Source organism: Magallana gigas, chromosome 7, assembly GCF_963853765.1.
Source record: "Magallana gigas chromosome 7, xbMagGiga1.1, whole genome shotgun sequence".
NCBI lineage: Eukaryota > Metazoa > Mollusca > Bivalvia > Ostreida > Ostreidae > Magallana > Magallana gigas.
This window is the reverse complement of record NC_088859.1, coordinates 24,709,503-24,946,121: the sequence shown is the minus strand read 5'-3', so window position 1 is coordinate 24,946,121 and position 236,619 is coordinate 24,709,503. Positions and strand designations below refer to the sequence as shown.

The 236,619-nt window shown below is 33.6% G+C and overlaps 8 protein-coding genes across 15 annotated transcripts; 6 read left to right on the top strand and 2 right to left on the bottom strand.

Annotated features, from left to right (window-relative positions):
* Positions 1–66,286: 66,286 nt before the first annotated feature.
* LOC105342138 (allatostatin-A receptor) lies at positions 66,287–110,011 on the top strand. 5 transcript variants are annotated; one of them, XM_011449000.4, is made up of 5 exons: positions 66,287–67,586; positions 80,862–80,912; positions 91,242–91,274; positions 104,612–105,820; positions 108,510–108,653. In XM_011449000.4, exons 4-5 carry the CDS (start codon positions 104,632–104,634, stop codon positions 108,515–108,517), a joined length of 1,197 nt encoding a protein of 398 aa, XP_011447302.2. In that variant the 5' UTR covers positions 66,287–67,586; positions 80,862–80,912; positions 91,242–91,274; positions 104,612–104,631; the 3' UTR covers positions 108,518–108,653. The 5 variants fall into 5 exon arrangements, with proteins under 5 accessions (XP_011447302.2, XP_034312419.2, XP_011447331.2 ...); XM_011449029.4 differs by lacking the exon at positions 66,287–67,586 and adding an exon at positions 78,390–78,475; XM_034456528.2 differs by lacking the exon at positions 104,612–105,820 and having other exon boundaries at positions 66,320–67,586; positions 108,510–110,011.
* A 7,794-nt stretch (positions 110,012–117,805) lies between these two features.
* LOC105336328 (allatostatin-A receptor) lies at positions 117,806–118,992 on the top strand. The gene has a single exon (XM_011440585.4). The coding sequence runs from the start codon at positions 117,826–117,828 to the stop codon at positions 118,906–118,908; it is 1,083 nt and encodes a 360-aa protein (XP_011438887.3). The 5' UTR covers positions 117,806–117,825; the 3' UTR covers positions 118,909–118,992.
* Positions 118,993–121,253: 2,261 nt separating this feature from the next.
* LOC136269838 (allatostatin-A receptor-like) lies at positions 121,254–122,356 on the top strand. Its single transcript, XM_066065215.1, has one exon. It carries the CDS (start codon positions 121,274–121,276, stop codon positions 122,354–122,356), a length of 1,083 nt encoding a protein of 360 aa, XP_065921287.1. The 5' UTR covers positions 121,254–121,273.
* A 5,211-nt stretch (positions 122,357–127,567) lies between these two features.
* On the bottom strand, positions 127,568–136,750 carry LOC105336329 (multiple epidermal growth factor-like domains protein 10). 2 transcript variants are annotated; one of them, XM_011440586.4, is made up of 6 exons: positions 136,203–136,750; positions 135,600–136,109; positions 128,670–128,805; positions 128,535–128,587; positions 127,972–128,050; positions 127,568–127,847 (listed from the first exon to the last, which is right to left on the bottom strand). In XM_011440586.4, exons 1-6 carry the CDS (start codon positions 136,264–136,266, stop codon positions 127,829–127,831), a joined length of 861 nt encoding a protein of 286 aa, XP_011438888.3. In that variant the 5' UTR covers positions 136,267–136,750; the 3' UTR covers positions 127,568–127,828. The 2 variants fall into 2 exon arrangements, with proteins under 2 accessions (XP_011438888.3, XP_034312414.2); XM_034456523.2 differs by having other exon boundaries at positions 135,600–136,748.
* Positions 136,751–165,394: 28,644 nt separating this feature from the next.
* On the top strand, positions 165,395–192,950 carry LOC105336330 (prostaglandin E2 receptor EP4 subtype). 3 transcript variants are annotated; one of them, XM_011440589.4, is made up of 3 exons: positions 165,395–165,514; positions 178,374–179,558; positions 191,584–192,950. In XM_011440589.4, the coding sequence occupies exons 2-3, from the start codon at positions 178,707–178,709 to the stop codon at positions 192,109–192,111; spliced, it is 1,380 nt and encodes a 459-aa protein (XP_011438891.3). In that variant the 5' UTR covers positions 165,395–165,514; positions 178,374–178,706; the 3' UTR covers positions 192,112–192,950. The 3 variants fall into 3 exon arrangements, with proteins under 3 accessions (XP_011438891.3, XP_011438889.3, XP_011438890.3); XM_011440587.4 differs by lacking the exon at positions 165,395–165,514 and adding an exon at positions 169,840–170,019; XM_011440588.4 differs by lacking the exon at positions 165,395–165,514 and adding an exon at positions 170,956–171,148.
* Positions 192,951–194,440: 1,490 nt separating this feature from the next.
* LOC105336332 (pancreatic triacylglycerol lipase) lies at positions 194,441–207,346 on the top strand. The gene is made up of 9 exons (XM_011440590.4): positions 194,441–194,598; positions 197,920–198,224; positions 198,491–198,719; positions 198,806–198,925; positions 203,461–203,586; positions 203,771–204,004; positions 204,102–204,216; positions 204,325–204,507; positions 207,023–207,346. The coding sequence occupies exons 1-9, from the start codon at positions 194,553–194,555 to the stop codon at positions 207,105–207,107; spliced, it is 1,443 nt and encodes a 480-aa protein (XP_011438892.3). The 5' UTR covers positions 194,441–194,552; the 3' UTR covers positions 207,108–207,346.
* Positions 207,347–215,517: 8,171 nt separating this feature from the next.
* Positions 215,518–226,156, top strand: LOC105336341 (uncharacterized). Its single transcript, XM_020070660.3, has 14 exons — positions 215,518–215,610; positions 216,292–216,587; positions 216,787–217,018; positions 217,390–217,506; positions 219,037–219,159; positions 219,337–219,567; positions 219,659–219,665; positions 220,927–221,034; positions 223,670–223,755; positions 223,908–224,203; positions 224,561–224,792; positions 225,305–225,421; positions 225,536–225,661; positions 225,853–226,156. Exons 1-14 carry the CDS (start codon positions 215,562–215,564, stop codon positions 226,089–226,091), a joined length of 2,259 nt encoding a protein of 752 aa, XP_019926219.3. The 5' UTR covers positions 215,518–215,561; the 3' UTR covers positions 226,092–226,156.
* Positions 226,157–226,267: 111 nt separating this feature from the next.
* Positions 226,268–234,572, bottom strand: LOC105336333 (inactive pancreatic lipase-related protein 1). The gene is made up of 6 exons (XM_066066278.1): positions 234,030–234,572; positions 233,432–233,751; positions 228,364–228,595; positions 228,133–228,249; positions 227,519–227,650; positions 226,268–227,350 (listed from the first exon to the last, which is right to left on the bottom strand). Exons 1-6 carry the CDS (start codon positions 234,097–234,099, stop codon positions 227,109–227,111), a joined length of 1,113 nt encoding a protein of 370 aa, XP_065922350.1. The 5' UTR covers positions 234,100–234,572; the 3' UTR covers positions 226,268–227,108.
* Positions 234,573–236,619: the final 2,047 nt, after the last annotated feature.

The window sequence follows — 236,619 nt, the reverse complement described above, 5'->3', positions numbered from 1 at the left end:
CATATGGGGCCTACATCTTGCATATTAATTTCAACAAGAGACATCCCTCTAACTAATGATAATCATTAAAAATCATTTCACGAATTTTAGCAACACTCATAAGCTTTCAAGTACAACAATTCTCAATTTTTACCAAAATATTTTAAAAGTACTTTATCCGAAACTGTCCCTTGCTGTCTTATCATCCAGATTCTTTCATACCATTTGCAATGCAAAATACTCGGAATCCTTCGACTTAATTTTTCCATCTTCCTATAGCATTTATACATAAACAAGTATTTTTACAGCATAGCAACATCTGAATTGTCGCAAGCAAGAATGGCTGATATTTTAATTTGCTGAATGGTTTCGTAAAACAAACATTTTTACGAATTAAATTCGTAAAATCGTATATGTCATTACCTGTTTCGGGATGTTCAGAAAGCAATCAATGATATATTTTGATAAACAAGAGGGCCAAAATATTTGGACAGACCATGGACGGATGTATTTGTTTAAGCTTCGCCTTCGATTTTGTGGGCTTCAGACAGATGTCGTTTTCGTACCGCAACTCATCGAAGAAACTTAGTATATTTAAAGGAACATCGAAGTGGTATATCGATCTATCATCATAATAAGAACCCCCCCCCCCCCCCCCAAAAAAAAAAAAAAAGAAAAGAAGAAAGAAGTATTCCACAAACGGGGAATGTTGCACTATGGGATTAAATTCGGCTTTGTATGTGTTCATGAGTTCAGAATTATTAAATATGATTATATTCAAATTATTTTTTAAGTTTACAACCAAATAGTACCTTTTTAAATTAAAAAAAACCCCACTTAATAATCAAAAACTAAATACTACCAGATGATAAACTAGAGATGAAAAAAGTTCAGTTATACAATTTTATTGCTTTTACAAAACAAAATTGTCGTTAGGAAACTCGACGACCTTAAAAATAAATGTTTGATTTTAAACTCGTAAAACAAGCCAGTTTATTAAAGTTATTTTTTTATATGAAGATCTTGCAATATTTGTTATTCTACTACAAGCATTCTCCAGTTCGAATTGTTGTTGATAGGAGTGGGTGCGAAGACATTCACTCACAAGAGGTCGTGCTACACAAGCTTCGCTTCGTGTAAGCGAAGCTTGTGTAGCACGACCTCTGGTGAGAGAATGGGGGCGAATTCGAAGAGTGTGATAAAGGCTTGCGGTAAAAACCCGAGGTTATTATCACTTTCACTCACGACGACCTTCTTTCGATGTTTATAAGTAGAAAATTGTGTTGTTTTCGTGACCAAACCTTTACTTTCATTAATTAATGTTGCACATTAACAAGCATGATTATAAGTAAACTAAAGTTTTCGCAGATAGAAGTGTCAGTAGCCCCAGCTTATTTGTCGTTGAACTGTAAAATTCATTATTCATAAAGGAAAATATACTTATAAGTAGTGTAAATCACCGTTTTAATAACCACAAAAGAGGACAAAACGTCTGAGCAGCAGTGTCTATCCTAAGTAGGATATGTAAATCAAGAAGGCTAGGTGATAAACAAATAAACCGTCAGACCTACCTTAAATATAATTTGTTAAGCAACAGACTATTATTCAGTAAAAGAAAAATTCATATACATTGTATTTCAGTTTTTAAATTTGGGTATTTCTTTCTAAATCTTTATATTGAATTCTTCTTCTAAGAGATCAATACAGTCTAAAATTTGCCACGACCATCGAACCATCTTAAATTAATAAAAGAAAAAAGAAAAAATGGGGAAAAAACTAGAAAAAGGTGGGTTTTTGTTCAAGTTTATGGACCGACTGAAAGTTGTTTCTATTAACTAGTTGTCTTGTTGTAAATGTTGTACCCGGTAAATTCTAAATTTAAAATATGACAAATGATTTACCTCTTCAAACATTTTGCTCAACTCAAACATATACGTTTCATAAAGGCGATTTAATTAAAGAAGTTAGCAGTTTCGTTGATTTCATTCTGTTGCCGAAAATTTCATTTTTTTTCTCAAAGTTTGTAAACACTCAGATTACGATATTTCCATAAATAAGTAATTTATAGTAGTCTTAAAAAATGTAGAAATAATTGTAATATGCTTTCGATTATCAATCGGTTAGTTGTAATCAATGAACACCTCTTAAATTCCTGAAATCTGAAACACAAAGAGGCATGGAATCAAGTAAGTGCTAAATTCACTGTTTACCAAGTATATTTTTAATTCTGAGGATGATTGTGGTCTTCTGAAAGATAATTCCAATGATACTGATGTGTTGCTACGTGGATTTTCATGATTATGGGAATTCTTGATAATATTTTTCATGATTAGTTTAGCCCCCCCCCCCCCCCCCCTTTCAATTTGCTTCCGACGCCACTGTTATTAGAGTACATGCAACAAATTGTTAAAGTATAGGCCTCGGCCGAATTAAGAAAATATCTCCAAATGCATCCTTATCGCTACCAAAAAGTTGTGACAAGACACCCCCCCCCCCACGCGAAAAATTACACGGGTCCGTCAGCTGAGTTGCAGAGTTATCGATAAGAAAAACAAACTATTTAAAGACATTGGTTTTGAGATTGTGATTACCCAGTAATAGGAGACATAAGAAGCGACACCCTCTTTAAAAAAATGAATAAAAAATCCAAAGATAAGGTTAACTGTCGTGAAATTAAAATGTGTATAAATTATTTTAAGAAATGTTTCTTTGCATTGTCGGCAATATATAGGGAAAAAAGCCTACCATGCAGGTAAAAATTGACATTTTTTAAAAATTATTTTAAGCAATGATTACGGGATTGAGTATGACGTCCTGAATGTCGGTTCAATACAGACTCACTTTGTGAAGTTGGCTGATAAAACATTTCTGGAGAGCTAGTATAATACAGCTTTACAGCCACTTGTGAACTAGCTGCAGGTCTGTAGCTCCCTGTCTAAAAATACAGATGGACGATCTTTGAGCTACAGTGCCTCCCATGGTAAAACTTCAATTTACGGCGCACAAAAAATATGCGCTAGTTTTTTTTTTATTTTATTGAAGATTGTGTTATTATTTATCTTTCACTTACACAACAACAAAAAGTATAAATACATGTAAAGTAACATAAATTTTTCCGCGAAAAATTACCAAATCCTTGCAGGTCGTTTATTCTAACTAATTCAGAAAAATAACAAGAGTAAAAATGGGGTACTCTATGTGCAATGTTTTTGCCCAAAAATGATTAAGTTCAACAGCTGATATTTTTATAAATTATCAGAAATCAAAATCCTAGCAATTTGCATACTTCTGATATATATGTATAAATGATCTTCAAAAGAATAACTTCCTATCTTGAAAACTGTTCGAGGAGTTATCGGTACAATAAGGGTACCTTTTTGACAGCCACTCGCCCGTCTGCAATTTTTACTATTTCAATAATCGGAAACCCGGTTAAAAATTCACTCTCAAAATTCTTAGAATTCAGAAGCAATGGAGTTACATGGGACCTCACGGCGGTCTTCGAACCCCATGCTGCTCAAAATATATTTACCCCCTTAGGGAATTTCTTGATCCGTCTCATTTCTAGAAAAGAGTACGCATTTACTTATATTCCAGTTTAAATTACATGTCAAGTTTTTTTTTTAGAGATATAAGATATTAGGCATTTCCTTTTATAATACCATGAGAATTATATTACGGAAATTAGCGCATTCGTCACATCGGCAACGATTTTTTTTTCTACATGAACCTCTTCCTGTTTGGTCCAGTTTCAATCATACCTCTTTTTTTTCTTCTAAAAATAATACCGGTGTTTTCGATAGAAAAGGTGTCGTTCATTAAAAGCGTATTGCAACAGTTTAGCTGAATATTATGTTTATTTTTCGTTCATTCCGGTCCGGCGGTTACGGCATGCCTTTTCCTGCAGCAAGGCAGTTGCCATATAAGGTCATGTCAAAATTCGACAAACTTGTAGACTTTACATTTGTCAATTTGTATCATTCAGATGTGCTATTGCCGAGCCTGAAGTTACAAACGCAGAAACTACGGATTGAAAGTGTGCAAAGTTGAAGGTTTAATTAACTAATGTAAACAATAAAGTTGCAAAATGTGCATCATGCGAAGGAACTGAGTCAAATCTTACACGTGTTTATGCCCGAGTTTTATATGTTACACGATCAGAATTACACATATTCATGCTCAGGCTCACACATCAACACGATTACATATTCGGATTTACAAGTTTACATGTCTGGATTTTTGAACACGATTACCCTCCATAGTTGACTGTCTTATTAGACAACGGTTTGCATAGAAATTGCGTGTCTGTTATTCCTGAACACACACGAAGAAGCAGATACGCGAATAACGTTTACTTACATTTCTTGTTTGCTCAGTCTTCTTTTTAGGATCTTACAAAATTATATTTACATCTACCGAGTTTTATTCCCTATATTTCTTACGGAAACTTATAGTTAATTCATAGCTCTGTAGAAATAGCCAGACTGAAATCTACGCGCCCCGTTTATCGATTGGTCGAAATCTTCAGCGGTTGAAACTAACAAGAAACTGACAGGACAGATATCGACACGTCCTGTTTATCGATTGGTCCAAACCTACAGCGACCTAGGAAAAATCACGGTCTGCACGAAATAATCATGACGATGTCAGACTCAAAGCCTAACAGGAGACGATTTGGCTGTTTCTTTTAGCTAACGCACTTACGTACATTAACAGCAATTTAATGAATTTTACTTACTTTTCATAATCAATTTTTCAATTAGATTAATAAAAGATGTTTAAAATATACACAATAAAATGTTTTCTTTGATAATTCATTCGGGTTATGAAGGAAGCGATCATTGCAGAAAAAATTTACATGTCGCTACCTACATATCCCGAATGAATCACCAAAGAAAGTATTTTATTGTTTAAATAATCACAGTTCGATATCTTGGAATGTTGCTACTTCTTTCTACATCACTATCGTAAAATAACAAACGTAAATTTGAAGGCTGTAATATATAATTATATTTTGTCATATTCAGCTTTTCATCTTTGCCTTTTTCAAGTGAACTTTCTTGTGAATACACTGCTAATGGTAACCTCAATTTTAATGCAAACCGTTATCTGGTAAGACAACAAAAGTGTTCCCTTTCTACAATGTTCAAAAGGTACAAAAAGTCATCGAGTCTTTTTTTTCATTAAATGAATCTTCAATATTTGTTTTCGACAAATAATTAACATACTAATGTATACTAATACATTTACTAATCAACAAATAACAGCCATCATCCTCCCACGTCTTCAGAAAATTCTATGTTGCGAATTCATCAATCAAACGATCCCAGAGGTTTTAACCTTAGCATATAACATCAAATCCACAGCGACTAGCTGTAGTTAGTAGGGAAAGGTTAATTTAAAATTTAAGTCTTGAAAGATCAGAGAAAAAAAACAGAATCAAAGAAAATCCGATGCCCTAATTTTTGGATCTGAGATTTTCTTTCATTATTACACTGTATGAAGAATTCTAATCGAATCCTCAGTAGGATGAGATGTCAAGATGATTCCTCGACAGATTTAAAACTTAGTATTAAGATCACGTTAATTTGTAGAAGTGATGAATTTAAATAGAAATTGTTCAATTCTTTAATCTCTAGAAAGTTTCCGGAAATGATCAACTTTCACTAAAAGCCTTTGGATATCAAATGCCTTTCTATAACGATTCCGAGAGTTTTATTGGTTGGCCATTATTCTATTCAATGCTCATCACTTTGATACCTATTTCCTTTCATGTGATCTCTTCTGTCAGAAGTTTCCATGCCATGCATTTGAAATAGAAGTTAAGATCAATGATTGTCTGATAATAAACTGTGCAATTTTCAATTGAAAGAGAACAGATAGAATTATACCGTCAATGAGTTTTCTTCCCCATGATAAATAGAGAATAATACATACCCTTTTCCATATCACAGCCAGTATCAGCCCGAGACTCCAATATCAGTTCGAGGGCCGAAGACCCGAGGGATGATATTGGTCGAGGACTGATACAGATTGTGATATGGTAAAAGGGTATTTATTATTATATTTATCACATACTTAGTAATAAAATTTAAAAAAAAAAACATCAACTTAAAAAAAAATTGATTTTAAATATTATTTGAAAGTACATGTAGTCTGTACATGTATAAAATAAAAATATGGGATCTTATTGTTTTACGAAACATGTAGCTACAGAACCGGAATTTCATCAGCTTTTAAAATTAACTGCTCCAAAACATTTACTAGCATTTGAAGTTTTCAACAGCATCAAAAATGTTGACTTTAACAAATGTTTTATTTTTTTTTCAAAAAAAAAAAAAAAAGAAACGAAAAAAAAGGCAGACCGCAAAGGGTGTGATACGGATCCGTATCAGCCCTAGGACTGATAACCTGTATCAGCCCCGGAGGCCGATACGAGTTTTGTAAAGTCATCTGTATCACATTTGCAAAAAACCTGTATTTATTACGAAGTATGTAATAAATAATGATAAATACTACATGTAGTAAATGATTCGTCGTTAATAAGTCTGCATATCTACCAAACTGCACATTTGCGCTTTATACCTTACAAACAAACAGTAGCATTCATTGACAAAAAAACTTTTTTACCGCATTAAATCGGATAATCGAAATTTGAAAGAAAGATAAATGAAATGAAAGAATATCAAACCGCCCTTAGGTGATCACATCACTCGTCTGAGTGAAAATGTCAAAATGTCACCTTAGTTACTAACAATTGCAAGCTTCCAGTATCAAATACAGATCAAAGAAGAAACACATACAAGTGTGTAGTATATTTTCGTACATACTTAATTGCCTCATGATTAGGTCTATAAACTATTTTTTTTTTTAGATTTATTTCCTTATAAAAAAAATCGATCTCCACTGACTTTTTACGTGTTGAATTTGAAATATCTAGTATTATAATTAAAACAGACAAACATGATACAGATTGATTCCATATCTTTTTCGATATTCTTATTTTCGTTAAAAGTTTGCATTGATTTCGAATTTAAAAAGCTACGATTTCAAGAAATGTCTTGATCTACATAAATCAATCATTGAACATTTCCGGTGGTGATAAAACAGTGAGATCAAAATGCCAAAGTTAAAGGTCTATTGGTTTTTATTGAATAGGGATGTAAATGTTTTATTCAGTGGGGAGTGACTATGATCAATATTAGTACCAGGAAGTATAATTATTCGTTATACATCTTTGTGTACAGTTTAGACTCTGAATCAGAGATGATCTTTTTCTTATTCAAACGAACCTAAAATCTCCACATCTAACTTTATTAATAAGCTGACTTTCATATGTAAGGAGACCCACTGCTTTATTGTTTTCAATCTCATTCAAACCAAAATTACAATGTGAACCCCTATTTTGACTCCTTTCTTTCTCCTTTCTTTCGCCGGTGTAATGAAGAATAATGACCCCCGTAGAATAATGACCGGGGGTCATTTTTCTACGTAGAAAAATGACCCCCCGGTCATTATTCTACACAGAAAAATGACCCCCCGGTCATTATTCTACGTAGAAAAATGACCCCTTTGCCTGAAGAATAAGTGTCATTTTCATAAAAATGAGCACACTCCACATGAAGAAAAGTGACCCCTGTAGAATAATGACCCCCTTGTAGATATTTTATATATATATAAATTGCATCGGGGTATGGTTGTCATCTTAACAATTACATTTACATATATCTATGGTGTTCTGATACGGCCACTTCGACCTAAGTTGCAAAGGCGATAGAGCGAAGGCGTAGGAGCAAAAGTGCGAAGATGCGACGACGAAGCGCGAAGATGTGACGCCTAAAGTGCGAAGTTGCGAAGGCGAAGGAGCGATACTACTATCTTCCTTTCCAACTTTGCACTCTGGCCTTCGCATCTTCGCACTTTTGCATTCGCCTTTTTTGATTGCATTCAGCAAGTCTCTGTCGATTACATAGAATTTTATACAGGCACCGTACTCGCCAAGGTTTTCCGATTAATCCAGGCTATTATTGGTACGAATGCGCTAGGCCATCGCGCTTACTATGAATGTTTATAAATATTTTAATGTGTACATGTAACATATATGTTTATTAGTAATGGCTATGCCTAATCATTATCCACTCCACACAAAATTTAATGTCCGCCATAATGTGTACATATGCACTTCTAAACTTCTGTCACTTACCAGCCGTCTGTTAACCGTGGACCAAACACAGTAACATTCTAATTTCATTATGCGACACGCCTTGCTCATGCATGGATCTAGAGGGGGAGAGGGGGTCCCCCCCGGAAAATTCAATATTAATAATTTTACGCAGTAAATCGGGAGAGGGAGTCCGGATCCTATCCCCCTGGATAATTTAATTTTATTAATTTTATATTTTTTTTCCCCAAAATATGCCTCGGAACCCTTTAAACGATGGAGAGCTCCGCAATTATAAAACATAGGTAATCACAGATTACAAAGCTCACCGAGACGAGGCATCACCTTTATGAAGCATCACCTTTATGAGACCACCTTTATCATATTATATGAAAACCATCCTTTATGATCTTGGATATTCATGGATTCTGTTTTGACACAATATTGAATATCATCTGTTAAAAAATTGGTTGATATTCATATGTTCATATGTTTATCAATACAATAATATATAATTAAAATTGCATCCTATCATACTTACAATATATATCATATACTACCATAAAATACCGTAAAAAATTGTGAGATATGATATTATAACGATATTATAACGTAAGATATGACATTGTATTGTATTATACATTATAATTGTATTTGATCTAATAATAGAATATCATAAAACATAATACAATATAGTATTATATGAAACAATATCATATTGCAATAATACATCATAACATTGAAACATATGATATTATATTGTTTAATTAAGCATTGAATCATTATTTTTCTTAAAGAAGTGGTCTCATAACTGCAACGGTGTGCATACAAATTGTATAACGCGCGCTAGCGCGTAATGAAAATTTGTTTGCACTCATCGTTACTCATATATTGCAATATCATATGTAATACTATCATGTGATTAAATAATAAATAAATAATACAATATAATATTATACAATATTGTATCATATTAATCAATACTTTACATAACAATATCGTGATACAATATCATATCATAAAATATAAAAACAAGAGATGTTTGTAAAACACTTATGCCCACCTCCCTTGGAAACATCCACAAAGAAAATAAACTGCAAATAACTGGAATTTTTCTATGTTCAAGGGGTATAACTCTGTCGAAAATTGCTCGATCGTACCCAATATCGAACGTGACCTTGATAATATAATGATAAACCTGTATACAAAATTGCATTCCAATATGTTGATCTTTTGCGAAGAAAATGAGCGGAAACTGCAAATAACTGGAATTTTTCTACGTCCAAGGGCCATAGCTCTGTCGAAAATTGCTCAATCGTACCCAATTACGAACTTGACCTAGATATTATCATGATAAACCTGTATACCAAATTTCATTTCAATATGTTCATCCTCTGCGAAGAAAATGAACTGAAACTGTTAGTGGACAGACTGACAGACCGACAGCAGCAGAGCAATATGCCCTCCCTTCTTCGAAGGGGGGCATAAAACTTGATACAATATTTTATCGCATCATATAACGTTTTACAATATAACATTTTGGTATTATATTGTATCCTATTAAACAATAGTGTTTCAAATCATACAATACTATATCATAGGAATCATGTTACATCATTTAACAACAACCACATCCATCTATCAAGCAGGTTTGAGTGAGGTAGGAGATTTCTCTAGCATCCTTGATAATGGAGATCAGGCTCTGCATCTAAAGCAACCTCTGCGTTTCATTTATAATATAGTTACATCAACTATGCAAGCTATCATCTATAAAACATGTGACCTGTTCCATAAAACTAAACCACATCAAGAATCATAAACCTATGGCTCTGATTCAGCATTCAAGCCTGTCAGGTGCATTAGTATCATAAGGCGCACCATCCATACAAATTTAATGAAGTTAGGACCAGTAGTAACTAAGATATAATCATTAGAGGGCACCTGCAACAAAAACTTTAACCAGCTCTAAAAACCTTAACCTCCTCCAGGATCCAAAGCCTATTCAGCACTCAATCCTGTCTGGTGCATCAGTATCATAAGACACACCATCCATGCAAGTTTGGTGAAGTTAGGACCAGTAGTAACTTAGATATTGCTATTAAAGGGTACCTGCAACAAAAACTTTAATCTGCTCCAAAAATCTTAACCTCCTCCAGCACCTGAAAGTTAGTAACCAGATTTAATAGGTCCAGATGCATCATCCATGTAATTTTGGTGAAGAGAGGACAAGTAATTATAATAGCTTAGATACAGGAGCTGCAACTAAAACTTTAACCAGCTCCGGACGCCGACGCCGGGGGGATAACATATGCTCCCATTGACTTCGTCTGGGTGAGCTAAAAAGGCGAAAGAGCGAAGATTTGAAGGCGAGAGTGCGAAGTTGCAAAGGCGAAGAAGCGATAGTAGTATCACTTCTTCGCTTTCGCAACTTAGCACTTTCGTCTTCGCATCTTCGCGCTTCGCTGTCGCATCTTCTATATTCTTCACATTGTTCATGAATTATACTTGCATTGTGGATTTCCACAATACAAACTGCTGGGTACATACAAGTTCATCACTTAGAATTAATGATGAAAAGTTTACTTTATAACCAAGCTGAAGTTAGTAGGCAATGACAGCAGCAATTACGCCAGTAGAGGTTAGCGGCCAATAAGGAAAATCGTCAAAGTACTGAGAGTACTCGTACAAAAAATATATTTTACTTTATCCTCGGCATACTTTAGTAAGTTTAGTTAACATCAAGATGATTAATGCTTCAATAGTTTGTATGAGCATTGGTAACTTTTTATACAATAAAGGTCGTGTGATCAAAATCAAGCGGGATATAAAACCCTAACATGGGCCCTAACCTCTTATCAACGCTTTTAGAAACAATCTTTTATTATAATCGATCAGTGTTTATTACATGTATCTATTAAGATTTACTATACTCAGGTACTCTTCACAAATTTGCTCTAAAAGAATAAAGTTTATTCATAATCACAAAACAACATTACAACAAATGTTTAGAATATTGATGTTCATGTATTACGTAGAAGAAAACAAAACTAACGCAGAATGATTTTTAAAAAAATCACTTTCCCCAAGAAATGTAAATAAGAAGTATCCATATTCCTACGTTACCTGCCCCTTAGTCTTTTCCCATTAAGATATATACATGTATCATTCTTCGATTGACAATTCATTCACCAATGAATATTGCTTATATCATTACAACAATTATTCTTTTATGATTATTGTTCGTTAATTATCTCACAATATCCTCATTTCCAAATTTTTCTTTATTTGCGTCATTTCCCGCCGTATGTCATTGAGAGAAGTAACGTAACTGTTAACAATCAATTTGTGGCAATGTCAGAGTGTTTTGCGTGTGCTTGCTACGGATATATACAGCGATTTATCAACAAGTTCGGTGTTTATAACTTCAAAATCAGTTGAACAGAGTGAAATATTTACGAAAGCCGAGAAGGATCATTCGAGATTCGAGATTCAAAATACGAGATTCGAAATACGAGATTCGAGATTCGAAATTCGAGATTCAATATCTAAATTAACCAATCAAATCATGGATCTGAAACCTGTATCCTAGCAACATCAAACTGTTCTAAATAAAGATCATTCGTACATGCTCTTTTCTACAAATAAATATCTTAATAGCTCTTATATTGTGGTTATAAAATGGTTAAATTAACATTGATAAATTGACCCCACACAGGATAAACAATTAAATTAGTGATAACTCTGTGGGCTTTGCAAATCTATGTGATTTTGTTTGTCCTGTATGTACCCCCCCCCCAACCATTTTGACCCGTTGTGTATTCGCCCCAACTGTGTAAAAATCGGCTCGCGAAGAAAGATCTGTTTAATCTAAATAATAAAAACTGAGTGTGGTTTTAGCTATGAAACGAAATTCAATGAAATAATCGACATGTCAAAATATAGGTTATCATAAAGTTTTAAACCATAGAAGATATAATGATTTACAACCTCAACGACAACAATCCAGATAGGAATAGTGTATTGTAGGGTATCAGTGCCATTGTCGATGAGAGAGAGAGAGAGAGAGAGAGAGAGAGAGAGAGAGAGAGAGAGAGAGAGAGAGAGAGAGAGAGACAGACAGACAGACAGACAGACAGACACAGAGAGAGAGAGAGTCAGACACAGACAGACACAGACAGACGAACAGACAGACAGACAGACAGAGAGTTTTGTAGTGTCAAATTCAGCATTTCCTTTTCCGTGAAGGGGTTTGGGGGTATTTGTGATGTCTTACATTAGCTAGCGAAAATGATAAAAATAAACATGAAATGTTCTTTAAATTGTGTACAGATGTTGTACTCCAATAATCTGTTTTCAGTATATACATTTCAAGAGGAGGGAGGGGGGGGGGGGGGGGCTATATAGTCCTAATTAGTTTGCCAGTTATTATGTCCCCACTTTGTTTTCTCTTCGTTTTCCAGGGTTTTTTTATTTGGCTCGGCAAATTAATATAAAACTTTCTGTGTAGCTCCATAAGTATGCACTGTAGATAAATTATGAGTAGTTTTACTTTTGATAAACAGGTACATATCCGTACTTGATTTTTAATTTGACTCTTATAATCAGATTTAATATTCCAATAAATATAGGGTAGGAAAGAGTAGACGGGACTTTTTTGCGCATATCCTACTGTACCATTCATTCAACACAGGTATTAGCACTCATCGAGTTCGACTTGCTTTCCTTTTTTTCATCCACTGGATTTAAAGCTATTACTTTTTGAAAATATTTTGAATTTATGGCCTGATTATATATAAATTAGAGCTGCGCTGGTGCAACTATTTACCCAAATGGACCAAAATATAACCAAATGAATCTAAAAATTTTGACAAAATTAGTTATAAACGTACGACTCTTTTTCAATTCTAATCGGGTATGTCCTTTAGAAAAATCTTGAACCACACACATTTTAGCAAATAAAACGACAATTGTTTCATTTTTTTATGGGGAGGGAGGTGGTGCCGGTAAAGGACATGTATTGCTTGTGGCAGTTGTGCTATACTCTCATTTGTTATAATAGGTAATACTACATATTGATATAAAATGAAAGTTTCAAATTACACTGTACATAGCTTCTATTATGTATTTTGACCCGTGCGATAGTTTAAAACAATTTTCAAAGCATTTAATGTAATTCAACCGATCATTTTTGAAATTTAATTTTCTGGATCCCCGCCTGATACGTACGCCTTCTTGTATATTAGAATTACATGTACGTTGACCATATGTACACATTAACTTAATCGGCTATGTTATGGGACGATAACATTTTTTATCAATGTTTTTGCAGGATATGTAACAAATAACAGCCTATTTGTGGGTTTTTGCACTGATTATTTGAGATAATTTGCCGCCATCTTTTATGCATTCAACACACCACTCACAGTTTCTTTATTTGGTGTTCTGTGTGTATGGCGACAAATTGGTAAATTTGCACCACTCATCCCTTGTAGCTTCATCCTAACTACATTTTATCTGGCTAAGTGTAATGTAGTAGTATATTAAATACACACATCTTTGTTTGCAGTGCTTATTTACATCTTTAGATCTTTACTTACAAAAAAAGTAAACATTTGTATGACTTATATGTAATTATTGTCAATTTTGGTGTGTGTGTGTGGGGGGGGGGGGGGGGGTAGGAAACTACAGAGAAACTTAACTTGGCTGTGAAACATATGCTTTTATTCTTTCTTGTTGATATATCAATGAATGAATTATAACAAAAAACATGTACAACAATTAATTTTGAAATATTCATGCACAATCAAATTTTTAAAAAGTGTTACTGTTCTCTGCACAAGAAATCGGCAATGTGAACAAATTGACACCCTATCATCCCTACCTTTAATTGTAGAGAGTAGGTATCCTTCTATATTAAAAACAATTCCAAAAGTAAGACTCATAATAAGTTGTTTACTGAGGAAAAGGAAAAAAAATTGTATTTATTAATAATTCCGTATGATGTGATAATATCTCAATGATTTGTTTATAATCATAGTACTAGTGTATCACTGTATGCATACATAAAAACGATAAGTAATGCATAAATTTATTAGTGAAACAGGACAGATTATTTATATTTAGATTATTTAGATACATGTACTAATCTTCATGCGGGGATCTAGAAAGGAGGGGGTCAGGGGATCTGGACCCCCTCCTCGGGAAAATTGGAGCTTATTAAATTTACATAGTAAAATTTTTTAAAATTGGCCTAGGACCCCCTACAGAAAAAATTAGCTACGCTTATGAAGTTCTCTACCATAACCGCATTTTTACACAAAAGGGGTGAATAAACCCGGGTTTTAAACTATTACTGGTGTGAAATACCCCAGGGTTCAAACGCACCAGGTGGAAATGCACCAGGGCAAACAAAATCACTTAGATCCGCGAAGCACACTACATTATTACTAGTCTACTTAGATATTCTGTGTAAAAGTAAATACAAATAATCATTTAGTTAGGAAGGGAGAAGTGAACGTAGCATTTATTTGTAGGAAAGAGCATGTACGAATGATCTTTATTTAGAACAGTTTGATGTTGCTAGGATACAGGTTTCAGATCCATGATTTGATTAGTTGATTTAGATATTGAATCTCGAATTTCGAATCTCGAATCTCGTATTTCGAATCTCGTATTTTGAATCTCGAATCTCGAATGATCCTTCTCGGCTTTCGTAAATATTAAGTAATTTCAAAGTCATATCTTGGATACGGGGTAACCAATTTCTATTCATGTTTACGGGGGGGGGGGGGGGGTCATTTTTTTATGGGGGTCATTTTTCTTCATGTTTAACATGAAGAAAAATAACCCCTGGGTCTTTTTTCTTCAGAAAAATCCAATTATTCTTCAGCTAGGGGGGTCATTATTCTACGTAGAAAAATGACCCCCGGTCATTATTCTACGGGGGTCATTTTTCTTCATTACACCGGCAATAAAACTTTTTCATGCTAAAAAGCTCAAAATAAATAAATACCGTGATTCAACCATTTTGCAACCAAATCGCTAAATTATAAATTCGCGAACGCCAATTTTTTATCATAATTTTATATGATTTACATCTGTACAAAAAATAAAAGCAAGATAAGAAAATCCACAAGAGGTGCTTCTAGCGATTATACGCGGATATTAATTTCTCGCGTTTAGTTAGGAATCCACAGTACTTGACAATGATACACATAATAAATGATAAGGTTTACACTAAATAAATCCTTCTCTATGACACCCTTTCTATACCAAGATGATAAATATGTTATAAACGTTTTCTGAAAGTATTAAGAGCCTGGAGCTTGATGACCGTGGCAATTTTTAGACTCTATTGATCTCCTTGAGAAGAAGAGTTCTAAAATATGTTTTACGGTGCTACCGTTCTGGTGAGCGCAGCAAGAATTACACATATCTTGCGTCGAATTTTTGAGAGAGTAGTGCTCTACAATAAATATGCCAATGAAAGGTACTAATTTTGATGGTTATGATACATACAGCGCAACCCCCTATCCCTCTCCCGAGAGAGAGAGAGAGAGAGAGAGAGAGAGAGAGAGAGAGAGAGAGAGAGAGAGAGAGAGAGAGAGAGAGAGAGAGAGAGAGAGAGAGAGAGAGAGAGAGAGAGAGTTTGCCCGGTCCCTGTTTGTAGGTGTGTAATTTCCCACTTTTAAATTTAATGGTTTGACTATATGCAATATCTACATAAATTTTTAACTGTTTATTTTTTCTCTTTATTCCTTTTTATTTAGTTCAAAATGTCCTATTGTTTATTTCCTCCCTACTCATATACTTACCTGCCTACTGTACATGCATGCACAATTAGCTTAAAAATGGATCGATATGACAGTAAAGTATGGCCCTTGCTAGTATGGGGGGGGGGGGGGGGGGGGCTGGCGTAGTATGTAACTTCAATTTCACTACTCATTTCCTTATTTTTATATCCATTTTTTACATACTCCCAAGAAATTGTGGGGGGGGGGGGCAACTCCAAGATAATTCAATTTTTTAAATATGTAAATTTTAAAAAAATTCTTGCTGTGAGAAAAAGTGAGGGGGGCCAGTGTGACCGTTGGACCGAGCGCAGATTTAACACAGTGCAGTTTGATTTTTGTAGAACAAATTTATATATTTGCATTTCCATTGTTCTTTCCCACTGTAAGCCCATACGGAGGAGCTGCCTAAAATTGATGTATTTAAAACATGTCTTATATTAACATTTTAAAGGAATTACTGTTATAACATATCATTGATTTTGTTAACAAATCAATGTGAAGAAAAAAAAAGACATTTACAGTCTGAACGTTTATTTTTTATGCAATAGCTAAATGTCAAGGTTTAGGCTAATGCAGGGTATTTGCGAGTGGTAAAATGCAAATATAAGTAATAAACAACGATTATTTAGTGAATATGGCGTTATGAATAGCAACTGCTCTGCTGGCATATTTTCCATGATGCGCTAGCGCGCATCATGGAATATGCCAGCAGAGCAATTGCTATTCATAACGCCATGTTCACTGAATAACGTTGTTTATTTCTTAATTGAAACGCACACAGTAGGATCCGCCTGGTTGCGTACTCAAATCATTAGCCAAAGTTTAACTAAACGTGGCGTGCTCAGTCTAAATTATGACGTCATGTTTCAGACGTAAAACGTACAATCATGTTTTGTCTTCGGAAATAGCCGAAGAGAGTTAAGTTATTCCGAACTTTTTTTTATTTCTTCTTTCATTGTTTATCAATTTAATTCATATAAATGCCGCGGTAATAAAATTGAATACTTTATTCAGTATCTAAAAGATCAGTTCCTTGCTGTTAATGTTTTTATTTAACATCTGATAATTTGATAAGATATACATAGAATTAGTCGTGTTTCTTGATTAAAGCACTATTGAAACTTATCTGGTGTCCTCTTTTATTTCTTTTAATTCAAATTACCTTTTATTGAAACACTTGAAAATTTTAATCGAGTTTAAGGGCAATAAACATCGATAAGTACCAGTCAATCAATGACCGAACTAACTTTTTAAAAACAAAATGGCTGCCAATATGGCGGCGCCCAGGGCTGGAAGAAATTTTTTTTGGCCTTAGTACCCCTGATTCAGCTTTCATTTTTCACTGATATTCTTATATATATGTGTTACCATTAATCCTCGCTTCGCAAGGCGGGCTTCGCCTGCCTCTCGCTGCGCTCGGTATTATCCTTTAAGATTTCTTATAAAATTGGAACCCCCATCCTATTTTACAAGGTTGACATTCTATTTAAGAACAAATCCTGTCTGGGTTTAGAAAAAGGAAACACGTTGTAATGTAACTATATCGACAATTATTTGAGTATGAGACGCTTCGAGATCTCTTGAGAAAACATGTTTATAGGTATGAAAACCAACTTTGTTTTCAATTAAGAAACAAAACAAGATTGACGAATTCCCTAGACATCCTTTTGAACTGCAACGACGAGTAAAATACATGCAAGTTTTCTCTTCGTTTTGTTTCGATTTATTTTTTACAAATGTACTATTCCATGTCTGTTTTCTGATTGATGAGGTTGTTTTGAATTCGTTAATTTTTTTGTTTTCGGTGCTAATTCTGTACTACGTCAAAGGTATTGAGGAAATTGTGGGTGGTAATTATAAAGCTAATGATTTGATGTGAATTAAAATGAGTCTGTTAATTCTGTCTGTCAATTAAAATTGATCTACAGAAGGATTTTCCATCGAACTGGTCCAGAAATACATGTATACTCACCCACCTACTATCTGAAATGTAAATCTGAGAGCATCATCAAGTTAGATTTCATCACATGAACAATTTGAAAAAAAAATGCCTTGTGCGTATAATTTATTAATATTCTTAATAAGATTATTAGCTACATGGTTTGTAGTTGACCAAATATGGTTTAATAAAAATATACGTGGTCAGAAAATTCCATATGGGGCGAGAATTTACCGACCACGTATTATAGACCACATTACAGATCAACTACAAACGATTTTATCTTACCGACTAACTTTGTATTAACGGTAAAAAATGAATATAACAGTAAAAAAATTAACGTTTTATAACAAATTTACAAGTTTTAATTGGGATATAAAACCTGGCGTCAAAGGGGTTAATAATTCATACTGACTATGCATAGAAAATACATGACCTCCACATGACTGCTGTTAGCTAATGAATTACTTACAATTGAGTTAGCAGGGGGTAGATATATACTTATATTAGGACTAACCGTATCCTCTCGTGCATTTCCACCAGAGCTCAGAAAACACATCGAATGTATCAACATTCATCAAATGTTTAACAATAATGCGACACAAAGTCGCTTCCCATCAGTTTCAAATATTAACCGAGTTAAAGTGTAAATATTGTGTAATTCTGTAACATAATTATAGTTTTATTGTTAGCTTTAATAAAGTTTAGCCCGAATTCAAAACGAATTAAAGAAAATTGTTCTTTTACATTGTATTCGAATATTCATGCAAAAAAGGATGTCATAGACGCGTACGTAATGCATTCTCGGTTGATTTTTCCGCTTATCTGACAAGTTGTAATGATTTTTCTCTGGACGCGATTGTCGGCATGCGGATTTCCGCAGAATTACGGGACAATTATCCGATTTTGAGATGTAGATGTACACATGTATGTAGAAGTTGTTACTTCATTCCTGTTGCACAGTGGTACTGGAATACGAAAAATAAACCAGTTGTCAGAAGTTGAGGATATGGTAGCACTTAATTAATTTAGATCAAACCTGATAATACCGGTTTCTAAATATGTTACCTAAGAAAAACTGCATCGTATGTTTGTCTGAAGCAGTGCACGCTGTAAAGTTGACCAAGGAAATAGGAATATCCTTTTTTTATACCGTCATCATTAAGGCGACTTTTAAATCATAATCAGATAGAGACATTTATTAGTTGTCAGACTCCAACAGCAATTCTTTTCTATGTACATTTATTTTTCTATACAGTGAATATCTTGAAATCAAATTACAGACTCTCTGAATCTTGAAGAGTTAATGTACTGGAAAAGCTGAAAGAGCAAACGACTGAAAGAATAATATACATATACCGGCATAAAAAGCAGTAGTGGCGTGTACACTTCCAAGTCAATAAATTTCAAAAGGTATCGAGATTATACTAAAGAATATCCTGGGTATGCTCATTTATTTTTCTCCAGACCTTTCAGAAGGAACATTACATGTACAAGTTGATATTTAGTTTTTCGTTAAGAAAAACATCTCAAAGCTAGGATATATCATATGAGCAGGACTGGCTTTGTATGAGAGGGTCCAGAATATTTTGTAAACAAAAGACTATAAAATGTTATCGAAATAAAATGGCGAAAAGCCCAGCGATTTGTTGATCACGACAAAGAAAAAGAAATCTTCAGCCTTGAGATACAATAATCATATCAACGCTGACAAAATCCTTTGAATTAATATCCTGAGAATTGAGAAATGTGTCCAATTTCCTCTGATAACATGCAAGCATATGTTCTCTTGTTAATATCGTTGTTTGTTCCATGCCGGGAAGAAATCACAAATCACTTTGCTCCATTGGTAAATACTGTGCAAACTTATAAGAAACTTTCTGCTATTCACTTCTCATTTTCTTACATTTTAGGGACAATGTATGACTCTTTGACCTGGTTGAATCAATTATTTCTTTACATAACTTCAAACTTAAGTCTTTTCAAGTGTTTCTTGTGACTGGATGCAGACATCCTCTCTTAAGGAATCTTTATTATAGACCCCAGCTCCGAACGCAGTTCAAACCATACCAGACTGGCCCCGGTACTCGTTTCATCGCCTTTTACTCAGTCTATAGAGAAAATGACCACACATGCGTTTACATGACATTCATTGTATCGATCTTGGTACCTATGTGTCAAAAATACATTTTTTTAAGTCCTAGAATTCTGTTTTGAAATGCACCCTCTATCCTTAAGATATTATTACATGACTAAAAATGAAGTCTACGGGGAGCTTGCGTTGCATACGACATGAAAGAATAGGGTGATAATGTTAAATCTTACTTTCATTCAAGTCCTCCATAACTAAACTAAACAGTACGTAAGTATTGATACAACCTAGGAATCTATGGGAATGTTTGTTATAAATTCAGGATCAGTTAACTGCTTAGCCAATGAAAAATACATCTACCAAAATATTTTAATAGAGGCATATTCATATCTCTCTTTCTCTTTGATATATTAAATAAGTTGGAGTTGCCAATTCTTCCAAGCCTTGATGGTGATTAAATGATTTGAAACAAAACGAATTACACAACCCCAAAATAATGACGTGGAAATTACTGCCATCCAATATTCAAAAAGTTCGATTCTCGATAAAGTTTGGAGTTAAATCGAGAACGTAGAAAAAAAAACTTTTGAGCATGCAAACAGGTTTGAATTTCAAAGTCCCCTGATTTAGAATTCGGGGTTTTAGCCTATAAATCTAAAGCAATTGAAGGATTTTAGTTTAACGGTTTAACGAAATGTCTGGATATTTGTTTCATAGCTTCAAATAGAACGTTAAAACATTCTCTTATTGGCTTTTAAAGTGTCATTTACTCGCTCTCTCCCTTACTGCTTTCTCACTGCTTGCTTGCTTCAAAAGAATACCAACACAGTGATCTCAATCAAAGTACTTGTATTATTCGCTACCAATCAATACGCTAATAAACGGGGATTTGTAAATGCAACGGCAACGATGAAACATATAGAAGACAAAGCCGACGTGAACAGAGTGTTATGCGGCTGACATTTGTAGAGGTAAAGCGTTGATTTAACACAACTGCTGTCACCAGTCCGAGTCCAAGTGTCTTGATAAAATAAGACTTTTGCGTTTTCAGACCTTATTAAATGGCAGCATAGGTACTAATTGTGACAATAACCGTACATTAAAGTCTCAGAGTCATCGGTTGATAAAAATTAATAAGAAATAACTGACAGGAAAAGCCTGTCTAAGAGTTTGAAGCCAATTACTTGCCCTAACAAGATATGTCAATGTAGACGAGGACTTACGCGGACTGGTAATCTATAACGCCAAGAAGAAAAAAAAAAGTGGCATCGAAAAAATTTCTGTTGCATGTAAAACCTTACATTTGGGTTATTTGAATTAAAGCCCAATTTAATCTACCAAACGTTTCAATCATTTATAGAGACAACCCTCATGCAACAGCATAATTAATACGTACCGTGCATCCGTCCGCTAGAACAACCAACGGGACAACAGAGAATATACTTTAGAGAGACAATGATCATCATTTAATTTCTCGTATTGGTCATTAGTCGACAGCGAATAATAGACAGAATATTATATAAATAGTGCCTGTTTGGGAGGGTAACAGTTGAAATTGACACCCCGAGAAAACCATTGTCAACCGACGCGAAGCGGAGGTTGACAATGGTTTTCGAGGGGTGTCAATTTCAACTGTTATCCTCCCAAACAGGCACTATTTATTTTGTTATACTGAATGTCTTTTTTAAAATTTTTAAGAAAATGTTACTGCTTTTATATAGGAATAACGTGAATTCTACAGCGAACCGTACGCGCATAATTTTCGCGCATGCAACATTTTTTAATGTTACCCGTTGCCAAGTGCGTTGCTAACGCTGAGGGTAATAGTAAATATTATTAACTGCGTCTTAACCAATCAGATTTCATTTAACATGAAAGTATAACAATATATAAATAGTGCCTGTTTGGGAGGGTAACAGTTGAAATTGACACCCCGAGAAAACCATTGTCAACCGACGCGAAGCGGAGGTTGACAATGGTTTTCGAGGGGTGTCAATTTCAACTGTTATCCTCCCAAACAGGCACTATTTATTTTGTTATACTGAATGTCTTTTTTAAAATTTTTAAGAAAATGTTACTGCTTTTATATAGGAATAACGTGAATTCTACAGCGAACCGTACGCGCATAATTTTCGCGCATGCAACATTTTTTAATGTTACCCGTTGCCAAGTGCGTTGCTAACGCTGAGGGTAATAGTAAATATTATTAACTGCGTCTTAACCAATCAGATTTCAGTATTTAACATGAAAGTATAACAATATATAAATAGTGCCTGTTTGGGAGGGTAACAGTTGAAATTGACACCCCCAGAAAACCATTGTCAACCGACGCGAAGCGGAGGTTGACAATGGTTTTCAAGGGGTGTCAATTTCAACTGTTATCCTACCGAACAGGCACTATTTATTTTATTATACTGAATGTCTTAATTAAAAAAAAACTTTACTGCTTTTACATAGAAATAGCGTGAATTCTACGGCGAACCGAACGCGCATAATTTTCGCGCATGTAACAATTTGTATTGTTATACTTTCATGTTAAATACTGAAATCTGATTGGTTAAGACACAGTTTATAATCTGTTCTATTACCCTCAGCGTTAGCAACGCACTTAGCAACGGGTAACATTACAAATTGTTACATGCGCGAAAATTATGCGCATACGGTTCGCTGTAGAATTCACATTATTCCTATATAAAAGCAGTAAAATTTTCTTAAAAATTAAGACATTCAGTATAACAAAATAAATAGTGCCTGTTTAGGAGGATAACAGTTGAAATTGACACCCCTCGAAAACCATTGTCAACCTCCGCTTCGCGTCGGTTGACAATGGTTCTCTCGGGGTGTCAATTTCAACCGTTACCCTCCCAAACAGGCACTATTTATATATTATTATACTTTCATGTTAAATACTGAAATCTGATTGGTTTAGACGCAGTTGATAATCCGTTCTATTACCCTCAGCGTTAGCAACACACTTAGCAACGGGTAACACAACGAATTGTTACATGCTCGTAAATTATGCGCGTACGGTTCGCCGTGAAATTCACGTCTTTTCTATATAAAAGCAGTAAAAAAATCTCTAAAATTAAGACATTCAGTATAATAAAATAAAAAGTGCCTGTTTGGGAGGATAACAGATGAAATTGACACCCCTCAAAACCATTGTCAACCTCCGCTTCGCGTCGGTTGACAATGGTTTTCCCGGGGTGTCAATTTCAACTGTTACCCTCCCAAACAGGCACTATTCATATAATGTTACCCGTTGCTTAGTGAGTTGCTAACGCTGAGGGTAATAGAACGGATTATGAACTGCGTCTAAACCAATCAGATTTCAGTATTTAACATGAAAGTATAATAAAACAAAATATCAAATACTGAGAATCATACAAAACGTTCATCAGACGAACAACAGACATTGGACAGTACTAGCACGCAACGGAACAACAAAGTTTAAGGATCTTATACAACGGCCATTGCAATAACCATTGGCATTTGATTAAGAAGATTAAGTTGAGTCTTGAAAACAACTTGCATATACCGTACGTGCATTACTATACATATACTGAACTAAAAGGTATAGTCGGAATGATTTGTTGTCCATTTTTTAAAAAGTTATAAAATCAAAAAAAATTTGGTAATGATGAAAAGGTACCACTGTTTAGGAAATGTCTTGTTGAAGTATACACCGCAGTTAGAACCATCTGAACAAGACCTTGAACTTCGGTACGACGTAACTATCTATCTATTGCATCAAAACAAGTTTAAATGACGCTGGTTTCGAGTGAAATATGCATAGGTTGCGTATTCCTAGCTCAAAGCCAGACAAATCTAGTTGATTTCAAAGAGCCATGGCCGAGTGGCCAGCAATGAAATAAACAGGCCTACATCACATTGCTATTTACATAACTACCCAAAGTTCAAGCTATTGTTAAAATGGTTCTAAAATCTGTCTCGCAGAGGTTAGATGTACGTCCGTGAGACCTTTACAGCGAAATACAGCTTACTCCACTTATATTGAACTCGCTTATTTTGAAATTCCACTTATTTTGAAATAAATATAAATCCCCAGATTTTACCTCTCATTTTCTTTGCATTGATTTCACGGATATAATGAAATCGGTTATTTTGAAATATCGCTTATATTGAAGCCACTGATCGGTCCCCAAAGGTGATAATTAGTTGTTTTTATACCGGTTATATTGAAGTTCTCCCTGGCGGCTGTCGTCACGGTTGGTGAGTAATTATGCCAGACTGACCAGTTGATATACAAAGGTGTGAATTGATAAGTTTCTCTTCATGTGTGTTTTTATACTTTTATTAAAAAGTAAAATTTATCCACTGTTTAATTTTTTGTTTTTACGAATACGGATATATTGAGGCTAGACGTAATATGGAAACCCCACGAAAAAGAAATACCTTATATCCGGACGCTCAATACAAACTAGTTATGTCTATTGATGAAAGAGCAAAGCCTAAATTCGAAATAGCTAAGGATTTTGAGATTATCGCGTGTACACTTACGATGATATACAAGCAGCGTTCAGCAATATTTGAAGCGTTTGAGTGTGGTGATTTTTCTCTAACGTTTTTCTAAAACGTCAAAGAATGCGATCCGAGATTATGATGAGGTTTAAGATCGTAACAAAACGAAACTTACAAAACTTTCGGATATAATTTTAATCAAACTTTCAAGGACTAATGTTCCATGTAATCTGTTTATTGTAATAGATAAATGATGATCTTATATAAATAGTGCCTGTTTGGGAGGGTAACAGTTGAAATTGACACCCCGAGAAAACCATTGTCAACCGACGCGAAGCGGAGGTTGACAATGGTTTTCGAGGGGTGTCAATTTCAACTGTTATCCTCCCAAACAGGCACTATTTATTTTGTTATACTGAATGTCTTTTTTAAAATTTTTAAGAAAATTTTACTGCTTTAATATAGGAATAACGTGAATTCTACAGCGAACCGTACGCGCATAATTTTCGCGCATGTAACATTTTTTAATGTTACCCGTTGTCAAGTGCGTTGCTAACGCTGAGGGTAATAGTAAATATTATTAACTGCGTCTTAACCAATCAGATTTCAGTATTTAACATGAAAGTATAACAAAATAATTTGTTCGGATTTGGTTTTCTATGCTTACATCGGGATTGAACTTTCCAAAATGGCGGCTTCACGTCAGTCAATTTCGCTTATGTTGAAATACGGATATATTGAAATAATTTGCATGGTCCCCTGAATTTCAATATATCCGGAGTAGGCTGTACTTTGAACTGATAAGAAGTCTGCGGCTTATATAGTAGTTCTAGAAGAGCGGCGATGAAAGAGAAATGGGTGGACACTGCTGTTTACTGTAGTGTTCAGCTGTAAGTCTGTAAGTCTGTTACATTGGACGTTTTTTGTTACTAATGTGATTTAATCAAAATGAAATCGAAGATTTCTTTTCAAGATTGTACATTTATACATACAGCTTTCTTTTTTTTTAGTTCAATATATTTGATTTACAAGTTACAAATAAGATGTACATATGTTACAGTAGCACATCTATGGAATAGTATATTCATATTGCTAAACGAACGACTTATTTCTCTTTTTTTTTCTTTTTTAAGATTTTTGAGGATGAGTCTGACTTTAATCAGAATCCCCCTTTTTTTTCTTTTTTTTTTGCTTGTTTAGATTTCTGATGTCAGGTCTAGCCCCCCCCCCCCCCCCCTTACTTTCAATTTGCTTCTGACGCCACTGTTAAATGTGATAAATTAAAATGAATGGTCGTGGGAGGGGGGGGGGTAACTAAATCTCCATATTCTGTATTTAAATGTGCTGCTGTATTATCATAAAATTTTGTTATGAATTTTGTAGCTATTCTCCGCAATACAAATGTATGGAACACCATAGCTGCCTTATGTGGCTATTTTATATGTAGATGGTGCTTTATTATATTATGCTGTGGTTATTTCATGTGAAGATGGTGCTTTATTATATGAAGATGGTGCTTTATTATATGAAGATGGTGCTTTATTATATGAAGATGGTGCCTTATTATATGAAGGTGGTGCTTTATTATATGAAGATGGTGCTTTTTTATGTGAAGATGGTGCTTTATTATATGAAGATGGTGCTTTATTATATGAAGGTGGTGCCTTATTATATGAAGATGGTGCTTTTTTATGTGATGATGGTGCTTTGTTATATGATGATGGTGCTTTTTTATATGAAGATGGTGCTTTTTTATGTGATGGTGCTTTTTAATGTGAAGATGGTCACTCGGAACTTAAGACTGAGTTAAACATTTATTATCTTGAAATTTTGAAACTAGAACAAAATTGATACAGTTAAAATCCATTTAATACACAATTGCTAGTTTCTCTTTTTTAGCATAATAAGTATTTATGTTACGAGATGAACTGTACGACTTAATCTCAACTGAATTGACAAATATGATTAATTGAATAATACAATATTTTGTCAGCATTTCTTGACATTTTACTTTTGCCTTTACCACTTATAAAAGGGCCTTCTTTGAGCTATATTATAGTATAGTAGACCTTTCCCTGGGACTTTCCCTTACTTTATCTTCTAGTCAAATCTTATCACCTAGGGCATCAGTCTGTTTAAAATCAGATCCTCAATCCGTTCCTTTATTTGTTTTTTTTTTTTATAATATTTTGTTTTGAAACACTCAGAATGTGAGCTCTTCCTCCAACTCACCACTTAGGTTAAAGAGGAACGGTCATCAATGACGAAGACCGACTGGGCGATGACAATAACAAAATCAAAGTACTGAAGAACTGACGAGAGTTGATTTTGTCGATGTTTATTTATTTTAAAATCAATGATATGTTATTTTGCATGACAAGTACATGTAGTTTCTAATTTGTATTTGAATTACGCACATTTTTATAATATGAATTTTTGGACTTTTTCGACAAGAATGTCGAGAAACCCCCCATATGAATCATCTTAAATAATATTTAAAGATAAAATTAATTCAATCAAACTATGTATCAGTAATAGAAATATTTCTCGAAAATTGTATGTATCCAAGCAATATTGAACTCTATAGTCTCGTTCAACCAAACGCTCGGCTGACACCGTAAATCTCCGACAAGCAAAGGAGACTCTCTGCTTGTCGGAGATTTACGGAGACAGCAGAGCGTCGAGTTGAACGAGACTATATTGAACTCTGGCGTAGGAATACATACGACTACAAAAAATATCTAAATTGTTCGTACCATTTAAAATCTGACTTTTTTCAAGCTTTAGCATACATTACATCGAATTTATCAATTATGTTCAAGAACTAAGTCTTGTCAGCAGCGATGATTTGTGATGAGGTCCAAACACTGTTTCACTTTCGGTCTGTCTGAGTAACTGCATAGGAGAGTTGATTAAAATCAACTCCCAATTAAGAGCGGATCAAAGATCTTATTTTAATCAGATAGCTAGGGCATAACCTTCGCTAAAACACAAATAATTATTAAATTCAATTTTCTGCTTTTCAGGATAACTTTACTAGGCTTTAATTCTTGTAATATTCCGTCATTATATAGTTGTCACTTAATAGATGTAAGTTCGGTTGGGGTAAAGTCGTACACAGCTGGATCTTCTCGATAGCTTATATACTAATTGTGCTAGAAAAAAGAGGAACTAGCAATAGTGTATCAAATGGATTTTGATCGCATCAATTTTTTGTTTTACTTTCAATATTTGAGATAATACATAAATGGTTAACCCAGTATTAAAAAATAAGAGGAGTTCCGAGTGACCACCTTCACATTAAAAAGCACCATCATATAAAAAAGCACCATCATATAATAAAGCACCATCTTCACATAAAAAAGCACCTTCACATAAAAAAGCATCATCATATAAAAAAGCACCATCTTCATATAATAAAATACCATCTTCATATAATAAAAAAAATTGTGTTAAGTCTTTGGGAATATATCTTGGTCATAACTATAAAGAATGCTATGAAAAAAATTGGACCAGCAAATTAGAAAAGTTAGAACGAATTCTAAGCGTTTGGAAAAGAAGAAATTTAACAATATTTGGTAAATGCACAGTTGTTAACACATTAGCAATATCAAAACTTGTATATAATGCCTTTATATTATCTAACCCAGATACTGGATTTTTTAAAAATGTGACAAAACTCATTTTTAATTTTTTGTGGAAGAAAAAAGATAGAATTAAAAGAAACACCCTTATTGGCGAAATTGAAGAAGGGGGTATTGGGATTGTAGATATAGAGAGTAAATTTCTAGCTGCTAAGGCATCTTGGATTTCACGAATTTTAGACGACAGAAGCATTACATTCAGAACCCTGTCTGATATTCTTGATAAAACAAATCTCTCAATCTATGATGTGTTAAAAACAAGTGATTGTAAACATAGTAAATCAGACTTTTTTATAATGACAAAACTTCCACACTTTTATGTTGAAGTTTTTATTGCTCTAAACAAATGTAAAAAATTGAGACAAGTAAATCATCTGAAGAGAGATGAATTCTTAACAGAATTTATCTGGAATAATAACCTTTTTACTTACAAATCAAAACCATTGTGCTTTGAAAATTGGATCAAAAGTGGTATTTTATATGTGAAAGATATTTTTGATGCAGATGGGAATTTGTATGACATAAATTATTTTTCTAGCATCATGAAACAGAAAAATAATATTTTTTGTGAGTATATTATGCTTAGAACGTGTTTTAAGAATTATATAGAAATATTTGATTGTTCTTATGCAAAATACATCAATATACAACAAAATACTAGGTTTATCTTTAAAGATGGCCTTAGAAGAAATATAGAATGTTTAAAGAGTAACTTTTATTATTCTATTTTTGTGAATATGAAATTTAAGAGATCTGTATACGAAAACAGATGGAACAAATTGTTTGGTATGTCGGCTGGAATTATTTGGAAAAATATATATAATCAAAAAATAAAATGCATGTATGATAAGAAAGTTGCTGAATTCAATTTTAAGTTATTAAACAGTGTACTTAACAATAATTTAAGTGTTAGTAAGTGGAACAAAGATGTATCAGCCGAATGTGAATGTTGTCAAACAGTCGAAGACTGTGAACATCTTTTATTTAGTTGTAAAGTAGTAAAACATATATGGCAAGAGGTGGGAAATTTCTTTAATTTTGGAATATCATGGAAGATAATAGTATTAGGGTTCCATTATGAAAATAATGTCAAAACTAGAAGGTTGAATAATATTTTGTCATTTATCTGCTTTTTAATTTATAAATACAAAATGTCTTGTAGAATAAATCAAGAAAGAATGTCAAAAGAAAATTTAAAACATTTTGTGAAAAATAACTTAATTGTGGAAAATTGTGTTCTTAAAAAAGCTGGAAGTATTACATGTTCTGATGATATGTACTTTACTATAAGTAATTATATTATGTAACTTTATGCATTCATCAATTTTTATTCCACATTCTGGGGTTGCAGTCCTCCAGTTGGAAGACAAGGTGTTCAAAGGACTGGACTATGTGTGTGAATCCCTTGTCTCTTGTCTTTGTGGAAAAGATTGTATATATATATTATATCTTGCGTAATACTAATGCTTAAGCTATATTTGATATTGTATTTCTGCTGAAATTTGAAATAAATTATGGAAAATTAAAAAAAAAAAAAAAAAAAAAAAAATCTTCATATAATAAAGCTCCACCTTCATATAATAAAGCACCATCTTCATATAAAAAAGCACCACCTTCATATAATAAAGCACCATCTTCATATAAAAAAGCACCATCTTCATATAATAAAGCACCATCTTCATATAAAAAAGCACCATCTTCATATAATAAAGCACCATCTTCACATGAAATAACCACAGCATAATATAATAAAGCACCATCTTCACATGAAATAGGCACATAAGGCAGCTATGGCGTTCCATATAAATGGCGGTATACAAGCAAATTTGGCTGGTGTCGCCTCTCTTAGAATCACAATTTTTTTAACCTAAGTCAAGTATCTTTCCATTTAAAGTATCCTTAATCTGATTAATTGCTAGCCACAAAGGCATCATAAAAGTATCGTTTCACTGGTTTGTTGTCTACAATAAAGTGAAAAATGAAAATAAACCAAAAATCTAGCGTTTAAGAGAGGCCATTAATGCATCTATATATGTCATTGGAGATATTATGTTGATAGTCTTATTCTTTGTCTTGTCGCAAGGGAGCTATATATCAGTTCTTGAAACGTTCTCCAATGACCAATTGTGCAGTCGTGAACTGGTTACATTTTTTTTAAGTTAAGACAACAAGGGAACAGTCTGTGAAAGTAAAGTGTCACGGCGTATCATTTAGATGTTTAAAACAACATCAAACCTTGATGTAAGACAAAAGCAAAACAAAAACTAATCCCCCAAAACAAATAAACAAAACCGAACACAACCCAAAATCGTTACCCCCTTCCCCTCCTCCCCCCCCCCCCCCCCCACCTCCTTCCTTCCGATGCATAATTTTCGAGATTGTCGTGAAACATGAGTTATATAAAATATTTATTCTTCATGCAAAGAATCGCTAAAAAGACAAAAAGAAAGAAAGAATTGTTTGGACAAAAATGGCAACATGATAACATCTCAGTCAATTTGCATTACTTGCATAAAGCACTCAAATTGACCATTAATTTCTGCATGGAGTCTGTACTTTTCTTTATTGAATAATGGTCCTCGGTTTCCTTGACAATAATTCCGATTTTCTGATTTCTTTTATGTTTATGACCAAGACGAATTTGACAAATGTCAGATATATCAAATGGTTCATTTATTTTTCTTCCATATTTTCACATGCTGATTAACATCATAATGGGGAATTCCTAAAACGTCGTCGTCAAATTAGGCCGAGTAAATTAGATTCATGTAAAATGAAAAGAATTACATACTATTCATTGGAACTGAAGTCAAAAAAGTCACCGTCTGGTAAAATGACCTAGGTTACCATTCCTGATACTTTGAAGCTGTCTTCAAATATACATGTACGATAACTACTTTATCATTAATTTAATAAAGACATTTATTTAGAGCAATAAATGACGCCACGGAACAGTCATTGTTGTCTTAATAGTACAATTATAGTAAAACCATAATTAGCAGACTTAATACTGTTAATGGTCAACATTGTAAGTACAGAAACTATTTAATCTTCATAGACTACCTGCGGGTTACAAACAGCACCAGCTCTGCATGATTTCTTCTGCCAAAATTCAATCTTGTTCATTTCAAATCTACGTATAATATTATAGACATTTTTTTCTTACAAACAAACTAAAGGGTTTGCCAAATACAAAAATCTATTTCCAAACTATAGTTTTTGTTAAAGAGATTCCCCCGAGGAGAGGAAAGAGTCTGTTTTTAACCCTTAGTGATATTACTCAATACAAATGTTTAAGTTAAAGAGATCCTGTCGTTTTTGAACTCACTAATAACTATTGTCTTTATTATCTAAAGTTGTATACACTCTCTGTTTATATTACTATCATACATTGTAATTGCAAGCACTATAATGTGTAATGTATTTATTCAAGCATTGAATACTTACTTTTGGATGTCGTCGGTCCTATAACACACCAATTGAATACTGTGCGTTATGATGATTTGTCTGCACAGCCTGCCGACGACATTCAAAAATAAGCATTCAATGCAGATTTTACATGTATATTCATTTGGATGTTTATTTGTTTGAAATATCAGTTTATCGTCACTTTAAAGCCATTTTATACGCTCTTAGTCAGGGATATGAAACATACATGGAACAGCCATTTTCCATGCTATTTAGTTCGCTTCCGCGACTCAAATATCATGTTAGAAACTTTGTCGAGAAAAATCTTTCTTTTTTTTTTTTTATTAACGAACAGATAAGATTTAACGGTTATTTTTCATTAGTACATATCAAATTGATTATGTAGGTTTGAACATTTCATTTAATCTTGCAAAAATGAATATATTCAAAACACGTGAAGATGTTTATACTTGTGCTCACACACCGTGACAAGGCTAAGTATGTGTACAGAAAGATTCACTATGTAACACATCGGGAAATATACAGTGAATGAATGTTGACCTTTGATACTTTTGTTTTAAATATTAAACATCACTGTTCTCACTACTTATGTAGGAAAGGGCCTTCAAAGGTTTAAGGACTTGTGTCTATTCCTTTTGTTATCCAGGTTTCCAAAGGAAAAATCCGGTTATTGGAATGGTGAAAATGGCGGGCGGGTGGCTGCCAAATGGGTACCCCTATTGTATGGATAACTTTTCCTACAGTTTTTAAAATAGTAAATTGTTGTTTTGCAGATCAATTGTACTTATAGCAGAGATGTGCAAATTACTTAGGTTATGATTTTTTATAATTTATGTAAAAATAAAAGTATCATTTTCTCGCAGAATATTGCATTTAGGGTAATCCAGTTCTCTGGATAGGTAGTGTTTATCAATTCAGGGTTGACAAATGGATGATAAATACTGTTCATATAAAAGAAAACCCGGTTTGCTCTCATAATGACAGCTTTTTACTTGTTTTCACCATCAAACTGTGAAATAATTATGTTCAAATCAACGGTTTGCAGTCGTTCACTTGACGCTTGCGTCACTGCATGTCTTGTTCGCCTTCGTATAATTAATGTCCTCTATGACTAATGACGCCATTTCTTTTCCCTGTTCCTCGTTTGTGCCAGCATAGAGTTAATATTTATTACTCGCATTGTAATTTCAAACAAACATCTCATGGTGATAAAAATATGGATGATTAAATTGTTAAAAACCCTCTTCGTAGTCTTTTCTTATTTATAGACTAACATTTTCTCACATATGATTGAATGTTAGCTGCAGTTTTACTTTATTGTAGACTCAATTTCAGATGCTTTTTGGGAGTTGATTTTAATCAACTCTCCTATGCAGTTACTCAGACAAACCGAAAGTGAAACAGTGTTTGGACCTCAGCACAAATCATTGCTGCTGACAAGACTTAGTTCTTGAAAATAATCGATAAATTCGATGTAATGTATGCTAAAGCATTGTTTTTCAAGGAAACTTATTTATAAATACCTTGAAAATAGTCAGATTTTAAATCATACGAACAATTTAAATATTTTTTATAGTTGTATGTATTCCCACGCCAGAGTTCAATATAGTCTCGTTAAACTCGACGCTCGGCTGTCTCCGTAAATCCTTGTCGGAGATTTACGGTGTCAGTCGAGCGTTTGGTTGAACGAGACTAGAGTTCAATATTGCTTGGATCCATACAATTTTCGAGAAATATTTCTATTACTGATACATAGTTTGATTGAATTAATTTTATCTTTAAATATTATTTAACATGATTCATATAGGGGTTTTTCGACATTTTTGTCGAAAAAGTCCAAAAATTCATATTATAAAAATGTGCGTAATTCAAATTAGAAACTACATGTACTTGTCATGCAAAATAACATATCAATGGTTTTAAAATAAATAAATATCGACAAAATCAACTCCCGTCAGATCTTCAGTACTTTGATTACAATAGTGGCCAACGACCGAATGGCTCTATTGAAATGATTAACCATAAGTTTAAAACTATAAATAGTTTAGTTTATATAAAATTTAAAACTATGTGGAGCTGATGGCTCGTATTTATACCGTTTGAAAGGTATTGAATAAAGCTATTCAGGAGTAGCATAATAAGCTAGAACCATTTTAACAGGAGCTTGGACTTTGGGTAGTTGGATCAAACAGCAATATGACGCAGGTCTGTCTATTTCATTGCTGGCCACTCAGCAATGGCTTTTGGAAATCAACAAGATTTGTCTGGCTTTTGAGCTCAGACTACGAAATCTGCGTATGTTTGACTTGAAACTAGCGTCATTAATTTTTAACTTGTTTTGACGCAGGAAAAAGATAGTTACATCCTACCAAAAGTCCAAGGACTTGTTAAAATGGTTCTAAAATACAAATTAAATAGTAAACAGCCCTCCTCATAAATAGCAATTTTAAATGTCATGTAATTCTAAACGAGTTTAGATAACAACACATTTATTTAGAATTGATCAACAATTAGTTGTTAGAGTAATGTAATAGAAGTACAAAGGTATATAGACATATCCGCTGAAGAACAGAGATACTAGTATGTTGATGGTGACAGGCAGAAATGAGCAGCTAGAGCTAAACGGTAGGTGTATATCGATGATGAGTGAATCTAATTGTTGTTCAAACTTGCTTTATGTATACCCCCTGTTTTCTCTCTCTCTCTCTCTCTCTCTCTCTCTCTCTCTCTCTCTCTCTCTCTCTCTCTCTCTCTCCAATATGGTTTGATATGTTCTGAATTAAAATACCATTTTGTTAACCTTCAAGTTGGCTGCAGCTGCATAACATAAGCCAATTGGAATATCAGTGAATATAGTTAGCAGCCAGATTTTACAATATTGTATTGTTATTCCCTTGCCAAAACTTGATATCAGAAATGTTCTATCTATCACTAAAGCTCGGCTTGTCATTGATGTTGAACCCGTGTCATTGAGTTTGAACCTGTGTCAAACTCTACTGGATATTTTAGTTCATGAAACCCCTGAAAGTGTAACGTCCATTGGTGTTTCAGGAATGCCTTGTTTTGGAAGATGAATAATTGGATTTGACCTTTTCAAATAAGTCTTTATCAATTTATCTCTTCTTTGATGGAATCTCCCGGAGGTACTTCGATTAGATTCGTGATATACCGCTAAGAAGATCTAAATGCGACTGATTGTAGGTAATCAGAGGGTAGGAAAACTTCGTTATGACAATTATAACTCATAATAGTCCATGGTAAATGTAGAATATCAAAGGACATTTCATTGTCAATCTCTGCAAATAAGAGATGGACAAGGTCATCTCTTTGTCTATATGAGGAAATAAATGGAAGACGGTAAAGAGAGGACATCTAGTCATCGATACGTGATAAATGAGACATTCTCATTACACGCACTGATATAGTCTATACCACTTCCTTGTCCTTTATAATATAAAATATTAGATTTTGTAAAAGAACATCAATCTTACACTATATAGATTAAAGTGACCAAGGGATGTGATGTCACAGTTTGGAACAAATATAGCTTAGATTTTTAGATTTAAAAAAAAAACCAATCGTATTACCATATTCAGAGTTTTATTTCAACTTTATTGAAAGATAAGCAAGCGGCACAATAGTGTATATTAGTGCTATAGGAATTCCTTTATTTTACTGAGTCAATCGGGGTCAATTAAACCTTTTCCTTAAAAACTGTTCCTTGTATATTGCACATTGTCTTAAACGTTTTGGAGACTAATACATAATTCAGCAAAATTAAACGGAATATAAATTCCAGACTTTTTAAGCAGCTGTTCTGGAAGTTAGAGAAAGGAAGAACTCAATTATACAAGATCGTTTTAGATTACATTAAATTCAGTCGATTTGAATAACATTTTTTAGGTATACTAATTTGTTGAGTGTATGTTTAAACAGCGTTTGAAATGGTGGTTAAGAACTGAGTGATCAGACAAGACAAGGAGTAGAGGAAATGTACATATTAATAAAAAACTAAGTACTAAAATGGTTGATTTATTTTCATGTTATTATTAAGAAATGTAGGAATCAATTAAGGAAAATTATCCATAATTTGAACCCGTATTGCACGCTACAAGACGTACAGGTTTTTCCATGAAAGTGTTAAAGCAAATTTCTATCTTTACAGGTGAATCTGGGTTTATTTCAGAGTTTTTTTTGCAGGTGTATTTTGAACTTAATGCCATAAAATAAAAGCAAATATTGAAAATACTCTACCAAAATATAACAATATCCAAATTTTTTGTAAATAATGTCTGTTGGGGAGGGTAACAGTTGAAATTGATTACCCCCGAGAAAACCATTGTTAACCGACGTGACGCGGTTTTCGAGAAGTGTCAATTTCAACTGTTACCCTCGCAAAGAGAAACTTCATGTATTTATTTAATTATAACGAATGTCTCAATTTTAAAGAAAACTTTACAGCTTTTTTATATTTATTTGCTTCATTTGAAACGCATCACTAACTTCTTTAGAAATGACGTGAAGTCTACAGCGAACTCTATGCGCATAATTTACGCGCATGTAACAATTTGTTGTGTTACCCGTTGCCAAGTGAGTTGCTAACGCTGAGGATAATGAAACGGATAATAAACTGCGTTTGAACCAATCAGAGTTCAGTATTTTACATGAAAGTATAATAATTTAATTTGTTAATGTATATTATGAATATGATCATTACAAAATATGTTTCAGAATGAAATACGTGTCATTCTTTTACAAATGCCTGAACATCATTGAAATTAGAATTATAGCATATTTGCTCTTTTTTTTTAAATAATCACGATATGATCATATTTCGTTTACTGTGCAAGCTTATACTTTTTCAAGCCACACTTTAAAAAAAGCCAGTTTAAAGCAATATTGTGCATTGTTTTCTTTTGTTCTAGTCACTGCCAGCATTTTCAACTGGATTTTCTAGTTCTTTATCAGGATAATCTTTTCCGATTCAGCAATGCCGACACTGCACTTGCAAGCAAATGCAGTTTGTTTTCAAATGGGTTTAAATTACGTTCACAAGATGATATGGAACATGTTGATGCTAATTTTGGTCGATATCAATTTGGATCAGTTGACCGCACATTTGTATTACGTTACTGAATAGGTACCTATTCTGGTTATGATTTTTAAAAGGGAGAGCACAAATGACAGTACGAATAAGAAACATGATAAAATATTGATAAAAAAGAAAAATTGTAGATATTGATACGCATTTTGATCTTAGGTAATTTGGGTTGTGTTTCATTATTGTCATGTAGATAACCTTATGTTGGCTTCGAATCAGTATTTGAAAATAATTTTCCTGTTTGGAAGACCTTCCTATAAAACATGTATAGGCAAAATTCTCGGAGTCTTTATGGATGGGAGATCTCGTTTTTGTGGTATCCCCCCCACAAATGATTACGTCTTTAAGCAAGGATGAACTCTGAGTATTAAAAGAAAGTTGACATCTAAAGTATTAAATTGGGCATGTCGGACGGAAAGGAATCGGTAATACTTTGATAAGAATACAGTGTAGACACAGTCGCTTTGAGATCTTTAGTCTCTTTTACGAGTTTTCATATTTTCACCTATTTGCCTTTTCTTCTGTCTAAAATCCTATATATGGAAGCGTTAACATTTAGAGTAATACATGTAAGTACATTTTATGGCAATATAAACACATGTGCACTTGGGTTCCATATGGCTCTGGCTCACCGACGGGTGCCAAAAGTTCTCGTATATTTTTGTATATTTGGTAATTACTCTTCTTTTGATGAAAGTTTTAGTTTTCACTCATAGAATTCTAAAAAAAAAGTCAATTGACGTACACATAACACTGTGGGAAAAATTTTAAATGCAAGAATTACCTATTCACAGTAGTTCATTACAATGTACAGTACTGGAAAATAAATGTCTTTATTAAATAAAGAACAATAAATGCCACTATAAGAAAGAGCGATTGTATATTGATAAGACATTTGCCTATTGATTGGATATCTTTTATATGTTTCCTTTGAATCATTCAGCTTAAATGTCCGCAGAGCCTCTTCAAATCGTCGCCTGTCTGCTCATGTAACCTTTCCTCCATGCAATAAAATGCCTAATTCTTCAGACACCCCATGACTTCTACATTTTAAAACTTTACGTCAGAAAGTGGCGATTTTAACCCTTTATGAAACAGGTTATAATGCAAAATTTTGTTTTGTATCTCTATAACGAAACGGGTGTAGGTTTGCTTTACTGACCCACAGGTCCCGAGTTCGAACACTGCATGGACATTAGATCTCATTAATAACAGTAAAATTATAGAATAATATTTTACTACCAAACTTGAATTTTTTCTGTCATTTTCAAGTCCCACACATGCTAGAAATCCATATTTTTAAAGTAATTTTGAAGTTCGGGCGTGTGTGCAGAACTTTTATCAAAGGTGTGGTTAAATCGTTTCGGAAGTTTAACGTCCAGAAGTAGATTCTGCAATTCAAAGCGTTGAATTCTTTATTTCGTATGCATGAGAATATTTATGACTTGAAGGAAAATACTTGTGTATCAATCCCAATTATTCGTTATTAGTATCCATTAAACACAATTTGATTAAAACACTTCCTTGTTCCCCCTTACCCATCCCATGCAGAAGTCGACATAGCCGTCACCCTTGCTGAAAATATATTGCAGTAAATGAATGATATCGTTCCCTATCTGCACAGCGAGAATTTATGTCAAGTCATGGACAAAGATGAAATAAAACCATCCCATGGAGCCGAAATAAACTAAAGAAGGCTTGGTATCCACAGCAATAATATTTTTATACGCTGAAATTACGCAAGGGATGTACAATTTGAGGAATTTATATTTTTCAATTTTTTTAATTACAATCTAAATCAGTCAATGACTCATCCTGAAGTCAATAAGAGCAAACCGAGTGAACTATGATTGTTTCTTAATCGAATTATTTTCATTAAACGAAATCCCATGAATCATGTTATTTTGTACGTGTTTAATAATCTTGGTTTTATCTACTGGATTGACAAAAATTGGAAACAACGTGACATTGATTCCGCCATCACATAATTTTGTCTAATTACGTATATAGACATTAAGAAAAGGACGTTTTATTCATGGAAATTTCTTTTTAAAAAACCCAACAACATATTTTTGTAGTTTTCTTCCGAACTCGGACCACATTAGTGAACATGTAATTACATGTATTATATATTATTTTTTCGAAATTGTTGTATATTTTTCAAAGATCCACGAGGAGAAGCACAAGCCAGGTTCATTGGGTATACATAAACATATAAAACTGTCATTTTAAAATAATATTTAAAAAAAATTGCATCCCCTTAAAAGTCATTAGCAAAGGCTTGTTCACAATTCACTCAGTTTAAATCAATTTATCGTCGTATGAATATACATATTTTTTTTTAACTTAATGCATACATCCTAAAACGGTGTCTGTTTTCATACCTTTAATGTTCACAATGCCCGAAGTATCTCGTAAGTCATAAGAACTTTTGCTACATTGAAGCATGGACTGACACCAGGCTTCTAAAGTTCAAAATATTCGCTGAGAGATATGAGTATACTAGTATACATCAAATACCTTCTTTGGTGCTTTTATACAGGTTATGAAGCAGCAATACTTGTTAAACTACTTTTAATAATCATTTTACACGGGTTTTGTATTTTTCTAAAGTTCTTTATATCTTCATGAACAACCGAAGAGAGCATTTTAATATTGGAGATAAATGGAAAATTTGCCCTTTTTGTAAGTAATTGGAGGGTTTGAAAACTTTCTTACATCAATTTTCAGAATTATCGATGGAAAATAAAAGTAAAATGCTAAAGCAATTCTGTCTGATTCTACAAAGTTCTCTACACATATTAACGGATTATCTATTTCTCTTTGAAAAAAAAAATGAAAATATATGACAGTATTCTAATAGCAAAAAGAACCTGTTAAGTTAATTACTTGAAAAATAGTCTGTAACGCTTCCCTTAATTCTACTTCGGAATCTTTTTTTAAAACATCAAACATGATATAGATTAAGTAAACAAGGTTAAATGACTGGAGACGGATATTATTTCATGTCAAGAGAAGAAATTTTAAAATCTTGTCATATCCAGTGTTTGCATAATAACGCCATTGAAAACCAATCTGGTAGCACAGTAGAGGATGCAAACATAAGCGAAGCCTTATTATTTTTATGGCGAATTCTTATAAGATTCTTAAAAGAATTATTAAAAAATTCACATCTCGATAAAAATGATGTGATGGCGACTCCATACATGTACATGTACTCAAATAAGAAAGTGTAGACGTCGTAAAAAAAAAAAAGAACAATGCACATGTATAGCAATGTTATTTGATCAAATATATTGGTCTAAAGGCAGAAAATTACCTCTGTATTTATCTCCCTTCTATTTTCACAAAATCTGAAAGAAAATAGGGGGATAAGATATCGCAAATGCCCATTTGGTTAAGTCGTGAAATACAATTTTGCATTTCTTATTTTTTCAAATAAGTGTAATCAAATATATTATAATACAAGTTTGCTAAAGCACCAATTCTAATTATATTCAGTTTTTATTATATTTAAAAAAAAGATAAGGAAAAAATTGCCTTAAATTTTGGTGGTATCTACATGTAACTCACAACATAAAAACACTAACTATATGAGGTTAAATTATGTCTGGTGTTCTAACCACTGAGCAATTTCAGACTAAGCAAAGTAGGCTGTTTAAATACGATGTGTCAATTTGGCAACGAATTTACCGGTTTGTATTATTTTTTTCAAAACGTTCCAATTGTTGGGATACAACATGACATTTTTTATGTATAGTGGGTCATCTCTCCAAGTTTTTGTTGATTAAAATCGGTTTGTTCTCCATTAGACCTCACATAGACTATGAGATGACTAGACTATGACTAATAGACTATGACATACCCACTTTTTGCTCTAATCTTGCTCATACTTCAACCACATGGTGCCTTTGATCAAAGAATATACAGGGACCTTGAATGAATCAAGTGTCAAGGTCATATCAGATCAAACAAAATCTCTTTTTGAAGGATATATATATACTCTCCATTTAACCCTTTTGGTGAATACTTTCCTTAAACAGACCTTTTTGCAGTAACACTGAACCAAGTCAATGAGACGGTCACAGCAGATCTCTTTAAAATAAGTTTAGACCGTAAATACGGAAAATGACAATTTCCTATATATTCCTACAGTAAATTAACACATATTTTGAGATTGCTTGAAAAAGAATAAGAAGTGCGATGATACTCTAATGAGTCCTGCACTTTATCGGAAGAAGAAGAAGACGATGGTAAGTCTACTTAAAACTTCGCAAAAATACTATGGCATGTATGCTACGTATGGTTAAAAAATAAAGATATTTGCTGTTTTAATTAGTTCTTACGCACCCCCTCCCCCATAGGCCCCCTAAAAATATCCGTCGTTTTATTCTGAACCCGTTTTATCATCTCTATATATACGTACAAATACTTTGGTTGCAAATTCAAAACTTTGTGCATGCAGTTTCCATTAAATTAGAATATTTTTTTTTAATTAAAATGTATTTAATATAACAAGGGACTCGCTTAAAGAACGGTAGTCTCTTTTTTAATGTTATTTGCTACTTAAGGAATGAGAGTGCCAAACCCCTGGATGTTTACATAAGAGAAAAGTTATAGATCTGAAATTGGTAGTTGTTACGCGATTGGCTGGAATGGGGGAATTAATTTAGAGAATATAAAGACAGTAGAGAAAATTTCAGGGATGGGGTTGTTTTATTATGTAGAATGTCATTTACTACCGATCGCTGTATGTTGTATACAACTGTTAGATTAAAAACTTAACTACATCTCAATTTCCAATGTAACGCAACTGCAATTGAGACCTGTAAGCGACTCGGGACCCTACATATCTTGTCATTTTCTGAAAGGGCTTGGAATGATACCAACAATTTGGCTGAAAAGTACTGAGAACCTAAGGTTTGTCTAGATATCAAGGTTTTTCTAGAGATCAATTTGAAAAATAATTGGTACTCCTTTCCCTATTATCGTAACTATCTCGCTCGTGGATACATCGAATTATGTTAACTAGCTCGTCAATTGTATGTTGTATTGTTTATATACACATACATTTTAGTTGTCTACTATTCGTCTATCTCGATAAACATAATTCACCAATAACTACATGTACATGTATATAGAATAGAAAAGGGTCATTATGCTTAAAATGTACACACCAGTTGATCTAAATAATATGGTTCAATCTCAACCGTGCTTTTGTACACAAATACATCAAGTTAACACTGTTATTCCGTAATACTTTGTATGGATTAGTAAGATAAGATAGATAATATTTATGAAAAGTCGGGTTTTACAAAAATAAACATTAGCTCTGAGGAGCTATTTTCGAATACACAAAACCATTACATATATATACATGTACAATGTAAAATATACAATATCAATACATTATATTATACTATACTACACAATATTAGTAATCATTTAACTATCAGGTTTTGATTTGATAATCAATAATACTTTATCCATTTAAGGACAACTTGTGCTTTAAAATTGTCGGGGAAATGAATCATAAAATACTGGCTTTGGTCAAAGAATATATCAAAGTTGGCTTTAAGATTTTTGAAATGACAAAATACCTAACACTTTAACGTTGTTCATCACTTTGTAATACTTAACTTTATTTTGACTTCAATGTTTTCCTTTTTTAAGCAACAAGTAGAATGGAATTGAGAGGCACGAGTTTTAAACGATACCAACAAGTATCTTTTGTAATCAAGTATCTATGATAATCCGATAGCTATTCTGTTGCTGAAAGGTTACTTCATAACTCGGATCAATTCCCACTTGCACAATTTATTGCAGCACGTAGTGTCAAATTTCAAAGAGTATAATAAAGAAAGTAATCGTCCAATTAAACGATCAACGATCTCTTTGCCATTCCCAAAACGATTTTCGATTTCACCTCTTTAAGTTTTACTTTCCTTGATTTTATATGTTGGTAAGGCATAATTTTACAAAAATATAAAGAGTGAACATCCTTAATGTACATGCAGTTAACATTTTCAAATTCGCAAATACAGCAGATACGTGGCCATACACGTAAACACAGGAATTTCACAAACACCGATTATGCTGATTAAAAAAAGATTGTGGGGCATTTTTTTAGTCTAGCAACTGAAGATGCTGGAACTTTTAAAATGTCATCTTAAATTTCTTTCTCTAACGGGTGTAGGTGGGGATGATTAATAATTATCAAAGACAACTGGTTTATCCCGTTTTCAAACTTGCTATTGCCTACAAGCATTAGTTAAAATCAGTTTACCTTGTATATCAATGGTATTCAAACCTATAGGTTAAAGTCACTGTAAAAAAACTCGACGCAAACTGAACGTAAATAAGAAACCGCGCTGTTCAAACAAACAAGAGGCCCAGGGGCCACATCGCTCACCTGAGCAACAATTGCCTTAATTCTGATCAAATTAGCATTACAGTATCAAAATATCTTGACAACTAAGTACAGTAGATCTTGCTAACAAAAATTGAAAATATGCCAATTTTTATTCACCTCTTTTTTTTTTTTGGTAAATACCAAGCCCCTTTTGTTGTTGTACCTGTAAGAAGATTTTTTCTCTATTCCTATATATATATACCCCCCCCCCCCATTTCGTGGCCCCACTTTTCTATAGGGAATCATGGTTTCATCAAACTTAAATCTGCAAAACCTGTGCTTTCATTCTAAGTACTGAGTTTTGGACCGAAAACTTTCCCAGAATATTTTTGAAGATTTTCTCTATATATTCCTGTGTAAAAATTCAAACCACCATCACGGCCCCGCCCTATCACTAGGGACTGTGATTTTGCAAACTTGAATTTACACTACCCGAGGATGCCTCTACACAAGTTTAAGCTTTTCTGGCCAAATAGTCTTTAAAAAGAAGATTTTTAAAGATTTTCTCAATATATACCTATGTAAAACTTCATCCACCATTATGGCCTCACCATACCCCTGGACAATTATTTAAACAAACTTAAATCTATACAATCTGGGGATTCTTCCACTCAAATTTGGGCTTTCCTGGCCTAATAGTTTTGAGAAGATGATTTTTAAAGATTTTTTTCTATATATAAAAATTTATCCCCCATTGTGGCCCCGCCCTACCCCCAGGGACCATGATTTGAACAAACCTGAATCTACATTATCTGAGGATGGTAACACGACAATTTGAGCTTTCTTGGCCAAATAGTTTTTAAAAGAAATTTTTTAAAAGATTTTCTCTATAAAGTCCTGTATAAAAATTCATCTCCTAATTGTGGCCCCACCCTACACCCGGGGACCATGATTTGAACAAACTTGAATCTACACTATCTGAGGATGCTTCCACTCAAATTTGAGCTTTCCTGGCCTGATAGTTTTTGAGAAGAAGATTTTTAAAAGTTGTCTCTAAATATTCCTATGTAAAACTTGATCCCCCTATTGTGGCCCCACCCTACCCCCAGGGACTATGATTTGAACAAACTTGACTCTACACTACCTGGGGATGCTTCCATTTAAATGAGAGCTTTTCTGGCCTAATAGTTTTTGAGAAGAAGATTTTTAAAGATTTTCTCTTTATATTCCTATGTAAAACTTGATCCCCCAATTGTGGCCCCACCCTACCCACGGGGACCATGATTTGAACAAACTTGAATCTACACTACCTGATGATGCTCCCATTTTAATTTGAGCTTTTCTGGCCTAATAGTTTTTGAGAAGAAAATTTTTAAAGATTTTCTCTATATATTCCTATGTAAAACATGATCCCCCTATTGTGGCCCCACCTTACTCCCAGGGACCATGATTTGTACAAGCTTGATTCTACACTACCTGAGGATGCTTCCACTTTAATTTAAGCTTTTCTGGCCGAATAATTTTTGAGAAGAAGTTTTTTAAAGATTTTCTCAATATATACCTATGTAAAACTTGATCCCCCAATTGTGGCCCCACCCTACCCCCGGAGACCATGATTTGAACAAACTTGAATCTACACTACCTGAGGATGCTCCCGTTTTAATTTGAGCTTTTCTGGCCTGATAGTTTTTGAGAAGAAGATTTTTAAAGATTTTCTCAATATATACCTATGTAAAACTTGATCCCCCAATTGTGGCCCCACCCTACCCCTGGGGACCATGATTTGAACAAACTTGAATTTACACTACCTGAGGATGTCTCCACACAAGTTTAAGCTTTTCAGGCCGAATAGTTTTTTAGAAGAAGATTTTTGGAAAATTCCAACAAATTTTCAATAATTCTCAATTATCTCCCCTTTAAAGACGGCGTGGCCCTTCATTTGAAGAAATTTGAATCCTCTTAACCTAGTGGTGCTTTGTGCCAAATTTTGTTGAAATCTGCCCAGTGGTTCTTGAGAAGAAGAATTTGATCAGAAAAGCTCACTTCAGCCTTTGGCTCAGGTGAGCTAAAAAGGTCCAATGGTGTCGGATTTTTTTTTTTAAATCAGTTTCCCTTAAACGATATATTATCGTATTATGTTGATATATTAATACATTTTAGAGTTAAATTTTGAAAACCTGTTCGACAAAAATAATGTTTTTCTTCAATATGTCTTTTAGAACAATTTTTTCATTAAGAATATTTTCAGTTTAAGGTAAATCATTAGATGTATTGCAATAAACATTTTTATTTATCTTAAAATTAGATATAATTCATCTTTAGTTGCAAATTCAGTAGGCATATCAATATCAAATCAATAGAATGGGGTCCTCCTGTTCATGAAAAAAACCCCTTCAGGACCAAATTGAATTTTATCATACTTTTGAAATATGTACAATGCACTGAGGTAGAATGGTATGCAATGGTAGAGGTATCATCCATTTATTCCTAATATAGTTAAAGGTAGCAAGGGACAGTTTCGGATAAAGTACAAAAAAATATTTTTGTAAAATTGAGAATTGCTGTACTTGAAGGCTTATGAGTGTTGCTCGAATTTATGAAATGATTTTTAATGATTATCATTAGTTAGAGGGATGTCTCTTGTTGAAAATAATATGCAATACGTAGGTCCCATATGTTAGGTACATAAGAATCAGAAGTAAAATGCGAAACCTGCGGCTATGACTGTTCTGTTGACTTTACAAAGTGAAATTGCAAGTTATAGACGGGAGGGTTAATAACACGAAAAGTAGGTTGATGGGACATTGTAAACTATACAGCGGTAAGTTTCTGACATGTGATGTTGCAACATGCACATGGTACGGAAGGTCAACCCTTTGCACGGAATTGGCAGGGGAAGGCCTAAAAAGCTGAAAAATCATGAAAATTTAACATACAACTTTACAAGCATGAATTGGGCTATGTAAATTATTATGAAAGAAGCTTTAGATTTGATAACACTGGGACCAGTAGCTAGGAAGTGTTTAGGTAGAGCATATCTTTGAAATTGAGTATGACTTTTTAATTATAACAAAATTAAAGCTATTGGAAATACTTTTTCCTATGTTTTACAGTAGTTTTGCTGGTACAAGTCTTCATCAAACATGCGACTGACGACTCGGATATTATTTTTCACCCATTAAAGTGGGACAGTGTGCTGTGATATGTAAACCCATTACTGTCGTGTAGTCTGTAAAAAATCATTACTCTTCTCTAACCAAAATCTCTTAGACCAGGTTTTAGCCTGTTTTGAAATGATGTCTCCTGCTTCTATCGGCTGTGTCTTTGTCATATATCTTGTTCTAATGGACTCTGCCATGATGATCAGATTTGATTAATACTGTTCTTTTTCATTATCCCGCAGTTAAGCAGTTGCAGTGCCACCATTTTTATACTTTGATCACGACATTCAAAAGACAGCGTTTTCACTTTCGGCATCCACCATATTGATTGACCCGCAAATCTGATATATTTCATTTAGACTGCGGCCCATTTGAAACCGATTGAAGTGATTTTACTGTCTTTTTCTATCAAATCTTCATGAATGAACAGGCAGCGTTTGTTAAAGTAGTTATCGATTAGAAAGTCCAGAACTAGAAACTCAATGTTCGTTTTCTTGTTAAAGCTAAAATTATACTCTATTTCTGTTACGGAAATATGCTATAAAACTTCAAGAGCATGTCTTTGTTTTCAGTGATTACGGTAAATGCCATTCGCTGTTTCGATCTTGTATTGATGCTTGAAGTCTCGCTGATATAGTAATAAGTAAAATGTAGGTTATATTTACATTTTACAGTGGCATTGTCTCCAATAACATACAAATCGATTCTGTAACGTATAGTCCAATACATTTCATCAATGACTATCTTAATAGTTAATCGTATAATTGCTGAATTATCTAAAAATAAGTACATGTAATAAGGAATCATTCTTTCAATATTATGTAGAAATCAAATACGGTCGGGGTGATCAAATCTATCATCTTTGGGTTTATCGGATTTTATCACCACAGCCGTATTTGATCACATCATAATACTCAAAGAATGATTTCTTAATCCTTTTTTTTTCATCAAACTTTATACATATTTTGTGAGTTTTGGCATGCTAAAAGTATCCACTTTCTTATAATGTAATATTTACTATGATATTTACAGAAAAGCAATTAAGCAGCCCAGGCCACAAGCTAAGGTCCTCCGACCCTCATCTCCAAAGTATTTGATTATCATAAAAATGTTATTTTTCCTTCAAACTTTGCAAAGGCAATGAAATAATAAGAAATTTATTGATTGTCTCCATGCATTTTACAAATGTATCGCAAATTTGCACACAGTGGATATAATGGAATAAAAATACAAGTTGAGATCAAATTAAAAAAAAAAGTTGTACCGATGCATCAGTTTCTCAAACCCCTTTACATTGTAGTTTATCTCCGTGGAACAACTAAACCAATCATTTCGTTGAAACATTGATCGTAATATCAACACCAGAGGACTAATTAAATTTTCTACAAAAAATTCTGAATTATGGTACAAATTAAAAATCCGGATATTTCAGAGTTATCGGACATGGCTGAGGATCGGAGATCGTTAATTACCAGTATATAATAAATGACGGGTGATTAATCAATCATGATATTGTTTTAGAAGGAACTGACACTAAATCGTTGTAACGCAAACATGAATGTTTTTTTCAATAATTATTCTTACAACCTAATTAAAGGGATTTTGTTGTTTTATTACAGATTACCTATTATCGTCTATTTTCAAGTGTGTTCAGTTTTTCTTAACTATTGAAACCGATCTATTGAACTGCTGGTCAATAGTTTTCTGAATTTTAATGTTTTCTTTTTAGGTTTTTGTTAGCAATTTTATCATTTTAATTGCTGCAAGATTAAAAGATCATTGTAACATGTCTGGTTTACTATCCTTATACTATAGTTATTAAATTTTATCATTTAGGTCATCTAGGTGCATGTATTTTTTTTACAATGATATGAAGGCGTAATGGTTAGAAACCCTTCTGTCATATACTAGTACAACTTTGAACACTAAAAGCAGGGAACAGCTCCTTAATGTGTTCTATTGCCTGAAACCAACTCTGGTCGTTGGATTGCTCAGACATTTAATTGTGTACCATCCATAGTGACCAACCATTTCATTTAAACTGAAATAAAACGGCATCAAAAAACATTTTAAAATATTTACATTTGCAAATATGTTTTCTTTCATCAATCCAAAGAGAAGCAAACATCTTCATTTCTTTGTAAACCTTTAACAGATCAAAAGGTCATAATTTGATGTCACAATGATCGCCACACGCGCTTACCTGTATCAATATTGTCTGATGTTAAAACTTTGTAATATTATAAAAGTAAAATCACGGTCCTGTTTATAATTCTGACCTTTTTGCCTTTCTCAAACGTAAATATAAGTACGTAATAAACAACAATATTTAAAACAGTTCACCGGGATATGTACTTGGTTGGTACATGTACATAATCTAAACTTCTGCAAAGCTATTCGGGCTTCACAGGACATGATCACGTGACAAACCAAGTTTATATGCCGGTGAACTTTTCGATTTGCTGTTTATTTCTCAATCGATATCGAAACCTATATGTTGTGCAATAGTGGCATGGACTTTAGTAAGAATTGAAAATCAATGTTTTAATAAGTTATATTTTATGTTTATAATAATAATAATAATAAAAAAATGTTTTAACCTGGAAATATTGAAAATAAATGAAGTAGACCTATAGAGGAGATTTATCTATTGTTCACGAAATTTCTTACCTGGGACCAGTTGTTTTATAACACATATACGTCTAATAAATGTTACTCAGCTTCTTTGCATTAAGACATAATCATTAGATGGCTGAAACAGATCGCCCTTGAAGTATTACGGGGAAATGTGTCGTACATAACGTTATGAGCAAGATCTACGCTGATAGAGGAATTTCTTGCGTTCCTATTAATTTCAGGACATAAAATATTTGTTCATTTTTTTGTTTCATGTGATAAGGAACTCTTCGTGAGTTTCCAGACATCAGATATTGTTAAAAGCCATGGGATAATACTCTAACCATATAACTTTGCTCAATCATGTCGCATAACGTAAGTTGCTGCGGAGTTTGTGCCGGAGAACTTGAACGTGAAATAAATAAAAGTGAATACTTGGCTTTTACATGCATTGCATTTAAAGATTCTAAACTTCCGGAAATTTGTTTTTAGAGCATATAAAATTCATTGCAATTAACTGAGTATTTTGTGTTTTGTTTTATGTCGTAAGTTCACGAAATTCTTAATACCCCTCGCAAATGTAGAAGGTAATGTGTTCACTGAAATGAAAGACAAAAGATGATGAACGCGGCAACGACACGCACTGGGATATCGTGTACGCCTTACAATCAAGTCTTTGCAGTGTCAATAACCTGATTTTTGATAAAACACGCATAGAACAAATTTTCAAAACCACATACCGGTATTATTATTTACGTATTGAATTCGTGCAATCTATCATTATTATTTAGTAATATGATTTATACTAGTAATTAATCTGTTTCATAAGCTCGGATTAGATCATTAAATAGAAAAATGTAAGTTCGAAATTGCATAAAAAAATTGCTTAATTGAGGAGATATGATTCAATAATACATCGTTACGTGAGAAAACATAAATTAAAAGGATATAATTTTAGCTCAGCCGAAACTAAATCAAATGAACTTCATATAAGATATCATAATTATCATCACCATTATCTATACCAAGTAACTTCTTCCCCTAATTTTGCTCACATTACTCCCAAGTTAACATCTTTCTTCAGTTACTAATAAAGAACACAATGTTTACTGAAATGTAGGGTGGACTACGTTGCGAGTAATGTTATTATGGAAACAGACACTGAAACATGACTATTCCGATGCACTTTTACACTATAAAGTGCAAAATACAATATTGATCCTTTCTATACTCAACAACCGTTTTCACTGCTTCTATTAACTGTTGAATTTATTTTCGTACAAAACACAGTATTTCCTAAAATTAAACTATAAAAATATCCATGATATTTCTTTCGGAAATATCTTACTACTTGATTGATTCAAATAACGTCATTTGATGGCACCGGTTCTTTCAACTAAAGATCTGACATATGGAATGGCGGAATAGCTGCAATTATAATTGGACTATAAGATTCATTATAATCCTTGTGATGGAAGATCACTATTCATCATTGGCGCTTCTTATATCGCCTTGATTATCCCAGAGTTCTCTAAATTATACGGCCAGTGAAAATGGCAGGAATTCATATGAAGACACACTGCTTTTTGTGATATTGATGATGTATCAGTCCCTAGATGATTTTCGGACCCAAATCTATCAACAATGGCCGACAAAGGACATCGCGTCTTGCATTCTCATGTTGCGTTAATACTTATATAGAGTTGTTGGTATTTATCAAGGAATACTGTGACGGCTGATAACGATGGTTTTGTGTTATTTAGGCGCTCCGTGAGGTGATTATTTTATGGAATGACCCATTAGGTGGTTCCAAGAAAATGGACATTGTGCAGTATATGTGACTGAAATATCTTACAGCTGATGTGACATGTCTGCTGCCACAGGCTTATAGCATTTAGAGCTACCCACCTTTCATGAATGATTAATATTATCAAAAATGTGCGGAAATTGATGTTGCAGCATACACCTAAAGATTTATAAGCAAGTACCTATACCAAGAAGATACATATAGAAAAAAGTATTTTACGTATACTTTAATGTTAACTTAACTGACGATAATGCAGACAATAATCAAATAATTTAAAAAAGATGAATCATTATCATTTGAAGAAATCTTCAATTTTAAATGAAACTAAAATTTCAACAATCAAAATTGAAAACTGTGTGAATTGAAATGTTGTTGTTACATGAGTACGTTGACTATATACATGTACTTTAAAATAAAAGGCAGCTGATTACTCACACGCTATAGTAAGTGCACTCATAGAGACGACGATAATCAAAATTCATTACGTCCCTAATTTAGTTATTGCGAGCTTTATTTCGTGGGAACCAAGTCACCACGTGGATATTTAAGGAACGTCTGTTCCGCGACACGTGTTAGGTAAGCGCATAAACTAAACAAGAGGCCCAGAAGCCTTGACGGTCACCTTAGTTCAGTGGACCATAGACCAACAGCAAAAAGGCTACCGGAGTGACTCAGGTGACCTAAAAATGTTCACTGTATGGTTATATTGTCAACCCCTCCCCCTCAAATTAAAAAGCCTGAACCCCTGTCCGATGGCAAATCTATTTATAGAATGAGGGCTTAAAAAAGCTAATAAAAATGTAATTTGATAGACAAATCATATTTCAAAAACATATTCTGAAACCCAAGTATCTTATCATTAGTTCACATTAGATGAAAAAAATCCAACATTAATGTTATTGTTTTAAAATTGCTAAATAGACTCAGGACTTTACAGTCTTTTTGAATTGCAAAAACATGTGATATTTTCCTACGCCAAACTTCCGTCAAAAATATAGTTATTGTATGATAGTAAAAAAACAAGATATTCGGGCACTTACTGATTGAGAGGGGTCAAGACCACCCCAGGGCCCATAACCTACATACCATTTGATGGCCCTTAACACGTGGAACAAGAATACAGCTGTATATATGGTTAAGGGGTGGGGATCTTAACCATTTTCAAATTATTTGTGCACTTCCTGTTTGGGGGGGGGGGGTCAGGACCACCCCAGGGGCCCATGACCTACATACCATTTGATGCCTCTTAACACATGGAACAAGAATATATATGGTTTAGAGGTCAGGATTCTAACAGTTTCTGAGATAGATGGTCATTTCCAATTCCTGGGGTGGGGGGTGGGGATGACCCCAGGGGTCAGTTCTATAAACCCTGTAACAGTCAATATATGATTCTGAAAACAAATATTATTATCTTTTCCGTATTCAAGTTATAACCATTTACAATAGAGTCTAAGATTTTTCCCATACGGTTTCATGTTAGACCCCACAACCTTTTGACCCCCCAGAGAAGTGGTTTGCCAACCCCAAATGAGAAAAATCAAACTAGCGTGCACATTTAGATATGTAGGCCTATCGTATCCTAGAGTTTTGTACAATTCTGTTCAGCCATCTCTAAGAAACGGGGCGGACAAGTTCAGAGCGGGAAAGAAGAAAAAGAAGAAGAAACCGCACAAAAACAATAAGTCTCCATTTCGTTTGGGAAACTTAAATATGATATTTTAATTTTCTTTCATCTTGATTTAATGAACATTTAGTCAAATTTACTTTTGACATGTTGAAAACCAGAAAAGACCCCTTCCCTGACGTAAGGTGTATGTAATTCGTCTAAATAACGAATTGTAACGATACACTTAAAGACAGAACTACGACTCTTATTCTTGTTCGAAAGACTCGTAAGACACATTTTCTCATTTAAAACGACTTGGTAAATATGTATATCCTAATTACAATTAAGAATCTACATTTTACGACTTAATTAATATTTTTGTACGTACGACTTATTACGTCGATCGTACAAAGCATGACAGGTGAATCTAAAGGTTATGGTACTCAGGTGACTGTCAAGGCCTTTGGGCCTCTTGTTTTATTTTGTATCAGTGAAATCATCTAAAACTTTATATTTGGGGACAATGTCGAGAAATTTTAGTTATCATCGAAATGAGCTTTTCAGTGACTTATAAATGAGTAATAACCATTAATTAGTTGAAATCTTCCCGTAAAATTGAGTAGTGGCTATTAATTGGTTGGAATTACCGGTATGTACTCTATCAAAAATCCATACCTTAATGAGGGCTGCAAACAGTATTTCGTGTTTTCATTTATCAGAAAAAATAATAATTATATTAACCATAGAACAGTAGCCATTTAAACCCCATGTAAGTTATCTCCCTTATCGAAGAGTCTATGTACCTATATAAAAATAGATAATAATTTTTGTACATCTTTTTACGGCATCATGTTTATTGAAAGCCGAAAACATTCAACATTTTTTAATTAGTTAGTAGAAATAAGATTCTATCATTAAGACAGAATTCAATTTCACTGATACAAATAAATTTTTGTCATGTTCAAATCAAATCAATTAACAAAAGCAAATTTCATATCGTGAAGCAACATGTGCCGAACATTGTTAACTTTACAGCTGGGATAAATGGCTGATCGTGTAGATTGCACGTGTTTTGCACAATTACAAGACGAACAATGGTTCCAGTTATTAAGGAGATGTCAAAAAATACGAAAATATTTAATGCCATCTATGCAGGTTTGATACAATTAGCTGTTTGTGCCAAACGTAACTTCTCAGGCTCTTGCAATAGAGTACATTTCATTTTTCGGAATTCCGGTTGATCGTCGAAAAGGCGGGAAAATTAGCATAGCCTTTTTGTCCTTTAGAATGTCACCAAAAATTATAAAATAAAAATAAAAATGGATAAAAGATATTCAATAATTTCTGTATTGCGTTTGTCTCAAAAGGAAAGCCAAACAACAACAAAAAGGCGCTAAAAGGGTTCGCATTTCACTGGAAAGTCCCCGACCTACGGAACGTTTGATATAAGAACAGTCTACATGTTTTTAATGGTTTGAACCAAAAAAAAAAATTTTTCAGTGTACACAGTGCTACCAAGTGAGTTAATTTAGAGGCCCTGTAGCCAAGCATGAACCAACATATGTAAAAACCGAATCCTTTTTTTTTACAAAACAGAAAAGATACATACAAAATCTCAAAAATGGCATCAATCAATTAAGCTTATAAAAATCTTTAACACATCCTCTAAAAAAATCAAACTGAGAATATCCCAATGAAGATTAAAGCAAAAATCAATTTCATGTGAAAGTTGTTTGTTCTCTGCCTACATCCCGCTGTATCACTTTGATCTTTGATTATACCTACCATCAAGATACTTATCTTTAACGATTGCCTGACAGACTGAGAGAATCCTCATCATATCTACACATAGAATGGTATTAATAATTGATGTTTTTTGTGTGTGTTATCGAACCCTTATTAGATCTAGTTTAATGATGAGATACAGTCGCCAGGCGTCGTGTGTTTACATGCCAGTCAGTAGTCGAATTTCTTCACGAAGCATCAGTAGTAGTTTTCTTTAAATAACTTTACTTGTATTTTCGTGTTAAAATATGAAATAATATTGTGTAAGGAATAAAACGATCTCTTGAAAATTGAATCATGTTATCTGACAGCATCACATATAGAGCGTATAATAGAAGGTATCGATCGGTTTATTTGTACAAAGAATGTAGATTATGAAACTTAAAAAAAAAAATGACTAAAAATCTGAAAAAAAACTTAAGAACAAAAATGATAAAAAAATCTGAAAAAAACATGTTTTGAAATGTCTTGGCTTACATATATGTGTACTGTACAACGTTATTGTATTGACGGATAAAGTTTTAATAGTACATTTGAATTTACATTTAGATGTATGTGAAGGAATTTGTGTAGTACACTTTTGCATGGAAAAACTGTTTTCATTATGAGTGCCGGGAGTATATCTGTAAAACGTCAATTTTGTGTGCCTAAACGAGACACCTAGATATGGTATATGGAGACAATGCTTAGAATTATTTGTAAACTGCACTTGAAAGGTTTCATCAGCTTCGTCGAATAAATGGTTTTCTTAAGTCTACTCAAAAATTACAAATATGCTTTTGACAGCTGTTTAGAAAAAAGTGTTCTTCCTTTGCGCCGAGAGATAGAAAACATTGGAAGTGCACATGTAAGACGCTTCATTCTGTGAAAAAACATTTGTGCAACATGGGCAGTTTCTGCAAAAAAAAACAAGGCAGAGGAAAAAGGAGGATTGTTTAGAAGAAGAGGTTTTTGTTATAATCTCTTTGTACCATACGCCAACTTTGAAGAAGAACCAGTGTCGATCAACGTGATATTTATGACTTCGACAAAGGGTTTCTTGTTTTTCTCAAAGATTAACTCTAAAAAGGAGGTTCTATTAATTGTCTGCTAAAATAGCTTTTTTCATAAAATTTGAATCGTTTAAGTACAATGGTTTTTTTTTGTTGTTGTTGTAGTATCGACGTTCACGTTTCAATACATCAACTTTGAATTGTTTTCCAAAGTGAAGTTTCGCTTTGATTTAAAATAACTGTTTTGAGCATTGTTATATATGTAATACTACTTTTTGTTCAACTTAGGATAATTTTAACTTGCTTTTGTCTATTTTGGAAGAGAACAGTGAACAATAAAATTTTCTAGAAATGATCATTGAAGCTTGTTCTTTATATCTGTTTCAAAGCCTTTAACTTTTAACATTCACTATCATAAAAAAAAAAACGAACTTTCAGTTTTAATGTGTGTCTATTTCCCGATATGTCATATGACAAAACAATTTCTGTCCAATTCATCAGCTTAACAAAATGTCATGAGGAGCTTTTCAATTTATAGAAATGAACTCTCTATAAAAAAAAGAACGTCAGAGAGCTATATGTTATTGAAGGATTCAGCTGCGTAATTTTTTTTTAATTTGTAATAATTTGATTATCTGCGAAATCATGTTAGAAGATATCTCAAGTGGTTAAAAATCCGAAATCAACGAAGAAGTGGTACGGTGAACAGAAAACTCGACTGTTTATGAAATAGCACTGAACAGAGCGCGACCGGCCCTCATAAGCAAGAATAGAGACCCTCCTGGCTATCATCACCCTGTGTCTGTTCTAAAACTTTTTAATCCAGACGTTCAAACACTCTCTCTCCCTCCAGAAACAGAAATCATAACATTTTAACACGTTGTCGTTTGTTAACATTCTCATGCACAAGGAAGTTTGAGAATGCACACTTTGTCCAGGAATTACTTTTTTTTTTTTAAATATTTGCCACGTGTGAAAATAATGTTAAAAGTTAAAACCATTTTTGCTCTAAATTTATCAAATGTTGGTTATTTAAGTAAACACCATTTTTAACACTTATAAAAACTTTATTACCTAAGAAATTTGCATTTTTATGAACGACATTGAATGATTTTCAACATTATAGACGGGGATATATAATATGCAGCATTTAAATCCATCTCGTATATAAGAATATTGCAAATTTAATAGATCACGTGCGAGGGTTTCTATTACAATTTCAACCTTTATTTTCGATTGATTTGTGATTATTTGTGATTACGTTACTTCTCAAATATCCTTGTTTTCAATTTTACTATTCGGTCTTAAAAAATAAGAAAAAAAGGATTCTGTTTTTCATTCAACCACTAACCTCATACAACAAAAACATTTTTGTTCGATCTTCTTTTTAGTATAATGAGTGCAAAAACGACTTGAGTACAAAAGAATCCAGTTCTCTTGATCCTGTAGACAGAATTCATATCCGTTCATAACTCGGTATGAATTATTGAAGGCCCCGGATGATACCACATTTATTGTTCTCCCGCTTTATTGTGATTGAGCCCTTTGATGGTTCTACCACACTTAAGCAACGATATTTGAAAGAAATGCATTCGTATTGATTTCTATGCCAAAGACATTACAGTAATGTATGCACTTTTTCAGGCAAGTTAATTTATATATTGCGAATTGTACATATTCTGCAATACATGTAAAACTGTCTAATAAACTATAACGTTATATGATATGAGTTTAATTTGGCTCCCATAATTCGCCATTTTTTAAAATGTTACGGGTACAGTAAAATTTTATGTTATTTTTTAGAAGAGTTGATGTTAAATATATTTTTCACTTATTTATTTGATTTATTTGCACTCACAGGCAGAATATGACATCAGAAGTGACGCTATTTCTATAATTCAATCAAATCAGTCAAAAATTGACATTTTTCTTATCTTTTTATGAATGGGAAATATATAGCGCATGCTTAAACATGGACATTTTTTGTCACTTATTAGTATTGGCTAGATACATTGCTGATTAAAATATTTTGTTTGTTCAAGCAATCGCTCTATGTTTTCTGAAAGCAAAACTGCTTGAAAACAAGCTGTTTTATACTAAAATTGGCGGGAAAAGGTTGTCTTTACGATGTCATATTTCTAAATTGTGGGCAGTTGAGTCAAAATGAACATTATATAAAACATTAAATATATATCTGTACAAAGAAAAGATAGAATTACCGTAAAATGATGATGTTCATTTTAGGGGGCCATTTTAGGCCCATAAAATATACAGTCCTTTGACAGAAAAAACTTCATATGATGAGGGTTTGGGTTTGATCATGTGTGCTTTAGAAATATATATTTCTGCAAATAGCCTGCATATTGTAAATCAAGTTTTTACTGCAGTGAGTAGTTAAGGTGAGTAATTTGACCCTTTGAAATGTGAAAGTGTGTATAATATATTTTGGAATGTAACATTTTGAGTATTTCTACTTTTGTTCTCCCGAAAGTGATCAAGTAGCTCTGAAAAATTCAGTGCAGAGTGCGTTTATTGAGTATTTTGATGATGGTTTTCTTGTCTTAACTTTTTTTTTTTTTAAAAGTTTATGTATTATTTTTTTTCTAAATGCATATCTACAACGAACTTTTAAAACCTCTGTAAACATACCGGTATTCCTTAATAACTAATTATCAGCATTACCCATTTAAAAAATTGTATACTGGTCATTCTGAATAATAAATTGAGACTTAAGGGGAATTAATAACATGTTTAGATAAAAACACCACTTTGTGTCGCTTACAGACGGCATATGTCACCACATGACGTCATATTGCTTTGTATTACTCAACTAGCCATATGGACTCCAAAGACTATCATTATATGTGAATGCACACCACGTGTTTGCGGTTTGAAACAACTTCTTTGTAATTACGATAAGAGTGATGTACGATGCTGATACGACTCTGATAGGATCCTGACAAAGTTTTGGCAACTGCCAGTGTTCTTCTATCGATAGTCAATGGTGTTTGCAAGACACAGGCGGCTTACTCTGTTATATGAAAAATATTTGGGAAAAAACCTTGATCAATCAATCTCGGGGTTCTAAAAAAGAAAACTTTTGATGAAATTGCGCTGGAATAACGTTTCAGTGTATATCGTTTTCAGCTTAATACATGTATTGTAATCTCACTTGATAGGCCCAAATACAAAAACACACGTTATGTGGATAAGAGAAATAAAGATTGTGACAAACGGATGTGAACATTGGGATGGTTGCTTTCTTCTTGGACTCAAGACCACAGCATCAAAAGTGCATGTTTACATGCATTTATAACAGGGAAATCATCTTTGTTTAAAGATTCAAAATTGTTTGAGCCAGGAATGTTTAGTAATATTGGCGCCAAAGAGGAGAGAACATCCACAACGGCAAAGTTAAACATGTATAGCTGAAAATATACAATTTATTTGAAGTATTATTATAAAACTCATCCTGATGATATATTCATTCTTTGTTCAAACTGTCATCGAAAGTTGCTTAAAGAAATATACATAAAAAGTTCAAATGTCACCGACCGTTGATGGGTAAAATATTTCAGAGAGTCTTCGTTTAGACAACGGAAAATACGACGAACAAAACAAGCTCCCCGAAATTAACGTATGTGTTGCACGTAAAATTCGACACATGACATTTATATTCTAGTATATTCATTGTGCCAGGCCTGAAAAAAAAAATAAAAACAACTTGCAGCATTGAATTGATTTGGTGTGAAATTTACATAAGCACTTACATATAAACTACTACTGTCTTTCAATCTGAGCACAGCCGTATGCAGTGTTATCACTCTAAACTGAAAATATACGTATTTCTCAATGACTTAACCTGTAAAAAAGTTTCTATCATCTGATTACGATTGCAAAGTTTGTTGGTGTTTTTTTTTTGCATACAAAAACAGGGACGGGGGGGGGGGGGGGGGGGGGGGGCTCGAAGAATATACGAAAACACATAGAGCAATTCATATGGCTTCGTGAAGATAATATTAAATTATCGGTTTCTCATTGATATGTTCTTGGTACATGCATTCGTTATACCGGCCATTGACACATATCATTTTCATGGTTTAAGAACAATTCTTCAACTGATACATCAATTATATGTTAGAAGTAGTAGCAAGTCTCTTAAATGGTGGGTGGCTACAAATTTACAGAACCTAGAAATGTCCACTACAGAGTTTTGGGTTGCGTGTGGACAAGTCGTCTCTTGAAGATTTCGTGATCCTGCTGTACTGGAGCGTCATTTACCAATAACCACAATTCAAAATGTTACTCTAAACATACGGTTTTAGGAAATGGCTTGAGCATCGAAAATTAAGAAGAAAAAAATTGGTGCAACAGAAATGCCAGAATTGGCACAGAAGAAGATCGATACATATACATTACTATATTGCATTTTTAAAACAATAAAATCACAAAGGAACAAACAAAATATTGCGTGACTTATCTGTGTCAAAAAAGTTTAAACATTCTGCGTTGCAATTTTGAAAAGATTATTGCAGATACATTTTATTTGATGTTTTAACGAGTCATTGAAGTTGTTGGTTCGAGTGAGATCGCAACAATGAATATTACGAGAACTCAAACCTCAACAGTATGTATTTAACCAAAAAGTTTGCATAAATGAATGAACAAATGATTGACGGACGATTACAGCATTTTTATTCTTCAAAAACAAAGATATAATGTAACTAGAGACGAGCTCGTTGCAAGCAACGATTAGGTCTTCCGTCGTAGCTGCGTCATACTTGTGACGTAATATAAAAATTGATACCTGACCATGGTGCAATATTAGATGTATAAACACTGTGTAAAAGAAACAAAGTACATGTATATAAGCAAATACAGATCTTTAAAAGTTGTCTGAAGTTTGATTCGCCGCATGTTGTTTTTTTGCATGTGCATTTTATTTTGAGAAACTTATCGAATCATCATAATTGACTCAATATACACAGAATATGGACGACGATTATAATCACACAGTGGGTATGCCCGGTATGAACGTAAAAAGACCAAACATTTTACTCGCATTTTTTATCGAAAGCAAGGGCCAATGAATCTTTTAGAATGTATGCGGAGATCCTGGAAATTTTACAGGGGGTTCTGAAGAATAATTTTGTTTTTTGAGGGGGGGGGAGGGGGCATGCGCAGATAAGAAAAATTTTCCTGGGGTGGGGTTGAGTGTCTGACGGTTATTTGAGTTTGCCTGGGGATGTCCGAGGCATATTTTTGTAATTTTATATTGTACATGTAATGGAAAGAAATTTTACGGGGGTTGGGGTGGGGTCTGGAACCCTCACCCTACTCTTCTTGATTCGCGCATGGGGAAGGCCGATGCCGGTAATTTGACGGTAATTTTAACCATTTTTATTTAATTAATCATTTTCAAAATTATCGGAATTCCAATATTACCTTTAAACGCAGTTAAAACTTAAAATACGAACCATTTAGTCTTGGTGAGTATTCGGCCAACATGCGTCCGCGTACGAAAGAAATGGCAATATTCAAGAAATTTGGATGGACGATCTGGGTCCTAGGTCGTCCATCCGATTCTTTTTCAGACTAAGAGCTACAGAACTGCACTTAGAGAATATCAAACTGATTATGTTTATTTATTTTGTCTCAAAGAATCAGGTTTTTAAATAAAGTTTTATCTTAAAAAAAAAAGAAATCGGGCACTATTTTCAATGTTAGCATTTTACAATTTAAGGTCTAATCAAATTTTGAATGAAGTTTCAAAATACTACTCTTCGTTGTTTTATACGAAATATTCCGTGGAAAAAAGATTTACATCGCATATATATTATAGAACTAATTTCTTCTCTTTTTTTAATTACATCAAAATAAATCCAAGAAAAAATCTAAATATTTTTTTTCCTTTATATGTGTTAATGAAAACGTTGATCAGCAAGGGCCGGTTCTATGTCGTGCAAGCACCTACTTAATAGATTGTTACACGGATCTACCACGATGACAAATATCGAAAAGGCAATATTGTGGGTGAAGGATGAAAGTGTAGTTTGTTTTTTAGGTTTATTTTTGATAATTTATTTATCTGGATCAATTTGGTCTGTTGGTTTGTTTTGTTTATTGAAAAGGGGAATAAAGAAAATGAGTAATTTCCGATATGAAGTCAAGCATATATTTTCATATTATCATTGACTTAAAACATGTTGGAAAAAAGAAATATTGCATCAAGCAGTTAGTTATTATGCGCAGATTATGCATTCCTCTATGGTTTTCACAATTGCATGTATCAGTTACTACACGTATTTGCTTACGGAGAAATAAATCTCCAAAGAGATGATATAGTTATCAGTTAAGTTCCAGATTGTCTTCTGCACATGCAAGCACGTGTGTAATCCTGATTTAAAAATAGGTATAATGTCCGGGGAGGGGGGGGGGGGGGGTCATCGCAACAAAACTGTGTATAAGCGTACTAGAGTGTACATTGTTAATTAATAATTGATGTTGAATTGTTATTAACAAACAAAATCATAAATTTATAATAACAAACACTAAAATGCCAGGGAGTTCTGCTGGACGCGATTTCATTTGTCTTCAATTAATAGGGTGTAGGGATGCCCGCCTACTTAATACATATGCTCACGCGTCAACAGATTAAAAATGACTGTATTTTGGATTTATAAATCGCTCTAAAACATTCGATCTGATATATCGTTGTTAACAATTCAAAACTTTGAACGATTAAATTTGTTTTTATACCTAGTACCCCGACCCTCACGGGAAAATCCATTCAGATCAATGGAAATTTCATTTACAAGACTCCGCGCCAGAATCAGGATGTCTCATTCATTAATTTTTTCGTAGTTATAGTGGACGAGTCCAAAATAGGAATTTTGAGACACATCATACAATGTGAACATATGCAATGAATGCAGTTTACTTTGCGTCTATTTTCTTATTTTGAGAGTCCTTTTTATCATGTTTATCATGGCTTGAAAATGACGGAATGTTGTTATCTTTATGCAGGCACGTAGCATCCTTTTTGAAAGTGTGGGGGGGGGGGGCAGACTCATCCAAAAAATCTTGACAAGCAAAAAAAAAAAAAAAAAAAACTCCCAATTTCAATCCTAATTTCCTTATTTTTATATAAATTTTTTACATCCTTGATAATTCAATTTTTTATAAGCAAATTTTAAAAAAATTAGTTGCTGTGAGAAAAAGTGGGGGGGGGGGGGGGGACCCACAAGCTTGAATTAATAATTGCCTGAGGATGCATCTTTAATGTGTCAACATTTATATTCATAATTGATGAAAACGTTATATGGGATGTAATAAGCACAATGAGCAAGAGTGTTCAATTAAAAGGGCATTTCACATTGCACGTGTGTAATCCTGATTTAAAAATAGATTGCCATATTTGAAAGGTCAAAAAAAAAGAGGGAGGTGTCATCGCAAGATGATACACATTGTCTAAGTAGTACAATGTAAGTAATAGTTGGTGTTGGATTATCATCATTAACAAAGAATCATCAGTTTGGATTAATTAAAACAAATATAAATTCATATAATTGGAATATTTACTGGAGGGGCTACGTACAAGTAATTCGCCGAAGTGGGGTACGTGTGACCCGATTTTCGATCAATTGGGCGATTTCATTCATCTGGAAAAGGGTTTCACTCGCGTGTACAAATGTAAATGTACATCTAACAATTGCTAGTCAATTAAGTGTGTATGTTAATTCGATAGATTTCTTCTAAAACATTCAATCCAAAGTATAATATATGTAGTTATTAGTTGACACCCTCCCAGTGGATCTATGCCGATGGATCTATCTGAGATCTCAGCTGTTGCGTGAATGGTAAAGAAAGACTTCGCGCCATAATACGTCTCATTCATAATTTTGGCTCGCCGATTAGTGGGCGAGTCCAAGTTAGGCCAGAGCACATGATGTGTAGATGGTCTTACCCACTCTATTTTCTTAACTGGTCATATAATAAATAGAGATATCATGGATCTTTCACTTTTGTCGGAGCATGTAATAAATGGAACCAAAAAATAAAGTAATTCTAATTGAATTAAATTGAAGTTAAAATGTATATACCCCCTCCCACCTACGGATTAGGATTTTCAAAATCCCCCATTTTTTAAATTCCTTGTCCAGATTTTTTTTTGATGAAGCTGCCAACCTAAACCCCCCCCCCCCCCCCCCCCACACACACACACACTTTCAAATAACGATGCTACATGTACGTGTTTGAATATTCTTTTCCTTTATGGTTAGAAATAACAAAATGTCTTTGATTTTGCATCTAATATATAACAAATTCAATTTTCAATTTGGCTGTTTGAGATTATTCGATACGTGTACATTCCTAAAATGATTTAAAATAATGAAATGATTTAATTTCCAGTGATATACAGGTACATGCACTCGATCGAAGAAAAAGATTGAAATTGCTTCTAAACTCTGCACGTTCAGTTTAATAATTTATGATCCGCAGCGAAAATTAAATTTCATTTCTTATAAGATAGTCTAATTGATACATGCATGCTTCCATTGAATAAATTTGGGTAGTCAGGCAAACTTTTTGGAAAGCTATTGCTATGAACAATTTAGGATGGTACTCAATTTTTCCAGAAGGAGAGCTACATATATGCAGCTAAGGTAACTAATAATGCTTCCGATGAAATACTTTGTTTAGTAATGCAAGGTTTTAAGAGAGCAATACTTATTTGTTTAAAAAATAACACCCTAATACTTCGCATTTCATTCGCTATTTGTAGAACAAGCAGAACCAGTATCAGTTCGATCCCTATCGTATGTACATTGTTCGAATTTAATAGCCCTTGCATTGGATTGCTTTGCATGTACAAAATATCTTTTAAAAATTCAACACTGAAAGTGTTTATCTATATGGCTATTAATCTATATGTACATGTACACATAGCGTACACATGTGATTCAAAATACCCCAAACGGAAAAATTAACTTATTGAGTCTACATTTTATAGAATTTGCAAAAAATACATTGCGGGTCTGAATGTTTGTTAATGTGTCAATCTATCAATATACAGTTTGTTAATTATTTTCGATTGCTAAGGCTACATCGTTTTTGATGAACATTGAACAACATATTTACCATGCCATTATTTCCACGGAAGATAGCGAGTACAATTATAAAGCACAATTTATTTAATTATCTCTTTAATATTGTGTACTAGTATGTAATAAATTATTTATAAATTGCTGCCGAAGGTTGTTTGGTATTTTCGTTTGTAGATGCATTGCAAGTAAAAAACGTGAAACGCGGGGCAAGTCATAATTAATACATGTATCCCTAATAACCGTTACTTAAAAATAGCGGCTTTGGATTCAAATATTATCGTATACGAATATTAAGTTCACTTTTTAAAATCATCTCCACGATGATAATATAATATCCATCGGAAATCAGTATTTTGTTTTGCTTTAAAAGAAATGTTCTATCGGGAGCAATCCCGCGTTCGTTTAAATTGCCAGCGTACATTTGTCATGTCAGTAATACACATTGTGCTTTATATGACGGCCGTGTATACGTACTGTAGAAAAGTTGAGTTTAATTACCATGCATTCGAACCATTTAATTAACACATCTCCCAGTACTGAAACAATTCAAAATGTCTCTGTTACAGTAACACAGTGGGGCGTTAAACATGTGTACGTCCAGCTCTACAAGCATATGCACTGTCGTCAAGGCGACGGCCTAAATACAGCTAGCGACTCTTGTCTATCGATCGGATACCTGAGTCTCGTAATGCATCTAAATATAGAAAGGGGCACAGTTATGAAACAAACAACAAAAATAAGGTCAAAGACGTTCATCTTTATGAAATGAATAAGTACATATGAATAAAAACATTTGGGAATTTTATGTAGAATTATTTTTGCGCGCTGCATGTATCAGTTAGTGCATTACAAAAAGCCCTTTCATAACCTCCTAAACGTGCGCACCCCCACAAAAATGGACCGAACTGACAACAATTGTTTCTGCAAATACTGGCTATAAATTACGAAAACATTATCTTGAATACCACGGAAGGATTCAAAATTAATTTCTTTACAACTTTGCTTCAATAATGCATTAGAAATTTTTATTCCTTTACAAGTTATTGACAAGAAACTTTTGACGCATCTAACTCCTTAATTATAGGGGCCAGCCCCTTTTTCTGTATACCGAATGAAAGGTCTTGGTAAGACCAAGATCTTTTAAAATACATGTTATAACAAATTTTTATCAGGTAGGAAACTAACACGGAAAATACGCGAATTTTTTTGAATTTTTTTCTTGCCTTTGTTTCAACATCTATACCACCCCTTTTATTTGCATTTAAATAATAAATAAAATATATCTCGCACAAATTCAATGTATTAGCTTCCAAACCAGCCCATCTTTGAGACTCTGCCAGCCATCGTTATAGCTAAACCCCCCTGGACAAAAGAAGTCGTAAAATTTTACTAAAAGGGGAATAACTCAAAACCGAATGGGGATTTTCCTCAACTAAAATATGCAACGACAACATCACGCGGCATGTTATCAGTCCTGAAAATTTCAAAACAATCGGTGAACAAACGAGCGAGATATTAAGGATCAAAGTTGGCGTCTAGAAGAAAAAAAAAAATAATAAGAAATTTGAAATTTTTTCAGAATAATAGTAAGGTCTTCCGTTGGAAACGGAAGACCTTAACAAGTGTCAACATAAAAGCATCTTCAGAAAAAAGTAGCGAGTTTATCACGTGAGTTTTTTTTTTGGTATTAGTTCCCGTCAACGAAAATATCATCAAAAAGAATAATTCAATAATAATGTTTTACGATTTAAATACACGTATGGTTAAAAGAGAGAGAGAGAGAGAGAGAGAGAGAGAGAGAGAGAGAGAGAGAGAGAGAGAGAGAGAGTTGTTCTTCTGTTGATCCATTGGTCTCAGTATGGTTGATACGTGAAGTTCGTTGAAATTAATTTTAGACTTTGACAAGGAACACAAGATTCAACGCATTATGTATCACTATATAATTGTTATGTAATGCATTATATATAACAAGACATATCAGATAGACTATTTAATGATTTCAAATATCATTACTAATTTCTATTCGTTATAATAGATGCCTTTGTATATATTTTCCCACTTAAAAAAACCTTGTTAAAAGTTCTTTCACGAGTTCCATAGGATGCGCCCTAAAGCACAATCTCGAACATCGTTTATCAAATTTCCTCAACATCGAATACATGAATGATTTTATTTGAGGTCTGCCCGAAGGATATCGACTTCCATCTTACTTAATTTTTATCTATCCTTCAATGGATTTTAACAATGTAGTCACTGCCTTGAAAATGTTTCATGAGTGAAGTTACATATCCGGGGCTGTGCATGGAATAGCTTTGCGCATTAAAAGCAGGATAGCAATTAACGAAGTAGAAATGGATGTTCATTGTTCAGAATTCTGAAATAACTTAAAAGGAAATCAACCTATGAAGATCGATGTAGACTCTTTTTGATCTTGGACAAGAAACTGTGCGGTGTATTCAGATTTTTGTAGTTATTATAAAGGTTTTAAAATCCAATGGATTTAAGACCATGGCCTTTACAGGATACACATTTGATTACCATTCCAAGGACACTTGCATAGACAAAAAAGTATCCCTGCGCTAGAGAAAAATAGCTTTTGATGTGACATTGCAAAGAACACATAATCGAAATACAACCTGCAACGTTCTGATAATCAACTGCGTTCTCCTCTAAAATAATCCTACAAATTAATATAGGATGATGTCCTTTTCAGCGTCCAGATATGAGGCCAATAGCAAAATTTTACTCCACTCAATGATGTGACTTGTGCCTGATAAAATCTGATATAGATACCACTTTCGGAAGATGTGTACATTGAGTATAATTGTTATTGGCTCTCTTCCGACTTGACAGAGCCATCATTGGAGATTGAATATTAGCAAGCATGATAGATTTTCGGTTAGGTATCTAATGGAGGAGGATAAGTGTGATTTACATAATATATCTGAAAACCGACGGTATCATATATATTGTGTGTTTAAAGCTTTTCTTCCTAATTTCAGCGGACGCATTCTGTAGAGAAAAGGTGAGAATCTTTGCTCAAGAAAATCTTTGAAAGTGATAAAGGCAAAACTCTTGGCCGCTCGCACATGCGATTGGTTCAGCGTTTACCCGCGAATCGATAAATCTAGAGGTAATCCGCAAACAAGTGTATATTAGAAAGACTTGGATTGTGTTTGAATTATATAATTGTAAGTTTACTTACGGAATTTACTAAAAAGTAGTATATTCCTCGCGCCGTACTCTTGTTAAAAGCAACAGAAATTCAACAGCAGCAAATTGTTTGAGGCGTTCAGAAAAATACAATGGACGAGAGTTAGCGCACTCTGTACCCGCTTGTGGTAAAGGAAAACGGATTAGAATGTGAGAAATGTTCTAAGAGATCTACGATGTCCACACTGTAGTTCTCTGACTGACAAAATTAACTCTCTTCATTTTTTTCTCGGTTTACAAAATCTTTCACTAACTTATTGTGAGCGGAGATCAATCGAAACAAATCGGCATTGTGACAAGATCCTATAGTAGGAAAATCCGAAGGTAAGATATTACATAAAAATTCTCTTTATACGATTTTGATTTTTTTTATATATTCATTTCGCCCTAACTAATATTTTGGTTTAAATAAAGGATTACCAGTTTCTAGGAATAGTACCTGTTTGTGTTTTGCAGCTCTTAATAATGTGGTATTTTCACACATTGGTTGTTACTGACGATTTTCGAGCCAATAACATCCGACTTGTTAATATTATATTAAATGGAGATAACGAACACGAGATAATCGTGCTTTCATTTCTTCATGAGAGTGTACAAATACTTCGATATTGAATGCATCACGTGACCTTCTGCAGGGGAAAGAAGTAGATTGAATTGTGTTCATTACAAAGAGAGATATTATTTGCTTACTAGCTAGAATTCTCACCAAACACAAGCGGTGGGGACATTGTATTCCAAACAGAATCAAAATCTGAAGGTGGTTCTCACTCGAGTAGTTTGTTTTCTCGCCATGGGTTTGTTTGTATAGGGGTGATGCTCCGGTTAAGACTTGCGGAAACTAATAATGTTAAAAAAATGTCCTTTAGAAAAAAAGTTCTTTATCAAGAAAAGGCGCCTCACATATAATTATAAAAACAATGTCTCCGGGCTTCATTTTAAAGTTCCATCAGGTAGATTGTACTGTATTTATAGACATATATACAGATTAGATCTTTCAAAAAATATGGAATGATCTAAATTTACTGATTTATACAATATCCTAATAATGAGTAAAAAAATTGAAATGTATGCTGGTTTGTAAAATAATTCAGTACAATCATGTTTTCAATAATTCCATTTTATAATTGAAAAAGAAAAACCCATATCTACTCTACATTAATTCGCCAGAGATTTCTATATTAACGCTTTGGTTTATAGTTAAGAAACTGTGTTGTGGTGTGGTATCTCTCTTCAAAAGTACATGTATATTAATCATGGTTCATTTCATTTTATGAGAGAGAGAGAGAGAGAGAGAGAGAGAGAGAGAGAGAGAGAGATTACCTCATGACTGAGCTTAAATTGAGTAAAGCTTATAATGTAAAAATATTTGATTTCAATTGGAATGATTCCAAAATGTTTCAAGGGCTTGAAATTACATAATGGAGTCATGACTTTATACTGGTGTAGAACAGAGGTTCATCATTGATTTTATTTTAAATACAAATCTCACCTTTGTAATTAGACTTCGTGGGATGATGCAGCAGATTCGATAAATTTTGATTAGATTTTGAAAACACAATTAGTGTTTTCAAATGACAGTGATACCATAGTGTTAGAATAACACTCATGGTTTTTGTTCGTTTTTTTTCTCTAGAGTGCTTTGAAATACATGAACACCTACATGTACCACCTCTCTCCTTCTCTGATAACAATCGCGATGTGTAGCCCGGTGAATAAACTTTCTACAGAATATTTGTTATATCTCTTATTAAGAAAACGGATGCTGCCACCTTCCAAGCACTAACGGAGGGACAATTATATATCAGATATAATCCCAAAATGTTTATCCAGGTTCCTCAATCAATTATTGGATAATAATTCCACCTACGGAGTCTAATGGATAGAACGAACTCCAGAATGGACCTGCAAAGACGTCAAATTACCAGCTCCATAATGCGCCATATTCTTACCTAATACATTGACAGCTGCAAATCGGATCTTTGTAGTGTATTATCGAATCTATGTTCCCTTTTTATCGCCAAATTTTATTAGCCGTGTCTGTGATTACTTTCGGGAAGTCGATATCCTGTAATTTTTTCTTTTTAACTTTGCGCTTGAACAACGCAAAATCGTAAACAACGAGAAAATTACGGAAGACGTGATTTTCTTGCGAGATTACCGCTCCGCCAGAACAAAGTCCTTAAAACGCAGTCATTGCAGATAATGACTGCATATTCAATATTCACATTTTCAACTCTAGTTTCCATCAATTTGAGGGAAAAAAACCCTGCATATGATATCCTTTAGGACTAGTGATGTGGACTGAACTCATAATCTCATATCAAGTTTTAGTTTAAGGTTACATATATTTTAGTCAATAAGAAACCCCGCTTTTAATAGATTTCAATAAATCGACGAATGTAATGAGAAATTAAAAAATTCTGAATATTTATAGGATCACCAATTTTTCCTTTACCTAGGCTTTGTCAGATAAAGATTTGTTTCAAACGATTGAAAAATTAAAAAACAAATCAGATTGTTGTATTTCAGAACTCTTAAACCGAGGCACCAATACATGTATTTACCCTTGTTCACACAGCTGGAAAACGTGACCGGGAAGCAACTCAGATACGAATATAAGGGCTTTTTATATTGAATATTCATTACAAAACCAAGTTACACACACACACACATATAAATATATATATATATATATATATATATCTGACTAAATATGACATTTTCTTTGAATTAATACGATTTTCGTATCTTTTATTATCAATCACTCCATAAAATTTCCCAATCCCGTAAACCTCTCTTAAATGGACAAAAAGTGGATAAAGAAATAAAGAGGGTAGAGATTTTCTTTCGGAAAATAACAGTCATATGCCTCTCAAGTCTTGGAAAGCTAAGTAAACATGATATTTTATAAACTGTGTGTTCATGCACACTCACAGACGGTAGCCTTGTTCGCCCACTTAACTTAGGACTTGGAATGGTACTTGTTATCGGTCACTGTGTTTTGAATTTTGTCCACAGGATCATTAATCAGTTACATGTGGCAATGAAAACAATTTCATAAGCCAGCGGTGGTAGTTTCTGATTTATTCTCTATATAGACACATTGCATAATCATTCGACATACTTAAAGGTAAAGTGTAAATGGACCGACCTCTTCATCAGTCGCCGTAGCTGATCATCTTTTTGCCTTAATTTGCTTAACAATCAGTATTATGCCAACGCAATATATCATATTAGCAGATGAAAAACATTCAGGCTCGAAGAATGACAAATGCTCCGGAAAATGATGGAAAATGAGTGATTCAAAAGTGATGAATTTTCACAATATGTAAATAATATTTGATATTTCGATGTACGTGATTTTTTTTACCAAATCGAAATCAAAAGCTTTTTAAAAGGATTGCTTCGGTAGCAGAATTCTCTTGAAAATATTTTTAAAAAAAGGCTTTGAAGAAACTCTATACGCAGCAATTATTGCTTTCTACGCTTGCATTTTTTTCTATTTTTCCTGGTGGGAAGCAGCAATGACAATCTTCCTTATTAAAAAAAATTCGACAAAACTCAGTCTGAACTGCTCACTTTTCCTGGGCCTAAATTAAGTAAAATTGCCAATTAGGCAAAATTTAGACTCGTCTTGTTTCCCCTTTCTTTTCCTGATTTATAGGTTACCAGCGTTGACGCCTCAAGCAAAGCAAACCACAAAATACATCCTATTTCACAGTTCGCCCTCATGATCAGTTGAAATTGTGCTCAACTTTTGTGCGTGCTTATTACTTGATAAAAAGATGAGATTTAAGTAACAATTTTTTTGTTCTTTCTTTAATTAGACATTTTTCTTCTTTAATGTGCTGGTGCAAGATTAACCGCTAAATTGTTTTTATCAGGGAATCCACTCATTTCAAAACAATTAAGGTTGACTTATGCAGACTATGTGATGCCGCTTTTTTTTTTCAACCGATGATTTAGCAAGTAATTCCCTTTCTTTCAATGTTGTTTTTGTTGTTTGAAAGAAAAACTCATTTGAATTAAAAAAAAAAGGACAGAGATTTTAATTTGATGGCTGAAATGACCTTAATTCTTCTGTTTGGCAAACTGAATGAAAATGTGTAATTAATTAAGAACTTTCAAATGCATGTACCAAAGTAAAACGATAATGATTTTTTTTTTTTTTTACTTTAGAAATGTATTTTAACGTACGATAAGACATTAAAAGATTGGATTGGCGATGGCTCTGGTGTTTTTTTTTCTTCATTTTGTTTGAAATTTGCATTAAATATATGCTTTTGCTGGTCTGAGGAATTTTAATCATGGGATTACAGCATGAGCACTGCACGACAACGAAATGGAATTGTTTCCGGTTTGCTATTGATACCAGTAGTAATCCTTTCATATTTTGATTTCATCCTCTATCTATCATCAGCAATATTTGCTGGATTTCCTCTCAATATAATAGTTCTTTATTCCTTCGTGGGTTCAATACACTGCTCATTTGGTTTGGCTATACCGGAGATTTAATGCTAGTTAGGATATGCCTTTCACACCATCATCTCCAGATTTCCCGGAATTCTTTGCCTGCAAGAATTGTGCTATTATTTAACATGTTTGCATTATATGAAATCGATTTGTGATTTATCAACTCTTGGTTCCTAAGTAATATTATCTTCTGATTACTTATAGCACAAACTCATTCACCATATTATGGCTTATTCTTCTCTTAAGTGGAATTTTTTCACGTTAGACACAGCTTTTCTTTAAAATTTTGGATATTTTGATGGTATTAATTAAAAATCAAACATTCTATTATATGTACATAATCATGCGAATCTTATAAAATAACAGACACTAATTTTCTATGAAAGTTCACATGGTCCTTTGCTCACTACAGACATGTTGCGCCAACATTACAACTAAAATACATAATCAGAATATCCCTCCCTAAATTCGAACCATTGACAAAATATTCCCTCATTCTGTCGAGTATGCAACATCTCTTAAAGAAGTTAATGGACTGAACAAGAGCTTTTGAGACTTATGACGGTTTTATGAGACGATTTGTACTTTTTCTTTCCGTGAATGAAGTTAATTGATACACAACAAAGTGTCCCGTAGCATTACTTTCTTCCCAAAACAAGATCATTTTGTACCTTTAGTCACTTTCAACCTCTCCATTAGATCCTTGTTGATCTAATCGGTGCGGGTTTCAATAATTGATAGATTGTTTTCTGTACTTTAAAGACTTCAGTTTCTCTACATACTTGCACTTCACTCGAGGCTGTGAATAATAAAAACGTTTTTTTTTTGGTTTTAATTCCCTTTTCATTCAGTAGATTTGATTGAACAGCTTTCCAATGCCTTGAGGCGGATGCTGGAGAACAGAAGAGATCAGATGGCGTCTAAAGACACCAGTAATCGATATCTGGCGCCTTTAAATAAGTCTAAACCACATTCCTTTGCAACTGTCAGCGCTGGGCGACTCTTGACAAAAATAAATAAAAAAAACATGAAAAAAAACCAAGATTTTTCTTCACCTTCAAGTATTGTGGCTTTTTTTCTTCATTGAAGAAAGGAAAACATTGTTAATTGAAAACAAATACAATTTCTCAAAAGAACACCCCCTGTGGATTTAGATTATGGGGGTTTATTGGTATTTACTCAACTTCTCGGAGGTCATTACTTAAGGAGATTAAATTAAGGTCTGATGTGCCATTTATCAGGGTCTGGTCTCCTCAGTGCTACACAATTTAAGATATTGGACCAGTGTTCTGATTTCATTTGTTTCAAACCAATGAATATAATAAAAACTTACAACTCGAGAAGAGTAACTGTGATGGAAATGGCAGTGGAGATCCAAACGAATCATGCTGATGACCCTAAAAGTAAATCACAACGTCTGAACGAGCCGACTCTGATACCTTATTTCTTATTTAGATGTTCTATACTGTAGCCTCTGATGATATGAGTTCTATTATCTTCCATTTCATTTGATTAACCTTGTCGAGGCCACGAACGATTTATAATATAATTTTCCGCCAAATATCGGTTGTTTATAGATATCCTCTTGTTTTCATGTCTTTAAAAATAAAATTATGTTCATGTTATCAAAACTGAAATAAAGACAAGGTTATAAAAAAGAAATTTTCCTTAGGATTTGATAGTGCTAATAAAGGGATATATGTTATCCTCGAGAGCTCTATAGGGTTGATATACATCACTAAACGTTCGTATTCTCTTACACATTGAACATTCCCAAAAGACCTGCTCCGATTTCTGAAATCTTCATATGAGTCTCTAGATAATGTCAGTGACGTCTGCCTCCGATGTAGTGCTCATTAGATGACATTATTACACTCTGGGACTTCATATTTTCGTGCTTCTTAAAAAAAAGATAAAGATCGTTACCATTAAGGAATTCTTTGTTTTATTTTATCGTTCTTTAGTTAGGAAAAGGGGGAAGTAAAACAAAACGTTTAAGAAATACAGTGAAATAATAGTTAAAATCATCATCAGTTTTTTAAATGCAATATATTGAAATTGCCATTTTGTTTTCATGTCTTACATGTACTAAAAAGAAACAAACAGGCGACAGACCTCGCTGTTCATTGATTTTTGATCGATTGGTAGAAGATGTAAGCGATATTTTCGTAGCATGTTCCACTATTCTCATGTTGACTCTGTTTTTACTTGAGGTGGAACCTTATATTTATCGTTGAGTCCGACTTCCTGTCCTTTGATACCCGTGCTTCCATCAAAGACATTACGGCCATGCCATAATTATTTTCCTGCCCCATTAACTCTGTTTAGTTCCAGCGATTTTGGATTCTTTTCGTTTTGTTTTCGCCATCAATCATTCGGAGGTTGAGTAATAATTTGTCGTCTTTCCACACAAATACCATAATTACCGCCGTTTCCTGGCAAATCGAATTCAACTATTTTTATTTACATACACCGCTGTAAACTACTTTAGAAAACTATCGTGATTTGCGAAGGATAGTTCATTACATGAATCGGTGATTTTCCGGTTTTGAGGAACGGGCCAAATAACGGAAAACAGCGTGCGACATACCATTTTAAGACATCTTTAGTTTTATGTGCTAGGAAATAGATGTCTCAAGGCAATTTATCGGTTCTTCGTTATAAGTTTATGCTCAAGATAAGCTCATTATAACCTATTATGGCCAAATGACTGCTCCAAGCACGCCGATGCCTAGGCATTGTTCTCATGCATGCCATGAACAATCATCTTTAATAATAAATAAATATATATATTTAATGAAACCGGTAGAGTTTTGAATCGGCTTTCTGTTATTTTTTATTATATATATATATATATATATATATATATATATATATATATATATATATATATATATATATATATATATATATATATATATATATATATAATCTTAGTTAGGTTTTTCTTATTTGAAGACTAGGCAGTACCAAGCTCTCCTTATTTTATGGAACGTAACTAAAATATAGATGTACCTGGCCATATTCTTATATCTTAGAGATGCACAACTTTAAAGTATAAGAAGCAAGTTTTTGACGATATTTTTGGACCTTTTAACAATACCTTGTCATGCAACATGACCGACAAATGATACCTACATTTGGCTTTATTATGTTCATCCATGTTTAACTACTGCACATTCTGTTTACATGTCGGGTTTTTTGGCATATTTTGCGATTTATACATCGTTAGAAACCAGTCTTTTGAAAAAAATGTTAGAGGTGTTATAGGCAGTATGTATGCCTTATTCGCCCATCTTCTTTTATATTTCTATCTTTAGTCATTGCTTTCTTGCTGATAATCTTCACGATTGTGACAGTTATACGTAGTTCAAAACGGGCGTAGGGTGTACCCTAGCAATGCACTTACATTGTACATGTATTCAACAGTGCAATGAAATGGACGTGGGGAGAGAAATATCGTTTTTGTTGCAAAAACACCAACAACACTATTATGAATGGCATGTTTTCATGCTAACAAGTTGGTTATTTTCTATCGGAAGTACATTGTAATGATATCTGTATTTACAAACTCTGCCAGTCATTAGCTTGTATAGACCTGCGTGATATTTATTCGGAAATGAAAATTCTGATTTGATACCTCGTTAATTACATCACAAGGTCGTCTGAGGAAAGTATAGGATCAGACATACATGTAATTACCAGAACAAGGATGAACTCTTCAGTTAGACTACTAGAATACATACAGACTGCTGCTCATCTACGATGAATTGGAACTTATGGAAACAAAAGTATGTTTACAAAAATCAGAGAGAAAAAATTATAGCTGAATATAGTCAATCGTCTAATTACATGAAATGTATCCATCCAGTAGATGACGTCTTTACAATATTTGCCAAGTTTTGCAATGCCTTGTCAAATAAATGAAAAACTTACGTTCACATTAGTCAGATAACGCTTTAACTTCGAAGTCATGAGCATCGTTAGAATGTAGTAAATTCATTAAGTTCAGTAATGAATGCTGAAATACCGTGACACAAAAACTGATCTCCTAAATACGATTGAAAGATTTGGTTCAAGTGCTACTAAGAATGAAGGCGAATGCAAGTAAAGTTAGAAGATATACATTATGTACGCACACTTTAAAGGTCTGGAACACATTTTTGAAAGCACATAAAGTTTAGATGAAAGACTAATCTTGTTGCAGAGTTGGCAACTAAGATGACGTTTTGAAACCAAAAATCTTCGTGTGAGGTTAAAAAAAAGACTCTATACGTACTAAGCAGTTTAAAATATGCTAATGGGCTTTATTGTATTCTTATGATTAAACGAAGATGAAGAATTACTTATAGTTTTTGTGTTTGGTTTCATTTACAACCATATCCCTAATATCCAAGCGATTTCAAAATACGTACATGTTATTTTTATTTAAGAGGGTGGATTCTGAATTTAATAAAACATCACATTATCAAAGCTCGTCAAAATGCAGATTACCAATGTAATGTTATACTTTACCAATGTGAAAAAGATATGACAACCTTTCAAAAATACTGAAACTTGGATCTAATTGAAGTTTGATTAACAAAACGTGTCCAAAGCCTTAGTTACGCCTAACCGCATAACTGTAACGGACAATCAAAAGATTTATCATTTTAATCGCTTGCTTGCGTTTCTTTTGAAAATGTTCGAGATGGAACAGACTTCAGTAGACTTTTTGCATGGGTTTTGTAGGCTGTTTCTTTTCTTCACATTTCTACTTCCTTGGTGCATTTGAACCAACCCGGATATTAAAAAATTTCCGCCAAATGTTCAAGTAAGGTTTTAAATTTTTGTTTTTTATGTTTTTTTTGTTTGTTTGTTTTTTTTTTTTTTGCGAAGAAAAGTTCCCCACAATAATCAGGCGTTCAATTGTCATAATTGTTATGCAATACAACCTAGCTATTGTCATAATATCATGTTTAAAGTATCTCTGGACCCCTTGATCTCTTTTTCTAGATCAGCAAATTTAATACGAGCCCCAACATTCAGTTCTGAAAAAAATTATTTGGCAAAACGTGTAAAATGTCCTATTTATGGTCTTTATGAGATCTTACTCCAACCCCACCCCCCCCCCCCCCCCCCAACCCCCCAAAAAAAATTACTATGTAAAACCAAACCCTTCTCAATGGCATTTGTTTCGCGTTTTTTTTTTTCTTATTTCGTGATTCTTATTTCATGAAAAAAAATAAGGGGTTGTACATAAGAATTTAATATCATTTCATGAATTTGATCATGACCAACCAACCCTACAAATATGTAAGTTTTACATACACTATGCTTACGTTTACAAAACCGAATCTAACATGACCAGATAACAACCGATAAGTTAGTGTACCGATCGAATACTGCTTCGTCGGTTTCTCAAGCGTTGTGAATTTTTTTTTCACATATGTACATATTAGTTGCTCAAACAGTAAAGTTAGTTAGTCGACCGTTCCCGACACAAGCCGTTGGAGATGGCGCGGAAATCATGCTCTTAAACGTTTTAATACACATCTTAATAGGAATATATTCTAGGATACTGTAGGTAAGAAATGAAGGGAAAAAAGACGAAAAATTAAACTTTGAGCTTGCCAGATCATTAGGCGGATCTAGTTGGTAATGATTTTTTTTTTAAAACTTAAAGGTAAAATCTAATGCGCAATCAGTCACAAAATAAGTAGTAGCAATAATTAGATTCTGAACAATACCAATCATATTATATCATAATCTAAACCAGTATCTTATTATTTCTTATTTCATATGAAAAGTGGAGTTAACTGTTTGTTTTGTGTTTGTTTTCGTATATAACGATGTTTTCAGTTTGATAAGGCTCATTATAAAACTATGATTAAATAATCCGATCTACATTATTTCATGAAGGATCGTAATTACACTCAGCGAGTCGGAAAAAGAAATGATAAGGACAAACCACATACCATGTTAATGATCATTAACGTAATTATAAAACATCATAAAAAACACCACCAACAGCAGAGTTTTGCATGATACGGAGTCCAAGAGCTCTTTCTTCGTATTACTTTCAGAAAACATAATAATAAAACGGTGTCTATTGAGTTATGAGTTTTTGTTCTGAGCATTAGCGCCAGTCAGTGCTTATTCCTCCGTGGTTAATATGGCTTTTTCTTGGAGATGTTATCCATGCTTTTTCTCGGGTACAGCTTCGGACAAAGACATTACAGACTGTCGCTATCATTCCTCTTTATTTTATCTATCCAAGTAAACACATCTCGGTCTTCTTACAGAGATCGAATCGACAACTATCCATTCTGCCACTTCACTCCAGAGAAACAGATTCCTATCTTCTCTGCTCCTAATTTTTTTTGACAGTTTACAAATGTAGCGTGCTACGGAACATAGGATATTATTACAGTATACAATTTAAACCAATTTGGGAAAAAGAATTCTGACGATGTTTTGGGGACTTTCTACAATACCCAGTCACGCAACTTGACCGACAAATGATACCTGCATTTGGCTTAATTAGGCTCATCCATGTTTAAATACTGCTCATTGAGATGACATTTCGTTTAATGACATCATTAGAGTCTAAAATCAGATAAGCTGTCCCTGGAAACATTTACGACGTTGCGTAATAAACCAACTCAAGATTTTCTAGAAGTATAAATACACACTTTCAGATTAAAAAAATGCATTTTCTTTATTTGGCTTTGCTTGAGGATAACTAAAGAGGACGATTCGTAAGTAATTTTTTTTAACTTATCAACATCCCTTGCGTATTTTGTGTGTATAAGCTTCCCATGTCTACATTTCATTTTTAGAGCATCATCGTTTGACTTAACGACTAACTAAATGGCCTCAATCAATTAAAAAGTTAGCATTTTATCTCAAGTGTTATCCCATTCGTAAGGAGTTTAGGAGACGGGAGATTAGTTTATATAAATAACTCCACAAAATACCTAATTAACCTTGGCAGCTGGAATATTGCAGTGTTCTATAGGCAATAGAAACTGTAATTCAAATCTGATAAAGGCAATTCCCTACAGTCAAAGATTCCTTCATTTCTTCTATAACATACAATCTACATACCTTTTTTCTGAGTTGATTTAGTTAACAAATTTATATTGGAGAGGATCGTAAATTGTTCTGGTTTCCATATTAAAAAGAGTAATTTATGGCAGTAGTTAAGATAATTAGAATGAGATATTGGTGTAACGTGTTGTTAAACACATTTTCTTTTTTTTTTTTATTTGCGAAGAGATATGTATCGCGTGGCAGATTTGAATCGCATCCCAGAAGTTTTAACATATTTGTTTGTCTGTTTGGAGTCAAGAAAACATCTAATTTATCTTATATTGCAACAAAACGAAAGAGCTGCAATGTGAAAATAAAATGAAGTGAAATTCTATGACTAAGACTTCCTGATATACTTTCCCCGTAACTCTGATTTTGATGCAAGTATTTTAAGATAAAAAGATATTTAACTTGCGAATTTTTACATCATTTGTATTGTAATCAGAATAGAAAAACACCTTACCACACACGCGGAATTACCGCTGCACGTGTCTTGATAAATGTTTCATATACCTTCTCTATTCTCACGTGCGTAACGGGATCGCTTGTACTATATGGGTAGTTCAACTAACCCTATAGATGAAAAGACATTGGTAAGAAAATGTCTGTTTTGAGATAATCTGGATAATAGAGGAAATCCAACGAATTGTAAAATTAAATACATGATAAACCAAGCAAAGTCTTGTCAAAGTACAAATGCTATGACATCCCTTACACTCAATGATGTTTGCATGATCTTACTGAATTTAGAAGGTTGAAGGTTCTAAGACCTTTCAGCGATTTGAACAATTCGCTTGTACAATTCAACGACTGCTTTCCGTTGATAACTTTTCAGCGAACCATGAAGGGAGAGGGTTATTCACTAGATATGCATTCACATATATTATAAATATACGTGTGATTTATGGCTGTCAACTACTAACGCCCGATACTGTTATATTCGTTCGATCGAAGATTCCTTGCTATACGTAGCACGTATAGATTCCTGTACGTGCTACCACTGTACAATTCGTCAGTCAATCTTATTTCCATATTTTACTCTTTATTTCTATTACGACAACGATCTGCTATATTGCGAATTATTATGCTAAATGGAGCCATTTTTGAATTCGCCTATTCAGTGTATTTACGAAGAAATCTGTTTTTCATCACAAGATTTATCTTTCGTGATACGACAGTCTTTCGTCATTATCAACTTGGAGCCATGCAATATGCATGTATAGAGTACGTGACATAAGCTTTCAGCCGCACGTCGGCTAACAGATCGTGTTCGTTTCCGAACTCTCCATGCCTGTGATTGATGCGTTCAAAGATCGTCACCGGAGATAATTTCCACTGAAGAGCGCAGTCTGCAGTTGGTAGATCGCTTCCTGTTAGATTGCACTAATCCATATCTTGATGATAAAGTGTATTTTCCAACTTGGAAAACCACAAAATTGGCAATAAACTGATGTAAAAGTAATTAAATGTTTGAACGAAAAAACAAACTCGATACACGTCTTAGTTAAAATATCACCAAAACAAAGACTCATTATTATTTTCCCCCCAAATAAGTGAGCTGTATTTGACAAACACAAATTTCCTAAACCTGGCGAACTTAGAATGTTAACACTATTTGTCATTGAAATACTAGTATCCGAGTCTCACGTCAATAGTACTTATCAGCGAATATCAAATAGTTTTACTTCGGTCCAAAATGTGAATGTTGGGGGTTTTTTCCAGTCATTAAGATAATGTAGATAAATGACAGAGACGCAAATACGTAAAACATTTTATCATGAAACATCCATCATGTACTAGTATATAATCACACATATAAAACAAATGTGATCGGCTGTAATGATTATACGTACATGTACTTTTATTTTCCCAATTGTTGTATATGAAAGAATCTGTTTATCAAAATATTATATAATTTAAAAGAGAATTTTTGACAAGAGAGAGAGAACGGAATTGATTTTTGTTTGTTATCTATTGATAGCTATTTTAAAAAGAAATTATGGTTAAATCTAGCTTGGGCACTTAATTATCTTGAGATTTCTCACTTTATAGGTAACCTGCGTAAAGGAAAAGTTACAAGTTAACAGACCAGTCATCATCAGGGTAAGTACTTTTATTTGATACTAATATGAATTATGTACACGCTATGCACACGTTGTTTTTGAGTGTGAAACCCCAACAACTAACCACGTGAGGTAATTACTCCACGGTTATCACTTCCTTGACACGTCGCCCACAGAGAATTAGCAGGAATTGACCAAAGAGGCTTATGTGACAAAAGCATCAATAAGATATTCACATTTTTTCGTTATCCAAATGATATTGCTTCACGCCCTAGTGTCAACTCGCCCAGAAGTCGCCGGTTCGAAATCCATCGTTTTCAACAATTAAACAAATTTCATTTCATTTGTTTTTGAGAGGTACAGTGAATATGGCTTGTTTTCAAAGATTTGTTTATCTTACGATAATAACAAATGAAGTCCAACCAAATATTGTATTGTTCAGAATAAATTGTTAATAGATGTGATTTTGAATTTAACGAGGCCGGGTCTAATTTGTTCTGCCCTAGATTTTTTAATGAAATTTTTTACATGAATTTCTACTGATATAGTTGTTATTTTAAGATAAAAAAAGAAGACATTTACCGTTTGTTTAAGGGGTCATCTCAAAGTTTGTTAATTTTTAACATAGGACCCTATGGGATTTTGCATAAGATGTATCAATTTTGCATATTTTTCACATATTTTTTAAACTTCTGTTCTTTTTCTGTTCTACATATTAAAATTATTGCTAAAAGGCATCAAATGGTCAAATAAAAAAACTCTCATTTACGTTTGATCCACAATATAATATCAATTTTACGCATCAAACGAGCTATTTTCAACAAATTTCGTTGAATATCTGCAGTTGAAACTATCACGCCATGGCGTCAACAAGGCAAAAAGATGACGTCACAATACAAATGAAACGCTGCGCGAAAGCGTGCGTACTCGTTCTGTTCTCAGCCTCGTTAAAAAACAACGACAATGATTTGTGTCGCTGTAGACCCATGGCAAACCTTTCCAACAACCCTTATATTTGTAAACATGCAAATGATTAAAGTGGACATCTCTGTATCGTAATGAATCGTTTCAATTCTACAGTAACCTAACATGTGTTGTGCTTGTACGCACTGTCATTTCATCAGGTTCAACATATATTGATTTCCTTTTACGATTTTAATCATCTGATTTTTCGTTTTCGAGAATCAAATTATTCTCGTACAATTAAATAATTAAATAATTCCAAGGGTAAGCTTAAAAAAAACCCATAATACTTTGCACCCTAGGATCATGTTTGCAACCTGTTGATTTTTAGCCGAATAACCACAAAAAAAATTGACTTCGAACTGAATAAGTAAAAGTTGTGATTCCGCCTTTAGATAGATGTACATCTAAACGAAACTACCAATGAACTGTTACTTCTGTGTGGCCAAAAAAGTGCTGGCAATGTAAGGAAAATTGAAAGTTGTAAAGATTTAATTTAATACGGCACTTCCTCTAAGATTAACCATCTGATCAAGGTGAAGGAAATGTTTAATCTCAAATGCATTCATATTTTGTGTTAAGGAGGCATGTTTTAGAAGATAACTTGGTTAGGCTATTCAAAGTTCTAGTAGATGAAATATTTCAAATTTTATAGAGGAAGATGCATCACAAGAGGTTTCAAATCTTGTGTGTTATTTTCTTTTATAGAATTATTGATGTCAATTATTTTGTAGTCGTGTCAGCCTTTAAGTGTTTTAATCTTATTGATATTCAATTATAAGCCCACATTTTTACAAGAACCATGTTTTCATGGAGATTTTTATTTTAAAATGAGAAGCAGTTGTTTCAATATAAAGGTACGTGCATTAAGGTGATAAATAATTAACATAGAATTTGCTTTATTAACTTTGATCTTGATTCACTTACCACAATGTACACGCTTTTGCCAAAAATTGAATAGTGTCTTGTTGAAAAACAATTGCAACTCTCTTTAATTTATTTGGATTACGAAAAGAATCATTAAGCAAAATTTTACTAAAAAGATTTGTATTTAATCTTTAATTCGGAAGAGGTTCTATCCACAGTCTTTACATGCACTCAAAAATTGTTTGTCGTTCGTTCGTTCAAAAGTATGGAATGACACAGGGAAGCCGGTAAGACAGTGATCCAGTCGGTGATATGATCAGCAGGCAACCAGTTTCCTGGGCGTGATTCTTCTACACCTTAGGGGTGGATAACTAAAATCAGATTCAGACATAGAGGCACAAGTTTATGTTAAATAACTACATATCAGAAATCTAAGCTGGAAGGTTAAATTTAATCTTTAATCTATTGATTCGGCTTTTATTTACATCATCTGAATACGATGGTCAATGATACTGGAACTTTTTGGTTAGATTTGCTCTTTTTGTTTCTATTTATAATAAAACAAGCCGGTTTTCCTTTTCGTAAATTCAGACAACGGTGGCATGAACGAATTTATTGTCTTATTACGTCTGAAAATTAAATACCCTCATAAAGATGCTGCAATTATCAACCCAGTGTTTAACTTTTCATGACTTAATAAAAATACAAAAGTGACATTTTTGTAATGCATGTTTCTGTTTATCAGGAATTCCTCAGACTGAGGTTTAATTAAGTTGAAATATCTTAATCGTAAACCTTCTCATGGTGACAGAAGGTGGCTAATGGTCTTTCTAAAAATCGGTTAATAAAGCCTTGATAGATATAGTAGATAGTCAGCGTACTGCTCAGTATCATATGAATTTGTCAAGCATGTGTTTACTAGTATATTAGAAATATATTAATTACGATATATTGCAATACAGATCGCGAATGGAGATAAAAATGTCCTATCTGGCTTATTTTATTCCTTAATTAAAATCTGCAACAGACAACTTAATTAAAAAGTCAAATTATTTTTTTTTTTACGTTTTTGTTAAGTAATAAAATAGGTCATAAAGGAGAAAAAGTTCATTTTAGAATATGAAATTTCATGAACATCTACATATTATCTTATTGATTTGGTATCAGTAAGAAATAAAGTACTCCACGTTATTATCCAATAATATCCAAATTATCCGTAGTGCGTGAGCATATCAGCTACGAAGTTACCCGTATTACGTGAGCATGTCAGCTTTAAAGTTACATGATGCTATCACCAATAAAGTTACCCGCGTTAAGTAAGCATATCACCATGAATCAAAACAATTGAAAGTTTGGTTTCTATATATATTAAACGAAAATCTGCAAATGTAACTCCTTTTAAGCGCTTTGAACACATTATCAACGTATGCACATTCGTTTGGTAATGAATTGGTTTCCCCCCGTATATGCACAAGAATCAGATGTAGATTTGAAAAAGAAAACAAAAACAAAAGTAGAAAGAAACCCTCTCCGGACATGGACTGGAGTAAATCTAAAATAAACTGCCTTATGGTCAAACCTACTTTTGGTAGCTGTATTCCATGAGAGAGAGAGAGAGAGAGGAGAGAGAGAGAGAGAGAGAGAGAGAGAGAGAGAGAGAATACTTTTGTAATGAGGGCTTTTTTTTAAATCATAAAGATTGAAGTTAACAGCAGATTTATCATTATAGTTTAATGTTTTTGCAGCAAAGTAATATTCTTAAAACTACATCTCATATTGCTTTGAATAATGTATGTATTTGTACCGATTTAAACGATTATAGTGTTTATGCCTCGCAACAGCGTTATAGTCACCGGGTCGTCAATCTACCATTACCGACAACGACAGCTTAACGTAATGGTCTCCAAAGGTACATGTATTAACATTTGAACCATTTGCTCTAAGATAACTACTTTCACATCGGGAACTTGTATAAAGGTAGTCCTTGTATATTATTTAAGTTTGCTGAAGACTTGGACAAACTGAAATTGTTGTTGCAAGGTTTGATAAAAAAGATGCAGTATTGTAAAAAACTAAAGCGGTATTCAAAAACTGAAGTTTCAATTTCTGTCCATATATGCTACACTTATAGTTATAGGGTAAATAGAATACTGTTGTGATTTTGTACTACATGCACTCGAAAAAAAATGTAAGATGAATTATTAAGAACAGCTCAAATTTATCATTTATTTGTGATCAATAAGGCGATCCTATCGAAAGACCCCACAGCAGAGTAATCATACATTGTATGTCAACAGGTACTCATAAAATAATTCGAGATTATTGATGATCATGTGAAATGATGATGGGTCGCAGCAGCATTTTTTTTTTAAATTTGGACGCAAAAAGGTGTTGCTCGTGTAAAATTAAGCGCCAGTGGCCAACTTAATATTTATGAAATTGATACCGCCCTAAAACCGCATGAGCGAATTCGAAACAGCAGCGAGATTTTGGATCATCTGTTATTGTAAACATAAATTTATGCAATCGCATGGTCAATAATTTGAATTATAGTTCTTTCGGAAATGTTCATCAATTTCAAAATCAAAAGTAGATTTGATCGCGTGTTGAACTTTTTTAACTTAAAGGGTATCAAAGAGCAATAAAATAAAACAAAATTTGATCAAGTTACAAATCAATGAGCACTGTGTTTCGAAAAAGTAATATGATACCACCAAGGTAGGGCTTAAAAAAATAAATAAGTTCAGTAACGGCTTTTCTTTCATTTATGTGTGTATGTTTATTAAAGCTTTCCATGTTCATACGAAGTAAAAATTGGGTATTATTCATTATCTGTTATAAAAAGTTAATATCGTTTTCAAAAATAAGACATCTAAAACATGATATAAGTTTGATAATGATAAGATAATGATCAACGAGTTTGTACATTATTACAGGAGCATTAATATCCAAATCATTTACGCAATTTCTAAGAATCGCATAATGATCAATGAATGTACTTAAAGGGGACCGATCAATACCCATTCCCATCAGAACCCAGTGTCAAAGGATTGTCGATCACGCAGGTAGACTCAGAGGATATGTCCGTCGAAACAGCGTGTATTTCACCATCTTGTCAAACAGCTACGGAAGCCAGATATAAAACTTATCCCCTCATTGGTCAGTTGTAGATACAGAGAAGATTTGACAAGGAAACATCCAGCTGTCGATTCCTATCCATCATCTAGTCTGTCCAATTGATAGCAGCCTATTCCCATTTCATCTGGTTATTTCCCAGTGTACATGTACTTGTCAATTGATAGCCGCCGTGCAGAGTCACGTGGACGATGTGCTATTCCGAGCATACATTTGTGTGGGTTTTTTTTTTGTTCAAGGTTCGGTTTATTTCTGCAACACGTGTAAATGCGACTTCATTTTGTTTAAACCATCCGATCAATGACAAGCACATTTTTAATGGGCAGTGTGATTTTTAAGTTTCAAGTTTCTGACCGCAACACGTGCGAGATATAAATCTTAAAATTTTAATTTAATCGACTGAAAAAGTTAATGTCATTTTGAAATGAAAACGATTCTGTTTATAATCGGGTTAAATAAGCTTTGCATTGTTATTGCACACTTGTACACATCATATACACTGTATAAAGAATTATTTCACCCGTTTCATTAAAAATATTCACAGATACGGTAAAAAACTTTGATCGACCTGGAAACTGTTATCTTGCAGGCATGCTATTCCCAAAAGTGTTTCTAAAAGCCTGCGAATCACAAACAAAGTGATCTAAATCACCAACATTGATCCAAAAATTGAATTCCCCTAAAGTCTGAAATCAGTTATTCTTGTAAAAATGTGTCTAACAAGTACTTTCCGCAATTTTTGTAGCTAATCATAACGAAGATCAAACACAAAATCAGCTGATCTGGTCAACAAGTGAAAATTGTTTATTGATGTTCATTGGCCTAGAGCTTCAAGTACCAGTCTCCAACGTCTGAAGTACGAAGAACAAAGATTGTAATTATATTGAAGCTACAACACTAATTAACAATCAAATGGGATGAAAAATATAAATAGCAAAAAAGATTATGGAATAAAACCAACCTTAATAATTTCTCAATTCTTTGCGGTTAAACTACTTGATAGTGTAGAAATACAACTTGTGGTCTCTTCAAAATGTCTGAGTAGGACGTTGGGTTAATGTTTCTTTTTTGATTATTGAAAAACAAAAATCCAGACCTTTATGATGCGTGCCACTGAATCGATAAAAAAATGGGGGATCCCAATACAACAACCCTTTTATAATGGAAATGTACTTCTGAAAGTGATTGAAAAATGTAGTAATTTGTATGCAAATAAATCTTTTATTTGTTTAAGATCTCGTACCTTCAAAATCCAATTTATAACCGTGATTCTGCTCAAGTTTTCCTGTTAAATATCTTGTATTTTGAAATTGTAACGGATCGATCAAGCATCCACTGAAGTTTTAAGTGCCTTTTTATGATGTCTACTGATTGTCCTTTTCGATATGAACAATTTTCGGCCTTGGTGTTCATCAGATATGGTTTATCATTCGTATATAAACCAGTAAAAGGATATAAAACTCATGTAGATAACGCTTTTCCTGCATACAAAGTCATCCGTTGTTCGAAAACTGATAGTATCGAATGCTGACTTATCAGTACTAGAAGCTGTCAGAGAAAAGTATAATTACCCCTATTACCGACTAAGGTGTTTGACAAACTAATATACCAATTGTTGATAATTACACACTTAAAGTTACTCGTATTGCCCCACGGTTGTCATGTTTCTTATAAATGTTACTGCTGGACGAAAACGAATGCAATATAGCTTCTTTCTCTCTCTCTCTCTATCCGTCTCTTTAGAATCACAGAAATTTATTACATACTACTTATGGATTATTATCATACAAACGCGCGCGTTGTTGGTGAAATAAACCTCCTATTAAAACTTATAAACGTGTCAAAATTAAAGGATGGATAACGACTAATCTTCGTTTTTCAGGTGCCCTTTCCAGCTAAATGATCAACAATCGCAACAAGCAATCCTTCTCTGGGGTGTTCGAAAAGAAATAAGCGCTTGCATCATGAAGATGATCATGTTGAGAGACGGAATATTCTTAAATTTGGTTTTTTTTTGTTTCTATTTTTTTTTTTGGGGGGGGGGGGGGGGGTACGGACTCCGATGATACAATGTCGGATACAAAATCTACATTACATCGTTTAAAAATCGTCAACCGAAATGAACATGCAAATTAAAGCGATAGCACAGTCATGTGCATTTTGTAACGTTTAATTTACATATCTATCCACTTACTAGTTAACTTTTTGTTTTTAATCAGAACGCGAAATCACCGTTCACATAATTAGCTATTATCTATTTCTATTTTAACAGCTTGTTACAATGTCTTTAAAGAAAGGGATGTTAATGTTTTTCTCTGGGAGGAGGGCCTTTAATTCTTTCCAGTTATTTAGTGCAGAGTATTACCATAAATCCAAATGTCTCATTTAATTATCTTTCTTTAAAGATATTTCCCAAGCCTTTTCCCGAGCATCAATCCTTTTCTTCGATGAAACGTATCGATCCAATGTCTACTTTCTTCGAGACCTCCAACACCCATTTTTTCCTCCTTTTCATATGTTACTGGATATAATTGCTGATTCTTTGCCTATTATTTGAATGCTCTGTCTTGAGTCCATTTCAAGAAACGGAATTAGAAGGGCGATCCTGTATCATGTCTTTGATTTATGACACCTTTTAATTCATTGACATAGACATATTCATCATTTTTAAAGAGAAGAGGAAAGGTTGTTTACAAGTAGATTTACGGCTTTTGCTCGTCTTGTTTGGAATAAAACAAAAACCGTAAAATAATATACTACTTAAGTCAAACAATCATACTGCAAACACAGCAGGGGTTTTGGACACGGTTCAGACAATTTTTAAACGAGTTGACTTGAAATCGGCCAGAACAGAAATTAAAATAATATGCATGTACTTTATAGTTAATCAATACTCTTAATTAGGATTTTTTTCTGCGAGATATTTTTACAGAAATTCAGCGGTCACCTCAGTATAAAATATTCATGTAAAAAATCATATAATATAGTAATACATTTATCGTAATTTCACATGCGAGAAAAAATGTTACTGGCCCGTCGGCAGGTAATGGGAAATCTACGATTTTGAATCTGAGGGCTTCAACAGCCCCTTGACGACGGACTAAGAAAGAGAAAAATTACGTGTAGATATACGATCTATAAACAACACACTATTCGGGTTTGGGCCGATACCAACCACTTTGGTTTATACCGGGCCGCAATAAAAAGAACGGTTCGATATTCTTCATGTTTCCCATCTTACAAGTGAGATGATATGCTTTTTATAAATGTTAATCAAGACTCTATAGTTTAGACATATATTTATTTATGTAGACTACCATTATCAGTTACCTTATCAGTGATAAAATTCCTGTTAAATACCATTGATTCAAAAAAGAGAGATAACTCTTACACGTTTGTGATTTCTATATCTATAGATAATGGCCGTCCGCATTCCAAATGTTTTTTTTTATTTAAATTTTTTTAGGGGGGGGGGGGGGGGTCGTAGCACCATGTATAAATTCAGTGTTATTATCATACACTTTCATCAAGTAAACTAAACCGGTAAATTGCTGGTTTTGGCTAATGTATAAAGCCTGGTTAATTCGTTTGGGACATTAATTTGTATCATATTATGCGGCGTGACCTGAATCGTCGAGAGCTGGATAAACCAGGAGATTTGGAGTGATCAGTTGTATTAGCGTTTTATGCCATGTATTGGAACTTTATCAATATCCCGTGTTGTAAATGATGATCTGCATGTCAGTGATAAATGCAAGAGTTAAACTTGTAAATCCATCATTTCTGATCCAATCTCAGTAATTTTTACATCCACGAATCTAATAAACATTCGTCAGATTTCTGACATAAAAAAAAAACTCCAAAAACTATGGAACCGAAGAAAAAAAATTCGATAGGTTGTGAAACAATGGATCAACAAAATAATTGGGGAAGAAATCAAACACCATCTACTGTCAGGGTTCGGGGTAATAAACTTTTTTATGTGACTTGCTTGAGTGAATATTTATAATGGGCCTATTTTTTAAAAAAGGAAGCAGAAACAGAGGTGAGCTCATTTCCTCTCTAGAAAACAGTATGCATGAATATGGCAATTAAAATTGCTGCAGATGTGAAGTATGCTGAATGCTATATATCGTTCCAACAATATTGAATTTTACATTTCATACTCAGATTTGAAACTTCAAAATATGCTTTCCGTTGCACAAAATTGAAAACAATACAGCTGATCAAATAACACGTTTGTGGAACGTTTATTGGATTTTTATATTTAAAATTACGAATGAACACATTATCTGCATGAGCATGCACAGCGATTTCATTTTGGATAGTTAAGTACATTATGTATTCATGTCGAAATGATACAGCTTTCATTTTCCCCAGTTGTCTTTTAATCCATATTTAATTTGTTTCACGAAAACTTCATTGTACTAACGTAATAAAATTACCCGCGTTTAGTCCGCGAGATAAGGCCATAAACAACATCAAACTGTCCCTATCTTGACTTTGCTAGACTGGCCACGGGCGTCATTTCTTCTTTATAGCTTTTTTTAAAACCTGTCACTCCTGTATTTTTCTAAGCGGTAAGCTCATCAAGTACAAATTGAGCATGTCAATAGCTGCAGTTGTTAATTTGTTCTGACATCTGCATATGTACTTTTCTTTCGGTATCAGGGACAATAAAGAGAGAGCATGACTTCGAAAGTAGCAAGCTTTCAGCAATAGACACGGTTCTATATGCTATTTACAAGCTCTAAGCAATCAACTCTTCCCTTACCCGACGTCAACAAGGCGTGATCAAAGAAAGCAGACTACTGTTGTCTAAGAAATGAAATTGACACAACGCTGTCAGAAAATGTACGCTATGTAGCGCATTATATGTCATAAACTTATATATAGATCTTAAGTGATAACTACTGTTAATATTTGTTGAAATAAGTGTAAATATATTGTGTGTTAATTTCACACGGACAAACTCATCCACCCTTAACGCACACATTGACGTGCGCGCGCAAGAATATATAAATGACAGAAATCTGATGATGATCTCAAGCACTAAATGAGTTTCATCAGTTAGGTACTTTTTGTTAGAATAATTTCATCTTTCATGCATAATGGATGACAGGAGAATATTTTTCTTTCATATAATTGATCTGCAAAGGCGTTGGTGTATTTTATCATATATATATCTAATGAAGCATAAAAGAAAATGTCTGATTCTAATACACATATTTAAATGATTTTATTACTTTCTTTCATTGAATCGCACTAAAGTCCCTTAAAACTTTACAAAATGCTTCAAATAAATGCAGCATGCACCGGAAACTGCGAACACCGTTCTGTAAATAAAATTGTTTGCTGATCAATAATGTGTTTCATTATCTAGTTTTATACCTTTTCATTGCAGATCACCTGAAAGATACACATTCCCCCAAGCCAGGTAAGTGATTAACTTAGCAATACATTTTTTGGAATATGAAAACTTTGGACCTTTATTGTGGTTTGAATGTGCAGTAACCCCCCTATCTGAATCCTTGCGATTATCATAAATGTAATTAAATTATGAGTGACAACGCAAATGATAAATATTGAGCAATATGGTGAGACGACTTGCTCCGCGCGAGATTTGCTAAAAGCTGCCGTTGAGGTTGCATCGGGATAATAGAATATCGAGAAATATAACGAGTGGTGATCACGCGGCTCGTAGAAGTAAGAGTGGGCATTAATGTGAGAATTTTAGCCAGCCTCATGGAGGTAAGATTTGTTTTCTACAACTATCTGCCGACGCATATTGAGGTGTTAATGACTCAATGATTGATTATGAAAAAAGGGTTTTTGGTCCGTGGATGGTTTTTTTTTTTATTTTAATTGTTTCTCTAAAATATTGACGTATATTGAGAGAGAGAGAGAGAGAGAGAGAGAGAGAGAGAGAGAGAGAGAGAGAGTCCATGATTTTTTTTTTCTAAAATGTCGTTTGAAATTGACTGAAGTGTTCTTAATTGAAATTAGAAACTTAAGATAAAAAACACAAATGACAAACACATCAAAGTAAATATTGATAAAAAAGTATCAGGTTGATAATGAATAATTTATGAATGTTTTGAGCAATTTTGAAGCCTGATCGAGGATTGATTAACCTAGTGAAAAAGAGTATTTGATCAAATATCTATGATTTCCACTGTCAGTACTTAAAATACTGCTTTATTAAGTTTGCAGAATCAATTAAAGACTTATTTACAAATGAAAGTGAAGCTTTTAAACAGCTACATTCGGATCACAACCAAGCTAGGCTATAACAGACAAAGATGTGCTTTGTTTTCTAAGAGTACGAGTGGATTCCACGTTTTCTTTTGATTTCTGAAGAATACACAGCTGTTTGTGTATCACGGTGCAAACTATGTAAGTACTTGTAAGTTATGATCGAAATGTCAGAGTTGCTAGATTTGAAGTATTTTTCACACCTAGCTCTTTAAAGCATCATCCGATCCTCTTTTGTAAATAGTTGTAGTTATTTAAGGATGTCTAACCTGTACCTGAAATATTTTTGTAAATCGAAAACAACTCAGTATGCAACCAAAGAAATCAATGTTTACCATTCAAGGTATCCATTCCGATTATTGAAAATGCACTTATTTTAAAAATAACTTTGATATTAAACGATATAACAGCCATTATATTAAAGCAACATATTCATAGTTTACAAGATGGAAATTTGGCGACATCTGGTATCACGAAAGTTTAGTCATGCAGGTTTACCAACTTATATAAAAAGTGTTACTCAGGACATACGACCCAACGAGTACACTGGGTAATAAATATTTGATTGGATTAATTAGGAAAATGTTTGATGGACGGAGTAGGGTGTTTTGTTCTGACTTTTTTTTTTTTTCAAACACTTGAAAACCATTATTTACGTGCTCGTGGCATGTCAATTTCTTCCATTTTTGTGCGTCTTTTTTCTTTCACGTCATCTTGGGAGTAATGATTGATTAATATACAATATACATGTATATGATAGTACTCTTCTGCATGCTTGTTATTATGTGCCATAAAGGTCAATTGTTTAAGACTTATTTGAACATACATGTAGCTGATCAGAAATTGATATGGCTTATTTTTACTACATGTACTTCCTTATATTATACAAATACAGTTTGTTTTGCATAGATTGTGTGTTGAAAGAGCTCGTGTATCATCGTCAGTAGTAAACTATAAAAGGATATCGATGTTAAAGTTTATGGATCAGAGACTAAAGAAAAAAAGCATTTTATGTATCAGTGCACATATAGCCCATGGGAATTTTTTGTTCCATATATAATTAAAAGCTAATGTGAACTTCAAAAGCTTGTCATTTTCTTGATAATTGTTACTCATAGCAAGCAGCAATAATATAATTTTATTTTACAGTACTCATTCTAGTACTTCACTGTTGATCATAAGAATGTGAGTTAATGTCTAGAATGGTTAACATGCGTATTTTAAATGCTTTGATGGAATTTGAAAGTCAAATATCGAGTCACAAGCAGGATACAGAGTTTGAAATTCTTTGTTTTGTAAACAAAGCTCGAGTCTGGTTATTGTTACATATGTTGCTCTCTTTCGTTGAAAATATAACTTATGAACACACTGAACCAGTTTATCTTGTTTGCAACAAGTTATTTTGTCAAAGAAATGTTTTTTTTTCTTTTTCTGTACTTTATTTTCAAATATAAAACTCAAGCTTTGTTTACTAGACAATGAATTCTTACTGAGTCTCCTCACTCCTGTATCTCGATTATAACTTAAGTCAAGCATTCAAATTTTGCTCCATCATTCAAAACGCGCAAATAAACCTTCTACACCCCCCCCCCCCAAAAAAAAAAAAAAAAAAAAAACCCAAACAATTTGAACAAAAAACATGACCAAGTCCCTTTAAGTTTCAAAAGAATATACTAGTATATGAAAAAATTGTAATCAGTGTTTTGATTTTCTTTAAAATGAATAGGTGTAAATGGATCTTCTGGAAAAGCCTACTTGTACTTCTACTAAAATATCTCAAATATGAGAACTTGTATTCATAAAATATTTAGATAATGCAGAGTTTCATACTACGAAAAGACATGCTGCTTAGATTCAATTTCCATTATAATATCTACATATAACAGAACTCGTCTGACAAGGGCTAAACTGTTTAGTGAAGTTTGAATGTGTATGTGTCTGTGTGTGTGTGAGAGAGAGAGAGAGAGAGAGAGAGAGAGAGAGAGAGAGAGAGAGAGAGAGAGAGAGAGAGATTGGTGATAATTTATTGTCGGGTGTTCCCGCTAAGACAATTTAGCGAAAATTACAGGTACATGCCTGGCAGTGAGCGTTTATGGTTGTTATATGCCATGTATAAATTATTTTCCCATTGTGAATAATCCTTTTGCCATATTATATAGGTAACAAACCGACCACATGTGCCAAATCTCGGGGATCCCTTTAGCATGTGTGTTTGAGGGGCATAAAATCTCGGGAGGGGATTTGCATCTTGGTATCATAAAAACGCTGGAAAACAGAACACGTGATACAAACAATCGTTGTGATATATCAGATACGTGTCGAACACTAAAGGGACCCTATCATTAATTACTATACATGTCAATAATCTCTAGGCAGTGGATGATAAATTGAGTTAATCATTAAGTTAGGTACAATGGTTATAAAACCTAAACAAATTAACAGTTCTCATTCGAGTTACCAGTATTAAAGAACAGACGATGGAGTTCATAGTTAAATGATTTTAGAAGACATTATAACGGTAACAACAAGCATCTAGAGGGTGCGGAGGAGCCCAAACCCTCTCTGAAAAATTAAGATTTGTTCCATTTTGTTTAACTATAATATATGACTGTAACCATTAATGAAATAATGTTTGTGATTCATACATTGGAAATAATGAAATTGTTGATAAAGATGATAATTTACCATTAAATATCAAGTAAATATTAGGTTTTTTTATTCATGTTCTATTTAGGAAAAAAGTCTGGAAAAAACTTTTAAGAGGTTCTATGCTCTAATCGAAGCGAAATTGCATTTTAGTCATATTGCGCAAAAATTTAATTTTTTTCTCATATGAAAATTGCAACACATTTCCTCCTTCATTAAGGATTAATCAAATTATTATCATTAGATAATTAACATAACACAAAAATACAGCTCATATTACTAGTGCTTAAAAATAATTCTGAAATGTAATTGGTTTCTTTTACATACACGACACGGTCAGTCGCTTAGAATTAACCATCTATGGGTATGACAGCAAATTGTCACACGAATTAGCGCTATTCCTATATAACATAATATATTCAAACACGTACTTTAGGAAAAGAATGTCAACAGCTAATAGATTACCAGGTATCATTAGATATGATGTTACCAAAGATACAACCAAAAGAGAGATTAAAAGCTATGGAATTTTTGCTTTATTTCAGATAAATTGATTTATTTCGTGTTTGCAACCACATAATCAGTGTTTATTTTGGCGGTGACCTGCATAATGCTATAATATATGAATAAGAAATGAGTCAGTTTGTAACAAATCATGCAGAAGGTAATAATAAGCTTTAGAAATGTTGGAATACGAAAGCCGACACTAAGAAAAAACAGAGTATATCTTAAGGGTTCATCCACTCGATTAAAAAATCATACAAAATTCCTAAAGAGAAAATTGGAGTGTAAATGAAAATATCATTGTTACTGAATGTCGCTGATTTGTACTCATTCATTCCTTCAGTCCTCCTCTTTTTCTCTCTAGAATAAAAGATAATCATCACATTTCCATCTTGTACTCTTGACGTTCATTGAATAGTGAACGTTATGATCACGTGGTACACTTAATAGACGAGGCATCCTAGGGAAAAGAGAATTTTTAATTGTATTCACGGAAATGTAGCAAGATGAACCCGAACCCAATCATTACTATGTAGTTTTAAGTCTTCTTATGACGGGAACCTAAAGAGACATTGATTGCATTTGGCATCCATTTTATTACTTTAATCTAAACCAAGAAGCCTTCATGATTTTCCGATGAACTTTATTGAGCTGTCGTCTTTCTCCTTTTAAGGATGTGCTTGTTTGGAGTTATGGGTTTTTTTCGACAAGTTTCCTAGCACATGAAATATGGCTTCCACAAAATAAACCAAGAAACAACAAGGCACGACATCAGTTGGCATCTTGACTTGCTACTGGACAAAACACTTTGCTGAATGCTACATTTACATGTAGTTGAAAGAAAAGTAGAGCATTTTCTCTTATCCATATGCAACTTTTTGAAATAGAAACGAAGAAATGATAATTATAAATTATTATAGAAATTCATGAGAAATGATAAAAACGTACTTCTGTAACTTATGAATCTGCGATAAAATTCTAACAGGAATACCCCTCATAAGCATTTGCTTTGCTTAAAACATTGTCAATTCACTATAACGCAGTTTTCTAGAAATTACTCTCTATAATCACAACTAGGCACATAAGATGCACACCAGAAAAAAAACTACTTTATTTTTGCCCATTTTCTTTTTTGTATAAGGTCAAATCAAACATATCTGCGGTGTTTTCTCCTAGGAATCAAGAGAGTATACTGGTATAGAATTGTTCATGCATACTGCATATTGAAGTACCATGGGAATCAGTTCATTATTACTTTTCTGCATAGTGGATCTGAACTCTATTGCAACAGCTGAAAGATACAGTAACAACATCCAGCACAAGACGAGCAACTACATTGCAGAATTGCAGCGAGCAACATTTTTCTGCGAGGCGAGCCTAAACGATTCCGCTTTTGTTCAATTTCAATGTTAAAGTGCCGATTCGTTAGGGCTTGCCACGTAGGGAGGTGACTTTGAACAAAACAAAGGACCGAGTTACAGAAATAACCGTCGGCTGGTTGCGGAAATTATTAGAAAGGCTTTTGTCATTTAACTAGAGCGAATGTGGGAAGACTTGGAAAAAGTCTGAGAATTGGTTTTGGGACTTTTTAAAACTTGTGTACATGTACATTGGTATATAATTTGATCAGTATTTAATACAAGGTTCTAGAGCTGTCTCAGTTGAAATCAGACGCCATTTTGCAACAATTGGTCTTTCGTTGTGACAAACATTTTTAATTAACAGAGAAAACAAAACTTCGTAGACTTATTTAAGTTTTGTTTTCCTTCTAAAACTTCATTAAAAGAAAATGAATGAACAAATTACCGTAATGTGATTTATAAAAGTATAAGGCAGTTAACTTTGCTTGAATTCAGACACAGATTTGGAGGATATCAGATATACTCTGTACTTTGCATTGGTTAGGAGTTCCAGTAAAAAGGGTATCCAAACAATTAAGCATGAAAAACAACGTTTCGCTGAAGTTTACATGTCATCATGCATAGCCAGCTGCTACTGTATCGATAAATAGTTCTAAGATTAGAAAGGCAATGTTTACCCAAGATATCAAGCAGACATTGAAATTTTCGGAGATGTGGTTTCATTCATTCTTTTTTTTTTCACCGAATATTGTTCATTCTCATCAAATTTTTATGTAGTAGTCTTGGCGTTAATTCAACATTTTCTAAACTTTAACACAAAACGTGAGATGCAAGCACCACAGAAGGCAGCTGGTTCCCGTCATGATCTATCGTGGTACTCCGTGAATAATAATAAAGGCATCTCCAAGAAGTAGGTATGATCGCTTAGTATTTGGATTCTTTAATTCCCCAAGCGATCTGAATGATTTTTCCGAGCAAAATGCCTGTATTGCGAAAAGCATTTCTATTTACTTGCAAGAGGATTGCCTCAAATCGCATTAAAGCGTACGATTCAATTCCCGAGTGTTTGGTGTGAATGCCTAACGGTTCGATCATGCTAAAATATATTTTCAAAATGATTTTTAAAAACATTGAAACAAGTGTAATGTATCTAGATCATTTGTATTGGATCTTTTGCTCTATTGCAATGTACAGTTGAACTTCGATATCTCGAACACTGATATCTCGAATACAATGGATATATCGAAGTGACTTGTAAGTCCCAGCCACTTATTTTCGAAGTATTTTACCCTCGATTTCTCGAATACTCAGAGATCTCAAAGTTTTTAAACGGTCCCATCTAGTTCGAGAAAACAAAGTTTAACTGTATTTTGATTTATAGCGAATATACACTATATTTCTGACTTCAAGATGTGGTACTCGTTGATCAACACAACGGCAATAGTAACAATGATTAAAATAATGTTGATGTTTTAAGTCCAATCTAGAACTTGAATCAATTGAATCGTCACAATTACCGATGAAAGCAAAAATTTTCCTTATGATTTCTGCTTAAACGGTCCTAGTATTTTTTGTTTGATTTATTTTCCACCGTAGTTCGGGTCCGATGTATTTTGTGTTTTGCCATGTTTATATGTTTGCTATTGAACAAGTTTACTCAGATTAAAATACAACAATAATTATTGTCAATATCACAATTGGGCCATGTGCCACACTCTACCCTTTTTTCCCAAGATTTATGGGGTGTGTGTCAAAATAGTTATTATATTCGACTTCTTTGATTTTCCCTTCTTTTTTTTTGGTGCGGGGTGGGGGCGGGAGTGGATGGCTAGTTGGATGTGGGGCACTATCCCCCGTTTGAGGTTTGACGCTCTGAATTGTCGTCGATGCGAATATTATTTAGTTCTTTCAGTGTCGGCTGCGAAGCAAAATAAAACATACCTACATCTGTGCGCAAAAGCTGTCATTTAACCACCAGGTGTCACCTCATTATATCAAGATTTCTCCCATATCCATTATTCCTTTTTATCAGTCTGTAATTATCGAACGCAAACCAATGACTAATTTTTTATGAAAAGGCACACTAAGATAAACTACTTTAATGTAATATTTCATGCACTTTAATACATAGAACAACATTAACATCATGTGCAGGATTCTCAAATATGAAATCATTGTCTAACTGATAACGAACAATGTTTAACAACTTTTTCAAACATCTATCGTAAGATTGTTTAAACAGTTAAATGCTTTCTGTGGCAATTCATGCGGGATATGAAGTTAGCGACATTGCATAAAAGTACGTCAGCGTATTGTTAATTTTTTTCCCCACCAAATCAGCAGTACTAAGTAAACAATGAGATTGCTTAGAGGTCACGTATTGGTCAGTGTTAAGAAGTTTACCAAGATTTATTTAAGAAAGCGTTATTGTTCATATTTTTATCTCTATTTTAACAAATTATTGAATTAATCATAAAAAGTAAGTAAAAGTAACCGAATTAACTGTTAATTTACATCAGTAGGTTAGATAGAAGCAATATCCAATTATTGTTAGTTTTAGTTTAAACAATATTTATTGAGTTTATCAATGGCAGGTACAAATAGTTGACAACGTTTACAATAAGATTGAGAAAGAAGCAAAATGACTTATAAAAATCAATTTCTTAGGTAAGAAAAACAGGAGAGGTGCAAAGGTTATTTAGAGCAGAAAAAACAACAAAAAACAAAATACAAAACAAAAAACCACCAAAAACCCCCAATGAACATGATATGTAACTGTTACAGTTTCAGTTTACAGGCACCTTTTAATCAGTAGGTGAGATTTCCTAGAGATAAGAATAAATTAAAGGACAGTTCATTGAACAATCGAAAAAGCCGAAAAGTCAAAAGGATACTTATTTTTGATTATTGGTATGTGCATGTATAAATGTGTGACATCTAAGAGGTCACTTAACCGTCATTTTGAGGTGCTGTGCCAAAGGTGACAATCAAGTTGTTAATGTCGTTTGGTTTCAGAATTATGTACTTATACGGTTGTTATGGCCGATTGCGCAAATCTTCCCATTCCAAATGAATGGGGATTTCGCTTTCCCGGTATTTACCTATTGGCGTGCTTCGCATGTTAATTTGTTGAGCGTTTTGGTTAGATCTTATTTGATGGCGACTTTTTTGAGTCTGACATAATCATGATTATTTCTTGCACTCCGTGATTTTTCTTAGGTTGCTGAAGGATAAACTGTTTAGAAACGGATCGTGTTGATTTCGGTCATTCAGTTTCTATAGAACTATGAATTAAAATCGTTTTCTCGAGAAATAAAGGATTAAATACTGGATAGATGTAAATATACATGAATTGTTATAGAGATCATTAATCAAGATTATTTTTTCTCATTGACAATGGAGTTAGTTCAGAGAATAAATTGTGGACTTTCAAGAATGTTTTTGTGATTGAAAGAGGGATGCATATCACTATACAACAAACAACAAAACTATCAAAAAACAAACCAAAAAAACCCCATCAAAACACAACACATACAAGTACTGTAACAGCAAAATAATCATTTCTTTCGATTCTTGAAAAAAAGCATTCGACATATTAGACCCACCTAGTTATTGAAAAGCATTTTAGCTTTATTTCTTAAATAACGTGTATTTAAAATATAAAATTTTTTTTAGAAGATTGTAACACACATATATCTTGCATTGTTGAATGTTCGTCTGATATACACTATTTTTCTCCATAATATTCCGTGACCATCTTTTTTGCTCTGAAAGTGTACAATACAATGACTAATGAAAAACAATCTCTAAGAAAATCTCATCAACAGTGATAAACAAAACCGTTTTCATGTTGATATTCGAGAAAAACTAATTATCAAAAACTATTTAAGTTAAGAGTCATCGCCGTGTCCTCTATGTAACCCTGGTCAATCCTTAATGTACCTTAAAGTGACGCATATCGCAGTTTTTAGAGAGAGAAAAATGCTATTGCAGTCTAGTTAAGGAATAATTCTTTGAGTATTATGAGGTGATAGTTTTGGTGAGAATCAGTTTGATAGATTTGAACACACTCATCACCTCATAAATTTCAAAGAATGATTCCTTATTGCTTGTATTAATAAATATTCGTTAGCAATTGTACGATTAAATATTAGAAAATTAACATATATAAGTGATTTCCCTTTCTTTTAATTATGCAAATCAAGCTTGCGCCCACACGATTGAATTTATTGGATTGTAAATACAAAATAGATTCCTAGTGTTATCACAGACACTGAAAACTGTAAATATATGAAGTTAGAGTGTATAATCATCATTCCCTTTCCCAACCCTGGACATTTATGCCCCAAGAAAGATAAAAACGGAATTGTCTGAATGAAAATCCAGCTCTGTAAATTTAATATTCATTTTGTAGCAAATCATAGCCTCACATGCTTGCTTCTCTCTCTGTCCCTTCTTGGCATTGTTTCTCTCTCGTTTCTACTGTCTGATGGGTTCTTGATTAATTGTATCAATGCATGCTATACTTTCAACCTAAATATCATAGCTCTTTGCGAACATCGATATTTTCATCACAGAGCCACGAAATAGTTCATAGTTCTCGGCCATAAACCTCAGGGTACTACATGTATCAGTTTAATATAGTTTAAAGTTCCTTCAGTTAATCATTTTCATTTAAAAACTTAATGATTTGCAGTGTTTCTAAGCATCAAATTGAATGATTTTTTTTAGGTTGTTACATAATTTTCAAACACATGGAAAAAGTTGCTCAACTGACTTTTCTGACAAGATGTTCATGTAGGGCAATTTATTTTAATGTAAGTGTTAAATTTACATTCTCTAACTTTTTTTTTTAATAATATGTTCTTCAAGGGTTTCGTTTTTTTCAGCGGGCATTAGATTTAGGATTTTTTTTTCAATCGGAATTGTTTTCGCAATTTTAAGAGGGAAACGCTGCACTCTATGACAATTCCGTAAAAAATTAGATTTCAGTAATAGTGACCACTACTGGTAATCCACATCTGATAGATCCACAGCTGATAGGTTCAGCTGAAATGGCAACGTAAATCTATTATCCCTGGTTGTGTGTTCACCAATTGTACATTGTAAAGAACAGATTCAAAATAACCAAAGTCATGTAAGTTAAACATCATAATTGAAACAGAGTAGTATTATAGGGTTTTGAAATCCAAAACATGGGACCCGGGAGAAGATTTAGCAGACAGCATGGCTGTGGTTGAGAGAGAAACATATTTTTACAAAGTTCTTACAAAAGACCATGCTACGTTTACTGTGTTTATGACAAAGTGTGACGTCAATTGATTAGAATTCGGTAGAAAATGACGGGAAATACACTTGATAACATAACTTCATTCTTCTTGCTTAACCCTGTCGTCTGTCAGTAGAGATTAGCACGATTTCACATTTGATCTTTGCCTCAATACATTTTCCCGCTTGGACCAGAAAAACCGACTACCGTAAACAAGTTTCTTGCTAAACTACCTGATATTTCTTGCGTTTAATAACTGTATTTATTTAGTAATTATAGCATTCCCTCCCTGGTCGTTTTAAACGTCGCCAATTTTTTTGTTGTTGTTGCAAGTATTGGCGTAGCAAAGGTGAGATTTTGTAGTGCTACCATGATGTAAACTTAAACAGGGTCAGTAAAATCAATAACTACAATGTAGGTCCTTTGGCCAAATAGAGGCCCGTGTCGGTTTGCAAATCAACAAATTTCTGATCGCCCAACTGCTTCCATCATTAATATGTAATAACAGTTCAATTTCAGGTTCAAATTTATGAGTTATGTACAGTGCTACTAATGACGTCCTCTCAATTTTAACACCAACTTTAGTTGAAATTGGGAAAAATCTTAAGGAATTCTGATAAATTGAGATCCAATTCTTTGCCTCCCGTTGCAATACACAGACTCCTTGAGTTTTCTTTTGAATGTCGTTTATGATGAAAAAGCTTTAACAAATACATGTTTACGTACACATTTATGTGCGTTTAGAAATCTAAGCACACAAAGAAGAATAAATATTATCACCAACATCCGTTCCCCTGCATCGCTATAAATAAAATGGAAATGATTTTCGGTTTTGTTTGAAACACTTTAAATATAAAGCTACACATAAAACTTGGTTTTAAATTCCAATTTTTATTTTAGCAATAATAAAACTTTTAATTACATTTTATACAGTTATAACAACAAAATTACATGGAAATGAAGAGGCAACCACCTTGCAATAACATTTCCGGAGAGCAATGAATATTCCAAATATTACAAAAATTTTAAAATATTAAGCAATTCCTGCCATCCACTAAATTTTAGTGTATTTGCACTTTAATTTTGTAGTAATATAATACATTTTTGTAAGATAAAGAGCTAACTAGGAAAAAGAACCCCAGAAACTACATTCAAGAAGGCTTCAGACAACAGTAGGAGTCTAAGTCTTCATAATCGTTCAGAATTCACAATCCGAGATGAAAATTCGAACAGTTGTAATATAGATTTAATCTTCAATCTCCGCTCATTTTAAATCTCCGCAGACAATTTGTCTGCCAAACCAAATTCACTCCACTTTGCGCCCCGTCAACCTCACAGCCGCGATTTAATAAGATCTTCACATTTTTCATAATACTACCGAATTATCTCAACAGTCAACAAAAAAGAACTCCTCTATTGATTCTCTTGCTGTCTTAGGCAAACTGCTTTAGACAATGCTACGGGGACCCACTGCGTTATCTAAACTATGTAGTTATGTATGACGTCATGAGTAATCAACATTTCTCATTTATTATGATTAAGTTAATGTTGTTCCTCATTAAGAGTGATTGAATTAATAGATCAAGTAGATAAAAATTATCCTGTTCAAGGTCTAAAGTTTATTGCTGCAAAATAGTTTAATTTAGCAGTAATCTATTTTGATGTTTTGATTATTATTTTAATTTAGTTATGTGTGCAGAAGTGTTATTGGCCAAAATATTTAATATCAGAGAGAGAGAGAGAGAGAGAGAGAGAGAGAGAGAGATTTAGCTCTCTGAAGGGTTTTCCTTAACCGTCTATATATACAATGTATCTACCGCATATTTTGTTTCGCAATTACGCCACGAGTCTCTCGAAATAAACTGTACTGCATATTCAAACCACTTTTTACTTGTCAATAGCTATATTGTTTCAATTCTTTAAACATAATTATATGCTTTTCAATACCACTATCCGTCGAGTCCGACATTTCTCTTTTATTGTCCCCACAAAATAATGTTCATGGTAACACTTCCAAACACGAGCATCATGCATGCTTACTAAAAAAAATAGTCCGTTCACAGCGAATGCAGATCGATTTCTACAGGGCACATCCTTATGAAAAATCCAAGAAAATACCACATATAAAGTCTTTGTTTAAATTTGCTTTAGTCAAAGAAACAAGTTTCCCACCAAAATGTCTTGATTTAAGTTCATCATTTCCAAACTCAAATGTATTAACGTAGTCAAAGCAACAAGTTTCTCACCAAAATGTGTTCAAGTTCAACATTTTCAAACTGAAATGTTTAAGTATTAAAAATATTTCAGTTTGGAAATGTTGAACTTAAATCATGTTGGTTAGAAACTTGTTGCTTTGACTAAAGCAAATTTTAACAAAGACTTTATGTCTGGTATTTTCTTAAACTTTGATAAAAACCAAATGTCATTGATTAACGCATTAAGTATCGTTTCCTATTACACATAGACACTAGCAATATACACCAAAAAGGGATAAGTTTGTGTGTTGGGGTTGGGTGTGGCGCACTTGACCTTTTAAAGAAAAAAACCCAGTAGTTTTGAAAGTTTTGACCCTCAGCACCCATGTATCCCTGTTAAATACCTGTTTCTTGTTTTACAAGACCATAGATACATGTTGCACAGGCGCATATTGAAATCGTATCATACCTTTAACATAAAAAAGTTAAATGTCGGACTCTACAATTTGCGTAAATGATAAACGCAAAACATTTGTTATTTTAGGTGGGTCGTTATTTTAAAAAATGGATGCAATTTATAACGCAAGTTTTACTCAGAACGCTTCAAACATCACCGGCCCGGACACCAGTGCCTTGCTTTTCGAGAGCTTAGTCCGCATCATCATTCCCACCATCTTTGGATTGATCGTCTTCCTAGGACTAGTGGGAAACCTTCTCGTCATCATTGTCGTGTTCTCGTACAAACAAATGCAGAACACAACCAACATTCTTATCGTCAGTCTGGCATTCGCAGATCTGTTCTTTATAATTTTTTGTGTGCCTTTCACGGCTACTTTATATGCATTGCCTATATGGCCGTTCGGTGATATTTGGTGTAAAATCGTAAACTATCTCATGTATGTTTGCGCATATGCAAGTGTCTGGACGCTCGTGTTAATGTCGTTTGACCGATATTTGGCTGTGGTTCATCCTATTTCTTCGATGAGATTTCGAAATACTCGCAACGCATGTATTCTCATTGTCTTGACTTGGTTCATTTTTAGTGTTGGGCATATTCGCTTGCTCTTGCAATATCGTATGCACGAATACGAATACAGTGGGGCAAACAGATCTAGTTGTATTAATTCAGAGGAAGACACATTGCCATTGTTTCATGCCTGCTTTTTTGCTTTCGGCTACGTCATCCCACTTCTAATTACTTGTGTTTTATATGGATTCCTGCTAAAACGTCTTTTATACGGTGTGGTGCCAGGGGGAAGCCAAAGAGCCGAGAGTATCCGAAGTAAAAAGCGCGTCACGCGCATGATTATTATAGTGGTTGTTGTATTTGCAATATGTTGGCTTCCTATTCATATTTCCTTTATGATTCAGTATTTAGGTCCAGACTATGAAGCAAGCATTGTTAACACATCTTTTATGATGACTGCCAATTGCATTGCATATATGAATAGCTGTATGAACCCTATTTTATACGCATTTCTCTCGGAAAACTTTCGAAGGAGTTTCAAAAATCTGTTGTGCTGTAAACGTGAGAGGAATAACAAATTTGAATACGAGCGAACTCATGCCAGAGGTCACGAAAAAGACCAAAAACATACTTTGTTAAACAATGAAACTAAACCTTTAGATGTGACCTCAAAAGAATGTTTATTAAACAACACTTTGAAAATAACGGAGAATGGAAAGGATTCCAATAGTAATTCGGAGAATGAGCTTGAAATGAGAACCGTTATAACAATATGTAATACACAGGGTAGGTAAATCAATTTGTTTTATTTACGATATTAGTAAATCAACTTTCAAATCGAAACAGTAATTCAAAAGTACAAAAGGAAAAAAAAAAGGATTGGATGAAAACGAAAACGAAAACGATGAATTTTCTTTATGCATGCACATGACTGAAAATGCATGTTACATAGGTCTATGTAGTTCACAGTTTGCGAAATTTGTAACAAATTTTACGGATTGTTTAGGACTTTCTATTATACAGTTTTAAAAATATATTTTGGAGTGAAAAACATGCATGATATTTTTAAATTTGTGCATGTTCTGTTTGATATGTTAATGATTTGAAACAAAAGGGAAGGGTATTTTCAGTCGCTAATAAACAAAGCTGTATTTCGCTCGCCTACTAAATAAAAACAAACAAAACATGCAAATAAATGCTCAATTCATTTTTTATAAAGGGATCCAAAATAAGGTTTTGAATATTTTATTGATTTCAACTAATGATCATTGTAAATCGCAGTTCATTATGTTAGGATCATAAGGCAGATCATTCTAATTCCATGTACAAATAACCATGAAGTTACAATTCTCAAGTATTTAATCTGGAAAGGGTCCTCAAGTTAAGGAGCATGCGAGTATTTTATATGATACGGTATTCTGTGATAATTTGATACATTAAATAGGAATGTCACAATACTATTATGACATGGCAGTCAAATTGAGTCGATGTACTGTTATCAAGGGAAAAAACATGAATTGTACAGTTTCATATTATGATTTATTTATTATGTTCGTTTTAACATTGAACCAAAGAAAGACTGTTTATCTTCTAACCATGTCATTATATAACTACTAGAAACTTCTTCATTGAACAAAATAAACCATCAATAACATATTATTTTATAAAACAATATCATTTCAATTTACGGTTTTTGCTAAATCAGATGATCTGGAACGTCAAATATTATGTTAAGGTAAAGCTAAGGTTTATATTCATAAAAGATTCGTCTACATTGCAAGAACAAGGGAGACGAATATAAATTGTCTCTTGACTGGACTCTTGAAAAAAAAAATTAACCTTTCTAAACTATCACTGGAAAGTTAAAGTGAACATTGTGACAGCATTTTAATTAAATCTTATGTGTGCTTAAAAAATGGTTTATGTTCAAATGTTACTAAATCTGCTTCACAATCTTTGGTTTTTAGATCTAAGCCTCGTAAGTAACAGGTGTCTTATAACCATATCACGAGTTTACAGATGTCTATAACCATATCACGAATTTACAGATGTCTATAACCATATCACGAGTTTACAAAGTCAGGCTTTTCTAAGACTGATATGAGAGTACAAAGTCAGACTTGATTAAGACTCATTTAAGAGTGTACAAAGTCAGAATTCAGATGGATTGATGCATGTAAAAAGTTGACTTAATTCACTTAAAGAATGATTTATAAGAAGTGTAGAAAGTCAGACTTAATTAAGACTTAAATATTTATGAGTGGACAAAGTCAGACTTAAGATTGATTATGAGTGGACATATATTAAAGTCAGACCTAATTAAGACTTATTTACATGTATGAGTGTACAAAGTCTAATTTAGGTCAAACTTTTCCAAAAGTATACGTTCAGACTTTAAAAGGGCATGGTCACGGTTTTGGTCAAATTCTATTTTTATGTTTTTACTATTTACAATGCTTTAGAAATGCATTTCTAATGATCAAATAAAATTTGAGAGTCACTCGTAGAGTTATAAGCTCACAATTCTTTGTCATGTAAACAAGGCTCATGCCCTGTTTTTGTTTAGGTTCAATATACCAGTAAAAATCTTTTTCCAGTTTATTTGTCTATCTTTTTATTTATGTTAAGCATAGATAAACAGTTCCTAACGTTTAATACATTCGTTTTAGGTTTAAAACTGAAATTTTTACTTCAACGTTCAAAATTTAAACAAACGCTTTGTTTACATAACAAAGAATTTCAAGATCTGTAACTTGCTTATAACTCAACAAATGACAGTCAAATTTCGGTTGCCTATTAAAAATGCCTTTCTGAAGCATTGTGAATATTAAAATCGGAAAAATAACTTTTGACCAAAATCGTGACCACGCCCCTTTAAACCACGGCTTTTCATAACTGGGGACGACTGACTGTTTAGACTATTAACTTTAAAATTAGCACAATTTGCATTATACATGTTGGTAAGTACAATGTATAGTACAAAAATAATGGGGTAATTTGACTTGTAAATTTTGTTGGGCAAGTTTTGTATTCTTGAACATTTACCTGGTGCTTTACTTCTTAACTCTCAGACTTAAAGAAATATTATAAAAATGATAAAAAGTTTTTCTTCTCGAATCGGCAAAACAATATACATGTAGTTTATTGTCTGATCAAAATAAGCATACGTGTATTAAGATTTAAAAAAGTTGATTTGTGGCATACAATATTTAAATGTTGTATGCATCAATCATATAGACTTTTTAAATTAAGTTCGAAAAAAATTGATTGCATGACAGAAACGTTTCGTTGTTTTTTGTTGTGTTTTTAAGGTGTTTTTTTTCGGTGGGGGTTTGTTGGAACAGCATTACATTAATGTTATAAGCAAACTATTTTGAATATTTTAATGACACAGAATTGAGCGAATATTACTTACATAAAGCTAGATCACATGTGCTAAAAATTGCTACATATTGTTCATAAATTCTCTTTTCAGATGAGTAACATTGTTGGAAACCTATCTAATTTCACAACCATGTATCCAAACACATCTTGTGAAAATCTGACTTTGTGCAACCGTACGGACGAGTACTTGAACATGGAAGCTTTTTTAAGGTTTGAACATCTTGTGCAAATCATCATACCCATGATATTTGGATTGATAGTCATCCTGGGATTCGTAGGAAATATCTTAGTCATATTTGTTGTTTGGTCTTACAAACAAATGCAAAATACCACCAACATTCTGATTGTCAGTTTGGCCGTGGCGGACTTATTCTTTATCATCTTTTGTGTTCCGTTTACGGCAGCCAGCTACGCAATGTGGATCTGGCCGTTTGGTGACATCTGGTGCAAAATCGCCAATTATTTGATGCATGTCTCTGCGTACGCTAGTGTCTGGACCTTGGTATTGCTTTCCCTCGATAGATACTTAGCAGTCGTACATCCGATACCATCGATGCGCCTGCGCAACCGACGTAATACTTATCTTCTCGTATACATTACTTGGACCTTCATCTGTTGCGGAAATGTGCCCATTTTCTTACAATATGGCGTAGTTTACTACAACTGGATGGGTTTTCAGCGATCGGCATGCTTGAATCTTGATGGTATGAGAAATAAAATGAAGCAAAAAGTCTTCTACGTGTGTTTCTTCGCGTTTGGATACATGATACCGCTGATGCTGATTTGCCTACTGTACGGGTTCCTATTGAAGCGACTTCTTTATGGTGTTGTACCGGGGGGTAGTCAGCGAGCCGACAGCATCAGAGCCAAAAAGAGGGTCACTAAAATGGTTGTCATCGTAGTTCTGATATTTGCTCTGTGTTGGCTTCCTATTCAAGTGATCTTTTTGGTTCAACATTTTGACCCCGACTATGAACTTACTACTGAGACTTCTTCTATTAATATGGCCGCCAACTGCTTAGCATACATGAACAGTTGTGTCAATCCCATTTTGTATGCATTTTTGTCTGAAAATTTCAGACGAAGTTTTCGTCGATTACTTTGCTGTCTACCAGAACCTTGTAGCAAATACGCACACGAGAAAACAAACGTCAGAGGAATGGAAACCAGAGATACGTTGCTTAACAATGGCAGTTCAAAAAGTAAAAGTGAAAATGGCAAAGACAAAAATTGCAATGTTGGTGAATGTATTGAACTGAAAGCGCTCACTGAATTGTAACATGCACGACCTACACTGTAACAGTGTTTCCGAAAAAAAAAATTCGCCATGCAGACATTTTCGTACTTATACTGTGGCAATCCATAAAGATGGTTGACAGTGCATTTGGTGCATTATGGGTATGAATATATACTAGTATACCATTGACAACACATGTATCATTTACATGTGACTTTTGTGTTGTTTTCCATTGAGTTTAGTTTGCTGCTAAAATTGTCACTAAAATATCTTTTGTGTTGTTAAGTATCTTTTATCTCGTAAACTTTGTAACTTATGCTTTCCTTGTAATAAGTGAATAAACTACTGGACCTAAATTTCCGATTTTAATGACGACGCATTAATTTCCTTCCTAAACAAGGGAGAATAAAATGAATGTGAGCAGCGTTATATCTGTTAAGGACACAGGAGACGTACCTCAATTTTAGATATCTTCGTAGAAAGATGTAAATGACCAAACATTCATGGTATATTACCAGGCGTTTTTTTTTTATGTTGGAATATTTTGGATTTTCCTTTCAATAGCAGGCAGATTGCAATTTAATGCTTATAATAAATAAAGTTGTACTTAGTCTATATTTTTTCCATTCAAACTAGAAAACTATCATGTAACATGAAATATGATTATGGAATCACAGCGGAAATCTTAACAAAAGTTTTTTTAAAAGAATAATGGAAGATACATTTAGGTCGCGTCTGACCTTAAAGGCTTATATAATTTACTTTTTTTTTCACGCACCTCGTCAAGATTGAGAGATATGTCACCCGGGAATGTGAACGACCTCTAATTATTTAAGACCCCAGAAATATAAATATCATTCAATGGTATTATTTGTAGACACTGCATCTTTTTGTTTACAAAAACTTATTATGCACGATCAATTTTTACAGATAGGAATTGGATTGTAAAACAATCACATCAATGAAACACCGAGGCTGTCAATAACTTATCATTCGTAAAAAATCAATTGGTGTTTTTATTTGCCAAATTTATTAAAAGAACAATTATTCAATTAACATGAAATAATCTTGAATGTTATACACCAGATGATCCATAAGGATGGGAGTCTGCATTTGATTACAAGTACATGTCAAATAAAGACTCTTCGATTTAATATGTCTGCTTACGAACAATTATAAATAAAACTGGTGGACACAACAAACTATGTTGGTCAAAAACAGTTCTGACATCTGCATATATAAATTTCTTTCATATTCATGGACTATAAAGGGAGAATGATTTCTAAACAAGCCAGTTTCCAGCAATAAACACGATTCTACGATATTTACAAGCTGTAAGCAATCGTCTCTTCCCTTACCCGACGTCAACAATGTGTGATCAAAGAAAGCAGACTACTGTATGTATATGACCAGATTGCTGACCAATATCAATATTTATCTTCGATATCGAAAATGTAGTGTTTGAGCACTCTATCTCTCTCTCTCTCTCTCCTCTCTCTCTCTCTCTCTATATATATATATATATACTAGCATATATAAAGTGTAGGATCTAATATATACATACTAAGCCAGTAAACTGAATATTTAGAGTACTAACAATGGCTAACGACACGAACAATAAGTGACATGGTTTTGTCGACAAGCATAAAGTTGCCAATGCTCTTTTGTTTTAATTGATTAAAACGAGGAAACAGTTGATATTATTATACTTTCATGTTAAATACTGAAATCTGATTGGTTAAAACACAGTTGACAATCCGTTCTATTACCCTCAGCGTTAGAAACACACTTAGCAACGGGTAACACAACGAATTATTACATGCGCGTAAATTATGCGCCTACGATTCGGCGTAGAATTCACGTCATTTCTATATAAAAGCAGTAAAAAATTCTCTAATATTAAGACATTCAGTATAATAAAATAAATAGTGCTTGTTTGGGAGGATAACAGTTGAAATTGACACCCCTCGAAAACCATTGTCAACCTCCGCTTCGCGTCGGTTGACAATGGTTTCCTCGGGGTGTCAATTTCAACTGTTACCCTCCCAAACAGGCACTATTTATACAATGTTACTAATGATTCGAATTTAAAAATATTTTCATCGCGTCGTCAGGATTATCTTCTTGACAGTTAACGTGATTTGCAGTCTATTAACTATACATCTGTGTGTTTTCCTTTATTTTAAATTTAAATCTGCGACATAATCTACATTATGGGTGGTAAAGTGATTTAGAATATTACACAGGAAAATCTTAAAAACTAGGTTACTGAAGCGTGGAAGCGAGTGGAAGTAACAAACATAGTAATGTCCCGAAGTAGATGTATTTAATAAAGCATCACCTGTTTTTAAAGCAAAAGGTTATGACGTTAGGCAATCCTCCGGGTAGTAAACACCACAAGTATGGGAATGTGTTGTTGATACAAAAATAGCGACGTAGACGATTATATTGAGAGAATACATTTGTATGTCTTAATATCAGAACAAACTACACACTATTGCTCATTTTTTATTGACACACAATTCGATTTTTGAAGATGCAGTTGAGAAGATGACCGTTTTTTGGAGTTAACATAAAACAAATTGGTCAAGCGTATTTAAAGCTACAATGTACATTAAAAAAAAAAGGTTATGGGTCTACAAAACGTCCGAGTTAGTTCTTGATTGTAATAATAACTATGGCATATAAATATAATATCTTTATAAGGGTTAATTTTAGATTTTACATGCATTTCATTATAAGTATTCAAGGGCCGATGGGCACGAGAAGACTTGCATTTTAAGTCTTATTCTTGTAACCTTGGTCTATCTAAACTATATAATTATACTATTCAATGTTTAAATATGAAGATGTTCATTCACTCTCGGGAAATTAAATTGGCAGCAACTAAGTTCATTACAGCTTTCAGAGGAGCATACGTAGGCTTGTAAATATTTTCATTCTAGTATGGTTAAATCACTGCTTCTTACTATAGTATCTACTGTTGTGGTTTTTCTGGTTCCATTTGGGTAAATCGGCGTACCGTTTCTATGTATGTGTTATGTTGTAAATTTTGAATTTATATAAAGGCCAAGAATTTCGTGTTTGTATAACGGAATGATGTTTCGACTTAAAGTAATGGTGCGTATTCATCACGGAATAGAGAATTGGCCTAATGTAAAGATTTATTCACATCACGTAATAAAGTTTAGACAAAACGTCAAGATATTTTCGCATCAAGTAATGTACTTTTGACATAAAGTGATAAAGTGTTGACATCATAAAAGGATGTGTTAACATCATGTATTAAAGTCTTGATAAAATGTAATGATATATTGATAACATATTACAAAATGTTGACATAATGTAAGTATAGAATCGCGATATGTACTGCGGTCTTGATATAATGTAGGGATACATTGATGGCACGTAATAAAATGTTGACAGTGTCGAAATAATGTCATGATGTATTGACCTTTGGTTGTACAAAGTTGGCATAACGTTAACGTAAGGATGAATTTACATCACAACATAAAGTTGACATTATGTACAGGCATGTTTACTTCACCTAACGTGCTTTTGACATCACGTTATAATGATTTGATAAAAATTTAAGATATATTCCCACCACGTAATGGACTTTGACATAATGTAATGATAATTTGACATAGTTACGTAGCTGTAGTTTTATGCTATAAAGCAGCGATGCCGTTCCATACTAAGTCTTGATAACATGTTAAACAAACTTATTCGTACATATTTTCATCTACCGATTAATTTATAGCCATTCATACTTTTTTGCGTTATATTTGCTTTTACCGACCTTTACATGCACGTAGGAAAACAGCATGACTTCCATTACATAATAAAGTGAGTGTTGTTTATAAACGCAGTGGAAAAGTGTTAATTTACCTACAAAATCATATTTGTCGTGCATGATTATTTTTTTATTTAATATTCTATATAACAATTCTAAATAATGTGCATAGGCAGTGTCCAAACATTGTTCGCTAACAGATAGATCGTTTTAACGACAAATTCCGATATTTTAGCAATTCTAGCTAAACAAAATACCCAGTTTCATTTAACAAATAGTGAATCATTCTCTGATCCCCTAATAATACTTAAATCATGATTCATTATTACTTAAATTTATGTTATTTTCAGCAATTGTACGATTAAATGTTAATAAACAGTGTTTTTTGGCCTCAATTTTTTAGCGTTTAGGTACATGTATTATAACAGTAAATGTATTAGAAGACATTGCAACAAAAAAGCCTCGGTCGAAAATCAACTAAATCAACTGGTATATACCTACGCAACGGTCGAAGGAAATAGTCCTACGCAAGGGTAGACGAAAATTTAAGAAACACCAATACAAAAACAAAAGGAGATAATTTCGTAACGAATAAAGTTGCTTTAGAGTAACTATGCATAATATTTAAAAACTGATTATTTTTTTTTTATTTAATATTCTATTGGGAGCTATAAATCGGACTTAAAATTTTTTGGCCTCAATTTTTTTAGCGTTTAGGTACATGTATTATAACAGTAAATGTATTAGAAGACATTGCAACAAAAAAGCCTCGGTCGAAAATCAACTAAATCAACTGGTATATACCTACGCAACGGTCGAAGGGAATAGTCCTACGTAAGGGTAGACGAAAATTTAAGAAACACCAATACAAAAACAAAAGGAGATAATTTCGTAACGAATAAAGTTGCTCTAGAGTATGCATAATATTTAAAAACTGATTATTTTTTTTTATTTAATATTCTATTGGGAGCTATAAATCGGACTTAAAATTTACCCTGAAAGTATTTGGTCGCCATTAGTAAAAATGTATTCAATTGATGCATATTTTGCTGGTTGGATATACCCGATCAACCTCGGAGGGTGGGGGGGGGGGGCGAAATTAAATGACATTCCTTTTCTTAACAGGCCCATGATGCATTTGCCCTATTGTTTAGTGTGCCTATACAGAGTTTTTTCTTTGAATATTTCCATGAATATTCCAGCAAAGTCGGGTTTTGCTTCATTCTCATGAATCTAAAATGTACAAGCTGGATGGGATATTGAAGAGGGAACTTGTGAGATTGTTAGGGAATGATCGATTTTATCAAAACAATAGCTGACCTATATTTAAATGTCATTAATAAGCTTATGAACAAACATGATGACAGAGTATATCAAATAAATACATACCTGTATGATATATTTTTAACATAAATGCTAAAATGTGCGTATTGCTTAAACGGCTGAACATGATATAGTTTTTATATCAAAATAATTTATTTGACTTGAATTTGAGAAGTAGATTAATGCTTAGAAACCTTCAGATTTTGCATTATACACGGGTGAAGCTATTGATTTGTCAGCTTGCTTTTGCCTAAACTCTGTTGAATTTAAATAATATATCAGAATTTGGCGGTATCTTTGGTTGTCACCTGCCCGTTCCCGATGATGCTAGACCATAGAAAAAAGGGTTTACAAAGAAATATGAACACTTTATCGATTAAATATAAAATACATGTAAGTTAGGAACCAAGTCCATATTTTGTGATTTATACATATTTTTTTCAAAGTGCGCCAAGTATCTTGATGATAACTATGTTGATGTACAATTAATACGCACTCTTAAAAAACAATTGTTCAAAGTGCGTTGACTTGGTCCCAAATATAAAGCACTTTGAACAAAAATTTCCGAGTGTTTTTTAAGTTACGTTACCCGAGGGAGCGTACGGTATGTGGACTTGCTACTACATGTATTTTCTTATATTGCTCTTGAAAAGCATTTTACAATGTCTATGAGTTCACAATCTTAGTCTTAAGACACAGTGAATTTGTTTTTCATTCAAGGAATTTAATATGCAACAGAAAACTTCTATCTGCCAACTGCCGTCAGGTTATCGCCCACTGCTACATGTACATTGTGAAGATTCACATGTATACCTTTTGCTTATGCTCCTGTATGTGGGTGTGTGTGTAAAACGGGCTATTTTCTACCGACACGCTTTTCAGCGATAAAACGGTGGACTGGCGGAACCCAAAAAACAAAACAACAAATATTTGCACTGACTTACCTCATCCTAACTGGCAGATTCTCTCAATTTAATGAAGTCGTCTTGTGCAAGGGTTTTGCGTTTTCTGTTTCCTTTTCCCTCAGACTTCAACTGTTTACGTTTTGACATGAGGACTTCCCTTCGATGAGAAAACCATTGATTCAACAATGTTGTGCCGATAGCCATGTTCACGAAGGTGACGAGCGAAGCTCCCGAAATATTCTCTCAGAGTCTCTGGTTCGTATTCGGAACCGTCACGTCTTCTTCCTGAAAAGAAAAACCTTGCATGGTACATATTCAATTCAGGTGGCGGAATTTCGTACATTTTCTAGATTCTTTACATACTACTGAAAACCAGTTGTAAAGAATTTTAACGTTTCTCTCAGTTTTTCTTGCAGTGTTTGTGTTGTTTTATTACGAATTCTAACGAATTGCAGGAAACGAGATCCCTTTAGATACTCATTACATTTGGCGGAATTTCAAAAAATCATTATAAGAATCCATTGAAGTAAGTAAAATTAATCAGATGGGTATATTTAAGTAGAATTAATCACAAAACCACGGATTAAATACACTTTATTCAAAATTTTAGGCCTTATGAACACATATTTTCATATAAATTACGTTCAAATTTGAAGGCGATACACCCCCTTAGTTACAGGACAAGAAAGAGTGAACTCAGTCGTGAGGGCGGTAGAGCCCTAGCTCTAAACACCTGTCTCACCTAGTCCAAAACACATGTATCGGGGCTGATACACAAATATTGCACGAGTTATCTTTCGTGGTGTACTAGGATTATCGTTGCATCATCACTACCAAGTAGCTTTCTTTTGCATCATTTAGCTTAAGAAAATACAACAAAAATTAAGGATGTGACTTAAAATGCAGTGATAAAGGATATTACAGGTGATGCATTTCCCGCTGAAATAAGTCTCATAATCTACATATATCACAGAGGGTTAACACAATTTACAGAATGATTTAAATTTATACTTGTACAGTCAAAAATTGTAAAGGAGGCTGGATGGTCAACAAATTACCCATATTCTATCTTGAAATTTTAATTATAATAATTTTGGTCATAAACTATTATTTCGTAATGGAAAAAATTCAAACATTTTAGCGCTTTAAAATTTGTCAGTTTGATAACTATATTTATAGACCGCGCTCCTTTTCTTATGAATATTAAAAAAGGTCTAAAAATAAAAAATCAACACGGCCAGCCATCCCTCGTAAAAGCATCGGTCGTAAACCGGAAAACCGTAAACCGGTAAGGATTTTTTTTACTATTCAATAAAAATATATTAGATTTATCGCAAAAACTATCATTGAAAGATCGTAAGACTACATAATTCGCTTGTAGATCCATGGACATTGCAAAGAATTTTTCGACAAAATATTTTACGAATATCTTGAAAACAATATATTAAGAGCCATTTAGGGGCACATACAATGAGCACTTTATATGTAAAAAGGCATTTTGATATTTAGTTATTATACTTAGAAATATTACATATCAAGAGTCAACATTTGGTTTCATACAAACAAATCGGTAAATACAAATAAAATGTTTTTGACTCGACTTGTAAAACCGAACATTTCTATGTATATTTCATTAAAATTTCAAATAAAAAAATTAAAAACTTAGTTACGTGATACAATAGTACATTAAAACAACATGGTATTATCCGTTATGACATTCGATTTCGTGTTCTTTATTGCTATACGTAAAAAATTTCATTTGGAGTCGTGAAATCCGCTATTACAATGCTATTACAATGTCTTGGTTTTAAAATGTTCATTCAACAAGTGCGGTATTACACGTATTAAATTTACATGTATATACATTGCAAATGAAATGCTATGATTGGTTACTTTTGATAAGCAATCGCAAGAAAGTATTGCGAGTTTGGGTAGACACTTGTAAATTATTTTATCGCATATCTATATATATAAATACCACTGGCGGAGAAAGCGTTCATTTGTCATCTCATCAGGTAAGCAAATTGTTGTTTTCAATGTATTGCTATAATTTTAAGCAATTGAATGCATTAAATCTTTAAAAAAAAACTTGTTTTTATTAAGTAGAGTTCTTTATTTAAAGTTGCCCTGACCAACCAAAAAAAAGATGTTGAACGTCTCGTATCAAAACGGAACAATCCATCAGGAAGAGAGCGGACTCGACATCAGTGCATATCTGGATTTCGAAAACTTTGTAAAGTATTTCATTCCAGTCATTTTTGGACTGTTGGTACTTTTTGGAATGATAGGAAACACGATGGTCATATATTTGATCTCGTTCAAAGAAAAACTGAACCAACCAACCAACATTCTGATATTTTTCCTTGCACTTGCTGACTTGCTATTTGTACTTTCGTGTGTTCCATACACGGCAGTCCACTATGCAATGTCGGATTGGCCTTTCGGAAATATCTGGTGTAAAGTTGTAAACTTCACCACACATGTCTGTGCATATGCCAGCGTTTGGACACTGGTACTTTTGTCTTTAGATAGATGCCTCGCTGTTGTGCACCCTATGGCATCCAAAAAAATAAGAACCCGGCGAAACACTTTCCTCATGGTGTATGCAACATGGGCAATAATCATTTGTGGTAATATTCCTGTTCTTTTGCAATTCGGAGTTATCAGGTACCAATGGGAGGGCTTTGACCGGTCAGCATGCCTCAATCTGGCCGGTCTTTACAACAAACGTGTCTTACAGGTGTTCTACGGCTGTTTCTTTATCTTTGGCTATGCTTTTCCACTGACTCTTATTTGTACGCTGTACGGATCTCTTGTCAAACATCTACGCCTTAGAACCCCTTTGTCCTTGCGACGACACCGGAGAAGCATGCGGGCCAAGCGACAGGCGACTCGGATGATCATCAGTTTTGTGATTGCATTTGCCTTATGCTGGCTACCGATCCATGCTATTCTGATTATTAAGAACTTCATAGATTTTGAAGCAACGATAGGGTTTACTGCAGTAATGATGTTCGCCAATTGTCTTGCATATATAAACAGCTGTATAAATCCAATCTTATATTTTTTCCTGTCCGAGAAATTTCAAAGAAATTTTCGAAGTTGTTTATCAAACTCCAGGAGTTGGACATGCATTAAAAAGGATCAACCCAGAGGAGGAAGATTGGAAACCGTTATAATTAACTGCAATAAAGAAATCAATGATACTAAAATCACAGATATTGTGTAAGTTAAGAAAAGGAAAGCACTCTTTTTTTATATAGATGCATACATGTAAATGAAAATAAAGTTGAAACATTTGAGTTGATTTGTTGTTGACATATTGTATTATGCAAATATAGATATTTACATAAATGGATTAGGCAGCAGGCAATGCCTATGTAAGCTTTTTCCATAAAGTATATGTAAGGTATAGTATGATGTAGCATAAAACTATATATTTAGATGAGAAAAACAAAAAAGCAAAAACCGGTTTGTGGAAGAAAGAAATTACAAAATCCAAATAATAAAAAAATTAAATATTACAATTAAAGCATAAGCATACTACTTTCGCGTAAATGTGTTTGATATATAGCTATAGTTATGATAAATTTAGCTAACTCTCTTAGACTTTACAATATAGTTATGAGCTAATTTATATAGTACAGTATTTTCATCAAATGAAAAGTCGCCATCTCCAAATAACAAATCTAAAGTTTCAAGTTTAGTAAGCTTAACATTAATATTTATTAAAAAAGACTGTTTTTTTCTTCATTATATTTAAGACTGTCAAAGAAAAATGATATGCATTTTCGTATGATAGCCGCAACTTTCATCGATTTTAATTATCTCGAATAAAATCATCAAAAGGTCACCATTTAAACTACTAGCATTGTTTCTCAATTGACAATGAATTATATTTTCTTCTGGTATTCCCAAAATTATAAAGTTTTTTTGGAGTTTTAAAATACATTACATTTGGTGGAATTTCAAAAAATCATATTAACCATTGAAGTAAGTAAATTTAATCAGATGGCTATATTTAAGTAGAATTAAACACAAAACCACGAATTACATGTACTTTATTAAAAAATTTAGGCCATATGAACACATATTTTTAAATAAATTACTATAATATTAGAGGACGATATACCCCCTTAGTTACAGGGCGAGACAGAGTGATCTCAGCCGTGAATGCGATACAGCCCTAGCTCTAAACAGCTGTTTCACCTAGTCCAAAACACATGTATCGGGGCTGATATACAAATATTGCACGAGTTATCTTTCGTGGTGTAGGGTTATCGTTGTATCATCACTCCCGCGTAGCTTTTTTTTGCATCATTTAGCTTTTAAGAAAATACAACAAAAATTAAGGATGTGACTTAAAATGCAGTGATAAAGGATATTACAGGTGATGCATTTCCCTCTGAAATAAGTCTCATAATCTACATATATCACAGAGGGTCAACACAATTTACAGAATGATTTAAATTTATACTTGTAAGTCAAAAATTGTAAAGGAGGCTGGATGGTCAACAAATTACCCATATTATATCTTGAAATTTCAATTAAAATAATTTTGGTCATAAACTATTATTTCGTAATGAAAAATTTCAAATATTTTAGCGCTTTAAAATTTGTCAGTTTGATAACTATATTTATAGACAGCGCTCCTTGTCTTATGAATATTTAAAAAGGTCTAAAAAAAATCACCACGGCCATCCATCCCTCGTAAAAGCATCGGTCGTAAACCGGAAAACCGTAAACCGGTAAGGATTTTTTTTACTATTCAATAAAAATATATTAGATTTATCGCAAAAACTATCATTGAAAGGTCGTGAGACTACATAATTCGCTTGTAGATCCATGGACATTGCAAAAAATTTTTCGACAAAATATTTTACGAATATCTTGAAAACAATATATTAAAAGCCATTTAGGGGCACATACAATGATCACTTTATATGTAAAAAGGCATTTTGATATTTAGTTATTATACTTAGAAATATTACATATCAAGAGTCAACATTTGGTTTCATACAAACAAATCGGTAAATACAAATAAAATGTTTTTGACTCGACATTTCTATGTATATTTCATTAAAATTTCAAATAAAAAATTAAAAACTTAGTTAAGTGATACAATAGTACATAAAAACAACATGGTATTATATCCGTTATGACATTCGATTTCGAATTCTTTATTGCTATATGTAAAAATTTCATTTGGAGTCGTGAAATCCGCTATTACAATGCTATTACAATGTCTTGGTTTTAAAATGTTCATTCTACAAGTGCGGTATTACACGTATTAAATTTACATGTATATACATAGCAAATGAAATGCTATGATTGGTTACTTTTGATAAGCAATCGCAAGAAAGTATTGCGAGTTTGGGTAGACACTAGTAAATTATTTTATCGCATATTTATATATATAAATACCACTGGCTGAGAAAGCGTTCATTTGTCATCTCATCAGGTAAGCAAATTGTTGTTTTCAATGTATTGCTATAATTTTAAGCATTTGAATGCATTAAATCTTTAAAAAAAACACCATGTTTTTATTAAGTAGAGTTCTTTATTTAAAGTTGCCCTGACCAACCAAAAAAAAGATGTTGAACGTCTCGTATCAAAACGGAACAATCCATCAGGAAGAGAGCGGACTCGACATCAGTGCATATCTGGATTTCGAAAACTTTGTAAAGTATTTCATTCCAGTCATTTTTGGACTGTTGGTACTTTTTGGAATGATAGGAAACACGATGGTCATATATTTGATCTCGTTCAAAGAAAAACTGAACCAACCAACCAACATTCTGATATTTTTCCTTGCACTTGCTGACTTGCTATTTGTACTTTCGTGTGTTCCACACACGGCAGTCCACTATGCAATGTCGGATTTGCCTTTCGGAAATATCTGGTGTAAAGTTGTAAACTTCACCACACATGTCTTTGCATATGCCAGCGTTTGGACACTGGTGCTTTTGTCTTTAGATAGATGCCTCGCTGTTGTGCACCCTATGGCATCCAAAAAAATAAGAACCCGGCGAAACACTTTCCTCATGGTGTATGCAACATGGGCAATAATCATTTGTGGTAATATTCCTGTTCTTTTGCAATTCGGAGTTATCAGGTACCAATGGGAGGGCTTTGACCGGTCAGCATGCCTCAATCTAGCCGGTCTTTACAACAAACGTGTCTTACAGGTGTTCTACGGCTGTTTCTTTATCTTTGGCTATGCTTTTCCACTGACTCTTATTTGTACGCTGTACGGATCTCTTGTCAAACATCTACGCCTTAGAACCCCTTTATCCTTGCGACGACACCGGAGAAGCATGCAGGCCAAGCGACAGGCGACTCGGATGATCATCAGTTGTGTGATTGCATTTGCCTTATGCTGGCTACCGATCCATGCTATTCTGATTATTAAGAACTTCATAGATTTTGAAGCAACGATAGGGTTTACTGCAGTAATGATGTTCGCCAATTGTCTTGCATATATAAACAGCTGTATTAATCCAATCTTATATGTTTTCCTGTCCGAGAAATTTCAAGGAAATTTTCGAAGTTGTTTATCAAACTCCAGGAGTTGGACATGCATTAAAAAGGACCAACCCAGAGGAGGAAGATTGGAAACCGTTATAATTAACTGCAATAAAGAAATCAATGATACTAAAATCACAGATATTGTGTAAGTTAAGAAAAGGAAAGCACTCTTTTTTTATATAGATGCATACATGTAAATGAAAATAAAGTTGAAACATTTGAGTTGATTTGTTGTTGACATATTGTATTATGCAAATATAGATATTTACATAAATGGAATAGGCAGCAGGCAATGCCTATGCAAGCTTTTTCCATAAGGTGCAAGGTAATACAAATAAAGTGTAAGATTTAAATGACAAACGAAATAATACAGTTTTGCTATAAAATAGTATGATGTAGCATAAAATTATATATTCAGATGAGAAAAACAGAAAATCAAAAACCGGTTTGTGGAAAAAAGAAATTAAAAAATCCAAATAATAAAAAACTTAAATATTACAGTTAAAGCATAAGCATACTACTTTCGCGTAAATGTATTTGATGAATAGCTATAGTTATGATAATTTTAGCTAACTCTCTTAGATTTTACAATATATTTATGAGCTAATTTATATAGTACAGTATTTTCATAAAATGAAAAGTCGCCATCTCCAAATAACAAATCTAAAGTTTCAAGTTTAGTAAGCTTAACATTAATATTAATTAAATTAAATTAATTTAAGACTGTCATAGAAAAATGATATGCATTTTAGTATGATAGCCGGAACTTTCATCGATTTTAATTTTCTCGAATAAAATCATCAAAAAGTTCACCATTTAAACTACTAGCATTGTTTCTCAATTGACAATGAATTATATTTTCTTCTGGTATTCCCAAAATTATAAAGTTTATTTGGAGTTTTAAAATATCGTTTCTTAATGGAATTTGAAAAGAAAACAATGATTGGAGACTTCTGATGTCCAAAGGTAGTTCATTCCACAGCTTAATTGTAGATGGTATAAAACTTTTTAAGTAAGATGTAGTTCTGGCTTGAGAAATGACAAAAGTTAGACCATCGTGATTTCTCAAGGAAGAAGTATTTTCCGGTGGAATAAACGATTCTAAAAGTTTTAGTAAGTAATCTGGCACCATACCATTAACCATCTTATAAAACAAGATTAATTTTAGACCTTCTTTCTTTCTGATAACTTATCCCGTCCTAGTTCATAATACAAATTTGATCTGGAGGAGTTAATTCTTGGACCTGTAATAATCCTAGCAGCTGTAACTTGAACATCTTCTAAAAAAGGTGATTCCTCATCAGTGCAATTGTCCCAGATTATATACCCATATTTTAATACAGGTCTTATAAGTCAGATATAATTTTATTAATACATCTCGACAAAGAAAGTGTTTAAGCATACGCAGTATATTTATCGTCTGCAAGCCTTTTCATACATACCTTGAGTTAAAAAGTTTCCACCTGGCAACAGATTAGAAATTGAAACCTAAATGAACGTGGTTTTTTGAAAGTAAAACATCAGGACAGTTATTTCCAAATTAAACAAGCATTCTGAGAGTATTGCATAAGCAATACACGTCCCCTACCGGTTTGTATTATTCTATGAAAGCTTCCAAGCACACAACTATTTCAGAGCTAATGTAAACGAGATGTCATGCTTTAATCGGAGATAAAAGAACAGAGGAAATGAAAACTATATAGTTGATATAGAAATTAAATACAAGATAGGTAAAATAATACTCTTTATTTCATCTCCTGTAATTTCGCCAAGTCTATTCTGTATTCGCTGGTAAAAATTTATGCACAATACCATTTCTTACCGTCTTCTGTACCCCGAATCAAACCAAACAGTTAAACAGCCCAACCCGACAACGAACCCGATTGTAATAATACAAAAAAACCCTGCCGATTAAATTTACAACACAATGCTTGACACCTATTTTACAGAATTTATTTGTTTGTTAGAAATGATGAAAGGAATGGTACAAGTAACGCACGATATTATTACTGACTACATACTGGCCTCGTTTATTGAATACACATCGAACCCGATAACGAACCCGAACATTAAAAAATCGGAATATAAAAAATTAATTTTTCTCGAAAATATGTCAATCAGAAACTACAAAAGTGTAAACTTGATCCGTAGTTTGACATTTTGAAGGTGTTCAGCAAGTTTCATATTATTCCTCAAATGCATAAAGAAAAAAAGTGTGGAAAACTGAAGTGGGACAGACAGACGGACGGACAGACGGACTGAGGGACGCAGAGGAAAGCTAAAGTCCCCTCCGGTGAAACCGGTAGGGGACTAATAATAGGGTAGGAATATTTTTCCTAGAAAAGTTTAAATTTATAGTTTTCTTACGATTTAAATCAACCACCTTTTTGTTTAGACCACTTGCCTAACTTGTCAAGGTCCCTTTTCATTTTGTGATATATATTTTGTGAAGTTGGATAGGACGATATATAGCGTTCCATATAAGTTCATTGTTTCTGAACTAGTTGCCCTTTAAAAATACTTTTGAATCGAAATGTGTTTTTAAGTAAGCAAATCGTTTGCCATATATTGGTGAATAAAAATTCTCGCCAGACCGAGTTTGAACTATATCCGGCAATCAGGTGAAAATGTGACATATCGTTTTAGTATATAAACACCTAAAAATGGTTGCGTTATCGATATCAAATATAAAAAAAATATTAGATATTAATATTTTTATCATCCTTCTGCACCTTTGAAATAAAAGCAAACATATAAAGTCATGTTCATATGGTTGGTTACAATAAAGCAAGGGAATATGATAACTATGTAAATACGACTTTAAATTAAATTTGAATTTATGTAAACATGTAAGATACAATAAGGTACTCTGAGATTATAATTGAGTCAGCAGGTTTTAAAAATAAAGCTCAACTTGTATAAAATTTGTTCTTGTTATCATATGATTCTAATATTAAATTAATTGAAAAGATTGAACTTGTATGGAAGCATCTTCCGGTAAGATAGATTCGAGTTTGATTAAATCGTGATCCCACGGGGTAGGTTTCCGCAACGATGGGAGCAAGTCAACTGATTAGACCGTCCCTTGGACAATTCTTGGGCCCACAAGGGGGTCAAAGTTTGAAGTAGGTTATATATATATATATATGTAGGCTTTATTTATCTACATATATATATATAAATATAAATATATATATATATATATATATATATATATATATATATATATATATATATATATATATATACGAATTTTTTTTTATTGACCTAACTGATATATATATATATACGAACTTTTTTTTATTGACCTGACCGATGATTTATTGACCTAACCGATTAGTGAATTTAATAATCATCAATTAACCTCCTCCCCGGTTATTAAACTAGACGTTAGAGCCATTATGTCCTCCGCTGGGAACATCAGCTAAACGTCTGACAGGTTCATGTGCAATGGCAATGACAACTTCCTTATTCTACTAACTGCATCATTATTATGTTGAGAAAAAATCCAATAAACAAATGTACAATAACACACATAAAACATTGCTAATGACGATTTCCTATTCTGTATTGTATTTTCTAATAAGAAAAAGAGTTTTGCTATTTCGTCAGTCTCTAAATATTATTTACCGAGTTCTTTTTGCAAATCAGGAAGTAGATCACAATTAGACACTTTCTTCTGACAAACAGACTAATTACATCCATTTAAAAGTTCAAGCTCTTATTAAAATGGCTCTAAATATAATTGAGCAAGTCAGGTGACCAATTGCAATTGGTTGTTGTCCGTCGTCGTGCGTCTTGTGTTAACAATGGAACAGTTTTAACTTCTTCTTCAAAACTACTTGACAAATTCTTATTAAATTTAGCATGTTTTACGATGCATCTTTTGTGTAAGGGGAACATAAATTGTAAATTTCATTGATTCTTGCCCCACTGGGGCATTGTAAATTTCAGGTCCAAAAAGGTAGAGGTTATCCCTCTAGCGCGAGTCCAAAACAGTTGCATAGTGTAGATGTATATTATGGTTTAATTGTTTTTTACTGGCACTAATTAAAACCTGACTGCATGTTTAGAAAGATTATTATGCCCCCTACCTAGATTGTAAATTTCGGGTAGATGTTTCATATCCCCTTGGGTAGAGGTATTGACTCTAGGACCGGGCAAAAATATATGTCGTATATTGTTTATGCCCGCGATCTATGATGAACTCGTCCTACACTTTTCAAATTGCCTTATTCTGTTAATTCTACATTTTTCAAATATTACCGTTTATGTGTATTCTTAGTAAGTTCCTTGTAAATATAGTAATTCTTTACGTACAATATGTAATCATTCAATATTATTTCATTGCAATTATATATTTAAATGCCAACTCCTACTGACTCGAATATCTACCACCTTACTCTCGTTTTCTCTATTTCGGGCTGGTTTATAAAATGAAAGAAGGATTTGATTAATTTTAATTAATTCAATTATAGTTACAGACATCAGTGGTGGTATATCTCTGCCCCTTGTGTGCAAGTTATTTTTCCATCAAATATGTCGACATGCAAGATAAATATGTTGTTATGCAAGATAGTTATGTCAACTATGTTAACATGCAAGAAAATGTATGTAAACATGCAACTTAGTTTTGTTCACATGCGAGATAAATATGTTGATATGCAACTTATAAGTTGCATGTCAACATAACTTAGTTGCATGTCGACATAAATATGTTGCATATCAACATACTTATCTTGCATGTTAACATCACTAAATTGCATGTCGACATAAATAAGTTGTATGTCTACATATTTATCTCGCATGTTACCATACGTACGTCAACATAAATAAGGAGCACCTAGCATCTTGGATGTCACACGTTGGCGATACATGAGATTTTTTTGAGATTTATATAATTCTCATTTGATTGCAATTTTCTTGAATGCCAACATAGTTATATTTCATGCTGACATAACTATCTTGCATGTCAACATATTTATCTTGCATGTCGACATATGTGATAGAAAATTAACTTGCACACAAGGGGCAGAGATATGCCATCACAGACATTATATCACGCGTGTTGAAATACCATACGTGTGAGCAGTTTTTATGTCGGATGGCATTTATAGCTAAATAGCAAAATGTTTTAATTTTTTAAGTATTTATGTATAAAATACCAAGTATTCAGATTTAATTTAGATAAAAAAAATTGTTGTTGGAGGGGGTGTGGGAGGATCAAGTAGAAATCTGTCCATGATGCAACTGGCGGAAGAAAATAAAAAGCTTTTTTTAAAACTTCTCAATTATATCCTTGACGCTTCAATGTGCTTAAATGGTTTGAAAAAAAATGAAAAGGTAATTAGCGAAGCAGAAGTGGTGAAAATCAATTCAGGTGCAAAAAATGGAACATATGGAACAAAAATGAAATTAATTTCATGGCGACATTGATCATCAAAATTTTGCCGGCTCTTTATCCAGGCTAGGAGAACAGGGAAGGATCGAAAGTTCACTGTTGTGTACATAAATGAGTAAAAAGTTAAATCTTCGGGATTAACCGTCCACACTGTAATGAGTCTTTTGAACAGAGCAGCGTTACTACATGTAGCGTGTCTACTGGTTCTTGCCAATCCTTATTATTTATTTATTTTGAACCTGAAAAAGACAAACATTAATTCATCAGAAGAAAATCTTTTTAAATCAAATAATCTAGTATTATGAATGATTAAACCTGGTTTTATTGTCGAGTAAATATAATAAATTATTTTTGATGTTATACCTGTCTATTGAATCGCTACGAAGTTCGATGTACTCGTTTTCTGGAGGCAAATCCAAACTATCATACACAACAATAGCTCCTTATTGAGAAAAAGAAAACAGGTTCATTAAAAGAGAAAATTAATAATTGATTAATAGACAGATAGATAATTATACAATCAGCTAAATGTTTGTTAAAAATCAGAGTAAAACAGGAGGGAATATTTGTAGCAAATATGCGAAGTCTTTTTTATTTTTTTTTTAAACTCTCAACTAAAAGGAAAGTGATTCTTACCAGCATTTTCCATTATATGCCTTTTTTTTCTGTATCGTTTGCAGAGTTATTACATGTATATAGAAATTTATGGAACAAACTTAAACTAAGTTTTGATTTTATTTTCAATAATAATCCCATCATCCTAACCACTAATTCAATTGTAAATTGATAAAAGTGTGTTAAATATAGCTGCAATTCACATGCAACAGATAAATAATACAAATTTTATTTATTTCACTTGTAAACATAAATGGATGTTTAAGTATGATTACTTAAAGATCAGTTTAAAAAGTTTATGTTCGATGTACCTTCGGATGGCGGAAAAACGGGTCCTTCATATACGTGAAACTCCGACCGTTTTCTGTAGAAAAAAATATTATACGTTTTCATAGAACCAAATGCTGGTAAATTCGCCATTATTGAAATCTGAACGTTTTTCTCACCGTTTGTTATATCCCACTAATAATAGAATGACAATTATTAATAGTATCAACACCAGCACAAGGGATACCGATAGACCAATCAACAATGCTGTGTTGTCGTTCTTGTTGTTTATGTTGTCATTTATATCAGATACAGCTGTAAAAGAAGGAGACGGTGTTTGATAAATATTTTGTAAAATCACTATGGGAAAAACCTTAGCAGGTCAATATAATCAAAATGAAGCGAACTTTAAGGTTTGTTTCTCAATCATTTGCTTATCTTATGAAAAAAGAGGAAGATGCTATTACTGACATGCGCACCTGCGATGAGATGGTGTAAAATACAAATACAGGTACACACATGCTGAAATGTAATTTATTTTTTAAAAAAATTTGTCTATACGATTTGACAAATGTATAATTCAGAACGTAATTTAATGACCCTACATGTATTACGTATCAAGGATTGAATGATCAATTTATATCGCTCCAAATAGAGATGTCTATGAATCATTCAAACAGTAGCCTGTCCTTTATCGATTTTTAATATATACATGTAATACATGTAATTATACCCGCACTTTCTAAAGAAAGTTCGGGTATATTGTTGTTACTCTGTTCCGTCCGTCCGTCCGTCTGTCACGTTTTACTTTCTCAAACTGCTCTTACATCTTATAAACCAGCAATCTGAACTCTTAGAGTTTGATTTGGGGTGTCATGTTGTTTTGTAAAAAGGTTTAAAAAATTCTCCGGTAGTCCTGGGGGTCAAATAATTGGTAAAAAATGACGTTTTTTCACAAAAAACCTTCTTCCTCGAACTCCTCCTACATTTTCAACAGTAGAAAAATCATCTCTTGGAATATGTTTTAGGGTATCCTATAGATGCGCAATAAGGTTTCGGAATTTTCAATTTTGTCCTGGGGGTCAATTAATTGCTAAAAAATGACGTTTTTTAACAAAAAAAAATGGTTTCAAAAACGTCATTTTCTTTTTGCAGTAGCCAAATGATCTTCTAGAATATGATTGGGGGTGTCATATTGAAGTGTGATCAGGTTCCAGAATTTTTTTTTTATTAAGGGGATCAGTGGGCAACAAAAAATAACGTGTTTTTTTGCAAAAAAAGTATGGTTCCCAGAACTCCTCTTACAACTTTTGGGGTAGCTACGTCATCTCTTGGGATATAATTGGGGCTGTCCTATAGATGTGCAATAAGATTTTTAAAATGTAAATTTTATCCAAGGAGTCAAATAGTAGCAGAAAATTGACGTTTATTACTCAAAAAAAAACCATAGATCCCAGAACTCCTCTTATGATTTAATGGATAGACACATCATATCTTGGGATATGATAGGGACTGTTCTATAGATGTGCAGTAAGGTTTTAAAAATTTAAATTTCAACCAGGGAGTCAAAAAGTAGCAGAAAATTGACGTTTATCACTTCAAAAGAACATAGATCCTAGAACTCCTTTTATGATTTAATGGATAGACACATCATATCTTGGGATATGATAGGAACTATTCCATAGATCAATGTAGATGTGCATTACGGTTTTGAAAAATTAAATTTAACCCTGAGGTCCATTACCTACATATCTTTTGATGCCCTTTAAGGATCAAGAATATATATGGTTAAGGGGTGGGGATCTCAACCGTTTTCGAGATATTCGTGTACTTCCTGTTCGAGGGGGGTCATGACCACCCCCGGGGCCCATGACCTACATACCATTTGATGCCCCTTGACACAAGGAACAAGAATATATATGGTTTAAGGGTGGGGATCTCAACTGTTTTGAAGATATTAAGGGACTTGCTGTTTGAGGGGGTCAGGACCACCCACAGGGCCCATGACCTACATAACATTTGATGCCCCTTGACATCAGAAACATGAATATATATGGTTTAGGGGTCATGATTATAACAGTTTCTGAGATATATGGTAATTTCAAATTCCTGGGGGGTGGGGATGACCCCAGGGGTTAGATCTAATAAACCCTATATATTGCCAGTAACAGTCAATATATGATTATAAAAACCCTATATTATTATCTTTGTCCGTTTTCAAGTTACCATTTAAAATAGAGTCTACAATTCTTCCTACAAGGTTCAATGTTAGACCCCACACCCTTTTGACACCCGTTAGGGTCATGACTTACATGCCATAATGATCTGATGCGCCATGACCTAAGGAAGAATAATATCTTTGGATTAAGGTGGGGATCTCAATGGTTTTTATGATATTTGATAATTTCAGGAGGAGCATTTGGGATCATGACCTACATACCATCTGAAATGCCTTGAACAAAGAAACAATAATATAATATGTACATGATATATGATTCAATTTAAGAACCCAGATATAGATCCATCATCTATGTTTTTTAATACTTCCTATGTATGTATACATGTACATGTATTAGTTTGTTTTTTGTTCTATATTATTCATGTTCATGACTGTAGTATGGCTTAGTCTTATTTTAAATTACATTAAAAAATTGTCAAATATATGACTTGGAACCCCCACCCCCAAACAAACTCAAATATAAAACGCCCCCCCCCCCTTAATTGTCGAATGATCTATTAAATCAAAATATAATTTGGGTGTCTAAAAACTTTTATAAACTGGTGAAAAATGTTATTCTTAAAAAAAATTACATTACACCTTGCATAATTGACAAATGATCTATTGATTAGAGGTCATATTTCTACCTTGGGATCAATAACTAGTATTCATTGACAAGTTAAAATTAATAACAATAAATGATTCAAATTATAAATGTTTATACTCCACATTCACCCCCCCCCCCAATCTAACCTGGTTGTTAAGATTCAGTCTTCTTTATACATTCTTACATGTTTGCAGTAGCAAATTTTAAATCATTTCTTGATTCCTTTTTCTCTCCTGATGCACATTAATATTTTGAAATTGCTTAATTCAATTTTTAAGATTTATAAACAAAATGTTATATGCATGTGTATTTGCCTATTTGGGGCAATTGTAAAGTCTCCTAAACAAAGCAGTGACATCATTAGGCTAGGAATTACCCACATGGATCAAACACTACTGTGACATATGAATAAGATAAAATACTTTATTGGGAGTTGATTTTAATCAACTCTCCTATGCACGTACTCGGGCAAAGCGAGTTAAAGACAACACCTGGGGGTCATTAATGTACTTTACACATTTTGATGCATCATAATGACATTAGAAGATATTTTGTATTTTCCTGTTTCGTGGGGTCAGAACAGCTAGTCCCATAAGGTCATGACCTACATTGTATTTGATGCATTATAATACATTAAGAAAGAAATACTCCTTCCTTCCTATTATAACTCATATAAAAATGATAATTAAGTGTCTAGTACACTAACTTACATGTAATACACAAATTTAATAAGAAATTGTTTATACAGGGTCAAGATGAGGTCAACTCCATAGTGCAAGTCTGACAAATGAAAAAAATAACTTTTGCAACTAAAATGACAGAAACTTTACAAATGCGTTAGGATAGGTAACGATAAGCTTATTTAAATATTAAAAGATGATGATACAGTATGCTGTCAAAGGGAGATCACATTTAGAAAGTGAAAGTAGAACTTATGTATTCTGGCATCTCATTATATTGTGCTACTGCAACTACATGTATTATGCTTACCTATATTTGTCAGCATCATAATGAATTGATAATCCAATAAAAACACAATAATGAATTCCTTTAGCTGATCTTAACTAATCCTTTTCTGCATATGGAAAACACAGACATGTATGTATACACGCGAACCCATATAATCGAAGAGCTGGGTAAAACTAGTACCCGCTAATGATAGCTGCAGACCTGTGTTGGGTACGTAACTTCAGACAAAGATCAGTTATTTGTAACATGCATGTATTTTTATGACCTATTCTTCATGCAAATCCACTTGCACCATTTTATTTGGTAAATAACAGCTTTAAGGTGGTGCAGGACACCTGCATATTGTGATGTATACTTTCTATTGAGATAAACAATAAAGTATATTAAATATTAATTAAATATTTACCCCCCAAATAATGTTACCTAACATTGAAGCGCAGTGGGCTAGAGCGTTTACATGTCTGTAAGAGCATTGGGAACCAAGGTGTATTTTTGGTAATTTTACAATTGATATAATTGAATTTTCAGGGGGGGGGGGGTCTGGACCTCTCACTCCCACCCCTTCTCTAAATCTGTGCACACGATGATGTACATATGTATGCACACAGAAGCAAATCTAAAACCGGCAACCGCCAAGGGGAGGGGGCATAATTTAATTTTTAATTGTGTTTGTAATAATTATATAGACCGTTATACTTTCTATGACATGAAATGTTAAGATTATTGATTAACTGAAAATTCACTGCAAACAGATCAACCCCAAATTGCACATAAAGTGCTGCTCATGTGTATTATCATATGGGAAGGGATCTCATCCTTCAGTTATGAAAATTATAATTTTTAAATGTATTACCGGAGTTTGCATGTGGCCTTCATTTTTAATTAAACTGGTACAAAACAGTGTTATTTAGGGGCAAACACTTGGTGCGGGTATTACTGTCTAATGACAGCATCTAGTTATCTTTCCGCTGGTCAAATTTGAAAATGCGTCAGAAGCATTATCATAAAACGGGTATTTTCTGCATGATTTTTAGACGATTTAAACCCTAAAAACAGTTGTGAAAAGAAACTTGATTGTTTATTTTAATTCATGTCCTAAATTAAAGTTGAAGATTTTTTTTTGTATCAGAGTTTTCGATTATTTACTAGTATTTAAAATTACGTAACCAAAATGAAGGTTACATACAAATCGTATCGTGGTCAATTTTCATATATAACAGTTTCCGATAGAACATGTCTCATGTCAGACATCACATCTTTGTAACAAAAATGATATTGTGTAGAGTGATTTACAAATGGGGAAAACGCTGCTTTTTTATATCTCTTAAGAGCCGTAATTATTAGGGCCCCGCTCTGCTGGCGCCCTTTGGTAATCAGTCTTTACGTCCGAAAATTCCAGTCTGGAGCATGTCTTTTTTTCTTCCCCTTAGTCATTGTGGGTCATACTTCACAAACAGTTTGTCTTTTGGCTAAGCAGTGAACTTGAATAAGGTTTCTAGGTCTAAGGTTCAGGTCATAGGAGAATTATGAAAAATCCTTTGTACTGTACATATCTTCTTTCCCCTTGCTTTAAAATGGCTCATACTTCACTCACACAGTGCTTATGGTCAAAGGGCCTTAAATGAAGGACAGTGACATTGAATGAAGTTTGTATGTCAAGGGTGAAGGCTATATCGAACATTGCAAAAATTCTTTTTTTCAGCGCATACACGTATATTCTCTCCACTTAACCCTATTTGGCTCATACTTCACTTAAACAGACTGAGCTTTTGAGTAAACGGTATTTGGTCACCTTGATTGATGTTTGTAAGCTGACGCCTGTAATTTAAGTGTCAGTGTCATATCGGATCTGACAAAAATCCTTTTAAGGAGCATACAAACTTTCCACTTAACCCTAATTCGCTCATACTTCACATAAAGAGATAGCTTTTGGATTAAAGGTGTGCAATTACTTTGAACATAGTTAATATGAAGGTCATAGCTGATTTTCATAATAAGTTTTAGACTGTACACAATTTCTAATTTGCTTGATTTTGCTCATATTGAACAAACCTGCCTGTATGTAAGGGGTAATGGGATTGAATTAAAAATGCTATACCAGCAGGAAAATTTCGAAGTTATAGGTCAATGCTCGATGCAAAATGCTCTGAAATGCTCTTCATACTATTCCCCGCTTTTTCAGCGGGGCCTATTGAGATGATCACCATCTCAATGTTGTCTAGTATTATATTTAATAATATTATATTATGCGTTCATGTTTGATGGGTTTAACACTAGATATTGTAAATTTTATTGCTAATGGTTAATGAGGATAAAATAAAAAGGACTTATCTGGTACCCTCCTAATGTAAATGTTTAGTAGCATTTATGAGTTTGTTATACCTGATACATTACCGTGTACATCGACTGTTTTACACATCTACTAAGTACCGCTTGTGAAGTAGAATAAATATACAACTCCATGTTCTTTAAAGCAGAAGATTATTTTTATTTATTCATCTATAAACATACATGTTCCTAATGTTTTAAAGTAAAATAGCACGTCGACTAATTGAAGAAAAAATGCATTAACCTACAGATCCGATATAATTGTGTTTGACCAATGATATTGCGGAAAGAAGTAAGTATGTATAATGTGTTTATTTCACAAAATCTGATGTCGTATTTTGAGTTAGATTGTTTAATACATTTGGGGGTGATAATTCCTGTAAATGTATTCTTTTCATTAACTGTGAAGAAGGAAATGTATGTTGTCTCTACTTCACGGTTAATAAGTGGTTGATTGATATCATGCCACTGAAGAATATGACCAGTAGTCGATATCCAGGCACAGATTATAGAACTGTTCATTGTGTTTAAATTTTTCTTATTACTACCTAATCCAACAAGAATCATTTGTTTTAGACAAAAAATTAACGATTCTATGGAAAAATATCTCAAATGTTACATTAATGCTGCTGGAAAAAATAAATTCGTAAGTAGAAATAACCATACTTGAGAGTTGTTATTGATATTTATACAAATATTTTATACATGTCATTTAAAAAAAAAACTAGAACAATGATACTTTTATTTTAAATTGCTTATAAGTCTTATTTATAGACAGGAATTAGGTACTTTTATATAAGTAATGTTTAGTCTGAAGAACTGCTTGCATTTATAAGGGAGTCTGTCTATAATTTCAACTGTCTAAACAATAACATATTCCCGTAACCTTGTCTCTCGAATGATTAATCACATTTTATAATTTTAAAAGAAGTATGAAGGAATAAATATTGACCAAATATCTGTAAGAGAAAAGGTAAGAAGACTTACTTGTCGGAACAGTTACACTTGTTGTCTGAGATATCGACTCACAAACACCAGTATCCTGGACACAGGCGCCATTATTTTGACAGTTACAAACTCTGTTGCATATATCTCCAAAATAACCAGAGCGGCAACCGGAAGTACATATCCCTCCATTTATTGCTTGGCATGGGTCTCTACAAGTAGAACTAGGACACGCAACAAATAGTTCGCACCTGGTTCCCGAAAATCGTGATTTACATCCTTGAAGACAGTTAGCCGTTTGAAAGTCGCAGCCTCCGTCACCTCCACAATTCAGAGGACAAAGCTGTATACACAGAGGACCAAAATATCTGGGTAAACAACTACTCTCGTCACAGAATCTGGACTGTCTATTACAACTACCATTGCCCCCGCATTTACCACAGCTTTGTGTACAAGTTAAAGAATAAAACCCGGGTAAGCATCCGTTGTTACACACTGAATCCATGTTACAGGAACCATCTCCACCACAGTTTGTACAAGACTGAGTTTGACCTGTCGTAAAGAAATTACAAACACAAAGAAAAAATACTTTTCTTGACATGGAGAAAAATACAAAGATGATGGTAAAATAAGATGTATCCTTACCTAATCTGCATAAAAAACAAGTATACATATAACATATAATAGTAAGAAATATTGGTCTGTTCATTTTTGGCAAAGATTACATTGTTTGTGTAATAATGTATATATATATCATAAAACAAACTTCAACATAGCTAGTTAGTCATATCCTTAACTCTTGACCTTTTCATTCGAGTCAAACAGTCATTCAAGATGATATTTCATTTATTCACGGGCGTAAAACTTTATAGGAAATGTGCACTAAAGACAACACACCGGATCCACAACAGACTGTAGTATCTATAAGAAAAAAAAAGGGAGGTAGAATTTTTACAATCACTTAGATGGTTTCACAATGTTTTTTCATAACCGTTTTATAAGACTCGTATATGTCAGCAATTATTTACAATTGTTTAATCACAATATTTTTTTATATGAGTGGGTGACAAGAGTTGATAAAATATTTTTTCAAAATAGATAAGTCGAAAATATTTTATGGATTTATCAATGGAAACTAAATTAATAAAGGAGGCTAACAAATTGTCATTAGGGTTTTTCTTAAAATTTATAAGGAACTTGGTCCAGGATCATTTGAAAATTTTAGACGAGTTAAACTTTCATGTCATACATCAATTAAAAAAGAACACCAGAACATCAATTGGCGATTTTGGTCATTTTGGTCATGGCTTATTTATTTTACAAAATTTACCAATAGATTAACAACCGACCTGCCAACCACTTGGTGGGCAGGAATATGGCTGTACAAAAAGTCTTGAAGTAATTTTTTAAGGATTTGGGTTTATCAAGTCTGCTGCTTCTTGTAGAAATAAATTTATCATTAAGGGTAAATTCCAATACTTATGATTGCCAATAGACCTAAGATTATATACATTCTCTGTAAGAAAATATTGTTGAGTTATATCCAACATGTATTATTTTGACAAACCATTAATCCTTCTTTAAAATAGAATATATGTATAATCAAAGTTCTTTTTATCAGCAGGCCTGTAGCTCCCACTTCGAAAAACAATTCGGATGAACAACCTGGCAGCTACCATTCCTTACGTATTAAAAATTTGTAATTTACGGAACACAATAAATTGTGCTGTTTTGAACTTATTAATTAATGACAAAATTTGGGCCCGGTTTCCTATATTGCCCAACAAAACCCGTCTTATATGTAATATTTAGCTTTTAATAAAATAGCCATATCCAAAATACCAGCTTGTGTAACATTGTAACATGTTATTTTTTAAATTTATACCCCAATCAACTTTTACTTTAGATTGTTGCATATACCCAAAATAATGACTGGGTCAGTTTTAGCAAATCAATCGGGTTTTGTTCACCGAAAAATATGTTGTTCAACATTTTTTTCTTTCCATTCCAACTCAACATACCACTCGCATAACTGCTTGTCTTGAGGTTTTATTGAGCTCGAGATTTTTACTGTGTATGAATGTTTTGGTACATGTACAGTATGATGCAATAAGTATTCGTACAAAATGATGACGTGTTTACATTCACGACGGAATTAGGTCACTCTTCAAACTTCATTTTTCATGTTTAAAAATATTTTGAACATCTAAAACTTACCTTATACTTTGTAAGATGACCTTTCAGTTAATCGCCGAGGAATTGTCTGATATAGGCTTTTTATATATTCAAACGTGATCTCAGTCCAGATGCGCTGGATTTCATGAAACACGTCTTCCTTGTTTTCTATTCTCCAAACTCTTCCCTGAAGTTTTCTTTTAATCAAAAGTCAAATATTTTCAATGATGTTGATGTCGGGGCTATGTACCGGCCAGCTCATTGTTCTTATGCCATTTCTGTGTAAATAATCTTGGGTAGAACGCGCACTTTGCACCGGGGCATTGTCGTCTTGGAAAACATAGTTTCCAGTCGATGCATGTGAGACATCCCCAGACCATCACTTCGTAACATGGCTTGGTTTTCCGCGCCCTCACCAAATCGGGTCTCCAGCCCTCGCCTCTCTTTCTCCACACATATACACGAGAATCTTGCCCCACCACTATCTTAGATTCGTCTGAGATGATCACTTTCTCCCTGTAATTCTCTACTGCAGTACAGTCAGTTTTCACTTTTCACGGCACCAAGACAAACGTTTCTGATGATTCACATCTTTAACAACTACTTTCTTCTTTGAAACCGATCTTCTGTAGGCCTACCCATTTTTATGTAATTAAATGAAACTGCAAAGTACGTTTTGATATTGGTCTTTCCCTATTCTCATTGAATTTTGATGTAATGTCTTGTAAATTGCCTCTTCTGTTAACTTTTACTAACCGCTCTAACTTTCTATAGTCCCTTGCTGTCGCCGAGGGGGTCCTTCCTCTTTGGGGGATGTTTTCTATCGAGCCCCGATGTTCAATACGCTTTTTAAGCTCCCAACAGTAGATCTTGGTATATGCAACGTATTTGACACATAATCGATGATTTTACCTGCTTCAAATAATTTCTGAGCGATTTCTTATACATCATTGCTTAGTTCTTTTCCTCTGCGACCCATTTTACTTTCGATGTCTGAGATTTGTTTACAAATGCAGACGAAAAAAAAAATCATGTGACGTATAAAACGTCATTGATGACAGAATACTATATATAACTACCGAAATCCCAATTCTAATTATAACCCATTTTATCTCCCTTGCAATGTAACGATGCGAAGCGAGATGTAAACACGCCGCCATTTTGTACGAATACCGGTACTTATTGCATCATACTGTACCTATGAAATAAGTTTTATTTTATAAATTATGACTGTCAGATGTACAATATTACTTTATCATAATCTGATTGTTTTTGAGCTATTTTTGACCAACAACAAGGCGCTTAATCAACTACCATTGATACTCTCTCAACATCGCTAGTACATGTACAGTGTATTTAGATATGTTTTAACAAGAGCTTGGACTTTGAGCAGTACGCTACCATCTCCAATTTGATGAAAGCGGGGTCTGCCCATGGATAACTGTACAGTCATCGGCTATTTAATATGAATATATTGAACGCAATGGTACTTTTTCACAATCATATAGGGATGCCCCGGTATATTTTAGTTGAAACAGATTCAATTTTGTTTTGATGAGTGAAGTAAGTACTAAGTAGTAACCCCCCGGAAAGTCCAATCTCTTGTTAAATCGGCTCTATCTACATCATAGTGTGCTCCGAGAGTGAATACCGGTTAACTGAATATTGATCATTTGATACGGATACTGACCATAATATCTGTAGGCCAATGCTCACTAGTGATTTTCTTTACTACTTCTTTATAAGGTACGTACATATAGCATCTGGGGAAGTGGGTAGAGGTTGGTTGGGCTGCCAACTGCCTTTACTATAAAACAGAAAATTTTCTTAAATTTACATAAAGAAAAATGAATTTTGAACGCACCCCACCCCTTTAATTTATATTAACATTGTTTCAAGAATTATGATATTGAAGAATGGTGAACGGTGTTTTTTATTTCTTGTAAAGATTTGGGGTAAGTCTAGATCCCCCCTTTCATAGTCTATGTATGTGCCTGTACAGTACCGTTGAATAGGTAAAATTGCTTAATGTATTTGTTCTGTAATAATTTTTAAGCCGTCTATTAATGTCTATTACTATGATGCGTAGGATATATTTGATATCAACTAGCGGCAGATATGTATGAATTCACGGATTGGCCAATGTTAATACATGTAAATTATCCTACATAGCAATAACGAGGCGTAACATGAAAATACTTTTTTAGTAATTTAGTAGCTGCTTGTCAATAATCAAACAGTCTGACTGTGTCTCCTGATCAGGATATCCGGCGTTTAAAAATTAACAAAGTTGATATACAATCCCACGGATTGGCTTCAGTTATCGTTTAAGGAGACTATTAATCATTATATAAGGAAAGCTAGACTATTCTAAATTAGTTTTGGATTTTATATAAGAATAAAATATAACATAATTAAATCTCATTAAATTAACGAGGCCGGGTCTAATTTTTTCTGCCCTAGATTTTTGAATGAAATTTTTTACAAGAATTTCTAGTGATATAATTATTATTTTAAGATAAAAAAAATAAGACATTTACCACACCGTTTGTTTAAGGGGTCATCTCAAAGTTTGTTAATTTTTAACATAGGACCCTATGGGATTTTGCTTAAAATGTACCAAATTTGCACATTTTTTAAACTTCTGCCCTAGGGATTTCTTTTTTTCTTCTACATATTAAAGTTATTGCTAAAAGGCATCAAATTGTCAAATAAAAAAAACCTTTTACCTCCTGGTTTGTTCCAGGGGTCTTATCAAAGTTATTTTTTGTACGCCCAATTTCCAAGTTTGTCAGATAATGGCTATTTTTTATTTGACAAAGACGGAAATGGTGACCTTTGTTGTGTTATTAAAACATTACGACATATTTAAGTAATAAATAAATATATAACATCACATAATAAGGGTAATTAATATAAAATACACTGTTAATGTCTTGAAATAAATGAATTAAGCTATATTTAGGCGGGTTAAGAAAACGTGACAGAGGGTTAGGCTTGCTGAACCCTCTTCACGTTTTCGACCCGAGCCCAAATATAGCTTATACTTCGAGACATTTATGTTTATTCCACAATATAATATCAATTTTACACATCAAACGAGCTATTTTCAACAAATTTCGCTGAATATCTGCAGTTGAAACTATCACGCCATGGCGTCAACAAAGCAAAAAGATGACGTCACAATACAAATGAAACGCTGCGCGAAAGCGTGCGTACTCGTTCTGTACTCGGCCTCGTTAAAACTATCTTTATTGGATTGGACAACAGGCAGAACTTATATAAGGTTACCCTTTCCCAAAAGGCAAAATATAGTAGCAGAATAACAAGATATTTTAATACAATAGCACGTTTGGTAAATCGAATGATATTATTTATTTAAAGTACATACAATAAATATCAACAAACATAAATTGTATTTGAAACAATTAGTTGTATGATTGCCAATAGACCTAAGATAATATACAATCATTCTCTGTTAGAAAATATGGTTAAGTTAAATCTAATATGTAATGTTTTGACAAACCATTAATCCTTCTGTAAAAGAGAATATGTGTATAACCAAAGTTCATTTTTATCAGCAGGCCTGTAGCTCCCCTTTGAGAAACTGTTCGGATGAACGACCTGCAGCAACTGAGAAATCTTTGAGGAAAAAATTGGTACGGACAGAAGGACACACAAACAGGCAGACACACAGGGTTAAACAGTATATCCCCTCTCCTTCGGAGCGGGGGTATAACTAAGGAAAGCTCTGGTTTTGTAATAAAGCCTGAATTTTCCACAAAAGACTACCAACAAAAAATTATTGTCGAGACAAATATTATTCGTATTATCAAGATAATCGATCATATAAAGGTAGGGAAGCCCGTTGGTGCCACTTAGAAAAACATTTTATCTGGCGGCCGTCAGATAATTATTTGGCGGCCCTTATTATGTGGCGGCCGCCATATAGTTTTCTGGCGTCTGCGATATATTTATCTGGCGGCCGCCAGATGAAACCTGGCTTCCTGATGCGCGCGCATGTTTTAAAGGGACTTGGACACGATTTGACTTAAAATTTTCAAATTTTATTTTTTCCATTTTCAGTGTTTATACTGATAAATATAAAAGTTTATAATGCTTTGTCAAAATTTGAAAGTCAAATATTAAGTTATAAGCAAGACACAGAGTTCATAATTTTTTGTTTTGTAAACAAAGCCCGAATGTTGTCATTTTTACATATGTGTTGTATTGGTGTAAGTTTCAATCAAATGTAATTTTCTTTTATGATACTAGTATTTATGAAGATATTGAGTTAGTTTTAATTGTTTTTTACATGTCATTTTGTCTAAGAAATGGTTAATCTCTACTTTACATATTTTGTAATTAATTATAAAACTCGAGCTTTGTTTACATAACAACCAATTCTTACCTCTGTATCTCACTTGTAACTTGACTTTAACATTCAATATTTTGGTCAATCATTTAAAATGCACCAATAAACCATTTTATACATAAAAAATAAAAATAAAATTTTTCATCTCAAATCGTGTCCAAGTCCCTTTAAAGGGAGATGTTTAGGGAGTTCTGGATACTCATTAATTTATTAGTTTTATTAATAATTTCAAAAACTTGACATTAAATATCAATTGCAGAACTTAAGTTTTGAAAAACTGGTGGAGTTGAATGTATAGTAGACTTTGTTAAAATCTAAAATGATTTATATATTTATTGACTTTGTGCCTTGTATTCACATGTATGTTGTAAAACATTGTATTTTAGAGTTGATTCTAAACTTTTAAAATTAAAATAAATACCCGTTCGGGAAATCTTAACATTAAAAACCTGAACTTGAGAGGACTGTTATGTAAACATGTATAAGTAAAGGAACGTACTGGCTTCTAAATGTTTTAAGTTTGGTATATGAATTTACCAACGCAGATTAAGGTCAGCTGTCACAAGATCGCGATCGGCCACAGTGTCTCTGGGTAAAAAAACGTATGGTCAGTTAAGAGACTTTATATGAATGACATGACAGATGGTCAGCATACCAAATTTAAGCGTGAGAATACATTAGCTTAAAAAAAACCTAAACAACAGAAACACTGGAATTACTTAATTTAATACTTTCCTAAGAATTTTTAAAATATGACTACAAGTTATATATAACATTACAATAAAGGGGCATAACAGGGACAGCTTGCATTTTCATTCCATTCTTATAATGAAAATAATCATGCATGTAGTCTAGCTTTCGACATGTTTATTTCGTGGTGTTTACAGATTTTTTGTAGGTAAACATCATATAAAAATATAGAGCAGCGGCTGTGTCAACATCCATCTTTTCAACCAAATATAAATACACTAACACTCACGTTTTGCAAAATAATTTATGTGGCGGCCGCCAGATATATGTGTCGGCCGCCAGATAAAGTATTTTTCCTACGTGGCCCAATGCGCTTCCGTATTAACATCACTGACTACCGGGGTTTTATATTAACACTATTAAAGTTAAACAAAAACCAAAGGAGTGTTAATTAATATTCCATTAAAGCATATGAAAATATATTCTTTGTTAATCTACTTTATACAATGATAGCCTTTTGATGAGGTCAAAACATGGTTTGATGGATCTAACGGAGAGAATATTGACCGAGTCCAAGGTCGATACAGTCTCCGTCAGGTCCATAAAACAATGCATTGACCGACATCAGAAGAATATAACTGTTCAATTATAATAAACCTACAGTGGTTTTAACCGAATAGTGTTTTAACATCATCATGGTATAAGCCATGGCCATTTTACCCGTTCCCCTCGGAAATCTTCCCTGAGGATATCACCTCCTTAATCCTACCTCTTCAGAAGCCTCAAATCGTCATCGACGGAAATATTACGAGAATTCACCAGCCATCTCGACCGTTACTCCACCACTTACACCCTTGTATCTCCCTCCATCTAGATTTAATTGGGAAATCCCATAGAGGTGTAACTGAACGGACTAGACGGGTCTCGAAGACTCCACCACAAAAGGTTGTACTGGACCCAAAGCCAGCTGTAGCATCTAGGCCAACTAAAACCCTCGATGTAGGGGACTTTATTTTCAACATCCACAGAATCCTTCCTCCAGAAACTTTTCATTGACCTGTATCCGACTTCATCTCCACCTGTCAAACAAGCTCGACTAAAACAGATCTCCTTGATGTCAATTTCCGAGTTCCATCAACCAGACAAAGACTACTCAAACAGTAAATACTCCGAGTTACGTTTTACACGGCTGTGAGAAGTCGGATCTTACTTTGACATGATGTCATCTGGCCAATGGGCCTAAAGTTTTCTTTGCTCTTAGCGAATATGAGGATGATTTCGATCCCCGAATTTTACAGAGAGCCAATCCCGAGGCTTGAGCTTTCATTCAAAGGATTCAGTAGTGCAACTCGGGTGGAAGAATTAGTGTTCCAGACGGCCAAACCTATAGAGTGAAATCTAAATTTGTCAGAGACACGAAATATACCTTAAGGTATACCGTAAGGTATTCAATGTATAATGAAGGGATATTGAACAAATTTGAATCAATTTAAACTAGTTAAATGTGTATTGCTAGATAACAATGAAAGTGAAATGAACCAAATTCATATGACTGACAACATATAAGAAGCCGGTCATTTTGCACCTTGATTTTTTTAACAGAGTTATATCCCTTGATGAAAAAAGAAAAATTTAATTTCGCCAAAATATCTGCGGTTAATGATTCATTGAGAAAGTTTATGCATGTATTAACCAAGAGAGTTTTACGAATTTTCTGTTACTTTTTACAATATCTTAATAAAACATACGTTGCCCCTAGACTTCACTGCAAAATATAAGGTGTTATTAGTTGGATCATAATCAAAATTATGAAAATTCCTTTGATGGAGTATATTTATTTGATAAAACCTTCAAAATGATTGAGAATATCGGACCATTCATTTGTTATGTACAAAATGTGGTCGTTATACACAGAATAACGTAACTGATTTCAAAGCCATCCAAATAGAAGATGTACCAACAAATGTCTTCCCTACCCCTGTTTTCAGATGTGATGCGTCAACCCAAGTGCCTACAGTTAGAGTCCACACCTTCATCTTGGGAGATAAACTGATTTGTTTTTGCGTCCTTTCCATTGTGTTTCTTCTTCCACTCCATTCCTGTGTCTAATAAAACAAGTTTAAATGCTGTTGATATATATATATATATATATATATATATATATATATATAAATATATATATATATATATATATATATATATATATATATATATATATATTGCTGATTGCATTTATTTTTACATACCATGCATCAAGTAACATGCCTTTAGAGTCTTCATGATTTTTTTTCGAGTTATTTATCATTATACTTAATTCGTCTGCTATCATGCACTTGTTTACATCCAAACTTTCGTTTTCAATTACAAGACGAGAATTTTTCGCTTACAATTGCCCCCCCCCCCCCTTTCCCCCGAGAAGGTACCAAAGACCAAGGAATTGATAACATACCCCAGATGAATAAAGTTACTTCAATTTTGGAGTTTCGAGGCTAATTGACAAATATATTTTTTTAAGTATATACATGTAGTCCTTGAGGCAAGTGATGGGAGGTGACGTGAGTGTACAGTCTATGGCCCGCACCATTTGGTAATTGGAGGGGACGAAGGTGCGCACTCTATAGCCCTTGCCTAAGTAGTGACAGGAGGTGACGGACGTGCACATGTAATCGTCCTCACTGGGTCGACATCTAGATGCACTTGGCCACCCAGGATTGTGACAATTGACTTTGTTATGTGAGTAAATAATTCGATGTTGTATTGTTGGTGGGGTTTTTTAAATCCATGTTAGTCTCCTTTTGTCATCGTTGTTTCGTGATAAAACCTATCCATAGTTTTGATGTGCTACAGTTTATTATTGTTGGTCGTATCAACATTTGGACTCCTTGTCATCTTGTATGTTTACTATCTTAAGTCAAAGTTTTGTCAGGTAAGCCCTTCAAACCTTGCAGACAACAAATATTGCCATCCTCTCTTGTCATTCTAAATCATGCTGTCATGGCACTACATTTGTATTGTGGTTTTGTTCGATGCCAGTGCCTTCTAATGCCTAGTATCCTTTCTAATGAAAATTGTTCCTTTTACAGTGTCCTACAAGTTGACGGAAAGCCGTCTAATTTTCACATTAATAGATGACAGAAGCTCAAGAAGCACTTAAGCACTTAGTACCAGCTCTCACTGTGCTATAAAAGTTGTGTCTTTTTGGGGTCACAAAGAAAGCAACCTCCAGCTGACCTTAAGAACCATGAACCTGTGGACAACCTTTTCCATGTAAAGAACCGTTTTTAGCTCACCTGAGCCAAAGGCTCAAGTGAGCTTTTCTGATCACAATTTGTCCGTTGTCTGTCGTTGTCGTTGTTAACTTTTCATATTTTCATCTTCTTCTCAAGAACCACTGGACAGATTTCAACCAAATTTGGCACAAAGCACCACTAGGTGAAGGGGATTCAAGTTTGTTCAAATGAAGTGCCACGCCCTTTTTAAAGGGGAGATAATTGAGAATTATTAAAAGTTTGTTGGTATTTTTCAAAAATCTTCTTCTCAAAAACTATTCAGCCGGAAAAGCTTAAACTTGTGTGGAGGCATCCTCAGGTAGTGTAGATTCACGTTTGTTCAAATCATGGTCCCCGGGGGTAGGGAGGGGCCACAAGAGGGGGATCAAGTTTTACATAGGAATATATAGAGAAAATCTTTAAAAATCTTCTTCTCAAAAACTATCAGGCCAGAAAAAGCTCAAATTAAAATGGAAGCATGCTCAGGAAATGCAGATTTAAGTTTGTTCAAATCATGATCCCCGGGGGTAGGATGGGGCCACAATTGGGGGATCAAGTTTTACATAGGAATATAAAGAGAAAATCTTTAAAAATCTTCTTCTCAAAAACTATTAGGCCAGAAAAGCTCAAATTTAAATGGAAGCATCCTCAGGAAGTGTAGATTCAAAATTTTTCAAATCATGGTCCCCGGGGTTAGGGTGGGGCCACAATTGGGGGATCAAGTTTTACATAGGAATATAAAGAGAAAATCTTTAAAAATCTTCTTCTCAAAAACTACTAGGCCAGGAAAGCTCAACTTTGAGTGGAAGCATTCGCAGGTAGTGTGGATTCAAGTTTGTTTAAATCATGGTCCCCGGGGGTAGGGTGGGGCCACAATAGGGGGATCATGTTTTAAATAGGAATATATAGAGAAAATCTTTAAAAATCCTCTTCTCAAAAACCATTTGGCCAGAAAAGCTCAAATTAAAATGGAAGCATCCTCAGGTAGTGTAGATTTAAGTCTGTTCAAATCATGATCCCCAGGGGTAGGGTGGGGCCACAATTGGGGGATCAGGTTTTACATAGGAATATATATAGAGAAAATCTTTAAAAATCTTCTTCTCAAAAACTATTAAGCCAGATAAGCTCAAATTAAAATGGAAGCATCCTCAGGTAGTGTAGATTCACGTTTCTTCAAATCATAGTCCCTGGGGGTAGGGTGGGGCCACAATTGGGGGATCAATTTTTACATAAGAGTATATAGAGAAAATCTTTTAAAAAATTTCTTTTAATAACTATTTGGCCAGGAAATCTCAAATTTGCGTGTAACCATCCTCAGATAATGTAGATTCAAGTTTCTTCAAATCATGGTCCCTGGGGGTAGGGCGGGGCCACAATGGGGGATACATTTTTATATATAGAGAAAATCTTTAAAAGTCTTCTTCTCAAAAGTATTAGGCCAGGAAAGCCCAAATTTGAGTGGAGGCATCCCCAGATCATATAGATTCAAGTTTGTTTAAATAATAGTCCAGGGGTAGGATGAGGCCACAATGGGGATGAAATTTTACTTAGGAATATATAGAGAAAATCTTTCAAAATCTTCTTTTTAAAGACTATTTGGCCAGAAAAGCTCAAACTTGTGTAGAGGCATCCTCGGGTAGTGTAAATTCAAGTTAGCAAAATCACTAGTGGTAGGGTGGGACCGGGATGGCGGTTTGAATTTTTACATAGGAATATATAGAGAAAATCTTTAAAAATATTCTGGGAAAGTTTTTGGTCCAAAACTCAGTACTTAGTGTGAAAGCACAGGTTATGAGATTAAAGGTAGATTTAAGTTTAATGAAACCATGATTCCCTAGAGAATAGTGGGGCCACGGAATGGGGGGGGGGTATATAGGAATAGAGAAAAATCTTAGAGGTACAACAACAAAAGGGGCTTGGTATTTACCAAAAAATAAGAGGTAGATAAAAATTGGCAGATTTTCAAATTTTTTTTAGCAAGATCTACTGTACTCAGTTGTCAAGATATTTTGATACTGTAATGCTAATTTGATCAGAATTAAGGCAATTGTTGCTCAGGTGAGCGATGTGGCCCCTGGGACTCTTGTTATATCTCCTGCTGGTCTGATGTGTATTGATTCCTGGTATAGCCAACGAACTCAAGACGTTCCAGTAAGCTGAGGGCCCTGCACCTTGATTGGACGAAGAAAGTTGTGTTCAAGCGGTCCAGGCATCCGTGGTTTGAGTGATGGGAGGCCCAAGCTTTGAATTTCGTGCGGCATCATATGTTGAGTATAATCAAGAATTCCCGGACTATTCACCATTTTCTCAAATTCTTTTGTCCCCGACAACTAACTGGCAGTGCTGGAGGAGGGCAGTTCATATTAATGGACAGAAGTGAACAACAGCATATTGTTAGATCCCAAAAGCATCGCCAGCTTGTCCACAAAGATAGCAGTTCTAAAACCAAGCAACAGCTCCAGTTACGAACCCCTTTGAATTTACAAAACTGAACCTGGAACATTAATGCATTAATCGTGTTTCGATATTTTTGAGCAAAGATGAAACGTTAATCAAGACCATTTCAAAATTCCAATTACTGAAACTGAATTACAGCTTTTTGCGGAGTCAGATACTGAATCCTCGCAATCCCCTTCTAGAACAGCCATCTTGAGGACCCCCCCCCCCCCCCCCATTCCTGCCAAATCTAAGGAGCTGGAGAGAAAGAAATGCGGCTGAATGAAACCTTGCTCCGTTGTTGCCTACCCCCTTCGCCCGTTCTCCCAGATGGCCTTTATATACCAGCTTTCGCCATTCCCCTGAATGTGTTGCTATTCCCGTTATAATTACCTCCCCATTTCAAGCAGAATCTGCCGACAAACACTGCATGGAAACTCTCTGACAAAGCTAGGGTGCATGTTTCTTTTCCACCAGCTAGAAGCCTCTGGGAGCAGGAGGAGACAATTAACATTTCCAGTGAAAGTATTAGTATTTCCTGGTCCCTAAAGAATTTCATTAACCTGAGTTCAGACCAGAAGCTGTTGGAGGTGAAATTGCAGCCATGTCTTTGAGGCGAAGTAGCACAGGAAGTGAGAGACAACTTGACCGTTTCTTGCTCAATGACAAGTTTCATTTTCTGGTGTAACCTCGAACAGCAGTTCTTTTTCAAAAGAAACAAGCATTAATTCTGAGAGTATTGCATAAGCAATACACGTCCCCTACCGGTTTGTAGAAATTTGTGAAAACAAAGCACTGTTATGCAGAATATCATTTCAAAATTGGAATATAAAAAATTAATTTTCTCGAAAATATGTCAACCAGACGCTACAAAAGTGTAAACTTGATCTGAAGTTTAACATTTTGAAGCTGTTCAGCAAATTTCATATTATTCCTCATACGCATAAAGAAAAAAGTGTGGAAAACCGAAGTGGGACAGACAGACGGACGCAGAGGAAAGCTATAGTCCCCTCCGGTGAACACCGGTAGGGGACTGGCCTACATTGTAGATTCACAAATAACAAAAACCTCTTGATAATCACATAAAGATGTAGTTTTAATGTTTGCCATTCATTAAACTTGCAGTGCTAAATTTGCTTGTTTGAAAGTTAAGTGCACAGCCATCTAGTGCAGTCATGTAAGTCTGGGATAATTAAAGGATATCCCGATTGTTGAGTTATTGTGCAATTATTAATATAATAAGAAAGTGTCATTTAATATGCCAAAAAATGTATATCCGTTTCCTGCCCCCTGACCAAAAAAAAACCCGTAGGTAGGGAGGGAAAAATTATTTTAAAAAAAATTATAAAATCTCAGAACATGTGCGTAATAATGAGGAGAACATGCTGAAGATAAGATAGTTGCGAATTATAAATCACTTCAGTGTTAATTCATGCAGTGAAAATGTCTTTTAAATTAGTTTACTATCATGTGTTTGCCAATTAGAAAAACTTACACGATCGTTAACTTAGAAGACAGCGACTTCCACTTCTCCGAGGAAATTGCAATTACCGATCAAATAAAGAAATCTATTAGGGTCGAAGCACAGGGGCTCGTCACATACCACCTCTATACAATAAAATACACAAGTGTGCATTTTATGGTATAGAGGTGGTAGATATAAAAGGTTGAAAAAAAACTCCCTTTGGTCGAAGGGTAAAATGTAGGGTCAGTCGGGCGAGAGGAAACATGATTATATATAAAAATTGGGCACTGATGTCTTCAAGAGCTTCGGTGAATGTTGATTGTTAAATGTCTTTAACATTCTGAGTTTACCGCCATCGAGTATGGTCAACGAGACCGCTTTCAACCAATTGAAACTGTTGAAAACAGAAAGAAGACATCGTCTGAGCAACCAACATTTAAACGATTGTATGCTCATTTGTTTAGAATCTTCACAGATAACAGAGTTTGATCTTCAGCCAGCTATTGACAAATGGATGGTAAATAAATAAAATATATAATTTTATGAAAACTTTGCTTTAACATGTTTAATATAATTATACTTACATATTTGATTCATGACAAAAACTAATGTATTTCAAAAAAAATTTTAGTTGACAGGAAATAGAAAGACCTTCCTACAAAAGATCATTCAATGCAAAGGGGCAGTTGCAAACTGTAAATGTCACTGAAATTGAAAACACTGAACTAAATTTTATTGGTGATGAACCATTTTCTCAGCTTGAGACTGAGGGTGCGAAATTGAATGAAAGTGAGAGTGAAAAACAGAATGAAATTAAATCAGAGTAGAATGAAAGTGAGAATGAGGAGAGAAAAAGAGAGATGTACATGTAGTTAGAGAAATTGAAGCAGAATTCTGAAATAAATCTTGACTGCAATACATATCTTGGTTTACCTTTATTAAAGCTATGGGTAGTTATTTAAGAAATAAAGTACGAGTTTTCGTGAATGTTGCAGAATAACCTCCGAGGTCGAGAAATGTTGTTTTGAAATATAAAAGCCGAGGCGTAAGCCGAGGCTTTTATATTTCAAACAACATTTCGAGACCGAGGAGGTTATCCTGCAACATTCACGAAAACAAGAACTTTATTTCTAGTCTAGTATTTCTACAGATTGTTTCTCCTATAGAGAGACGATCTAGGTCATTTTGACGGCTGTTCCGTGTAACCCCAACGGTTTTGTTAATAATGTTTACAATTCATGTGTATCGATCAAAGGAATCACATGCAGACGACAGACTTTTTGTTAGGATTTTAATACTCTTCATTTATTTATAAATATCTTTGAATCACATTCCTAATATTTCAAGGGCAATTTAATACGATTATTACTACTACACGTTATATATATGTAAAAACACGCTGTGAAAATGTGCTAGGGAGGTCCCAGCCGCATTGATCTCTTAAAAATAAAAATTTGAGGCATTACACATTGTTTTGACTGCAACTAACACGTGGAATTGACATGGTTTTAAAACTTTTTACGGTTTAAAGTTGTACTTCCATGATCAGTGCGAGACAAATAGGTATTTCTGATCTGATAATTTACTGATGACGTTCGTGGTATACTGGAGAATAATGTCCGCGGCATCTCTTTGATCTTGGCAATAACTGTAGTAGAATGTTTTATAAGGACTGATAGAATTTGCTCCGGACTGATAACATCCTCAAAGTCATCAGTCCGAATGAATGATAGAAATTTTGGGTTTTTGGAAACATGCATGTAAAGACAGAAATCCTTGTAATCCAAAGCACGACTTAGCTGTTGGCGTAAGAATAAAGACATTCTTCTGAAGCCTTATGTTTAAAAAACTGCTTTAAACTGCATTATTTAGCCTTTAAAGGGGCATGGTCACGATTTTGGTCAAAATTTATTTTTCTAGTTTTAATATTTACAATGCTTCAGAAAGGCATTTTTAATAGGCAACCGAAATTTGAGTGTCTTTTGTTGAGTAATAAGCGAGTTACAGGGCTTGAAATTCTTCGCTATGTAAACAAAGCGTTTGTTTACATTTTGAACGTTGAAGTAAAAATTCCAGTTTAAAACCTAAAACGAATGTGTTAAACGTTAGGAATTGCTTATCTATGCTTAAAATTAATAAAAAGATAGACAAATAAGCTGGAAAAAGATTTTTTACTGGTATATTGAACCTATGTAAACAAAAAGAGGGCACGAGCCTTGTTTACATGACAGAGAACTGTGAGCCCCTTATCTTGCTTATAACTCTACGAGTTACTCACAAAATTCATTTGATCATTAGAAATGCATTTCTAAAGCATTGTAAATACAATAAAACAAAAAAAAATAGAATTTGACCAAAATCGTGACCATGCCCCTTTAACATGTCATTTAACTTTTATTCAAGTAGCCATAATTAATTGAAGAGACACGGTGACGCACAAACCAAATATCGCAGTTATTCACGATTTCTTATATATTATAAACATATAAAAAGATGAACTTTTGAAAAGTTACGGTGTTCAAAATAAATAAAATCTAGTTACATGTAAAAAGAGAAAAATAGAATAAGTCGTTGAGCCAACACATAATTACGAGTTTCCCTAAATTCGCTTCATGGTCACGCAAGAGCAAGGGACACATACCTTGGAACGGACAAATTTGGTTAAAAATATACAAATAAATGTGCATGCGCTCATGTATTGTTTCGTTGATCACTGATTTAAAACAAATGAACTTTATGTTTAGTAAAAATTTGACAGTCACATTTTCAAAGAAATAACAATATAGGCATCGTAAAAATGACGGCTAATACGCCATCATTGAAAATTTAGTTACGAAGCTTTTCAACAAAAGCATGGTTTGAATGTTGTGCATTTGATTTAAATATTTTCAATGTCATTTTTGCTCCATATTGATTGGACACAAATTAACCATGCGTCGGACATTTTTAATGCATGATTTTTTCAAATAATCGACATGTTAGGTGCCCATTCTTTGTAATACATAATACTTTAAATGTATATTTAAAAATACAATTAAAAATTAATTGATACAAACATTTTCCTCAGACCAATTAAAGTTCGAGTTTTATAGATACTGCCTTCATTAATCCAAAGTTCTTGTACGTGCTGGCACGATAAATAACCCCTTATGATAAATATTCTCTAGAAGCACTAGGCTAAATTCCTGACTGTAGATTAAAGGATTTTTATTTAAAGAAATGTGATTGCAGAACCTCTGAATTTTTGTTAGTTTTAATCTCTACTGTTTAGCTGTCCGATGCTTGGTAAATATTGTCCGATCCTTGGAGATATAGATCTGATTCAACAGTTCATTAATTTGCTTTACTTTCGATGTTTTTAGCAATTTTACAAATTTTTTTCTCCAATTATTAGGCAAGGGGGAAAACTGTAACTTTTAAAACAAGTGTTCTTTATATTTGGACTTTAACTGATGTGTGATCAAATAAAAAAAAAAACCAAGGGTGTCTGATGCATGGTGAAATCACCAATTCTTTTCTCAGTGCGTCAATCCCACTGTAACTATTTTGAGACAGCAGTCACAATCACGTTACAAACAAAACAATCTCCAACACAACTCGGAATGATAAGATACAGACTTTAACTTTTTTAAATTAACTTTTTACAAATTGAAAACAATTTAATGCCAGATTTATCCTCAATGTGCAAGAACTCCGGGGAAATGTCGATGTTGGCGACAGAGATTTAGCAGCCATTCTTGATAACCCCATGTTTGAAAATGTGCATGAAACTGGAATCAGCATTCCCAATGTTTAAGACAGCTAAATAACTAAATTATTTGCATAACTTGCCATGATTGTGAAAAAGTGCCTGTAAGAATACTTTGGGTGCTGGATGTTACATTTAATTTCATTAATTAAAAGTTTGTTGTTGAAGTCATAGGTTACAAAATGTGAGAGCTACAATTATTTTTTTTGTACTTGATTTTTTTTTTAAATTAGTGCATTTTTAAATGTCTGTGATCATAATTTAATTTCATGTACTTTATTTATAGTCTTGATGAATATAGCAGCATTTAATGATTTATGTTTGACGTCGTCGCTTCAATAACTGTGCTTTATTTACCTTGTTATTTAATGTTTATTTAATGTTTTAACTGTTTATAAATGTTGCCTTTGTCTCAATTTTATAAACACATTTTAAATATCTTCACACACTGCACAATGAAATGTACGGTATTATTTTTTTTTATTAAATTAAATTTTATACTATTCAAAATTGCAGAATTTAACATTTTTTCAACTACGATTTTTACACACCATGTTGACATTCGAAACTCTCGGGATTTTAAATAGTAAATGCACTGTGTTAGAGTTATCTCCCGTATTTTCTTTGATGAGCAGAAGAAAATTTCCAATGAAAATTTACAAGCATTTGTTTTATTGTTTCTGAGTTTATCCATGCAAAATACGATATTGTGTAAACATAGAATAAAGAGCCTCCCGTGATTTAGCGTGAATGTAATGCGCATGCGCAAGATTGTAGAATCCAAAAAATTCAGATGCTTTCCGGAATTTTTTGAGAAATTTTCGTTAGTTATTAATTAGCGAAACCTTATTGAGAAAAAAAAAATAAAAACAAATTGGTTATCTTCAAGTACCAATGATGTTTAAAATATAAAAAAACAAAAGATAATACTCTTCTGATTTATCGGTATTAAAGCCCAAAAATTCGAGTGTGTTACTTTGATATAGTAGTATAGATAGAGGCATGGTTGGTAAATTAAGGGATAGGTATATATTGTACATTGATATATAAGTGGATGGAGGGATGGATGGATGGATGGAAAGAATATATAAAGAATTCATTTATTTAATACATTATATTCTAATTTAATCAAAAGAGAGACGGAAAAGAGTTGGTGGGACAGGAGGAGGTCCCAGTATTGAGGATGATTTAAAATCATGGGAACAAAAGGCATGTTTTAATTAACATCAAATACTGAAACCTAGTGACAGATTAAACAACTTATATGTTTTAAGCATTTTTTTGCGACCATGTTAACTATTCAGTTCATTTATTAACTTCATGTATGTAAGAATGCTGTGAATTTGTTATAATGTAAGCTTTAAATATTAGTAATGATAGTAATGCTTTGTTGTTACATGTATTATCAATGCTGTTATTTTTTCATTCATTACATATTATGATGTAAAATAAAACATCCCTATTTGAAATAATAATTTACACTGGTATTAAGGTTTTAGCTATATTGCATTACATTGCAGATTGTTAGAACGATTTCTAGGTCGGCAGCCTGGGGGGATGGATACCTCTGAAGCTTTTTAGAGTCTTGTACTTTTGGAGAATGGTACGAACTACATGTTTATATAAATGTAAACAAAAAATTGATATTACGAAATTCATTCTAATGGAATGATATTATACAAATTTTAAAAGAAACTTGACATACATTTTTACCTTTTCCAGAAGCAGTAAATGTTTAAAAGGGAACTCCTGCCTCAACCTGCTGTCAACTTAAACCCTCTTTTCCAGGTATAAATAAAATTGACTGTAACATGTTAATTAATGCTTCTCTGATTTGATATGATTTTCTGAATTTTTCTCTTTAACTGCACATTCAGTTAAGAAATGGTTCAGATGATTGATCACTTATATATGCATAAACACCCCCTTTTCCTCCCAAAAAGGTAAGAAAATTGGAATTAAAATTGTTTTTATTTATAAATTATACAGATTTATACTATCTATCACGTAATTATTAAGGGATTAATTTCATTTTTAAAATGTGAATCTATTTCTTTTTCTCCAGAGAGGACTTCCTCTGATGAACAGGAAGTGCAGTTTGAGACAAGTGATTTAAATGTTTCTACATCTTGGAATGTATACCTTGTGTTTCATTGACGTGGTAACAATGTTACAGCTAGCTAATCCAACTTATGCACAGTTTACAGTGAATTCTTGAATAATATTTATCATTTTACCATTTTGCCATTAGTGTCAATATAATTACCTCAGGGTATTTAAATATATTTTTACTGACTCATTGTTTTGCAGTTATTTTTTCTAACCCTTCATCAGAGGTAAACTCTCCTGATGAATACTCTTCAAGAAAACTGCAGAACAAAATGAAAACGAAAAGACCATACTGTGGGGGAAAAAAATACAATTATGTATTAACTTTTTATTCTTTGGCAGAAATTCAATACATGTATATCATTACTAATAGTTACATTAATTGTTGGTAGTTGACCTTATATGATATATATGTGGTCAGTAAGTTCTGTGTAAGCATCCTATTGTATATTCTAATAACTGTGACCCCTGGACAAATAGTGGGGCTCAAGACGTATCTATATGAAAAAGTTTTGAAATCTTAATAATTATAAACGTGGATGGAGGGAAAACCCTTGCGGCAGGTGAAATAAATATTGGGTTCGTCATTTCCAGACATGCCCTGTATTGGTATCCGTGTACCATCTATAGTACCGACTACGTTTGGGAAATGTGCAATCTTATAGAAGACATCCTTAACTCTCCTCGGTTCATCAGCTGTGGTCGGAAAATTAATGTTATTAAGCTGTCTACATAAAGCTGGGCAAAAAGAATGTAATATCCTTGACGCGGATGGAATAGAGACTCCATGCAGGTCAGCCACCTCTGACAAGTAATTCCTCTTGGCCAAAAAGCGAAGAGTAATCAACACCTGAAGAAAGAGAGACAGAAATTGTGTAAGTGGGGTGTTAAAGATGGGGAAGGAGGGATATGCAAGAATTCTTAGACTCATTTTTTTAAATTAGGAGTTCTTCAAGACTTTTTGAAGGAAAAAAAAGCCCTTAAACATTTTTACACAAAATTATAAATTTAATGGTAATTATAACTACCACCCACACCTACTACATACCCCAATTATTCAGACTCTTTTCTTACCAAAAACTTTTTTGAGGGGGGGGGGGGGGGTCAGTCAGTCTTGGAAATCAACTACCAAAAAAGCGAAATAATCAAAATATAGGCTGTCATTTGTGATAGATAGTTTAAGGCCGTGAAACCTACTTTGTTTGGAATATATTTTTTTTAGCAGAGTAATGAGAATCAAGAATGATGCAGCATTGCTTAAATATCATAATAAACCATTGCATGTATAATTTTAAGTATTAAACTCTTCTGGTTTTTTTTATACTGGGTTATTAAATAGTGAGATAAATCGATAATATTACTGGAGTTGATAAAGGTATGATAGATCAATAATGACAGGTGCCTGTTTAATTATACTCAAAAATTGTCTTTTCAATGCTGTATGGGGCGAAATTACAGAGGACCGAAAAGTGCCAGTATAATTTCACTACGAACCGTTAACTTTCTATGAAATTGAGGTAAGAAAAGGAAGTTTATATTATAAACTTACTTGGATGCAGACAGGATGCGCACATGATCTAGAGGTTGGATGCTGAACAGTATCATTTACCAAATAAGTCAAGAGAAGAATTTCTCGCCGAGGAAAACGGTATCGTGCAACCAAATCTAGGTCCTTTATCTGTCTAGTGGGTTTATTCGGTCCCGAAAAATACGTTCTCGTCGCAATGCTCGATCGTTTTCAAAAAACAGAAAAAGGCAGCCATTTTTGTTGTCAATAATCTTACGACAAAATATTTGCACTTAAGTGTCCATGTGTTTCTGGACCTTTCAACAATTTTCGGCGTCAGTAGCCAATGTTATAAATGTCTCGTCCATATTCCAGATAACATTGGCCTTGTAGACTAATTCGTTCTTCGACAACTCTAGGTTCAGGCTCAGGTATTCTCTTTCGTCATCATTTTCGTGTCTGATGACAGCCGTAGACTCGGGAGGTCATTGTGCCTCTTGTTTAATAATCTCCAACATATTTTCTGACGGGCAGCCATTTTGAAAGGTGTAACCCGTTTATTAGCCAGATCACCTGCGAAGCGAAAGAAATTAGATATGGAAAATCCAATTCCTTTGCTCCCAATGTTTTGAGTATTCTCTATTAAATTCTTTTCATCCTCATGCGTAAGTTTGAACGTAGCACCATCTTTAGCGGTTTGAAACTCTGTCCCACAGTGCAGTATGAGGGACATTGTGTTTGACAACCGCTCTCCTTACAGACATGCCCTTGTGTACATCATGATATGCCGCTAGCAGATCATCATCTGAATAACTTTAATGTTCACTGCTTTTTTTGTTTTCATCTAAATAAAAAATGATTTAAAATACTTGTTTTCAGTTTTTGATTGATATATAAATTAAACTATAGCCAAAAAACTGGCACACAATCAAAATATTATAAAATTTCAAGTCTATAATCTTTCCAAGTCTTTAATCTTATTTACCCATTGTTCACTCTTGCCGCACTTTAAATCTAAATTGCATTTCTGCTCGGGACCGTCTTTGCCATCTTTCTACTGGGTCTGTGACTTTGAGATAACATTGGCCCTGAACTGAATACTTAATTAAGTCTAAATAGTTTTGAAATGACAAAGTGAATTTTTTCCTTAATAATCCTTGAAAATTGAAATAAAAAACAAAATGCATTGTTGGATATATAGAGGAGCGGGCAGGGATGAAAAATCTAAACTGAATTGGATATTTTTTTGACTCGACAAGATTTTTGATAGATATGCTACCCCTTACCCCCTCCCTTCCTAAAACTATGCTACGTGTCTGTTAGTGATTTGAAAATCACACTAAATCAGAATTATCAATATGTAAAATGTATGTACATGTACTTATATTTTGTTGACCAATAAAAATACCGGTATAAGTACTATTACGGCGTTTGGGATTTGTAATTAATTATAATATCAAGTTGATTTTATTTCAAATTTAATTACAATGTAATTTACAATACAGATTTTGAAAAGGATCAAATCTACTCTTATCTTGTTGAAATTTCTCCAATTTAAACAACTTGAACCGTTCAGTGTACGAACCAATGTCGAAGGGTATACGTACCTAGGTACATTTTGCTTTTTCATTTCGGGAAAAAATTCTGCACACATTTAAAATAAAATATGTGTGGTTTTCGACTGTGAGGAAAGATTATTAACCACTGAAAAATGTAATGTTAACAACATAATATGGAAAAAAAGAAAGTATAATTTTTTTTTGTTTTCCCTACAAGTGATTATATACTCTATCTGTCAATCTAATGACGTACACAAGCTTCGCGTACCCTCAAATCTTAGCGCCGCGACTTAGTTGAGAGTTGAGATGCATATATATGATACTGATATATGTTAAATTTATCCGCAAAACAAAAACTTTTCATTGTGAAAACTCTGTGAGTTGTTATTCTTAAAACAGGGGTACCCTGTATGCAATATTATGTAAAGAAAAAAAACGACTAGGTTTAACAGCTAGTATTTTTGTAGAAGGTATCAATAACGATAATCAAAGTAAAATCCACAGTTCTAATACAACTCAGTATTAAGAGTCATGAATCTGGGGATCGCATTCATTGTTGTCCGCAAGAGAGACAACTCTTGAAAACGTGCATTGAGTATAGTCTATTTCTTAATATTATAAAAATAAATACAGGAATGTTTTGCTAATATTTCATTTATTATGTAATAAATATAACAATGAGTATAAGGCATGAAGAATGCATATTAAATTTAATTGCAAAATTATATCAAAACAAAACACAATAATTAAAATGTATATGAAATTTAGAGAAAAATGTTTAAAAATAATAACAAAGGGGTACATTATGAAATATAGTGAGCTGGTACATATACCTAGTGAGTATTAAAGTATGTTGCTTGTAACCTACACAACTACAAACAATTAATACACTGTATTATGTAAATTTAAAAAGGCTACAAGAATGCAAACAAGATTTAATCAAGACTTCCTAGGTTCTCCATAAGAAAGACGAAGAACTTCATGTGGTGAAAGACATTTCTGCTTGAATTAGGTTTTAAACTAAATGCCACCTCTCTCTCTTTCTCTCTCTCTCTCTCTCTATATATATATATATATATAAATTACATGTAAGGCATATTGCAAATAAACTACAAAATACCTGCGCCAGAGTACTTGCTCGAAAGGTATAATTGAATTTTAACTGATAAATTAAAATTGTGAAATTAATCAAAAACCTTCTTTCATTTTCGATAAACAACCCGAAATAGCAAAAATGAGAGTAAGGTGGTGGGCATGCTTTGGCGGATCTAAGTCATAGATAGTCTCTATCAAAATATATAGAGTGAATATACTTACTGTGATCCTATTAAGAGAATACATAGAAGTTAAGATTTGACAATTGTTGAATAAGTAAAATGAGTCAATTCGTTTCTTTAATGGGCGATTTTAGTTTTGATATTCATTCGCTTGTGAAGCAGGACCCCTGGTGAGAAAATGGGATAGAACTTTCCAGAAGATATATAATCAAACCTTAACCTTCCTTCCCGTGTAACGATTGCAAACAACCAATTATACAATTGTGTTTTTTGGTCCTGTGAGGTTAAGAAAGTCATTGTCTGTATAACGCTCTAGATCTTCAAGGCTGAGGAACCTTGTTAATAACATGGATGATGATCTTCGTAGAATATTTAGCAGTTGTGTAGTTTTCGTTGTTGCGTGTTTCCAACGAAGCATCGATTAGAATTACACTTTGAAATTAGCTGTAAATGTCTTTTTTCAACACTTTACGTCTTCTTATAGTAATCCTAAGTTAATCAATTTACATAACCGCACAGATTCACATACAAATAAGAGGTCTACATCTTGCATAAACATTATGTGACTTGTTGAGAGACATAATTTGAATTGAAATAATTTCTTCATTGTCATTCTGATTACTAAATGTATTCAGTCATCATAATTATTACATGTATTCAGTTCTTCATAGAACCTGCATGACGACAGAGGTTTGCAAATGACCATTCTGTTTGCAAATAGTTCTATATATATTAAACACCTTTATCCTGCACGCGTTGTAGACTCTTATTTTTGTCGACATTATCTTGTTTGTTGAGCTCAAAGCTCAAGTGAGCTTTTCTAATCAAAATTTGTCCGTTGTCTGTCGTCGTTGGCGTTGTTGTAAACTTTTCACATTTTCATCTTCTCCAGAACCACTGGGCAGATTTCAACCAAACTTGACACAAAGCATCACTGGGTAGGGTGGGGCCACAATTGGGGGATAAAGTTTTACATAGGAATATATAGAGAAAATCTTTAAAAATCTTCTTCTCAAAAACAGCCCAAATTTGAGTGGAAGCACCCTCAGATAATATAGATTCAAGTTTGTTTAAATCATAGTCCCCGGGTAGGGTGAGGCCACGGTGGGGAATTAATTTTTACATAGGAATATATAGAGAAAGTCTTTAAAAATCTTCTTTTTAAAAACTATTAGGCCAGAAAAGCTCAAAATAGAGTGGAAGCGTCCTCAAATAGTGTAGATTCAAATTTATTCAAATCATGGTCCCCGGGGGTAGAGCGGGGCCGCAATGGCGGGATGAACTTTTACAAAGGAATAGATAGAGAAAATCTTCTTCTCACAAACTATTAGGCCAGGAAAGCCCAATTTTGAGTGGAAGCATCCTCAGATACATATAGATTCAGGTTTGCTAAATCATAGTTCCTGGGGGTAGGGCGAGGCCGCAATGGCGGGATGATTTTCTACATAGGAATATATAGAGAAAATCTTTTTAGATATTCTGGGAAAGTTTTCAGTCCAAAAAGCAGTAAATTATGTGAAAGCACAGGTTGTGCAGATTAAAGTTTGATGAAACCATGATTCCCTAGAGCAAAATGGGAAGGGGGGTGTATAGGAAAAGAGAAAAATCTTTTTACAGGTACAACAACAAAAGAGGCTTGGTATTTACCACCACCCCCCCCCCCCTTCAAAAAAAATAAGTGGATAAAAATTTGCAGATGTTAATTTTTTTTTAGTTGTCCAGATATTTTGATTTTGATACTGTAATGCTAATTTGATCAGATTTAAGACTATTTTTGCTCAGGTGAGCGATGTGGCCGCTGGGCCTCTTGTTGTATTGAAGTTATTGAATAATTTCATGCAAACTTGATTCGAGGTAACAGATAGTGCAATACTTACTTTCTACATGTTATGAATAATAATTTGTGTCATATTTTTTAAAATAATGAATGCACGCGATACATGGTTAAAATAAAAATAAAAAGACATCAACAAACTTTAAGACATTAATTTTAAAAAAAATAATTTGGCAATACTTATACTATCATAGATAATGGGGGGGAATAACGTTACAGATGTAATTACTGGGGATTGTAGAAATGAACCCTAGGGCAAAAGAAAAAATAATAACAGTTCTCTCCAATCATTACATCATTCACAACACAATAATGCGGCAGGTTTCTTTGAATGATCAGTTATAAGGTATGTATTTTCAGGATGAATATGGTGATGTTCTTCAATGTTGATTTTCAATACGAAGACCACATTAAACAAAAAAAAGTGACAAAGAACATCTGTACATCAAAATAGTACCATATTTATTTTACTTAGCTCATTTTCTATTTCACTTGTTTAATTTGGTTCCATTACTTAACTTGCAGCAATGTTCTAAAATAATGTTAAGTTTGTGACTTTAAAAACGCCAGATATAATTAATTCCATAAAAAATTTTCAAGAAAATATTTTTCATTTTTGTAATTGGGCTATCTTTTAGGTCATATTGCATACCAAGTTTGCTATACCTCTTTACAAATTCAAACAGTTTAGTTATATCAGAATAGAAAACTTATAACTGCTGCGCAGAATTTTTGTTAGTGATTTTCTATTGCACGACAGAAGTTGATAATTTTGACCATGTGTCAGTCATGATACGGTTTACATGCACGTTTCTCTTCATCATTCCTCAGAAGGCTTAATATTATAATTGATCTGCAAAGCATTTACTCGAGGTAAAGAAGTACACGCAAACAAATCGTCAGCAATTTTACTGTTTAATTCTTTCATGCATAATTTTTTAATGATTTCTTGGTTCATTCAATGCAACTTAAAACAATTGGTGGATGTTTAGAAAGAGCAAGTTGAAGTCTCCTTTATATACACCTGAATCATATCTTTTGGGCACACGACAGTATATTTCTTAAATGTATATTGAATGTACTATTCGTGCAGTCTTTTATAAAATGGAAATATCGGGATGTTTCCGTCGTCTTAAATTAAGGTCCACGGTCTAATATTTGAGCATTGTTTGCAACAATGATACATTTGCATTTGGAGTGAATTGACTCAACTCGATGGAACACCTAGCGTGATAAAGTAACGTTGTAAATCTTGAATTTGCTTGTTGAGTGTAAAATACACAATTAACCATAATAGAGCATTGATAGACAATATAGAATGGTATTTAAAACAAACAAAGCTTCGCGGATCTGCGATTTTTTTTGTTTTTCTAAAAACAAAGCTCATTTGGTAAAAATGTGCTTGAACGAAAATCCCATATGCATTTTTATGCCCTCGAAGATCGACCTGCGGGGATTATAAATGTACTTTTGGTTGTCTGTCTGTTTGTTTTCAACAGAACTTTTCGTTGTCTGTAATTAAGTTTCTTTTGAATTATTGGCATTGCATATACATATTTTTATTCGTAGTTGATAAAGTCTTCAAGTCTGACGCATATTTTTATACTTTTTCTCGTTTGTCCTTTGTATTAGATCAAAGAACATACGTTCGTGTGTTTGTCTGTGCTTTAACTTTCATTTTCTGGCGATCTTGTACATATGTGGAACTAAAATGTAAACATTTGTAAACTGTTATTTTAAAAAAGATATAACAGCAATGAATATAAAATAAATATTATGTTTTACATTTTGTATGCAAGTTGTGCACACACAAAAAGAACAATGTCTGCAGCTGCAGACTTTAATTGAAGGACAAATTCATAGTTCCGCATTAAATGGATTTTCTTATGTATTTTCAACAAAGCAAATCTGAAGTTTATCATAATTTGGAACAGATAAAATAAATAAATTATGTAATAAAAACTTATTACTGAAAAAGTATGAATACCATACGACTTAAACTGTTTCGGTAAGTCGAGCAACTAAATCGTAATTCAAACACTTCATGATTTAAGGGGCATGGTCACGATTTTGGTCAAATTTCATTTTTCAATTTTTAGTGTTTAGAAATGCCTTTGTAATGATCCAAAAATTGAGTGTCGGTCGTAGAGTTATAAGCAAGATACAGAGCTCACTATTCTTTGACATGTAAACAAGGCTTGTTCCCTGGTTTTTTTTTACATTGGTTCAATATTCTGATAAAAGTTCTTTTTCAAGCTTATTTCTCTCTGTTCTAATTCGTTTTAAGCACAAATAAAATAGTTCCTAGCATTCATCACATCTATTTTGGGTCTAAAGCTAAAACTGGAATTTTTACTTTTAATTAACATTAAAAAAGCTTTGTTTACATGACAAAGAATTGTGAGCTCTCTATCTCGCTTATAACACGGTGACTGACACTCAATTTTTTGTTGACTATTTGAAAGGCCTCACTAAAGCATTGCAAACAATAAAAACGTGAAAATGATTTTGATCAAGCTCGTGACCATGCCCCATTTAAGTCTTAGAATGATATCCTTAGAAACCGTTTTGAGATTATCAAGTGCAAAACCGGATTGTTTTCTTACTTTTTAAAAGATGAGAAAAAAAGAAAATACGATGACTAACTTTATATACACTGTACATATGTACATGTATGTGTATCAAAATGATTATAAGTAATCAGTTATTTTAAAATGAAGTGTGTTCGTGTGACGTGAATGTCATGTTAATATCATCTATAGAAGTAACTGCTCTATCTTTTGTATATATAATTTACTTTTGCCCCAGTGACTATGGCTATCAACCCGAAGTTCTTGAGCTACTATATCCTTATCTAACGGTCGCTGCTCTTTGATACCTCCAAATATCAAAGATTGAGTAGGTCGCATACTTTTCAATTGAATGAAATAATTAATGAGATAGATATTAACACTAAGAGACGATGTGTCGCAAAATTCTGCTATCAAGTTGAGAAACGATAAAAAAAAGTACACTACTAACAATAGTATACACACTCATTTAAAAGCAATTGAATATTTTAGTAAGTTAACACCAAAGACACCTGACGTAATAATTTTTTGTCATAAAAAAAATAAATGCCCTATACCTAATAATACACAAGGTACCCATCGCCGTCATCTTGAATTTATTTCAAACTGAAATGTTTGCCTATTTTTGTATTATTAGGTGTAGGGTATTTATTTTTATTATGAGCAAAATTATAACGTCAGGTGCTTGTGGTTCACAATTGGACTAAACCGTTAACGCTGATATCTTGGTATACAAGCACCGATTAGTTTAATTTTCCTAATCTCTTTTTTGCTGAGATTAGCTGATCCCTACAATTGTTATTAATCGTTTCCACAATAAAATAAGAATATACACGTACATAGGTTGATAAGTTAGTCACAGAGTACTAAAGGACTAAAGATGAGTGTCGATAGATCGATAGATCTTGTGAGTAAATCCGCGAATGATCCATCTGGAAGCGAGGTGGGTGTTTCATCTTCTTAATTATTATTATGTTGACTAGTTTCCTTCCTCTCATGGACTGATTTGTAATGAATAATTAATATCTTACCGTAATGCTTATCCCCGATTAAACCGCGTGATGATCTATTCTCTTATTGCTCTAATGGCTAAAGAGATGCCTGTCACAATACTTCAATTTGAATATTATGTGGCATTCTTTTTGGAAGAATGTGTGCGTATTTCCTTGTTTTAAACTTTACGTCGCATGTGAAGCAAGACCAGTTTATGTTAATTTGATTGGGTTGAGTAAAACTGTGTTGCATGACTGTACATTTAACTGGATGTGTCCAAACACAGTGTTTGGCAAACCCAGCTGAATATAGGCATATTGATTGTTTACTTATTTGAGTAAGTTTAATGAGCTGGAACCTGGGGTTAAATTTATCAATTGATAGTTATTTACTTTAATATATTTGTACATAGAGGTACATTTTTTACTGTTGAGTTGTTATTTTTTTAAATCAATGAGACGACATTTTTTAGAGGGAAAGACATGCAGCGATTTTAAAATGGCTACCTTACTAGAATCAACGTTTGAGAACAAGTTTTGGAATAACAGGCTAACAACACTTCTGTAACAAGAGACCCACAAGTCTGACGGTCACCTGAGTACCATAGTCCTTAGATTGAAATGTCGGAGAGTCTCATGTTTGCACTTTAAGCTTCATTTTGAAGTCTTAACCCTAATCTAAGACTCCTCTGATTATCACGATTTTATTTGATGTTTGAAAAACATTCATTCACAAAAATGTGGTGGTTGGGGGGGGGGGGGGGGGGGGGGGTTGGGGTTTCGAGTCGGAGGAATCTCAGATTATCTATACCTTAGCTCCAGGAGCCAAATCTTGTAAACTTTTCGTAATAAGAGACCTGCAGGCCGTTAATTATTTCTTTTAATCTTTTATAATGCCGTATTCACTTTCATTTATAATGCACAAAAAAATGCATTCATTTTGTTTCTACAAGTATACAATGCACAGGGTATTAAAGTGGACTTTCGTCAATAGAACATATATTTAATTCAATATTGCAAAGTGACTACTCACTACGTAGTTTTCAAGATGAGGTTAAAATTGGTAATGGCTGACACACAGTAATTACCCTAAGGAAAAAAGTTTTTCTCGGATATATATGGGAGTAGAGAAAAAGATTTTCTCAAATTTAATACATTTTTGCCATATGGCCATATTGGAGCCCACCTTAGGGTTTGAGCCCCTGGCCCATTGGCCATGAATTTCACAATTTGGTATAGGGACTTCGTGAACATCATAACCATGCAATTAGTCCCCCCCCCCCCCCCCCCCCCCCTGTATGTGGGTAGAGAAGAAGATTTTTAAAAGTTTGGCATTTGCCCTCACCTATGAGGCCACAGGGGTGGTAATGTCATGAATTGAACTATTACAAATAGCTCTTACCATAGAGATACTTCACACAAAATGTAGTTCATGTAACATCTGGCCTTGTAGTTTTCAAGAAGTTAAAAATGTGAAATTGTTAACGCACGACGACGGACGAATTTAAGATCAACAGCAATAGGTCACCTCACTCAGGTGACCTAAAAATCACTAAATTAGAATTTTCAACTTCCAAAAAGACTTCCGTGATGAATTATGCTACATTTGTTCATAGCCGACACTTGAACATCCGAGTTTAAACATTTACGTATTATCAAGTATTCAATTTGAATCTGGTCATCTAAAGGCCATAAAAACTTGAAATCTTTTTTAGTTTGATCATTGTGTTTAATTAATTAAATGTACGATGAACGACGCCAAAACAAGATAAAATGACAATAGTAAATGTACACAAGCATAAAAACATTGATCTATCGTAAAGTTCTTTTCTGTTTCCGTATTTTGAACGCACAAGTTAAAAAACCGCACTGATTAATTAATGCGTAATTAAACCAAGTAGGTTATATGATAAATCACTATTACATGTTATACACTTAACGCACCTCTATTTTATCACAGTCTCTCGTTCCTTTGAAGAACCAAAAGCGACACTGTTTCTGCGCAATACGTCCATTGTCATTGGCGAAAGCGAGCGGGAACGATTCGTGGGCGGACAAAGACTTGATCGTCGCCGTCCTCTCGAGTCCTCTTCCGCTGCCAATTCACCAATTTCCGGTAAAACGGACATTCTTCTTGCATTAGCAAGCAGGGATGTCCACTCCGGCGGCTCGCCGTGATACAAGTGGGCTACTGTATTCCTCCGCCTGCCGTGGTACTGTCGCTTGGGTTTTTCAGCTTTGTCCTCCTCATTGTCTGATTGGGTTTCGTCCTCTTTGTTTTTGCCTACCACATCCGTTACAACCAACTGAAAGGCTGGTGATCCTCGGGGGATTTCTTTGCCTTCAAACCTCAGTTTTGGATTGGTAGCACTTTCAAAAATGTCTTCTAAACTTCCTCTGGCACTCATTCTTCACAAAACAGTCCAGCTTAAATCGCGTGCACTTCTGAGACAATGTCTTATATTGATGTGTTTAAACACAGGGTAATCCAGATGTCTTATCTTCGAGTAAATTGGCTGGGTATATTTTATCATTCACCGGTGTTGTTGATTGTAAAACTTCGCACAAGAATCCGGCATTTAAATACACTCAAAAGAATGGTTGAGATTTAAACAAAAATTGTTTCTTACAGCTATCAATACTCGGCAATATATTCTTTTTTCATCATTGGTTTTTTTGTATCTTCTTTTACGAAGTTCTGTAAATAAAGTTCAAGATTTACAAGCAACAGAACTGCCAGCTCTGTAGTCCCAGGAAACTATTGTGTTTATGCAGAAAATAAAGAAGATATGTTTTTAAATCGGTCAATAAATAGTATATACCCCTATGAAATTGGTAACACTGATTGAAGATTTTGTACAAAAGAGTCATTCAAATGTAGAATTTGTTTTTAACCGACCTTTTCCTGTTTTGATATATCAAAGCGAAACGATCTTTTAAAATCTATGTAATGGAAGCTTTACTTTGGCATACTCGATTTGACCATTTGGTTCCAGGTCTTTTATTCTTTTGTCTATAATATATATTTGCCGAAATGAAATGGATATTTACTGTTCCAAGTAGATTCACCCTCTAAAATTGAAAACATTTTTCGTCTATATCCATTTACTTAAATACATATGTAGGTCAAATGATCGACCTTTATAAAAATTGTACATAAATGTATGGTTTACTATGCAAAATGTGTACTTAACACATGACTTCACTGTATTTCATGAATTCAAGGTAAAAAGTTCTTTTTTCAGAGTGTGCTGCCATTGTAAACAAATTATTTCATTATATTTACAATCTCGAAAAGTAAAATTCAATTTCAAACTACATTTATCTTATCAATCTGGAATAATTTATGTTTTATTTTTTACCTGGTACCAAACAGAATAATTCAAACTGAGAAAGTTTTTATTTATTTTTTGCCCGGTACCAAACAAACTTATTCAGTTCGGGGCAAAAATAAATACACAAGACACCACACTTTGAAGGTTTTAAATGCGTTTATGGACCTATACTTTGAATTTTTGTTCTTCTTGATTTACAAATACAACTCTATCATTATAAATATGTATCTTTATAAGGTTATAATTATGCATATATTGACATATATTCTTTTATTTACAATAACTAGAAATACGTTCAAACAATTTAGTGCAAATTTTTATTTTGGAATTTGTCATTAAATTTTTATTTTGGAATTTGTCATTAGTAATATATTTAGGTTAATTAAGAAAACGCAGATTGTAAGAGCTTGTGCCAGATCAGCCGACCGCTAAACGATGTTCGAAATGTTTTCTTGTGTAATTAGTTCGTGGGGCCGCTTAGTGCAATACTTGTTTTCTACATGATAAGCGAGGCATATGTTCTAACTCCGACCACAACCATTTCTTCTCTTTCATCTTCGTCTTCCTCTTAACACAAGATGATACTTAGAGATAGCCAGACCTCTCTGTTCATTAAACAGAGGTACATGTACCATAAAACATACCAACCTTTTTCCTCTAGTCGTCTGACTGCTTCATAGATGAAAGGAGTCAGAAAGTTTTATTTTATTTGGTAAATTCTGTTAATTGTACTTTCCATATCAACGCATATTTATCTTAAATTCTTATATACTTATAAACTTAAACTCTCTCTCTCTCTCTCTCTCTCTCTCTCTCTCTCTCTCTCTCTCTCTCTCTCTCTCTCTAATTTATTGATATTCAGTGGGAATGTTGATACATAGAATATAGCTTTTAGCCTTGACCATTTTATTATTCGAGTTGATTCCCTTTTGTTAAACCAGATAAGCCGAGCCCATGTTGATATCATGCATGTGCATTTTACGTGTGGAGTTGGTTCTCGTTCATTGTACTGTAGAAGTGACAGATCTATTTCTCAAAGCGGAACCACTTTAAATCTTTGAGAACTTTTATTAGGAGTGTTTTTACCTTTTTCCCCCGATTTATCTGACGGAGCTGATCAAGTAAGCACATACTTTGTTTTTTAAATTACACATTTTCCTTTTACTAGATTCAACGTCTTTTCTAGATCTGTTGTAAGTGATATAAACGAGACCATGACAGCTCGTTGCGTAGTGTCGTATTTATTGATTGTTATCTACCCCAAGAATTCTTTCTTTTTTTTCCTAAATTCTACCTTGAAATTTAAAATTGTGAATAGTGCATTGTGTCTTTTACCAACTGAGTTATGACATGCAGAACCCGTCATGCTTTAAAGCATTTGTAATTGCAGGTTTAACGTTACATTGTTATTTATAATTTAAACATGTCGTAATATCTGTGAGATTAAGAAATCTAAAATCTCAATTGTGTTTTCGTCAACTTAAGTTTTTTATAACGATGCCTAAAATATGTCGAGTTAACATCCTTTACATTCCAACACTCCAACACCTTTTTTTATCCTAATAAATCACAAACATTTAATAAAAACATTTCATTTTCTTCCTTATCTTGAAATGCGGATTTGTGAAATAAAGGGTAAAAGGAACGACTCACGGGTTAAACTTGTACATGCATGTACCTGTTCTTTCTAATTATGAATTACATATTTATTTGCATAAGCATTTGAAATTAACATTTCAAAAGATACTATATTTCTAAACAAATCATATGTGAGAGGCCTGGGTTAAATGGAACTACATACTAAATGCATCATACCTAGTGGGGTTTTTTACATTTGTATAAAATGCAAGTTCAATATTTCAATGCGCTTACATACGCAGTGTAACCCACTTTTCATTTTGAACAGATCATCATCCTCTGGTGTCAGTTACCCTGCACCATGCAATATAATACACCTTTTCATAGACAGCATTCCTTCTATTATCTAATTTCCTAAAAGAGGGATCCAAACATCATTTTCAGAAACTATTTTTATTCAGAGTTGCGAAACACCCCTCATTAACGAGTACACGGGTGTATAAGAGGTAAATGTAAGTAGAAGGAAGTAAAATTATTATTCCACCCAGAATAATAAACATTTCGTGTGGAATTAAATTTTAGCGGAAACATATTGATTTTCAAATGAAACCGGACGATTTGACGCTCGTTTATGTTTACTTGGTTTCGCAAACAGGTGATTAAACAAAAAAGGTAAATAATTTTAAAATCTAAATTTCACTTTTGTTCATAAAATTGATATGTATCTACTTTCGTTTTGAAAACGGACAGTAAGAGGGATAACTATGTTTATAAAAAGTAAACGATTTAAATTGTTTATGAAAGAACTTGAACAGACGATTCAATTCATTTAATATTTATAGGGAAGGGCTATTCTCTCTGTTGAATGACGTGAAACGGATGGTGCACAGATAACTCTCTGTACATATCCGTTTATCAATGTTGCACATCGAAGCAAAATATGTTGACTTTAGATTATGTAACCATGCAATTTTTTTTATGTTAAAAAATGAAAAATAAATGAATACAATTAAATATTATCGCTTATGCGAAGATGATTTATCGGAAGTGCCCTCCAGGTTTGTTTTTTTTTATCTGTTTGGGCTTTTAATTAAATCTCTCTGATCTGTTTTGAAAATAATCGATTATTCTAACTGATAGACAACAGCTCAATTTTCCTTTCGTTTCTTATCAAATGAGCAATCAATAGATAAACTAAGCCATTACATCACAAGTCTTTGTATGAAAGTCTACTTATGATAAAGAATTTAAAAGATTTTTTTTTCAGATGTTTACAGCAAACCAATTGAAATGTTTTATTGGATAAATTCTAAATTTTATCAATATTGCTCCGTGTAAACCGATTTCTGTTACATAATACGTTGACTAATAATTTACATTGAATCGCTTTTAAATTTGCTTTTAGACTTTAACCTCCGAATTCAATAATTATTATATATTAATCCTCGACATCACCGCCAACGCACCATCCAAAATGTTTAGTAAGCGATTTGATCTAACCACGTCTGTTCTCTGTTTTACTGCATGCTGTGACCTAGTGCCATAAAACTAAGACGAGTTCACGTTTGATCTACAATGTGGGTCTCACTTTTTAAAAGGTATCTTGTGGAAAAGTGAGATTGAAATCAAAAGTGAGCTCGGAAATATTTTTATCGCCCCACGTCCAACGTATAATTGTTTTAAAGAATACCGAGTGTAACAATAAGAACTATTGCTTCTTAATAATTGTCTTTCAGATCTATGAATCTTGTGTGCTAACATGCGTGTATTCATGATTGTACCCTCGAGAGAAGAATATTTTGATCTCGACTTTGACCAGCTGTCAATAATTTGTATCGATTTAAGCTGAAAATGAATTTTCTATTTTCAATCTTTAAAATGATTCATTTCAATGTAGCATTTGAATGGTCAGTCCAAATTTTAAAGTCAGTTGTCGAGTTTTTTTTTAAAAAGATACATAGCGAATAAGTACATGAATTTATAGTGTAAACAAGGTCTGTACCATTTTTTTGTTTAAATTTATTAAGTACTGTTGTAAAATTAGTAGATTTTTCTCCTTACTAGTTCGATATGAACAAAAACCCGTATCTATAGCGTTTGTCACATTTACATCTGTTTAAAACCTTGCACATGTGTGTACGAACTGTCAATATAAGGGTTATTGAAGTAAAAGGGTTAGGGGCTACAAAATATCGGAAATCCCCGATCAGTCCTGCCGTCGTAAATTCTTCATAACGATTGTTAGGTGTTCAGTTTTGTAATAAAAAAGAAGTTTGTGTAAATGGGAACTGCTTTATCTGATTTGAAAACAAAGAACTCCTTCTTTATCTTTTTTCTTTTTCGTCTTTTACTTTTGTCGTGCTTTACTTCTACAGCCATTTGGTTGCGAGCATTTCAAAGAAATGTTCGTGCCCTCTGAAATAACGAGGCACAATTCATACATGAACCTTGAAAAGCTAAGAGTGATTGTGTTTTTTAAACTAGAATAATAGTTTTTTTTCGAAAATGATTAACAAAGCCCGCCCATTATTAGTCCCCTACCGGTTTTCAGCGGAGGGGACTATAGCTTTCCTCTGCGTCCGTCAGTCTGTCCGTCCGTCCGTCCGTCCATCCGTCCGTCTGTCTGTCCCACTTCAGTTTTCCACACTTTTTTTCTTTATGCGTTTGAGGAATAATATGAAATTTGCTGAACAGCTTCAAAATGTCAAACTACAGATTAAGTTTACACTTATGTAAAGTCTGGTTGACATATTTTCGAGAAAGTTAATTTTTTATATATTTTTTAATGTTTAGGTTCGTTATCGGGTTCGGTGTGTACTGAATAGACGAGGAAAGTATGTAGTCAGTAATGATATCGTGATTTACTTGTACCATTCCTTTTATTGTTTCTAACAAACAAATAAGTTCAATCTGTAAAATAGTGTCAAGCATTGTGTTGTAAATTTAATCGATGGGGTTTTTTGTATTATTACAATCGGGTTTGCTATCGGGTTTGTCTGTTGATTCAGGGAACAGAAGACGGTAAGAAATAATATTATGCATTACAGTGCATTGTTTTCACAAATTTCTACCACCAAATACTTAATGGACTTGGCGAAATTACTGGAGATAAAATAAAGAGTATTATTTAACCCATTTTTTAATTTAATTTCTATATCAACTATGTAGTTTGAATTTCCTCTGTTCATTTATCTCTGATTAAAGCATACTATCTCGTTTAAAATAGTTTTGAAATAGATGTATGCGTCGAAGCTTTCATAGAATTATACAAACCGGTAGGGGACGTGTATTGCTTATGCAATACTCTCAGAATGCTTGTTTATACCAGTATTATGCAAGGAAGAATTTATCATACTTGTAAAAAACAGGAACTCGGGAGAATTGTATTGGTGGTACTAACCGCCTAATTTATGGTAGACAATATCCCGGTATATGTAGGGTCTTTAATCATTTAAAAAAAAAAAACAAACATACGAAACCAAAAAGTCTTGAACAGAGCTGAAATATTGCAGTTTGGCATATACCATTTTTACAAGAATATAAAGTACATGTAATACGTACTAATAACACATCATGTACCATTTATGTATCATTCTTTTTTTTTTAAATTTTATCATATAATAGTATTAGATTAAAGTAAAGCAAAGAAAGATCAATAAACTATGGCTAAATTTCGAATAAAGCGCGTGTGATCACCCACGACGTCACAGTCCGGCTACAGTTAATCTTGCATGTACCTGTACCTGTACCTGAAGTGATTGCAGGTTACAGCTGTTCTATTGATGGTGCATTCTAGTCAGACAAGTGTTTGAATCCGTAGAGGTCATTAATAATGGAAACCCGCTCACAGTGAGCGCCTACTATCATGCCTGTACGAAACACCACTTCCGGCGGTATTGGATTCTGGTGATTTGGTCGCTATCGATAATTCATACAAACAATATTGCCAAAAGCACAGATATTGCTCTCGTCTATCTCTTGTTTGACAATTGTCCTTTATTTGTAAGAAATTAATTTTTCAAAATGATTCTGATAAAAACATCTTTCAATACTGTTACCTACTTGCATAGTAAGACACTATTGCATACCTATTCACATCTATTTACAAGCTCTCTTCCGTATGGACTTAAGCTACTAAATCTGTTGTTTTTTATCAAAGTAATGTAAACATAATCCAAATCAGTATTTGAAATACAACTTTGGGCGGAAATTTTTTAAAAATAATTTCAAATGTTTGATGGTAGGATTTATTTTTAAATGCATTGTTAGCGGGTTGTGGTAAAACTCTTCCAACTCGGACAGATATTTACTGTTGACGAAAAGGTGCCTTTTGTCCTAACTAACTATCGACCGATGTCTTTCGCCGGCTCATGAAAAAAATGACGAAGTATGGATGTCTGTATAATTACTACGCCATTTAAATCTAGATTTAATCTGTTTGAAAGTCTATCGATTGGTCTCATTTATAATAGCATAATATTATGCAGGTATTAAGGGCGTTCAATTCCGGTCTTTTGATATGGTTTGAGCAAAATGATTCATTGTTCGTATTACTATTATTCCGTAGCCTTCGTGCTTCGGTTAAAAAATCAAGTATCATTAAACACGATCAAACTGCTGTTTGTTGCAATGATATAAAACACTTTATATTTAACGTTTGTTGTTGTTGTTGTTGTTGTTGTTTTTCTTTCTAAGGCTTGACAGTTACATAAAACTGGAGTACATAAGTTATGGTGCTTGGATATGGCCATTCGCAAATTGAAAGAGTCTTTTACTTGTTTTGCGCTCTCATTGAGAATATACCGATACTCTCTTGCTCTCTAAATTTCAAAAGATAATTGATACTTTTAAAAGGACATCATATTCGATAAAAAATTGATTTAAAAAGCCATCTTTTTTTTAAAAACTTTAGAAGTGACATGACAGAAAAATAGAAACAAAAATCAAACTCAATATCTTCTGCACGGATTGTAAAAAAGATTTTTCCCAACGAAAAGACAACATAAGAATTATAAAAATCCAGGTATGTTTATGATATTTTTATTCCACAAAACAACTGTAAGTTGCCAATCACGAGAGATCATATATTTTCCCTTGAGCTTAAGCTGCAAAGTCATCAAATTCACCTCTGGTGTCCATCAAACTTAACAACATATAAAAGAAGAAAACAATTCATTTTTTTCTGTCTGTGTGCCACTGATTCCTACAAAGCTTTTGGGTCGAATTTATATTATTTAATTCACCAAGGCGCGTCGACCTCTATAGACGTGAATCCAATTAAACATAATTGTCTTTTGGTCTCGCAATATCCTAGAAATTCAACATACTGATCTCTTGGAACTGGGTTTCTTGTAAAATTACAACGAAGGCGGTGTTTATAGAACTCCACATGGAATTGAGTTTTCAATCGCTGAAGCCATCTTTGGGGAAAAGGACACGGAAATAGACGATGCAATATAAACTAAGTGAATTAGACTTGCTCGTAATAACCAATACGCTGTATCGCTGACCAAGTGTCTGTGTTGTCTAAAATATTTTGCAAACAATACTTACGCATGGCTTTCGAGTTAAGAATATTTTGATTAGCTTTGGTTGGTAATCATGTCTTTACTTTACTAGTAATTTTTTTAAACGGCAATACATGTAATTCTTACATCTTGCGCTCCCGAAACAAAATTTTTTGGCCTTTTATTTGAATTTTTGAGATTCGGTAATATATCAACAGCTACTCATAAACAAAGATAAATATATATGTAATAACTTTTTTTTAAATTCAGGTTTGACCAAGAGTCAATCTGATTAAAATCAGATCCTTTGATCCGCTCACAAAGATCGCTACGAGCGACTCAAAGGATCTGATTTTAATCTGATTGACCAAGAGTTTTCATATAAATGTAAAATTTAGTAGTACTCTACTACATGTATATCACATAAAAGTACGAGCTATTTGCATGTAGCAACTCTGGCCTTTCAATTAAACCAAAAGTCTTATGTTTATTTTTTTTCAGCAATAATGACAATATCATTAATGCATTAGTCTATAGATATTCACATCTCCCTTTGCATCTTTGATAAATTATTCATATGGTGTGGGTAGATGTTCACATAAACAATTATTTATGATCAGAGAATATTAACATTAAGGAGGGAACTACCGAAAAATGTCGGCAGTCCATGGTTTCTGTTGTTTTTAATGTTTGAATCTTTGTCGATTGCTATTGTATCTGGTATAGAATAAGGCATTATTTCATGATATTGACATTGTTTATTATGGCTATTTGAATAAACCATGTTCATTCTTTGGAAATTGCAGTCTTCGAGCGAAGCGAACTGGATTGCTTCCGATGCATTCTTTAATATATCATAACTGTAATTTGTGTTCTATATAAAAAAAAAAAAAAAAACAGCATTAATGAAAAATTTATTTCTTAGCAGCAGGGTTTCAAATAATAAATCGTTGATGAAAATGTTCATTTTTTTTTTAGGAATTGCAAGTATTTAACCAAGTAATTGAATGTTTAAAGATCGTGCATTTCGTCAAGCACAGATTCAATTTTTATTTTTATTAGTTCATTTACCATTTAATTAACTGCCTTGATTTAGCTTATCGCTTTATAAACACTCAGAATCCAACTCTAAAATTGTAATTTCACACGTTTAATTGTTGCCAGAAGTACCAAACACAACGCGCAGCCATGACATATTGCCGATCAAATTCATAAAATCTCAGTCTTTGTGAACTTCATTCACAAACAAAATTGCAATATTTTGTTGAAAAGAGAGCTCGAATAACTTATTTTCATGAAATTACAATTTATTTATTTTTTTATTTTTTGCAAACCCCCCTCCCCCTCTCTCTCTCTCTTTCTCTCTCTCTCTCTCTCTCTCTCTCTCTCTCTCTCTCTCTCTCTCTCTCTCTCTCTCTCTCTCTCTCTCTGAATGTGAACAATGGATGGTTATCGTCTATGTAATTTGTAGGTCACGTTTGAATTAGAGGCTTTGATACCGCTAATGGTAGATAAAATCAAAGCAAACTAGATATTTTATCGATTAAGTAACTAAGCACAAGATAATAAAAATCTCAAAAGATCTAACTTATTTTCATTCCTTCTCGGCTCTTTTCTCGCTTTTTTTATGGATCAAACCAAATGATTACATTAAGAACACAGCTGCTCTTTTTTTTCATAAAAAAATATATGTATCATGTAATACAATTGCGAATGAAAAAGGATATAGTATAAATTGCATAAAAATAAACAAGATTTGTGTATTAAATAAGATAAACGTTCTAATAATTACTGTGGATTCTGAATCTATCTGTTGTTCACTGGATTATGAAAACAATTATTTTGTAGCAAAAAAAAATACAAATTGGTTAGCATTTGGCTAATCGAAATGTAATTCAATATTTGATGTCGACAAATGAAATATATATGTTATACTAGATTATTATAAAGGAGAGAACTGTTCCCTGATTATTTTGCAACACCTTGTTTATATACTTCTACCGCCAGAATATAATATTAAGCACAATTGTTAGAAATAGTAATTCCCCAATATGGCACGACAAGGGAGACAGGCCACAAATAGCGTGAATATTAATTTCTTTTAATCATATTCCCTATTTGTATCTGAGGACATTTACGTCAGAATAAATGGGTAAATCCCTTGTGGACCCTAAACCAATGCAAACAAGTGAGCGAAAGTGAATGGTGAGTGCGAGGCAAGCATCAACGTTATCAGTTGTCGATTCTACTCGCAATCATTCTGCCGTCTGACAATATTGTTCTTGTTTATGAAACGCCGACTGAGCTTTTAACTCACACAAGCATTAAATGAACTTTAAAAAGTGACAACGCTAACTTATTTTATTTATCCCTGTGTATAATATTTGCAGGATAGATCATCATTCGCAGAGATGTTACGCCGTTAGCACAGAAAAACAAGGAACTACAATGGATTATGAAAGAGATTCGCCATGAACCGAGGGAGCTAAAATAAATGATTATTTGCATTTCTTTTAAAAAAAACCCACACATAAACAAAACGTCGCTCTACCCTAGAAACAATTGCCTGGATTCTTCTATAAAGGCAAAATCAATGGCGCCTGCGCATGTCACAAAGCACTGTCATGATTCTGTAAACTGGCGACAGTAGGTGGGATGGAGAAGCTGCCCATTTAGAGACAGATAGATTGGAGTGAGGATTTACAAAAAACGGATTAAAAATCATGTCTCTGTGCGGTTTTGGCGGCAATTTTAGTCAGGCTGCAAAAGAGACGGCCAACTGCAGCATGAATTGTTCCACCCCACAGTATTTAAACGCCACGGATCACATGAGTTGGATTAGTACAAAAAATGTGAGAAATTCAGGGATGATGTTTGCTAGTGGATTCTTTGGGAATTTATTAGCGCTAATAGTGCTTCTAAACTCCAGCAAAGAACAGAGACGGACAATATTCTACCGCTTGGTGGCCGGCTTGACCATCACTGATTTAATCGGCACCACCCTGACTTCCCCCGTAGTGATTACGGTTTACGTGGAGAGGAGGTGGATAGGGGGTGAATACCTGTGTTCTTATTTTGGCTTCATGATGATAATGGCCGGATTTTCCACCATGACAATCGTGTGTGCCATGTCTATTGAAAGGATAGTGTGCATTCGGCACCCTTATGTCTATTATACCCGGTTATCAAAAAAGCATGCCACCATTATACTGGTCTCGTGTTGGGTAGTTTCCGGTGTTATCGCGTCATTACCTCTTTTAGGATTTGGAGAAATCGTCCGGAAGTATCCCGGAACCTGGTGTTATTTTGACTACTACTCCAAAGAACCCATTCACGTGGCATTTAATTATTTCATCAGCATCTTAGCCATGAGTATTATCATAGTGACGATTTCATGTAATCTGACAGTCATTTATACGATTCTCAAGAGCCGACAAAAACAGGGGATTCTACGCAGGGAGGACGGGACGTCACGCTCCAACCACGGCGCCAGCAAGCGGTACGCCGAGTGCCAGATGCTGATTCTGCTGGTCGGAATAACAGTCGTCTTCAGTGCTTGCTATGCTCCTCTCTACGTACGTATAAAATTATATATACGTGCATGTACCAATAAATGACTTCTAGGTTATTTATGCATAAAGAGAATTGTTCGTCTACATCATTAACAGTTTAACACTGAATCACTCCCTAACGTTCGCGCACCGTGTACAACGACGTATGTCAAATCTGGAAGAGATAGGAATCTGCCGACAAGACAAGACAATGTAATTGTTTCCGCGTGGTCAGCCTCAGAAATAAACGTACAAGCACGCCAACATTCTTACAGAACGCTAACGAGCGCGAACGTAATTATTGTTTACTTATATATCTATCGGTAATTATCTAGTGTATATGATAGATGACATGCCATTGTTTTTGGAAGTGACGGTATGTATTGGTACACGTTTAAAGCTAATGAATATCCGGACAAATGAAGCTAGGACATAAAATCGGGTAAAAGCTAAACTACAGATTCTGTAACATCGAATGTCTTCATTACCAAGTCAAAATCGTGGTTAATTGATTTGAGATCCCAGATTACCTGGAGTGTAACACTCGAGGGTGTTCGTTATATGTCAGTTATTATCCAGTGCGTGTTGAGTCGTATTTCGGTGGTTTACTTTACTAGTCTTTTGTCAGACAAATTTCATCAGAAATCGATTAACAATTTTAACGTTTCAAGTTCATAACTTGAATTGTGTGTGTACCTTCTATAAATACAATAAATTTAGCTTTTTAAAAAAAGAAAATCAAATAAAACAATCTAAGTTATGTAAATGTTCGAAGGCGTAGATTTTTAAACCGTTAATAATGAATAACGCATCGATTGATTTATTGTAGCTTTAATATTTGATATTCAATTAACAAATGGGAAATATACATGTATATCTCGAACAGAGTATCCAACTGCTTACACCTGCCTGTTGATACAACTCGACATTGCCGTTACATTAAATAGAAATATGTGATGTTTCCTTTATATAAATACAATATATAAAACTATTTTGATTGATTAAACGTAGAAAATAAATCTCAAATTTCTTCATAGAACTTGAAATAGAATATGCATTTAGCAGTCCCACTAGACAATTTGGAACAATCTTTAAGGAAATAAACACCATAAAAATTTATGGTTTTTTTGTACATTTGAAATAAAGAAGAAAATAAAAGGATGACTATTTTATGAAGAACGTGAAATGTCCAACGAGAGTTTGTTTGAATTTTTAATTCAATTGTCTGACGAAATATATCAGGGGGACTTGATGGCCTTGGCTATTTAAAGGGGCATGGTCACGTACGATTTTGGTCAAATTCTATTTTTCTGTTTTTATGATGATCACATGAAATTTGAGAGTCGAAGAGATATAAGCAAGATAAAGAGCTCACAATTCCTTGTCATGTAAACAAGGCTCGTGCCCTGTTTTTGTTTACGGAGGCTCAATATACCATTCCTTTAAGACTAATATATCAATCCTCTTAAGAAAATATTCAAATGATAAAGTTAAAATACATGTATTAAGAATTTTTCTTTACTAGATAATAGTTTATGGCTAGAAAAAAAATCATCAATTTCTCTTCTTTAAAGATCTAGATCAGGCACGTGGCATCAGGGGGCTCCCTTTTTTTGCACAGGAAAGATTTTTCTTAAATTCACATACAAAAAATTGAATAAACATGGAGTTGCCCACCCCCATCCCTCCAATTTTTATGGAACCATGTAAAAAATTGAATTGAAAATAATGAAATAAGCAGTGAAATTGAAGTTAAAAGTATACCCCCCTTCCCTCCCCCTCTTTTTTTGCTTGTCAAGATTTTTTTGGATGTCTGGCCCCCCCCCCCCCTTCCATCCCATTCAAAAACGATGCTACGTGCATGTAGATCTGGCATGCGTCAAGAAATTTTTGTGACAATTTTTGTGTCATAATTTAGCATCTCGACTTAATTCGAGGGATTATAAACCTCAAACAGTCTTCATTGGACCATCGATATCAAGAACAGCGACATGCGACCTACACTGTATTAAATGTTCAAAGCTATAGTCTGGCCTGTCAAAAGTAAAACTCCCACATTAAATTCACCAAACCTTTTAAAAATTCGAATTAAATAAAATAATTCCACATAAAATAATGTAAATGTACGTTGCCGTTGATTTTTTAACTCAGTATTAAGGGGGGTTTTTTTGGGAGGGGGGGGGGGTGGGGAGGGGGTAGTTCTGTATTGTGTTGTTTATGCCCGGATTAAGTTGGTCTGCGTCTGAATTCTGCACTAATAATTCTTTTTTTACAACTCTTTGATTTAAAATTTGAAAAAAGACGTGGAAATAGACGAATGCTATTGATTTATTACTTAATGACACACCAAGTACTGATGAACAGTTCATACAATATATACTAGGATCACTGAGACATACATGTACATCGTAAATACCTACATATTATATGAATATGTAAATGAATATAACACGCATTGAGCTTTTGAAATGTATTCGTCTTACTCTATAAACGATTATACTTAAAAGTTAAAATGTTAGAGTATTAGAAACAAGAGGCCCAGGGGCCACATCGCTCACCTGCGCAACAATTGCCTTAATTCTGATCAAATTAGCATTACAGTATCAAAATAACTTGACAACTAAGAACAGTAGATCTTGCTAAACAAAAATTGAAAATCTGCCAATTTTTATCCACCTCTTTCTTTTGGTAAATATCAAGCCCTTTTTGTTGTTGTACCTGTAAAATGATTTTTCTCTTTTCCTATATACCCCCCCCCCCATTTTGTTGCCCCACTTTTCTCTAGGGTATCATGGTTTCATCAAACTTATATCTGCATAACCTGTGCTTTAACACTAAGTACTGAGTTTTGGACCGAAAAACTTTCCCAGAATATGTTTAAAGATTTTCTCTATATATGTAAAAATTCAAACCGCCCATCACGGCCCCGCCCTACCACTAGGGACTGTGATTTTGAATTTACACTACCCGAGAATGCCTCTACACAAGTTAAAGCTTTTCTGGCCAAATGGTCTTTAAAAAGAAGATTTTTAAAGATTTTCTCTATATATTCCTATGTAAAACTTGATCCCCCAATTGTGGCCCCACCCTACCCCGAGGGATCATGATTTGAACAAACTTGAATCTACACTACCTGAGGATGCTTCCATTCAAATTTGAGCTTTCTGGCCTAATAGTTTTTGAGAAGGAGATTTTTAATTTATATTCCTATGTAAAACTTGATCCCCCCCCCCCATTATGGCCCCGCCCTACCCCCAAGGACTATGATTTGAACAAACTGGAATCTACACTACCTGAGGATGCTTCCATTATAATTTGAGCTTTCCTGGCCCAATAGTTTTTGAGAAGATTTTTAAAGATTTTCTCTATATATTCCTATGTAAAAATTCATCCCCCTATTGTGGCCCCACCCTACCCCCGGGGACCATGATTTGAACGAACTTGAATCTACACTATCTGAGGATGCTTCCACTCAAATTTGAGCTTTCCTTGCCTAATCGTTTTTGAGAAGAAGATTTTTAAAGATTTTCTCAATATATTCCTATGTAAAACTTGATCCCCCAATTGTGACCCCACCCTACCCCCGGGGACCATGATTTGAACGAACTTGAATCTACACTACCTGTGGATGCTCCCATTTTAATTTTAGCTTTTCTGGCCCAATAGTTTTTGAGAAGAAGATTTTTAAAGATTTTCTCTATATATTCCTATGTAAAACTTCATCCCCCAATTGTGGCCCCACCCTACCCCCAGGGGCCATGATTTGAACAAATTTGAATCTACACTACCTGTGGATGCTTCCATTTTAATTTGAGCTTTCCTGGCCCAATTGTTTTTGAGAAGAAGATTTTTAAAGATTTTCTCTATATATTCCTATGTAAAACTTGATCCCCTTCTTGTGGCCCCTCCCTACCCCCGGGGACCATGATTTGAACAAACTTGAAATTACACTACCTGAGGATGCCTCCACACAAGTTTTAGCTTTTCAGGCCAAATAGTTTTTGAGAAGAAGATTTTTGAAAAATACCAACAAATTTTCAATAATTCTCAATTATCTCCCCTTTAAAGGGGGCGTGGCCCTTCATTTGAACAAACTTGAATCCCCTTCACCTAGTGGTGCTTTGTGCCAAATTTGGTTGAGAAGAAGATGAAAATGTGAAAAGTTAACAACGACGACGACAACAACAGACAAGGCTCAGGTGAGCTAAAAAAAGATGCATGAATCAATGGGGATAAACACTGATGGCATTATGTTGCATATTTTCCCTGATAATCCATACACACGATTGCTTTGTACACACAGTCGTTGAAAAAAAAATCTGAAAAAAAAATCAGTAGATTGAAAAATTGAAAAATTAATATCGTGTATGTCTTGGAGATGATTTATGTTCTGTTTTCTTTATTAATTATGATTATTGATTCAAGATGTTTGATGCGAAACACAGGTCGATATCTTAAAAAGCTTATTAAGATTTTAATTTAATTTCGTTATGAGCTAGAAACCATTACCATTATCACTATACTAGTATATAACGGATGTCGTCATCTGTTGTTCATCTGTTGTTCACATAGATCACCCCCGTCTATCGGCAAAATCCTAGCTTATGTCGTTAGATTCTCAAGTGGATTAACACAACAATTAACGAAACATCAGATAGTTGACAGGTAGACGATTCACGCACGTACTTGCCAGGCAAGTATTTTAAACATGCGTGTCGACGACGTGTTACAGAGTATATATACACCAAAATGTGCATACATATACGTGTACACATTTCGTGTACAAGCGCATTCATTCAAAGTAAATAGTTTAACCTTTTTAACCTCAGTAATGATTTTTAAACCCTTGATATTTTAATCAATGAATTAACCTTTTGTGTTGCTAACACCGTAAGTTTAAATTAGAGTCATTGATTTCTTTTTGGTCACACTACGATTTGGACGTATGTAACAGCTTGACCATCACTGGGTCGTTTCATAAATAAAACAAAATACCATAGATTAAAGCAAGGGTCATATTGACTTTTACTCTTTGTGAAGCACAAGGACACTAGTGTGCTTCAGCTTTTATTTTAAAGCTGCTTGGTCCGATTTTATATCAAATTTTATGCACGCTTTTAAACGATGGCTATGCTTAGTATATGTATAATAATAGACATTGCAGTAGTTTTATCCGTCAATTATGCCAAATTTCAATGAAGAAAAATACGTACAAAAATTGCTAACAAAACAAACGACATAAAAAGGTACCGCGTTTTTTCGCCTCATGTTAAATTTCACCCCTGACGACGAGACGAGTATGGTTGTATTTCGAATTTGACATCGCTTTAAATAAAGGCCAAAATGATCAGACAAATTACAAATAAACATGTGTACGTTTTGTTCGCTTATATTTCCAAAGTCCGCTTTCTTTACAATCGATGCAAAGCATGCGGGTTGAATAACCCCAATCATTCGGGGGACGAAACCAAGCGGTTTCCTTTTCTAAACATTCCCGTGATGCATTTTGGTTTGTTTTTTCGTTTGCCCAAAGAGAAATTATTTTTATTTACTTTGAATATTTCTAACTTTGAAAGGAAACTGATTCTGCTGGTGTAAATAGGAGAAAGTCCATAACTTTCTAAGATAAATGATTTGTATGGAAAAAAAATTGATACTGTAATGACAAAAAAATCGGACCAAGCAGCTTTAAACTAGTTTTTCATTTTATTAATTTCAAAAAAACAAAAACGGATGCTGGTGGGGGGGGGGGGTGTACGCACCAAAAAAAAAACAAAATGAAGGGAGTAAGTGAAAAACTCAAAATATATGACTCACATGAAGATGATCACGGATGGTCTTTGGCTTACATGTTATTAGCATAACAACGATAAAAAATAGTAGATAAGTAAGCCACACGACCATGTTCAGCGTAAATTTGTACAAGTGATTAACATACATGTACACAGTGCATTGTAATGTACAATGCTATAAAATACTCTTCTTTCGGGTTGAGTAAGTTCGTGTACAAAGTTCGTTTTTTAAGTTCAGTAGATCTGAACGAGACTATTTTTTAAAAACTTTTAATGGGTCTGTGTATTTTAAGTATAATAGAATTGAAGGCACATGTCATTCATAAAAATATTGAGAAAAAAAACTTGCTGATATAAACGATCATAAATCAACATCTTATAAAGTAATCAATCACATGACCAAAAAAAAACAATATAATCGATTAATAATCGATTACAAATCGTTTAAATTTTAAGAAATTGTGCCAATGCCTGCATATGGTGTACCTGGACAATTTTTTTTTAACCCGAACCTTACTGCAGAGAGGAAAATTCGTACTGTGAAATATTTAGTTATGTCCATTCAGATCTGAAAGTTTTCATGCATCATGATAGTTATTTCTGAAGAACATTTATTTTATGAAGCGTAAGGTGAGGGTAGTCGCCGCACGCTGGCGACGCCATTTCTGGATTCTTTGTTATGTTAAAACTTCATAATTTCGTCCTTAAAAAGGAATTGGCCATGATGCTTTATTTAAATTTTGAATCATTCTAATAACAACTCTTTTTGTGTTTGACAGAGTAATATATTGGATTATTTGATGTGCGATCAGTTTTATCGATGGCTTTTCAAAATGTCATGAACATAGCCTTATAGTAATGCTGTATACATCAGAACGTCGCCTTCAGAACTACTCTCTCTCATTTATAGGTCGATATAGCAATTCCAATACTTATACTAGTTATATCTATCTATCAAAGTCTATGTTATATTTGATTTACAATATTATGTTGTTTGTGGCTTCTTCTTTTTTTCAAATTTAAGTTATTTAATATTTACTTTGGAAAAAAAATTAAAAGAAGTAAATTTATGACAAGGCGATGTCAAGTTTATATCATGTTAAAAACATTCATATTTTCTTAATCATTCAACAAAATTTAATCAAATTTCGAATTCGAATTGAAAGTTTGTTTGGGCAAATGTTGATATTTCAGTTTATATAACGAGAAGCGTGGTGCATTGTGTGGCACTTACTTTTGAATCAACCCTTGTATGTTGTATGTGTATATCAAAATCAATCCTAGCTTCATCGAGTTTGGACTCCCAGAAGGGCTTACTTTATAAATGTGAGGGGAAAAAATGAGTGACAGAACACGACATGACCTTTTTTGACAAGACAGGGGCGCGGAAAGAAAAAGCCAATATATACACGAGTAATCTGGTATTTGTTCCGTAAATATCCCCTGAGTTACTTGTTCTATTGATAGTTTGATCAATATAATTATACATTTTATTCCTTGAATGTCTGTTTATCCTGTCTTTACAAATCTCTCCATCATCGATCTTTTGTCTCAATAGCTCTTGATAATCCAAAACCAAAATCAGGTGGTCAGATGCTATCCAAATATACTAAGTATGCATGGTTGCTTATTGATTAACATAGAAGAGGAGCATTTGAACGTGTCCGTGTAATTTAAAAGACATTTCAAGTGACATGGATATTCAACTACATGTACATGGATATTAATTATTAACAAACGGCCATAGTGACTTAAATTAGAGAAGTTACTGTTTCAGAAATGTTAGTGAACTGTTGAATGAAATCTAATACCTCAGTTCTACATCATCTGTTTCGATACTTGCAAAATATTACACGTTATTTGGAAGCTTTCACACAAGTTTCATCTTTTCGGGCCATGTGGGGGGTTTTTTAAAAATAAATATCGGTATTAATTTTATTTTGTAAATCATTAATTATATGCAATGAAGTTTTGCACGTACGCGTAGTGATGTTTGTTTAGCGAAACGCAACGTTTTGTATGTAAACCTGAAATTAAACGAACGTTCTAGCTTTACTTGTAGACGTACACGTTCAAATGATTAACCTTTTTATCGCCTTTATGATGTTGTAAAAAACAGTGTTGACGTTAAAAAGCTGTTATAGCTAGACTTAATTACTTTTTATCATACGTCAAAAAGTATATGCCTAAAGGTTTATGAAAGGTGTTTCATTGCAATTCCTTTTCAATATATCAAGAAGATCGACGTTGTATTGTTTTTCTAAGGCAAGAAAAAGGCGCCCTTTCTATATTCCTCCTTAACAGGATGATGAATAGATAATGACATGAATCGAAACATCCTCTGCAGATTTCTGATGAAATATCTATTTTAACGACGTCAATGTTTTCTCCAGCAATGAATCAAAATCACCAAATGTTGCCTAGAAATCCATTACTTTTGTAGAATTTTTAAAGTTCTTTTTTGGGAGTTGATTTTTAATCAACTCTCCTATGCAGTCACGCGGACAAACCGAAAGTGAAACAGTGTTTGGACCTCAGCACAAATCATTGCTCCTGGCAAGACTTAGTTCTTGAAAATAATTGATGAATTCGATGTAATGTATGCTAAAGCATTGTTTTTCAAGGAAACTTATTTACAAATACCTTAAAAATAGTCAGATTTTAAATGGTACGAACAATTTAAATATTTTTTGTAGTCGTATGTATTCCTACGCCAGAGTTCAACATAGTCTCGTTCAACTCGACGCTCGGCTGTCTCCGTAAACCCTTGTCGGAGATTTACGGTGTCAGCCGAGCGTTTGGTTGAACGAGACTAGAGTTCAATATTGCTTGGATCCATACAATTTTCGAGCAATATTTCTACCACTGATACATAGTTTGATTGAATTAATTTTATCTTTAAATATTATTTAACATGATTCATATGGAGGTTTCTCGACATTCTAGTCGAAAAAATTCACAAATTCATATTATAAAATATGCGTAATTCAAATTAGAAACTACGTATACATGTACTTGTCATGCAAAATAACATCATTGATTTTAAAATAAATAAACATCGACAAAATCAACTCCCGTCAGTTCTTCAGTACTTTGATTTATTTATCAGTTTGAGTGTGTGTGGGTATTTTTTTTAATTCATGGTTTTTTTTTTGTTTCGCCATCCGGGGGTGGACATTAACGTACTCTGCAACAGAGGGCCGTGTGAGGCGGAAGTCAATGTCGTCTGCCTGTACTAATTGAAGAAATCTTCAAAGTCTCCTATACTGCGTACTATCCCTAATTGTGCGTAGTGACTGGCCCGTCAGACATTCACCGTAATTTTATGTACCTCGTAGAAAGCAGTATTGGCTTGCAAAAGTGTTTCAGATACAGTAACGATGTTCTATCCGTATAACAACGTCACCAAAACCCACGGCCATTCTATTTTTATAGGGCGCGCTTGTTTTATTTAGCTTAACTTAGTGCACACCGATATATTCATTTTGATTTGCATATTAAGTATATTTAAATGGTGTAGTGTACATGGTGTAGGGAAGATAAGATTAAATATGGCGGAAAAGGGTGAAGATATTATAAACAGACAATCTGAAGCTTAAGACAACTTAAATAAGACTTTTAATCCGTTGTATTACTTAAAGTCATTTGTCAAGTTTCCAGTCATAACATGCGTCCGCCATATTGGTTTCAGCAGTGGTACACCCAACAACACATGCCCCTGACTCGATGTAGAAAAGTGTACACGGCGTACACTTTTTTGGAAAATCAAGCTCACCCACAGGCTACTGCAGTATGCAACAATGACTTTAATACATACTGTATACAGGGAAGTATTCGTCCTCTTTTTTATTTTTTATTTTTTGCCCCTTTCGCCCTTGTTGTCAGTGGGCGAATTTAAGATTGGGTGAAATCGAAGTCTCAAATCATTCCCTTTAAACAAAACTGTCTGAGCGAATTCAAGACGGGGCAAAACTTTTTACAAGTGAAGAAGGGCGAATATTTCACTGGGCGAAAATAACTCTTTTTATAATTCATTTTCATCTTAAGAACTCTCCCCTTCCCAAACGCTTCATTCAAGTTGATTTTGTCATTAGAATACTTGGTATAATACATAAAACATTAGTTGAACTATACGTTGTTTGAAAATTTTTAACAATACCTTTGACTTTCGATAGGAGGTAACTCTCTATTTCTTGCAATAAAACAGGTTAAAAATGACGCTTGCTTCGAGTAAAATTTGCATAGATTGTAAGTCAAGCGTATTCCATCTTGAGATTGCGCAATACTGTATTTAATAGGGGCATAAAAACACAATCGTATGCAAGTAAAAGTAGGGGGTGTAGATACTTTTACAATCGGTATTAAATGTTTTGTTATTTGATCAAACTAAAAAAGCCGGAGATGCGAGTGTTTTGTTTCAAACATTTAGAACATGAAATGGTTATATGATCATTTTATCGCATTTATGTTTGATACACGATATATATTAACAAACACCCACATTATATTAACAAAAAGAGCAATTCCTAAACCTTGTTTAACCTTGCCTAAAATCGTATTCCAAACGAGGTTGAAAGACCCAAGGGACGCTTGGTATTCCATTCCAAGCAAACGACGGGTTTACAGTTGCTTGGTTACCCTGTTAAATGTCAGTCAATTAAAATCTACTTTTCCATACATTCTAACATTGAAGGAACAATTCTCGCCCCGTATGTTTCGAACAGTGATTTCTCGGGGGAACAGCTTTATAAAGATGTATTGCACAAAACTTTCACACTATAGTTACATTTGTAACATCACACGTTTTGTTGAACCGTATTCGCATGTTATGTGTAGAATATAAAACGTTGCGTCGAAATGGTCATTTGTTCGTGATTTATATCCAAAATCTAATTCTTAGAATAAAAGTGTGTCCATTTTTATCAAGAGATGGTATAGAATGAACATTAGGTTTATGTTTGATTTCACATTTATTTGTATTTTACTGTGAACGTTTTTGTACATCCATTTGGTTTTCCTTTATGATTTTTGCCAAGCGCCATTTTCTACCACTAGGCCTCGTGAAACATATAGCATGTTTCTCAATTTTTTTTTAATTGTCAAATACTTAGGGGGCAGTTTTCTCATGATTAATGAAAGAAATATGAAAGTAATTTTTCATTTGATCTGATTTCCGCGTTTGTGGCTGTATGTTATCTCGATTGGCGCTTTTTTTCAGGCAACAAATAACTGAACAGGAAACGTTTCCCATTATTTTGACATCCTCCTCGGATTGTGTAATAATTATTAAAGAAATCAATAAAAACCCCAGGATAGTTTTTTAATTTCAATACCAATTCCAATCTATCTTATTTCCATTATGACTATCAGGTTTTTAAAAACTTATTATTAAAAATTGTTAACGTAGAGACATCCAATGGGACATGTAATACGGCGAGTTTGTAAAATACTGATATCATTTTAAGCTTTTTTATCTAATATGCTGTATTTCCAGACTCTGGACAACAGAAGTGTAAAACTATCTTAATAGCTTTATGTGTGCACGGTGTCTTTTACAGCGAGTAATTACTAAATGATGATATAATGTAAGGTTTGGATACCATGCAGTAACTGTGCATGAGCTCTGCATGAAACAAATCGAATTCTTCACAATTGAGGTCATTTTCTGTGGGTACTGGCGAACATTAATGTAAGACTGTTTGAACCTAAGCAATTACGCAGGAATAAAATTTCTAAAACTAAACAAAAAAACTCTTTTGGCGTCTGAGAAGAGATACACGTACAAAAACATGATACATGTTAACGTAATGATTCTAAAACCAAAAAAAAAAATCAGAATTAATCGAAAGAAGATGTAAAATTGTACTCTGAACAAAACAATAATCGTGACGATTATTCGTCGCTAGATGAAATTAACAGAAAATCAATTTCTATTACAAATACAACAGGTGCCATTTAATTTTCAGCGCTACGCGTCAATGTTGTTTTCTTTGCTGTTCGGAATCGTATTAGATTTCACTGTTCATAGTATTGGAAGTATAGGAAGCCCTGTGCTTGACAAGAATTGCCAATTGAATCCTTAAATTGGCTTCACTTTACAGCCGTAAACATTGAGATGAAGTCTTGTTATAATATTTTAAGCGCACTAAACAGAAAAAAAATGTATTTGTTCTTGAAACATCATATACTTTATGTACTTTAAATCTGTATTGGAATAACATCTTAACGCATAAAAGAAATTGAATTTTTTTTTTTAGGTAAGAGTTGTGATGAACCAGACTGGATTGGTGTGCAATACTGTTCTGGATTTACAATTAATCCGGCTAGCATCTTTCAATCAGATCCTCGATCCATGGGTTTACATTCTGCTGCGGAAAGAACTCCTATGGAAAATCATATCAGGCGTTAAATATGTCTGTAATCGAGGTCAAGCTGACCTAATATCCTTACCCCAGAAACAGTTCGACGTAGAGAGCGCTAATTGCTGTATGTTTTGTTTCCACTGTTTGTGTGATCCTCCAGTGACTCGGCAACGCTCGGGTTCCATTTTCTCTCAGGACAGTCAGTACATCCGCGCATGCCCAGGAAGAGGGAACCTTAACGCTTCTAGTTTTTCAAACCTCAAGAGCACGTCCATGACCTCGTTAAATGGCAGACAGACGGTCCCTCTTCGCGTCTGCTCCGCCAATGACGTACATATGTTGTTGCTTAATAATACGCTAAGGAAACACGGAGCGTCCAAAAGCTCCAACACTCGCTTCGTTGACGACATCGAGAACGACTGAGGTTGACACCATACCGAATTACCTGTCTCAACCAGTACAATCAGCTTTATACACAAGACATATTATTTTTGAATTTTGTTATGATTTGTATTTTTTTTAAACATATGACTGTACCATTTTATTGGACATTTTGTTTCCTGCAGTTCGGTTTATTTGAATATTGTTCGTTTTAAATATTTTTAATCGATATTTTCAAGTTGTATATTGTGTAACTATCAATTTATCAACATTCCAAAAAAGTAAGAGTAAATTTCAACTGTTGAATTCATATGAAGTATTTTCAAGCTTTAAAATTATCAACATGTACTTCTTTTTTACCCAGGAGGTGAATTATTCAGCTTAATCCAGTGTTTGTGAAAGCAGCATTGTTTTTGGTATACTTCTCTATACAGTTTTCCCGCTATTGTTCTTTATCTCCTAATGCTTTTTTATACATCGAATTTTGCAAAATATATATATATATATATATAAAAGGCACCATTTGACTTAATTCAATTATAATAAAAACTTCGTACTTTTCAGCGCTTAAGCATGAACTTACATGTAATGCCTGTGCAATATCAAATAGTGTTTCTTATTTTAGCTAACATGAAATAGTGAGTTTTTCTGAGCACATTTTTTCCGCCATCCGTCAGTCTGTCTGTCCATGTGTTAATTTAAATTTACGACATCTTCTGCAGAATCAAATGGCCAATTTAAACCACTTACACATAGCACAATACATTAAATAGGTTGACGTGTTTTGAACTTCTTTTCATGAGCCAAATCGTCTGGCATTTAAATCATATACCCAAGAAGCTTTTTTATATACTCAACTTTTTAACAAAATATTATTTTGATTTTCGCAATAAAAATATGACTCGTCAACAGTGTGTGACAATGTGATAGATTCATATATTTTGTAAATTCATGATCCCCTTTGTAGAACGAAGATTCTTCAACTTTTTGTGAAAGCAAGCTTAATATGTTTAGAATTTATAGGGTTTTTTGACTATGCCTTACAGGAGTTTTGAATCGGCGGCCACAACTTGGAATTAATTTACTAACAGTTGTTCAGGTGAGCGATGTAGCCTCTGGGCTTAAGTAATTCTTATGTTTGATAACTATGACTTTTTATACACAGAGCGATTGAAAACTTCATGGAATCACATTTTTAACATTCATATTGTTAATTTTTAATTTACTGTACAAAATTATACGAAAAATAAACTATTATGTGAATTTTTACAATTTTTTTTTATATTCAAAAGACCGTAGAAACTTCAAGGTTGGGTTAATACTTTATATAATTACGTTGCCTTTCAAATATTACATGTCACATTTCAAAACTTACAATGAAAGAAATTTATTTAAATCCATTTGTACATGAAATGAAAGACCGATGCATTTTCTTACTGTAAAGTGAAACCGAGAGTCTAGGAGTTACGCTGTGACTTTCGGTTTTAAGGCAGAGTTGCAGATGACATCCTTAAGCTCTTCTTTCTCCTTCATCGGAATGGAGCCACGGGTACAAGAGAGGCTGTCTTGACGTGGCCAACGTTTCCATTGATTTTGTTACGTTTAGTGAGATCCATTTTAACAACAGTACCACCTATTAAAATTAAAGGATATATGTAAAGTCACACAGTCATATATATTTGTATTTTAATACATGTATACTAAACGATATTACCCAAAGACTAAAAATGTTTCATCCATTCATCCCCAGGGCTATATATAATCTATTAACGTACAGTCGCATGAAGAGCGAAAATGACAACAGATTTAAAACAAATACTTCAGCTGATGGATATAAGCACTTCAAACGGACTGGACGAGACTCACCAAATCTTGACAATTGACATGACATAATTTTTATGAAGAACTGTTCGTATATCCGGCCCAGTACGTCAAATTACATATGGAATGAGGAACTTTTCGCTTAGTCCATGTTTCATGCAGTGATTCTTGATATTTTTGAAACAACTACTTTACGTATTCTTGGATAATTTTTGTCATTTTTAATTTTTTTTTTCTAGGATGGCTAGTGTCGTTGACGATAGCTCTTTACGTCCATTATTTCTCGAAGATAAAAGTGTCACGCCTTTGAGTGTAGTTGTTAGCGGGATTAGGAGATGGTCTCCTTTTAATCTCTCTTTTTTTTTAATTTCTAGTAATCAATATATGCATGTACTTGGCTTTTTCTTATCTTTTATATGTATTAATTACTCTTCATAGCAGGTTAAAAGAAAACAGCTGTCGGCTTTTTTCATGTTCGTACACTATTCACTTAATTTAAAAAAAAAACAGGAAACGGCCAGTATTTGAAATAGGAGAAATCTGCTTCTAATTTGTTCAGAAATTTTTTCGACGGAAAGGCGATTTTATCTTCAATAAACAGACGGGAAGGTTTACACTCTTAGTTGATAACTTTTGCAGAATCCATTAAACACAAACCAGCAATGGCGCCCGTTAGCCTATTTCTTGGTTTAATTCTTTATGCCGTAGGTAAGTGAAAATATATTTGACTGTCAGATTACACGTTTTGCATTTGATATGTATATCCAATCCTACTTGATTTAGAAGAATGCAATTTCAACTTTACAAAATGTGTCAAAACGTGAATTATATGTTGTTGTTTTTTTTTTTAAATTAAGTTTTACCGTGAATTTTTAGGTGACCTTTAGCATGCATTACTAATTAAACTTAGAAAATTTTCAAGATGTCATACGTATTCATCTTAACTATTAACTAAAAATATGATCACTGTTTAAATATAGTATGTTTCGTAATTTTTACTAAATTGTAGATTTCTGGTACACAACTTTTTAAATGATGAATGTGAAACTGCTTGCACTAGGTAGAGTATATATGTATTTCTCGACGAGTGAGTCTAATTTTTAGTGGATCGCAAAATACGTTTTAAGAAAGAAATAACGATGAACGGTATAAGAGAAAACAAAATAGATTTAAAACAAAGAAAGAAAAGTTATGATTCGTTGCGTTCTTTTATAATTTCACATCGTGTTCTGTAATTAAAGAATTTGAAACCGTCGTAAGGCGAAACCGTAGGGGATATTGTCGTTCTCAGTCGATCCTGTACCGGTACGTCCAATAAGCGCTGTTGCGATAATGTTTACTTTAAAAACGCCAACAATCATCTCATTGACAACGAAAACTATTGGAGAAATATAATAGCAAAACCAGATGATGTTACTATTATTTAATTAATTACATGATGCTTATATATGTTGGCTATAAATACATCAAATTGGGAAATATTTACATAAAGAAGGTTTGCTTAAATGACGTCAATAAGTTGGCATTCATGTTTTGATTACCTTGATTATAACCTCATTGGCTTAAAAAGCGAACAGTATCGGTAGTATGGCATGAAGTGTTGATTATGATCGAAAGCCAAGGCAGAATAAGTGGCTAGTTGTCGAATAAGCTGTACATTCCGAGCAAGTACGTGACCATGGAAACCGGTCCTTTAATTTGATCGGAATCTTACAAAAATCAAAGTATTGTGCCTTTGAAGTCTGGAAGAGGTTTGAGAAAAATTATCATGATAATTCCTTTGCCCGAGGCGATAACGAACGAAAGTCCATTTGCGATATTTTCGCGTTTATTCGCAAAAGTTATGCGTTTATTCGCGAACGTATACCGTAGGCGTTATATCGCGAAAGTAACTCGTGTATTCACGATTAATTTATTTTAAAACTTACGAAACAGAGCTCATTTGGCTTTGATAGTAACGAAACCTTAATTCTTTTTATAATATAATAAAAATCAAGCTTCAAATGTTTTTAGCGGCATTAACGATCGAGTATCGGACCATATATTACAAGGATGCAAGCTAGGAGAGAGAGAGTAAAAATATTCATGATACTGGTATCAGGACGGTATAAATATACTTTGACATCTTTAATAAAAGATATTTTAATAATATGATTCATTACAATTCCTCATATTTTGGGTTGATTTATTTAAGGACTTACGGTGATTAACATTAAGTATGATATCAGGAGCTCTAAACAGTAAACTTTCTAAGTGAATTCTGATCGAGCTGTGTATTGGAATACATCTACAATGTCCCAGTACTGCGGTCAAAACAGCGAACCCAATCAAGTACTGCATAAAGGATTTCGTAACATTCCCCATAGATTTAGAGATAATCAGCGAATTTCGGTAAATATATCGAAAATCTATGTACATGTATATATCTTAATGACTTTTGACCCTTTTGAATACCGATTTAGATTCTTCGACTGGAATATTTGCCGATATTTACCCTCGTAAATTAGAGTTTGATTCAACTAGAAATTTTGCCTTTTAGCTCTCCTGAACCAAAGTTTTAAGTGAGCTCTTCTGATCGCCTGTTGTCCGTCGACAGTCCCGTCCGTCTGCCTGTACATGTAAACTTTTCATATTTTTTACTTTTCCTCTAGAACCACTGGGTCAAATTTAACCAAACTTTGTACAAAGCATCCTTATACATGGTTAGGGGATTCTGAATTTTAAAAATAAAGGACCTAACCCTTTTAAAAAGGGATATAATTGTGAAACAGTGAAGAGGGTGGGTGTCTTAAAAGATCTTCTAATCGAGAACCACTGCACCAGTAATGCCAATATTTACACCAAAGTTTGTATTTATAGTGAAAATTCTAACTTGTTAAAATTGTGACCCCTAACCAATACTGGGGCCCCAAAAAGGGTTCAAAGTTTAACTTAGATATATATAGGAAAACTGTTTAAGAATATTCTCCTCAAGAACTACAAAGCGAAAATGTTTTAAAATCTTCATCTGAAGATAGTGTAGATTCTACATTGTTAAAATCGTGACCCCAGGATCAATACCGTGGCCCCAAGAGGAGTTCAACCATTAACATAGAAATTTATACGGAAAATGTTTTTAAAAAATATTCTTCAGAACTACAATGCTACAATTTGTAAAATTACTAGCGAGCGCCCTAAGATAGTGTAGATTCTAATATTTTTTTGAATTGTGACTCCCGGACAACAGCTGGGGCTCAAGGAGGGATTCAAAGTTTAACACAGAACTCTTCTTTTCAAGATGTACAAAGAAGTTACAAATTGTGAGATTACTTTGCAAGCGTTAAGCTCCTTAAGACAGTGTAGAATCTAAATTGTTAAAACCGTGACCCCCAGACGGGGGGGTTCAAAGATCAAAATTCAAATATTCATGTATAAAGTGTGACATTACTACGCAAAAATCGTCAGATAGTGTAAATTTTGGATTGTTTAACCTGTGACTTCCTAACTTGGCTCTTAGTTGGCTTTAAGCTCAACATATAAGTTAAAAAAGGGGGTGACCAAAATCGTAACCATGTCCGTTTAATGTGTCAAAATTTTATTGTCAAATCTTGGAAAATAATTACATGTACATGAATCACAATTTTGAAGAGTTTAGTGTTAAAAAATTTCGAAATTTAACGATATAGGGAACTGTTGTTCAGGTAAGTGATGTGGCCCATGAGCCTAGTGTTTATCTTGCATTGCTTAGTGTATTATTCATCACATCATATTCTTAGTGGCAAAAAATTACTTTATGTAGGAATATCAATAGAACAGGCTGTCATTTAAAATACAAGTAGAACATTTAGCTCAGAACAATACAAGTCATGTATATATGCAACCAATGATATGCCGCTTATACTAAACATGTATCTTATTTGAGAGTACATTTTCCAGGGATGAACATCGTATGCACCGTTTGTTAAACTCTTTAGCCTTGGTACAATTTACCCAGTTTTATATTTGTATCGTCTTGAATGCAATATCGTACTCTATTATGATATTATACAGTTGCCCAGGCTGAAAGGCATCGAAGGAACACGGCGTGCTATGTCAGACTTGGGTGCTTCTCGATCGACCCCCCATTTAACAACACCGACGTGCTTCCCATGAGCCCCTCGTTCATAAACACGCAGTTCTACCTGTTCACTGACTTCCACCAGCGAACCCCCACCACCCTTTCTGAGGACGACTTAAACAGCTCACGCAGAACCAACTTCCGGCCGGAACTGGACACGGTCATCATCAGCCATGGTTTTCTACAGAATGGTCGAGTTGATTGGATGGTACACATGGCTATGGAGATGCTAAAACGAGTAAGATTGCAGTACCAATAAAACTGATCATGTCCATAAAAAATTATTTATTCATGCTCATATTGAAAAACCTACGATGAACTCCCCCAGAGCAACTTTTTAATTTGATTTCTACCAGATGAGAAAAAAAAATTGACGCTTTGTTTGGTTTATACAGCCATCAAATTTTTTGCACGCTAGCACTAATTTACCGATCAGGGGGAATAATCATACACTAAACCCACTAAACTGATTTATAATTTGCCATCGCAACATTCTCATATCAGAAACCACAGAATGTGATATTGGTGGACTGGGGCAATGGATCTGGCTTTCCATACAATCAGGCAACGGCTAACACCCGTGTGGTCGGGGCAGAAATCGCCGTCCTTGTCTCTTCTCTAAACCGCGTGCTTGGAACCACTAACTCTCAGTATCATCTGATTGGTCACAGCTTAGGTGCGCACGTTGCAGGATACGCAGGGTCGCGACTTCCGGGATTGGGTCGTATCACTGGTAATCAATATTTTTGAATTCTTCCTCGAGATTTATTTACCCTGATGAACAAACACTACGTATATTTACAATATCCTGTTATTCAGGGCTTGATCCGGCTCAACCAAATTATCAGAATTTCGATGACCAGGTACGGTTGGACCAGGGTGATGCTGTTTTCGTGGACGCTATCCACACTGATGGCTCTGATTACGACACAATTTCAGGTTCGTTTCAAAATGTTTAACTTTGATACAAAGATACAATTGCTACAAAAAAATGTTTCCATTCAAATACACGTACCTAATTGATAACAAAACCCAGGTAATCCAAATTTTCACAGACGCTCCCCCATTTAAATCAGTAACCATCTTCATCACTATACAATTATATCATAAGCCTTCAACTTCAGCCATTTTGGTATATTTTATTTTAGCTGGAATTTAAGAAAATTTGATTTTAGCACAAATCTAGACATCTAGGAATGTGAACTGTTAATATTTTTTAACAAGCTTAAGCGAAGTTTTAAACTATAGTCACCTCCAGTCGAGATCATTTGCCCATAATGACAGACTTTTAGGCCTTTTCAATTTTTAATACACAGACTAAGAATGCAAATATTAATGTTAAACATTGATTTAGGTGAGAGCGTATAATTTATGTTTGAGTTGTATTTCATCAATACTTAACTCTTCCAATCACAATAACATGCATACCAATAGTTTGTGCCTCCCCAGTTAATATAACGGACCTATGATAACAATTAGTATTTGAGTCATTTTAATCAGGGCTAATGAGCCAAAAATGTGAACGCAATATAATTGTTTAAAATATGTAACGAAACATTTAAAAATCAATCATTGCCATGGTGGCGAGGCTGAAAATGTAATTTTAAGTGAGTAACAACTGACAGCTTTCGTTTTGAGACAATTTGATAAACAAAATAATGTATTAATTTGACATATTTTGAGCCCTCGGATAATAACTATAAACATGTACCATGAGCCTCAGAATAGAAATGTCGCTATATCTTTGGATAAATTGTAAAATGTGGATGACGAAATGGTAGCCGAAAAGTCTTTTTCATTGTATTGATTTCTTTGAAATATAAAATTATATTAACACACAAAAAAGAATTTTGGTCACTACAGAATAAAAACCTTACTTACATATGTAGGTATATTAAATAATTACATGTGTTTGTGTTTTTAAGTTCGATATGGTGATATAAATGTATCTACCCTTGAAGAGAATATAATTATACTTCCCAAGGTCGAGATGAATACTAGTATTGTACTTCGGGGGTATCCGTAGCTAAACTGCTGCCCAATGATTTCAGTTGCACCTGAGATTATAAAGTTTTGACATGTCTTGATGGCTCTATAGAGAGTTTGGTCATTTCCAGCTTAAAAGATTTTACCTAGTCTTGAGTGATACACATGTACCAGTCGAATTTATACAGTAACAGACCATTTCATTCCTGGTTTTCTAATGTTTATCTCTGTAATAAGCGAATGGACTTGAACTACTTTGTTATATAGCGGGCAAACAAAGGTTTAAGCTGAAGTTATGCATTTTATCCCCCACCATATATATTGAAGAGAGCACTGTTCCTCTTTCTCTTTGCCGTTGGTGGGATCGCTAAAAAGTCTGCAGCTGGGTGTGCTACTGTTTCCTGAAAGGCCCCGGGAGATTTGTGTACTACAAGTCCATCTCTGGTAATAAGTGACCGGTCTTACATAATTCACTTCTACCATCTTGTAAGCTGAAGTCAAAATCAAAATGCTACACGTAGGTTCCACAATACGTGCACTTTACATATCAGAATTTTACGGAGGTCACATAAAGGTGAAAGCACACGACTAATGTGTGAGACACCGGGATGCTAATATTCGTGGCTTATCCTAAAAAATATTAACACTCTTTATAATGAACATTTTCAAATTGCTGAGGTAATATTAATGTAATTTTCAACTCGTTAAAGTAAGGCAAATGAACAACAACCTTCGAAGTGGTGACATTTTTATCATTTATATTCGTTCGCCTGTAATGCATGATTCATTAACAATTGCCATGCACCCACCTGATCTAAATATTCAGTGATCAGTTTACTCATCGTTCGGCGTTACACGCCGTTAGTCGTGTAGGCAACGCTTAGATGTACGTCAAGCTTTATGCGTGGATCCAGAAAATATTTAGTCTAGCATATGATTATTCCCCCTGATCGGAAAATTAGTACTAGAATTGTTGGCTTTTGAAATTTCCCTTCAAATTTAATTTTAAGATTTAAAAAAATCCCTTTTTTTTCGATTCTTCTATTTACAAAATGAAATGCATCTGCAGCTGGTTGAACGATTTCATCTATCTTCTCCATCTTTTTGTGATCATGATAAATTGATGTCGTTTCCAATGTATACAAAACATAAACCAATTCAAAACAAAGTCTGCTGTTCTTAGGCAGACTACTTGTGCTTTGTCTTGAGAGCGCGATCAGGAAAAAAAAATGATAAAATTGATATCCATATGCCGCCTGAATTACATAACCAACTTTAATATCATCGGAAGCGATCGGAAATCAAAAGTCCAAACTTTGGATTGTTTGCGTTGCGTAGGCTGGTGCCTAGCTTTTCATAATAATGAAAGAATTCTTGTACGATATCTAATATTTAATGTTGAAACAAAATAAATCAAACCAAAAATGCTAGATTCTCACCATTATAGTATTTGCTTGCTTTAAAAGTTAAGCTATTCTTATCATGAAGTCGTATTTCATTATAAATTCAACTATTAATTATCTAATCATTGGTTAGAGTATAAAAAAGCCGAGGGCAAAATATAATTTTCCATATTCGTTATCTTTCTTATTTTTCACGCCATTACATTTTTGTTCTGATTTAAATCTTTCATTCAAAGATTCATTATGCTCACTCAATAATTAAATCATTCTAATGGCGATTTAAATTTTCAGCTTTAATAATGAAATAGAACCATTTTAACAAGACCTTGGACTTTCAGTAGAACGTTACTTTCTATTTCTTGAGTGAAAACAAGTTAAAAATGACGCTGGTTTCAAGCGAAATATTCACCGATTGCGTAGTCTTAGCTCAAAAGCCAGACAAATCTTGTTGATTTCAAAGAGCAATGGCCGAGTGGCTTTCAATGAAATAGACAGTTCTACGTCACATTGCTGTTTAACTCCAACTGCCCAAAGTCCAAGCTCTTGTTAAAATGGTTCTAAATTCTCCGTGAATCGTAGAGAACCTCTTTCCTCGAACATTATACTGGTATACACGGTATAATCAATATGAATGGTAGTTTGTGAGCTTTAAAGATAAAGCAGATGAGACATTCTGAAACCACCTGTATAAAGCATTTATAATTTAGAACCATTATTATTTGGGGTAACTAGTATTTTTCTCTTTTAAAAATTCATATTGGACACCTGTTGATTTTAATGTGGATAAAATAATCAATTCAAAATCAAAATTTTTTTTTAAACTTTCACTGGTTTAGAATTTTTTGATATAACAATAGTTGACCAATTAAAAAATATGTTTTAAATATTTTTTGGAAAGGTAAAAATAATGAAAAGCCCCATCTGGATTCCAACTCATGACTTACAGACTCCGTTGTAAAACTCTAACCCATTGTACTACGATGTTAGGTACATGTAGCAGTTTCGGGAAAGACAAAAATTATGAAACTATACATGATTTTATTATTTATTCTGTCCAGAAGTACGTCAATACAATATCGAGGTGTCTCATACACCACCTTAACATGACATAGAAATTGACAAAAGAAATCATTGTGCCTGAAGTCTCTCTTCAGATGGTTAAACGAGGTTAATGGTCAAATGATACAACACGTGTTTTTAATTTTAAAAAGAAGTTATTTTTTGACTTTGATATTTATATTTCATCATATTGGTAAAGATTTCAAGTTATCTTGCTCAACACTCGGTAATGACTAAAGATTTGTTTTAAAAAGCGCTACAGAGCGCAAAAATCGATCTCAAGATAACACCCACATTCTGTGTGAACAATATCATTTTACCCTGGAGTATTTAAGAACACATTTTGACTTGATCAGGGAGAGGACTCGACGTTTTAACGGGAATGCACTAATTTAGGTTTTATTTTATTTTTTCCTCGTTGCATCTTTTTTTCTGCCTTTTTGTCTGATTATCGCATGGTTACTATTTTATCCATTTATCTTTATTGTTCAAGTCTCTCGAAATAACTTTTTTATGATGGTGTTTTGTCAAACAGTTAAACATCTAAACTAGTCATCGAATAGAAAAAATAAGATCATCTTTGTTAGTAACTGACTTCATCAAACTCGTATTTTCTAAAAGAAAATGTTATAGATCAAATTGGCATTAAAAACAAATGATATTTGTTCCATACGGAATAGCTGTCAAAAGTACTCTCTCTCTCTCTCTCTCTCTCTCTCTCTCTCTCTCTCTCTCTCTCTCTCTCTCTCTCTCTCTCTCTCTCTCTCTCTCTCTCGTTAGGTACATGTACAATACAAAATTTATTGTTATTTCTTCCTCAAAGATTACCTAACACATTAATGCAATCCTTTTTTTTTTGCTCTGGTTTTCCCGTTAGTTATTTTTATTTATTAAATGACTCCCATGAAACGATTTATTTGTAGTTTAGAAATGAATCCAAAGTCAATCAAACCTCTTTTTTTTATTTACGCAAAACACATCAGTGCAATTACCGGACGATTAAATACTGTGGTCTTCTTTCAATAGGATATGGGATGATGCTTCCCGTGGGACACATGGATTTTTACCCTAATGGTGGGAGCAATCAGCCGGGCTGCCCGCGACAAAGCTTTATGAATATCATAACCGAGGAATACGAGGACGGGACCTACGGTACGATGCATAAACGACCAACAGACTCATTAATTATGCAGACAGGATTTTCATACAAACAAAACTTTTTTTCTTTTAATTTTGTTAATAACTGGACCCAAAGTTTCAATATTAACACGTATTTTCATTAAATTGACACTATTTATTTTCATTGGCTGCAAGTTGTTACTTTCTGCCTTTGTAGAGACCGGCAATATCATAAGCTGCAGCCACAGTCGTTCCATTTTCCTCTTCACGGAATCCATCAACTCCCCCTGTGCATTTAGGTCATTCCAGTGCTCAAATACACGTGATTTTATGGCGGGAAATTGCTTCAATTGTGGTGGCTTGCCCTGTCCTATGATTGGCTACGATGCAATCCGATACAGAGCCAGGGGGAAATTCTATCTAGCCACACGATCAGGCACTCCATTTTGTGGTAATGCATTTCTAATATCGTTAGTCAAAGAATTTTTATTACTCTGTACAATCTCTAAATCAAATAGTCAAAATTAATCAGGGAAGCGTATTTTTAGGTCACCAGTACCTTGTTCAGCTGAAGTTTGGAACATTTTCGCATCCAACATACGGGACCTTGAAACTGAAATTCCTTACTTCCAGTGGGTTATCGGATTCAGTTGTCTTCAGCGGGTAAAAAAAAACTACCTAATTTACCCTAGTTATTTATTTGGGAGTGGGCGATGGGAATTGATTAAGAAATCTTCAATTACTAGTATTATTTGATTTTTTTTATATAAGAATCCAGAGACCATTTTCGTCTGGGCAGACCCGAGATTTGATGCTAGTTGAACTCGCTAAGCTCGGGGACATTCAGCAAGCTCAACTCGAGTTCCACGAGGAGAGATCCTTCTTCTCCTGGGGTGAAGACAAGGGTGTAGTGGTGGAGAGGGTCACCATTACGGCGGCCGACACAGACAAGTCGTAAGTCCATTGTTCACGGAACGAGCTGCATGTCTCTAACTTGTCGGAAGCTTTTTCAATGAAAACTTTGAAGCACATACAAGAAATGAATATAATGATAACTAAATGCGATCTCGTTGCGAGCAACGACCGGTCTTCTGTACGATTTTGTAAAGATGAGATACAATCCCAAAGAATTAAAAGATCTTTATAAACTATGAATATATAAAACATACCTGTAATATTAGAATTCTCAATCATTTTAAAGATATTTAGAAACGACGTTTGGCCCCTATATGTCCCTAACATTAGGGACTGGTTCCTAATTCTTAATGTAGTTGAAAAGGTTTCGGTATCTGCAACATCTTTTTTATACGAGTCATAACAAAACATTCCTTAGTCTTGAGATAAGTATGGCAATCAGTTTTAAAAGCCAGTTACGTATCTTCCAAATGGGTCGCTATGACAATTTTAAAGATATGTTCAAAATGAAATTCTACACGACTTTTTCACTTTGATGATCTACAAAATGTTTTTTGTTTAAGAATTATATGTTGTCAATGATTCAAAATTCCTGCGCCTTAAGATACATTATTACGTAAAAGATACTAGTAGTCACTTTTTGATGGCCACTAAGTTGTAAAATGTCTAAATGAACAATTTTGTTTCAATAATTTTAAACATATTCTCAAAAGTTTTAAAAGATATTTTGAAAAGACGTTTGGTCCCTATAGGTCCTTTAATTAAGGGGCTGGCCCCTAAATCTTGATATCATTGATAAAATTTCAGTATTTGCATCATTTTTTTTTTGTACAAATCATAACAAAATATTATTTAATCTTGAGATGAATGAGACAATCAATAAAATTATTTTAAGGGCCAGCCATTTAACTCCCAAACGAGAGTCGCTATAGCAAATTTGAAGCGTATTGTTTAGAATTAAATACTGCAAGACTTTTTCACTTTGATGATTAACAAAATAGTTTTTGTTTTAAAATTATGTAATGCCAAAATTTCAAGATCAAATCGTAAAGATCCCTTATTATTTAACATTTCAAATTTGAAGGACCAAACTGTTGTAAAACCTCAAAATGAATTTTACTTCAACAGTGATCAACAAAATTTCAATCACTTAAAAAACCGTCGATAGATCTTGACCGGTAGTGACGTCCTTGAATATCAAAACATTAAAATTTAAACCATTTAATGTCTTCTGTGAAAAAAATAAAAGAAATTGGTTGAATAGTTTTGAGAAATCGCCTGGATGAGTTTTTACGGGAAAAAAATAAAATAAAAACAAGGTATGCCGTTAGAAACGGAAGACCTTAATAAAATTCTTTTTTTTTTAGAAATAAAGATAGAATATTTATTTAATTTACATTGCAGAAAATTATTTCAAATTGTTAAGGAGAGGTGGTTTTTCATATTTTTGTCTAAAATAACAACATTTTAGAGGTAAAAAAAAATATTTTACTTTCATGACATTTTCTTAAAGCTGCTTGGTCCGATTTTATATCAAATTTTATGCAAATAGTCAGACAAATTACAAATAAACATGTGTACGTTTTGTTCGCTATTATTTCTAAAGTTTGCTTTCTTTGCAATCGATTAATAGCATGCGGGTTGAATACCCTAATCATTCCCCAAGCATTCGGGGGACGAAACCAAACGGTTTCCTTTTCTAAGAATTCCCGTGATGCACTTCGGTTTGTTTTTTCGTTTGCCCAAAAAATAATTATTTTTATTTACTTTGAATATTTCTAACAACTTTGAAAGGAGACTGATTCTGCTCGTGTAAATAGGAGAAAGTCCGTAACTTTCTAAGATAAATGGTTTGTATGGAAAAAATTTTGATACTGTAATAACAAAAAAATCGGACCAAGCAGCTTTAAAGAAAAAACTTGAAAGACAACAGAATACTGAATTATACTTACTAATAGGATGAAATGTGTGCTTAAAATAAGGTTAACTACTATAATGATATCTCAAATAGTTTCAAAATCCATGAACTGATTACAATACCACACAATATAGGTTGCTGCTTATTCTGTCAACATCAAAGGGCAAATCACTCTAACTGCACTAAAGTTGTTCGTGCAGGGGTAGATCTTTTATGATTACCTGTTTGTATTCCCTAACATCAGCAACACATAAAACTGCCTATATTATTACATGTACCTTGCACAAAAACTAAAGATCAGTTGAGAAGGCATTTTTACATCTACTGGGTAAAAGCATGTTAATTGGAGTTCTTAGGGGTAATTATAATTTGTTTGTTATGTTATAGTATTCTTTTCCGCAGAGAGAGAGAGAGAGAGAGAGAGAGAGAGAGAGAGAGAGAGAGAGAAAGAGAGAGAGAGAGAAAGAGAGAGAGGGAGGGAGAGATTTACTCTAATTTGAGGAATTCTCCATAGCATAGTCATGTTGTGTAAAGACTCATCCACGATGGCAAATTTGCATCAAGAGTTATCATAAGATTGAGACAAAAACAGATATTTAATCTTAATAATTAGGCATCTTTCAATGAATCTTTCAGGGTATACTTCTGCGGGCACGCTCTGAGAATGACGTCGGACGACCACGCCGGTCTCCATCACCGTCAGTTCACCCCAGACTGTTGAGACAGCTATCACTTGTAATGTCTGTATACGTGAACATGTATCTTATAGTCTTTGACAATTTGTGCTGTGTTGTATTCCACAGTGTGCATATAGCTAAATGTATGTAATTACGTAAGTATAATCGCTGTAGTCATCATGTACATGTATATCTTTTAAAATGTTTTCCAGGATACGAAAAATAATTTGTTTTTTTTTTGTTTTAATACACATATTGTGAATAAAAAGAGATTTTTTTTGCATCAATTATAGTTTCTTTTTTAAAACAAACTAATCACTTGTTACTTGTAATGTCATTTTGAAAAGTCGGACTAAGATGTATGAAATAGATGTTCTTGAAAGATATACGCATCAATTCATTTTTTTTCTTACTTGTATACATGTTTATCACTTTAAATACATTGTATATATAAAGTGTCTGACCAGATATTCGCCAACAAATGCTTATAGGACTACAATAACAACATGCGTGGATCTGAAGTTGGAAAAGGGGATTCGGGGTGCGCCCCCCCCCCCCCCCCCCCCCACTTGGAAATTCAAACATATTCAATTCACGGTAAAATTAATTTATGGCTTAAAACCTAAGCCACATGTAGACGAGTACTATACATGCATGGTTATCTTTGACACCAAAACGATGGATGTTACTAGTATCTTGCTTGTTTTCCTTCTACACAAAATGATCGTATGCAAAATCCAAGGACACAAGATAACCAGAAAATTAAAGAATCAATTTTCAATTAAAACGAAATATTAACTTCTTGATACTCCTTTTCCAAGGATGAAAGATCAAACGAAAATCCCCTTGTCGATTAATTAGAGTTCGCTGGAGTACTGGTATTTATTAGTAATTCAAAGACCACAACCGGTCTTGTCACTTTTTGAGTATTCGGATTTGTCTAATTTTTAGCGTGCAATATCGTCTTTGGAATTAATATCGTTTCTTAGAAATGACAACAATGGGATTTCTACATCACTGACTACAAGATGGCAAATAATTTCCATACAATTTTTAGGTTACCTGAGTGACTCATGCGTCATTCATCGTGCGTCGTCCGTTATCATTTTTACATTTTTAACTTCATCTTGAAAACTGCATGGCCAGTTTTTATCATTTTTGATTTGAAGCATCTCTAGGAATATGAATTGTAAAAATTTATTACTATATCACCTCGGGGCCTCATGAGCGAGGCCAAATATGCTTGTAAAGACAAACTATTGAATAATTTTTCTCTAATCCCACACAAGTTGGAAAAAAATTAATTCTGTTCTTAAAATGTCCAGAAAACCCTTTTAGGCTACTAAACTTGTGAAATCCATGACCCCTGGGGCGGGGCCAATATGGCCATACAGTAAAATTGTACTAAATCGGAGAAAACGTCTTTTCTACTTCCAGATACATTTGGAAAAACCAAATGCATAGTTATGATAGCCATGAAACCCTCTACCAAAATTATGAAATTCGTGGCTCCTGGTTCAAATGTTCAGGCTATGGGTAAGGCCAATACGGCTGTACACAGTGAACATTGTATGGTATTATCTTACGTACTTTCACAGTCACGTGAGATAAATTAAATGCATGGTCCCATGTATAATGCCTAAAATATCCTCTTCTTAAGGACGTTGGATCCTGCGATCTAAAGTCTTTATGGGGTGTTTTTTTGAAGTATTTTTTAACATCTACAGACTTAGCTAAACCAAAATTCAAAACAAAATTTTGGGGTCTATATGATCCTTTTGGTGCTACGGTGTATTTAATAAGACCTTTCTGCACTGAAAGTGCAAATTCCACATAAATCGCTTTTCCCTTTAAAAAATCTTTTTAACGAAATGAACAATGGTATCAAATACAAATTTACATTATATAGAATTTATCATAAAGAAAAAGTTTGCAATTTTTTCACCCAATTGATACTTTGACTTTTTGCACTGAAAAAACACTATTTTATTCATAAACAATTCAACATGCAATGAAATTATTTAAAAGTCTCAAACTTTTTCTCAAACTATGACAGACTTTTCAAAAGAAACTAACAAATTCAGAAAATAAAACCAAAAGTATGGGTCTATGATGTTAATTTTGAGAAAGGGCATGAAATAAACTGGATTTTATTTTTTCTTGACTTTTATCAAATATCAGTTAAATATGCCAATATATCTCGATAGAAATATTGTTAAAATATGTTTTTGAAGCAACACGAAGATATCCCAATGCATAAACTATCTGGAAATTTGGTCTGCATTGAAAATAAGAAAGCTAAAATTACGGTAAAACTGAGTTATGAAAAATATTCATTTTCTTCTTAAACACCTTCCGCAACAAAATATGGCCCCTTACTAAACTTTGTAAATATGTATTTTTCCTTAACTATTTCATTCAATTTAGTTTATTTTGCATTGTATAAAAAAAGAATTTACAATTAGAATTCATATATGACACAGAATTTCCAGACTAGAGGTGACCCAAAATGGCTACCCAAAATCAGGGGAGCGAACCTCTTTAAATTTGGAGTACATGGGGGAAAACGTGGAAATTTACGAAACATGGGGGAGGGGTTGAGGTGAAATATCATTATTATACTTTAATATAATTATCTTTTCAAAATCATGTTTAAATCAACTCTCTTGTGTCAGGATATATAACGAGATTTTTAGCAAACAATGTGTTTAAATTAATTTTCACGCGAAAGGGGAGATAATTAATGATAATGAAAATTGGGTGGATGTTACAAAAAAAATTTTGATCAATGCACTAGAAATGCTTTTACATGTATATAGTATATATAAAATACATGTATCGCATAGCCCCCTAACTCCGTCACTACCCTAACTCCGTCACTTTCGGGAAACTCCTCGCCGTTTGAAATAAAGTACGATTATGACGTCATTTTTTATGTCAAAAATCTTTAATCAAATGTCAACAATTTGCAACGGTCAAAAAATAACAGAATTAAACCTTGTTCATTTTATGCACCATCAATTGAGTGAAATCAGCTAAAACTTTTTTACGGGTGCACTAAAATATCGATATTTCTGACACGCGGGCCCATTCGATCATTTATGGTGGTCAGTTATTTTTAGAGAGGTCAAGATGAAACATTTCACATGTAATACATTTTTGATTAAGGTAATTGATACATTTTTTCAGTCCGCAATAGCCTTTATGCACTATTCTTGATGATAACGTCAAATCGCTCATGCCGATACTTTTGCCTTATACAGGGTATAGATATATCCGGTATATCGCTATTTAGAATATGCTACATTTCTAAAAATGTAATGAATAAATAATATAATAAGTAATATATTAATTAATGATATAAAATATTTGAAATATGTAAGGACAGAAATCAAACGGCATCCATACATTCTGAAAAGGCCATTGTGATTAATGTTACATGGACCCATTTTTTTTTCTGGCGATCATTTCATTTCGATGAAATGATATACAATTTAAATTGTATACACCGATTTTACTTATTATAACTTGGCCTAGATACAAATGGAGTTTTAACTAAATTGTTAATTTGTCTTCATTCCCTGCCATATCATAGAGCATGTGGATGACGGAGTTAGGTTCATAAGATATAATAGGCATGCGTGATAAACGTCGTATTCAGTGGGCTTATTTGAATAAAAATAAAAATATTTTTGTTAATAAATTTATAAATTATATTGTTTCAGATTATATTCAGTGATTGCCAATGATAAAAACCACAAAAAATAATTTACAGAGAAACGCAGGAGGTTTTCTGCTTATGGTGACGGAGTTTGGGTACTCGGGGATATATATCTTTGTTTGTTATACTTTCATGTTAAATACTGAAATCTGATTGGTTAAGACGCAGTTAATTATATTTACTATTACCCTCAGCGTTAGCAACGCACTTGGCAACGGGTAATATTAAAAAATGTTACATGCGCGAAAATTATGCGCGTACGGTTCGCTGTAGAATTCACGTTATTCCCATATAAAAGCAGTAAAATTTTCTTAAAATTTTAAAAAAAGACATTCAGTAAAGTAAAATAAATAGTGCCTGTTTGGGAGGATAACAGTTGAAATTGACACCCCTCGAAAACCATTGTCAACCTCCGCTTCGCGTCGGTTGACAATGGTTTTCTCGGGGTGTCAATTTCAACTGTTACCCTCCCAAACAGGCACTATTTATATAATATCATACGTAGATTTCAGTTAATTGTTTATAAATTACGCTAGATTGACTTAAGAAATGAAGATAATAATTTTTCTATTGATCGACGTATCAAAGAAAAAATTGACCGGAAAACTTCATCAATGCGCGTAGCGCATTGATGAAAAAGTTTTCCGGTCAATTTTTTCTTTGATACGTCGATCAATAGAAAAATTATTATCTTCATTTCTTATCATTTAATAAAACATTTTCAATTAAAAAAATGTGAAGTGTCATTGATCAAAAATGTAAATAATGTAAATGAAGCGGCGCGTATGAATACAAACAACAACAGCAACAATATTCAAAATGGATTCGCCTTCAGCTGATGCAGAGCTATTGAGCTGAATATTTAACGGATTAAACACAAATAGTGAGTTAAAATCTGAACCGGCTGAATTGAAAACGAAAGGAAAATACATGCGATAGCTTGTGATATTAATCACTGTGCAGAAAAACTCGTAATAAAACTAGTTTTGATGTGAGATCGCTGGAATATGCAACTGGACATAACCATCCAAGGAAAGGCGATCGTGGATTAAAATAGCTGATATGTCGACAAAGAATAGTATGTGTAAGCGACTTTGTAAACGTTGTGGTAACTAGATAGCCAGTGATGTACTTATAAATTGTATATCTGCCGCTTGGAATGCGCCGAAGGAGTTGATGCATTACTCATAGCTTTTCTTTACGACGCTTATTCTGATGACCGATCATGTACGTGTGTAAATTTAAAAATGATCGTTACCAAATTTGAACAGCAGTGTTACCGTGAAAGTTTATAGGTCTATATGTTCGTTATGATATTCCTGGAAAAGGAACAGCCAGCCTCGCTGTAAATATTGATTGATCTCAAGCAGACGAAATCGTGAGAAGACGCTTAATTTTCTATTTCGTGAATCAAATAATGTGTTTTGTTTATTTTTGAAGGTTAAACTTTCAAGTTTTTATATTCACAAGGTTGCATTTTGTTTGCTGACAATAAAACAGACACAACTTTACATTTTGTTGACAGTGTTTATCTTGGAAATTCCCGTTCTATAAATAGTGTTAGATCAGAACAGTTGAGAAAAGTAGATCCGGCAAAAATTTTATTGATGCAGGTATCAAAGAAATTTTTCGACCAATCAGAAGCGCCGATATCTCATCAAACGAATAAATATTAAATGATACAAAGAGGAATAGGAATTTCAAGATAGGTAAAGTCATCATAAATCTCACTTGAATCCACAATTAGTGTTGTTGAAATTTGTAATATCTTGCATCATCCTAAAGATTGTAATATCAAATTTGATCGAAGCTTGGCTCTCTAATGGTGGAGATCCTAGGAAGTGTGCACGTGCAAATTTTACAATGGATTAAGGGAATTAATCTTAACTTTTCCTCTAAAGCTATTATTAGATAACTACAGTGTAATTAACAAGTGGATAGTCATATAATCTTTGGAGACCATAAATTAAGACGGTTGAATGGTCGTGGCTATTTTTTAGACTTTATCAATCTCTTTGAGATGAAGAGCGAGATGTATAAAGATATATGAATGATATGTAGAAAACATTTACACTTTAAAATCTTTAAAAAGATTAATTATATGTGGAAAAATGTGAAACTTTTAATGTGTAGAAATTTAAAGCTGATACTTGTATTTTGGATTTTTTCTTCACTAATTTATAATGGTTTATGACCAAATATGATATCTATATGATTTGAAATTTGAAGGCAGATCTGATGGGTGATTTGTTGAGCATCCATTCCCCCTAGGGAGGCTGGGGGTTCAACAAATTATCCATCAAATCTGCCTTGAACTTTTAGATATTAAAGTATGATTATTTTAGATTTAAACTATCATTTATTACCGAACAATTTCTTCATATTTTGAAAATGTTCATGTGTCGATACACAGTGATCTCCTTCTAAGCTTTATGACAAGCTCTCTTGAACTTGTTATGAATACTGTATGGTGCTTCCATTTATTCATCTGTATACAAAGCTCTCCTTCTGAAGAAGATAAATATGGTCTACAAATGTCCACAACCATCCACCCATCTTAATATTAATTCTTCCGCTGACTGACTCTCTAAGCTTTATGAATGACTTGTAATCAATACTGGTGATTTCGTTTATTTTTCATGAGATATAGGAGTGAAATCTTGCGTCTGTATACAAAGCTCTCCTTCCAAAGGAGATTAATACAGTCTGCAAATGTCTACAACCATCCAGCCCTCTTAATACTAACTTGGAAAAAAAATCTTTCACTGACTGTCTAAGCTTTATGGAAAGCTTTCTTGAAATTGTTAAGATTACTGGTGATTCTATCAATTTTTTATGAGATATACGAGTGAAATCTAAAAGATGGCGGGTAAAAAGAAATTTAAAATAACAGGAGTTAGCTTATACATGTATAACGGACGTATAAGTTATAGACAAACAAACAAACGGTAAAACGGGGTTCAATATACGTATTCACGACGAATTCTTGTGAACTGTCCACATACAAAAAATCTATTTTATTATCGATCGGCAAAGATTAAAACTGAAAATTAGTTTTATATTCGTTATTTAAATGAATAGAATATAAGATGGAAAAACCTGAAAATTTGTTGCGATTTTTCATTTATTCAGATCATATGAGAACAGTTTTTATTAACTCAATACACATAATTTGAACGGAAAAAAACCCAGAGTTTTGAGAAATACCTAAATGCGATTTTTCGATGCATTTTATAATTGTTTTTAAAAATTAAAGCAAATAATATTTATCATGATATATTTATGGCGTAGTGAATTTCACAGCTTTCGCTTTCATTATATATTTGAAATATTTACAGCTACTGTATCTGAATATTTTCTTCTCCTGAAGAAAATCGATTTATATTAATAAAGAAACTGACAAGACTGATCCTACACTATACAGTTCCATCAGTTTAAAAACGACCTGCCCACTTACAAATACATCTGCTTTTGGGTGCATTATTACTCGTACATGTAGCTCATATATATAAACAAGTTTAATTCAAAAAGATATATTAACACCCATAAATATTTTCTTCACTAAATCTTAAGATATGTGTTTCATTGTGTTTCATTTTTAACACTAAAATGATTTCTTTGGTGGTTCATATGGGATATGAAGGTAGCGACATTACAGAAAAAAATACATAACCTGCGTTAGCGGGCTATGGAATTTTTTTTTCTGCAATGATCGCTAGTTAACAAGGTACATAAGAAGACAGCATTTTTGAGAGTTACTACCCTTTCACTTACTAGTTAGTGATACTGAATTTTAACAGAAATATATCGATATAATTTACGTACTTCTACGACTCACTTTGTATGAAAATTTGAAATCATGATATATCCATTACATAAAAATGAAGAAAACATCCAAATGCTTTCTTAAGTAACATATGGGCTACGAAGAAAAAATATACATATGTCAGTTAAACATATAACTTGTAATTAAGAAAGAAACGCGTTATCCAAATTAAAATTCTAGTTAAATACACTTATAACCTGTGATATATTTTTTTAAACTAAAGCTATTAATGAAGCAGAAAATTGTTATTGTCATTCTGTATACAATATCTATTTTCTTGTAAAAATGCTACGTATTGTTTAGTTTAGAAATCCGTTTATTTTAAACATTTAACGTCTGGTTTTAGTCTTTCATGTTCATCCTTCAACCACAGAGTCTAGATGACCACTTAGACTCTTAGATCTAATTCAAAATGACAATAAAACCAAATAGTCCTAACGAGAACTTATGTCAGAGGAACCTTAGTCTAGTTCCCCGCCCGTCTGGAAACTTTCAACGAATTCGATTTCTTCTCTAGGACCAATATCAACCAAACGATCGTTCGATTTATCACGACCTTCAGAGCGGGTTTGGAGCGGGGGTGGGGGGGGGGGGTGGGGGGGCTATTTTTCTCACACTTTTCTTATTTCGAAAAATGTGTATCAGGACTGATATTCTGGGTAAATAATATAAATGAATCATACCAATCTACACGTATTAAAAGTTTTGCCTGTTTTCCTTTGAACACAAAAAATATGTAGTGTTCAAAACTTTGTGAAAATAAATTCTGTATCAATGACACACATACATATTCATATACATGTAGACTGTTAGATACGACAGGAACCATATCGATGTGAAATCATAACGATATGAAATAAGAACGCTTATAACACCTTATAACCCCGATTTCACAGTGTGTAACGGCGTTATCAGTTGGTTCGTAGCACAAAGTTAGCAGGGCCTGTCAACATGGGTCTTCGTCTGTTTTTTCTGACGTTGCTCGTTGCGACCGTTAAAGGTTTGCAATTATTTTACATCAATTACTGTTTTGTAAGAAGTAACATCATTCTAATCATTAATATGCTTCGGTCTAAGGGAACTAAATAAAATTATAGAAAAAATTGTTAGGGGATGGACAAACAAATCGTAATCCCAGTGTGCTAGTACAAGCATGTCTTCGATGAAATCTCATATGACGTGACTGTGTAATATAAGAATTTGTTTTATTATACTTTCATGTAAAATACTGAAATCTGATTGGTTTAGACGCAATTGATAATCCGTTCTATTACCCTCAGCGTTAGCAACACACTTAGCAACGGGTAACGCAACGAATTGTTACATGCGCGTAAATTATGCGCGTACGGTTCGCCATAGAATTCACGTCATTTCTATATAAAAGCAGTAAAACATTCTCTAAAATTAAGACATTCAGTAAAGTAAAATAAATAGTGCCTGTTTGGGAGGATAACAGTTGAAATTGACACCCCTCGAAAACCATTGTCAACCTCCGCTTCGCGTCGGTTGACAATGGTTTCCTTTGGGTGTCAATTTCAACTGTTACCCTCCCAAACAGGCACTATTTATATATTATCATCAAGCTAATTAAACGGCATATGGCGAGCTTGATTGACAAGTTGTAGTATGATAACTAGTTTTTCCCCACGTCATGTCAAACTGTTTTCTTTATTCCCTGTAGGTTTCATCTTTTCCCGCCAAGTTTGTTACGATCACATAGGCTGTTTCAGCAACGCGCGCCCTTATAACAATGCAAAAGGTCACTTGCCCGAATCCCCCGATCACATCCAAACTAAATTTCTACTGTACACAAGGCAAAATCCTACACATGCGCAGATGTTAAATCCCTACGATAGGTCAACAGTCTCTGGATCAAATTTTGACGGTCATAAAAACACCGTATTCATTACGCATGGATACCAAGATGATGGGCATGCGCCATGGCTTCAAAAAATGACAGCTGCATTCCTTAAGAAAGTATGACTTTTGCGTTTGATTGTTTAAAAATATGCACATTTAATTTGGTTGATAAATTGTTGGTACCTGTAACGTCAAATGTAACTAATCTTTCCCAGAAACGAGCAATGGCTACTAGTAATTCTGAGATGAAATAAAGAGCTACATGTAATTCAATACATGTATTACCGTACATTGCATCATTTTTGGTCTATTGCAGGCCGATATGAATGTTATCGCTGTGGACTGGTCAAAAGGTGCAGACAACATAAACTACATTCAGGCTGCGGCTAATACCCGAGTGGTCGGGGCCACCATCGCTAGCCTTATCAAAGAGCTGCACAATGTAGCTCACCTGGCCTACAACAAGGTGCATCTGGTGGGACATAGCCTGGGTTCACACATCTCGGGGTATGCTGGGGAACGTGTTCACGGAGTCGGTAGAATAACGGGTACGGCTTAAGCTTATTGCTGATGTAGATCTGACAGGGGTTTTCTTTTCATTAAAATAGTACAAGTATTATCAACTCATAGTAAGAACTCATAGATTGACAGAAATGCCAACCATAATTTGATATTCATCTAGTTTGTTTTTCTATGAATTTTCGCTGAGCAAACATCGATTTAATATCTTTCTTGGCATAGCTGCATATTGAGCCATTATACAAACATGAAATTGTTTTTGGACTCTTTATTCGTCGGTTTGTTTCTTTACCGCCAATTTTCCTTAGTCATATCTTGTAATTAATATTTGAGTGTTTGATCAACAAACGATCAAGTTAAAAAAATGATAGTTCAAATTATTATATGTATTATTTTTCAGGTCTTGATCCCGCTGGTCCTCTTTTTGAGAACTTTGACCCCGAAGTCAGACTTGATCCTTCGGACGCTTTATTTGTGGAGGCTATTCACACTGATGCAGATTCCTTGCTTGAACTAGGTAAAGAACAGTTAATCTATCTTGTTACCACGGATGATTGTATGTTTTTATAGAAGTAAAGAAAATGTGCACATCATCTGTCGCACATGGTCAACATGTAGCAATTTACTAATCTGTTAGAAGAAATCTACTGCATTATCTAATGTCTCGGGAGTTTTTCTGATGCAATTTTTTTTATAGCTTTGTAACATATGGTTATCAACATGCCAAAATGAGTTTTATCAATAAAGTATTCTTTTTGATTCAATGAATAGTCAAACGCAATATTTTATTTTATTTTTTACAACATTTATATATATAAAAAAAAATGAAAATTGAGATATATATACATTGATGATTAAAAATATGTTCAGTCAGTTTGAAATTATGCATTTGACAGTTTTTCAAACGCTATTAACTATCTCGGAGCTACATTGTATTTAAATGTCTCATTTCACCCTTGAGCCTCTGTTACTATGGCAACATGTCTATGTCAATAATTTAAGTCCGTCTTCTTTCTTTATCCAAATTTATCATAATTATGTAAACTGTCGATTTCTTATTTAGATAACTAAAATAACTATTTTTGAAAAAAAAAATGACATCTAATAAATCCTCCCAAAATTGTCTATTTTAAGTGAATGGACATGTATTTGAAGATCTTTTATGAAAGAGTCAAAATTAATGTTTACAATGCATGTACATCGTAGACAAAGAATATCCTGTCAAATTTAAATGTGGGCATGTGTATGACTTCAAATAATCCAACTCACCAATTGGATCATTTTTTTTCATATGATTACAAACTGTTTCATATAAGCTTAAAGCAATATGAGCTGTATTTTTTAGAATTGTATTTTGCTGCAAAAACCTGCTAGTATGATAAATCTGCATGTAACTTGATCTTTTATGATAAACAAGATTTGAAAAAAACCAACAATTTTTGTTAGAGGAAATATTTCTCTTCTAAGGAATATATAGCAGATCAATTTTTGTACAGGACGACAATAATTCATATTGCTTATAGTGGGCTGGGTGGTCTGCAGTGGCGTCGGAAGCAAATTGAAAGTGGGGGGGGGGGGGGGGGTGGTGCTAGACTAATCCTCAGAAATCTTGACAAGCAAACGAAAAAAAAACTTATTCCCAAAATCATGAAAATCCTAATCCGTGGGGGGGGGGGGGGGGGGGGGGGTACCTATAGTTCAGGGGGGGGGGCCTGAACTCTCTCTGATGCTATGTGCCTAATGCTTAGGTCCAACTTTGCAAAAAAAAAGTGTACAGCAGCCCCCCCCCCCCCCCCCGGTTCCGACGACTCTGGGTCAACAAATTAGCCCTCAGATATATTTTAAACTTTAGGTGTGTCTATTTAAGCTATTATCTGTTATTCAGTATATAAAGAAAAATTTCATATATCAGATAGATTCTTTAAAATTGGATGATTTCGCTATATAACCTTATACAGAGCTCCTCTGGACATCAATGTACTAGTCTAAACATGTACAGCCATTCAGCTCTCTTAAAAGGCTAGGAATTCTTTTGCCATCATTCCAGGGTTCGGCCTAACGAAAGCCATAGCTGATGCTGACTTCTATCCAAATGGCGGGGAGAAACAGCCCGGATGTAGCAGCGAGCTAGGAAAGCATCTGTTCAGCCTCATCACAGGCAGAATAGAACGTGCGTTGCTTTTATCGTAAAATACATGTTTTATAGTATAAATACCTGGCAGTGTATGATTTTATGATAAAAGGTTGAGTTCATTACATTACCGGTTGTCAGTTGGTGTAGAGAGCTAGACCTCTTAAATACTTTTACATGTACTTTGTTTTTAACGATTTTTTACAATTTTAATAGAGTTCAAAAGCAGCATTGCCTGTAGTCACATGAGAGTGCTGGACTTTTTCACGGAATCTATCACATCGCCCTGTGGGTTCACAGCCTATCCCTGCCCATCCAAGGCCGACTTTGACGCGGGACGATGCCATTCCTGTGGACACGGCTGCTCCAAGATGGGTTACAACGCCAATCCACATTTAAGGGGGTCATTTTATTTGTCAACCAATGCCGCAACGCCTTTTTGTCAAAGTTAGGAATCAAGCGAAACACAATAATTTATTATATTTTAATAAATAATCCGTAAATGGTTTTTTTTAATTCACAACAATAATAAATGCAGAGAGCTGGTTTGCCTGGCTTACCGTTATACGTAAACGAACACAAATAATAAAATTCAGATACCCTGAATAATAAGACCAGTTGTTATCAATTGATTATGTTTTATGTCGTTATCTTGTTCTCATTGTTCAATGTAATAAGCACGAAGGAAAGTTGTTTTGAAAGATGAATAATGTAATCAACATCAATATAAAGAAGACCATGATGCATGAAATGTTGATCAAACAAACACATTGGGAAGAGAATAAACACATTTATTCCAAGATCACATTGCATGAAAGGTCGAACGAAAACAAACATTTATATAAAAGAGAGGAGAAACATCTTGTATAAACTGAGATCGTTCAAGAATTCACAATACATGTACATGAAAATGTTGAACGTAATCATGTTTGAGGAGACTTCAATGGAAAATTTGGATCGTCTATTCGTAAAGCTACAGATCTGGCTCCGATTTCTTGAAAAAATAACTTCAGTGAAATCTCCGACTTAAATCTGGATTAAATAAACATTTAAAGTTTTTTTCAGGGTATTTTTAAGGGAAATCAAAAAACTATAAAAACATTTTATAGATTTTTTTTTATCAAATTGAGTGAAATCTCAGCTGAGTGATTACTGAGGATTTGAGATCATACTTATGAAAGCCATTATACACACTCTTAGTCAGGGATATAAAACGTACATGGACCAGTCATATTAACATGTTACTTAGTTAGCTTCCGCGACTAAAAATATTATAATAGTGCCAGAAACTTCGTTGAGAATTTTTTTTTTATTAACGAGTAGATATGAGTGAATGATTATCTTTCATAAGTACATATCAAATTGTTATGTACGTACGATTTTACGTTTTATTTAATTTAACAAAAATAAAGATACTCAAAACTCATGGCGCACAAATGAACAAAGTGTATTCAAAGGAAATTGAACGTCGCAGATTTCCAATGCAAACATAAGGGAAAATATACACTGAATTTAAATCTATGTACATGTAGTTTAAAGGAAAAATATTCACATTTCCACGCCATCCCAGTCTATATTATTATAGTTCTTCGACCATGATGGACTACTAATATACAACGATGAAATATAAGAGTCTGTGATACATGTATCAGATACGCATCCATATATAGCAATGCTGGGTTTTTTCTTCTTCAGAAAACAAGTTTACATGTACATAATTGTCCATTCAAATGTAGAATCGCTACATGCTGGATACATGAGTAAAACTAGTTCTGCAGTTTAACCAATTTGCGCGCGCATACAAAGTCATGTTTATCAATATATTGAATTGTATCAGCTGGGCCAAATAAAATGGTGTGATTGGGATAAAAACCACCAACCGACTTCTGTTTTGACAAATTTACTGCAGAGAAGGTAAGTTTAAATACTCTTTATATATATTCATGGAAAATTATTTGCTATGTAGTTGAAATGTTTTTGATTCATTATTTTCTTGTTGAAGTGAAAGAATTTGCAAAAGGCCAAAATATCTCATTTTCAAAGGGTTTTCTTGTTTTCAATTTCAAGGGTTGTCTATAGAGGCATGACTAGCACAGTCCGTATTTTAAAAATAGCATCCTCGTCTAAATATCAAATCCCATCAAGTCTTTTGTGTCTATTTCAAAGTACATGTATACAAACAATTCATTTTTAAGTGTATTTTTTTACTCGTGCGTTGTTTAACATACTTACTCAGTGATATATATGTATTGTGTTAAAAAGTATCGGTTCCCCTCCAAGTTAATCAGCCAATACATTTGTGTTTTATTGTCATTCTTAATCTATTGAATGCATATTTATTTGCATATTTTAAACCAAAGTTGTCATATTCAAAGTCTATGCCCGATGTTTAACTCGCCCTACACTTTCCATCATGATGTTTATAGTCAACCGGTTCTGGGCACCCCGTTCTTTAAAGTTATTTCCATAAAAACTAAAATCGCATTAAAATTGTTCCATTTCATTTTTTTTTTAAACGAAGTCCGATCCAAAGTATCTGCCCGCGATGCATGATGAAATCCTACACTTTTCATTAATTAGTGAACCCGCGTTCTTGGTTATCTTGGTTAAAGTTCAATCCCATTTTCTCACCAGAGGTCGTGCTTCCAATCGCAGCCTCTTGGGCCTTTACGACAGATCCCGGAAATGTTCTTTTTCCGAGCTCTGCGGGAAAGGCCCGAAAAGTTGTGATTGGTTGCATTTCGCAAGCGAATGAGTATCAAAACTAAAATCGCATATTCAAGAAACGAATTAGCTCCTTTTATTTATTCAACATTTGCCAAATCTTAATTTTAATGTATACTCTAAATAAGTTCCCAGTAAATATATTCACTCGTATGTTATCATTCTATATCATTTCATTGCAAGCATATATTTTGATGCAAACTTGCCCTGACTTGGATCCGCCAAAGCGTGTCCACCACCTTACTCCCACTTTTGCTAATTCCGGCTTGTTTGTCAAAAATGAAATTAGGTTCTTAATTAATTTCACAAGAATAACTGATCAGTTAAAATTCAATCATGATAGCTTACGGAGACCATTTTAGGTGTATTGGAATACCAAAGGTGTAAGCCATTACTCAGGTGCAGGCATTTTGTTGTTTATTTGCAAGTATAGATGCATCCGTCATATATCTATTTATTAAAAATAGATAATCTCTATATCAGTCAAAGTTGTCGTGACAAACCATCAGCTGGAAATTCAGCTGCAGATCTCCGAAAATTTAATCTCGACCATCACAAGCTGGTGAACAGTGATGTATCAAAATGATTAGTGATCATCAAACTTTAAAATAGCCGCCGTAGTCTTCGGAGAAAATATTATATTAACGAAGAAAAAAACCATGAAATATTTTACTGACCTTTTTTTAACTCAGCCTTTTTCCTTGAGAACGCACTGTATCCGTCTAGCTAGGTAGACTCCCAATATATTCTGTATATAGGATTTCCTATTCTAAAAAAAATCCCATTGAAATTCAATTTCCTGTAGGAGATGGTCATTTCTGACAGGAATATTTATTCTTTTGTGCGAAATTTTCATACATAATTACAAAATAAATACAATACAAAGAAAAACAACATGTATATGTAAAACCTCATATCTATTGCTTTTTTCTTTTGACAACAGTTTTTGACAGGTTTTGACAGGTTTTGGGATTAACAAATCAGTTCAAAAAAAAAGTTTATATTTTTTATCCACATTCATGCATATACAAGATGACCGGAAATCACCCGTAAGCAATGGTCTATCATATGACTTATTTGCATTTTCCGATAAATGTACCTTAGACAGGTTAGGTTCAAAATACCACCTTGGCACCGGCATAATTACAAAGCATAGTGTTTATGACATGTGATAGTCACGTGAGTATGCTACATGTATAAATATACAGACATTGTTCAAATACTGAGGCTTAGTCACTAAAATTAGTTAATAATATTTAAATGTGACTCTTCTTTACGATTTGGTGAGATTTATTTCGTGTTCCAAGTGTAAAAGAAGGCGAAAAAAGAGAAGATTGTGTATTTTTGTTTACATCTACATGTACTCTGCAATATTCATCATCTGCCAATAAGAACGTTTGTGGTTGTGGGGCAGGAATTGCTTATGCTCTGTGCAGCTGTCAAAATTGAACATGACTGACTGGATACAGAATGCCAAAATACATGTGGATAAAATTATTAATAATTAAGTAAGTATTAAAATCTCCCGTATTCATGTTGATTGATTAGTGCCACGCCGGTTCTTTTATTTACCCGCATGGATCCAAAGATGAAGAAATCGGGTTTGTCCTTTTAAAAAAAACCGCTGGGTTTTCTCCAGACCTTCATGTATTTAGCATGCATATACATGTAAAAGGGACAAATTAGAGAGGGGAGGGTACCGAAAGGGGACATATATTGCTTAGCTATGAATGCTTGTTGGAATCAGTGTGACTAACGCTTCGAATTGTTTTATGAATTGTTAATGTTTGTATGTTTTTTTTCTTCATTTGCGATTCCTTTGCAGATTCTACCTAAGTTATCCATCAGCAAGCATCATGTTGATTCGCCTTCTGTGTCCTCTTGTCATTTTGCATTACACAAGTGCATTCCGTATGTATCGAACAATGTCATGAAAATACCAACATTTTTTATTGATTGATTAAAGAGTTGTATTGTAATATTTATCGAATAGTGTGATTGTCTGATTTTTTCATTGTATCAAAATGTGTAATGTATATTAACCTACAAATGTTACTTCTCAGCTTTTCTGGGCTCATTCCTGCCGGTTTGTTACGAGCATGTTGGGTGTTTCGATGTAATGCCTCCTTTCAACAATGCCAAGTATGTCTACCCACAGCCTCCAGAAAGGATTCAAACCCAGTTCTTCTTGTACACCGGGACAACCGACTCCCCACAAACCTTGGACCCGTATGATGCATCTACCATCACAGGATCAACATTTTCTAATCAACGGCCGACTATATTCATTGTACATGGCTATTCGAGCAGTGTGCATGATTCTTGGTTTAATACTATGACTACTGCTATTTTTGAGAAGGTACAAAAAACATTATGGGGGAAAATTTCTATCAATTTTTTAAATTTGTATTCGAATTTCTTATAGTAAGGTAATATTTTCGTTAAGTTGACTGTCTACATGTTTTGCTTCCCATAAATGTTTTTTAAAATAACATTTTACAAAATCGGATATATTTGTAGAGGGCAAACTATTAAATTAGCTTCTGCTGCATAACGCAAACCATACAACTTTTTTTTTGTCCTTCATGATATGCAACATAATCTTTTAAGATTTATCATAAGCTCCACTAGTATACAAAGGTTGGTGTGCTTCGAACAAAACCTTCGTTTCCCTATTTTTCCTTCCAAAGTACAATGTCTGTTAATTTTTTTGTAGATTGATGCAAACGTTATAACCGTTGATTGGTCGAATGGGGCGGACAACTTGATTTACCCGCAATCAGCCGCAAACACCCGCGTTGTTGGAGCAACCCTTGCAAACCTTATTAAAGGTCTCCAACAGCACGCAGGGCTGTCCCTTGGAGATGTACAAATGATTGGGCACAGTTTAGGGGCCCACATTGCAGGGTATGCTGGGTCTGCCGTTCCAGGCTGCGGTCGAATTACAGGTATAACTTTTTATTTAATAAAGTCCAGTCATGTTACCGTTTAAAATTTAATAGAGAGTTTTTCCTCATTGTGGTTCCGTTATGTTATAGCAAGTGATAAATCTTAAAATAAAAAGGTACATGAATTGTATATAAAAATTATAAAGAAAATATGTTTTTCGTATAATTTTTCAAAAATAAACAGTCTGACTAAAGAAAGAATAAAGTCTTATTGATAGTCTTCTATCAAAATTAAATATCATAATCCTAAAGGTCAATAACAGGCCAACGCAAGCATTGTCAAACTGACCATTTACAATTTGGTTTAGAATTTTTTACTATCTATTATTTTATCAATCTAGTATACTAATATTATTGATGTTTATTTGTTTCATGTCATTTCTAGTTAAGAAAACAATATCATCTCCATCCTGTTTTGGGGGTAAAAAAAATGCTATTATAATACCGGTATATTGTATAAAGCTGCAACCTTGTGGTATCATTTTTGGTCACAGTTCTATTATAATTTTTAGGACTAGACCCCGCTGGACCATTATTTGAAAATAAGGACCCTGCTGTACGTCTTGATCCGACAGACGCTTTATTCGTGGAGGCGATTCACACTGATGGCGAACCACTTACAAATTACGGTAGTTGACTCTAATTAACTCGAAGGAAATATTTTCCTACTTTATTTTATGCTGGATACATCATGCGATTGAGATAACAAAAGTTCTAAAGATTAATATGTTTTCTTTTATAAGGATTTGGAATGCAGCATAAAGTTGGTCATGCTGATTTCTACCCTAATGGCGGTGTTAACCAACCGGGGTGCCCCGAACACAAAGACAATGTATTTACAGCTATTGGCACTCCAAACTCACTCGAAAGTAAATTTATTTCATTTTCAGATCCATTTTTGTTGTTGAATTGATTTGGTTTTATCCCCTCACAGTTAAACTGTAAACTCAAAAAAGGCAAATGCAAAGAAACAAAACACAATGAATGTAATGACTTCGTACGATCAGTTTAAATCTCGCATTGCAATAATGTCACCCTGAATCTTTTCTTCCATGGACAGGTTTCGCAAGTGGTGCTGCATGTAGTCACATGCGCGTGCTTGACCTGTACATAGAGTCCATCGAGTCCACCTGTGTGTTTAATGCTTTACCTTGCGAGTCAAAAGAGGACTTTAATAGGGGACAGTGCGATTGCAAGAAGAATTGTCAGTATACAACCATGGGATACGGTTCGCTTCCCTCGGATACTGGCGACTTTTACCTACACACAGGCAGTGCCAAACCATTCTGTTTGGAATGAAATGTGAAGTTGTCTTGATAATACGAAAAATTTGAAAATAAATCAGGTCAGCAATTTTTAAAAAAGATTTTTATTGTTCAATTATTGTACAGTATTACAGTAATTGATATATATATGCATTAGCGGTAACTTTGAAAGCAATTATTAAACTTGTTTGATTTTTGATCATTTTTAAATAAAAATCAAAGTGGCAATTCATGTAATGCTTGATAACGCAACCTTTTATAATGATATAGAGTTTGAGATTTTACAACTCGGCTCTCTGTAATGGAGTAACATGTATCCCTAATGCAAGACAAGCATTCCAGATTTTAATTTTATTTAAGAATTTGAAGAAGAAGTTGAGAACTGAATTATATTTTCATGTTATTAACATCAAGAACGTTTGGGGGATGGGGTGCGAGTTCAGTGCAAAATTTGAAAACATGTGAGATTATATTATTACGATTAAATAACAGCCCTGATTTTTCAAATTTTAATGGAATGGTGCAACAGCGCCTCTTCTGAGTGCACAATGATTGGCACCTGCATTTGTTATTGATGATTTGTGGTGCAAAAAAAACCCACACAGATGTTCATTGACAGATTTTCTATCGCAAGATTGGGGGGGGGGGGGGTATTCCAATTATTTATTAGAATCTGTAGTGTTATAGGGAAAAAAGATTTTAAAAAATTAAAAACGTCAATGGATGAAAAAGGTCCTCTCGACCCCTTGCATCAACAAGCGAGATAGAATTTTTTTTAGACAATATTATATAAATAGTGCCTGTTTGGGAGGGTAACAATTGAAATTGACACCCTGAAAAAAACCATTGTCAACCGACGCGAAGCGTATAAAAAGACTGAAAGTATAATAAAAGAAAATACCACATGTTAGTTCTTTCACCACGCTTATTTATTTTTTCAAAGCAAATTTATTTATTTTATTTTTTTTAGATTTTTATTCATCATCCGACTTGTGTGATTTGCTCAGACGCATGTAACCCTATCTTAGATTTTTTTAAACGACTGTAATTTTTACTCCAAACAGAAAGGCGATTTATCACTCGTTGGTATATTGTACGTTCCTGTTCTATTTCTATTCATTTGTGCGTGATATCCCATAACGGCACATCCACGAGCTCCGCACACGTCACACTTGGCGCTTCCTAAATGTTCCAGTGCGCATGGGTAAGAATGAAACTGACAAGGAGTGTTGATGGACTCGGTGAACAGTCGTAATACTCGTATGTGGTTGCAAGTAACCAATCCCACGAAATCTGAAGTAATCAAGATAGTAAATTTAAATAACAAAAATACAAATAAGATACATTAAATGTATACTCTTATATCTTCAGTTTAGGTGACGTGGCGCCTTTACATTTAGTTCAAACGTTCTCAGCAAGTTATTGTCAAAACTTCTCAATATATAACTCTTCCAACATTACCATTATTTCCTGAGAAAAACTTCATTAAGTTATCCCCGATAGAATTGGCGCACCCCGGTTGATTGTTGCCGTTATTGGGGTAGAAATCCATGTCTCCCATTGGTTGTTTCGTCCCAAATCCAGGCTGCATATCTACCCAAAGAATTCGAATTGCAAGAAATGATTTTGGTATTTCAACCTTGCATAAAGACATCAATATATTCGCAGTCGTATTTACATTATCCGAACCTCATAAACCTTAAACTCGGATTTTTTGGTCATATGCTTGAATTAAAGAGTACAAGATGCCCATGGGCCGTAGTAGTCACCTGAGTTTAACAAATCAAAGATTGGCAATTTTTGCAACACTGTTCTGCGTTTTATCTATTTGATTGAAGTTCATGCACGTAAAGAGATACTCATGGACAGTTTTCACCAAACTTTTCTTTAAAATTGTAATACTATATATAGTAAAATTTAACTTGATTTTTAGTTCAAGTAAGATGTGAGGAAAAGAGGCAATGTCTTCTGGGTGATAATAAATGTAGATAAAATGAAACTTGGCGGATTTAAGATTGAATATTATTAAGTATAATATTGTTAAACTGTTAACTATACATGTGTTTATTACTAACCTGTATTGACAAGGGAGTCAGCATCAGTGTGGATGACGTCAACAAAGTCAGCATCTGAAGAATCTAGACGGACTTCTGAATCCGTATCTTCAAAAGCAGGACCTGCTGGATCCAGCCCTTATAAAAAGAAAAATAGAACACTCAATAAATTTTATGTTCATTAATTGTCCTAGAAATTTCAATCACGTTAGTTTGACCGAAAAAGAGATTGTCATTTATTTGCACTCTTACCCGTTATACGAGCTATTCTTGGTACGCGTTCTCCAATATAACCTGCAATATGTGCCCCTAAGCTGTGCCCTATGATGTGAATCATAGACGGCTGGATGTTGTAGGTGTGGTTCAGCTTCTCCACCATGACGGCAGCTATCGCCCCCACCAGCCTCGTGTTGGCGGCGGCTTGGAGGTAGTTCAAGGTCATGGCGCCGCGTCTCCAGTCAATGACTATCACGTTGACGTCAGCCTGTAACGATATATCTAACTGATGTTCATGTACGTAAAGAAATACTCATAGGCAATTTTCACCAAAAACTCAGTCTAAAAATGATGTTCTTTCATTGTTTATAATTGTTATACCATATATAGTGAAATTTAAATCGATTTCTAGTTAAATTAAGATCTTTCGCCTCATGTGAGCTAAAAACCCTGAACTGACCTCAGATACGACCTCGGTGAAAAATAAAAATTCACGACAACTTCCTGTCCCGTTACAAATATATATACATTTAAAATATTTAATCTTAATTTAAGTAACTAAGGCCACGTGTTAAGTGAGACTTCCTGATCAACATTTGCCCGACGTCTGAGTATTGTCGCCTTGTCCTCTATTAAATATTTCAAACATACAACCACAAGGTCAGTTGTAGTTAAACTTGGCATTGACATTCTTGGGTCTGGCTAAAAGACGGGACGCACGCGTCTCTACCCGATAACAAAGAAAAATCAAAGTACTGAAGAACTGACGGGAGTTGATTTTGTCGATGTTTATTTATTTTAAAATCAATGATATGTTATTTTGTATGACAAGTACATGTATACGTAGTTTCTAATTTGAATTACGCATATTTTTATAATATGAATGTTTGAACTTTTTCGACTAGAATGTCGAGAAACCTCCATATGAATCATCTTAAATAATATTTAAAGATAAAATTAATTCAATCAAACTATGTATCAGTGGTGGATATATTTCTCGAAAATTGTATGGATCCAAGCAATATTGAACTCTAGTCTCGTTCAACCAAACGCTCGGCTGACACCGTAAATCTCCGACAAGGGTTTACGGAGACAGCCGAACGTCGAGTTGAACGTGACTATATTAAACTCTGGCGTAGGAATACATACGACTACCAAAAATATTTAAATTGTTCGTACCATTTAAAATCTGACTATTTTTTAGGTATTTGTAAATAAGTTTTCTTGAAAAACAATGCTTTAGCATACATTACATCGAATTCATAAATTATTTTCAAGAACTAAGTCTTGTCAGGAGCAATGATTTGTGCTGAGGTTCAAACACTGTTTCACTTTCGGTTTGTCCGAGTGACTGCATAGGAGAGTTGATTAAAAATCAACTCCCAAAAATATCAGACTGTTTACGTTTTGATTTATGTTTCATAGATATATATGTTGTTAAAAATGTGAAATTGATTTAAATTTCAAAAGCGTATTTAAAGCAATCTAGTTCAAAAACCTGACACTGTTGGCCTAAGTAAGGGGCCCTGATTGAGCACAGCAATCACCTACAGAATTTTCCTGAAGAACATGAATGAATTTGAAAATCTAAAATACGTTTTATGATATATTAAGCAGGTAGAGAAAATAAACATTGATAACATATCAACGACATTGGTAGAGAGATTCATCAAACGACTACATCTATGATTGCCATCGATGGGAGGGCGTCGGCCTAAATCATGTTTATGTGACTTGAAATTCACTGTAACAAATGTTTTATAGGGTCCTCTTAACACCACACATTATATCTAACATGCAGGTTAAGTGGTTTATGCGTATATATACATGTACCAAGATTAAGAATTTGAAAAATTAAAATCTAAACATGTTTTTATACCATTAAACAAAAGCGATGTTATATCATCAGTAATGTGTTGTTTTTGGAGACACACCTAGATTGCATAAACAGCATGTTTAACTAAAAAAGAAATCTTTATAGTAAAGATACATGTGCGTATACCAGATAATTTCAGTCCAAGATACAATTCTCAATGGTTAATAAATGAAGTTTTGAGCTACATGTATAACTGCGCATTGTTGTTCAGACACTGTAGGAAGCATGGATATTACAGTCTCTCAAGCTTATTTTGGTACTATCAGATGTTCTAACAAATGCAAATGAAAGAAAAGGTGAGCAAGCTCACATACCCCCATTCACCCATTTACCTGACAATGCTTCAAAAAAATGCATTGCAAAGTAAGCAATAAATATAATAAAAAAAATATATTTTGTATAGGATCATAACTTCCAAAAAATCATCACATCAAAACTTCCAGAATATGTGCACACATTTACTTTTGTCTTTAACAACATTAAAATTCTAAAATCAAAAGAATAATAATGAAATCGGAGGGGCATAATATCAAGGAATTCGATCCCTGGCCATAACAGTCCTAAGTCGTGAAAAAACTCTCAAAATAAGAATTCTTTAACATGGATGCGGCCACGACCCCCCCTCTCTCTCTCTCTCTCTCTCTCTCTCTCTCTCTCTCTCTCTCTCTCTCTCTCTCTCTCTCTCTCTCTCTTATTGGTCCTTAGCAACGGGTTACCCTGCTACCTTTGTCGACAATACACATGTATTTTGTGAAATGGTCATCATGATGACAAGATAGTCGATTTTTGATAGGAGTGTATACATTATTTTCTTAAATTTGAATATTATTTACTTGAATATAATTATTCTATACATTTTATATTTTCATAATTATAGAATTGAGCTATCCATATTCATCCATATCCATATTGAGTAATTTTAAATATTGTTATTCATAATTGATAAAATTATGAACATTGTGTGTTTATCAAACACAAACATTGACATTCTGCTGTGTTTTTCCATTATACTCGATGATTCAATGTCTCTAAATGCAACAATCCAATCACTGCGTATGGATTTACATGTTTTACATTAGTAGTTTTCAAACATTGATTTCTTTGTTATCAGTTTTAAAAAATATAATTCATACATGTTTAAAACCATGTTTACAATTATTCAACAGTGAATTGATTCTATATTTCAAAGCCAGATTTCAAGAGTTATTTTTCATTGGTTATATTTTCAAGACTCAACTCAACAGTCAAACAGTATAAACTGGTTTTGGAAACAGCCGTTCTTGCTTTTACTAATTTTTTACCCTCCGTGCTCTTCGGTTTATACCGATTTATTTCATAAAGTAATACATTTAATCAATAAGGGAATGTAAATATAAGCATTGAGTGATTTATGTTTGACGTCGGCGTGAAAATAACTGTCTTCACTTGAGCAGACAAATTGTCATAACGCTTTAACACTAAATATAACGCTAAATTTAAGAAACGCAGTCTTGTGCATTATTTGTACAGAAATTTTTGTTGCAAACTTTAAAACTTTGAAATTTTTAGATAGTCGAGTGTGTAAAATGCGTTGTCTTTTATGTGTTTTGGAAACCATGTTGCTTTTCGTAATTACCTGTCTACATGTAGATTTGATCTGATATATAAATTAAATCAAGCATAAACAAGTACAGCTGTAACTGAGTATCAATACATCGATGACGTCAGCTCTCAAAACCCTAAACCACGTCTGGCAGCGATGCCAAGTTAGTTATCACGCAGCGGCGCAAAGTTTTTTGTGACATAGAACAAGTTCTAAAGACCAGATCTGTCAGTTTGAGGTTTCCATTTACTTCTATGTCATGTTATGTTATGTGATGCGATAACTTTATTTAAATACACTTCATGGTAACGTAACAAAAAAGTTGCGCAATGAAGAATACTTTCAATAATATGCGAGTCCACGGTTCACTGGCTTTCTGGGAAAAATCATGATGATATGAAATGTTTCATGGAAATGCGATGATATTCTTAGAATCCCTTTAGTAATTATATATTAGTGGAGTGATACATGTACTTCATTTTGTACCCCTGAATATATATGTTTGAATTAGACGTGGAAAACATAACAGGGATTATAATTTCACTGTCTTCGCGATTTTACATTTTTCTGGGCATCAACAACTATTATAGCTGTAAATATTTTTCTCCTACCAATCAAAGGGATATTGTCAGTTTTGTGAACTAACTTAGAACCATTTTAACAAGACCTTGGACTTTCGGTAGGACGTAACTATTTATTTCTTGCGTCAAAACAAGTTCAAAATGACACTGGTTGAAGCGAAATATACACAGATTGCGTAGTCTTAGCTCAAAAGCAAGATAAATCTTGTTGATTTCAAAGAGCCATGGTTGAGTGGTCTTTTAATGAAATAGACAGGCCAACGTCACATTGCTGTTTGACACCAACTACCTAAAGTTCAAGCTCTTGTTAAAATAGTTCTATAAAGTTCGTTGATTATTCTGACTTTAGTAGTAAAAAGGCAGGGAAAGTAATGTAAAAAATATTAATTAATGCTCATTAGAAATATACCGGTAGATTATCCGCGAAATTAAAACCACCGTGAAAGGCAAGAAAACGGCAAATCGTAAAGTTTTAGACGCGTTGAATTAAAACGTTTGCATTTATCAATTACTTATTTCACAATCATAACAATATTGTCGAATTCATTGTCGTTTTTAGTGCGCATGATACATGTAACTTAGAAATTACATTTTCTTCTGAACTCCTTCAGAATCGGAAGCAAAGCTATACTGTGCGATGAAGCTTTTAGAATGCAGTTAATCAGTTTGACCTATATAATATAATGGTATCGTGTGGATGAAGAGGTCACATTCCTATTTATTTACGTGATTAACTAATTTCCTTACATATGCAAACAATCAAAACGTTCGTTTCATAGAAATGTTGGGAGACATTTGATAAATAAGATTCTGAATATATTTTAAAAAGTCCTCATTTAAAAAATATGCGCGAGCAATTATCAAAGGATTATTAATAATTAAAAATAAAAAGTCACCACTTATATATATGAAAACAGATTCTTTTTTTTTAATCTGACACCTTTCTTTTTTTTTTTAAACTCTCATTTCAATAAATTAAAGTTTTCTTTTTATTTAGAGTCAACTGAAGTTTTGATGAGAATTAAACAGAGTGGGTTAAATGCCAAAAGTTTTTCGTGAACTTACATTTTTTATGATTTCCCTTGTCATTCTTCTAACCCAGTCTTTGCGGCCTTTGTCCACATAACCATGAATTATCATTTTAGTAGGTTTTGGAAATTTCTCGTCCAAAAGATCCTCCCTTTTCCCGCATCTTTTGAGTTTCTTAGCTTTTCTGGGATTTTTTCGAGTGTACAACAAAAACCGCACCCCCATGGACGGGGGTTTCTCGGGTAGGATGCCTTTTGTGTTAGTGAACGGTTTTTCAGTGCTAAAACATCCGTACTTCTTGTAACAAATTTCACTAGGCGAGGCTAATTTAAACAAACCCATCAGTCCCCATGCATCTAGAATAAGATGAAAAACAAATTGAAACATATTTTTTGAAAAATTTAAATCATGTTTATTTGAACCGAGAACTGAATAGTTTAAGAGAACATGCATTCATTTGTTTTGTTTATTCTACCAACGGTATGTTGACCATCAGAATATTAAATAACAACAAGAGGAAGTACATGTGCATATACATATTCAAATATCCATGATACATGTCAAAGAAAGGGATTTATCGGAAGGAAATCAAAACTCGTATCAATAGAAAAAAAAAGATTGTAGATTTACGTACCGCATTTGGGAACAATAATCAAACACATCGAGCTAGCTACTAAAATTCCCAACATGTAGTTGACAGCCATCTTTTGTTTGAGCAATGTCGCTGGATTTCCGGATTAAGGGAAGGATGTGAGGTTTTCCTCTGGAAGTCAGCTCCTGTGTGTTTACGAGTTTAATGGGCTCCGTGATGAGAGATGAAAAGCGAAATTTCCAAGAAACGACGCACGAGCTTGGGAGGTTGCATTGACTTCAGATTCCATGAACCTTTGGAAATAATTAACATAGATTGGTTTTAGAAAGGTTTCATGGACGGTGGCAACTTTCAAATAAATATAAAAAGAAATTGAAATAGTTTCTCAGTTCGTTAACTATTACTATCAAATTGCGGTTGTTTATATTTACGATAATCTGAAATGATAAAATTCGTGTACACTCTTTAATGTTTTCTTCGGCCCTCTATGCCAGATGTCGATGTTTTTCAGATACAGTATCCAGCAGGTTTCATTGCCAACCAAGGCAGGGTGCACCGACACCGATTCTACCGTGCAGATTGAACGTCAAGCGGATTAATACGAACAAGAATTCTGTTGCGATAAATCGGAACGCTAGAAGTATTACTACAAGTTAACAGTGAATGTCTTTTTTTTACGTGTATTACGCATAACACATTTCAGACACGTCAACACAAACGTCATATTTCTGTCGTCTGATAACCCAATATTGCAGACGACAATCGAAACACGCCCTGGCGGAGGAATCTAATGCACTCTGGACATCTCTCTCGATTGAATGGTGGTGTCATAATTAATTTGGCTAGCAACTATTTAGTGGAAACACCCTCTCCAACGTTGTCTGCAAAATGTGGGAACAATACAAATTTACATGTTTCCTGACCTACTTGTGTGTTTCGGAGAAAACACGTACATGTACATATATAAGATTTCTACCGTTTTCATTTCCTTTGAACTTTGTTATTCTTTAATTTTTTCTGTTATACTAGTTTTATAGACATTTCTGGGTTTTGAACAAAAGAGGATAATTCTTATCCTTCATAATAGTACACTAAATTATCTACGTAGTATGTTTAACATTAATTTTTTATTAATGAATGAAGATTTAAAAAATTGAACTGTTTTAGAATTGAAAAGTGCCATTTATGATAACATGAATGACGATACAATGCAGATAGCAATCGCCAAGGATAGCAATCTCAAGTTTAGAATGCACGATCAATGATTTTGACTTGAATCCGTGAAACTTCAAAATCGTTGTTTTGACTTTTAATGTCGGTTGTTATCGACTTAGTCAGGAACATGAGGAATTTTCCAAAAAGTATAAAAATTTCTTCAAATCACAAAAGTATAAAAAAAAATGGGTTTTTTTTATCAAGATGTTGATGTGTGCTGATATGTTTCGATAAAATACTACTTGTCATTTTATCTTTGGGGAAAAAATATTTATTTAAAGTAATGCCCGATAAATCAGATACAAAAAGCTTCAATGATGTTTTTTGAGAGAGAGAGAGAGAGAGAGAGAGAGAGAGAGAGAGAGAGAGAGAGAGAGAGAGAGAGAGAAAGAGAACGAAAAAATTAAATTTTGTTTATTTTTAATGGAAATTGTCAGACAACCTATTTTGATCACAGTAGACAGTATGATTTTCTGCTATACTATACAACAAAGCAATATTCCTTTAACCCAAGTGCTGTGTGAGACCAATATGTTAAGAATTGTATGACTGCTACCGGGACCAAGTTTGAAACAATGGATACAACACAGCATCGAAAGTGCATCGAAAGTGTTTTTAGTTCACTTGAGTTAAAGGCTGAAGTGAGCTTTTCTGATCAAGATTTGTCCGTTGTCTCTCGGCGTCGGTGTCGGCGTTAACTTTTCACAGTTTTATCCTCTTCAGAACTACTGGGCCGATTTCAACCAAACTTGACACAAAGCATCACTGAGTGAAGGGGACTCAACTTTGTTCAAATGATAGCAACACCCTTTTTAAAGGGGATATGATTCATGATTATTCAAAATTTGTTGGTATTTTCAAAAAAAATTCTTTTAAAAACCATAAGGCCGGACAAGCCTAAATTTGTGTGAAGGCATCCTCAGATAGTTTAGATTCAAGTTTGTTCAGATCGTGATCCTCGGGGTATGATGGGGCCACATTGGAAAGGGGGGAGGTCAAGTGTTTACACAAGAAGATATACTAGTAGAGATATCTTTAAAAATCTTCTAGAAAAGCATTTAGTCCGAAAAGCAGAAACTTGTGTGAAAGTGCAGATTGTGCAGATTAAAGTTTGAGCAAATCATGATTCCCTAGTATAAAATCGATGAAATACCCGTATGCTAGTGTCTATGAGTCATGTTCAGCTTTAATTATAAGGTATAATAAATTTACCAAGTACACGTTTGTGAGTAATGTGTCTTTAAAAAAAACTGACTGATCATGGATTCATAATTAAATCTTTCCAAGGGGTATAATTAATAATTATAATATCAAATTTTGTATTTAAATATATAATTTTTGTATTTGTCGGTTAATGAAAATCCAATCCAAATTATGTGTTGGCAAATGTTGTTCGCACTTTTCTCAATTCAATTCC

Excerpts from the sequence above, each read along its gene's own strand:
- LOC105342138 (XM_011449000.4), top strand. The coding sequence starts at position 104,632 with ATGGATGCAATTTATAACGCAAGTTTTACTCAGAACGCTTCAAACATC.
- LOC105336328 (XM_011440585.4), top strand. The coding sequence starts at position 117,826 with ATGTTGAACGTCTCGTATCAAAACGGAACAATCCATCAGGAAGAGAGC.
- LOC136269838 (XM_066065215.1), top strand. The coding sequence starts at position 121,274 with ATGTTGAACGTCTCGTATCAAAACGGAACAATCCATCAGGAAGAGAGC.
- LOC105336329 (XM_034456523.2), bottom strand. The coding sequence starts at position 136,266 with ATGAACAGACCAATATTTCTTACTATTATATGTTATATGTATACTTGT. Across the intron at positions 128,806-135,599 it reads AAGTGTAACTGTTCCGACAA|CTGTATCTGATATAAATGAC; the intron begins GTAAGTCTTCTT and ends CTTCTTTTACAG. Across the intron at positions 128,588-128,669 it reads TTAGTGGGATATAACAAACG|AAAACGGTCGGAGTTTCACG; the intron begins GTGAGAAAAACG and ends TTTTTTCTACAG.
- LOC105336330 (XM_011440589.4), top strand. The coding sequence starts at position 178,707 with ATGTCTCTGTGCGGTTTTGGCGGCAATTTTAGTCAGGCTGCAAAAGAG. Across the intron at positions 179,559-191,583 it reads CTTGCTATGCTCCTCTCTAC|GTAAGAGTTGTGATGAACCA; the intron begins GTACGTATAAAA and ends TTTTTTTTTTAG.
- LOC105336332 (XM_011440590.4), top strand. The coding sequence starts at position 194,553 with ATGGCGCCCGTTAGCCTATTTCTTGGTTTAATTCTTTATGCCGTAG. Across the intron at positions 194,599-197,919 it reads TTTAATTCTTTATGCCGTAG|TTGCCCAGGCTGAAAGGCAT; the intron begins GTAAGTGAAAAT and ends GATATTATACAG. Across the intron at positions 204,217-204,324 it reads GATTCAGTTGTCTTCAGCGG|AATCCAGAGACCATTTTCGT; the intron begins GTAAAAAAAAAC and ends TTTTTATATAAG.
- LOC105336341 (XM_020070660.3), top strand. The coding sequence starts at position 215,562 with ATGGGTCTTCGTCTGTTTTTTCTGACGTTGCTCGTTGCGACCGTTAAA. Across the intron at positions 217,019-217,389 it reads CGGAGTCGGTAGAATAACGG|GTCTTGATCCCGCTGGTCCT; the intron begins GTACGGCTTAAG and ends ATTATTTTTCAG. Across the intron at positions 224,793-225,304 it reads AGGCTGCGGTCGAATTACAG|GACTAGACCCCGCTGGACCA; the intron begins GTATAACTTTTT and ends TATAATTTTTAG.
- LOC105336333 (XM_066066278.1), bottom strand. The coding sequence starts at position 234,099 with ATGGCTGTCAACTACATGTTGGGAATTTTAGTAGCTAGCTCGATGTGT. Across the intron at positions 228,596-233,431 it reads CAAGGGAAATCATAAAAAAT|GCTGACGTCAACGTGATAGT; the intron begins GTAAGTTCACGA and ends ATATCGTTACAG. Across the intron at positions 227,651-228,132 it reads TGACTCCCTTGTCAATACAG|ATATGCAGCCTGGATTTGGG; the intron begins GTTAGTAATAAA and ends TTCTTTGGGTAG.